The sequence below is a fragment of the Uloborus diversus genome, chromosome 8 (genome assembly GCF_026930045.1).
Source record: "Uloborus diversus isolate 005 chromosome 8, Udiv.v.3.1, whole genome shotgun sequence".
Lineage (NCBI taxonomy): Eukaryota > Metazoa > Arthropoda > Arachnida > Araneae > Uloboridae > Uloborus > Uloborus diversus.
The window spans coordinates 99740809-100009063 of record NC_072738.1 but is presented as its reverse complement, the minus strand read 5'-3'; the positions used below and the strand labels follow the sequence as shown (position 1 = coordinate 100009063).

Below are 268255 nucleotides of genomic sequence, written 5' to 3'. Positions count from 1 at the left end.
AAGAAGTAAAGTAACAGGAAGACTTCTCAATTCCTCACAAAGCGCGTGAAATAGACGGCAGTTTGTGGCACGTGATTTTATGAAATTTACAATTTTTACCGCATCATTCAAAGTAGCGGATAATTCTGCTGGAATACGCTTACATGCTAATGCTTGTCTATGAATGCAGCAATGAGTCCATTCAGTTTTCTCGTTGATCTTCTTTACTCGCACCACAAAGATAACAAATTTTCCTGTCATTGATTTTGCACCATCCGTGCACACACCCCCCACACACAAAGACCAATTTATTAAATTTTCTTCAAAGTAACTGTTGACCAGTTCGAAAAGTGCTTCTCTAGTTGTGTTGGTTTTCAAAGGTTTTGCAAATAGTACATCTTCTTTAATTGTATCGTTAAAAATATACCTAACATAGACAAGTAATATTGCAGCGTTTGCTACATCAGTCGACTCATCAAGCTGGATCGCAAAATTATTCTCTTTTATTCTATTCACAAGTTCTTTCTCCACATTACTTGCCAAATCAGTAATTCTGCGTGATACTGTGTTGTTTGATAGCGGAACCAGGTCAATTTTTTTTGCTGACTTTTCTCCCAGCATACACTTAGCAATATCTTTAGCACACGGTCCAATTAAATTTTCTGCAATTGTATGTGGCTGTCCAGATCTTGCAATTCTATAACTGACTCGATATGCAGCTTCAAGGACCATTTTACTATCTTCGTTGGATTCTAACAGGAACGTAGAGACGCTACACTTTTTATTATATTCCAATTTTCTTTTAAACTATTCGATAGGTTTGTCCTTGTGTGTCGGTTGCTTTGTTTCGAGGTGTCTTCTCAGAAGTGACGGTTTCAAACTGCTGTTCGCTAGAACTTCGTTGCAGAGAAGACAAAGCGGTCTAGGTTCAGACTCTTCTCCAGTAAAATAAAAGCCCATTTGTAAATAGTCACTGTCATATTTTCACTTTTGTCCTTTTTTCTCCCCTAGTTCATTTTTCTGTTTAGTCGGGGGAGGCGGCAGTTCATTACAGCTATCTATTTCAATATCCTGTGTTGATTCGAAAGTTACTGCTGATGTTGAGGGTTGATCGATTGACTGCTTGTCCATTTGTCGCTCAACCAAACTACCAGTTTTCAACCATCGATCCATAACAGCAGAAAGTTAATAAATCATAAAAATTACCAACACGATTATAACTTCACAAACAGAGTAGCAAGTTCACGTAGCAAAACCAATTGCAAACAAAATCACTTGTTTTCAAGCATCTCTAAAGTATCTCTAAATACGTCTGTTAATAACTATTTCCCCAGAACTATGAGCATGCTGATGTTATATATTTTTGAAAACGAACAGATGGGTAAAATCCAGTTATAAATTTTAAGTTTGGAGCCTTTTGCTGTCATGTCTGCTATTCGATGACTGAATTCGACGGAAATTCCCGAGTTATATTTCAATCAGATTAGAAATAATACCCCTATGATGCATTGTTTGAGAATTCTTTATTTTTTTCGACATATGTATATTATGTATATTGTTTGATTGACTCCACGCGATGGCGCCTTTTTAAGGTCATCGTGATCCCCGCCACAGCTTAATACAACGTTTCTGCATTTCGCCTGGCAATAAAGAAGGAAGGATATCTCTTTTTGTTGTCTATCGAAAAAAAAAGAGAAAATTTCTTTTTAACCAAGATTATAAAACCGCTGAAAGATTTTTTTTTTTTTTTTTTTGAGCTTAATACAAGAGTCTGGCGCGTTTACAAATTAAAAAAAAAATAGTAACTATGTGTGCTAATTGAATATTTTATAATTTTTTACCAAACTAGGAAAAATCCGCCATTGCACCGAAATCTTCGCGAACCCCCTTCTTGCATCTCGCGAACCCCTGGGGGTTCGCGAACCACCGGTTGGGAACCTCTGTTCTAAAACATTAAATGGTTGGATAAGTATACACAGGGTGTTCCGTTTTAATCTGAAAGACCTTTATTATCGCAACTGTTAGTCCTAGAAGTATACTTCCAATTGCAAAAATGTTCAAAATCAGATGCAGAGTTAAGATATTGAAAGTTTGAAGCAAAAATAAAAATGAGTAAAAAAATACAAAATTTAACTTTTTTATACGGGCCCCAGGTCCCGTAACTTATATTTAGGGATATATTCTCCACTGAAAACTTTTACCGACACAAACAATTGACATTTGTGCGACCAAAACTCAAGGAGATATTCATTCTCAAGTTTTAAGTTTTAAGGGGCCATACAGAAGATCAGATTGGAACTTATCGCCCTTTCAGAAGAATGGCAGGTCGTCAAAGTAAGAAAAACGAAGTATTTATATTTTTCATTGCTGTTCAAAAATAAATTTAAATGTTACGCCGTGATATGCAAAAACACACTGCAAAACCTCGAACAATTTGAAAAACCACACTCGATGCACACATATAATTTTAAGCACTTGTTAACTGCTATATTTTCCCTCAAAATGTGTTATTGACAGCGAGAGAAAAGTGATGTAAGTCACAAAACGGTGCGTTTCATATATCGGTGAATATTGCTCGTACTAATTTCAAACTTTTTGTGTTGGAATTATTTTTCGATTGAGATTATTTCCCTAAATTTAAATTAGGGAACCTGGGCCCACAAAAAAAATTAAATTTTGTATTTTTTGACTCATTTTTATTTTTGCTTCAAACTTTCAATAACTTAACTCTGCATCTGATTTTGAACATTTTTGCAATTGGAAGTATACATCTAGGAGTAACGGTTGCGAAAATAAAGGTCTTGCAGGTTAAAACGGAACACCCTGTATATCCTTAATTTAAAAATTTCTTTGCACATGTCTGGGTAGGGGTCTGGGATTTTACCAATGGTTAGATCGCTATATGTGACTTCAATACCACCTTTTTTGTAAATAAGCAACTGTTTCCATTTCATTGTGAAAACTTTATATTTTATTTAATGTAGTAGAAAAAAATTAAATTTGAAACTAAACTTTTCATTTATTTATTTTTTATGCATACAGCTTTTTAAATGTCATTAGTTTTCTGACATTATTATCAGTCAACATACCAACAGTAGAACACTAAATTTATGAGATGCTCTTGGTATACACTAACAATTAATGTATTATAAACTAAGGATATTTACGTTCATATACATCATATTACATGTATTTTCTCTCTGAGTAACTTTCATAAAAATTCAAAATAATTTTAAACATGAACATTGTTTCTGCTTTCTGAAATAAACCATTCCTTGAAATATATGCATTTCTTCGTGGTTCAACAGTTTTAAATAATCTACTCTGTTAATTTATTAATTTTTCATCGCACAAGAACTTTTTAAACAAATAGCTTAAATGTCTAAAGCAAGAATACTCGTGATTTATTTAGAAAAGTTAAACCCTTTGCATTTAAAATTTATACCAAATTATGTGCAGAATCAATGCCGCATTTGCTAGCCACGTGCAGTACAATGCTGAAAATGTGAATAAATTTTCATTTCCTTTTAATTTATTTCCAAGGCTCCTCGTAAAAGCAACGTGTATATTTTCGATTTTATAGATGTAGCAGCTTTGCTAATTAAGTAGGGGAGAGTATTGTAGCTTGGAACACCTTTGATTTTTAACGTCAATTATTTAAATGAAATTCAAAATCTAAAAGTCATACTTTAATACTCCAACAAATTTCTCTGCAATATATTTTTCTTTAATTCAGACAATTAAAAAATATAATATTGCGAGCCATTTAAAGTAAGAATTCCACACTGTCCCAAGGTACAACATATTATTGCACCTTGAGACATAACCTGTTGTACCATGAGAAACTCCTCATTATTCAGGAAACAGCCATATACTTGAACCAATTTTGCACCAAAAAATAAATTATATCTTTTCTTCATGGCAATGAATTAAATCATAAATAACGAAAAATGAATTATAAATAATGAATGAAAGAACTGTTGTCAAGATATTAAATATGTTTAAAAGACAACACCACATTAGAACACTTTCCATGTTTTTGAATATTGTATCGTAATTATTAAAAACCATGCATATGTTGTACCTAGGGATGTGTCCTAAGGTACAATATGTTTGGCTGTCCCGAGGTACAATCACCACGTGGTTTAAGGAAAACCAAAATGGTGGTCAATCTAGTTACACAAACATTATTTTCTCATAGCCAAAAATTTTAAAGTACTTCTCTTTTATAACGAAATAAAATTCAGTTGATTAGTTTTACAAATACAAAGACAAAAAATTAAATAAAAATGAAAAAATAGTTACATTGGAGTCATGAAATTTTCTTTCTCTCACAAAATAATCAATTTAACTTTTTTGATTCTGATTGTTACTATGGCGTTATCTACTGGGGAAGGTAACTAGTTGAGATTACAAAAAACAAGGCTGTTAAAAATAGATTCTTAGAAATTAACAATGTCCCAAAGTACAATACTCTCCCCTACGTTGCAAACTACTAAGGAAATTTAAAGTTCTGTCCTTATTTTCTGATAATAATAGGAAGACCAGAGTCTGACATTGTACTGTGAGGTCTAGAGACGTGTTAGCCTGAATCACACAAAATAAACCTTTATGAGAGCAAAGAGTTACTCAAGTATAGACAATAAACTGGGTTGAAATTAGTTGAAAAAATTTTAAGCTTTTTTTAATCTCTAGAAAATCTTCTGTAACGGTATGACGGGTGCAAATTGCTTCTTTATTAGAAAGACTTTCCTTAAAAACTGACGTATTCAAACGGATATATACACTGTTAAAACTACAGGATGCATTCGGCACCTTTCAGTGGTGAAACGCTTGTTCACCAGCGGCACCCAATACGGAGCCGAAATCGCACCTCTAAATAGGGTGAAAAACAGGCACCTTTTAAAAAATAGGCAGCCGGGGTGAAAAGAATGAACCTTCGGAGAGAGAAATGGCACCCTTACTACAGATCCCCCCCCTCCCCCGTATTGTGTGTGTTTTTGAATACAGTTGTGTATTTTTCTTTTTTTAATAGTTTTGTTTTGATTCATGATAGTCTACGTTTTGCACACTTTTCACATTGCATGAATTCAGTACTGGAAATGATTAAAACTTGTAATTACAGCATTTGACCATATTTCAGAGTTTTCAACATAGTTAAGAAGTGCTCACGGCTTTAATTCATCTGATCGTTCTCTACATCAGTGTTTCTCAACCTCTTTTGACCCACGGGTCGGTAAAAACAAATGAAAAACATTGCGGACCTGTGAAATGTTTATCCTTTTCTTAAAAATAAATAAAATAAATAATAATAATTATAATAACTCTCGGGGCGGTAAAAAACTTGTGAAAAAATTCTGCGTACTGATGAGTTTTTTTTTTTTTACAAAGTAATATTAAAAATGAATAAAACAATAAATATCTACAGACTTTATTTGGTATCAAAGAGTTGTCACAAATATATTTAAAGTTAAAGACGAGTAATTATTTCAATAATCATAGTTAAGTTAATGATCATTTGTAAGAAATAACCGCACCGAAAGTAAAGTGTAGATGTACTTATGAATTATTTACATGAACAGCCAAAAATATTCTGGGATATTAAATTTACGGAAAAACAAAATCGTTTCTCAAACGTTCAAAATTTCAATCAAAATAACAATAGAATAAAATGCGCATAAAATTTTTCGACAGTTAAAATTTTAAAGAAATTCCTAACACTATCAAATAACCGCTAACAGGAAATGATTCAAACACTTGAACAAAAAAGCAAAAGAAAAAGATAGACGGAGAGAGATTTCTTTTTTATTTTTTGCGTTCGCTACACGAAGCACAAGAACCATTTTTATTTAGGCTCTCACTTGTTGATTATTGCAAATATCATTGCGGTTACTATTTCGGTGATTAAATGTTGCTTATCGAGTACTCAAGAAAATAATGATAGATACATTTAGTAGCGTTTTGAATGATGGAATTTTCACGACAGTAACGGTAACCTGAAAATAAACAACTAACGGTACTACGGTATCGTAACGGACTAACGGTAACTAAAAACCATTAAACGTACTTTTAACTATGTTTGAAAGCCCTAAAAGCTACAAAGTGATCAAAAGCTGTACTTACTTGTTATTTTAAAGAATTATCCTACAAAAGTTGAGATTTAATCCAATAGTGTACTTCATTCAATGTGAAAGACGTAGAAGCCACGCGTAGTGCAACCTATCATTCGTCCGCCATATTGAAGTGGTTGAATGGTGAATGTATGCCGGAAGCGCATGCGCCAGCAAGTCATTTAGCGATTGCTTGCTGTTTTGGCACCCCTGTTTACGACTGTCTGCTACTTTCGCACCTCTGCTTTACTTCCTGGCCAGTATGGCACCCTTGGTCACCATGCTTTCACCTTAGGGGGAATATATTCACTCGTCTGGAACCTCTTGTTATAACAGTGTATGAGAGAAAAATATGAAACATTGATTGAAAAAAGTAATAATAATAAAATTATTATACGTTTCGCTGAAGGGTATATTTTTTAAATTTACACATTGTTAAAATAATCATTTATTTGTTTTGTTTTGTATTATTTACTTTTCAGCAATCACGATATGCTTATTGTTTTCATTTGAACGTTGAATGACGTCCGTCCGTTCTTTGATTTTTGGACAGTGGCACCCCCGTTGACCGGCCCCTTCAAATGCTGTTCTTCCAGCGAGCATTGTCTCCATCAGCAGCACTGTCTACCGGAATCCGCTCCTGCTGGGTAGTTGCATACATGTCCTAAACACACACACGTGCCTACAAACATACACACACATACATGCCTACAAACACACACACACACGCGCCTACATACTCACACACACACACGCACGCTTACATACTCACACACACACACACGCACGCTTACATACTCACACACACACACACACGCACGCCCACATATTCACACACTCGCGCACGCATACATATTCACACACACACGGCCACGCCTACATATTCACACACACACGCGCACGCCTACATATTCACACACACACGCATGCCTACATACTCTCACACACACACACACACACGCCTACATACTCACACACACACACGCACGCTTACATACTCACACACACACGCACGCCTACATATTCACACACACACATGCACACACACGCATGCCTACATACTCACACACGCATACACACACACGCATACACACACACACACACACGCATACACACACACACACACACACACACACACACACACACACACACACACACTTGTGATTGCGAAAAGCATAATTTGAATTCAAGATGTCAAAATTTTAAATTTTCTTTTTTTCAATTTTATTCTTTTTTTATTTCTCAATTTTTTTTCTGATAATTGGGATGTTGGACATTGATAACAAATATAAATACAGTAACGGTAAATACGTTGTAAAAATCATCTCTAAAGAAGTGCATGGGTGTTTATTGATCCTAATAATTAATGTTAACTTTTTAAAAACATTTTTACAATCCGCTTCAATGTTTGAAAAAAACTAATGCTTACGATAAAAAAGAAAATAAAGGAAACTGACAAAATATGTCTTAATCCTTTTACTTAATAAATTGAGTATGAGTGATTGTTAAAACGTTTATTCATCATCTTTACAGAAAAGGTGCATATATTGTCATATTAAATCAAGAAAATTTCACGCATACCATTACCAAACCTATTTTAAACCGTCCAGTATTTAAAAAAAAGCAAAAATCCTTTCTGTCATAAATCATTAAGTTAAAAAAGGCAGGAAAATTTAATGTTCTATTTCAATCTTTGCTTGGGACCACGTTAAACAGCGTTTTTATTGATTATGTTTCCATTTATTTTACAACCTGTCAAAAGCACTTACAAAAGTTGTACTCCGAAACACAAAAACGCATCTCAAAACTAATCAAATATGCATCAGCTGAACATGGAATATATCAGCGCCATCTGTTGAATTATTTTCCATTTATCACAGTTTTTTTACTCAGAGAAAACAATTTTTATGTTTGTTTTTTGAACGAGCAGTACGTTTTGTAAGACATGAGTTATTATTTGTGTAAATACCACTTTAAAACTCCATCGTTACGAAGAATGAGAAAAGGAATAGTGTCTTTAAATCTTTTCTAATAATATAGCTGAAAGTCTGGATGTCTAGATGTCTCTGCCGCACATAGTGCTTGATCGACCGTTTGGTCGATTTTCATGAAATTTGGCAAATTTGGCACAGAATTAGTTTGTAGCATGGGAGTGTGCACTTCGGAGCAATTTTTCGAAAATTCGAACTTATTCTTTTTCTACTCCATTTTTAAGAACATTTTAACGAGCAAATTATTATAACGTGGGCGAGCAAGTTACCATAAGGTGGACGAGCCAACTATCATAACATGGGCGAGCAAATTAACATAGTAAATTGGCGAAAAATTCATCGTCCATTATTTGTAAATATATAGCAAACCAAATGGCCTTTTAATTCTCTACTACGGGCAAAGCCGTTCGGGTACCGCTAGTAGTGAATAAAGATCACATTCAATAAGTTATGAGTCAATACAATTGCATGAAAAACTATCGTTAGAAATTCCAAGTTTTTTTCTGAAAGAATTGAATCATTTTCGAATTTTGTATTTTAACAATAAAAAAAATAAATAAATAAATAAAGCAAATATCTAGCGAATTGAACCCATTTATTAACAGTTTCAAAACTAGTAAGTGTTTATGAATGTATACATCGATCAATATCATTCAATTTTATTTAGGACAAGGAAAACAGTAACAACAGTTTTAGCACATTTCCGAGTTAAATGCTTTAAAGCCTGTGCTGTTATTAGGAGCATTATGCTAAAAGCCACTATAAAAGCGAAGCTCATCAGCATAAACAAATAGCGCCTGTATGAAACAGGCTCATTAACACATTTTGTAAGTACTCCAGTGTCGTAAGACAGTCACCTCCAGTCACTAACTTACAAACCAGACCCTATAACTCAACTGAATGTAACCGTAAAAACAGAGTTCAATAAGCGCAGAAGTTATAATGTGCGTTCAAGTAGTGTGCCGAACATGAACTGGGACAACTTTTAGCGATTTGTGCAAGTCTACGAAGCTGCAGTACGGAAATGCCATATAGATAGAGCGAAGATCTGCTTCAACTAGATGTGAAATAAACGCCCGCAGTGCAGAAGATAGTTTTGTAAAATTCGTCTATGGAGTTTTGCATATAGAAGTACGAAGCAAAACCAAATCCCTAAAGTCCTTGATTTGCTGAGAAAAACGGCAACCCAAGTACAAGGTTGTCCAATACACAATTTGAATGAGTGCGAGTGTTTCAATGCAATATGTCCAATATTCTGTCCTAAAAACCGTAAAGGATGAACTATCTGAATACAGGATAGTCGGGACATCGATGAAAATGTATAAGTGTCACAAGTAAGGCCGAACTGTTAGAAACTACTTATAGCGTTGTATATCCAGTAGCGTACTTAGGGGGTCTGGCTCCCCGTTGAACTTAAGAAATTACGCCCCCCCCCTCACAGCGTCATCCTGATGGGAAGTCACCGGAGATCACTATAACCTCCCAAAAAACTTTGGGCGGGGGGGACATTTGACTAACTGATTTGATAAATTAGGCGACTTATTATAACTTTTTATTCTGATTTTATTTTTTTTAATTGTTTTCAATGATTCAATGATCCCAATTTTCCTTCACAGTAGATGTTATGTATGGTTATGAGTGCATACTCAAATTTTATCATTCGGTAAAATTGGGATTTTATTCGGCATATAATTCAGAATTCTCCCTTTCCTAAAAATTTCAGTTCTCCCCCCACCATTTCCCATAAGTTCAATAAAACCAATAATATTTGCAACTCGTAAGTAAATATAAATAATGTGCGTTCTTGAACCATATGAGAATTTAAAAAAATAATTTATAACAATGTATTTATTATTATTATTATTTTAAACAGCTTCAACTTTTAACAGAATTTGTTTCAGACCAGTAGGAAAATGTACAATAAACAGAATTTACACTCTTACTAAAAGAAAGAAAGAAACTTTAATTTCTTTTTAATGAAAATCAAAGCATTAAAAAAATTCTATTATAATTAGGAAAGCAAAAAACATTGCTAATCGGGAATTGACTTAAAAACACGACTGTTTACATACAGGTAAAATAAGAGTACTATATATTCGTTAATTAAGGCCTCCCAATATTTTGTTCAACGAAGACTTTTTATCATTTATTATAATGAGAATAAATACTTAGCCTAAGAAAAACTATACACTTCAAACTATACCCGAAAAAAATGGAATCATGCAGCATACAACGTTCTTCACCACATCTCCCTGGGGTGCAAATTTTGTGTAGTCTAAGTCTTTAGCTAGCTCAATGAATCGGAGTAGAATTTCACAGCATGGGGTAGAACTCTCCCCTCCCCCCCCCCCTTTTTTTTTGAAAATTAAGGAATGTTTTAGTTTCTCCTCTAGCTCTTTTTCTTGCGAGTCTTTTTTGACTTTTTTTTATTTATAAAAGCATTTTTCTACTCATATTATATATATATATATATATATATATATATATATATATATATATATATATATATATATATATATATATATATATATATATATATATATATTAGGGTGGTCCTTATTTTTGAAGTTGCAGACATTTTACGCGACGCCCCCTTAATTTGTTCCATTATACAAATAAATGATCCTTGCAAAATTTTAAGTCAGTCCATGAATATTAACACGTGCCCCTAGGGCCCCCTTCTTTGAGTTTCGAAGGAAAAATTTTCACATTTTTATGTAAAAATATTCTAACGTTTTATATTTAAAGTAATTTTGAACCTCAATAGGTGCTGCTACTTCCAGACTGACCATTCTCTCACTTTCATTCTGTAAAATTTAACATGTTACAGAGGGTACATGTACACTGCCGTGCTAAGCACAGATGTGGTATCTGCACATTTTATCAAAATTGAGTTATTGTCACCAGGTGGTAATAAGTAATTTAATTTACCTAAATGTCAAGTTTTTTGGCGATTTGTGAACGCGAAATATTAAAAAAAGCTTTAAGAAAAAAGTCGTAACTGCATAGTTTGCGGAGTTTGCTAAGGCAATTTGAACATAAGTGACAAATACTAAGTCTTTAAAGTGGTATCTGCGCAGTTACCACTTTTTTCCTTAGTATTTTTTGTAGATACGACTTTTATACCTTAGTAAAGCAGCATATTTAAAAATGTAGCAGTTTATTGTAACACAGAATATTAAAATTAGTTTACTGTTGAATAGTTGATACAGGTTGATAATAAAAACTAATACAACTTTGCATAATTGTTAAAGTAAATATTCAGCTTGTTAAATTTAAATGTTTATTTAAAATGCAAATTCTAAAAATGAAATGCATGTAAAATATTCATATTTTATTCTTTCATGCAAAAAAAAAAAAGCATTTCATTTTACGGCCAGTAATATTTTTATTTAAGTATCGTCTGCTGTCAAAATTATCTTCATGATCGGTAAAAATGAATCTAGAAAATAAAACATTTTAAAAAACACATTCTTTGAATATAAGATACAGAAAATTGTTACGGATTACAGTTTTAACCGTCCGGAATTTAAAAAATGGTATCTTTCAGAAGGTAGATTCTGTTAGATTTGTATTCACAAAATAAAGCGAAACAGCTAAGTCTAAAGAAAGCAGATGTTTTTAGTATTATTTAATGATACTTTGAGCACGTTTTACTAAGCTATTTTTGTTGTATCTGTGCAGATACCCCTAAAAATGCCTAGTAATTGTCACTTACGGTGAAAATAGCGTAGTATATGAAAATGTTTTGAAAAGAAAATTTGTCGTAAATATATTTATTAATTTTAAATTAACATTTTTACAAAAATACTCTCTTACAGTTTTTAGATAAATTATTTACGAAACAACTGCCGCAAGTTGAGCATTTAATTAAGTCATTAATCAAAGAAATGAGTTGTAAAATTTTAATCGTCAATTTCTCATTTTGAGCTCTACTGCAGATACCACATCTGCGCTTAGCACGGCAGTACACCAATGGCCTTGGATCAAGCGTACCGCTTTTCTACGCTTGTTCCAACCAAGCGGCAGAGGAACATTTCATCCCACCAAGATGGACACAAGGGATTCTATAGGCCATTAATGAATGGCCTAGGAAATTAATAAATGATCTTTGACAACAACAAATTGCCTCCTCCAGGCTTTGGGGGTGTTGATTTACAAAATTTCCTGTGTATGTAATAGGTGTGGCAAATAGAATCGGAAGGTTTCAATGCTAAGTAAATTCAATGCTATAAGTAATTGCAATTATATTTTAATTCGCTGTTCTTTAGTTATAAACATACCTAAATGCTTATGCAATTTTTAATTTTTAAAATATAAATTTCGAAAAATCCTCGATTACTCCTAACATAAAAATATACTGTATTTTACATAGCTAAAATATAAATTTAAAAAACATATCCAGATCGGAACAATGTAGAAATCTTAAAATTAACCTTCTTCTATTTCAGTACATAGTCCTTTATTATTATCAAATTCTTGCGATTCAGAAGATTTAGAAACCGAAATGGGTATCTATCCTAACCTGTTGAACTTTTGTTTTCTACAGCTGGTTTACCACAATGCAAAAAAGCTTGCCAACTATTGATATCATCTCGCCTTTCATCACTGTTAGACAAATGCCATATTAGGGATAAAGATGTTTTTCATTTATTTACAGCCTAAGTAGATGCAGTAAATTTAAATCCAAATGACCTAGTGATCAATCGTACATTCCTTAAGAGAGGAAGAGAAAATCTTCGAGAGGTAAAATTAAATTTCATGAATTTAAATTTAGATATTTTAGTTATTCACTGGGATACAAAGCTACATCCATATGTAACTGGAAAAAGAACGCCGACAGGATTACCGTGATAGCTTCAGGTCCTAATATTGAACAGCTACTTGGAATTCTTTGGATATTTCTTCAGTTGTATATGATATCTTAGGTGATAGTTCTTTATTGCTAACTGCTGTAGCTGTAGTGTTAGATACAATGACTTGTAATACCAACCGTATAAATGTATAAATTGTGCATGCAATTTTTTAGAGCAAAAACGGAACGGTGATATATTACATTTGGATTGCCGTCATCATGCACTTAAAATCGTACTGCAGAGTATGTCCTTAAGGAAGTTCTTGCCTTTCTTAATTCTAGATCAGATATTCAATTATTTAAGCGCTTCAAAACTTTGTGGAAAGATCTCCATCATTCAGATTCTATAACATTTCAATCAAGTACACATACCAATTAAATTCTAAAAGACGAAGTTGATGACATATTATTGTTCGTAAAAAGAAGAATTGAGAAAGATTACAGAGAATTCTCGTAACTTGTAATAATATTTCCTGGTGAATTTCCTCCTACAGGGATATGTTTTCGGCAACTTGGAGCTTATCCCTGAGCCATATGGGTGGCAAAAGGAATTTTTGTTTGAAAATTTTTATGTTTAGGAAATAATTTAAATTGACCTTACATGAAAAGAAAGCCCTTCAATGCTGTTTTACAAAGCTGTTTTACAATTAAATGCTGTATGAAGATATAGTTTTTCGCAGTAACCCAATCGAGGCTCCTTTGAATAATATAATATGTCTGAAAATTTAGCAGCGTGCAAAATGACGACAAACATCAGAAACAGTGATTGGAAAGTTCATAAATCACTTATGGTATTTAGGAGATAAACTAGTAACATTGTCGGCAATAGATGAAGGAATTAACTTTGAAGATAGGAAATGACTAGTCTAAAAAATGCTTGTGATAAGAAAGACGTGTCTGATGACTGTTTAACAAATTTCAGATAACAGTAGATGATTTGGAATATCTTTTTAGTAAAGATATTCCTCTTTATAGAATCAATTACGAGTCAATAAAACTGTTTGATAAGTTACAAAAACTAAAAGATTTTTTCTTATTTAATCCTGATTCACGGCAAAATGAAGGAAGCTATTTAAAGGGAAGAGAGAACGTTAAAATACTGAAAATTGTGAATGATACAATTGAAAGAGGAGCACAATATTAATCGAAGAATTTCACAACTAATTTAACAAATATGAGTCACAAAAACAATTGATTTTACAGACCGTCCAACACTATCGGGAAAAAATACACACTATCGAGATACATTGAGAAAAGCGTACGATTAAGGAACGTTTCTAAAGCCTTATTTCATTCTTATTCAACGTAAAATCTTTAGATGATATAAAGTAATTAAAAGGATTAATTTTAGTGCTACCTCACTGTAAAAATATTTTGCAAACCTAGGAGAAACGATGTACTGGGTCTGAAGTAAAAACTCGAAGATTTGTGGGAAAATTATCAAAAGTGTTAAAGTTCAACGGCCTAGGGGCACGTGTTATTATTAACCGATCGAGTTCAAATTTTGCACACGTTACTATTTATTATAGTGTCACAAAATTGGGGGGCGTCACTTGTTGAATTCCGAAAAAAAAAATTTCCCATATAAATAAGGACCACCCTAATATATATATATATATATATATATATATATATATATATATATATATATATATATATATATATATATATATATATGTATATGTATGTATTAAGCAGTCGAAGTGCCGCCCCCTAGCTGCTGCGCCCCTGGCGAGAGCCACTACTGCCAAACCCTAGTTACGCTACTGTGTATATTTCAAACATATTTGAACAGTATTTCAAACGATGACAACCAGTATAGGGAATTGTTTGATAGTACCCTAAACCAGCGGTTCCCAACCAGGGGGTAAACTCCCAAAGGGGTAAAATGGAATTTTCCGAGGGGTAAAAACAAGTACATTAATTAAAATATTGTTCGATCACAAAACAAATTATTAAAAAACATATGTATCAAATTTTACCACCAAATCAGTAATCTTCAGGGATTTATATATATATATATATATATATATATATATATATATATTGTGTAATAGCCTTAAAAAGGTTGGGAACCGCTGCCCTAAGCAAGCATGACGTAAGTCGGTATCGTGTTTAGGCGTCAAGATAGTTTTTGCGTATTGAAAATTGCAGATTTTTTTTTACATTTTCGATAACATACAAATCAATCCAACTCAAAAACTAAAAAGTGTTCTTATAAAAGGAAACTTCTTGTAATTTGTTGTTGAAGGTTCTCATTTGATTGACTTAAATTAGGTCAGCAGCATTGGACTTTTTAGAAGAAAATTCTTTGATTTTTATATTTATCTATAAATGGGGGCAACGCATTTGTTTAAACATACTTTATATTTTTATATTAGAAGTTATGCAAATTATTCGCCGTCATTCGCATCTTGAAACTTATAAATGATATAAATAAATTTAGTGGAAACGAAAAAAAGATACTGTTAAGCGTAATGAATGTTTTTGAGTAAAGTTGAAATCTCTTGTGCTCCTCTAAATCAAAATTATGCACTGAAGCTACATGAAAAAATAAATAAATGAGCCTATAATAAAAAGCAGAGCTTTTTTTTAAGCTACCCTGAGCTTACTTTTATGCAAAAAAATAGTGTTTTAAACTTTACTGCAGAGCAGAAACCTTTCTCAGTTTATGGGAGTTAAAAGCCAAGTATTAAGTAAACGATCACTTTTTCAGAAATCCTAATGGCAAGTTTCATGAAGTATGAATCTAAATGACATGGTCTTTAAACCTTATCATCTCCTGTTTTGCAGGATCATGCATCAAATATTTTTTCACAAGGAAGATGTTTTTTGTTTAAGAAAACAGTTGAAGCTTCTTAAACAGCTTTTTCATCATATTTTGGTATTTGACACTATTCTGCTTTTCTTCTGAAACATATGTTTCTCTCATGGACGGTCACTGGAGACTACTGTGACCTATCAAAAATTTCTTTATTCGGCAAATTTTGTCCGAAGATTGGGCAAAATTATCGTCTTTCGACGAAATTTCGATTTAATTTGGCAAAATTATCACTGTTCGGCAAAATTTGGAGTTTCTTTCGGAAAAACTATTGTCATTTGGCAAAATTTGAAACTCCATTCGCCAAAATTATCATCATTTGGCTTAATTTGGAGTTTCATTCGGCTAAACTATAATCATTTAGCAAGATTTGGAGCTTCATTCGGCAAAATTATCATCATTCAGCAAAAATTGGAGCTTCATTCGGCAAAATTATCATCAGTCCGCAAAAGTTTAAGTTTCAGTAAGCAAATTGAGAATGTCCGCTTTCCCAAACATTTAAGTTTGAGGTGCCACTGGTTTCCCTAAGAATTAAAATACAAAAATAACACACTAATACAAGTTAAGAACAACTATCCATAGCCCCAAGTCAAAGTCTCTTTATTTTTTATTAGCTGGAGAATATGCAATAAGTATTTTCTTTCATTTCTCCTTAAAATCATTACTTCGAGTATCATGAACATTAATGCGGAACCAAAAAGAATAACCAAGTTCTTCTTTTTGGAATTTCCAACTGAACTTATAATAGAATGTATTGAAACTATAACTTTTGGAAATCTTCCGGTTGAACTTTTTAAAAGTTTCTAACAATAGAACATTTTCCAAGGAGCTGCATTGAACTCAGAAAGAACATAAGTAATAGCAATCGCTACGAACGATTGCGATCATTTGTTTACCAACGACTGCGAAAAGGGCATCGAGCAAAAATAGATTTCATCTTTTCAAAGTGAAATATTTATTTTTGGAACAGAAATTCGAGACTTTCAACCAACAAAATCGAAATCTTACCTGAGATAAGAAAAACATGATAAACGGCAGTCGCTCTTTCTTGGAGATAAATATCAAAACAGAATGGAATTCTAGAGTTGCAAAGAAATGGCATGCGGGGAAGTTAACTTTTTCATGTCAAAAGATAACCTCGAATGATTTTAGAAGGAATTGACATGTAAAAATAGATATTTTCTTCTTTTAATATGACGTCAGATCCGTTTCTGTTTAACATGGATGTAATTTAAATCCTTAGACATTTCTAAGATCGTATGGAAAATTTTATTTTCAACTCAATATCATTTATATTTTTAGATAGGTGTGTGAGTAACGTAAAGCGGAGAGCTTGTCGAAAATGAAAGACTAATATATAAACTGAATGAAATTAATTATATTCAACCTGCACAAATTTAGAAACTGGTTAAGATTTAAATGTGAAACATATCGTGAAGATTTAGTAGAAGGAAGCGTGTTTGATTGTGTTGTGCGTATATAGTTAATTTGGAAGAACCACAATACGAAGAAATGAAATTTTACAGGAGAAACATTTGAAGTTTAACTCTTCGGATAATTTGCTGTAAGAAAAGTAAATTTGCGGTGCTCTCCAGTGGTTAATATTAGAACAAAATACTTGTCATTATTTTCCAAGGAAGATAACGTCATTTGAAGCCCTTTAAGCGAAAAAAAAAGTAAATTAAAAACTTCGTATTGTGGCACTCTTTTTTCAAACGAGCGATATATGCACAATGCCTGTTCAAAAAATGCGTAGACTGTAAGGCGCTGCCAGTTGATTCCAGATGAGTTCACTTAGACCTCCTTTACTCGAGACAACTTAGTTAAATCACTTTTCGAATGCGTGGAAGTGAAGGAATCGCCTGTCATCCCTCACACGACAGTGTACTGTGCCTGTTGTGGTTGACACACTAGACACGTGTGTCGCTACCATTCTCATCCCGATGAGTGTAACCAACTTTTTAGTTGATTACAGTCATAAGGGCATTGCCAAGCAATCGCTCTACATGCCAGTAAACTAGTTGAGAGTCAACTCGATTCAGTTTTAACAACGTTGTGGAGCGGCAGCTCAAACCAAGTCGGTTTATTAGAAATAAAGTTGACTCAACTAAGTTGCCTCGTGTGAAGGCAACAAAAACTGCCAGTCAACTAGTTGACAGGCATATTTTTTGAAAAATTGATTCCTCTAACAACTTTGAGTGTTGGAGGCTTTAGTGTCATTTCCGCAACATTGTGGAGGGGCTGCTCAAATCAAGTCGGCTTATTATAAAGTAAGTTGACTCAACTAAGTTGCCTCGTGTGAAGGCAACAAAACTGCCAGTCAACTAGTTGACAGGCATATTTTTTGAAAAATTGATTCCTCTAACCACCTTGAGTGTAGGAGGCTTTAGCGTCACAACTTTTGAACAGATCAGCTGGTTTCAAAGCAGTTTGTCGATTTGCAAATATCAACATTAAATAATAAGCTATGCAGTTGTTTTTTAAAGTGTTTTTTTTTTTTTTCGCGCATTTTGGAACGAAAGGTTTGACGAAGCAAAGAGTTGCTGTAAAATTTTGCGTTAAGCTCGGAAAATTTGCTGGTTAAACTTTTGATATGCTCTAGACGGCTCACGACGACGTTGCTATGAAGCTTGCGGCATGTAGTATTAAGTGGCATGCTCGATTTATGTCGAAAGATGATCTTCAGTCATAAAGTAAGAAAAAGAGGGACATGACACATGATTCTGTTAAGTATTTCCATAGGCATTATATTAAGTTTAGCTATCTTCATAAAAATATTTTTAAAATTCTAAGGAATTGAAGCCTGAAGTTTCACCGATGTATCCCAAAATCTTTAACTTCTCGATAAAAATCTTGGGATACATTTTGGTTCTAAACATTGCACTATCGAATCCTGATTAGTAGTTAATGTAATGTTAGATACTATTGCAAGTTTATGTAGCACGTTTTTTAAATTGCATTAAAACGTGAATTAAAATTTCAACCAATCCTTCAGCTGCTTTATTCAGTCAGTTCACCAGATTGGTGATAACCGTTCTCGCAAAGCGAACACGTCTTCATAACCCTAGCCCATCCTGGCACCTATATATCCCATTAGTCCAGGCTTATTTAATATCTATTTTACCATTAACGAGGGCCTCTCTGTTATTTTTTTTTTCTCAATGTCCACAATCGATTTCTTGTCCTTTTCTGTCATTTGTTGCATCAAGCAAAACACGTTTACGTGACTGCTTCTCAGAGGATAACGATTTGTTGCTTGCGGTATGACCATTGGGAAGTAATAAAAGATGGAGAGAGTGAAGTTTTTTATTCTTGAAGCAAGGAAACTAAATCACGTGATAGCGTTTGACGTAATAGCATTGGAGAAGAAATCAGTTTTTTTTCATTAGTTTTATGCAAAACGTGTGGCCCATTCGTCATAATGGAATCACGTGACTTGGGATCTTTGCTTCAGCTTTTCTTTAGTCAATGATTGGACTTGCTCCCTCCAGTTACTAATGCTTGCTCTTTGAGGTAGGACGTAAAATGTAGCATGAAAAATCACTGCTGGTGTGAAAGAAATATTTGTGCATATTCTATATGTATTATTAGGTGTTTTAATGAAAGGCATATAACATTTAAGAAACTTGCATAAGTACACATGCGATTTATTATTTTTAAATTTTAATTTATTTTAAAAATTCAGAATACTTTAAATCTCTTTCCTTATCCAGAAATGCAATAAATTCTGTTCCATATTTTCATAGGCATTATATTAAGTTTTGCTATCTTCATAAAAATATTTTATCTGCGAAAAACATAGCTCCTCACATCCCTTTGTTTTATACCGTAATATAAACCTTCGTCACTTGCTATAAAAAAACATTTTAGTGCAGCAAGTCGTAATATTTTTATGTAAGCAAACTTTTACATTTGCCTGATTTACCCGCTTTTGCATATCAGCTCTTCAAAAGGAAAAAAAAATCTTGCAACTTAAAATGATTTTCATTTTAAGCGCCATTTTATGATTTTGGGAGAGATGTATTAATCATTTCATACTGTTGACATATTCAAAAAAAAAAAAAAAAAAAAACTCAAAGAGGTATTTGCAGATTTATTTTCGAAAAACATGTTTTAATCAAAATTTTATTAAAATAGTAAGCTCAGCAAGTATCGGCAAGTTTCAAGTATTATTTTTGGAAAACACTAGCATATAACCGGAGTTACGATGCCTCATAAATCCATTCTTAAAAGCAAAGACACTGTACTGTGGAAAATTAATTGTATAAACACATGTTGCGCATTATTAATCGCTTGAAGTTTTATTAACTAACTAGTGGCACTCGCACGGCTTTGCCCATAGTAGAAAATAAAAATGTATTTTGGTTCGCCTGTATATTTACAAATAATGTATGGTGAATTTATCGCCCATGTTACGGTTCCACGTTATGATAACTTGGTAATTTACTCGTCCATCTTATGATTATTTTGCTCGGGAAAATGTTCTTAAAATTAGAATAGAAAAAGAACAAAATCGAATTTTCGAAAAATCGCTTCGAGGTGCACACCTCCATGCTACAAACTAACTTCGTGCCAAATTTCATGAAAATCGGCGGAACGGTCTAGGCGTTATGCGTGTCACAGAGATCCAAACTTCCAGACAGACAGAGATCCAGACCGACTTTCAGCTTTATTGTTAGTAAAGATGATGGGTTTATCTTATTCAAGTCCCATTTTTTTTTTACCTTTTGCTTGTGATGTATGTTAGATGTTGGTTGTTCACGTCGGTTTGGTGTTTCGTAATTTTTATTGTTTGGAACTTGAGAACGTGTAGAAACTTCTTCACTTATGCCGATACTATGAGGATTAAATAGTAGTTTGGGATTTCTATTTTGCAGATACAAATATATCTAAGAACATTCTACGCCTACTATTTATTTTACAAAAAATGACTTTTACAAACGAAATTGTTTCGAAAGATTATAAGTATTTCCTCATTCTTAAATATTTTTAGGGAAAAAAATATGAGCAAAAAAAAAAATTGTAAATTTAATGGATTGTATGGAAAGACAAACATCCGTTTTACAGCCGGAAATGGACGAATCTATTTTTTTTTTTACCGATGTCAGCTTTTGCAGAAGTAGAGTCTCATTCAAGTGAGTGGAATACGCGCATCAAATTTTTACTTTTCCCCCTTATTCACATAGATCTTATCTGGACGTTTGAAAATTCCATGCAATTCGTGGTTGGACAGTACTGCTCCATAAAATACAAACTACGTCAAAAATATGAGATCATGTCAACAACATCTCTTCTCCAATTTCAGTTGTACTCATAAAAATTACTGTTTTTTACAAAGTTTTTTTTGAAGATTTTACGTTTTTTAAACATTCCTTACTAACTACTAATGTAGATATTTCTTCTTTTTCATCTTAAATTCTTTAACGTAATGTTATTTTTTTAGTATCATTTATTCTAGTCGTACATTCACCATACATTAACCCCAGATTACTGCAGCTATCATTAATAATATTCACTTATTTCTTAAAATGCATAGAAAATGGGTGTAGAAATCTACGAAATGTAAATTCAATATTTTGAGTGAAGTAATAGTTAAAGAAATAGGAATAAAAGAATGCAACTAATTTTCTGATGGAATAAATCAAGAAGCGTAAAGCTTTCGTGAACTTACACATTGCAGAATTCATTTCAATAGTGTTGCAAAATGATAAATACTATACTATTCAAATTTACGGCTCTCTTGGCATGCATTCAAACCAATGTATAGTGTTATTCATATTTTAAGCGTTTGCACAAAGCATGACATTAAAATTATTATAATTAGTTCAATAATTCTAGCACAACTGTATGAAGTAGAAAGGGAAACATAAAGGTTTTAGTTTTGAATGATAAATTATTAATAAATTCAAATACATACGAAGAAAATGTTTTTCAAAAACATTGAAATTTTGAAACCTCATTTTATTTTTCTTAGTCCCGTTCTGAAAACCAAAACACAAAACTATGTTTTGCCAATAATACTTTTATTAAATAATGTATGTAAAACTTCATTTAGGTTAACTATAAATATTGCTGAAACATAACAGCTCCATTTATCTTGCTTCACTGTTGTTATAAATTTCTTTTAACCGGCGAACTATAAATTTCAGAGGATGTTAATAAGCTGATACATAATAAAACCTCCTACATACGAGTCGGTTAGTTGCTTCAACTGCTCGAATAAGTTGACAGGCATTTTTCGCTGTATTCACACGATACAACTTAATGGAATTATGTACTTTTTTTTATTGATGAAATATCATTATATTTTTTTCTGTCATTTATTTACAACGTTATGTAAATGTAAAGGCAAGCAATGTTTGTTCTTCCTACCTATGAGTAAAAGAGCCTTAAAAACAAATCACGCAAAAACATTACAAAACTTGGAGTCTAGTTTGGAAACAGAAGCTGTAAATGCGAGAGTTTCAATGCTGCAAAGGTTCAAAGGTAAAATAATGGATTAAAATTGTGGCCTTAAAGAAAAACATTCTAACATAAGTTACCATATTTTTTCAAAAATAATAATAAACGAGCTGATGTGTGCATCACATGACTTCCTTTTACTCCAATTTAATATCATTTCCCCAGTATTGGCAATTTTAATGTGATTGAATTGTTTACTCTCTAAATATCACCAACAGTGGACAAATTGAAACCAATTTTTTTTTAAAAAGAAGAAAAATCACCAAATTTGTCGCCAAATTGGCGACAAAACTTGACGACCAAAAAACTGGCGATATATCGGCAAGTGTCCGACAATTTATAACACAACTTGAGTTTACATCAAAATTAACAATGATTTCCCCACAAAAAGAGGCAAAAGACCCCCTTAGGAGCATCCAAATGCAACCAAAAGGAAAGATGCACAACTAGACCTCACTAGGAGTCTACGCACCTAATTTCAACTTTCTAGGACATACCGTTTTTGAGTTATGCGAGATACATACACACATACGCACATACATACGTACATACGGACGTCACGAGAAATTTCGTTGTAATTAACTCGGGTGTCTGTACGTTCCTAGGTATATATCCACGTGTGATCAGGTCGAAAAAAAACTCAACATTCATTCGTGGGTGAGAAAAATGTAAATGAAGGTCAATTTTTGAGTGAAAATTTTTTCGCGAATACAATACTTCATTTTTTGTAAAAGGAAGTAAAAATGTGCGTGCAATACAAAATATGTAAACCCGTTAAAGTTTTCTCCGGATCGTTGGTGATACGCCTGATCAACGGTTAAGAATCATTAAACTAGTGAGAAAATCGAAAAAAGACAAAAAATGGTGGACTGTTAAAGAATTAATTATAAAAATATAGATTTCATTGTCTGAAAAAAAACTCAGTTATTTAAAAAGGAGTCAACAAATATACTTTATTTATTTAATATTGTTATACACGCAAAAACATTCATGAAAAGAACAAATTAAAAAATAATCAACGATAGAGGACCAGTTTGAAGTCATGACAAAACTTAGAATTTTAGCAGGCATTAAGAGGCAACTGCAGGAAGGAGATCTGGAGGAAAAAAACAACAGCTGGTGTGAAAACAACAGAACATTAGTCTTGTCAAACAGTATCAGAAAATGTAATAAATAAAATAGCGCATTCTCTTCCAAACTAAAGCAGAAACTCTCTTTTTATTTACACTGGATTCAAAAAGTAAGTGACTTTGTATTTAGTTTTTATTGCTGTAGGTCAATTTTTGTCCATTTTTTGATGGAGTTTGATGTAAAATATTTCTTATTAATTTTTTAAAAATGATTTTGAAAATTCGTTTTTTTAAAGGATTGTTTTAACTCTCTTTAAACATTAATAGTGCAGAGTTTTTTTTATTGTTTAGGTGTCTGTTCTTATTTCTATAAATATTTGAATATTATATTTTTTTTCTATCAAAATTGACAACCAACATTCCTTTAATATTTTTATGGAAATATCTAGAGCTATTAATTGCGCCCATTATCCAAATAAATTTTGTTCTTAATTCCGTTACATCGCTGTTAAAACTGAACCGACTTCTACTGGTGTGCAGAGTAGAGGCTTAGCAATGTCCTTTAAGTACTTCTATTGATGAGAATGGTAGTAGCACATGTGCCTGGAGTACCTGACGATTTGACTATCGTGTGAAAGATGCCGGGCGATTCCTGCACTTTTCTATCTTGTTGACTTCCTAATAACTGCTCATTCGAAAATTGATTCAACTTATTGCCCTTTATAAAGGAGACTCAAAATCCACAGTTTACTTTTGCATCTTACTAGTGTCTAAAATCCTTATTGCACCGTGTTAAGGAAAGTCGTAACAAGAGACAATGGAGTGGTTTCCTTCAGTCAAAAGTACTAATGTTAGTTATTGAAATGGGTAGAATGAGCAAAAAAAAAAAATAACATGGACCCAGAAAATACTTTCATTTTCCCAACAGTTTTTTAAATTGATTTTTGTAAATGTCCGATTTTTCAAACAAGGCGTGGTCTAGATGACGTCACAAATGATGCACTTTGCCGCATCTTTCTACAACGTTTCCACGTTCTGATAATCAAGCAGCGAATTAAAATTGCGCTCTACGCTTGCTATCAACCATATCGTTGCCAATACACGTGAGTAAAGATGCGAATTAAATATTTTGGACCGTGAATGGCAACACTGAATGGCATTTCATCATTTGTGATGTCATCGACAGAAGCGTTAAACGATGAAAGAGCACCGATTTAAGTAATTTTTTTCAAAATATTAAACTTAAAGAAATTATTTAAAAAAAATGATCAGATTCTATGTTTTTAAACATGCTCTTTCAGAAAAAAAAATACTTTTAAAATTTTGGAAACGACCCCATTGACTGTGAAGACTGTGTTACATTTGAGTCATTTTCAAAACATTCACGCATATACGGTCCTCTAGTAAAGCAGATGATTGTCCTCTTAAAATGCTAAAATTTAAAATATAAAAGTGCATAAACTATGACGCTTTGAGTTACCTCTGACATTGAATGAGTAATTATTTTACTTATAATGTCAAATTTCTAATAAAGAATACTGGGCTCCCAAACAGGATCAATTTACTGAAAATGAACCATTTTTGAAAATCTTGTCCTGTTTTGTTGTTGTTTCATACCAGCTGGGCTGACAGTTTTGAGGTGCGCTGCTTCACTTTTCCAACTGTATCATAATTGGTGTGAATTTCAACTTCCACCGTCACAAGAACACAATCACACAAAGAAAAGGCAAGGACAGGAGATATAAAGTATATCCTTGCTTGAGCCGGTGTACTAGAACCCAGGACCTTCCATCCGTAGTCAGACCTCTCTGACCACTAGACAAGGCTGTCGAACCGTCCTAGTCTAATACCATTAATAGGCTTCAATATTGTTTCCGCAAAATTGATGATGGCTAGAAGCCACCGGCAGTTGAACCAATTAAAACTTATTGGAGGTACTTTTCTATAGTACGGAAATGAAATCATTCTTTGTACAGATTTTACGGTTCAATTCCAGGAAAAGACATTTAATATTCTAGAAATTTGTATCAAACTAACTGAAAATCTGAACTGAAAATTAGACATGCAATTGCTTTAATATAACAATTTTATCTAGGCTTTTTTCAACGTGTTTTTTTTTAATTTTATTTTTAGTTTTTTTTTAATTTATTACTGAAGTAAGACTTTACATACGAACAGATATTATGACTTTTGAAAAAAAAAACAATTAATTACCTTTATAACTTGTCTTCATATGTTCTTAGAAATTGCTTTAAACACTAATACTCCAATATAAATGATTTTAAATTTTCAAATTCTGATAAATTTCTGTTGGAATATCTTCTTACGTTAGAGCTTTGTTGATAGTACAATTGAATTTCCTAAAGGCATCGCATTTGAAGGTTCTGTAAAGTTGTATTAATTACCGTACAATATTATAACAAGAAATTACTTAAAATTTTCTCAGCAATGTATTTGTTTGTATGTAGAATAAGTAATGAGTTCAACGACAATAAGCTGAAAACATTTCATTTATATTCAAATAGCTTATTTAATTATTTGTTGCTAACACATCTATCTAATTTAAAATTTGATGATGGTGACATCCGAAAATTGAGATTATTATAGCGATGAAAATATCTATCCTATTTTTTTTATTAGAGTTTTGCATGACAGAGTTGTAAAAGTGACACTACTCGGTGTTCCAGTTTTAAATGAATGTGAGTTTATGAATTGCCCAACCTAATTCTTAAGAAATAATAACAAAAACAACTAAACATTGTAATAACACAAAACCAATTATGAGTTAGAGAATAATTAGCTAATCTCCAGTAAGGTAACGGCACCAGTAGCAGACAATCATAAGTTTTGATTTTAACAATGATAATTTTAGGCAGGTAAAACTGATGTTGCTGTGGCCCATGAATACGGTGCAACCATCTTGTGTTATCAGAGTGAGTTTTATGTGCCAGTAAATTTTTACAAGGCGGTGGTGGAAGATTATGAACATCCACCACGAGGTCAGCTGGTGTTTCATGTTCATTTGAATTTAATAAGGCTTAAGTTCTAAAAATGAAAAACTTTTGCACATTTTGAAGAGAAAAGGGGAATTTTGTCTATTTTTCAGCCCTAGTTCCTCACCCTATCTGTTACCGGTTATCATCAGATTTTTCGGTGTCTGTTAACGGGGTCAGACCTTTTTCCAAAACTGTGCAAATAAAAATATAATTAACTAATACAGGGGATCCATAAGCAGCCAAACGTTAGATGAGATGTAGCTGCACGAGAGAAAAATAGTTTAAAACGTCCAAGTTCAATTAAAAGGTCAGAAAATTGAGTTAACCTGAGTGCGATATCGTAAGCATGTATGTTACTGTTGCCGTTACCCTACGTTTTCTTAAACATTAATTGAGTGATTTTGTAGTATAGGTTATTTTAAAAGCTGAGAGGATGCATTGAGAGCAAACTCAAAAAGAAATGAATCATCCTCAAATTTAAAACTAACTAATTACAAAAAAAAAAATGAAATAGGGGTGTTAACTAGGTGAAAAAACAATGAGGAATGTAACGTGAACTCTGATGATTTCAAAAATAATGTAAGATTAGAATTCAGTAGATCTATTGTCTTAACTCCTGTGTTTTGAAATGTCTCAAAATTGATGGTGACAGCGATTGGTCAGTTTTTGCGTTATCTGATAAAGTAATTTCAGTCAATATATGCTTATACTGACTGAAATTAACTAATTAGCATTCATTCACTCATATTTTTTAATGCTTTTTTTTCAGATTTAGTTGTGTTCAAGATTATTTACTTGTTATATTTTATTTTGTGTTATAATATTATTACTTTTTACTTATTAATTCTTTCTTTCTGAAATAGATAATTGCTTTAGGTTACCAATTTCATATTTTAAGATGAGAACAATTTTTGTTCTCTTATCGAAATTTGAACTAAAATAAGTGTTTTCCAGACTTAGAAAAGCTGTTTTTTTTCCCAAGAATTTTGAGCTAATGTGCAATTATTGGAAAGTTCTACTTAAAAAATTCCATATGGGTATTTGTTAGATGTTTGTATACATTTTATCGTACTCTTTCTTAAAAACATAATCTTAAAATCCCATAAAACGCGTCTTTAATGAGAAAAAAAATAATCGTGTACTTTTTCTATAGAAGCAATCCAATTCCTTTTACAATTTGTTTACCTCTAAATTACTTTTAAAATTTTCAAGGGAACTCAATTCCCGATGCAACCGATTTCGGCGATCTTATTCATAAAATGAATAAATTTTACCGAAGGTTCAATATATCTTAGATGGGAAACACTGCTGGTGGTAAATTACACAGCCAGTAGGGAGTCTTATAGCCTGAACAAAGGACTAACACAAAATATTCTGCATTTTCCAATATGTGGAAGGAAAACACTAAATGTGCGTCTAACCTTCAAATCCCACTATCTGGATTTGTAATATTCTCGACGTCATTCTGAGACGAGATTTTCCCATTTATCTCTAAACTACTAAAGGGATGTTTCTGAGGAGGAGGATTAAGAGCGAGGGATGTTTTGAGAAAAACTCTTACGCTGAATCTTTGAGTGGTGATTTGAATATATTTGCATGGAGTGAGACTTGAAACTGAAGTCAGAGTGATGGAAGAAGCGGATTGAATGCAGTTTATTTCTATATTTTTTTGACTTCGTCTTTATGAAGTTTGCCTTTGAGATAACGGCTTTCAGAATCTAAACGAAAATGATAATGCATGCAAATTGTATTCTTTTATTCTTAACTGCTGCGCCAAAACTTATTTTATCTGCTTTGAGTTGTAAAATGTTTACATGGAATCTCAATTCTAACTGTCTTCAATTTGAATAATCATTGCAGCTTCTAAACCAATGGAGATCTGAAGTGTAAAATAAAAAATAGTGTTAAATAAACAAGTTCATATTTGACAATGAAATTATTTAAATATTGATAAAAATCATTATCATGATTTAGAAGTTTATTCTTAAACTGTAAGAAACACTAAAAATCTGCAGTTGCCATGCGTTTTTTGTTAGGATAATGAATGATATTCAAGTAAGTTGTTCCGAATATAGGGTTTGGTGGGGTAAAGTAGTCATAAAATCGTAGGTTTTCATCTTGGGTGGATGATAAATGCAATAAATTCTTTAAACACGTCAACTTTTTTGTTGTTATTTTGCATTGCATTATTAAAGAACACGATACATTGAATTTTCGGACAAAAATATTGATTTAAGTAGTTTTGTACCATTTTCTTTTCCCTAAGTATTTATGACCACTTTACCTGTCGGGCGGGGGGAAATGGTCATAGCATGGGGTAAAGTGGTCATAGTTGAAAATAGATGCAAAACCATTATTAATAACTCGAATATTTATGTCTTTAGTTTATTTTCATAGTTACAAGTATGTGCGCAAGTAATGTGTGCATACACGAGTATATATGTGGCACGTGTATATACGAGAATACACGAGTAATATACGAACATCATATGCGCGTGTGCATTTGTATCTCGAGTGTATATGAGCATACTTGAGTATATAAGTGTATAGTAGACGTATATACGCATATAAAAGTGCACATACATACATACATATAAGGGTACACACGAGTCAATTCGTGGATACATCCCGCGCATCTTTGTACCTGTCTACTCGCGTATATATGTGGAAGCACGAGTAATACATATGCATACGTGTAAACACGAATATATATCAGTATAATAGGGTGGGCCGAAAAAAGGAAATTTTCGAGAAGCAACTTCTAATAGCAAAAAAAAGTTGTGTATTGCCATCCTTAACATGGGAAAAAATAAATAAAAAAAATTAATATTTATGTCTTTAAATCGCGCATTGGGAGCAAAATTTCAAAAAAAGGTAAAAAATAGTCTATTTTCAAATATTTTACACAAATCCAAATGTTCAAAATTTTTGTTCTAAAACAGTTTACATGCTTCCTTTAAATACATTCTTCATGAGCTTTTGAAAATATTTACATTCCTTTACAGTTTTTAGTTCGCACAAAAGTCGCAAAGTTTCGTGAAATTAATCAAAAATCGACGTTTTTAGCTTATTTTGCACAGTGTGGTATTTCTTCTTTTAGATTCCAATTATATTTTTTTTACAATAAATGTGCAATACACAACTCTTTGTTGGACATGCAATTATATTTTACTGCAATTTACCCAGAACCCACCACAAGTAGGTGGTTGCACTTCGTGTTCCATTTTACCATTTCCAAGAAGACTCGTTATTTACAGAACTAACACATTTGTAGAAAAATTATATTCACAATAAATATATTATTTGAAACAAGTTTCTAAATTTCGATCAAGGTTTAAAGTTGAACTTATGTCTTAATTTCAGCAATGATGATCGCGAGTATAAAGTTTTTTCCATTAATCCATATAATGTTTCATCCCAAAATACCCAACCTACTGACTCACTAACCAGTTAAATAACCCTTTCAACCGCCGGAGTGTAAAAGAGGAACAAAAACTGAATTATGGGTAAAGCTTCATTTTTTTTCCTATCACTATATACAATTAACTTAAATAGAACTCGGTAGGAAGAAATCGAAAATTTTAAACTGACTTTTAAAACGAGCAAAAGTATATTGTCAATGTGTTACAGAAATGAAAATGTGATAATGAACTTTATCTTTCAAAACCGAGACCTTTCAGTCATTAGCATTCGTTACCAAGTGCTGACGGAGTACTGGTCTGTATATTTTTCAAACTATAACTACTAACGGATTGAGGACACTTGTAAATTTTATCTTAAAAAATTATGCATCTATGGTTCGGTAACATTTAAATTTAAAGAAAAGAACAAATGTCCGTGAAACATGGACCTGTACACTTATTTAATGTTACAATAGCTACAAGTCAGATGATTAGTGATCCTTTAAACATCATGGATCTGGTGATTCAAAGAAATGTTTATTTTGCTACTTTAGAGACATTGTTATTGGTCATAGCAGTAGACAAAAGGCGAAACATAAAGGCGAAAACATTTAGGCGAAACATAAAGGATTACAGTATGGTACGCAACGCAAAAGATTACCCATCACGAAACACTTCTATAGCTATAAGAAAATTAGTCCCCAATATTAAGATTTGAAACTTCGAAATATATACAAGAGTTAATTAATTAATCAACTTATTTATTTTCCTCCACTTCAGTGATTATGTTTAAAACAAGGATATTTTGTTACTTCTAGAAACTATTAATTTACTTAAGTATGCATTTTTAAAATTCCCAAATCACACTCGGGCAGGTGAAAGGATTGTTAGAACAGTGGTTAGTGAATCTGTCGAAATTCATTTGAGGATCAGACGCAAGAGATGGACTTATCTGAAAAACTTTTTATTCGGAAAGATCAATGCCAAAACTGAGTCGAAAATTCAAGTTCAAATCTTGCTCAAAAAGTAGAAAATTGTTTAAAATCATATAGTTATTGTGAATGTAAGTTACTTTACAAATATATAAGTCTTGCACAAAACTACTCTTGGGAAAAGCAGGGTGGAACACAAAGTGCAACCATCTACTTGTGGTGGGTTCTGGGCTGTTAATGCAATAAAATAAAATTGCATTTCCAGCCAAGAGCTGTTTAATGCACATTTATTACAAAAAAAAAAAAAAAAACATAACTGGGATCTAAAATAAGAAGAAATACTGCAATGTGCGAAGTGATATAAAAACGTCATTTTTTGGTTACTTTCACATAACTTTGCGGTTTATGCGCGAACTAAAAACTGCAAAGGAACGTTAATATTTTCAAAGATATATGAATAAAGTATTAAAAGAAAGCATGTAAATGGTATTAGAACAAAAATTTTGAACATTTGGATTTGTATAAAAATATTTGAAAATTGACCATTGTTTACCTTTTTTTCAAAGTTTGCTGCCAATGCGCGATCTAAAAACATAAATATTATTTTTTTTCATTATTTTTCCCATGTTTAGGATTGCAATACACATCTTTTTCTTTTTTTTTTTTGCTATTAGAAGTTGCTTCTCGAAAATTTCCTTTTTTCGGCCCACCCTACTGTATAGACGTATATACTTGCATTTACGTGTATACCCCAGTAGGGAAGGATAAGAAGCAAAGAATCATAAGGAACCTATGGCCGCTGACGCGCTACATGCACACAAAGCCAGAAACTGATGGATGCAAAACAGGTCACAAATTTATTGCACGAAGATGATTTCATCCAACATTTAAGTTTTTACGAAATATTTAGAGCAGTTGTTAAAAGTTACGGCCTGTAGTAGTTCTAATACACGCATCGCAACAAGGAGGCATACTAAATTTTTCAGAGCCCCTATTCAACTGATTTCTCTAACCTGATTTTATTTTTTTCAACCCTAACCTACAAAATCAGTGAACTGTAAGCAATCTGACTTTTTAAATCAAATTAAAAAATACAGGTATAAAATTAATTTCAGAATATATGAGACGCATACTGTCTCAAGCTCTGTTAAAGCTATTCCAGATTTTTAACTCCGAAAAAGAGTAAAACTGCAGTCCGTGGATGCTGTAAGGAGCTGTTTTGTATTATCTTGTTATTGTATCTTCCTTTTTATGATTTTTTTTTTAAATTTTGAACGGCAATGGTCTTATAAAAAAGGTCTAAAATCCTCAAATAAAATGTGCTATTAAATATTTTTTCACCTGTTTAAAAAGTTTTTAAAGAATAGAATAAACATATTTTAAAAAATCTTTAGAAGTTATAATATCATGCAGGCACAACTAGATTGTATGTATATGAAATATTCTACAGAACATTGATTTTTTAGTGAAGGGCTATCGCTAAACATTTAATTTCGAACGGCCATGCTTTGTCCTTGATGTTTTACATCTAGTCAACCTAATTTAAAATTTAAAAATAGATACTTCATCAAAGTACGTGTTATAGAAACCTACAAAAGAGTTATTTAATCAATATCAACTTTTAGATCGTTAATATCACCTATCTGAATGTCATTCCAAACGCATTTGCCAATCAAAAAAAGAACTCTTTTTTTTTTCAGATCTTCTCAACTATACTCAGCTTTGATCGCATAAACATAAAAAAGTTGGAAAACAAATTCTGGTCACATCATTCCCACGCATAAAAGAAATAACAGCACAGTGAAAAAAAAAACTTTCTCGAAGAACATCGTTTTCGTCGTAGAAACAGAATCGAAAAAGAGCAGTTCGTTTTTCTCCACTTTCTTTGTTCGATCGTCAGTTTCCTATAAAATTCTCTCTTTCGCGGGCATTTTCTTCTTGAACAAATTTGAATGGCGTCCTTTCTGCAAAGCAAGTGGAGTGCAGGGAGAAGTAAGTAATACCTCGAAAGCAGAATTAGGGAGGGCGCGCAAAGCATTGTTATTTTACAAATAATTTCTGGCATCATTATTTCGGTAGATTCTCGGATGGTTGAAAGAAATGAATGCTTTTTGAAGTTTTGCTTTTTATTTGCTGCTATTATCTCCTTTCAAAAGGTGATTTCTTTATCTTTCTCTTCTAAGAAAGAAAGTAACCGAATAAAGAGTTTGGTAATGAACAACAGCTGATGGGTGAAAAGCTAAAACTGGAAGAAAATAAGAATTACGATGTTTCGCCTTGCATAAATTACTTAAACTGTGGAAGCGGTTGCTGAAACAAAAGACAGAAGTGTAAACTTCGTTTTGTTTATGGTGCAGTGAGTTTAATCTCTAGCAACCGTCACAAGTTTGAAATCTTCGAATTAAATTACTTCAAATCAACATGCATATTTTAAAGTTTTGTTTATTTTGTTTTTTTTCCACAGCTTATAAAGGGTGTGTTTTTAGAGGTATAGAAGTTTAAGTTGGCAACACTGTTTGATATGTGTGCCATTTTGATAGCTGTCACTTGTTTTGTGTTCAATTTAGTTTGCCATTTCATCATGAATAGACAACAAGACGGTGCAACATGCCACAGAACGCGTGTCACAATTGATTTATTGAAAGAAACGTTCGGTGAACGAATAATTTCGCGTAATGGATCCGTGAATTGGCCTGCAAGATCAAGCGATTTAACACCGCTGGACTACCTTTTGTGGGGCTATGTGAAGTCTCTGGTCAACAAAGATAAGCCACAGACGATTGACGCCTTGGAAGAGAACATTGACCACCTTATCACTGACATACGGCCTCTATTGCTGCAAAAAGTGAGAAAATTGGGCTTTCCGATTGGACTTTTTCCGAGCCAGCCAAGGTGGCCATATGCCAGAAATCATATTTAAATAAAAATGGCAAAGAATCATCTTTCGAATAAAGAAACATTCATGGCAATTAACAACATTTAACTGTATTTTATTGAACCTAAAGTTTTCTACTTCTAAAAAAACGCCCTTTATATAACAACAGCAATCGCAGGCAGCCATGATATAACGATTCTTCCTTTTATCTGTCACTCCGGCATTCTACAAATGCTTGAAAATCAGTAAACAAAACATATATAAACACATTTATTCGCAGAGTTTAACAAAACTCCGGGTAACTAAAAAAAATACCTTGGTGACTAGTTTTTCAGAAGTCATGTTGCACTGAATTAAATTATTAACTTTGAGAATTAATTTGCCTGATGTAAATTTGCTTTCCTGAATTCAAAGGTTTGGATTTTTTTTTTTCGGTTACTGCATGGCGTATAAATCATAGGAATCATCATTGCTGTTATTAGACCTTATGATACCCTCTAATCAGTGATGTGATACTGATTCAAAACCAACAGTTTGCATCTGTAAGTTATTTTCATTTTGCCGTTACTTTTCGGCTTTCATCGGTCACTTTTACATGCTTACTTCAAACCAATTTCCACTGGGTTTTTAAAAAACTGATAAAAATGCGCGCTTTATTTATTTGATAAAATACGCATAAAAAGGAAATGCTACAACAGCGTTACCAGTGAAAAAAGTTGAAACTAATACTCAGCGGTGACCAGATAATTGCCTTCATATGCAAAGACAAATTCTTTTTAACAAAAATATTACTAATATTGTAGCTACGTCATTTTGTCAGATATCTATCTGTTTAATTTGACGTGTTTATAGATCACGGTAAAATATAAAAGTGTTTTTTTTTATTTTAAAGATTTTCTAAAAGCTTACGACGCACAAAGAAAGTATGAATTGAAATAAGTGTACGATCTCTTAATTACAACACTTTTTAAAACATTGCAGTTCATCTTAATATCGTTATATTTAGGTTAATTCTAAAGCAAACCAATAAAGTGTAAATTCAAAATTTGAGAGAAGAAATAGGCGGTATGCAGCATTGTATGGATAGTTTTTCCTTATACCACCTATATTTTTTCACTCAAATTTTTAATTTAAATTTATTGGATGCTTTAGAAAGGAACCGAATATAAAGATACTAAGATAAACAGCAATTTTTGAGTGCTGTTCTCAAGAAATCATATTCTTAATTTTATTTCATACATTTTAGTGCGAACCAAGCTCATAAAAGTAGTGTTTAGATTTTAAAAAAATAAAAAAAAAAACTTTTGTTTTATAGTTTATTTTGAAGATTTTCCATTTTTAAAAATTTATATGAGGTGAAAGTTTTTTTGGAATTTAAAATATATTTACTCTTGTTTCTTACTAACAAAAAAAGACCCTAAACGACTTTCTTTTTGACATGAATGCATTGCGCATAAAGAGAGAGTAGCTTATATTTAAAATTACCTGTAATAAATATTTTAATTTTATATGCTTGAACTTAAAAGCAATTTTGAGCAAGTATCTCTTTATATTAAAAAAAAAAAAAAGTACTGTCAAAGAAATTCTAAAAGGAAGTCTGAAGCGGGCCACCTTGAAATGTTGTGCAAAATTACTTCGATCCCCGGTGGTTTGCACCTGGGGTTTTGTTTTTTAAATTTCGAATTAGTTTTTTCGTAATTACTTTTAAGCTCAAATTTCAGGTAAATTGCCTATTATTGCCCATTAAAGGGGTGAAAATTACTTGCACATATCTCTACATAGTACTAGTATGTTGTGGCCATCACGAAACTTTCTTCTATATTTTTCCTTTTTCTGATCCCTCCCCATGCTTGACGAGGAAGCAATATTCCTAACAAAAACAAAATTACACATGCAAAAACTTGACGACCATCCCAATGTCTGAATTATTGTAAAAACAAAACAAAGAGCGAAAATTGAAAGTTACTTTAAAAGCTTAACTTGAATTAATTACAAATATTTTATTTATTAACAAACATAAGATGGCAACAGTTAAAAATTTTAAATCATTGAGATAATATTTCCTATCATTTCCATACAATTAAAATCACGAGAAATACGCAGACGACAATCTATTACGATTTATCTTTCTTATTGTTGCATTAATAAAAATATTTTTATTCGCAAAAAAAAAAAAAAAAAAATCAACACCTCTTGGAGCGATCGGCGTCAAAATCGAACCAAAGCCTGTTTACATATGGATTCACATATATTCCAAATTTCAACCAGAACGTAGCATTACTTCTTGAGATAGGGTACTCAAAATGGAAAAAAAGAACGGGTGATTGCGCTACCCCCTTTTTAGCTGTTGACACAAAAATAAAATCAGTTCTTATACCCACTAAGGGTTACTTGCCGATAAATTTTTCTTTCATTCCGTTCATTATTTCTTGAGATACAGCAGTCACAATTGACGACAAAAAACGTTCTATAGCTCAACCCCCGTTTGAGTTATTGACACCAAAATTGAATCAGCACCTGTTCCTGTTAATACCAACATATGGACCAAATTTTGTTTGATTACGCCAGTTACTTCCTGAGGAATAGCAAGCACGCGTAACTCGAAAAACGTCCCATTGCTCCACCCCCCTTGGAGGAATTCGCGCCAAAAACTAATGGGCACAAGTTCACATAGGGGCACATATGTGTACTGAATTTCGTTCGATTTCATGCGGTAGTTTTTGTTGTAGAGCGGCCACAAAAAACTGGTCACACACAGACGTGACACACATACATACACACCACTGTGTGCAAATGGTGCAAAGCGAGGACCCTACTTTTTCACCGTCACACCGAGGACCTACTGAAGGCGTTGTGTCAGAAGAACAGTTATTAGATTTTTGTGCTTAAAATCATTTGATTAGTGCGTAACAACCTCGATTTTTTAATTTTTCAAAAAATTTCAAACATGTTTTTTTTCAATGTAACCGAGGACCTCATACACAAATGTGTGCGGATGGTGCAAAGCGAGGACCCTACGTTTTCGCACGTCATACCGACTGAAGGCGTTGTGTTAGAAGAACAATTTTTACATTTTTGTACTTAAAATCATTTAATTAGTGCGTAAGAACATAAATTTTTTAATTAAAAAAAAATTTCAAACATGTTTTTTTTTAATGTAAACGAGGACCTCATACACAAATGTGCGTTTGTACCTGAGAGCGAGGACTTTGCTCTCCTTTCATTATTCTCTTGGGATTTCTTGTGTTACTCAACTAATAAACTCTAACAAATAGTAGAATTCCAGTTATCCGAACTCCGATTATCCGAATCGCTTTCGGAAATTTAGGAAAAAATTAAAAAACAAGACGGAAACGTACAGCGATTCGCAAAATAATGAATCTGTCTGCGCACTTTATTGCTGTATTTTAAGCGCACCACGAATATTTTTGAGATGATAAGCCACTGCCTCAGAGTGCAGTTCTTTATTGACTTCTAAAGTACAGCACTTATTAAGAACGTTTAATATATAAAAGTGATGGCTTTTTATTTAATTGAACGCTCATGTTTTTTTAATTAGGAGGACCTACTGAAGGCGTTGTGTCAGAAGAACATCGTTTTGATTTTTATGCTTAAAATCATTTGATTAGTGCGTAAGAACCTCGATTTTTTAATTTTTTTAGAAATTCCAAGCATGATTTTTTTTTCAATGTAAACGAGGACCTCATACACAAATGTGCGTTTGTACCTGAGAACGAGGACCTCATACACAAATGTGCGTTTGTACCTGAGAACGAGGACCTCATACACAAATGTGCGTTTGTACCTGAGAACGAGGACCTCATACACAAATGTGCGTTTGTACCTGAGAACGAGGACCTCATACACAAATGTGCGTTTGTTCCTAAGAACGAGGACCTCATACACAAATGTGCGTTTGAACCTGAGAACGAGGACTTGCTCTCCTTTCATTATTCTCTCGGGTTTTCTTGTGTTACTCAGCTAATAAACTCTAACAAGTAGTAGAAGTCCAATTATCCAAACTCCGATTATCCGAATCACTTTCGGAAATCCGAAAAAAAATTTAAAGAATAAAACGGAACCGTGCAGCGGGATTCGCAAAATAATGAATCTGTCTGCGCGCTTTATTGCTGTATTTTAAGCGCACCACGAATATTTTTGAGATAAGCCACTGCCTCAGAGTGCAGTTCTTTATTGACTTTTAATATACAGCACTTATAAAGAACTTTTAATATATAAAAGTAATGGTTTTTTATTTATTTAATTAAACGCTCATGTTTTTTTTTAATTACGAGGACCTACTGAAGACGTTATGTCAGAAGAACATCGTTTTGATTTTTATGCTTAAAATCATTTGATTAGTGCGTAAGAATTTCAATTTTTCAAAAAATTTCAAACTTTTTTTTTTTTTTTCAATGTAAACGAGGACCTCATACACAAATGTGCGTTTTTACCGCAGAACGAGGACTTAACTTAATTCATCCGCTATTCTCTCCAAATTTCTTGTAAAACTCAGCAAATGAACTCTAACAAATAAATGTTTAGCCATTTTAATTCTTGTCCCATAAAAGTTGACCAAAAAAAAAAAAAAAAAAAGAAAAGAAAAGAAAATTGAATACAAGTATCGTTCTTATTGGTATGTAAAAGTTTCATTTTTAAAGCAATAAAAAAATATAAGTACAATTTTATTGAATTTTTCTTAGTGCGTTAGTAGAAGTTTAAGTTTAGTAGAAGAATCGACACATGTTGTAACTTTAGTATTCTTAGCATTGAGTACTAAACATTGAGTGTCCTGCGGCTTCCAAATCAAGGCGTATTTTTGGTTATATGGAACGTATTTCCAAAACGACATAGCTGGGAACCAGGGGTGCCCACAGGGGGGGGGGGGGATTATGGCGCAAGTTGCGGAATCAAAATTTTTGGGGGGGGGATTTTTTTCCATCAGGTTTTTTTAAATTTAGAACATGAAAACTTTGAATTTTGGAAAGAAAAAATATTTAAACCCATTCAACAAGAAATAGAAGCATTAATAACACTTTTCTCGCGTACTTTTCAGGGCCGTCGCCGTAGCAACTCCCCCTTCCCATTTTTCAAAAGTGTGGCAGCCAATTTCATTTTAGCGATGCAATTAACGAAGAAAAAGGAAAACTCTTCGTTGTTTTAAAAAATTAAAATAGTAATTATAAATGAACAAGTGAATAATAGTGACAAAGAGTATTTTTTCTGTCAAATTTGAATAGAAAATGTAATCTTGAAATACAATTTAGGAACATCCATGATTCTCTTTTAACAAGAGTATCTAAGTAAGGGCCGCGGAAATGTACACTGCAAACATTTTTATTAACACACAAAAAAAAAGTATTCAGTACAGTACACTCTTTACTAGGCCGTAGAGTGTATATGTCTGCCAAGTCGGAAACTATGGGCTCGGCTCGAATGAAAAATATTGTGTTTTATAAGTTAAGTTTAAATAATGGGAGGGAGGACAGGCGACGAAACTAACATGTTGCACGCCTTGTCTCTCGGCGGCCCTGGTTATACAAAACCATGCTTCATGGTTCTGCAGTTTAAAAAAAAATAAATAAAATACATAAATAAATAGGACAGCCCATAGGATAGGGATCACCGAAACATTCCCATATGTATATCCTTTTTTTTTTTTTTTTTGATGAAAAATATTGTTCTGAAAATCATTTCTAAGTGGAGAAAAATGTATCGGTTGCAGAAACAAATTTGAAATAGAGAGATAGAGAAAAAAATAACAGTTAAATGCAAAGAGAGATTCAAAGTAATACAGTATAATGAATACTCACACCAAAAGTTCTAAATGTTTGAATGTAAAAATCGTAAGTAAATCAAAGTTTGATCAAGAGATGCAGGTGGCAAATTTAAAATAAAATGAAGTTGTGTAGAGACCTAAGGTATCGCAGAAAATTACCACATCCGTTCAAAATGTTAAAAGTCCTTTTTCTAAGGCCGCAAATGCTTGTATTGCAAGAAAACAAAAATATTGTGCGGGAAATTGAAAACTTTATTATGGAAAATCCAACCAAATAATTGGGTTTGGCAAAGGAAAATTGGGAAAAAATATTACCACAATATGTTTATCAATTATTGAAATTTACAATGAAAATAGGAGAGATGTAGCCAAACTGAAAGGAAGAGTGGGGGAACTCCAAACCCTTCTTTTTACGTCCCCAAAGATGGCCCGGAAGTGAGTTTTTAAAACTTAGTTTTTGAAAAAATCCGGCGAAAACGTTCTCAAACCCCATCCCTTACCCTAAAGTCATTAAAGATGGCCTACACCTAAGTATTTAGGACTGCAATTTCAAAAAGCTGTAAGAGTGCTCCCAACGTAACCTCCGAGAAACGCCCTCTCAATCAATCATTCATCATCATTCAAGGTCGAATAAATTTTGTCTTTTGGACAATTTTAAAAAAAACTCCCTGAAGTGTCCGAAACTGTCGTTCTCCAAATATTTCCGAAGATCCTCAAAAATTTCATTATTAAGGCTTCAATTCAGAAAATTTTTCAGGGGAGATCTCCAAAACCTTCTACTCCTCTAACAGTATTTAAAATCGTCTATGATTGCGTTAATTGAATCTAATTTTGAAAATTTTCCAGGGGAGGATTCCTAATCTCTCCACCCATGAACATTACCGAAACTCTTCTAAAACTGGTTTCAACAGATCGAAATTTTTTCGAGAGAACGCCCCCCCCCCCCCCCCCTCTCTATATCTCTCTCGCCAACATCATCGAAAAATGTCTTAAATTTCGCTTTGAGTGCTTTAATTACGAAACATTTCTGGTCTCGAGCCCTTTCAATACTTTCCCTTCCCCCTTTCATCGAAGGTTGGCTTAAATTACGTTTTCGGAGTTTTAATTTCAAGAAACTGGCGGTGCGCTAAATTTTAACGAAAAAAAAAGTCTACAATCGTGTTTTTCAGGCTTCAAAATTTCAAAAAAACTTCGGAGGGGGGGGGGCGCATTTCTCTTTCCCTTAATATCACCATAGATCATCTAAAACCGCATTTTTCAAACTACAATTTTCAGATTTTTCCCGGGGGAAAGCCCCCAGACCCCCCTTTGCGTGTTACAATCACAAAATAATTCACAATTGGAAATGCGTGCTTGAAGTTTGCATTTTGAAAAATTAAAGAACGATGACCAAGAGTCTCCTCCTCCCTTAACATCAACATAGGTCGTCTAAAACTGTTTTTCAAAAAACAATCTTGAAAATTCAAGGGGGTGAGCCCCAGACCCCCTCTTCTGAACATAATTAAATATAACGTACGATTGTGTTGAGAACTTAAATTAGGAAACATTATCGGGAGAGGCTATCCTGGACCTCCTCCCCCCCCCCTTCCTCCCAAACTTAAAATATAGTCTAAAACTGCGTTTTAAATTTCTTCAATTTTGAAATAATGCAAGAAGGTAGCCCTCCGACACCTCCTAATTCTGACTGAATATTATCCTTACGATTAAATTTATATTGCTAGTACTAAGGTCTAGTAATATAACTATCCCTGCTAAACCCCAGAAGCCAAATCTTCTCTCTCTCTGCATGTTGGAACATGCGTTTGAAACAATTACCGGGCCGCCAAAAGCGTACCCCCCTCCGCTCCAAGTTTTTTTGATCTAACGACGGCCCTGGTACTCTTTCCAAAATTTAATGACCGTGTCTCTTCTTTTTCAATGAAGGGAACATCATAGACGGCATGGAGTTAGTGTCCGTTTCAAAGCTGGATCAGAGAATTTGATTTCTTTTCAGTTTTTTAATAAATTTTTCAGAAGTAGCACAATTTTGCATGATGAATGCGTGTGTAAAAATGATGAGAGGGAGAGAGGTCAAAAATGTTTTATTGTTTGTAATAATTCTGACCAGTATGCTCTAGTCTTCCATTAATTCATTTGAGCCTCGACAATCGTTAAGAACTAGTTTTGAAGTTTGCGAATAACATATTTTTTATCCCTCCAATTTACAATTAATATATTTTCTTCATTAACGAGCTTAAGCTTTAAGAATTTTTCTCATTTCACTTTAATCCCATCTTCTCTACCATTTTTAAACTGATTGTTTCAATTTATCATTAGATGATTTTTATTAATACTTTCAGTGATGTTGGTTTTCGCTGATGGAGGTAGAACAGTCTGTTCTTAAGGTGTTTAAATTATGTTTCGTAAATCATATTTACTTTCTTCTATATCTGATATGTATAGAAGAATATTTGATTCATTAAAATTCTCAAGAGTTCTGATTTTCGATGTGTGCTGAACAGCTGAATCCATTTTTAAGGATTTCCGAAACATATCTGTCACGGTGTGTCTGATCCATCTTTTTTGGATATGCAACTTTAATTTTGGAAAACTTCCAGGAGAGCGCCCCCCCCCCCCCCACTGTAGCGCCAGAATAACACCCTCTTTATCATCAAGAGTCATCTAAAACTACGTTCGTCGAACTGCAATTTTGAAAAATTTATATTAGAGAACTCCTGATTGCCCCCTTTTTCCTTAACGTGATTAAAGAGAAGCCGAGAATTGCGTTTTTGGAGTATCAATTTCAAACAATTGCCGGGGGAATGGCGCCGAAATTCGCCTTCCACTAACATGATCCAGATCTATCAAAACTGCGTTTTTAAAGCTACAAGTTCGAAAATTTAAGAGGAGCGCCACCCTCCCTCCCTCCCCCCCCCATACTCTCGTCAACATTATTAAAAAATCGTGTTAAATTTGGTTTTCAGGGCTTCAATTTCGAGAAAATTCCGAGAGAGCTTCCGAAAACTCGTTTTCTTAACGTCACAAAGGTCGGCTACAATTGCGATTTTAGAGCTTCAATTTCGGGAAAATGCTTTTTCCCCAACCATGAGTAACGTTTTTAAGACTTTAATTTTGAAAATTTTCCTGGGGCAAGCCCTAGGATCTCTTCTTTCCCTAGCATTACCACAGATAGTCTAAAACTGCGTTTTTAGAACTACAATTTTGAAAACAAAGGAAAAGCCCTCTTTCACATAAGCTTAAACTATCTACAATTGCGCTTTTAAAGTTTCAATACTGAAAAATTACCGGGAAGGGAACACCAAACCTTTTATCCCCCAAACACCACGAGAGATCGTCTAAAACTGTGGTTTTAAAACTACTATTTCGAAAATTTTCCGGAGGAGAAACCCCCGAACCCCTTATCTAAGTGACGATAAAATAAGATTCATATTTTATAGATTCATATTGTATACATCTAGTAATGACTCCATTCCAAGCCAGAAACTTGAATCCACTCTTCCTGTAATTGTTCATATGTTTGAATTTAAAAAAAAAAAAGTGTAGCAAAATTCAGGGGTACCCAAAACTTGTTTACTCAAGGTGCACGTTGTAAAATTTGTGAAGGCCAAGGCAGGTCAACAATCCAACAATATTTCAGTTCAAATGCTATTTGTTAGCGCTACACCCCCCCCCCCCCCCCATGAATTTGAATAGAAATTAAACACTGTAAAAACTGTTATATTTAACCCGATTCGAAAGTAAGACAATTTTTGGGGGGAATTTGCGCCATTGAGCTTGGGGGGGGGGGATGGGCACCCCTGCCACTGGGAACAGTCGTTTTATTAGAGCAAATGAAGTGGGGATTCAATAACAAATTTTGGGAAAAAATGCATAAATTATTAGATAATAAGGGATTAAAATTTTGCAAATTAAAATTTTAACTCGCTTATTATTCCTGGCAGCAATATATGATGGTTATTTTTAGAGATGCACCGAATGCCATATTTTCCCGAATTCCGGATACCAAATATTCGGTTGAAATGCAAACCGAATATTCAGCAGAATACTTGCTTAAAATTTTTTGCTGCAAGATTTTAATTTTACACTAATTTAAAATAGATTTTTTTTTTCGGAAAAGTAAATACATTTGCATTTAACAACATAAACTTATCTATATTAAGTATAATTCTTAATTTAAAATAAATCACATTCCAAAAGAAAAAACAAATATAGCGAAAGGCTAATGTGGTATATGTTTATCTGAAACTCTGCAAAAATGTATAGTTAATTTCTTTCCTATATATGATTCGATAACTGATAAGTACGATAACATTTTGTGTAATAAATAAAGAATCTGGTGTTTCTTCCATAGAAAAAGAAACCCGAGTTGCTTAACATATCATTACAAATTACGACTTATTCATGTGAGTTTCTAAAATGTTAATTTCTTCGGAAACTGATTGATGAATAAAATTTAAAACTGCCACGCATTTTACATTTTTTCTCTTTATTGCAAAGGATTATCAAACTTTGATTACAACGATTAATTTTAATTAGGTTGTTTTTAAACAATATTTACTCTATCATTTGATGTAAAACTTCAGAAATTAAATTACTGCTAAATTTAATATCAGGTGATTTTCCATTTTTTAACTACGTATTTTACATGAAAAATTAGCAGTTAATCTTAGGTAACAATAAATGGACTTTATATATTTAATATTACTTAAGATAATGATTTTTTTTTTCTGGTTACTGTGTCATATTTAAATGAGTTTGTAATATGACGGCTAACGTGCTCTCATAAGATTTAAGAAAAATTGAAAAGCAAAACTATTTAGATCAACAACCGAGTATTTTCTCTTACATTAAAATTACTTCGAATCTGATAAAATTAGAAAGCAACAATTTGAACAAATTTTATACTCTGGTACAATGTTTTAAGTTTTATTTAATGCATAAAAAATGTGTTTGTTCTCCAATTATGGATCATTTAAACTTGTTTACTATTCCACTGCAGAATATTGAAATATTTGGCCACGCCGAGCATTCGATTTTTTTTAGTGGCTGATCTAGAACTCAAGCAAGGGGGGTGGGGGGCTAACCTCGGTCCAAGTAAGGAGTCACCGTTTTAAAGGGTCGTTTTCGTCGTTTTTGCGGATACTCTCAATATTGGTGGAGGGGGGGGGGAGAGAGACACACACCCTTATTTAAACAATATGAAATTTTTTTCTACAATGGATAACTCTCCCGAAAATGTTAGGACTTTAAATACGGTTTTTTACTTGAAATAAACTTATATAGTATACTGAAGAATATGAATAATTTCGCGAACATATTAAAGGTCTGAAAACTCTGTATGCACCTCAGTTGGATATAAAGCTACAAATTACCGTCCCATGACTAGAACTAAGACGAAATTGCAAGCAAACACCGAAAATGTCAGTTACAGCATACAGAGATAGCAACTACGTTCTAGCTTTATGCTCATGAGTCTGGATACTAGCCAAAACCATGCTCAGGCAAAAACTTCTTATAAAGCTGAGTAAATTATCACATTGGTAGATAAAAATGCATTCGCAGAACAGAAAGAGGCGTGCAAACATGGTATGGCCAGGCTCCCTATCGAAAAAACGTAGATAAAAGCTAGAGTATAAACATTATACCCCACTTATTGCTAGAGAAAGGTAGTAAAAAGAAGCGGATGCGTGAAGGGGGTCAGGACTCTCCCGTAGAAATTTGAAAAACTGATGTCAAAAATGTAATTTTTGAAAAGTTTTGGAGATTTGGTGGTACAGGTAGGTGAGATTGGGTTGAGGTTCCTTCCCGAGTATTTTCCCTTATTATAGTCAATTTCAAGCTTTCTTTAACGATTTTAGGAAATCGAATGCTCTTTCCAGAAATTTGAAGAAAAAGAAGGTTAAAAACGCAATTTCATGCTATCTGTGATGGTCCAGGGCAGGCCCGGATCTGCGTACCAGCGGACCCTGCTATGTGGGGGGGATGGGGGCGCACGTCCCAAAGGAGCCCAACGGTCTAAGAAATTAAATGAAGAAAATTGAAAAAAACTAGCATTAAGACTTATTAACATTGCAAATATACACTGCTGGCCTCTGGGAAGGGGCCCTATAGAGATTTTAATGCAAGGGAGCCCAAGATTTGTAGATCCGGGCGTGGTCCCAGGGGCTCTCTCTGAAAGTTTTTTCCTGCAGAACTCGGGAAATCATGATTATAGACTATCTTTGGGGGTGTTAGGAGAGGAAATTTTTGGTGATTTACTTTGAAAATTTTTCAAAATCGGAATTTTTAAGAATGAGTTTTACTTAACTTCTGGTGAATTTAAGTTACTAGGCGGCTCTTCTCCGGAAATCTTTCGAGATTAAACACTCCAATTTAGGCTATAACTTGTGAAGTTTAGGAAATGAAGAGGGTTCGGAGACCCTCTCTGGAAAAGCTTCGTCAGTGAAGTCTGAAAGACGCAATTTTAGTCAATGATTGGTTATGTTTAGAAAATGGGAATTTTTGGAGTCTCTCTATGAAAACTCTCCGGAAATTCATAAAATTTGCAGTCTTAGAAGAACAAATTTTGGCTCTGTTTAAAGACGTTAAGCGGGAATCAAACACACAACACTCCAAACATATTACACATCTGTTTCGTTTCAAATGTGCATATTTGATGCGTCTGTTCTTGGTTATGCAGAAGTAAAGTTTCAAATTTTACTTCATATCTAGTTCTCATCCGCCAGGCGTTGGAAACATTAACACGGGAAGAAAAGCATTAGAATTAACGTTTGTTATTAAATGGGTTAAAACTTTAAATGTTCAAAATTACTTAAAAACTTATTTCAAATTGGTTTATTTCAGTACAAACCAAATTCATGGCATTAAGAATTTTATTGACTTAGAAATATTTTCCGATATCTTTTTCCTGTAGGGGAGTAAGGAGAAATGGGACAACTCTGCGTTCATGCAGCAATACAGTGAAAAATAATTTCCTGCTGGTCCAGTATAGGTGCAGCACTTTAGACTCTCGATGCTATATTTATTGGGCAAGCTAGAAAAGCTTTTTCATATTCTGTTTCGGAATTAGTGTAGCACTGTCGCATTTTCCCGACTCTCCTCTACCCATCTAACTTTTTTTATTCGAGTCTTATTACCCTTATTCTGCTCGATTAAGGATATCTGTTTTGGGATCGTCCCGAGGCGCAAGGTCCCGGAACTTGGAGCCTACTGCTACCCTTAATTTCTAACGAAACAAAGTACAAAATTGTAAGGATTTTTTAAAATGTTACATAAAGGAGCATATTCAACCCTAACAGAATTCGATCGTATCGAATACGATCAATCATACCTACCATTAGTTGAAATTTTAACAAAGTACAAAATTACTGTACCTGCCAATAACGCAGCCAGAATTTTTTTTTACCATACTTGGAAGTAAATTTCGCGCTACCCTATTAGTATTTAGGATTCAATCAAATCAAACACAATCGAGTTGAATATGCCTCTAAGATAGAATACAGGAACTGAATTACACGATGATAAGTGTTTTAAGGGCTGATATTGCAATTGCCCTAATATTTGTGAAAATCAGAAACTTACAAAATGTAAATAGATAAGAAATTGTCACTGTGTAACTAAATATACCTAATTATTATTACTTTGTTGGTTTATTGAGTTTAAAGTTGACCAGTTGCCGCTGGTCAAAATTCGTATGCTCCAGAGCTACTTTTGGCCCCCGGGCCATGGTTTGGAGACTCCTGCTCTAAAGGCCAGTGACGGATTTAATAGAGGGCGGTGTGGCCATACAAACAAAATGTGAAATTGCTCTTTGCTACAAGCTAGATATTGAAAGTCAAAGTATCCTGCTAACAGAGACAAAATTCTTAGTTTTTGCATTGATGATACATTTTTAACTTCAAATAAAAAGTAAAGTCGATGTTTTCGATAGTCGATAGATAAAGTCAATAGTATAATAATGTTTAAAAACTTTGAAATTTATACGATAATTGTAAATGCATTTTGTTAAGTGTCGTGAAATCGTAATTTTTGGTTCATTTTCAAAGTTTGAGGCCATTAATTTACCTCTAAATAATTTAGTAATTACTCAAACTGACCTGCAAAAAACAGAAGAAAAAGAAATTCATGTCCTTTAAGAACCACCCTAATGTACTGCTGAAAAATCGCTTCCGACATTGTAATTTGATTTTAAAAAATTATAATTTTTAGTACATTTGAAAAGCGTGAACGGAATGTTTGTTATAATAAATGTTAATAATTTTGTGAAACAAAAAATGTGAATAGATGCAACTTTACAAAACCTGTACATAACTTTTTATTTCGATGCATTCGCTGCTTTAATCTTTTCATATTGTGACTGTATTTTCAATTATTGAATGAATTTTAATAATTTTAAAATGAAGATTTCCCAAATTTTGGATCGTGCAAATTTTGTTCTTGTGGTAGCTTTATTATTTCTAAATAATTCATCTTTGTATTTTTTATAAAATAATTTTTGAAAATCCTTAGGCAGTTTTAAACAGAATAAATTAAAATACGGCATTAACAAAATTATATTCAGCGAGTGGTAGTTCTAAAAGTGTCTTAATTTGTTACAAGAACAATATGCACCCCACAAAATTAATTTTTTAGTATGCCACTGCAGGGCAGAGTTAAATGTTTCAAGTACTTCTCAATAACAACTTAGAAATAATATTAACTGATAAAGAACATGTGATTATATTTACAACAAACCAAAAAACAGGATTAATAAAATTTAAGAATTTTTGGATAGATTCAAGTATAATAGCTCATTGCGACCATCGAAAGATGAATATTTGTGGAGAACAACTGAGCGTGTCAGTCGAGAATGTAAAAAAGTTTTGGAAATAAAACACAAAAATATAATGGTACTCATGACCACAAGAGTTATGGAAAAAATTTCGAATTACTATGTTTTTCTAAATCTAAATGAGCATATGTTGGAAACAGAAGCAGCTGATAATCACGTTAACAAGTTTATAAAATAAATCGGTTTTAAATATTTAAGCATTAGAATGTATAACGCACTTAATTCATACAGTGAAATTAATTCACAAAGAACAATACGTGGGAGACTAACGAAACTAATACTGTATAAGGGACAATAATCACTTGTTTTCTGCAAACTTGATTTTAAATTGTCAGAACTATCATTTTGTGGAACAAAAAAAAAAAAAAATAAATAAATAAATAAATAAATGAATAATTGGGGGAAGAGGGGGAGGGAGGAGCCAAACGACCATTCATGTAGTTTATAATTGGACTGAAAAGTAACAAATGAATTTATTTTCTGAGCACTTAAAAAAAAAAAAAAAAAAAAAAAAAAAAGAAGTTGACTAAAACTCACGAATAAACCAAAGTTAGTGTTTGATTAATATATTACTGGAGTGTAACGCATGCAAATACTGTTTAATTAAAATTAACTGATATTCGATTCTATTTATTGGGTTGTTCGGAAAGTAATTTCGTTTTTTCCCGTCAGAGGACTAAATTACGATTTTTCGAAACCAACTTCACACTCAAGCCGCATAACCATTTTATGTCTTGAGAGCTGATATTGCAAGGCTTGTGTGTGAAAAAGTTCTATTAATTCTACGCAGTAGTTTTTGGTTGGTGCCCTTTTAAATATGGAGAGCAATAAGCAGCATTTTCGTCATATTTTACTTTTTTACTTCAGAAAAGGTAAAAATGCTGTCCAAGCGAGAAAAAAATTGACGGATGTGTATGGAGAAGGCGTGTTAACAGTACGCCAGTGCCAGAACTGGTTTGCAAAATTTCGATCTGGCAATTTTGATGTCGAAGATGCACCACGGTCTGGAAGGCCGGTCGAAGCTGACAAAGATGCGATAAAGGCATTAGTTGATGCAAATCGGCGAATAACCACACGAGAGATCGGTGAGAGATTAAATTTGTCGAATTCGACTGTTTATGGCCATTTGAAAGGCATGGGCTTAACCTCGAAGCTCGATGTGTGGGTGCCCCATGTCCTTACGGAGCCTCACACAAGTTTGGTCACTCGCCAAAAACTTTTACAGCTTGAATGGGACGTACTGCAACATCCACCATATTCTCCAGATCTGGCGCCTTCCGACTACTATTTGTTCCGGTCCCTGCAAAATTTTTTGGATGGCAAAACCTTTACCTCAAATGAAGATGTCAAAAACCACCTGAACCAGTTTTTTGCCAGCAAGGACCAAAACTTTTATGAGAGGGGAATTATGTTACTGCCAGAAAGATGGCAAAAGGTGTTGGACCAGAATGGCCAATATATAATTTAATAAAATATTTATTCATTATACGAAAACTGTCTTTCATGTTCCCCAAAAAAAACGAAATGACTTTCCGAACAACCCAATACATTTGTATTTCTAATTGATTTAGGATTTTATATATGGTTTTATGAAAAATAGTTACACTGGCTTCAAAAGTTGTTGAAAAAAAAAACGCATTGAATCTATTTATCTGTATTTGAAAATTTTGATTTGAATAAAATAAAATTTAGAAGGTTAATTTTTGTTGAAGATTTTTTTTTTTTATATTTAACATTGAAGTCGTGTATTTGAACTCAGTATTTAAGGCAGGGCCTGATTACTGAATAGGCCAACTAGGCCTTCGCCTAGGGCCCCCCGCTCTTTAGGGGCCCCCAAATTGCTAAAATTGCTTTACCTAACGAAAAAAACGGTAATGTTTGATTACAGGGGCCCCTGAAAAAGGGTTTGGCCTAGGGCCCCTCGACGTCTTAATCGGGCCCTGATTTAAGGCACTTGAAAAAAAAGTTTAAATAGCTTCTGCGTCTGTACAAAAGTTATGATGGGAAAATATCTAATAGATCATTCCATGAAAAAGCTGGCATTTGGTCCAGCATTTCATTAAAAAGTGATAATTTGAAAAGGTAATGAACAATATTTTTTGCTAAAGTACGCGCATACATTTGTGATTTCTTAAGCAAAAAAATTTTGTCCATTCCACCTTTTAATTACTACTTTTAATGAAACATATGAGATGTGTCACGTGCGGACAAAGTGTCCACATTTTCCGGAATTGCGTTTTATTTCCCTTAATTGTGCAAATGATGGCGGCGAAAAGCGATTCTCTTCGATAAGGGAAATACAGTGCAGAACCTTTTATCCAGGAATCAAAAAACCGGGAAACCAGAAAACCGGCAACCTTTTGCCGTTTTTCCCGCCATTTTTTTTTAAAAAAATACGCATTTTCAGCAATTTTTGAAATACTAAGCTTTTTTTTTTCTTTGAAATACCTAAAAGAAAATGAGCGGTTTCTTAATAAATACCATATTACTCATCTATAACTCGGGAAAATGTTTACAAAAATGAACTTCAAAGGTTGTCTTTGACGAAGGGAAAAATTTCCGGAATGTATTCTTGAACTAAAAGAAATTTTTGTGTTTTAGTCCAACTGAAAGCTAAAGAAATGAATATTGTCACATTATAATGCAATATTTTATTGAATGAAACCGTTTAGAGCGGAAGTGACGTCGCAAAAGCGCGTGAATCGCCGCGATTCTCGAGTTTTCCGAATAGTTGATGGTGGAATCTGGAAATCGTTAAACGCAAGACTGTAATAAGGCTGCAGGAACTCGTAAATTTAATTTCAATTGGTATTAACTTAATGCAAAAGCAATAGTTATCAATAATCGCTAACGCCAAACCTTTTCAAAAAGTGAAAAAAAAAAAAAAAAAAAAAAAAAAAAACGCGTTCATGAAAACAAATTCTGATACACTGTAATAGAAGAATCGCACATTTACGTTCAAAAACCCCTTTCGTGCCCTTCCCTTCATTCTCTTTCATTTTAAAACATCGAAAATTGGTAATTTTTCTTTCTTTTTTCAAAATGAATATGAAGGTCTCAGGTCTTGGTAAATAACTTAAGGTTTTTGGTGTTTAAATTATTCTCTCACAAGTAGTTTTTAATGTTTCGATATTGATAAGAATTTCTGAACTGTTTTTCTTCTTATTTTAATACGTATTACTATTTATTATAGTAATTTAAGTTTTATAAACAATCGGCCAAAAGCTCTTTTTAGCGATCCAGAAAACCGGGAAATTCAGATATCCGGGATTGCTATGGTCCCAAACTTCCCGGATAATTGGTTCTCTACTGTAGTTTCTTGTGAGGGTTGTCCCATGATCACGTGATGTCCAACCGGGGGATGTTGACGAGCCGAGGACACAGGCAGGGAGAAAGCACATCCCTGAGGCACATCTACTCTATTTTAAGATCAATGCTGAGACCGGTTTATGGTGATTTGTTTAGGAGAAAAAAGGGTGGCAAGGGGGGATGGTGCTTTTTGGCGGTCGCCGCAAGCCTGTCAAAACAGCTATTACCATTTGTGGCAAGTACTTCCATATGGCTATCGCAATGTTCTTTCCCCTCAACTTCTTTTTCAGGATACAGACAAACCTTTCAAATAAAACTAATACTGAACATAAAGAAAGATAGTTGAAAATTTATTGAAACAGTTTGCTTAATTCATAGATTTTCACTTGATGTAATCGGAAATTTTACATTTTTTTCGCTTTCCAATAACCAAATTTTTGGTTAAGAGTTTAAAATTGGTTTTTAAAATATTTAAATAAAATATTTAAATAATAAATTTATAATTTCATCAAAAAATTCCAAACTAACAAGACCTGATGTTGATATGCATCCTCACACAAGAGCACCTTCACCGTCCTGATTAACTAGTCCAACTAAGTTCTTCAGATTAAGTTCCTAATTTTTTCTTCTATTTACAATTATACTAATTTAACCAAAAATGTTGAATTCATTTTTATCTGTAAGACATAATTCTAAAACGTTTTGAGCTTATTTATCATTGATTTTGCGACGAATAGCGTAAGCTTTCTGTTTTTCGAAACGCCAAGAACATCTCTGCGGAAAGTGGTCCCATTTAATCCAGCTAATCAGAGGACTTGGCGAACAATTTTAAGTGAAAATAAAATGTAAATTTTTTTATTTAACTCTGCAGAAACTTTTACAGCACTCAAATGTGTATTTTTCACAAATTTTTTAACTGTAAATCTCCCATCACGCTTTGTCAACTTAGCCGGTTGACTTTTTCTTACCTTGTTTTCGGTCCACTTATTTTCTTTAAAGCATTTTATCAAGCACTTTACTATAGAATAGAATAAATTTACTAACTTTGAGACATTTCAAACCAATTTACCGCTACTGTGAGGAAAAAATTCAAATTTTGAATGGTGTTTGTGCTTTTTTTTGCGAATACCAGCCATTTTAAACTAATAAGCACAATGTTAGGGAATAAATAATAAAAAAAATTAAAGCTAAATGACTTTAAAGGCTCAACACAATGCAAAAATAATAAAAAAAAGACATATGATAATTTTAATTATGAATTTATTCGAAAATATTTGAGTGAACGATAATTTTTGTGGCGTGTTATTTCTCTGTCTCTTCGTTTTTTGACCCATTTTAAAAAGAAGATCCGTCAATATTTTGAAAAAAAAAACAAAAAAACCCTAGGGTTTTGTTTAGAATGGCATAGAAATGATGTGAAAAAATATTGGACTTCATGTTCGAATTCAGTTTCGCGTTATTTTGGTTTTACTAAAAAATTTCGAAGTGTACGAACACTTTTGGGAGCCACTGTATTCGTTACTGGGCTTCAATCGTGTTTCTTACCAAACTAGTGGGCCGCACAATCAAAAAGGTTGGGAACCGCTTGTCTAGAGGGACATCATGGGCAGAGTAGCAAGAAAAATTTACCCTGGCACATAAGCCCCCCCCCCCCCCCCCGCTCTTTCCCTACCTAGTCATAGGCACATGGGGTACCAAATCTGCAGCTAGTGTTTTAAAACATTAAGTAATTTCATATCGCAATACAGAAAGGCGTAAATATCAAGATGAGTAAAAGCATCTTAAAATTTTGAACTCTAACAAATTCTAAAGTTACTCCAAGCTGAACAGTATGCTTCCATGATTATTACATTTGAAATGATAGATACTTTTGATATTCACGTTTTATATTAATCATGTAAAATTTGACATCTTATTTTATGATACATATTTATCACAAGTATATGAGGTAGCGAGAAGCAAAGGGATGAAAATGTCTCTTATAAAGTTTTAAGTAAACCGCCTGCAAAGTTTAAACAGTGAGTAGCATAATATGGTAACTTCAAAAAAATTCCGGCTGATCATCCAGGTCCAAACGGCAGCTAAGATGGCTTGAAATTGCAATTGAAGGGCTTGATGCGAAAAGGAGGAAGCTCCAAATTTCAATTTTCATAAAGTCCGCATTAAAACTTAAAGCGCCATATCAGTTTTATTTCTTCAAAAATTTTGGATGACTCCTCATGTATAAATCCTGAGAATCATATAAGGGGAGTTATTGAGATATGAAAATGAAAAAAGTGGATTGATGTTTAAGCTCACTTTTATGGTAGTGAATCCGGGAGGAAAAATATTTTCCGTGATTTAATGAGACTAAGATTTAGTTTTGATCATTAGAATTATAATAAACACTAGCTTTTGCCCGCGGCTTCGCTTACATTGATGTAGTTTTTTTTTCAGTTGATTCAAGTTAATGGTCATTACAGGCAGAGGTCAAATAGTTACCTAAACATTGTTTGTCTCTAGTTTCGCCGACATTTCAAATTGCCTGCCCCCTTAAATGTATCAGAACGTATGATTAAAACTGAAAATTAGGGGTAAAGGGAATAAATGAAATGTTGGCAAAAGTGAGAAGAAAGCCAAAAATCACAAAAAATAAATCACGAAAACGTTCAGGAGTTGTAAAGAAGTCAGTTTGGGTAATTCCCAAAAAATCCAATTCGAGTGAGGTCAACTATTCTTAAATAAAGTGAAACAGTTCCCTTATAATCCCGATCTCCATCAAATAGATAATATCCAGCGCTACACCGGCAATCTAAATTATTGTATAATGTGTAACTTCTTACCGTAGAAATCGTCCCAAAATAGGGTCAACAATGATGCTACCCGAAATGTTTCCAATAAACAGCAAAAATTTGGCAATTGTTTGAAATTGTGTGCAAAGACAAAGTAATGGAAGTTTTTGCGCTGTTTATGAATTTGCGAATTAGTTGGCGAATTATTTTACGTGTTGACAGGGCCGGACTAATACTCCGTAAGTCCGTGCCCCGGCACGGAGTAAAGATTTTTGAGGGGCGCAAAATTGCCAAATCAAAATATGAAAAATATTTGCAACTGAGCTGCTGAAAAAAAAAAAAAAAAAAACTAATTTCTCTGGAAAAAATACTGGCACCATCTACAAATGAAGAGGGCGCATCGCGATATCCCTTTATCTATTCTATAACCGTAGTCTGCACAAGTTTGAAGTAAAAGGTGTTAGTTCTTTTATACTAATTACAGAGATTTTAAAATAATTTTGTCATAAGTAGGATCAACACCAGCAGGGGCGCCTCGAACTTAAATTTTTAAGAGGAGAGAACTTTTCTGCCGAACGGAGCTCTAAACTTTGCAGAATGATAAATTATGGATATTCACATATGTGCTTACATCTTTAGTAAATAATTACATTTAGGCATTTTATTATTTCAACTAGTGGTACCCGCACGGCTTTGCCTGTAATAGAAAAATTAAAAGGTCTTTTGGTTCGCCTGTATATTTACAAATAATGTATGGTGAATTTTCTCGCCACTTGGCTTGCACCCATGTTACGGTTCCACGTTATAATTTAGTATCTCGCCAATTGGCTTGTGTCCATGTTACGGTTCCACGTTATGATAATTTCGAAATTTACTCGTCTATCTTATGATATTTTTGTTCTTAAAATTGGAATAGAAAAAGACCACATCGAATTTTCGAAAAATCGCTTTGAGATGCACACCTCCATGCTACAAACTAACTTTGTGCCAAATTTCATGAAAATCGGCCGAATGGTCTAGGCGCTTTGCACGTCACAGAGATCCAGACATCCACCGGATATCCAGACAGAGAGACTTTCAGCTTTATTATTAGTAAAGATTATGCCTCCAAATTTTCAGAATCATCAGGCAAAATGTCCCGAATTATGAAATTTTTGGAAGATTACAGTGACTTCCCATCGGAAAACAAAATTTCGCGGGTTTTTTTTTTGCAAACAGAAGCGAAAATTGAAAAATCTGACGTAAAAAGATTTTTTACAAGGTTTAAAAATTTTTATTATGACGGGGTTGCGAAAATTAAAGCCTCGCGAAAAAAATGCTCTTACAGTATTCAGTGCAATTTGGAAACTCATGGCACGCTTTAGACTAAAAAATGTATAAATTAATAAATAAACAAGATAGCGTCTGGGGTGCTGATGTTTTTCTGTTTCTGTTTTTCTTACTTTCATTTTTTTCTTACCGTGAAAATCTCAAAGCTGAATGCTGAAAAATGTATATGCCGTTAAAATATGGTTCAAACAGATAAATCAAAGTAGAGAGAGATAGAGAGAAGTGAGATTTAAACGATTGATATGAAAAGTCGCACTAGAAGTTGTTAAATGGTTGAAGGGAAAAAACGAAGGTTAAAACAAGAACTCTGCAGGAGATTAATGAGACACGATATTTAAAATGAAACATAGTAGAAAAATGACCATAGTTATCACACAAAAGTCAAAAATAAAATAAAATAATAAATAAATAAAAACACATCCGTCCAAATCAATAAAATATACTTCTGGGGATGCAAGCGTTTGAATTCAAACATGTTAAAATGTAAGGTAAGGGTGAAAATTAAAAGTTTTAATATTTCCGGTTTTAGGACTGTATTCTGAAAGAGTTCCCAGGGTTAGGTGAAACCCTAGAACCCTAAAACCTGATCCCTATAACATCATCAAAGATTGTCTAAAGTTGTTTTCGAAACTTTAATTTTGAAAAATTTCCGAGGAAGTCTCCGCAAATCTTACCCCTTACCCTAACGTCATCAAAGATTGCTTACAATTTGCGTAATTATAATTTCAATTTTGAAAAGTTTTCGCGGAAGTTTTTACAATCTTCCCTTTCCACCTTTAAAGGTCGACTTTTGTTTAAACGATTTCAATTTCGAAAAATTCCGAGGGGAGAGGCACTAAATTCTCCTCATCCTAACATCCCGAAGATCGTCTAAAACTGCGATTTTGGAAATTAAAACTTCTGACAATTTACTAATGAAGATTTCTCCAATCCCATTCCTTCTCTTACAATTACTTACAATTACGTATTTTAGACGAAAAATGTATGGGGGATGATCCCAGATCCCATTCCGTTCCCTTACTTTAACAAGTGTTGCCTGCCGACCGAGTGGTGTAATGGTTAGGCGTTGGAATCTTACGCCTGAAGACAAAGGTTCAAACCTGGCTTTAATCGATGGATTTTCAAGATGAATAAAATAGACAGCTCCCGGGTCGTATGATTTTGCGGCATGTGAAAGATCCTTCGATTATTCGTTTGGCTTGAAGTACTCTCGGGAAAATTAAATTCCCAGCTCAGTTTCGCATTGTAAGAGCCCAAGTACCTCCATCTGATACGGATGCTACATCGGGAGATCGCACTAGGTCTACAAAAGTCAAAGCCTCTAACACAGTCTCATTAGAAATAAATAAAAAAAGACAAAGATTGCTAACAACTGCATTTTTTTTTTTTTTTTGGAACATTTTCCTCTCTAGACGCTTTGACAACCTCTTCTTCCCTTCTCTTTTTCAAATTTTGTGTACAGAATTAAAATTTTGAATCGTTTTAAAATTTTGTTTTGAGCCTCAAGTTCGAAAAATTCCAAACTAAGGTCTCCTTAACATTCCTTCTCTTCCATCATCAAATCATCAAAGATTGTCTAAAATAGCGTTTTCAGAGCTACTATTCAGAAAACTTTCCAGGGTGTAACCCCTAGACCCCCCTATTTAGGCGCAAAATTTACCCATGACGCAATGTTCACATTGCTTTTCTTTTTGAGCAATCACGAATTGCTTATTGTTTTCATTTGACCGTTGAACGACGTCCCGTCCCTTGATTTTATTTTTCTATTATAATGCAGGCGTCCACGTGCCTCGGAATCGAATTATTTAGAAAAGACCGACGATTGCACACAATCTTTTTTTCGCGAAAAAAGTATTCAGCACACAACATTCAGCACATAACAACCAGCCCCTGGCATTCATTTGAATTTTAACGTCTTAAATTCTAATTTTTGTTGCGATAAGAGCCATTAGTAGAACCCAAGGAGTAGAGTCCTATCGCAATTCGTGATAGCAGAAAAACATAATCTGATTTCAAAATCTCAAAATTCAAACTGTTTTATTTATTTATTTGCACATCGAAAAAGGATTAGTAATATGCATGTAACACATAAGCATAATTCTACTAATTCTAGATTCCACATAGATAACACAAGTCCCCTGATTTGTGAGCTCTTAGCGCTTCGCGCCCCCACGCCACAGGCCCGGATTTCTATTCCCGGGTGGAGCATGGTTGAACTCAGCCGTTCATCCCTTCAGTGGGTCGATAAAATGAGTACCAAGTGCACTTGGGAACCAAACACTGGGGGTTCCGCGTTAGGCTGACCACCTAACCGGGTCGTATGCCTTGCAACCCAGAGCCCCTGGTCAGGAAAACTGAGTTGGGCACAGTAGGCCTCGGCCCTCATGGACTGTCGTGCCTCAGGGTTTGGCTTTTTTACTCCCACTTAAGCCACAGACGTTAGATCTACTCTCTCTCTCTCTCTCAGATCGCTGTCTTATGAATGGATAATTTGAAATCACCAGAATCAAATCTGTCAACCGATTTGAAAATTGTTATTTACAATTTACATTAATTGCCAAGTTACTTTGACACATTTTATGTGTTTGCCAAAAAATGTAAAAAAGATCATGTGTTTTTTTCATTTGTTGGAGGGGGGGGGGGGGGGGGGGGGGGGGCTCTTTATAAATGCAGTTCAAAAGGGGCGCAATTTTTCCCTTTTGCACGGAGTTTTTCAAAAGCTAAATCCGGCCCTGGTGTTAACAAATTTAAAGAAAGAAATATTAAAGAAATGGCGATATTTGGTTACATGGTAAAAACCGAGAAACAGTATTGCGTAGTCTTTAGCTTCAAAAACAGCGACAGTTGAAAAAAATGCCAAATGCCTTAGCTATTGAAATGATTCCACAAAAAAAGTTTTGCTAGATTCCAGCTGACCGATTAAATACCCAGTCAATACAAATAAATAAAAAAAACCATTAATTGCCTCAAAGTTGCATTAAAATGGAAAACAATCAGCCAAATCTATGTATTATTTGCCAATCTTGTGCAAAAATCTTACTTCACGATTTGACTTGAGAAAAGCCTTGAACAGTCACGAAAAGCAAAGATAGTCAACAATACAACAATAGTCGTTATCGACAGGGAGTTGAGATGATACACCAAATATTGTATTGAGTTAAGGAAAGCCTTCGAACATGGAACTAAAAAGCTCATAACTCGTTTTTTATTCTACTTAGAAATTTCAAACAGGTTCCATCTTCAGCAGAAAAATCAGAGCTTTCGATGGACATATAATGTTAATATGTGCAAGTATTTTTTCATCCCCATATTTGAGGATTTATACGAAAATTGTGTTTTATTGCCCCCCCTAAGGGGGTTTTGCCCCCCATAATGGGACGAAAACTACCCTATGTGTTATTCTGATGCATAAGCTATATTATTGTGAAGTTTCATCAAAATCCATTCAGTAGTTTTTGCGTGAAAGAGTAACAAACATCCATACATCCATACATCCATACATCTAAACATCCATACATCCATACAGACAAACTTTCGCATATATAATAGTAGCAAGATTTTCAGTTGTAAAGAAATTGGTGATACCTTTATTGGCGCTATATTTATTCATTTGTTTAAAAATGTAGTGTTGGTTGGGGAAAGTCGGTCAACCCCCTAAAACGGAAATATTTTGTTCACACTTACCATGTCACATTTCATCACAGTGATTGATTTTACGTATATTTAGGCTTCATGGAACTTTTACCTAAGTCATAGAACTTATGTGCGACAAAACTTTTCCTAAAAATATATTTTTTAGGGAGTTTAAGCAACATTTTTCAAAGAAATGTTTATATGTTACTTTTATATATTTTTTAAATCATTAATCTTTTACGTACCTATTTTTATATACCTATTGTGCAATAATTCTAAATGCACATAACACTGCCTCTAAAAAGAGTAAAAAGGCGTAAAAACATTTGTTTTCGGAGCTCAGCAGTTGCGTAGGTTCTAGAAAACGGCCAGACAGTCGCAAGAAAATATCGTTGCCCTCTCCCCTCCCCTTTCCAGAGCCCTGTTGTAATTACGACAGATAAATCGCTCCTATATAACGTTATCAAATTTTCAATACATGAAAGATATTCTGTACCAACCATTCAGGCTCTGTGCCCCCCCTTTGAACACTGATGCTAGGTAGCACCCCGCCACCCTCTCCATGCACACACCACTACAGTGTATGGTTAATAAAATCGGAATTCAAAATTAAAGCTATATACTAAATGAAAATATAGAGAAGTTCGTGCATAAAATTTGAATACGCATAACTTGAAAACTTTTAATTGTAATATTATTATTAGAGCAGCTGAAATCACATAACCAAAGAAGAGTAAGTGTTAGTCAATTAAGATCTAGGTGAAGTTGGCTTGTAGACCTAATATTTTTCACAACATCTGCATATGTGAGTAATTATCTTTGGTAATACTGCCAATTCGTCCTTCACAATTTTTTAAACATTAGATTATAACTGTTACAAAGCCCTCTTAAAATTCAATTTCAATGTCCAGTCTCGTCGGGTATTTTAACTTTAAGTATGCAAATATGTTCGGAAAATCCGGATTTACAGAATATGGGGATAAACAATGTAAAACCTAAAAAAAAAAAAAAAAAAAACAGGTAATATCGAAAATATTCACATGTCACCACAACATCTTATATATTTTATCTCTACATTGTTTTTGTGTCAGTCTGCGCAGTTGCGAGACCAGAAGAATTTTTTGGGAGGGATTTTCCAAATAGAAAAATACTGTTTTTTCCTTATTAGTTTCTAGTGGGAAAATATAATTCAATATATTTGAGCAAACAATTTCTATGCCCCAATGATTATTCATTATATCACTTGCTTTAAAAGATCAGTAATTGATGTATTCGTATTGATATCAAAATGACTTTAAAAAGAAAAGGGTCAGGGCTAGTCGAGCTAATTGTAACTAGAGTTACTTTTTCATTGTATTTTTTAAATCTCTCACGCACCCCTGATTGAGAATCCTTGTTCAGATAAATGTTTCTGAACAATTTTTAAAAAAGATTTTTGTTAAATTCATTCATGTTTGTTCGATTGCGCATCATAGTTTTCTGTTTCTCTTTTTCTCTCTCCACCCCCATTCCATTCTAAACTCTGATTGGGAATTGAAAAAGTGTTGGTGAAAAAATTGGACCACCAAAACTTTGGACGTATAACTTGCACAAGTTAATTATGTCTTCAGATGACAATACCTTTGGGCACTTAAAGTACTTTTTAAAACATTCTAATGTGGTTAACAATACCTTTGAGAACCACTCTCACCATTTTTTTAATATACTATTGCTGGAGCAAACCTAACCTGGCAGCATTGTGAAGGCAACGCATTTCCTAATCACAACATTACGTTGCCAGGTTAAGTTTGCACCAACTGTAAGTTTTCTAAGTTCTAGTTCATCATGTTTTTTAACTTATTAATTCACCGATTTGAGTCATTTACTGGACCATCATCATGTAAGGTTTACATACGTTTGAGAAACGTTTGGATATCTAATATTGCTCAAAACTTTAGGCGCTCACCTTAAACACTCTCTGCATAAACAAAGTGCTTTTGCGTGAATCTCGCTTGCAAATCTCAGAACCATAAATTTTTCCATTGATTTTTGAATACAAATGATTTGTAAATGATTGTATTTAATATTAATTTAGGCCTGAAAATTCAAATAAAAGAATTGTAAGGCATTTGTTTTTCTTGGACCTCAATGAAAATTTTCAAAAGTATCCGAATCTGAATTAAAATTACTTGCCGACCCCTGTTATAAAGGAATTCAAAAATCTTTTGTGAGATAGTTCAATTAAGATATCCCTTTGCGTTTAAATCAAATCACCAGTAATTTTACACTGATCAAAAGATTGTGTTAATTTTGTTTTACTAAAATTTACAGCCAGACCATTATTTGTTAAGTAACCTAACATTACTTTTATTAATTTCTCAGGAGCTCGAATTCAAATAAGTTCAGTTGCATTCGATCCGAAAATAACGTGGCGGCAGTAACCAAGAGAGACGTTTACTGGTACATATAAGATTCTCCGTTAAATGATCGTTAAAGCTTGACCACGGAGAGATGGCGGAAGACCTTGAAGCGAAAACATCATCATTAGTAATAAGTAGAATCGGTTGAAATGAGGAGTGACATGTATGTAGGGACGTATAGGAGTAAACGATATGAAAGGGGCCCGTAAAAATCTACATTGATGGGCCCCAAACTTCCTGTGCAAGCCCCTGGGAATAGGGACTTTGTTTAGTTTAACAAAATGTCGTCAAGATGTGCTGATTTTACAGCCGACACTCTTCATGCAAGACATTGAAAACTAATGTCTTTTGTTCCAGTTCGAAAATCTTTAATTCATTTTAAAGTGTGTACAATAAAGTAGTCCCAAAAAATCAATTTTCGAATTTCTTTCGCTGCACCCCCCCCCCCCCCCCCTTTAAAATGTGCCACACAATTAGCAATGTTTCAGTTTAATCCGATAATATTAACACGCGCACGTGCCGCAAAGAGGTTAAGTTACGAAAAACAGCGATTTTTAGCGAAAAATCGTAGTTTGACCTCTTTAAAACTAAAACTTTTCATTCTAGAAACTATGTTCTGGTCTTATTTTATAGGAAATTTTGTTCTCGTAAAGAGACATCTTCAGGTTTCCTTAGGAAAATATCATCAATAAGAAATTTTCATGCAAAGATCTAAAAGCATTACAATATTCAATTACATTTACTTGCTCTTTGTTAATTTTCATTTATCCATTAAAAAGGCTTCATTTGGAGGTATTTTAAAAATTAAATGCAACTAATTGCTGGTTAAACGAAGCATTAAAAGTGAACTATTAGTAAAATTATGAATTCAGTCTATTTTAAAATAGGGTGTTTAAGGACACATTATTAGCATATACATTTCAACTCCGTACTCTCATCTATAGATATCTTTGATTATGAAATGCAGTAGCGTACATAGACTTAGGTGTTAGGATTGCTGAAATTAATATCCAACAAAGGGCTAAGTGTCATAAAAGAAATATTTTTCATTTGAAGTTGTATTTAAACTTCCTTGTCTTCAAAATCAGTTTTCAACTTGGAGACATTTTGTAAAATGATGATTTTTTACTTCATATAGGTACAAAATTTTAAATGAAAGGAACTTTAGACAGCTGCCAAATGTTGTAAGAATATAGGGCATTGTGGCTACAGTTTTCGTGAATAAACTCAAAATTGATAAAATACATGAATTTCGTTACCAAAGGAATCTTTTTGTGTTTTAATGAACCTGACAGCAGAACGGCCGAATGAGCGTATTTTATCAAATATACTTATTCATGGTTAAAGCAAATTTCTTCAAATTTTTTGTCAGACTTCAAATGCAATTGAGAATAAGGCGGGAAAGATGGTCCTTTCAATTTTAAGCTCAGTTTGTTCTTTTAGTGTCCTACTGACACAGGGCCGTTTCCAAGGGGAGGGCTTTATAAGTTAAACCCCTCCCACTGGGAAAAAAATATGTGTCAAATGAAGAAAATAATTGACTTAAATTAACTTTAATATGAAAGTCTGCGTTCAGCGTTTTTTTTTTTTTTTTTTTTCTCTCTCTCTCTGAAGTTATTCTGTAATTTAACTCAGTAATTCTGTAATTTATTTCTCTAATTCAATTCAGTTGGATCTAAACACTTGCATTTCTTTCTTCTTTTTTAACTTAAAAAGTTTTACATAACATTCAAATGTTATGTAATTTACAATTGTTAAAGCTTTATCGACTGAAATAGTATTTTGGAAAAACTGTGGTGGTAGAATCGCTGAATGACCTACCAATAGAAAGCATTAATATTGCTTATTGTAAGGAGGTAATGATGAATTTGGCATGTGTTGCAGCTATGAAGATGTGTTAGTGATTGTGCTACATGATGATTATTAAATGAAATAAAGGCGCAATTAATAGAACTTGAATATCATAGAAAGTCATCCAACAGAGAAACTCAGTGAAACTAGTATAAAATCTACATACAAGTAGAAAAAACTGGCTATCCGTGTGCAAATTGACGTTTCGGCAGTACGTGACTTTTTGTTGTTCATATAAATGTAAAATTAGCAACTAAAGATGGAATTAACGATTACTTACGATTTTTTTTTTAAATTGTAAAACTAATAGTAAAATTGAAAAGTACAGACATTTTTCAGTCTCAAAATAAGATTCCTTTTAATTTTATGTGAAAAAAATATTTCACTGTGCCAGGACCATTTTTCGTGGAATCACACAGCTACTCCATGTTATCTGTCTTGGAGAGTTTCTGTGAATTTTGGCCAGGTTGAGGGGGCAGCGGTTTGACCTTCGTGAAGGTCAAAGCAACAAGTTGTGGAGTGACGCGTTCGTCAGAGAGAAAAAAACATGTGTTTTTTATTCTCTGAAAGTCGCTGTGCGACTTTTTCCTTGTTTACGGATTTGGAAACCTTGCCGTCGAGATTCTAAGCTAAATTCCATATTTTATGATAAAAATCTACATTTTTCATTACAATATTGAGTCATGTTTTTGTGAAATGAATATTTTTTGAAGCTTCAAAAATGTCTACTGTTGTAAGCACTTGCATACAATTTAAAAGTTCATGCTATAAAAGGGGTCATATAAAATAGTTTACATAATTGAATGATTCCACACACCTCCGAATTGTTATTTTAGTAACGCAACAAACATTCGAGAAGGTTAAACAATTCCAAACATCGTGCTAATTGGTAATGCATAGTGCTAATTGGTAATTGGGTAATGCAACAATTTTTAATCCTTGCTTTTTTGATATCAAACATTACTATTTTTTTAAACGAAAAATACTTATTTTTGTTCTTGTTCTACATTTAAAACTAATTTATGTTATAATAAACAATAAATATATATCTGCCTTAGTCCATAATATTACTGTAACTCTTAAGTTGTTATCCCCCCCCAGTGAGAGTTTGAAAGGTGCAAGATGTTAGTGAGCAGAGCAAGAATGGTAAATAGCGATCAAAATACAATTTTTTTTCTTTGATCTTTCTTCATTTTATCAATTTATATTATTCAATATTTTGTTATTCGCTCCTTGAATAGTACTCCTCCTAGAGTGGTAGTTTGATTAGTTCATATTCTCAGTTTTACCTCAGGAGGTACAATAACAAGGCAAAAACCAGTGACACAGCAAAGGAGGGTATTAAACACCCCCTGAGGCCGGTAACGTAGCCACCGGGTCCTTTCCAAAATGTTCGTTACTGTTGCAGTAAAACTTATCCATAAAAAAAAAAAAAAAAAAAAAAAAAAAGTTTTTTTTTTCTTTCTTCCACTTTATTTCAAAAATTGTATTAAAAAAAATCTCGAGAAATAATAGTTTTTGAAAGTAACTATTTTCACCAAGAACAGCTAAGTACATTTTTACGCGTTGAATTTCGAAAAATGTTCGAGGAAGAGCAACCACTCCCTGCATTATCGTCTCAAGATGTAGCCTAAAGCTGCTTTTTAAACAATATCAAAAAAAGTCTGTAAATATTCCCTGAATCCTGACCATTTTCCAAATGTCATCAAAGATTGCCTGAAAGTCATTTCCAGGTCATCGATTTCAATAAATTTCCGGAGAAATAACTCTTTACTCCTTTCTTTCAGGGCCGTTCAAAGAAATTTTAGAGCCCTTCACGAATGACTTTTTTAAGGCCCTACTCCATAGCTTGCCCCTACATATATTTCTCCGTTCCCATATTCCCATAACTCAATTAGCATACCCCTTCTGTCTTCAAATAGTTTTACGAAGAAGTTTTTAAAAACCTAAACCAACATTTTTAAAAATTCGTCGGTCGTCGCTTTTGGAAAATAAGTGCTGTATCTGGGCGCATTCGGGGTCTTGGATCCTCTCATACCTTTAAAAATGCAATTTCCGGTCATTTTTAACCGACTTCAAAAAGGAGGAGGTTATTAGTTAATACCACATGTATGTTTTTCTTCTTTCTTTCTTTCTTTTCTTTCTTTTTTTTTTTTTTTGTTTGTCCACTTACAGCCTCTCACCTAGTGAACCGATTTTGATGATTCTTTTTTTAATGGATAGGCGATGGGTCAACTTAGGTCCCATTACTTTGTTTGACCATATTTCTTCTTTAGAAAACAGTTATGGGCAAAAAACAGTAAATTTAATGCAATTTCCCTATTATATGATTAAAATTATATGAAACCCATTGTTATAAAAGTTTGGTGCCATATAACAATAACATTAATAGTAATTGTAATGATAACTTTGAATTAAGGCTTCTCTGAAGCAAGCATCAAATTTCATCAGTGTCATTGCTCCATAGTGGTGGCAAAGCTAACCTGGAAACGAGGTGATGCAGTGTTCAGGATCTGCTTAGCCTTCACAATACTAACAGGTTATGTTTGCCTCAACTATACAGAAATGCAAATAGTTAGGGATATTTAAATGTTTATAATTAAATTAACCCACAAATGAATTCCAGAAAGGAACAAAGATAAATTTTTAGTGCAAATCGCTTACAGTTTAAAGCGTGCTTATATGTTTTTTTTTAATATGGAGCATTTTTATGAAAAAAATAATGTAAAGTTTCGTGATGGTAACTTCTTACTTTTACTGAAATATCTACATTTACACTAAAAAGAATGAAAAAAAAAAAAAAAAAAAAAAAAAATAGAACCGACTTTAAAATTTCTCTAAAAAGTGAAAAATAATTTTATTCTTTAAACACCATCAATAATACTTTTAAACATAATTTTTGAAGTTGGCGCAAACACGATAGATAAGATCATTCAGAACCATAACTCAACTACAATTATAAATTTAACGGGTCCTAGTTTCTTCACTACCACATACATTTTGCATTGATAACAGCATATTTGAATAACGATATAAATGTTTCGTTCCTACCTTTGGATGATTTTCTGGAAAAAAATATGAACGAAGCATGGTTACACTGGGTTTTACTTTTTGTTTTTGCGCCATCTTCAAAAATTATGTTTAAAAGTAATATCGATGGTGTTTAAAGAATAAATTTTTTTTTTTCATTTTTTAGAGCAATTTTGAAATCGGTTCTATTTTTTTTTTCTATTTTTTTTTTTATTGATGACTAAAAATAGGGAAGGTTCGGGAATTTCTTAGGAAAAATTTCAACACTAAAGCTTAAAAACTGAGTTTTTGGCCATATATTTAATGACGTGTTTAAATAGGAAAGGTTCCGCTGATTTCTAAAGAAATTTTTTACAGTGAATTTTCAAAAAAGAAAAAAAAAAACGCAACTTTAGGTTGGTTATAAACTTAGTTATAAAAGAGCAAGTTTTACATAGCAGCAGTGTAGACATAGTATAAGAAATGCTTATTGCTATCGTTTGCCTCTTTTAAATCAAAAGTCGGGGCTGGAGTTAGGTAGATTGTTGAGCTTTAATGTGAGACAAAGAATATAAAATGGGCAAAATAATATAGATTTAAGAAAATGGGAAGAAATTTTAATCGTTTATTTCAGAAACCCGTCAACTGCACTTTTTAAAATTTTCAGAAAACTAAAAAAAAACTTCCGAATTCTTAAAATTTCTGATTTTTGAATGAATCTCCGGAACTCCTAAGCTGACCAAAAATAGGTCTAAAATCGACTTTAATCCAGAAATAAAAAGAAAGTTATTCCATCCCCCCTTCCTTTGCTATAACGTTACAAATAAATTGCGAAAATTACGATTTTTGTGGTTGTTGTTGTCTTGTGCCAGCTAGGCTGGTAATTGGGGTGCGCTGCTTCACTTTTCCAATTGTACAGTAATTTGGTGTGAAATCCGACTTCCACAGTACACACATTCCATAAGGACCCGTTTACAGGGTAGGCAACTATTCACAGCATAACAACACATTCATACAAAGAAGGACAAGGACAGGGGAGAGAAAGTACATCCATGGATCCATGCCCGAGCCGTTATTCGAACCCGGGACCACCTCATCGCAATCAGACTCCTCTGACCTCTAGACAAGGCGGGTAGTAATTTTGTAGTTAATTTCTAAAATTTTTCCGGAGAGGATCCTGCCCCCCCCCCCCCCACCCCACTTTTCGTTTTTGCCTTACACCATTACAGATGCACTAAAACTGCTTTTCGACCGGTCGATCTCGAACCTATTTTGAGTCGCTCGCGCAATATTTTGAAACTTGCTTTACGTCTGAGTAGAATTAATAAACATTAATTTCTAAAAAAACAAAACTTCAACAACAAAATTAGGTTTGACACCTAAATCAAAAGCTATTAGATAATTTTCTAAACTTTTTGTTGTCACTATTTTATAATTTTTACAACAAGAAATATTCTTGTTTTTGAAAATATTTTGATGTGAGTAAGCATAATGTTATGTTAGCAGTTTAAAACTACTACCTAATAAATATCAATGTCTTTTTTGGATAAGAGTAAACCTACATTTTTAAGTCAGCATATAATCAACTCAACCGTCTTTGCTACGAATCCGTTTACATCTACAGTGCGGAACAGTCAATTTAGTATAGTTTACGCATCACGCCCCCCCCCCCCCCCCCTTCAAGTCGATCTTGTATTCACACTAAACTTGGAACCTTGGAAAATAGATCTTCAGTTAATTTAGGTTGCCGACCGCTGGCCTAGAGTAACCGATACTGCTGTGGAAATATTCGCATGATTGCAAATGTTTTCTTCTGTCTTTATATCGTACTGTCTTTCGCAGGCAAGAGGCAGAAAAGTACAAGCATTCATCATTAAATCATACAATTGGGTTCCAGACTCAATTGTAGACGAATTTCGATAATTTTATTGAGGAGGGAGATTCACGGCTCTCCTCTGAAATATTTTGAAATTAAAGCCCTAAAAACGAAATTTTAGACATCTTTTAATAATGGGGAGAGGCGCGTTCTTCTGAAAGTTTTTCGAAAAGAAAGTGCTAAATTCGCGTAACCACAACGAATAAAGAAACCTGTCACACACAGGTACACAAAGATGGATAATTTCCTAAAATGCCCAAAATCAGTAATTTATTCAGCACACAAAGCTTGAAATTCGAAAATTTTCGTGGATGGAATACTTTTTTCTATGTATTAGATGTAAAAGAAATTAATAATGATTTATGAAAAATTAGATATTATAAGATCAAACTGCTCTACTTTTATCAGCGGAGCCCAACATTATTGAAAGTGTGAGGAAAACAATTTAATGGTTGATTGAAAGAACTGCCATTTAAAAAATGATAAAAAACAAGGGAGGGAAATGAAATGAAAAGTTCTACATAAACTCAAGCGGTTTACAAAGAAAATATATCAATATTGCGCAGTCAAGAGTTAAAAACTTTAACCAACGTTGTTGGAAACTTTAAAACTACTTCTTGTCTTTTTGCAAATGAATACATAAATGGTCTGAGGTGGTTTTTATTGAAAAAGAGACACTGCTACTACATTTTGGAAGGAATACGTAAAAAAAGATTTTTTTCATGTACAACTTGTTTGAATAATATTTTTCTTTCAAAAATTTCATGTCCAAATAAAAAAAAGAAAAAGATAATAAAAATAAATATAAAAACAAGCACAATTTTTGGGGGAATCAATCCTCAAAAAATATATTGATGGCACCAACTTGTACCATAATCCCCCCCCCCCCTGGGCACCCCTGCCAAAGTCCTCGGACCTGGATAAGCTGAGATAATTTTTAGCTGAATGAAGCGAAAAAAAATGTGAATCGATCAGCAACATGTCAAGAAAGAATCTAATTTTAGTCTTTTGGCAATAGAGTCCGATTTTCAAAAGAATGTGTCGAAAATGATATAATAGAGTCAGTGGCGTGGTCCATGGACTAGAGGGGCTAGGCTCGTCCCTTAAAAAATCGCCAATTGAAAAGTTCAAAAAATTTGTTTGAAGAACATAAAACTTATTTTTATTAAAAATGAACGCAAGTAAAAATGAAATGAAAATGTTTCCTTCAAATTCATAGGCGTATTCTTTTAAAGTGCCTCCCAAACCTCTTTTTTAGCCTACTTTCCCCAGTAAAAGTCAGAAAAATAAGAAAAAAGCATGAAAGAAGGCTTAATGCATCTTAAAAATATCGAGAAAAACAAAAAAAAGTTAAAAATAAATAAAATAATTAAATAAATATCGAAAAATTAAAAATTGAAAAGTAGGGTATTGAGATGGGAAAAAATGTCTGTCGGTCCATCGGTCTGTCCCCCCCCCCCCCCCCTAATAACTTTTGAATGAATAGTCCGATTCGAACAAACTTTTTTTTTGTTCGAAAGATCTCGGAAAGGACACCTCAATCCCATATTTCACTTTTTGATTTGAACTATTTTTTGTTTAATTTTGAACAGTTCAACAAAACTTAACATTAGCGCCTACGGGGAAATTCAAGGCAATTTCGAACTGTGAGGCGAATTTGCTTCGAACAAACTTTGTAGGAAAAAGCTTTTGATGAAAAACTTGTATATAAAATATCCTTTTGATTTGAAAAATTTTCCGTTCAATTTCGAACAGTTCGAATCCCTTAGCATTAGCGCCTATGGGGAAACTGAAAGTCAATGTAGATTCAGTACTTGAAGGCGAATTTACTTCAAATTTTTTTGGAAGTATATCTCTTGACGACAATTTCTAGACTCTGACTCCGAGAACTTAGGGGCACCTGACTCCGACTCCCCGACTTCGTAGCTCTGGTAAAAATTTATACACGGAGGAAAAATGACCGACTCCGATTCTTGAATATTCGACTCCGACTCTTTTATCCCAAAATGAGATTAACTCTGACTCCGACTCCGCAGCCGTGGTTTTAACTGTGAAATAATTATTGTTAATATGACTTTTTTTTATTTTCGGTGGAGAAACTTGAAGTCATTTATGTTTCTACATAAAGATATGCGCAGACGATTTTTTTTTTTTTTTTTTTTTTTTTTGACAATGAAAATTATTTCTTTAAGTTGACATTTTATTGTTTTTATTTATTTTGGCGAGTGCATTAATTCACTTAAAAAATTATTTTTGGCAACAGGGGAAAATACGATTTTTTTTGAAATGATGTATTTATTTTATTGAGCTTAGTAATTTTAATTATTATTTTTTCGTTTTGAAAGCGGTTAAAGAATTTTTCTTTAATGTAAAAAAGTGCATTAGCTGCTTTGTTTTAAAGGTGCTGCTATTTTATTTGTTCGTTTATTTATTTATTTATTTATTTTTTTGATAGAAATCAGCTTAAAATCTTAAAAAATTACGATTGAAATAATTTGCGGTTTCAGCTATTTTTGAGAACATTGATCAGGTGCTAGAAAGTAGTATGTGTATACGGGAAAGTAGGCTCGTTTAGTTCTAGACGGAACTTCTTGTTTAAAAAACTATTTCCTTTCGTGCTAGTTTCGATATAATTTTACATTCATTGAGGAAAGGGGCGGCGTAAAAAGGGGCGCACCGGGATTCGTCCCGGTGTCCCGGTGGGCCAGCACGAGCCTGGGCGTACAGGAAGGAGGCTGGAGCATAATGCTGACATCTGGGTATCTCTGGGTTCCCCAATCCAGATCCTATCCAAAAGCTTCTCTTGACTGACCTTTTACGGGCTCCTTATGCTGTCTCTTATCTCCCGGGGAGAGGGAGGTATAATAAATACTGCACCAAATCATTGTTTGGTTTTTGATAATTGAGGTTGACTCCAATTCTTTCTACTCGGAGCCTGATTACTAAATTAGCCAACTAGGCCGTGGCATATGGCCCTTGCGATTTTGGGTCCCCAAAATGGCTAAAATTGTTTTAGCAAATGGCAAACATTGAAATGCTTGGGAACAAAGGAAAGCCAAGAAAAGTGTTTGGACTCGGACGACCAATATCTTACTAGGGCTCTGTCTGTACTTACATTGGAAAGAAGTGCAAACTTTTTGTACTCCAGAACCAATTTAGGAATTTACAAACTAAGTATGATTAACTGAAAAGTTTAATAAAATTGTATGAAAATAAAGCTCAAAAGACTCCAGCACCCTGCGTTGCGGGGTCGTGCGGTGCGTAGTTACGCCAGTGTATAACAATGATTTTGAAGTAAGTATTGGTACTTGTATAAATGAGAGTCAAGACTTAACTAGCAATTCGCAAACGTTGCAGAATAGACGGGGGGAGGGGGTGGACGCTAAAAGTTAAGGGGCAGACGAAAGATGACGATACAAGCATTATGGGGGAAAATTATTTGAGAGGCGCAATATTTAATACCGCGCGAGAGCTCAATAAATTCCAGTTACATCTCTGTGGTAAAGTGTGTTAATGTTACTGTCATTAAATTCAGAATGGTACGTAACACCAATAAAGGGAGAAAAAAATACGTATATTCATGTCGAGTCCAACTATGAAGGTCTCGAAATAACTACAAAAATAAACCGCGGATTATGAATTTGAGTGTTGTTTATTTGATGTTCGCTAGAACGTCGTGAGCTGTTTATTAATATTTTTCTGAATTACAGAAATAAGTAATGTTGAAAATGACATTTTCAGTTCCAGAAAACAGTACTGCTAACATTTTCTTCTCGATTGTTTCAATATTGTTTTCAGTTTCCAAATCGGAAAATCTTTCAAAATCTGCACTCATTGTTTATGTTTGGGTACCGGTAAAATTATACTCAGGGGGCAGGGACGGCATTTCAGCATTTCATTTGGGGGGTCGAGTTTCTTAAATATGTATTACCACAGTGCGGTAACAAACACACATTAGCTAACAGTAGGCTTGTCAGACGTCCCGGTTTGACCGGGATAGTCCCGGTTTTCAGACAAAATTCCGGCGTCCTGACCGGTTTACTTCACGTCCCGTAAAAAGACAAATTTTTAAAAATTTTATTTTTATAATTTATTTTTAAAAATAATTAACTGTGAAGGAATATTTAGGATAATTACTTTATCATTTGTAACAGTCTCTTGAAAATTGATACCGGATTAGCTTGTGAGGGTTTTTACAAGATTGAAACCAGAAAAGACTAAAAAAGCCTTATAAAATGAAAAGTATATCTAAATATTGTTCTTTTTTTTTTTGTTCCTCATTCAAAGTGTTTTTAAATTGAAATAAAATGTAAATATTTACATCTTATTTCAGTTTTAAAAAAATATTTACATTAAATATTTACATCTTAGAAAGTGAAATATTCAAATCTTATCCACTTACGTCATTTTTCATAACTCCTGTTTTAAGTTTATAATTAGTAACCATTTATTCGTAACATTAAGAATAAACTGCCCTTTAAAACACCAAAAATCAGCCACAGGTGGGTACCTTTTGAACACTAGCGACGTTTGTGGGGGGGGGGGATACATCCTGGTGTCCCGGTTGAACATTTCAGAAGTCTGGCAAGCCTAGCTGACAGGAAGTGGTCATAAAATCGGTTTAATATAAATAAAAATTAGTGCTTAGAAGCAATTAAAATTTTGATTCATTTTCTAATAAGTTTTCATATAAAACATTTCGATACTGAAGTTTTTATAACTTTTGGAAAAGTTTTAATGCATGATTTTTGGAATTCGAAAGAACAGGGAAGTGTTACTATCAGTGCCCATTGTCATGCTGTTTTGTTAGTACAGTTAAAGAGAAAAGTTTTTTTTTTTTTTTGCCCATTGTGCTTCGAAAATCTTTCTCTAACCTAACAAAAATCTTTCTCTACCAGCTGAGCTGATTGGAATAGTTAAAAAATAATTGAAGATTGAAGTAACAAAGTTATGTATGAAAACACTTTTTATAGCTTGCTCTTCAAAATCACCCAGGCTACTTCAAAAATTGTGAGGGGCTTAATTTTTCATCATTGAATAATCTAGTCTCGTCGGCGCTCTCAGCTTCAATGAGATGTCATCTGCCACCAGCTCTGTTATTCACTATTCCAGGCTGAAGAATCCGTAACAAGGACGGAACTGCAGTCTCTGGATGTGATAACCGGTCTGACGGTATATTGCTTGTAATTTTTCTTGCCTAGTGCTAAAAACTTTACTCATAATTGAAACATTTTATTTTTCGTTTTCAGAAAATCCATTCCAGATAATATAGAGCCAACCATGCAGAAAAATAATTATCATCAAATCTTGTGTTAATTTTATTCGAAAAACAATCTATTACTTCATACAAAGTATTAAAAAATCAGTGTTTGACTTCACATCGTCATGTGGAATTTTTTATTTATTTATTTATTTATTTATTTTTCAGCACCTTTTTAAAATTGGCTCGGAGGAAGAATTTTTTTGAAAAAGTTTCACGATTGATTGAAATATACATCTATGTAAAATCTATTTTCAGTTTCAGTTGCAGATTGAACTATGGTAGTATGAACGCACAGATCAATTGTAGATTGAACTGTGGCTTGAATAGTCCGAAAATTAAGGGTAGCCGATTGAAGATGTTTTGATGGAGTAAAGCATTTTTAAAACACTTTCCTCAATACAAACAAATTGAATAAAAATTCAAACGAAGTCATACATACTGAAAAGCATGAGCTTTTTCACCATTGAAAGAATCGTTTTGCAATGATTCTCACAGTCGTGAAATCACTGCTTTGAAGTTATAGAGAAAGATTTTTATGGTTTTAACTCTTGAAGACCATCTTGTGTCACTCCGAGATTGCATGACTATAGAGCCCCATAAAAGGTATTTGTTGATATGGTTTTTTTTAATTCAATAAGCACATGCATTTTTAAGAAGTTTCTATGAAAGCAGATAATGCATTTAGCAGCTGAAACGTGTTTCTTGCAAAAGAAAGCGATGAACACTAGTCAAATAAATATACACTTGAAAAATGAGCGTAGAAGTGAATGTAAAATATCAAGGAATTTTCTTGAGAAAACCATGCAGCCACACCACTTTGCACGAGCCTCTCATACTGGACATACAGTGGCGCCGACTCCATGGGGCCTGAGGGGGCCCGAGCCCCCTCAAAAAAATTTTTGAGGGGGCAGAGCCCCCCAATAATTTAAGAAAATTATTAGTTATTTAATGCTTTCTAAACTCACAAATTTGTCTCAGTATTTTTTATTTTCCTTGTTTGAAGATAGTAATCTTTCCTTGTTTGAAGTACCTTGTAAAATACATTCAGCAATGAGTTACAACAAATAATTTTTATGGTTAAAAGCAGGTTAATTGAAAACGATTGGTGTGAATAATGATAGTGTTACGGTGCTGCGAGCGCTTAAATTTGTCCCAGTGTGCGAACCTGCGGATAGTCTGTCCGATCAACAATGGGATGCGATTGAACAACTTTCATAACCACCGAGATATTTTTGATGAATTGGATATTCGACCAGACGTCAACGACTTCAAATTCAGTAATCTAGTCAGGCGGTCGACATTCGCACCTTTCTGAAGACAGCCCTAATATTGGTATTTAAAGCAAGTTTAAAAATCTCTGTAATAGAGAATTAACTACATACAGAATGTTAGATTCAAAATTTCGAAATATTAGTATTATTTTATTACCGTATTACTATAGTACTGCATTAGTTATTTTCAAATACTTAAATATTTTTAGGGTATAAGACTCTATAAAAACCCGCTATTTACATACTATGTTAACTTTATTAAACAAATTAACTGTGGGATATTATTTTTATTTAATGAACTCTGAGCCTTATTCAAAGCAAGTTTAAAATAGCTATTTCACTTATTAATCAAAGTGCGACAGCAATATCTTATGCTTTATTTTTTTTAATGATAGTTTATTTAAATAAAATTTCAATCTTTTCATATATATATAAATTCACTATTCTGTAATAGTCTAAAAACAAAATTATTATACTATAAATTAAACTATTTTTTTACGAAAACACCGTACATGTGGGGTTTTCTTTTTCCTTTTTTTTTTTTTTTGTTTCTTTTTTTTTTTTGTTTTTCGTTTTTCAAAGCCAAAACATGTGTCGAGTTAGCGAGAGTAGAGTTTTCGGGGTTCTAATGTTGATAATATATTACTCTAAAATGCTTAAAAAACTGTAAAACTTACTTTCTCCATCTCCAATTTAGAAAATTTCCCGGGGTTAAACCCGCGGCATGCCCCCCACCCTCCCAATATTTTTTTGTATTTAGGCGCACTGGGTATTTAGGTGCTGGGTATTTAGGCTGTATTTAGGCGCCCTTCCATGCAAGTCAAGTGCCCTACACCTTATATCAATGCCTAGCCACGGAACTGCACGACTTCCCCCAAAATAGAACTGCAAAAATGTCCCACACTGAAGATAAGTGACATGATCTAATTGAACCAGAAAATTTGTATACAAATTCTTAGATTGACTTTGAAAACGACATGCCACATATTGTTTGTTAGTATAAATCACATACACCAGAAAATATATAAATTGGCATTTTCAAGGTTCAAAATATCTGAACTTTTTTTTTGGGAAAAGTTGGGGGGGGGGGGGGGTGGAGCGCCGTGGGAGTTCATAACCCCAGGACCACCGGTGACGTCTAGCCCCCTCAATAATTTTTGCAAGTCGGCGCCCCTGTGGACATACCATCGTTACACTGGGCACACAAGTATGAAATATTTAGTCGTGAAAAGGCCGAAAAATACTTCGTGAATTTCCAAGTCATCATCCAAATAACGAAAAACACTTTTTCTAGTCTGGGAATGTGTCCAGTTTCATCAAATAGTTACTGAGAACCAGCGAGATTTTTTTAATGAACATTGATTTCCGACTTACATAAATTGAATTCACCCATTTTCTATCATTCTGCTCAAAAACTTTGGGGGTGCGACCGCCCCCTCTTGACCCCCCTATTTGCCGCCCCTGTCAGGGGGTGCGCACGCAATTTTTTTTTCTACTAGTTGTGCGTATTTTTTTTTTTTTTTCGTTTTATTTTTAAAAAAATTTCTATTTATTTATTTATAGTCTTTTGATCATTTATCTATTTTCAGGCGAATTCTTAACTGAATTTTTATCAGTATTAAAATTATTTAATTTGTACGTTTATTTCTCTGATCACAATATTTTTGTAATTTTTCCATTGCTTAAAACGCATTTAATTTTTCAGAATTTAATACCATATTTTTTTTTTTTAATATATTCAACAAGTATAAAATTAATACTGCTTTTTAAAAGTTAATTAAGTTTTAATTTAAAAAGCTTGGTTGTGGAAATGCACCCCCTTACAGCCCCTTGCTGGCGCTCATGTACATAAATGTGAGAGTAATATGCATATATTTTGTTTATTTAAAGGCTATTTCTTAACTTACATTGTCTGTCATAATCCTGCATTTTGCTTTCGGTTTTGAATGGGTTTTTAATATTTTTAATATTTAAAAAAAAATACGTAAATCGCTGCGCTTTCATTGTTTACGTTTCTGTCGTGTGACGTCAGAAATGATGAAATGCCATTTCGTGTTGCCATTCTCAGAGCAAAATATTTAATTCGCATCTTTACTCACGTTATCGGCAACGATATGGTTGACAGTAAGCGTAGAGCGCAATTTTAATTCGCTTCTTGATTATCATAACGTGCTAACGTGGTGAAAGATGCGGCAAGTGCGTCATTTGTGACGTCATCAAGACCACGCCTTGTTTGAAAAACCGGACATTTAAAAAAAATAATTAAAAAGTAACGGATGGGTAAATGAAAGTATTTTCTGGGTCCAAGTTATTTTTTTGGCCAATTCTATCAATTTCAGTGCTACTTTCCAAAAGTGCTACTCTTGACTGGAGGAGGTTGGTATAAACAATGAAAAAAAGAATTGACATTAAATTTAACAGATCGGTTTCAAGCCTGAACTTAAACAATGTACGAGTATGTACAACAAGCAATGTACTACATGTACGAGTATGTTTAGGCGCTTTTAAAAGCTTTCTTTTTTTTTCACTATACTCGAACAAAATTAATTTCAAATTCGAGCATACAAACCGCAATACTGAAAATAGATTAATGAAAAAAAAGTTATTCTTTTTTATACGTAATACATTTATATTAAACTGAAAGTCCATAGAGTTTTTTTTTTTTTTTTTTTCTGTTTTCTTAATAAGGATAGGTTACAAGAAAATATATTTTAACTTTCAAAAACTTTCACCTCAAATAAATTTTAAAACCAAAAAACTTAAAAATAAAATATAAAGGGGCCGCAGAAAATAGAAGGGATGTGTCACGGAGCGACGAAAAGAGGGAATCGAAGAGGGAGACTCGTGACGTCATCGTTATGACAAATCTCTCTGCTTCATTCACCTGCGTTGAGTACAAGGCGTTTCAATCTGTGCATGTAAAACGTTTATTTAAATTTGTGAACTGATGTTTCGAATAACTAAATAAAATCTTTGACATGAAACTGTAACGCAACATTTTACGAGTTTCTGCTCAAAAGAAAAATAAATACAGTAGACTCCCGATTATCCGGACTAATGTGGCGCATTGGCAGTCCGGATAACAAAAAATCCGGATAGGACGGAGTTCAATTTTCTAACTCCATCTCCTACTTAATTTAAAACACTTGTAATTACATGTTTTAGATAAAAAAACAAAAGCAGAAGTAGTACTTACTGTTTTATTTAATAGATAAGTGTCGTGTGCAGACGGGGTAAAAAATGAAAAACATTTTAGCATTCTTTATTTTCCCCATGCACTTCCATGACCAGTTTTACAAATGACTGATTTCAAACATTCTTAACCAGGCCGGATAGTACGGAGTCAGGATAGTCGCGAGCCGGATAATCGAGAGTCTACTGTAAATAAATAATCAGCAATATTCATTGCTTGAACATGAACATATCGATGGATATTATTATTGTCACTGTTTCAAAAAAGAATGCGTCTAAATACGTATCAAAATAAATTTTCCCAGTATTTACTGCTATTTTTCAATAAGAGGAATAGTCTTGTCTACTATTGCATTCGTTTATTCTAATTTACAATTGTGTGCATTAAATCTTTTTTCAGAAGTATTTTTCAAGTTTCTTTAAGCAGAAAATTTGTTTCAATATATATTATTTAATTTTCTTTCTAAGCTCATGCATTCTGTTCTCTTCAAACGCTCGAGCATTAACACCTAAGATTGTATTTTTAATGCCACTTTCTTTACTGAATTTTAGCATGATGTCGTTGCATATACAAGTTTGAGTGGCTGTGGCCTTAAATTTTGATGAATAAAACCACAACTTTCCTTCACACATTATCCAGGCTTAGGACTGGTAGCTTTAACGGCTGGCATGTTTAAAAATTGTAAAAGTTGATATTTTGAAAATTACTATTTTTTAATCGGAACTGAAGTTTCTTACTATCGATTTAAATATGTTAATAAAATGCATTTATTTAGCAGAAGTGTTTAAGCTAGACTGGAGCCATTTCTTTTGTTTTTTATCTTCATTTCTTTTTTTTTTTTTTGAAAGATCGGTTTAAATGTCGTATTCGAATCGTTCGAATTCGATTTTTTTTTTCAATGCATCTTTACATAAATTTGGATACTTGTTTTCTAGTATATGAAACAAATCCTTAGTGACACCTTTGCCTTTGTAAATATTATTTTTTCCGTGAATATTTTTGAAAACTTCTTCAAATTCTTCTACAACCCTTGGTTTTTCGATAGTAATTGTTGCATGTTGCAACAGCACAATTGACATTATTATCTCCTCAACAGATAAATTTAAATATAACAAATTTGCATATGAAATAACAAAATTACTTGAAACAGAAACAAACAAACAAACTTAAAAAATAACAATCAAACATAAAAATAACAACTCGAGAAATAAACATAACTCTGACGTCACGAACTAGTTTTTCCTCCCAGCTTTTTTCAAAGGAATGAAGTAGCCCTCATATAGAGGTTAAAAGAAAATAGCCCATCTGGAGTCAATTTTGTGGTTTGCCTCAAAGCTATGGACACAAAGACTAATCTCCTTTGTGGGACCAATGGTGTCTTCCCGGAAAATCATAACCCCACGCGCATCAACACCCTAGGGGAACGGCGAAAGCAGGGAAATGGACACCCACTGAGTTTCCTACGGTTTTATTAAACTCCGACAACATGTTCGGAGGGGCAGATACAGAAATAATTTTTGGAGGGGCGACGGAAGTTGAACCTCCTCCCCTCCCCCCACCTATTCAATGTTTCTTAAAAAAGATTTCAGGATATTTTTTTAAATGTATTTTTTAGGATCTCGCAAGGCAATTAATCTACTCTTGTACATAAGTATTATGAATTAATACACTTTGAATGCGGACGTAAAATATCTTTACAATTTCAAGCAATTGAATAAATATATAAAACCCTTTATATTACAGTTTTTATAAACTAATTTATATTTTAACTATAACTATCATAAATTTAAGAAAATCATAGTTTCATGACATATAAGTTTCATTGAAGAATTCAGAAACTATTTCTTTGCGAATTTCAAAGCAGTTGCTGATTTTTTCTTAAAACCGCGATGCAGTTGATATAACATTTTGATACTGCATGCCGTTTCTATTGATATTATGGTTATGCTAAGAAACTACCAAGTGATTTCTTTCATTTTTCATTTTTTATAGGATCTAAATGACTTTTCTGAGTAAGCATACACATTATTTTTAAAATGGTAATTATAGATTCTATTAAAGAATAAATACTGGGGGAATCGCGATATTACGTTCCCTTGAATTTGAAACCAGTGAGTTAATTTATTCTGCCGCTCTGGCCTCTGACTCCAGTATTATTTCTTTTAACAGACAAAAATGCTTTTACTCAAGTATACTTTGTGTTCATTTTAAATAACTGTTTAAAAAAAAAAAAAAATCCTAATATAATAGAGAAGTCAATGCAAATAATAAATGAAATAGCTAAATTAATTTATCCCTTTGGGAGAGCCCAGGGTCCCTGCCCCCTCCTCTAAAATAGGCTACTGACTATTCGGTATTCAGTTCCGCAGAATACTGATAAAAAAAGCACTTAAAAAATTTCACAGAATATTCTGCGAGAGTAGAAAGTAATAAAAAGAAGAAACTGGCAACTTTTAATAACTTTCATACGTATTACAATTGTTTAAAAAATATATAAAAAGAAGAAATGTAGAAACTGGCAACTTTCAATAATTTTCATCCGTATTACAATTATATATATTTTTTTTAAATTTCATAATTTATAAGGATTAAAAATAATTTTGTTGTTAAAAATATTAACTATAAAACTTTTCATATTTCACTCTTCATGGCGCCAAGGTAAGTACCAGGCCAAGGGTACTGAATTGACGATGTGAATTTACCGGCCGCTAAGTACCAGGTTCTCGATTGCCGGTGTGTGAGTACAAGGTCCTCGAATGCCGGTGTGTATGCTCCAGGTCCTCGGATGCCGGAGTGTATGCTCCAGGTCCTCGGAGGCCGGAGTGTATGCTCCAGGTCCTCGGAGGCCGGAGTGTATGCTCCAGGTCCTCGGAGGCCGGAGTGTATGCTCCAGGTCCTCGGAGGTCGGAGTGTATGCTCCAGGTCCTCGGAGGCCGGAGTGTATGCTCCAGGTCCTCGGAGGTCGGAGTGTATGCTCCAGGTCCTCGGAGGCCGGAGTGTATGCTCCAGGTCCTCGGAGGTCGGAGTGTATAATCCAGGTCCTCGGAGGACGGAGTGTATGCTCTAGGTCCTCGAATGCCGGAGTGTATCTGACTATGTAGCCGCTTAGCAAATGCGATTATATGCATAACCTTCAATAAAACTAAAAGAAGTGGCGGGGAGGGGGTCATGGCGGACACTGCACATATGAAATTTTTGGAGTTTGTATGAGAGTTTTCACGCATTAGGGTCATCGGTTGTGGTGGGTCTCCGCAAATTTTAGGCGACGGGGAGAATGAATACTTTATGTAGAGGTGTACAACTCTAGCGATACGTCATACATTGCACGTATAAAGTAGTATATTATCAGTTTTTAAAGATCATTAATCATTTTCATAAAATTCAGCAGATTTAAATCAATTTTTCAATACTTTTCATGTCCGATCTCTTTATGTTAAGCGCGATAGTGTTTTCCCCACTAAGATGTTTAAATTTCAATCAGTGTATGAAATTTATGATCTCAGTGACAGATTGAACTCAGAATCTATTGAAATTAGAATCAAGTTAACAAAAACTAATAAAATTTAAATTGAATATGAAACAAACGTTATTTGCTTCAAATTTGCAGCAGAAGTTGCACAAATGTATTGGGAGTTTCCCATTTTTAGTGTAAGACAAAAATCAAATTTAATGTTAAAATAGGTTTATTTCAGAAAAACATTTCACTCTGAACAAAATAAAAAATTACATAAACTTTACAGATTTTTATTTTAAGGGAAAAAAGAAAAAAATTAACTTTTTTGAGGCACTATGACAGTATCTGTAATACAAAAGTGTGAGTTTTTTTTTTTTTTTTCTTTCTTTCTTTTTTTTTCAAATTTACTTTTAGATTTTACTTAATGTCGAAACTAAAAGTGTAAAAAATGATCAATACGCTTTAAACATCAATTTTTGCTATAAGAGATGATTGATAAACGAATATGTGGAAAGAAGACTTTAGAATGTGCTTCTTTGCAATTTAAATCTTAATTATCGTTCTATCAGAGTTCACTATAAAGAGATTTAACAATTATAAGTTTTTGTTTTGTGCGCGAAGTTTGAGGTTATCTAGTTAAAAGTCAAAAAGAAACTGTACAAAAAAATATCAAAATCGTCTCAAAAAAGAAAAAAAAACATCGTTATATCACTTTTACTTTTAACGGGACATTGCAAAACTATAAATTTAATATAAAACAAATGTGCAAATTGAATAAAATTTGATTTAAATTTTCAGTAGAAGTTGCACAAACGTGTTTTCCTTTTTTATGTACAATACAAAATCAAACTTAGCATATTTCAGTAAAACATTTTCCGCTAAACGAAATGCCAAATCATATTTACTTAACAAATAAAAAAAGAAAACGATGTAAATAAACTTTTTGAAGCACTATGACTGTATTTATAACACAAAAAAATATTTCGATAACATTTTTTTTTTCTTTCTATTTTTTTTTTTTTTTTTTTTTTTAATTTTATTTTTAGATTTTGCTTTGTTGCAACTGAAAACATAAAAAATGTTCAATATGTTGTAAACATCAATTTTCGCAAAGAGAAATGACCGATGGTCGAAGTATGCTCGAATATGTGGAAAGAAAACTTTAAATGTGTTTCGCCGTCGTGGAAATTACGTCGTATATGAATTCGTTATAACGAGGTTTTACATAACTAATTATTATGCTTTGTCCATGTTGTTTTAGTTTATCAAATTTTGAGTCAAAAAGAAGCAGAATAAAAAATATCAAAACTGTACGAAAAACGAAAGAAAAAACCCCTTCCTTATATCGATTTTCTTTTTAACGGGACATTTCAAAAGGAAATTCGTGCTTTGAAACGCAAAAACTTTCAACTTATCCATTAATGAACATCAATGAAAGAACCAGAATGAGAAGAAAAATCAATTCCGAAAAAGGTGTGTATCGGACATACATTAACTTCGCATTACCGAGGACTTACACTCGTGTTGATTAATAACGTGAAAACGGGGACGTGAGTTCACACACGAACTTTTCGACACTTCACACACCAGTGCGTAAACACCGCCCACCGAGGACAATTTTAAATTTCAGTAAAAAACAATTTCCTACCATAAGACAGATCCCCTGATAGCGAAAACAGCGTTAGTTCAAACCGAGGACGTCCTCAGTTGTAGGTGCGTCCTCGGTTTGAAGGTGTGTTAGCATGTTGAGGTCCTCGCTTTCCACCGTCCGCACACACATACATACACACACACATACATACACACACACATACACACACAGACAGACAGACATTTTCCAAAAATAGTCGAAATGGACTCAGCACACCTCAAAACGTTCGAATCCGTCAAAATTCGAAATTCGAAAATTTGCACGAATCCAATACTTTCTTCTATGTATTAGATATAGAAGAAAGTAATGAGTAAAACAGCTAAAGCTAAATTAATTCCATTGAAATTGATAGCAATGTTAAATGAAATATTTGATATAAATAATGAAAGAAACCTTAATTTTAAGTCTACATATTGTAATTACAATATAAGAAAATAAAGAGTGATTTGAGGATGCATTTACTATTTTGAAGACTTTAGTTTGTGCTAATTGAGAATATCGGATGTATATCGAAATATCCGATACATAATAAAATATTGGATATTTTCGAAAATATCATATTTTCAAATCCTGGCCTTCAGTTTCTCTTTCATTTGATGTTTTTGCATTTTTGCTCCAGAAAAACATAAAATGTATGTTTTGTCACCAAATGTCACAAGAAAAACACTTTGATGTCTTTTGATGCAACTGGAATACCTGTACCATAACACATTGCCCTGAAAAGGTAAAAGGCCTAAGGCTATACTGCCCTAGGAAGGTAAAGGCAATAACTGCTTTTTTTTTTTTTTTGTCATCTATTGTGTGTCAGTTTTATTGTACAAGCTTGCTTATTTGCTTTCTACTGAAAAAAGAAAAAAAAATGCTACTTCCAACCTTTGCCCATAGTATGTATAGCCTCCAAAATGTGTTTCTTCAAACATTTCAAAAAAAAAAAAAAAAAAAACCTCTCTTGCTTTTTTTAATGATACATACTGCTTTTTATTTTTCTTCAGCAGTACAATACTGCATTTCACATTTAGTTATATGATATTAATAAAGATAACAATGGTTTTCATGATTACCTGTGTATTTCCTCCACTCACATACAGAACTGTTGGATTATCAGCACCAGTTATTAGTCGTCCCATTTCAATGTTTAAAACAAAATTAAAGAATTTTTTTTACAAAATCTCAGCAAAGATTTGGCATACTTATAAATATAAAGCAGAAACAGTTTATAATTCAAAATTTTGGTCAAATCAAAATGAGGTCACATTCGTTCAAAGAAATGAAAGTAGGAGGATAGAAGGGTATTTACCATAGAAAATTTCAAATTTTTGCACTTCACGCACAAGTGAAGTGTCTAGCTTGAGGCGGTAAGAGGGTAGATGATTCAGGTATTTAAGTCCATTAAAATGAAACATTTTGAAGAGTTAAATTTCTGCACAGATGGTAAAACCAGGGGCCACTGTTTTAAGCTTCTCAAATCTCAAGTTAGTCTTGATACTAGGAAAAACTACAACTTCAAGAGGGCCATAAGCATTCGGAACAGTTTGGCAAAGGCAGCTGCAATGGGGTGAATAGTTTTAAGAAAGCTCCTGATCTTCATTGGGGTTTGATAAAATGACTAGGATCAGCATAGCTAGGCCCTGAGTGTGTGGCTGGTTGTCGCCTTTTTATTTGTATGAATTTAGCTTTGGATATCGTTTTTGCACATTTTTAAATTAATAAAACACAAAAAGATTTGTTGAAATACAATGCTTTTATAGCTCATTTTAACAAAATAATTTCAGTATGATAATGCGACCAGGATTTTCAAACTAAAAACAGAAGTTTTACAAAAATTAGTCTTAAGTTTAATAAACTGGAACTGTGTTACTAATCTATAACAGTGGTGCACAACCTTTTTTCATCTGAGGGCTGCATCTCATACTTAGATGAGTCTTGCAGGCCAGAACACATATAAAGTTAAAATATATTTCAATCCTTTTTTTTTTGATAGATAACATGGGAAAATGCTGAAAATCACAAATCAAGAGCTGTACTGCCATGGACAGGTAAACGGCAGTATCTACAATACTCACTACTAACAATAAGGAAATGTTGAAAATTAACGTTTCTTTCGCGCTTTTAAGTACAATACATGATGAAATTGCAAAAAACGAAACAATTGCAGTTACTGCTCTTTACCTGCCCACAGCAGTGTACTTATGATTACTACATGCTTATTTTATTGATACAGAGTTTCCATCTGTTTGTAGAAACAAATTTCTAACTATTTGGCTTCAAATTTGCAACAATCATTCTTAATATTGAATAAAGGCTATCTGTTGCTTTAAAAGGCTCAGGGATATATTTCTCAATTCATCGCATTGAACATTACAATGGGCCACATCTGGCCTGCAGGACGTAGGTTGGGCACCACTGATCTATAAGACTTGGCACATATACCAATACAACATTCACACATATACACTAGTAAGTATTTTGTAGTTAAAGAGCATTTTTACAGCATTTTTTACATTTCATAAAAAACTAAAATCATTAATGTGTTACACCACAATAAAGGATATGACCAATGCAGTGATTAACTGCTACTATAGGCTTTTCCCATAGTTGGGAAACTGTTCGAGCAACAACAGCAACAGATACCAAAGGTGCAGCAATACCAGGCCCTATACAATAAAGTTCATGATTTTTTCTTTTTTGCTTGCAAAAATAGAATACAGTAAAACCTGTCTACAACAATACTGTTGGGATCTAAAAAAAATATCATAATAGACAGGTTATCGTTATAGACAGTTTGATTATTCATGCTGACATTTTGCTGGGGCCAAAAAAAATATTATAGACAGGTTATCGTTATAGACAGTATCGTTATACACAGGTTTCACTGTATACATATAAAATTTTTTAAATTTGTAGAGAGGACAGTTATTTATTCATTCAATAAATTATTTAATAAAAATAAATACAGTAAAACCCCTCTAAAGCCGACACTAATGGGACAAACATTTTTGTCCATAACAGAGGGGTATCTGCAGAAGAGGGGTTTTACAATTTTATTTTACCTTACTCCTTTTTTACTCTCAACTTAAATATCTTTATAATATAAACTTTAATATCTCCATGACTTTTTAATTTGCTAGTTTTTTTTTTAAATATATAGATAGTAATAATCAAAGTTTTTTTATCAGGTTACGTTACATCAATTTGTGTTTCTAAACCTTATAATAGATGCACTAACGACTACACACTTTCGAATTCATCATTGGCGCAAAATTTTCCACTCTGACACATTCTTTTTTGAATTTAAGATAATGAAAGCAACTTAATCCCCCTCCAAACCTACTTCACACAGCTGATTGCACACAAAACATCAACAGTTTTGAGTAATTCGCTACTAGTTTTAGCATTTTTCATCTTGTTGATCAAGTACGTTAAATCTAGCATATTTTTCTAGCATTAAATTTTGGCGTCCATAAGTTGACATTTGGACTTCGTGTTTGCTAACAAGAATATGGTCTCTATATTGTTTACAAATGTGTTTGATATTGGGTCTCAATGATTCATCAAGTAAACACCATGCTTCTTTCTCCAGCAAACATTTTATACAAAATCAAAAGCCGATCTGACATAATACTGGTTCACTGGTTGTCATCCCTCCAGGTTGTTCAATTTTAATGCCAGTAAACCGGTAAATGATTTAAATCCAGACCTTTAAAGCACTGGAATCTGGTTGCTTTCCGGATGACAAAAGGTTTCAATTTCATGCTATCTACGGTGCTCATAAAAATTGTTAAGAGCGTCTTTAGAAAATTTCTCACCAGAGCAGCTTTTTGTCCGTTAAGGCAGAGTTTTATTCTGCCGAACTCTATAAAACAAGTGTGTTTTATCAACTTTATAAATGTAACAAACTTTCCAATGTTAAATTATTTTATTCTCGAAATTAATTTTTTTATTCCTAAATTAAGCTGTCTGCAAAAAACGAAATATCCATGTAAATTGCTTCCAAAATAGTGTCCGTATTTGAGGGTGTCCATAGTAGAGAGGTTTCTAATACATTCGGCTCAATGCCTTACTGCTGGGGAATAAAAAACTGTGCGTATAAGAGTCTGCATTTGAGGGGTGTCCGTTAGGAGGGGTTATTCTGTAATTAGTTTTAATCATTATGAAGCATCAACTAAAAAGACAACTAATTTGATTTATTAGCTTATTAAAGTAATCTGTCTGAAATTTAGTTGTTCTGATAAAATTCAATTGAACATGACAATAAAAGTTAGTTCAAACTAACTCTGTTTAGTTACAAAAATAAGAGACTAATTTAACTCAATTTGATTTTAATTCAAATGAAAGTAGGGTAGACCGACCAGTGAGTGAACACCACCCAATGAATGAACAGCGTGTCATTTAAAAAAAAAACAACAAAAAAAACGCTTATAAAAAAATTTTCTGGATAAATTTACTACAAAACCGTTCTTTATTGATATTCTAAGCTATCTGACACCTGATTGGTTACTTTGGATACGTATTTTTTACCTGGAAAAAAATTTGAAATTTTTACTGCCGTGAATCGTGCTTTCTCTCTTTCAAAATAATAAGGCTGGTTTGGTGCTAGCAATTATTTTGATACATATTATTTTTATCAATAAATTTTATTTTTTAACTCTACGAAAGAAAAATTAAGTATACATATTTAGGCTATGGATTTAAATTGATTCAGTCAATGCAGAATGCATAGATTTTCAGGTAGAGGGGTGTTCAGTCACTGGGTACGAAAAATTGCGAAAACCCAGTGAATGAACAATGGCAAAATTTCTTTTGATTTAAAAAGAAATTTGAAGTTTCTTTGAGATATTTTCATTTTTGTACTTTTTTGTAATGCAGATAGTTTTATATGCTTATTTATTTATGTATTTCATTATATATTTTATAATTTCTTTATTTTTGTCTTTGCAAACAATGCACTTTTTACTGAGTTTTATCTTTTATCTATCTATATCTCTATCTGTATATTAACCAACCTACCTACATCTATCTTTCTACATCTTTATCTCTCTTGATAGATAGACAGGTAGATAGAGAGATAGAGAAATAGAAATATATATACAAAGAGAGAGCATAGATAGGTAAATATGCATGTATGTTTGTATATAGATAGACAGATAAATAGATAGAGGAAGATACAGAGATAGATATATAAAAAATAAGAGGTAAGTAGATATATAGGTAGATAAATATAGAGATAGAATAGGTAGGTAGATAGATAGATGGATAGATTTATTGATAGATAGGTAGATAGAGAGACTAATATAGAGATAGATAGCTAGGTAGAGAGACTGATATAGAGATGGATAGTAGATGCATGGACAGGTAGATAGACCGATAGATATACAGGTAAAAAAGCAGGTAGATAGTTAGGTAGATAGATAGATAGGTAGATAGATATATAGATAAGTACGTATATATATATATATATATATATATATATATATATATATATATATATATAGATAGATAGATAGATAGATAGATAGATAGGTAGATAGATAGATAAATAGATATAGATAGTTATATAGATAGATAGATCAAGATAGTTTCTCAAAGAAACTTAATTTCTTTTTGAATCAAAATTTATCATGTTCATTCACTGGGTCATTGTGTCCTTTTTTCTTTAAACACCTAAAAAAGTCGGAAGCGGTACCATTTAAGTTCCCGCGATTTTTTAGAGATATTTACATAGATCAATTAAAATGTTTTAACTATCACGATCTGTATAGTATAGAATTTGAAATTACTAGGATTTTTAAAAAATGAAATTGTGCATAACTGTTCATTCACTGGTCGGTCTACCCTAATCAGATTTAATATTATTAGATTGAAAATAATCTATATTGATTTTGATCAGATGAATGAAGTTCAGATCTCTTATTACATGAACAGATGAATGATTAAGGGGGAAAAAATCAAAAAAGGAAAAAATAAATGAATAACAGATTGAGTGAGTGTATGATTAAATAATAAATGAATGATTGATTGATTGAGGATACAGACAATTAATTGATCGATCAATTGAACAATTAAATGATTAAACAAATGATCAACTGAACTAACAAACAAATGACTGATTAACAAATTATCAATTGTTTAGACAAATCTTTGGATAATTGATTGCCTTAGATGTATTGATTGATTGTTTTTAATTAAATAATGATTGACTGAATGAAAAGTAAACCAATAAATCATTCAATAAACCAATCATTCATTCAATCAATCACCATTCATTCCTTTTATCACTCACTCATTTTAAATGATCAATCAAAATTAATCATTAATATAATCATTCATTCCTTTGGTTTTGGAGGAGGTCATTATTAAAATGTGAGCATACAAATTGGAAAGCAGGATCATAAGTAATTTTGGGCAGAAATTAGGGGGTTTGAGGCTCCCCCAGAAAAATCCTCAAAACTTTATTTTAGACTATTTTGGACCTACCCCCTGGATCCATGATTGCGATAGTTCAATGAATTATTTAATCAGTGGTTCATACAACCTTCACCCTTTTGTTTGGTAAATATCTTCTATAAAACTGTTCTTCAAATTCCATGCATATGCTTAAAATTATTTTATAAGAATTCACAGTTAAAAAACAACATTAATCTTAAGTATTTTTTCTATTTTGTACAAATATGATCATATTATAGTAACAGGCCTCCTTTGTTCAAGATTTTTCCTCACACCTATTTTTTGCATAATGCCTTAAGATGTCCTCCTTGTCTTCATTATAGAAAAAAAAATTATAAATACAGTGGCTACTAATAAAAAGTAGCAACAAAGTGTGCAATGGCCCCAGACTAAAAATTTGATCTTTCAGTTTCAGTAAGGAGAGTGAATTCAGAGGCAAATCCAGGATTTTTTCCCCACTACCTATTTTTGTGAAAGTATTGCATCAAAATTCTATTTTTGTGAAAGTTTTTTTTTTTTTTTATCAGCATTGATTTTGTGATCTTTATAGGCACATTCTAATTTTTGTCTCAGAAAATATTAGAGCAATTTAAATGTTAGTTTGAAAAGTGCAAATGTCATTAACTAATATTTCGAACTTCTTTTTTTTTGGGGGGGGGGGGACCTAAGAGATAGGGAAAATATCATTGTATCTCAGTTCAAAAAGCTTTGTACTGTGTACAATTCAGGAAAACACCATCCCCTAAAACTGATGCTAAAAGATTGCTTAAAAGCAATTTGGCGAAAAACAGTGAAATTTGAGTTTAATACTATGAAAAAGCTGTTACCTAAGCGATTGTTCATATAAATTATCTTAGCATTTTATTTTATGAGTAAACTATGTTTTAAACAGAAAAACATGTTTTCTATTTTAAAACACAGGTTTTTGTGAAACTTTCGTATTTTTTAATATTGTTTCTAGAATGTGTTGATTTTCAAAGTTAGTTTTGTGAAGCTGCTGATTTTATAACTTGATTTTTGTGAAAGTACCGATTTTAAAATAAGATTTTTGTGAAAGTACCGAAAAGCGGTAGTAAAATCAATCTGTATTGGGCCCTGGAATTTGAATAGATAAAAATAATCAAGGGAGAATAAACCCTAGTGACAAAACCAACATAAAGAAAGATTGTACCGACTAGTGCTAATAACAACTAAGCTGCAGTCCTCGGGCGGAATGACTGAGCTGGTGGTGTATTTTATGTATTTCTGCCTTAGCCCTGGCTATAGGGCGGTAACTTACTGAAAATATCATGCCTTTCCTTCAATCTTCGAGTTGAAATGAACCATTGCTTCGCTCACTCGTCTGGTGAGTGCTAATTCTATATTAGCTACCAGTTTGTTTGGCACTCTTGGCTTCCTTAAGATGTTTTCCACCTCCAGCTCAGGCACTTCCTATTCTAGGCTGATGAGTGCTCACAAGTACTAAACTGCAGTCCTTGGATGGAATGACTGAGATGGCAGTGTATTTTATGTGTTTCTGCTTAACCCTGGCTATAGGGCAGTAACTCATTGAAAATATTGAAAACTAGCTGGTTGTCACACTTATATTAAATTTAATCACATTGATATCAATCTCAAATATCGGTTGATAATTTAGTTGATTGAGAATTTAGCTGGTCCACAAGGGCGGATTCAGGGGAGGGTCAAAGGGTCAGCTGACCCGCTGTGACAAGAATTTTATAATGATTATTATTATTAGAATCAATGTTGACCTTTTTTTTTTTTTTGCTTGGTTCCGTACGGTTTTTCTTCTGAGCATGTCATAGTTCAAAGGATTAACTAGGTGTGTTTAATATAATAGCAATTGCTATTTTGAGTTTTTTGTCAATTTTTAAAAGAACATTAAGCATTCTTTCACCTCAAACCACATGTTGTGTGCTTTTTCCAAACAGTTTTGTAGCTGTAATCTCATGTATACAAAGCATGTGATGATGTGACCAGCCTAAAGTATATCACTTTTGATGATATTTCAAGGGAATCCCTTCCTACCCTATTATTATCCCGTACTACTAAGGGAATCCCTAACTACATCCATGGTACAGGCAGCACCAATAAAAAATGGGAGGGGGGGGGGATGGAGGGCAGTTTGAAGTGCTTTTGATCTCAGTTTGGCTGGGGTACTCCTTAGCATATGACGGAGTGCACCGTCACCCTTGGGGGGAGAGGCACCCCTGCTTACCTGACACATTTTTACACTAACTTTTTAATGCTAGCCCTTGATACTTGACCCCCACCCCCCTTACCAAAATTTCTGGATCCACCCCTGCCAGTCCAATACTGGTTTCAATGAACACTAAACTAGAAAAATAAAGATGTATACTTCATTTTTTGATGTCATTAAGAATTAATTACACAGAAAGAGAGAACACTGAAAGGAAGATCTGCTTTTTTTTCTTTTTAATGGAGCTTCTTTATTTCTCTTTTTAAGGTTATAGAAGCTTTACTTTTTGCAGATCTAGTGTGATCCACCAAAACAGTATCCATTCTTTCATATGGCATCACTGTCGAGGGATGCCATTACCACCAGAATTTTTACAACAAGTTTCCCTGCCAGATGGAGGCACCTAGGCTCTCTTTAATGCAAAATTACACATGAAATCCAATTTATGCCAAGAGGAAACAAAGCCAAACAAGTACTTGAGGGGGTCGTACATGACACATACAACTTGGACATGGTCAAATTTCTTCAGCTGAAAATCTGCCGACTGGAGCCAGGTTCGAACCTGCACCTTTAGGCTTAAGAGGCCAATGCCTAACCACTGCAGCATTCTGTTGACTATGAAGAAAGATCTATAACGTTCACAACAAATTTAAATTCTATACAATACTCCAAACTTCAGACTTGTTCCCTTTTTTTAAAGCAATATGTTGTTGCTGTTGACAGCAAAAGTGGTTGTGGACCAGTTTTATATTTACAGCATCAGAGAGATTAGTTTTAACCTCATTCTACTTCATGTGAAAGTGGTATGAGTCTAGGTTCAACCATTTTCCTACAGACAGTAATCGTAAAAAAAGAACAGTTAAAGAACAGATTCAGTGCAAAAGTGGCTACTAAACTATTCAATCAATCAAAATTTCATTCGATTGATTTACACTACTTCTGCTCTCAATGGCTCATATTTACAATATTTTACTTCAATTCTCAACTAAACATTACCTTTAGTATAACAAACAACATCGATGTCTTTTGGCTTGATCCCAGCTTCATCTAATGCTTTCTGCAGTACATCTAAAATATGTCTCTGATGATGATGAGCAGTATCTCGAGGTAGAAAACCTAAATGTTAGTAACCAAAAGAGCATTGGTATTAATAAAACTCTTATTTCAGAAAAGTATTGCAATAAAGAAAATATTATGCAAGCTTAATTAGTACTCTGGAAGAATATTTTTCACAATAATCAGCAGTGGAGATGACTAGGGTTTATAGTGTGGGGGTCAAAATATTTTTTGGAAATTTAAGACTTTATTTTAGGACATCTTTGAGCGACTTAAGAGAGTGAGGCATCGGAGGCTCTCGTCTCTCTCGTAAATGCTTTCGAATTGTGGTTTTAAAAATAAAATTTTAAGTTATTTTTATCAACAGTAAAGAAAGGAGGAGGAGGTTCGAAGAATCTCCCCTGGAAATTCTACAATTCTAAAGTCTTAAAACATTGGGCTGTCTTAAGCAATGTAAAGGCGAGGAAGGGCTCTTTCCAGGCAAATTTTGGAAACTGCTGTCTTAAAAAAGCAAACTTAAGGGTTCAAAGGTTTGTTCCTGAAAATTGAGTGAAGTTGAAGTTTTAAAAACTTGATTTCAGGCAATCTTTGGGTGACTCATGGAGGTAGAGGCTTTCCCCTGCAAACTTTGAACTGATTAAGTCTGAAAAACTCAATTTTAAGCCTCCTTTAGACACTTCAAATGAATATTTGAGGATCTACAACTGAAATTTTTCAAAATATGTCTTAAAAGCGCAATTTTACAATTTTTAGTGATACAAGGGTAAGGGAAGAGATGACATTTTTAGAAAAAATTCCGAAACTGGAAGTCTCAATAATACAAAAATTTAGACCACCAAGAACGAAGAAAAAAAGTGTGTTGGAAGGTTACCCCCAGAAATTTTTCAAAATTTAAATCTTAAAAATGCAAATTTAAGCAATTTTTGGTTATGTTATGGTTTAGGAGATCTCCTTTGAAAATTTTACAATGTAAAATAAACATTTCAGCAATCTTAGATGGTGCAAAAAGTGCAGGCAGAGGTCACCACCAATGTTTAACAGTTAATTTTGAAAAAGTGATCTAGTTTTGGTTTCAAGAAAATATCCCAAAAATACAGAACAATCACAAATGAAATATAGTAGAAGACTGTTATAACCTACACCTTGGGACCAGAGCTTTTGCGTTATACAGGTTTTTGCGTTATATATAATTTCACAAATTTTGAAACTAATATTCAGAATATATCTACATATTAGCACTTCAGAATGAGTTTTATCTGCAATGAGTATAAAGTACTAATATTACAATTTGTCATTCACAAATAAATATGTTTCACAATCAAAAGAAAGTGAATTATCCTGCATTTCTGCTACCTTCATGTTTTGCATAAAACTGCATTTTCAAGAGCCATCTGGTATTTTCTTTTCACTGTGAGTGTGGGTATTAATTTTCATTTAAAAGCTTTAAATTAAGATAGGAAGATGAAAAACTTAGAAAATTTAATTTTCCTAACAATTTTTATGTTTGCAAAGCAAAACAGAGGGATTTTTTAAATTTCAATCCTTTTGTTTACTTTTGAAAAGTTGTGCGGGCTATAGAGAATTGCGTTATATAGGTCGGCGTGATAAAGGTACTATTTACTATATCGGGTTAAAAAAAAAACATTTTAACTTACAATATCAAGAAATGAAGTAGGAAAATTTCTTAACCCTGGGCGGGTCATTTTATGACCCCAAGCACTTGCCAAATTATAATTCCCGGAAAACTAATCGCCAGTTCATTCTTTTCGTATCACTAGCAGAGTTGGGTCTCCTCGTCTACAGTTTGTTAGCAGTTTGAAGATGTGTAGGCATTTGTGCTCTACTAATACATGTTTTGTCATTTTGTCACTTACTGGAGTCATAGAATGACCCCAAGTGTCCTTCTGTTTTTTCCACAGATCAACTATTTGGCATGTCTAATACCATAAAAGCGGGTGAGAATGGTTTGGAGGGTGAGAATGATAAACCCCAGTTTTAACGTAATAAGCATTCGTAGTGCACTCTGGGTTAGCCCAGTTTCAATGGGAACTATTGTGCAACCTTCTCTGGTAATGAGAGAGTTGTGATCACTGTCAAAACGGCCCGCCAGACGAATGACCTGGTGATTGTGAATTTATTTGTAGTGAGCAACTGGTGTTACGTGTTTGTAGGTAATTCTAAAATTTATGTTGGTGGACTTTTAATACAGAAGTAATCACAATTTTGTCTGTACCTTTCGCTTTCATATTACATAGAGAAAGTTATCACCAATCTTCATTCAACAATAAATATTTTGATGTTGCTACAGTTACAAATGTGTAAAGTTTACAATTTGGAGGGTGAGTGTGGTACAGTAATTAGTCGAAATTTTGCAGGGTGAGTTTGGTTATCAGGAGAAAAAGTACCCAGGAAAAATCATGGGTGTAGATGCAAGTGAGTTTGAAGTTTCAACAATGTTGAAGCGAGGTAAATTTTGGCAGCGGCCTGAAAAAGATGATAAAATTTGGTATCCATCTTCAAAAATTATGATGAAAATAAAGCCTTTGTTTTATCTCAATTTTATGATGTAATTGATTCTCCAAAGTTCAATTTTCAGCATAACTTACATCTACAACTCTCCCGTTAAAATATAAGAGAGGTAGAGTATGATACAAACCACCAAAACCTATATGAAAACATTGAAACATGTGCTGTACCATTCTCACAAGCAATGAGAAGGTGAGAATAGTAAAGAAAAACTGCTCTGGAGGGGGTGTGGGCAAAGTTTCAAATTATTTCAGGTTGACATATATTATGACAAAAGTCGTTTTATTTTGGGAACATATGGGTTATTGTTGAAATTAGAATTTAAATTTAGAAGGGGAATAACATTTAGGTGTGATTGTAATTTGTGAGTTCATAAAAAATTACCTGCAATTTTCAAAGAGCAAATCGGGGCGAGGTGGGGGGGGGGGGGGGTAATTTTTAAAACCAAGACCCCTATTACTTGAATATACATATGTACAACAATAACTTTTGATATGCACACAATTCATTTCTTATGTTAAAATAGTTTATTAAGTCAAAATATTCTGCATAGAAATACCAGGCCCAGTGCCTGTTGATAACCAGCAACAGGCACTCGGCCTAGCTAGGCTGGTCCTAGTCAATTTATTAGATCCAAATGAAGATCAATGACTCTCCTTAAGCTATCTACAACCTTTGTTAATTACAGCTTCTTTCGGTAAGCTGTTCCAAGTACCCACAACCTTAGTAAAAAAATTATTTTGAACACTTGAGGTAAAGGGGAAAACTGGAGATATAGGGAGGTAAAAGCATAACAAACACTGCTGGATTTCCAGTGAATAATTATAATGCAATCACCCCTGTTACACACCTTAATTATTTTAGCAGATATAAAGAATCTGATGTACTTATAAACTCAACTTTATAAAATTATGTAATTCAACTTTATATTTAAAATACAGTAAAACACCGTTATAACGCCGACATGTATAACGCAATTCTCTATAAACCACACTACTTTTCAGAAGTAAACAAGAGGTTTTGAAGTTTAAAAACTCCCTCTGCTTTGCTTTGCAAAAATAAAAATTGTTAGGCAAATTAAATTTTGAAAGTTTTTCATCTTTTCATCTTATTTCAAAGCGTTTAAATTGACAATTAGTACTCATAGCAAACAGAAAATACCAGATGGCTCTTAAAAATGCAGCTGTTATGCAAACCATGAAGCTAGCAGAAGTGCAGGATTTTGATTGTGAAACATATTTATTTGTGAATAACTAATTGTAATATTGGTGCTTTAATATTCATTGTAGATAAAACTCATTCTGAAGTGCTAACATATAGATATATTCTGAATATTAGTTTCAAAATTTGTGAAATGATCTATATAACGCAAACCCTTGTATAACGCAAAAGCTCTGGTTCCAAGGTGTACGTTATAACGGTCTTCTACTGTACAAACTTTAAGTTAATTTGTTAGGTGCTCAAAATTTTTTTCAAAAAATCTGCTTTGACCGAAAATTAGCTGAAGATAATTAAATTCAAAATTGAAAAAGTAAATAAGCATATAATTAAACAAGACCACAGTAATTGATTCTTTAATTCTTTAGTTATTAAAATAGAAAATAAAATAAGCTAATCTGATGTAGCATGTGTCAAAATATATGAAAATAACATCCGATTAGTCAATATATTTAAATATTTGCAAGATGCAAAAAGATTGAAATTTCAAACACAAGAAGCAATTTTTCGCGAAGCATGCCAACGTTCATTCAACGTTGGCATGTTTCCCATAAAATAAATTTATTTGTTTTATATCCAAATTGTACAAAAAATATGCTAATCTAAGGTAGCATATGAGAAAATAACATTTGATTAGCCAAAATATTTAAATATTTGCAGGATGCAAAAAGATTGAAATTTCAAACACAAGAGCAATTTTCCGCGAAATCCGAGTAAGTTCAATGTTGTTATGGTTTCCAAATTAATTCCTTTGTAAATTAATGAAATTAAACAAAAGATATACTAATTTAACAGGGTGGCGACAGGAACTGTGAAAAAAAGTTCCCTGACTTTTCCCTGATTAAGTTCACCAAATTTCCCTGATTTACGTTACCAATGATAATGGTTTTCTTTCTTTGCTCTACTTGAAATGCATTGTATGTTTGTATAAAATGCAGTATTTTAAACGTTTTAAGTTGTTTAATTAAAGATATATTTTTAAAAGATGCTACTTTTTTAATAAAATTGTTTAAAAAAACATATCAAGTCAAATGTTTTGGGGGAAAAAACCTACAAAATAGTATATTAAATTTTTCTATAATGGAAAGAATATAGAAAATTAAAAAAAAAAATTTTACTTCCAGAAACCACTTGGCATAAGAATTTTAAGAAGAATAGAATGTAGTTATTCTTATATAAGTAACTGACATATTTATGCAAAAAAGATGAAACCATTTGACATCCATTCATAGGGAGCTTTTCTCTAATCAAGAACATAGGTTTTAATGAATGAATACAGCATTTGAACAATAAAAAAATAAAGATATTTACTTAAGTACACAAGTTAACTCTATTTCAAATGATTTCAGTGTGTAACGAAAAAAACATTAGATTGCTTTTGTAACAAACAACTTTGAAATGAAAGAAAAAAAAAGAAAAAAAGCAATTAGGTAATTTCAAAATATATAAAAGAAGAATACAACTTGGTTATAAAATAAAAGTATCATTTAAGACTGAAGAAAAGAAAACCTTTATGATCTGTGGTGACTGCAAATAGTATAACGGCAAAAAACAAAGTTTTTTTGATTGAAAGATCATTTTCAGTAATTTATTTAAAAACGCGAAGAAGTAACAACTTTTAAGCTTTTATTAGTATTAATTCAAAAACCAAAGATTTCTTCTTGAAATCGTGATTACAGTACGCTAATCATTTCGAGACAATAGAATAAAGGCAAAGGAACTAAGGCATTAATGAAGGCTTCCTCTTTGTCTGTATGGTTGTTTATTTTACGTCGCATGGAAAGCGTGAAAGGAAATTTCAAGCTAAGTAAAATAAACAACCTAAAAGACACAGAAGCAATCTTAGGAAGTTCATCCTGTGGTTAATAAGTAAGATTCAATATTTTGACGTTGATGAAAAAAGATGCGCAAATATGCGGCAGTGTATAATTGCACCTGATTATTTTTTTTTTTTTTTTTGAACAGATAATTGGCAGAAAATGCATAGGGAATTAGAGAACTTAATTTTGTAAAGCAAACAAATTTTTTTTTCTTGATAAAATCAATTTTCCCTGATTTTTTGTTATTTTTTCAAAATTCCCTGATATTTACCCTGACTAATAAAGTTCCCTGATTTTTCCCTGATCTGTGGCCACCCTGTTTAAGGTACCATATATCAAAATAACTTTTGGATGTAAGAAACATCAAAATATTTACAAGCTGCAAAAGGATTGAAATCCCAAGTGCGGAAGCAATTTTTCATGATGTTGCATATTGAACACGTTAAGAAAATTGCATTGATGAAATACTTTTTTAAAACTATTAAGCACACTCTGATGATTTTTGAGAGAATCTAAGCACTAAGAATTTTTTTCAAGGTTTTTCAAGGGCGTACGAACCCTGATCATAATAATGCAACATCTTTTTTTTTTTTTTCGAATGAATGTTGAGTAATTACAGTCAGAAATGCAGGGTGGCGACAGGAATTGTGAAAAAAAGTTCCCTGACTTTTCCCTGATTTCCCTGATTAAGTTCAAAAAATTTCCCTGATTTACATTACCAATGATAATAGTTTCCTTTCTTTGCTTTACTTGAAATCCATTGTATATTTGTATAAAATGCAATATTTTAAACGTTTTAAGTTGTGTAAAATTGATGAACTAAAGATATTTTTTTTAAAAGTTGCTACTTTTTTTTAACAAAATGGTAAAAAAAAACATATGAAGTCAATTTTTTGGGGGAAAAAAACTACAAAACTACATTAAATTTTTCTACATAGAAAGATTATAGAAACTTTTTTAAAAATACTTTACTTCCGGAAACCACATAGCATAAGTATTTTAAGAAACTATTAAAATCACTCTTAAAAACATATGTGTATTTATGGTAGAACTAAAAAGTAATTGAAATTATTTTGAACTAAATTTTCAAACAGTATAATAATTGTTGCAAGAATAACAAGTAATAGTGAAAGAATAGAAGCAATGTAGTTATTTTTATATAACTAATTGACATATTTATGCAAAACAGATGAAACCATTTGACATCCATTCATAAGGAGCTTTTTTCTAATCAAGAACAAATGTTTTAATGAATGAACACAGCATTTTAACAATAAAAAAATAAAGATATTTACTTAAGTACACAAGTTAACTCTATTTCAAATGATTTAAGTATGTAATGAAAACAATCTTAGGTTGCTTTCGTATCAAACAACTTTGAAATGCAAGGGAAAAAAAGACAGAAAAAAAAGCAATTAGTTAATTTCAAAATATATAAAAGAAGAATACAACTTGGTTATAAAGTCTGAAGAAAAGAAAACCTTTATAATCTGCGGTGACAGCAAATAGTACAACGGCAAAAAATAAAGTTTTTTGATTGAAAGTTCAATTTTAGCAATTAAATTAAAAACACGAAGAAGTAATAACTTTTAAGCTTTTATCAGTATTAATTCAAAAACCAAAGATTTCTTTTTGAAATCGTGAATACAGTACGCTATTCACTTCGAGACAATGGAATAAAGGCAAAGGAGCTAAGGCATTAATGAAGGCTTCCTCTTTGCCTGTATGGTTTATTTTACGTCGCATTGAAAGGGTGAAAGGAAATTTCAAGCTAGGTAAAATAAACAACTTAACAGACACAGAAGCAATCCTAGGAAGTTCATCCTGTGGTTAATAAGTAAGATTCAATAATTTGACGTTGAGAAAAAAAGATGCACAAATATGCGGTAGTGTGTAATTGCACCTCATTAATTTTACTTTTTTTTTTGAACAAATAATTGGTGGAAAATGTGTAGGGAATTAAGATACTTAATTTTGTAGAGCAAAAAAAAAAAAAAATTTTCTTCATAAAAAATCAATTTTCCCTGATTTTTTGTTATTTTTTCGAAATTCCCTGATATTTCCCTGATTAATAAAGTTCCCTGACTTTTCCCTGATCTCCCTGATCTGTCACCACCCTGAAATGTACTAAAATCAGGGTTCAAAAAAATCATGATATTTTCGAAAATATCCGATATTTTCAATCAACACAAACTAAAGTCTTCAACATAGTAAATGCACCCTCAAATCACATCTCTTTAATTCCTTACATTATTATTACAATATGTAGACTTAAAATTAAAGTTTCTCTCATTATTTATATTAAATATTTCATTTTACATTTTTGTCAATTTTAATGAAGTTAATTTAACATTTGCTGTTTTACTATTTTTTCTTCTGTTAGCTACTTTTACAGTTATATGATTCAGAAATAAAAAATATGCATTATTTGGTGCACAGCCATAAAACATTTTTTTTTTTTTTGGATGTTAAATATTTAACTAGGCACTTTCAATATGATTTAAAATTGTTACATTACTAATAATAAAAATGAATATAAAATAAAAAAGAAATATATTATTTTGCTGTATTAATAATCATAAAAACATAGTGCATAACTTTTGGGTTATTTTTTATAATTAATGAACAATATTACAATTATTAATATAATTTTTATATTGAAAATATATATACCGTAGTTGAAAAAAAAAATATCGGAAATATCATGATAGTTTCAAAATAAATATCGGATATATACCGTGATATATATCAACTGATGTATATCGAAAACTGTACTATAGTCACTTGCTTCTACGGCACGATTAGTGTGTTCGTTTCTGTTCTGCTATGACGTTTTTTCGGGTATATAGTAGTGCCAAGTTTGTAAGAAAAAAAGGGATTGTCAACATACACTTTATTCCAAAATTAAATCAGATGACCAGCTGATTACCTGTTTAAATTTTTTTCAACTTAAAGATTAGGTAATAGGTTATTCATTCTATGAATCATCTAAGCAAGTGTGAATGCATAACTTTAAAAGTGTGACTGAAGCAGCATTTTATTAAAAACTATTAAGTTTTTTTTTTTTTTTTTTTAATGAGATGGTTAAGAAAGTTCACATGCACAATATGTACATGCACAGTCAACTTATAAATTACCTTCTCCAGGAGGCGTAACATAGGTGGCTCTGCAATTTGACAAAACTTCACCATCTTGTATAATTCCAACACCTAATTTATTAGCACTTCCTTCAAAACCTATTGCAATAGTCATTTTTAGCAACTACACTGGAAGAATAGAGAATGTTTTATTATAAATATTGGAATTTACAACAGAATACATTATAGATTATATTAATAGAAGACCAATTATAATGCATACCTTAGGACCAGAGGTACTGCATTATATGGTTTTTAGGTTATACACATCATTTCACAGATTTAGAAAATAATATACAAAATACAAAAATTATATTTGACTGTTGAATAAGTTTTTACTGCAGAGTATGATAGCTGAAATAATGGAATTTACACATATTATTACAAATAAATATGTTTCATTATCAATGCAAATCTTGCACTTCATGGTTTCCACAGCAGCTGCATGCCAATCTGGTGCTTTTTTAACTGTGAATACTAACAATCATTTAAAACCTTCGAGATTGTGATTCTGATTGATGGGTGTTTTAGAGGTTTTTGCCTATCCTAAGAGAGGAGGCTTGTACCCCAGCAGATAGAAGGGTTGACATCCTGGAGCAGGGAGCAACAGTGAGAAGACAAACACACAATAGATGGTGGTACCATCTATGGACAGTTTGAAAATTTAGAACCAGGCCACGAGCCGAATAACTTTCTGGTCTGGCACCCCCAGAGGTATCGTTTTACTTGGATGACATTGTGACCAAGGGCATATTTAACGTCGCCCAGTCACTATTAATGACGACGGTGGATCTTCGACCAGTGTGGATCGAACCCGAGACCCTCCGGCCCCAAGTTCGAGTTAAGATGGCTGATGAGAAACTTTGTTTGCAAAATAAAGAACTTTTTATAAGTGAAAAACTTAGTACTAACTTCTAAAAATCAATTCTCAATTATCAGAAGACTCTAGAAATATAGTTACAAAGAAACAGGAACAAAAGATTGATAACAGCTTTATTTTTGGCTTAACTGAACATTCATACCTTTTGGCACTTTGAGCCTACCTTCAGCTTTTAAGTGCACCAAAAACAGGGGAGGGAGGGGGGGACCAGCAAAATTGAAATTTTGGTTTTTTCCTTCTTTCAGGGGCATTGATACATTATATTGCTCATTTGGAAGAACAGTGCCACAATATGAAGAAATTTTACAAAAGCGTTTGTAGTTCAACTCTTCAGGAAATTTGTTTTGCTCTAAAGTGGTGAATATTAGAACAAAAAATCTGTCATTATTTTACAAAGAAGATAATGTCATTTGAAGCTCTTGAAATGGAAAAAGAAAGAAAATTAAAAAGTTTTTAGGTTTGTGCCTAATTTCAGAAATACTGATTTTGTGGCACTTAGGCAGAGTTTGAAAGCAGTTTTTTCTTCTGGATTGGACAATAGCGATGTGAATCTTCATTGGGCAGAGTTTAAGGAAAAGCTAGCGAAAACGGTTGGGGATCACGTTCCTTTTAGGAGAAAGGGTGTCAACACTAAAATTTGGCCAATGTGGTTCTCCAGGGAAACTAAAGATGCTCTAAATTACAAGCAAGCTGCTTTTCATAGGTTTAGAGAAACTGGTCACAGTGCAGATAGGCTCCAATATTGTAAGGCAAGGCGTAAATTTAAGTATTTGGTACGGATTCAGAAAAGAGAGTTGGAGCAAAGACTGGCAGATAAGATAAACAGGAATCCCAAGAGGTTTTTTGCATACGCTAATTCGGGAAAAGTTCGAAATAGTCATATTGGGCCACTGGTTGATGAGCACGGAATTTTAATTCAGGACGATAGTGATATTGCTAATGTTCTTAATAACTTTTTTTCGAGTGTTTTTAACGATAACTGTATCTCAACAGTTGACACCAACAAGACACAAGCTATAGTACAGCTTGAGGACTTTGTATTTTCCAGGGATGACGTTTTACTTCATTTGAAAAAAATTAAAGAGACTAAGGCTCCGGGACCTGATAATATTTATCCAAAAATTTTAGTTGAATGTGCGGAGGAATTAGCAGTTGTAATCGTAAATATTTTCAATGCTTCTTATAACTCGGGGACAGTGCCAGAGGACTGGAAGCTGGCTAACATTACACCGCTCTTCAAGAAAGGGTCTAAAGGGAGTGTGGGAAATTATAGACCTGTGAGTCTAACTTCGGTGGTTTGCAAAATTTTTGAAACATTGATAAAAATTAAGATAGTAAATTTTCTAGAGACTAATAATCTATTGACTAGTTTTCAGTATGGTTTCAGGAAAGACAAATCTTGTGCAACTAATTTATTACATTTCTATGACAAAGTCACCATGGCTTTGGACAATAAAAAGCCTGTAGATGTTTTTTACATTGATTTTCAAAAAGCTTTCGATAAGGTACCGCATGTTGCTCTACTTAGCAAATTAGCTGATATAGGAATAGGAGGGAAAACTTTCATTTGGGTAAAAAACTGGCTAACCGGAAGGAAACAAAGGGTAGTTGTAAGGGGAAATTACTCTAATTGGAGTGAGGTTTTAAGCGGGGTTCCTCAAGGATCAGTGTTAGGGCCTGTTTTGTTCATTGTTTTTATGAACAATATTCACAAAAATATTTCTGGGAACATGAATTGTTTTGCTGATGATGTCAAAGTTATGGGGACTGTAGATAATGAAGACAAACAAAACAGCTGCAAGAGGATCTAGATCATATTACGGAGTGGGCTGATAAATGGGGTATGGCTGTTAATGTTGGGAAATGTCAAGTGCTACATTTAGGGCATGGTAATAAGTGTTCAAGTTATTATTTGCAAGGTTCAGTCATTAGTCAGGCAGACAAAGTTACTGATCTGGGGGTCTTAATAAGTCAGGATTTAAAGTTTAGCCAACAGTGCAGCATTGCTAGTAACAAGGCCAATAAGATGCTTGGGTTTATCAATAGATCTATTTCAAACAAAACTAAAGAAGTTCTTCTGCCCTTATATAGAAGTTTGGTAAGACCTCATTTGGAGTATGCTGTTCAGTTTTGGTCTCCTTATCTTAAGAAAGACATTAATGTATTGGAAAGGGTTCAAAGGCGAGCTACAAGGCTAATAAATGGACTTTCTCACTTAGACTATGATTCCAGGCTTAGAAGGTTAAAAATGTACAGTCTTAAGCAAAGAAGAGACCGAGGGGACATGATTCAGTTGTTTAAATTTATTAAAATGAAAGATGTTACGGGGCTGAAGTTAAGCACTGAAAACAGGACAAGGGATCATTGTTTTAAGCTATTTAAATCTCAGGCTAACATGGATATTAGGAAAAATTATTATTATAGCAGGGTAGTAGAACCTTGGAACAGTTTACCGGAAGAGGTGGTAATGAGCAAGGGAGTAGATAGTTTTAAGAGGGCCATTGATCTTCACTGGGAATTGTAAATTGACTAGGACCAGTCTAGCTGGGCCCAGAGCCTGTTGCGGGTCGTTGCTTTTGTATTTGTATTTCTATTGTGTCATAACACTCCTTTAACAAACCAGCAGTATACCAATTGAGATTGACAGTACTTCATTATACAGCATTGAGTGAATGATGGGTTTAAACAAAGAATCTTGTCTATGTAGTAGAAATAAAGAGATTTTAATATTAATTTTTCCTTTAAAAAATTAGTTTGTCTCTAAAATAATAAGATGCACATGCTTATTTATTCTAACAAACAAAATGACGTGCAGTCCGCCCAAGCAAACCAAGCCTGCTTGGATTGTCGCAATTGGCACTGTAAAAATGTGCTTCTTTGCTACCCTCCTCCCACTGGATAGAAACTAGGGTGAGGTAGGTTGTCATGGCAGCAACCCTTCAATTCTGTTTCTGCTTGGATTCGTCTTGTTGAACTCGTGATTAGCTGTTTGCCAGATGGCAGAAATGTGCACAGGGCAGCAGGGCCTGATTAAGATATCAAGGGGCCCTAGGCCAAATACTTTTTTGGGGCCCCCTGTATTCAAACTTTATAACTTTATCCATTGGCTGAAACAATTTTAACCATTGACTAAAGTTAATTTCAGCCATTTAGGGGCCCCTAAATATCGGGGGCCCTAGGCCTGGGTCTAGTTGGCCTATTCAGTAATCAGGCCCTGCAGAGCAGTGGCGGGTCTAACAGTAAGCGCGCTAAGCGTCCGTATAGGGCTCCGTGATAGCAAGAGGCACCGGCAGTTCAGCTAGAATCTAAAAAGGTACATTAGTTGCAGATATTAATAACTGTTACTTAACGAAAGAGTTTTTTTTTTTTTAGAGCAGGAGGACAGATATACAATATGTCCATGTGGCCTGGTTATGGGCGCCCCATTAAGTTTGTTTCACCAATATTTTGAAACATGGACACTAAAAAATAATTGATGATTTTGCTACCAATAAAACACGACAAATATTTACATTAGGTATGTATAGTGATGTAAAATACCCAGGTATTTATTTTTAGGGGTAAATACCCAGGGTATATACCCAGGTAAATACCCAAAATGGGTAAATACCCGGGTATTTATTTCAAAAATTTATATTCAACTAAAATACTTTTCTGTATGTATTCCATTATGTATATATACAATGAACCATATACAAAACAATAAAGTTTTGCCCAAAAATTGTATTTTGATCACATATTTAAAGAATTACTGTGCGAAACAGCTTAGCAATCTAATATGATATTCACATTAAATGTGTTGGATATGTCTAATCAATGTTGATAGCCAAATTTCAGATACAAAAAGTCATTCCACAAGAAGAAAAAAGCTTAACTGGTTACAAAAAAAAAAAAAGCAAACATCATTTTTTAAGGTCCTAGTCTTTTATAATCCAGTAATATGTCCTTGCATGACATCAAAATGTAACGAAGTGTCGCTCAATTTATTATTACTATTTTTTTACCTATATCTTATGCAGAAATTTCCTCCAAACTTAGTTCAATTGTTCAGGTGTATTCTGTATCACACACACACACACACACACACACACACACACACACACATATATGTATATATATATATATACATATATATATATATATATACACACATAATATACATAAACATTTAAAATTTTTAATCTTTTATTTTAGGGTTTATGTTTAAAAAAGAAAATATTCACCTTTTAATACTACCTAAATTTTTTTTTGCAAAATACGCAATTACTAGGGGATTTACCCTGCCTTCGGATAAATACCCAAGAAAATATTTACCTTCCTACCCTACAGGGGAGCAAATGCAAATGAGCAAGGCAACAGAAAAGAAAATTTCACTTTTTTTTGCTTATTAATGTGAAAACTGTTTCTATATTTTCCATGTTATCACTTAAATAACAGTAAAAAAATAACACCATAGTGTCTTAATAACTTCTCATTTTATTCTTCCAAACATCCCTCATGCTTCCTTTTTTTTCATTTTGGATATGACTGAAATAGATTGTGATTTTGAAATCCTGAAGTTCATAATGAATTGCTTATACTTCTCCAATTATGACATTGAAAAGAAAGATTCTTTGGTTCACGATATGTTTCTTTCATGATTTCATCAAGTCTTTCAATAAAAAATATTATAAACTGTGTAATACATATGTATATATAAGTTTTACCAATTTTTTCATATTTAGATTTTTTTTTTTTTTAAATTTCATTCACTTTTTTGCATTTTTTATAAAATACCCAGTTTTTGGGTATTTACCCAGGCCTTGGGTAAATACCCAGGTAAATACCCAAAAAATATTTACCTACCCGCTGGGTATTTACCAGATCCACATCACTAGGTATGTAACTTACATAAATAAAAATTATTATGTAACGATATTGCTTCCTTTTAATTTTTGTTTACTTTTTTTTTAGGAACTTCTATTTGTAACCTAAGTTTTGGGGGCCCCAAAATTTTTACCACTTAGGGCCCTCACTTCACTTGATCTGTCTCTGGCGCACGGGAATCTTAGTCACGCTACTCGCAGGATTTACTCATTTTGAGAAACATACTAAAATGTATACCATATTCATATTTTATCTCCTTAATAATAAGCATTAAAAATAACAAATTATTATTGTTTTAAAGTTCTCTTCACGAGCCCTTAAGCTCTGCTTGGTTTGCTGGGCTGAACCACACGTCAGTGCAAAGTGGAACATTTTTTTTATGCTTGTTATATAAGTTTTGTCCTATATGAATAAATATTTATCTAAAATTTACAATCAATTTTTTTTAAAAAAAATCTACTTTCACCTTAATTTTAAAAATCCCACTGAAAATTTTGGTCAGAGTGGGAGATCTCATCTTTTTTCCTGTAGTGCGAACCCTGCCATGAATAATAAATTGTACAGAAAGAGGAAAAAAGTTCTATAAGCAACAGAGCCTTTTTATATAACTTTTTATCTTGTTCCACAGCTGTCTCTAAAAATCTGAAAAGTTTAGCACGTTAAATTGACAGTTATAAGTATTTCAAGGAAAATTCCTGATAGAGCACAATATCCCCAAAATTATTCTTTTAAAAGAAATCTCATACAAAAAAATGCAGGATATTTTTTTCTCGATTTTGTCACACCTCTTAAATTTAATCACTAAAAACAAATAAGAGGGGGAGGGGGGAGAAAGAAAGAAAAAGGTATTCATAAAAATGATGAAAAAGTTGGGACAGTAATCTTCAAAACCTTGATTTTGCCAAAATTTAAACTTCTTACCGTATTTTCCCTAACTGATTCTCTTCCCAGGGACATGTCATTTTCCAAAAGGGACAAAACCTGTTTTGCACCCACCCCACCCCTCATCCAATAAAAGAAAATGTTGATCAACAAACTAAACTTGATATCTACACCACCAAATTGATTTCAATATCTCCGCTCTCCCTCTCAAACTAAACTGTAGGTAGTAGTTTGATAAAGTAAATAATAGTTTGGTTTGATAGTAATTTATAAGAGTTACTTTTTTACAATAAAATATCAAGATATTTCCAAAATATGGCATGAACAGAAGACATTAAAAAGAGGAATAAGTAAACATTCTTTCTCCCTAATTATCATTCAAGTCAGAACTCCCAGTAAAGATAGGGTCGTAACCAGACTTTTGTTTTGCAAAAGGATTTTTCCTATCACATTTCTCGTTAAAAAATCTAAATGATAAATAAAGTTTGATTTAATTTTCATATTCTATTGAGTTTTGGTATAATAGGTTATTCAAATGAGATGGGCCTTATGACTCATTTGATGGCCCTTAAAACTCATTTGATGGGTTATTCAAATGAGTTTTAAGGGCACCATTAGTACAGTAAAAACCCCTCCTAACGGTCACCTCTCAAGTGCGAACACCCCTCTTATATGGACATTTTTTAATTCCCTGATTCCAATGCAAATAACATTATTAAACACCTGTCTGCGGACACCCCTCTATTATGGAAAAAAACTTGTCCCGTTAGTGTCTGCATTAGAGGGGTTTTACTATACATGCAAATGTAAAAATTGACCTATCTTTTAAAAGAAGGAAAGAAATCTGATGAGTATTCTACGTAACTTCACCCACGTAAAATATTCGATGTATTTTCAACAGCTGAAAAGAATAGACGCATGTACTCACAGGGATCGATCCAGATCTAAATCAGGTCCGCTTTTAATTAAAACTAGCCCTTTCAAAAAACTCCACATAGTAAAAGCAACTTATTCGCAAGAATTTGCATCATAAAAGTATCCTTTCAACCTTGAAGATTCATTTTACACCAGGGCAGATTGTAACACTAATATTTTGGCTGGTTTATTTTGCTTAACGACCAAATACTTGTAAATTAAATAAACATTTTACAGGGTGTCCTCGTATTCATTTCGGTATGTATATTTTATTTTCTTTGGTAAAATTGGGAGACACCAAGACGATACATAAAATTTGTAAACTTAACAAATTACATACAAGTAAAATCAACAGGAAAGAGTGAATGCTTATGTAACCTCCAAGGACCTTATAGATCGGGATCTGAAGGGGGTTGAGCATGCATGGAAAGGCTGACGCAATATTATTTCTGATTATTGTTACAGGCACGATGGTGATTATGAAACCACATGTCGTCGCCCCTCTGGGTGGTCGACAACCCCGGGGGAGGGGGGAAAGCAGTGGGGGGAGTCGTTTGCTAAAACACTCATAACTCGCGAACTCTTTGAGATAAAACACTGAAAAAAGTGGATATCGACGCAACAAAACAAGGGCTTCATAAAAGCTAAATATGATTATGGACCTATCTTTGTTGGTTTTCTGAGTAAAATTCCATTTTTTGCAAACAAGCAAAATTTTTGAATAAAATGCGCAAAACAAACTTTTTTTGACCAAAATAAATTCCAAATCAAAATTGTTTGATTATTTTTTCAAATGAAGTCCAAAATATCATTATTCAGTTTGTTAAAATCATTTAAGTGCTGTTAACGCGTTGAAAAACAAAATGACAGTAGCAAGCTCAAACACGATTTGCATTATAGTTCAGGATCTGAAGGGGTATTTTGAGCATGCATGGAAGACCTGACGCAAAATTATTTCTGATTAATGTCACAGGCACTATAGTGATTATGAAACCACATGTCTTCGCCCCCCTGGATGGTCGACAACCCCGGGGGAGGGGGGAAGGCAGTGGGGGGAGCCGTTTGCTAAAACACTCATAACTCGCGAACTATTTGAAACAAAACACTGAAAAAAGTCGCAATCGAAGCAACAAAACAAGGGCTTCATCAGTGGCGCCGACTCCATGGGGCCTGAGGGGGCCCAAGCCCCCTCAAAAATATTTTTGAGGGGGCAGAGCCCCCCCAATAAATCAAGAAAATTATTAGTTATATTATGCTTTCTAAACTCATAAATTTAACTTTTATTTTCTTTCTTTGAAGATAGCTTTTCTTGTAAAATACATTCAGTAACAAGTTAAAACAAATAATTATTGCGGTAGTAAGCAGGTTAACTGAAAACGAGTGGAATGAATAATGATAGTGTTACGGTGCTGCAAGCACACTTAGAATTTGTCCCAGTGCGCGAACTTACGGGTCAAGTCTGTTGCTGGTGGGCAGCGATGCGACGCGCTCATCTAAGTGTTGCTGATCTGGAAAAAATATACGAGGGTTTGATTTGTATATTAAATGAGAGGCGTGATAGTTTTGAATACTTTTGAGTATTGTGTTTAAAAGAAAAAACCTTCGCAAAATGAACAAATTCAACATCCTTCGTTTCCTCAGAATCGACGGATACCAAAGAAGTATGAAAACAACGAAGCCACACTTTCAAAATCCCAAAGGGGCCGTGGTAGCCCGATCGGTAAAGTGTCGGATTCGGGGCCGGAGGGTCCTGAGTTCGAACCTCGATGGTCGAAGATCCACCGTCGTCATTAAAGGGGACTGGGCGACGTTAAATATGCTCGTGGTCTCAATGTCCTCCAAGTGAAACAATACCTCTGGGGGTGCTAGCACCAGGTAGCTATTAGCTCCTGGACTAGTTCTAAATTCTCATTAACTGTTCAATCCGGTGATGGTGCTGCCATCTATCGGTATATAAAATAATGGAGGCAAGGCACTTAGTATGCAGTCCTCGACATAAATACAGTTGTAGTCAGTTGTGACTCTGAATAGGAATAGAAAATCCCAAAGCACTACAAGGCAATACATTGATGAGGTTTGCGAAATGGCGCAACCTGCATTATCGGGCGGTTTACATCAACTGAACTCCCACAGGTTATTGCAGTTGAACAAGAGTGCTTGCTTTTGTTAAACAGAGGTGAAACAAATTTTGAAAAATCAACTGCTTTTCAAAAATGACCTAGACATTGAGAGACTTGCGTTTACATATGAGTATGTTAGCCGATATCACTAATGAAAAAAAAACTGGTCTTAAAAAACATGTGTAAATTAAATTACCTTTTTACAAAAAATACTGTGCATGTTTGTATTTATTTTTTCCTTTTTTCAAAGCCAAAAAATGTTTCAGGCTTGTCGAGTTTTCGGGGTTCTAATGTTCATTATATAACTTTGAAATGCTTTAAAATTCACTATTTTTCATCTCAATTTTAGAAAATTTCCCGCTGCAAGACCCTCCGGTATGCCCCCCCCCCCCACACACACAATATATTTTTTTTAGTCCGCGTCTCTGGGAGTGCCCTTCTACGCAAGTCAAGTGCCCTACCCTTTTCAATGCCTAAGCTACGGCACTGCACGACTCCCCGTAAAAATGAACAAAAAAATTTCTCTTACTAAGACAAGTGACATGATCTAGTTGAAACAGAAAATTTGTATACCAATTTTTAGATTGTTTTACTTTGAAAACGCCATGTCACATTTGTTTGTTTAAATTATACACACCAGAAAATATGTAAATTGGCATTTTCAAGGAACAAAAATCTGACCTTTATTGGGGGGGGGGGGGAACCTCCGTGGAAGTACATAACCCCCTAAGCCCCCGGTGATGTCTAGCCCCCTCAATAATTTTTGCAAGTCGGCGCCCCTGGGCTTCATAAAAGCTAAATATGACTATGATCATATCTTTGTTAATTTCTGAGTAAAATTCTATTTTTCGCAAACAAGCAAAAAATTTGAATAAAATACGCATTTTTTTTTTTTCAAATTATCAAAATTATTTAACTGTTTAAGGAACCAATAAAATCTGAAATATCATTATCCAGTTTGTTTAAAATTACTTAAATATTATCAAAGCGTTGAAAAGAGAAATAAAAGCAAGCTCAAAAAGCATTTGAGGTAATTCACAAAAGGAAAAAAAAAACAAGTTTGTGGAATGTACCTTGAAGACTCGACATAAACCAAAGTAAATTTTGTGGCTCTCCTGTTTGGGTGGTTCTATTTCGTAATATTATCAAAACAATGTCCCAGTTAAGTAATTACTTAATTACTTAACCTTTAACGCATTATAGCTGCTTAGTATATGTCACAATGGGACTTTTTTAAAAATTAAAACATGCAAGTTTGCAAGTACGAAGTAATTGCAGAAAGGATAAATGATCAGGATATCCCTTTTGCAGATTTTACACCTAAGTTATGAAACATAGTGAGCGAGGCTATTGCCACATAAGCAGCATCAAAATTTCAGTGGAACGTTCAAGAAAATGTGAATAGTCTCTTATCCAGAGAAGTCCTGCAATGGCAATGTCTTCAATAGCGACTGCAAAACAGCAAAACAAAACCAAAAAAGCATTTAACCTGGGAAACGTTCTTAGCTCAAAAGTGATGTTAGTACATCTAAAAATCATTCTCATACAATAAGCCCAATGCTAGGTTAGGTTCATCAGAATGGCTCACTGAAGCAAAGGCGTGAGGTCCGATTTCGTGAATGCAATTGAAAATGATACTTCTTGCAGCAAAACTCTGGAAGAAGCACCCTATTTTAAGAACAAAGTTCAAGTTATCGATGGAATGAATGACTCTGGTTCATAATGTCCCAAACACTACTTTCAAATGTAGCAAAGATTTTGCAGGTCTCCAAATAAAAAATAATAAAATTTTCTCTCCAATTGTCAAACTACACGAGTGGACCTTAAACATGATCGGTACATCTCACTGTCGTTTTCATAACTTGAAAACCAGAAGTTCCGGAAAGTACATTACAATAATTTCTTGTCATTTTCATCAGAAATAAATATAATATCAGCTCTTTACCATGCTCCTGCAATTTCTTTCCAACATGTGCTAAGAAGTATTGCTCAATACTGTACTATTGAATCAATTCCCCCTGTACCTTAGCAGTGCCATTAGATGTAACCAAGTTTGGGTTTCACTTGAATGAAAATAAATCAATAAAGTCACATACCTTATGATGCAGTCAGTGTTACCAGATAGTTTAATTCCACCCTGCGCAGGCAAAAGCTGTAAATAATCTTGTAATTGTTTTATTAATAATTCATCTTGCTGTAAATACTATGCTTTTAAGGCTAAAGCAAAAATCCATAAACTACAAAATACTCGGAAGAGAACGATTCAATAGAACAGTTACAAGTCAACGAAAAAGAGTATGATCCAGCTTTCAGAATGTCTGATATATTAATGCTTTATGTATGCATATTGATATTCTACAATTATTTTTTAATGCGCATTATTTTACTAATTTTATTTAATTAGTTTTTCTTAGAACTCTAGTGTATAATTTTATATTTATATTTGTTTTCATAAAAGCTCAAGCTTCTCATTTTTTATATTGATTTAGTACATATTATTTCTTGTTTCATTGTTCTTTATTGAGTAAATTATAAAAAGCAATATCCGCAAAACAGTACCCGCAATATTCTTTTGTGCAAATTGAAAACATAAATTAATAGAAATAAATTAAAATTATATTTGAATTGGAAACTACTCTGGGCCTGGTTCCCTAGTTCCTCTCAAATTTAAAGCAGTATATAACAAAATTAAAGCCATAGTAAACTACTTTGCAATTAGAATAAATTTGTAAACTGAAGAATGAATAGTTCGTCATAAGGATAATAAGGCTATTTTTTTCTCCTTAGCATACTTCCGTTTTGTTCAATGCGCTAACTTAGGCAAGTGCTTGCATTTTCTATTTCGCTTTTTAACGCTCACGTTGATAATAATTAAGTAGTTTTAAACAAACTGAATAATGAAATTTCAGGTTTTATTGATTCCCTAAACGGTTAAATAATTTTAAAAAAGAACTTATCTTCGACAAAAAAGCTTTTTGTATTTTATTTCAAAATTTTTGCATGGCTGCTAAAAAAGGAATTTTAATTAAAAACCAACAAAGATAAGACCATAAACATATTTAGGTTTTTCAAGCCCTTGTTCTGTTGCATCTTTTGCCACTTTTTTTCAGTGTTTTATTTCAAATAGTTCGCGAGTTATGAGTGTTTTAGCAAACGGCTCCCCCTACTGCTTTCCCCCTCTCCCCCGGGGTTGTCGACTATCCAGGAGGACGAAGACATGTGGTTTCATATTCACTATAGTGCCTGTGACATTAATCAGAAATAGTTTTGCGTCAAGTCTTCCATGCAGGGTTGGGTTTTGGACTGTCCAAAACTAGTTTAGGACAGGACAGGTGGTTTTTACCGTCCAAAACTGTCTAAAACTGTCCAAAAGTGTCCGAAACTGTCCAAAACTATGATAAAGTTAAAGGAGTGTAATCTAATCAAGTCGTATTGACTGCAGTATTCATAATGAATAAATATAGACATAACCAAGGTTTAATTAATGAGTTTATATAATATTTTTTTTCTAAAATGTCATTTTAAAAATATTTTACTTGAAAAAATTGGCAATAAAACTACTGCATAAAATCTTCCTTATGTAACAGTTGGTAGAGTTATGAGAGGAAATTCACAACACTACCAAGACAACTAATTTCAGTTCCATTTATAATTGAAAGGAATGTTATTAAATGTGTGCAATATTTAGGTGAGAAAAAAAAGCTTAATTTTTAAAATGATTTTTGCAAATAAGTTTTACATGATGTTTTAACGAAAATTATTTTTTTTAATCATAGATTAAAGAACAAGAAATTGATGATTAAACACTTATATTGTAAAACTTGTGCTATTCTCTTTTTTAGATCATATAATTTCAATAAATTGTGAAACAAAAAATTGTAACTTATTGCATTTAAGTCAATTATTGCATTGTGTTTTGAATATTTTCTTTTGCACACGTTCATAAATGTCGAAAAATTTGGTTTATGGAAAAAAAAAAACTCCTGCACACAAATTGAAATGTTTAATGGAGCAGGGGCGTAGCTAAGGGGGGGGTTTTGGGGACAAAACCCCCCCCGAAACGTTAGTCTCAAAAAAAAAAAAGAGAAAAAGAAGAGAGAAGAGAAAGAAAAAAAAGAAGAAAAGGAAAAAATTCCAAGCGATTATATATATATATATATATATATATATATATATATATATATATATATATATATATAAAAGAAGTAACCCCCCCGAAAGTCGGGTCTAGCTACGCCACTGTAATGGAGAATTTAATTTCTACATAATTAGATTAAAATCAGCTGCATAAATAAACTACATATATATTTATACTTGAATGTTCACATTGAATAAATACATTAAATAGTCAAAAAAAAATTTTTTTTTTTACACATTTTGTTCTGTTTTCGATATTTTCTCACAAAATATAGTTTCTCAAGAAATAGTTTTGGACACTTTCGGACACAAGGACTTTGAACAGGATGATAAAAAACTTGCCAGCCCTGCTTTAATTTGCACACATGCATAAACATAGGGAAATTTGGTTGCTATTATCAAAAAAAAAAAAACTAATGCGAAGAAATTGAAATTTTGATCAAGAATCTTCTATGTAACTAGATTCAAATCAGCTGCATAAATTAATTGAATGTTCTCCATTGAATAAATGTTCAATATAAAAAATTACTTCAATACATTTTATTCTGTTTTTGATGCTTCCTCACATAATGAAATTTTTCTAAAAAATATAGTTTTGGACACTTTCGGACAGTTTTGGACACAAGGGTTTTGGACAAGACGGTAAAAACCAGGGTTTTTACCCTGGTTTTTACCGTAGTGTCCAAAACCTTGCCAACCCTGCTTCCATGCATGTTAAAAATACCCCTTCAGATCCTGAACTATAATGCAAATTGTGTTCGAGCTTGCTACTGTCATTTTGTTTTTCAACGCGTTAACAGTACTTAAATGATTTTAACAAACTGAATAATGATATTTTGGACATTATTTGAAAAAAAAATCAAACAATTTTGATTCGGAATTCTTTTTTGGTCAAAAAGTTTGTTTTGCGCATTTTATTCAAAAATTTTGCTTGTTAGCGAAAAATGGAATTTTACTCAGAAACCAACAAAGATAGGTCCATAATTATATTTAGCTTTTATGAAGCACTTGTTTTGTTGCGTCGATTGCCACTTTTTTAAGTGTTTTATCTCAAATAGTTCGCGAGTTATGAGTGTTTTAGAAAACGGTTCCCCCACTGCTTTCCCCCCTCCCCCGGGGTTGTCGACCACCCAGGGGGGGCGACGACATTTGGTTTCATAATCACCATCGTGCCTGTAACAATAATCAGAAATAATATTGCGTCAGCGTTTCCATGTATGCTCAACCCCCTTCAGATCCTGGACTATTAAAAGCATATGTTCTTTGAATGGCTGAAATTGTAATTCGAGTTATGAATGGTCCTCCAAAGACAACACCATCAAAGATCTATTCTTTTTTTTTCCAAATATATGCACTTCACAGGTGGTCTGGTGCGCATCCATAGTTGAAAACATATGCCAAACAATGTTTTTTGTTTGAAATTAAATAATACAGAAATTCATGGTAAAGACCGTACCCCTCCCCTTCAAAATAAGAAAAAAAAAGCTTAAAACGTTTGTTGCACAAAGAGATTACCAAAACCGTGGAACAATAAATTAAAACTGCGCTAAGATTGAAATTTCACGAAGAATCACAACAAGAAATTCAAACTTTGAAAACTGACGAAAGAGGCTACTTGTCCTAGTTACATAGCAACTGCACATGCGTGTTTTAAAGGTTGCTACATTTGGCAAAGCATTCCTATTGGCAAGTAATTTACCTATGCCTTCGCGCACAATAACATTCATATTTACAAGTGCAATCTAGATCTGAAGATTTTTGAAGTAAAAGATGATAACTCATTATGTAAGTTTAAATGCTTTTTATTTTAGAGAAAAGTTTACACTTGAAATTGTTTCCCGTTGTGTACTTTAATGTTCTAAAACTTGAACACCAGTGGGCTAATTTGATACATGTGTGTTTGATATTCCATTGTAGGGGCATTCTACGGTATTTTTGACATTATGTCGAGTCCGTAACGTGACCTTTTTTTGCCATAACTTTTTAATTTACCGTTTGATTTGCAAATTATTTTAATTTTAGCTGGTGTGTTGGTAGGACAAGATCAAAATAAAATAATATGCTAATCAAACAGTAAATTAAAAAGTTATGGCAAAAAAGGTCACGTTACGGACTCTACATAAATGTCAAAAATACCGTGGAATGCCCCTGTAACGTTAAAGTTGATCAATGCAATTCAAAGCTGTTATGTACTGTATTTATGCATATAAAATTTTATTTTGAAGTTGTTTCAGATTGAATTTTATAATTCAGCTGAACTGTCTTTGAGAAATTTCATTGACGCAACTGTTATTGATTTTATCCCCAATGCAACTTTAATTTGCATTCAAACGCTAGCTTGGTAGTCTGATCTTAATCATTACAACATCAATTGCAGTCAGTGGCGGGTTTAACGGTACGCAAACTAAGCGGCCGCGGGGGGCCCCGTGATGGCGCCATGGGCGGATTTATGGGGGGTCAGAGGGGGACAATGCCCCCCCAATTTTGGGAGGACTTTATGTAGTAACAACACATCTTCCAAAAATTAAAAAGAAAATCATTATTTTTTCGTTTTTGAACAGTTTAGAAGAGCATGGGTGGATTTATAGGGGGGGGGGGGCAAAGTGGACAATGCTCCCCAGTTTTGGGGGGAGTTTATATAGTAACAACTTATCTTCCAAAATCTTATAACAAAAAAAAATCATGATTTTTTCTTTTTTGAATATGAAATTAAAGTATATTTTTTCTTTTAAACTTAAAATAGCCGTTTCTTACAAAGTTTGAACAATACTGTACAAGTGTATAATCTACTACTCAATTTCAGAGGCTGGAAAGTGCAAATTATTGATAGGTTCTAAAATCCCTGAAAAGAATTGGCGCAGTATAGCCTACAAGGGCTCTTGAACCAAAAACCCAATCTAACCAATCAAACCTTGAAAGTAATTAGACAAGTCTTTGAAATTCCTAAGCAAAGTGTGCTTCAATTTTATTTCCTATCAAGTGTATAAATTAAGAATTGTTCAAATGGGTAGTATGTTACTCTCTTGATACCTATTCTCTAAATCTGTGCACCATTTCTTTTAAAGTATTAACTTGCATCACAAAGCACTTTTAAAGCGTAAAACTTTAAAAAAAAATTATTTGCCTATTATTTCCAATTAACCCTTATAAGACTTCAAAATGCAGAATTTTATATCCATTTTAGATAATTTCCTCCGGGGGAGTAACCCCCGGGTCCCCTAAAACTGGAGATATTCTATATCCCACTTAAAAGGGAGCACTGCATTACTCTCTTAATACCAACCCCCTCTCTTTTAAGGTCAATTTAAAAAGGACAGCATGATTACACACAGTAATGAAAACGACACATAAAAAAGTAAAGAATGGCCTTACGCATCACAGAAAACAGACAAAGACATGGGATCGGGGAGGGCAATTAAAAATGTTTCTCCAAAAAAAAATCCTGCCCCCCCAGGAACTCAGAGCTAAATCCGCCTATGGATGGCGCAGGGCTCCGAAATTCAGCGATACAATAGGGACCAAAGCTTGAGTGGAAACTGTTAAGCTCGAACATATTGGTTTTAAATATTACCAACTGTAACTAAACGAATGTGTTATTTTGATTGGGGCTTGATTTACCAAAATTAACCCAGTCCATTATAACTGGTTTAGGGGCCCCCTCCCAAATCTTTTTCACTGATATTTTGAACTACGATGCCAATGCCATTGGGCCTCGAAGTTCGGCAAGAATCTAAAGCTTGAATACGTTGGTTTTAGGGTTTAGCAACTGTAACTAAACTAAAGTGTTTTTTTTTACAGTCGAGATCTGATAACCAATAGGCCCATGAGGTCCGGTTTAGGGTCCCCCCAAATATTTTCCGCCAATATTTTGAATTACGTTGCCATAGGGCCTCGAAGTTCGGCTAGAATCTAAAGCTCAAATACGTTTGTCTTAGAAATTACCAACTGTAACTAAAATACAGATATTTTTTACAGTCAAGATCTCATTAACCCAATAGGTCTATGAGGTCCAGTTTAGGGACCCCCCGAAATTTTTTAACCAATATTTTGAGTTACGATGCCGTAGGGACTCGAACTTTGACTAAAATCTGATTTTTCCAACTGAAACTGAATGAACGAGTTTTTACAGCCGGAGCCTGATTTACCAATAGGCCCATGAGTTCTACTTTACGGGCCTCCAAAATATGCTCTTTTTATGCCAAAAAATGACTCTCGAAATGAACCCTCCTTAACCAAATGGTGGATCTGCCCTTGATCAACAGGTCCGTGAGTACTGATTTAGGGGCCCCAAAATTTTCACCACTATGCCATAGGACCCCGAAATTTGAATGGAATGCAAAGGTCGAATATGTTGGTTTCAAATATTACTAACTGTAACTAAACGAAAGGCCCGTGCAGATATGTCGAAACTAGGGATGCACCGGATATCCGGTAACTATCCGGTATCGGGCTGATTTTTTAACTATCCGGAACTATGAGGTATCCGATCTGGCAAGCCACTCCGGATCCTGATATCCGACAGTTTTTTGCAGGATATCCGGGCAGTTATCTGGTAAAAATGTGAGAGATATCCGGGGTTGATGTGGAGTTATCCGGTACGAAATGAGGGTTTAATTTTGAATTTACTTTTGCAAAGATTCCAGTTAAAGCTTTCACTGTTTCATAAACTTTTCAATGATGCTTTCTCTTTTAATTGCTGCTTCAAAAACGGCCATTCCTCTTCAAACCTAGCTTCTGGCATTCCCCCGCGTTGTCCCTCCCTCTCCTTCGCTAATCTGCTGACAGTATTTTGCCAATAATTTCTCCCTCCCTCTCTCACTCTCTCTGCTTTAACACGCTGAAGTGAAAAGTCGACCTTGAAATGGTTCATATCAAAGCGCTTGAAGTTGGAGGAGCGGCCGTGTTGAAAATTAAAATACAGTCCAGTTCCGACTTGCGGGAGGAATGCATTCCACTACTCCTCTCGCGTAAGTTGAAATTTAACGTGGTAGAAAAATGTATGAATTCGGATTTTTAGAAACACACTAAAAAATTTTAGGCATTTGTAAACACCTCTCACACTATTTTGAACCATTTCTTAATTATATATTACCGTTTCTTGCATAAAAAAAGCTGTATTATTCAACATAAAACTCTGTTACGATGTACAAAATTAATGGTCAATGGGACATGTAAATAAAACAATAATACAGTTACAGTGTATTAATAATTTAATAATGCACGCTTTGGTGCCATTATATCTCGTGAACATTAAAACGAAGAATGAAAGAAACTAATGAAAAATGCGAAATAGTTGTCTTTGTTTTCTGGAATTAAAGTAAAATTTTCAGTTGATTATTTTAGCATAAGTTTATTAATTTGTTAACTGGGTTGCCCACTTAGGGGGGGGAGGGGTTTTAGGGGTATTTTCTCTTTTTTTGGGGGGGGGGCTTTCTATTTGGGGGATATTTATGGTTTTTAGGGGGGTGGACCCTTGCTCTTAAGGGGGGCACCCCTGTATTTAAGATGCTAATTTGCAACATTAGAGAAAATGTACCTTTATTTCTGGAATTAAAGTAAAATTTTAAGTTGATTATTTAAGTTTATTTATTTATTTTTTGAGTCAAACTGGCCCAGTTTTAATATTTTCTTTTTTAACTTGTATGTTAGAAAAATTTTACACATGTATTATCTGTAATAAAAATGATTTCAAAGCAAAGTTTTATTTTTTGTTATTTCTAAATTGGGAACAAGAAAATGTATTACTTTATGATGAAGTTTTAAAAAAAATTCTACACGTCATGCAAATCTAATAACAAATACGACTCATTATACGACCTTTAAGATTTCAACTATGAATAATTAAAAGTTTAAACCATGTGTACATTACATACAGAATTAATTTTTGCTGAAAGTTTGTCTCTTTCAAAAAAATCTGTCGGAATAAAACAATATTTTAATGTTTCATTTTATATATAGCACAATTCCTAAATTCAAATATAGAGGCTCTGTTATGCTGGAGTGTTGATTTTCCACCAGCAGGGCGGACGGTATATGTATAGTGGTTAGTACAAGAATCTCCTGGTTACAGGAGTTAGGAGTATGAGCTTGGTTGCATCAAAAACGATTAACGTTAGGACAGAAAAGCACTTCTTTATTCTCTCTAGGAGACATTAGATATCACAATAACTTGAAATAGGTGCACACCTTAAATGAGTATAATTTAAAAATATGGCATCATTTGAAACTATTCCGATTAAACAAACATGGTAAAAAAAAAAAACATACATGCGCCTAGGGGTTAAACATGGTAAAAGAAAATATACATGTACAAAAAATCAACCTCACCCAAAGAGCCCAGATCAAACACTCGTACGACGACGCCGGATGTATATTGGAGCATAAAAGCGACCTTAGATCACGCGCGGGCCGTAGAATCGACCTCTACGAGCCCTCGCTTGAGAGACACGCGCACTGGATAGATTCTTCGCCTTATCGGCCACTGAGTTTACATTTATACGGCGAGGGAGCCGGACATTTTTCCAACAGGGCTAGGATGTTTACCTACCCTTGCTCCGGGGATCCGATAACTCTTCAGGCGGTGGGAAGTCGTTGCGCCATTTTCACACGTGCTCAGTCGTGCAGGGGCTACTCTGCTGTGCTGGGGCTGCTCCGCTGCGCCAGGCTCTTTGCTCCGGGGACCTGGTAACTGTTCAGGCGGTGGGAAGTCGTTGCGCCATTTTCACACGTGCTCAGCCGTGCCGGGGCTGCTCTGCTGTGCTGGGGCTGCTCCGCTGTGCCAGGCTCTTAGAGAGAGGTGGATGTAGCTCCGAAGACTTATTAGATGAATTCGGATGAGGGCTGCAGGCGGTGCTAGAAGATTACCAGCGGTTCGAGCATCAATTCTCCGGGGCTATGTTTCCGAGTTCAGAGTTCCTAGTCTCTGGCCGCCATCTGCTTCCATCCGGCACTATGTGGCTTATTCATGCCTGCATTCTAATTTCACCTGGGCCGAAGACGGTGTTCTTTCTTTGGAAGGGTTGATTTTGTCTATTATTTCATTCTCGAGTCATGCTACCAAAAAAAGCTCCTCTCTTTCTCCGCTTCTTCCAGGCCTCTCTCGTCTTCAGACCCCGTCTCTCCATAGCTACCCGAGCAAGTGGCGGGAAGGAAAAAAAATCTCTCTCCAGATAGGCTGGGAGAAAAACAGGTTTTCATTAGATGCACGCTGTATGGTGCTGACATCTAGGTTTGGTGCATAGCGTTAATTGATTTCCAGTATGAGGTATTATTTGAAATTGTGACAAGTTTTGTTGTCACAGGCTCTAAAAAAGTACATTTGAATGTATTTAACATGTTTTTAAAGAAATGATATGTGGAACAAGTTTGATTTATTGTTTTGAAACGGCGTTGTAGAAAAATATGCGAACATGCAATGCAATCGAAATGCCAGATATCCGAATCCGGCAGGTAAGGGGGCACCGGATATCCGGTATCCGGCAAAATCACTATCCGGTGCATCCCTAGTCGAAACGAAAGTACTGTCCCTAACTTCTTTTTATTCCGTGTGCGAACCATTCCCTAAATTTAATGGGAAAGTTCGCTGCAGAAAGTTGTACCTCTGCAATTAAATATTTTATGTTTATGCAGAAGCTGTTCACATTTTTCTCTGCATCAACTCATCGATGGAGCACTTTGGCTTCCAAGTGTACACAAAGAGACAATCAGTTTCTGTAAAAAGAGTATCTGACACAAGGTGGTCTGGTCAGCTAGAGCAGATGCGGTATTGGCTATAAAACTTGGATTCTCATACATAATAAAGGCTCTTCAAGAAATTGGTACTGCGAAAGAAGAGAAAAAAGCGGCAGTTCTAGAGGCGACAGCACTCTTAAAGAAGATGGTAAAATATGAAACTGCCTCAATGATTGTGATTTGGAACACTATTTTGCAACAAATAAATGCAGTTAGCAAATCATTGCAATCAATAGAGTGAACTTTTAAAAGGGTCCAGTTTAATGAAATCGCTAGAAAATTTCATCATTAATTTTCGAAAAGAATACGAAAGAGTAGAAAAAGAAGCGACTGATATTTCAGGGTTAGCATTTAGTGAAGAAGATGTGCAAACTAGCAGACGTTGAAAGAGGAACTATTTTTTTGATGAAAATAAAGAAACAGGACACGAGTTCTCAACCAGAAACGATTTTAAAGTTAATTCTTTTTTTGTGATATGTGACAGCATAAACGCACAGTTATTTCTTCTAAGAGCTCAGAAATATGAAGTTGCCTTTGAGCCATTTCGGATCTTCTTTGATCGAAGCATGTCTACAGAAGAAATAAAAGCATCACTCAAAAGTTTGAAGGAAATTTACAGAAAATGATATTGATTTTTGCACTTTAGAAGATGAATTTTATCACTTTATTATGTTTCTCCAAGAAAACGCCTCTGAAACAGCACCAGAAAATCCAGACACTTTAGACTCACTTCCAGACTCTTGTTATCACATTTATCATGCAGCGAAAGAAATGTCTTGTACATTTCCGAACATGGAAACATTGCGGAAAATATTTTTAACTATTCTATTGTCGAATGCGTCTGGCGAACGATCTTTTTCTGTTTTGAAGAGAGTAAAAAATTATTTAAGAAATAAAATGGGATTAGATAGATTAAATAACTTGGCGATTTTATACAAAGAGGAAGATATGTGAAATCGCATCGACACTAAAAGAATAATTAACGATTTTGCTGCCAGTAAAGCACGCCGAAAATTTATATAAGTTAGATACTAAAAATAAAAATTATTGTGTAACGATATTACTTTAAATTTTTGTTTATACTTTATATTTATTTGATTGGAACTTCTTTTTTTTTTACTTAAGAGGGGGGCCCCAAAGTTTTTACCGCTTAGGGCCCCCCCCCCTCAATTGATCCGCCTCTGATTGCAGTAAATGTTGAATTCTGTTTGCTGCACTGAGCATTGCGTTTGTAGTGTAGGAAAAAAAAACGATTTTCAGTTTATTACAAGAGTTACTACAAAGAGGTTCGAGACATGACATTTATTGAAATTACTATGCATTTCATCTTTCGATGGTCTTAGCCATTTTTTTGAGTTAGAGGGGAGGATTACCATCAATTTTAGGAGAGATAAGCATATCTGTGTTTGAGACGTATATATTTTCTTGTGTTTAGTAGCAGGGGCAGCTCCAGGGCCGTGCGGCAGAGCAGGGCCCCGTGCTGGCTTGTATTTTAAAATTTTCCTTATTTTTTTTTGTCTTTTTAGAGCAAGTTTGACCTAATTGAAAGCTCTATTGAACATGCGGCCCTTTATGAATGCAAAAGAAGGCCCCACAGAGTTCATCTAGAGCCGACTGACCCCCTTCACCCATGCACTAATACTGCTCCAAATGTGCCCCCCCCCCCAAGAGTCAGGCCCTAAGTTTCTAGTTATAGGCTGACTTAGCCTCTTGTTAGCCCTAAAGATTAATCCTAGGTGCTGTTTTCAGGGAAGGGGCGGGGGAGTATTTTTGTTTTTGCCCTGAAATTTGACAGTTACATGTCTTCCAAAACAGGATTCTCAACCTCTGCTCCAGAGGATGGGCAACGGTCTGCAGAAAAATGCATCCACATCTGGGAAATTTTTATGTGTGTGGTCGCATTAAATTTGTTTCCTTATTAAGTTATATTCATAGTAAGTACCTGGACGACCAAGCCTTGCTCGGCTTGAAAAGTTTTTTTTTTTGTCAACTCGTGTTTTTCTAAGGTTTGATACTTTTTCAAATATACTTGAAACGCATGACGTTAACGAAATATTATGATTCTCGCCAGTCGTTGGATATGCTTCTGAAAAACAAGAGATATACATGTAATCATTTGATCAGCATTATAATCATTTCAGCTATGTCACTTCAGCTTCAGTCTACTACTGAATATAGGCCTCCTCTCCCCCACAGTCATCCACATAGGGAAGCTCTGAGCTGGTTTTCGTATACATATTTAATGCACAGTATTGTCAAAAAAGGAATTTCTAAGACCAAATATTGCGAAAATAAATGTGAAAACATTGCTAGGATTGAAAATGCGCTGCGACCATCTTTTACACTAAAGTACCAAACAATCTAAATGCAATTAAATCAACATTTTGCTTTAAACTATCTGTTACATTTTTGTTTCCACCATACAATTTTCCTGTCATTAATTAACACATTTTGAACTTGGAGCCAATTTTACTATAGTGAAATCGGTTTTAACCCAATACTTCCTTCCATACTATGTTGCGATTCACGATTTTATCCCAATCGAGATTTTCACTTGGAGTAAGTCCCAGTAGCAGAAACTCTGTAGTCAGTCTGCGACACTATTTTCGGTAGTTAAAAATAATCTGCAGCATTATTATTAGTTTTATTTTAAGTTTTCATAAAATACACAAGTCCTATGTGAAGGCCAAGACTTCGACAATTTTCCAACTGGCCAGTGGCCACTAGACCCGAAAAACTTAGTGGCCACCACTGTCGCTGAGTTTTAAAGCAATAAGGGGGGGCAGCAGCTTTCACTACTTTCCTAAAAATAAATGGAACTCTACACACTATGAAAACCAATTATTCAAGATATATTAATTTTAATATGGAAAATTTGCGTTGAAAAAGGTTTTTAAATTTTTTAAATTAGTAAATGGGAAGTTTGCAGGAAACTGCATTTTAGATGAAATATTTAGCTTATAGCAAAGCCTTCAAATCAATGAGGATCAAACACAATTGTGCAGATAATAATTCGCATTTTTCAAAAAAAAAAAATATTTTATAAAAAGAAAAAAAAAAAACATGATTTATTGAACACTTTATGTTATCTTCAATAGTTTCTGTTGAGGTAAACATCCAGTTCTGTTTTTGGAAACTTAGGTAAGTAATAGTATCGCTTATTTCCAGCTTGCGAATGACCAAACATGGCGTCTACGCGAAAAATTCATGGTTATAAATAGATATTTGAATTTGTTACATAAAAGTAGTAATAAATTCAAAATCCTTAAAAAACTACAATTTAGGTGAAATAGTTTTTAGCATATTAGCCTCTAAAGCAATGAAGAAAAGATAATATTCTGAAGATAAAATTTTGCAATTTTAAAAACAATAATTAAGAATTACCAAAAAAAAAAAAGAAAAAAGGCACATTTTGCATAATTTTCAACAGTTTGCATTGCAGTAAACATCCAATTCCGTTTTGAAAACGTAGGCACTTCATGAGTCTTGCGTATCAACATCTTGGGAATGACCAAACATGGCGACTACGCTAAAAATTAAGATATGAATTTCTGAATTTGTTGCAAAAAAATATTTTCAAAATAAAAATCCTCATGAGACTAAACTTTAGTTGAAGGTTTAGCACTTTTGCGACTAAAGCAATGAGGATAAGGTGTAATTTTCACATAAAACTTTTCATTCCTCAAGAAAATTATTTTAAAAAATAAAAATAAAAAAACGATTGATTTGCTGTAAATTTTAAGTTATTTTCATTTCTTGGCAGAAAAATAAAACATCCAATTCATCTTTGTTTTTGAAAATTTTTGCACTTTTCTACTTCGATTTTGTGAATGACCAAATATGGCGACTATGTTTCTAGCTGAAATGCTGAACCATCCATCGCTAAAAAAGCGATCTCCAAACGATCTTTTCCCAAGCTGCATTTCTTTTTTTTTCCCTTTTATTTATTTATTTATTGAGCAATCACGATTGCTTATTGCTTTCATTTGACTTTTTTTGGCGTGCTATCATTTTATTTCCTCGCCAGCACCCTCCACACCATCACCGTCGACCGGCTCCTCACGATGCTGCTCCTATAGCGAAACTCATCTCCAGGTTGCATCCATGTCCTACACATGCACTTACATACACAACTACGCACACACACATACACCTACACACACAAACACATACACACACGCATACATACAGACACCTACACATACACAAAAACATACACACACACATACACACAACTACCCACACATTCATGCCTGCACACAGACACAAACACATATGAATACATACAGACACAAACACATATGCCTACACACAGACACAAACACATATGCCTACACACACATACACATACCTTCCCCCCCCACACACACATCCATACACACAACTACCCACACACTTATGTCAGCACACAGACACAAGCACAAATGCCTACATACCTACACACACATACACATACCCCTACACACAAACACACACGCCTACATACACACATTCTTGATTGCGAAAAACATAATTTGAATTCAAGATGTCAAAATTCAAACTAATTTATCTTTTTTTTTCTTTCTTTTTGTTCTTCGGTAAAATTATCTGCAGGCCACGGGAAAATCTGCGACGCACGTCTTGCGTCTCGCAGTTTCTGCTACCGGGGAGTAAGTACTTTTAGTGTAGTTGGTCACTTTAAGCCAAAAATGTTACATACAGCATGCTATCCATAAAAACCGATGATCCACAAACCACTCCAACAAATTATGACAACAAAATATAAACAATCTCAAGACATATGTTTTTTCGAAATAAAATTTAGATGCGTGATTTAAAAAAAAACATATAAAACTTTTTGAAGTGTAAAAAGGAAAATAAGTAAATAAAATAAAATAAGACGGTCACGCTATAGTTTTGCTGGAAAAAAAAAGGCCTTACATCGACTTACATAATGCTTTTGAATTTGTTTTTTGCCAAGTGTGATTGAAATTAGCCAAAGTCGCTAATATCAGCCAAGCCTGGCAACCCTAAGCAATTTTAAAATTTTAAAGCGAGAAGAAACAGATTTTCATTGTTATGGTTGCAAATAGAGACGTACCGAGTACTCGGTAACTACTCGGTACTCGGCCAATTTGCCGAGTACTCGGTACTCGGCCAAATTGAGATCAGATACTCGACCAATATCGAGTAGTTGCAAAAAATTGAATATTGTCCAAGACAGATACTAAAATTTATTAAAAAAAAAGGCAAGCATTATATTCTGCAATCCTTTACAATTAAAATTTATAAGTCAAATTTAAATTTTGAGAATAATGAAGCTTGTAATGCTTCAATGGAATAAATCTTGATTTTAATGTCCCCAAAGTTAATAAAACTTATTTATTAAAAATTACGCACAAAAGTTAAGTATAGAAAATATGGAATTTTTATATTAAAAATGGATTTTCGCTACAAACAAAAATTAGTTATAAAAAATATAAAAAAACCTTTTGCTTAAAAAATAAAAAGAAATAAAACAACGTTAAAAGCACAGTGCAGGAACTCTGCAGACACGTGTTTTGGCGTTACAAGGAATTATTTTTTCAATGCGCAAAATGGGAGCTCGTAGATTTAAAGGCATCCGACAAAAGTCAGATTTTTTTTATCGAATGTCTTTACATTTAGCATACATGTTATGCACTGAAAAAGAGGTTCCTTGTAACGGGGAAGGGGGGGGGGGCAGAAACACGTGTCTGCAGTGTTCCTGCACATTTGTTTTATCTGCTTTTAAAAATTATTTATGTTTGGCGGACTAGAACTATAATTGATTGATATAAGTGAAACCCCTCCTAACGGACACCCCTCTTATGTGGACAATTTTTAATTCCCCAGTTTCAATGCAAATAACATTATTAAACTCCTGTCCTGCGGACAAAAAAATTTGTCCCGTTATTAGAGGGATTTTACTGTAATTGTTTTAATTCCAACTTGATTAATCATTCCTTTTATTTATTTATTTTTAATTTTAAAAATAATTTTTTTGTAAAAATTTTGACTCAAACAAAATTGTATATATAATGGGCAATTAAATTTCAGCAGGAATTTAGTTTTAAAAACTATTATATCGACAAGGAGGTTCTACTATTCCAATAAGTTTACAATTCATCACATGTGTGTCGGTGGTTCTTCTTAAAACATAATTGGTACTTATTAACTCGGCCGAGTAGTGAAAGGCCGAGTACTCGGTAACTTGGTACTCGGCCGAGTAGTGAAAGGCCGAGTACTCGGTACTCGGCTCCTCGGCCAAAATGCTACATGGTATGTCTCTAGTTGCAAATCGTCTGCCTTATGCGTCAATTCACAGTTTTTTTCAGGGCTGAACTCAATTAGACAATATTAAAAAACTCTTTTTTGAAAAAAAATTGCGTTTTTACAGAAAAAACACTGTGATGTAGATGAACATTGAATGCTAAACTACAATTAAATCCAAAATTTCATCCAAATTGTTTTAGCCGTTTCCGAGATACGAAATATAAATATATATACATACCGAAAAGAATTGCTCATTTAAAGATATAAGATATAAAACTATTTGAAGTGTAAAAAAGAATATAAGTAAATAAAATAAAATAAGACAGTCAAGCAATAGTTTTGCTTAAAAAATAAAAGAAAAAAAGCCGTACTTTGACTTACAGTGCTTTTGAATTTGTTTTTAGTCAAGTGTGATTGAAATGAGCCGAAGTGGCTAATATCAGCCAAGCCTGGCAACCCTAAGCAAGTTTAAAATTTTAAAGAGACAAATTTTCATCATTATGGTTGCAAATCATCTGCCTTACGTGTCAATTCGCAATTTTTTTCAAGGCTTAACTCAATTAGACTTTGTATTAAAAAACTTTTTTTTGAAAAGAAATCGCGTTTTTACAGAAAAAACACTGTGATGTAGATGAACATAAAATGCTAAACTACAATTAAATCCAAAATTTCATCCAAATTAGAGACGTACCGAGTAGCACTTTGGCCGCGTACCGAGTACTCGGCCTTTCACTACTCGGCCGAGTTACAAGTACCAATTATGTTTTAAGAAGAACCACCAACACACATGTGATGAATTTTCAACTTATTGGAATAGTAGTATAGACCTCCTTGTCCATATAATAGTTTTTAAAACTAATTTCCTGCTGAAATTTAATTACGCATTATATATACAATTTTGTTTGTGTCAAAAATTTTACAAAAAAATTTTTTTTTAAATTAAAAATGAATAAATAAAAGGTATGATTAATCAAGTTGGAATTAAAACAAATTACAGTAAAATCTCTCTAATGCGGACACTTACGGGACAAATTTTTTTGTCCGCAATATAGAGGTGTCTGCAGGACAGAGGTTTAATAATGTTATTTGCATTGGAACTGGGGAATTAAAAATTGTCTGCATAAGAGGGGTGTCCGAATTTGAGGGGTGTCCGTTAGGAGGAGTTTCACTGCATACCAAGTGAGCTGAAGAACGTAAAGACATTCGACAAAAAAATACGAATTTTGTCGGATGCCTTTAAATCTATCAGCTCCCATTTTGTGCATTGAAAAAGGAATTCCTTGTAACGCCAAAACACGTGTCTGCAGTGTTCCTGCACTGTGTTTTTAACATTGTTTTATTTCCTTTTATTTTTTAAGCAAAGGTATTTTTACATTGTAGCAAAAATCCATTTTTAATATAAAAATTCCATATTTTCTATATCAGAGGTTCCCAACCGGTGGTTCGCGAACCCCCAGGGGTTTGCGAGGTGCAGGAAAGGGGTTCGCGAAAATTTCGGTGCAATGGCGGATTTTTCCTAGTTTGGTAAAAAAATTATAAAATATTCAATTTGCACACATAGTTACTAATTTTTTTTTTTTAATTTGAAAACCCGCCAGACTCTTGTATTAAGCTCAAGAAAAAAAAAATCTTTCAGCGGTTTTATAATCTTGGTTAAAAAGAAATTTTCTCATTTTTTTTCGATAGACAGCAAAAAGAGATATCCTTCCTTCTTTATTGCGAGGCGCCATGCAGAAACGTTGTATTAAGCTGTGGCGGGGATCACGATGACCTTAAAAAGGCGCCATCGCGTGGAGTCAATCAAACAATATACATAATATACATATGTCGAAAAAAATAAAGAATTCTCAAACAATGCATCATAGGGGTATTATTTCTAATCTGGTTGAAATAAAACTCGGGAATTTCTGTCGAATTCAGTCATCGAATAGCAGACATGACAGCAAAAGGCTCCAAACTTAAAATTTATTACTGGATTTTACCCATCTGTTCGTTTTCTGTTAAAAATATATAACATCAGCATGCTCATAGTTCTGGGGAAATAGTTGTTAACAGACGTATTTAGAGATACTTTAGAGATGCTTGAAAACAAGTAATTTTGTTTGCAATTGGTTTTGCTACTCTGTGAAGTTATAATCGTGTTGGTAATTTTTATGATTTAATAACTTTCTGCTGTTATGGATCGATGGTTGAAAACTGGTAGTTTGGTTGAGCGACAAATGGACAAGCAGTCAATCGATCAACCCTCAACATCAGCAGTAATTTTCGAATCAACACAGGATATTGAAATAGATAGCTGTAATGAACTGCCGCCTCCCCCGACTAAACAGAAAAGTGAACTAGGGGAGAAAAAAGGAAAAAAGCGAAAATATGACAGTGAGTATTTACAAATGGGCTTTTATTTTACTGGAGAAGAGTCTGAACCTAGACCGCTTTGTCTTCTCTGTAACGAAGTTCTAGCGAACAGCAGTCTGAAACCGTCACTTCTGAGAAGACACCTCGAAACAAAGCATCCGACACACAAGGACAAACCTATCGAATATTTTAAAAGAAAATTGGAATATAATAAAAAGTGTAGCGTCTCTACGTAACTGTTAGAATCCAACGAAGATAGTAAAATGGATCTTGAAGCTTCATATTGAGTCAGTTATAGAATTGCAAGATCTGGACAGCCACATACAATTGCAGAAAATTTAATTGGATCGTGTGCTAAAGATATTGCTAAGTGTATGCTGGGAGAAAAGTCAGCAAAAAAAAATTGACCTGGTTCCGCTATCAAACAACACAGTATCACGCAGAATTACTGATTTGGCAAGTAATGTGGAGAAAGAACTTGTGAATAGAATAAAAGAGAATAATTTTGCGATCCAGCTTGATGAGTCGACTGATGTAGCAAACGCTGCAATATTACTTGTCTATGTTAGGTATATTTTTAACGATACAATTAAAGAAGATGTACTATTTGCAAAACCTTTGAAAACCAACACAACTGGAGAAGCAATTTTCGAACTGGTCAACAGTTACTTTGAAGAAAATGGAATAGATTGGTATTTGTGCGTGGGTGTGTGCACGGATGGTGCAAAATCAATGACAGGAAAATTTGTTGGCTTTGTGGTGCGAGTAAAGAAGATCAACGAGAAAATTGAATGGACTCATTGCTGTATTCATAGACAAGCATTAGCATGTAAGCGCATTCCCGCAGAATTATCCGCTACTTTGAATGATGCGGTAAAAATTGTAAATTTCATAAAATCACATGCCACAAACTTCCGTCGATTTCACGCGCTTTGTGGGGAATTGGGAAGCCTTCATGTTACTTTACTTCTTCACACAGAAGTTAGACGGCTTTCCCGTGGCAAAATTTTGACATGCTTATTTGAATTGAAGTCAGAAGTCCAAGCATTTTTTGTTGATCATCCATTTCACTTGTCCACTTGCATATTCGATCCTCTTTGGATGCAAAGGCTTGCATATTTAGCTGACATCTTTTCAAAATTAAATGAATTAAATCTATCCTTGCAAGGTGCAGTTGTTAATATTTTCGTTGTATATGATAAAATTGAAGCTATGGTAAAAAAATTGAATTTCTGGATCCAATGCCTGGAAATGGGTGAGTTTTCTTGTTTCACTTCTCTTAGTAGTTTTTTATCAGAAAACTCAATGAAACTTGATGAAAGCGTTAAAAGAAATGTATGTGAACATCTGCAACATCTTGAAATAACTTTTGACGAGTATTTTCCTAATAGGCGTAACGCCCCTCTCTCAAACAACTGGATACGCAATCCTTTTGAAGGAAATCCATGCTTAGAGAACACCCTGACATTACCTGAAAAGGAAATGCTCATCGAGTTATCCTGTGATAATTCAATTGAAAACTACCTTTAAAGAGCTCTCGTTTAATTGACTTCTGGCTCAGTGTAAGAAATGACTATACCGTTTTGTCCAAAAAAGCAATTCGAATTTTATTACCATTTTGTACATCTGTGTTTTGTGTATCTGTGCGAGAAAGGATTTTCCTCCCATACTTATCTCAAAGATAAATACCGAAACAGATTGAATGCAGAGCCTGATTTAAGACTCAAACTGTCAGACATTGAACCAAACTTTCAGTTTCTTTGTTCCGTCAAACAGCCACAAATATCGCATTAAGGATTTTTTCCCCAATTTAAAGTATGCTTAAAATAAATAGTTGGTTTATTAAACTTCTTGTTTATAATTTTTCTTGTAGATGTAGTTTTAACTTTTTATTAATGTTTGCACTTAATGATATTTTACAATTATATTTTTGTTTATTGTTTCTTATATGTTACTAATTTCAACATCAGGGGGTTCGCGAACTTTTTTGCCTGTTCCAAGGGGTTCGCAAAGAGAAAAAGGTTGGGAACCGCTGTTCTATATTTACCTTTTTTTGCGTAATTTTTAATGAATAAGTTTTATTAACTTTGGGGACATTAAAATAAAGATGTATTCCATTGAATAATTAAAAACTTCATTATTCTCAAAATTTCAATTTGACTTATAAATTTTAATTGTAAATGATTGCAGAATATAATGTTTGCGCTTTTTTTTATAAATTTTAGTATCTGTCTTGGACAATATTCAATTTTTTACAACTGCTCGGTATTGACCGAGTATCTGATCAGAATTTGGCCGAGTACCGCGTACTCGGCAAATTGGCAGGTAGGCCGAGTACCGAGTAGTTACCGAGTACTCGGTACGTCTCTAATCCAAATCATTAGAGCCGTTTTCGAGATACAAAATATAAATATATATACATACCCACAAGAATTGCTCGTTTAAAGATATAAGATATTTTATGTGATTGTTTTACTTTAATTTTGTGATTATTTTTTATGAGTTTCTTTTTTTCTCTCTCTCAAAGGTTGATTTACTTATGCATTAATAATTACAATAATGATAGGACAGTCAGGAAGAATTGACCACAAGAGAAATGGGACGGCTGTATTTATAAGCCTAAATAAAGCGTGAAAATTTATTTCTATCTTGTCGAGTAGATGTTGCAGATGCAGAGAGTTAAGTGAAAGTCTAAACTACCGGACTAGCTAGAAATTTATTTTTCTCATTTTACTTCAACGTTTTAATGCCGCTGTCCTATTCCTCCTGACTCCCCACTCCTCTTCCGCTCTTGTCTCTAAATAAGCATAATTGATGTTAACAGGCCTGGATTACCTATAATAAGTTAAACAAGTTATAGCTTAGACACCCATCTTTGTTGGGGTCCTCCAGCTTCCGAAAAACTACATGATTCTTTCCTTAAAAAAATGAATGTTTGAAAAAAAAAAGTCGTTGGATTTGGGAGATGATAAAAAATTAACCTTACGAAAAACCGACGTGAGCAAGTGACAATGTGTTGTCTTTTGAGCAATTCCACGAAAAAGTGGACATGAGGGTTGAAATTTAAAAATTGTTTTATTGCTACAAGTAATGCATCAAAGTATAGCTAACAACATGAGGTCTATGAAATTATAAAGGAAATTTTCAAAAAGTATCCTTTTAATTATTTTTTTGAGCCTAAAGTTAAGGTAAAATAACAAACTTGTATTTAGGAAAAGCATAGTATTTTCATTTGCCCAGGATTACTATTTAAAGCAGGAGAATTTTGTATGTGTGTGTGTATATATTACTATTTGGGACATTTGTCTATCCTTTGGAACATTTAATTTTTTATTACAAAATATTTAACAGGTTTTTTAGTATAAAGGTTACCCGTCACAAAAAAGATGCTTTTTTATTTCACCACAGCAAATGCATTCATCCATGGAAAAACATGAAACTTTCCAAAGTTCTAATGTTTGCAAGTCTGAATAGGAGTACAATGTTTAAATTTGATCAAATATTTATTCTCTGGGAAAATTTGGTGTAACTGGTTTGACAAAATCATTGGGACAGGTGTGACTGTGACAGCATTTAAAATAGCTTTTAAAAACTTTCTAAATGAAATAGGAGATTAAACCATTCTATTTCTTAACAAATTAACATCATAGTTTTAAAAAAAAAAATTGAAAATCTCATACCATGACAGATTTGAGTTACGTCGCATTTCAATAATTTTTTGGTTATTAAGTGAGTTACTTTTATTTAATTCTTCAAACATTTCAAATGAGTAAAATAGCTTTAAAAGAAGTAAATAATCAATTGCACATTTCCATAACTACTCTGTTTTTGAAAATGCCTCAGTCGAATATTTTTCATGAGATAAAAAGTAGTATCGGAGACGCTGAAATTATACTAAAAGTAAACTTAGCCCAAAATTATGGCACAGGTCCTCATGATGCAATGTAAAGTCTCATTAATCAATTACCACATTTAAAAGTTGTGCATGGTTAAAAGGTCTAATACAATTTGCTTCCTTATGGAAGTAAGTTACTGCATCGTGACAAATATACTCCATGGGACATTTTAAAATGCAAGCATAACTGATCTGAAAACGGAATTGTCTTACCCATGAAATGTGAAAAAATGTTCTGATTGCTGTAGAGCTCAATCAAAAATGATATATAACAATCAAACCAGTGTCTTTTTCCTGGGACAGGGGATTTTCAACTGACATGAGATTAGAATTTTTTACCTTTTTGTATAGAATACAACAGTAGTCGTATTTGTGGGGGCCTAAATGCAATCAACATTGTCAAGTTGAGCTAAATCAAATCAAACTGCTTTTCATCCTAGTTAATTGTGCAGTGAAGAGGACAAGAATTGATCTGTATATTGAAGGAAACACTGTCAGAGTAAATATTGTCTGCAATTGAGAATTAATGAAGAAATGAAGTTCAGAGAAAACTTTTGGGAAAGCAGCTCTGATAATGTTTAAGCTGAACATACCAAGGACACCCATATAGGGGGGCTAGGGGGGCTACAGACCCCCCTTGGAAATTAGAACTTCCTTGCTTTTAGTATTTTTTCTTTGCAAAAATATAAAAATATTTCTTCTCCATCCATTAATGAATAAATAACTAAAAATGTCAAATTTTAATGACTCTAATCCATCCTGAAATCTGCCTCCATGGGGAAAATATCCTGCTAAACCATGGTTAAAATTTCTGAGCCCCCCCCCCCCTTACAATTTTGCATATGGGCGCCCATGGAACAGACTGCAAATTTTACACTGTAAAATATAGCTATCATTGAAACTCAAATGCTATATCTCATTCCCTGTCAGATTATATTAACACCTGATGTAGCTTTATTTTTATTTTCACTAACCACCAAAGGCAATGTAGTACAAAAGTATTACATTTTAAGGAAAAAATAAGTAAAGATGTGCAAGCTAATGGATGACCCTGTTAATTTTCTCCCCGTAAAAAAAAACTTTTAAAAAGAAATTGTTATAATTATGAAAAAACACTATGCTTGACCTAATTTGATTAGGGGCATTGGCAAGTTTGTCATCTGTACTGATCACTATTCTTTTAGAAATTGTTCACCCAAGTAGTGGATTTGCACAGTGTCAAACCCGTCACAAATTTTATCATGCTCCTCACAGCACAAAAAAAAAAAAAAAAAAAAAAAAAAAATTCTGTTTTGGTAGAAAAAAAATTCATTATAAATATTATGTATTAAGTTTCATTTGAATGTCTTTTAATGGAAAAAAATGCTATAGTCATGAAACATTAAAATATTCACAGGAATTTCTTGAAATATGAGTGCAGTTGAAAACTCATGCCTCGCAGATGTCACACTCATCACAAGGTTTTAAAATTTTTAAAAAAAAAGTGAAAAATCATACAGTTTTGCTTCAACTCAGTTATATTCAAGCAAATGCATAGTTAAACATGATTAAAATATTTTGTTAGTATTTAGTAACTGATTTATGCTCAAAATGTTGGTTTAACCTGTAAAAATAGTGTCTGTCACAATGCAATTGAACTTTTCTCATTCTCTGTCGATCAATGTGGACGATTTTTTGAACCAAAGAAAAAAATTGTATTTTGTATTTTCTGCATTTGCAGAAGAGTGTGAAACTCATAAAAAGTTTTGGTTAGCCTATTTGTTTTCTGATATTTTGAAGTTTAAATTATGCCTTATCAGACCTCAAAACGTAGAATTTTTTTTCAAAATTTTTCCCACGGGAAGAAACCAAAGAACCCTCTCAAACTAAGGGTCCATGGGGTGGAATTGTACGCAATTGCTCCCCAAACCATTATGCCACGTTGTCGTGCGGTGGGACGTTCCAGTTACTGCCAGATTAGATCTGTCTTCACGTCGACGCCACACACGTATGTGGCGACTATCACTGGATAAACAGAAGCGGGATTCATCTGAGAACACGACATTTCGCCATTCTGTCATCCATGTCGCTCTAGTCCGGCACCATGCTAAACGTTGTTGTCTATGTTGTGGGATCAATGGCAGTCTTCTTAGCGGACGCTGTGACCAAATGACAGGAAATGGTTCTAGTTGACATGGGAACATTCAGGGCATCTTGCACCTGCTGCGGAATCGAGGAACAAGTGACTAGTGGGTCTGCTACAGCTTGTCGGTAGATGCGTAGATCCACGCGTTCTGACATCACTCTGGCTGCCCCTGCACTCCTCAATCTTGCTACATTTCGTTGTTCCAACCATCTTTGGCACAGCCAATGCACTGTGCTCGCATTCATGTGGGTATCAGCTGCGATTTGACATACGGACCAATCTCCACAGTCCAATCACCATACCCCTCGCAAAATCATCTATCTGCTGGAAGTGCCTTCGTTGGCGGTGGCCTGGCATTCCTCCAAGACAAAAACAAAATTTCTTCGATAATTCTCGAGTCAGGAATAACGACACGAATATTGCCCATTCTGCAAGTTCCTTCCCCTATATCTTACTTTACGTGCGTCGTAGAGCTGCGCATTTCACATCATTTACATAACTCAGTGATGTACGTCTACTCTAAAATTTGCATAAATTTCTGAACACTCCTTCTTGGTGTTGCATTTTCAATGTTTCTATTTCACTCCTCATTTTTAAAACCTCAGGGCTTCCTTCAGGCCCGGGCCAATAGGTGTCCTTCTCTCCCCCCCCATTCCCCCCCGAAATGTATCTCACGTTTCGAAACGCAGTCTAAAAATTTAAAACTCAAATGATTCAAATTTTTCTAATCCATAAATTTAATTCACAACTTTCTCCTTTATTGTTCTTAGTCCCCCTCCCAGCAGCAAAAATTACATTTGTGAGTGAAACCAACCTTGAGCAAGTAACATAAAGCTATCTATATCAAAAATAGTTATATATCACATACATTTACAGCACTTAATCGTCCAATGTGATTGCACGTGAGATACAATGTGTTTCACCTTACCCCTGTACTGTTTAAGAGAGTTTAAGCTATTATAGTGATAATTTTCCATTCATATCTCACAGCATTTCTCCAATGACGGTTGAAATGCTTAATGGTAGCTACAAACTTCCAATATTTTTCGATTGTTTACAATAGCAGTTATCGAACTTAGCTTTTAAATTGGGAATGCAGCATTTTTCAACTTATTTCACGATGAAGAAATAACTTCATATTGTGGAGTAATATTTCATCATGCCTTTAAATAGTAATGTCTGTGTGTCAAAAGTTGCATCATACCTGCTAACAGATTTAAAATTATTCCTAGTCGGCGAAGATGCTTCATCAGATGGGCAATTCCATGATAAGGTCAACCAGGTGATCAAATTTTCAAAACTAAAATTTCTAAACAAATGAGGTGTTATTTTAAAGGTAAAGAGTTGTATATTTTGGAATGCCTGTCAAAAATTTGATCACTTCAGTTATAAATAAGTTACAGGAGGTTAAACTAAGGTCAACATCTTGAGTATTTTCAAACCATATTTGGTGACTCTCGAAGAAATTATGTTTTTCCCAAAATATTAATACTAATATTATGAATTGAGATGAATAACCATATAAAGATACAATGTGTTGCTGGTGATGTTGCAAAAATGTGTCAAAATATTCATTTTGATTTGTAAAGGAATTCCTCTAGGGTACATTGCGTGTTTTACGTCTGACACCAAAATGCACAATTAATTATGCTGAGCCAATAATTTTAAAGCTTCATGCATGTATTTTTGGGTACAAAGTAAGATTTTCAATCTCATTGATGTAACCTATTTTCATTTTGTAACAAGTGAATATTTTTTACTAAAATCTAGGTGTCGGACGTAAAAAAAATTTTACGTCCGACACCATTTATGTCCGACACTATTACATTCCTTTAAACAAAATATGTTTTCGACTGTGTTTCTCTTTTTTTGCCTTTAATTTCAAAGTTAAAGTGAAACATGCATAAAAAACAACTAAGTGAATTTACTGTATATACATTTAGGGCTGATAGGGGTAAGTAGGACCCCTTTTGAGAAAAGCTGTGTTGAATGAACGTAATTCAGTTGATTAAGATCAATTTTGGCAAAATTGCCAAAACTATCAGTGGGAAAAAAATTGGAAACACTAAAACCCCAGAAAAAAAAATCCACGGAACTCAAATATATGCAAAACTAATCACTGTGATGAACCATGACATGATCAATGTAAAAAATTATAAAAACCATAAAGGTTATTTCAGTTTTTGGGTGTGACCCACTTACCCCAGTGTCCCACTTCCCCCAATCAACCCTACTTTTGAATTTACTTGTTAAATTTTGTTTCAGTATATGTAACCTATAAAATTTACACATTTATAACTGTAATCATTGTTATGTATTTACATTTAAGAGCAATAGTTTACGTCCAATATGAACAATTTACGTCCGACACCAAGCTAAAAATATTTTTTTAAACAATTCTTTTCCTTATAATATCATTCGAAAACTGTATAATATGCTTCAATCATAAGTATACTTTAGAATTATGCTGTTTTTAAAATTAAAATGTAAGCCAATTCACAGACTTTTAATAATTTTTAACTGAACCATCAATTTTACTATTTGTGTGTTTACGTCCGACACCAACTCTTTAAATTTTTTTAATTTATACTTTAGGGATCTATTTTGAAAAACTAACACGATTTTTTATTCAGTGGGATGTAGTAAGTATCTTGTAAATAAATTTGATCATTTTGGAACAGTTTATACTTGTTAAATGGAATTAAAACTGAGAAATTTTTCTTCATTTTTTACGTCCGACACCATGGAATTGCCCAGATGTACAATTACTCAAGCGTTAAGGTAATATAAAATTTAAAATGAAGAAATTTGTTTATATTAAAAACATAGCAAGTTTTTGCAGTTTAAAACAGTTTAAATATAAATTAATATTCATTTGCATTTCTTCCAAACTTAAAACTCCAACCCTCCCAAAGTGTATGAATTCCGCTGAATTATATTTCCGTGTGGTTTTTCGGGTAAAAAAAGGTGCACAACCTTTAATTTTAGCACATATTGGCAATATTAGTATGGTAGCTTGTGTGCATGTAAGAAACATCATGACCATCCTCCTCCCTTTTGAAAAACAAATTCCAGATACGCTACAAATTCCTGCACACAAATATGGTTATTTTGCAATTTATTTGCGAAATTAGTATTTTTTACCCTTGTTCTTTATTAGCCTTCAGCGATTAAACTTAGTTGAACCGAATTAGGTAAAGATGTGACGTAAATCATGGAATAGTATAAAGAACATATGCAGATTGGTTTTAAGGACCATCCAACTTTAAATTGTTGAAGCTTGCACATGGATAATGAATGAATTATTGATACCGAGCTGGTTTTGATATTTTCTGGACTATTCATGTGGGAAAGACTGATCTACAATTTCGTTCTACCTTTACTGCAACGGAAAGGCCATAAGAAAGCATACAAAGTAAGTAGAACCGTCGAAGACCGCCATGCATTCCTGCTTTGCAGGATGCTATTCAAAAAACACTTAACATCAGCATTTCGATTTCGTTCGATTTTCTTGCCAAACATGCTTTACCGTAGTCGTAAATCGGCATTAACGGCCAACGTTGAGAATACCTTTAGTTTTGATTGCATTTAAAATATTTCCTGGTGGTTATAAGTTGCAAATTATTTTTATTAGCTTGGAATCGAAGTTCCTAAATTTAACGTAGTAGTTAATCTTTGAAGAAACTTCACCTAGGGCAGTTTATTACGGACTTTTCATTAAGACTAAATTAATAACTATACACAAATTCGTTCGTGTAGAAAAGAGCAATTTTATGACTCAAAATATGAATTTAGACCATTTTGGGTCTTTTTAAAATTTAAAAAACCCGCCTATATAAACTCCTGAGCAACAATTTACCTTTGCACTAAATTTGGAAGAAATCCGACGAAAACCGGATTTGAAGATGGAACATACACTTCCACACACCCACAAACATATATGTTCTTTGATAGCCTAGAGCGACTTCTATTTAACCGAATTAGGTTATTGGTTATAGTTGAACTGAATTACTTAAAGATTCTACGTAAATCAAGAAATAGTATACAGAAAATTTACACATTTCAAATTGATTTGGTAAGGACAATATGAATGAAATAGATGTGGTTTTAATAAAAGTATTCTAATGCTGAAACAGTCGAAATTAGTACTTCAATCTTGAATGTAATGTTAATACCTTACTAATGTTTGTATTTTCTCTGCTATTAACGTGAAAAACACTGATAAAAAATTACACACAACACTTACTGTCGTAGATTTTTTAATTAAACAATATTAAAAATTACAATTTAACGGTAGCATTCAAATTAAGTAAAACCATGGGTAGCATCAATGGATCCCTGGAGCTACGAAACGATGTACAGCATTATTTCGTACAACTACAGCTCTCTTACCAAACATGCATTTCGCTTGTCGCTAAAAGATGTTAACGACCGCTGTTTATAATACTTTTTGTGTTGATTGTGTTTAAAATGTTTCTTGGTGGTTATAAGTTGCAAATCATTTTTATTAGTTTGGAATCAAAGTTCTTAAATTTAACGATAGTAGTTAATCTTTGGAGGAACTTCATCTGGGACAGTTTTTTACGGGCTTTTCATTTAGACTAAATTCATAACTATACAAAAAAAATTTCGTGTCGAAAAGAGCAATTTATGATTAAAAATATAAACTTGAACCTCTTCGAATCTTTTTTAAATTCCAAAAACCTGCCTATATAAATTCATAAATAACAATTTACCTCTGTGCCAAATTTGGAAGAAATCCGTCGAAAACTGCGGATTTGTATAAGGAACATACACATATATCCACAAACATACATCCATTTTTATATATATAGATGTTACAAAACCAACTATAACATTCAAGTCCAAATCATCAGCATCATCATGTTTGCTTACTATCTCTTCTTTTGTGTGGTGTGAAAAGGAGTAATATTTAACGAAAACTGCTTTTGTTTTTTGGTCTGTAATTGTGGAACTGTTGAGTTCCTTTCACTGTTATGGTCTCTTCAAACCTTGTTTTCAGAAATGCTAATTCTCTTTCTTAATCTTTTTCTGTTGAATATATGAAATCAATATTTTTAATATTGTCTTTAGACCATTCATATAATTGACGGGGGGTCATAATCTGTTCATTATAGACCATACGAAGACTTGCTTGTGCAGCTAATCGCTTAACTATGCCGCCTATACCATCAAAAGCATTTTTCCCATGGTATGATGCAAAAAAAATTCCATTCTGCTTTAATAGAAAAATCTGCAGTATGGAGACAGAGGTTTACAAAATTCGATTTATTTTTGTACTGGATGTAGCTCCATCTGAGAGATAATGAATTTTGTCTACTCTTTGCAGCAATTTTTGCTTTAAGTATGCTATCATAAGCTTACGGAACAAATGCACAACAACTGTATCATGGCACATGCAATCAGAGATAATAGCTAAATTCAGGTGCTGTAACATGGCATTTTCCATGTAGTATACAACAAAAGGATGTATCGTTGCTTGTGCATTGTTCCAGTGGAATCCTTGTGCAGCATCTTATAGAATGAAAGAGTAGTTCTCAGCAAAATCACATAATACAATACATTGATTTTCAACAAGATTTTTTTTCATATATCTCAGATAAGCAGATTGTTTGCTTGCAATAAAAGAATGTTTCAGCAGTTCGGGTAAGCTATCAAACAAACAATTTAAGAAATCATCAGTTTGTTTTGTTATTGCTTCAAGTGCAGTCCTATTATCAATTTGCATCCACTGCTTGTATGTTACAGTATCAATGCTGTTTTGCTCAAACAAATCTTCAAAAAGATATTTCAAATTATTAGTATCTAGACAGTTGTTACATTGACGGAAATAACACTTGTCTGTAGGAATTTCGCAAATCATTAAACTAAGTAAGTCTTTATAAGTTTTGATTGGTTTGTCCCTGTTAATCAATTCTGGTAAATTACACTGAGCCATCATCAATTTTGCATTCTGGTGAATAGCGCATACACAAACTGAATGTGTTCCAGCTGATCCAGCAAGGATTTTTCGGACGAAGTTCACAAAATTTGGAGAAGCCTATTTTTTTATCAGGATAATGTTCTTTGAATAGCACATAAGATTCTCTTAAGGTATTTAAAATTGAAAACTTTTGGAGATGAATTGCTCTTCCATCCACTTTAATAGAAACAAAGTCTTTCTTAACAGGCATCTGACGACTGATTTCATCACATTCATAAAATTGTTTCACTAGATTCGATGTCTCTATGCTTAATGCCTTTCCGGGTTTTAGATCAGGAGCAGACATTATTCCTTTGTCTTTCTTGAGTTTTTTAGTTTTTCTAGCAATGAAATTTGTCACTTTAAATTTGCTTTCTATTTGCTTTAAGGTCGAACTTTCTGGAAGTGTGGTTAAAATCTGCAGTTTTAAGCTTTTGTCAGTTAGTTGTAATGGAGAATTTCTCTTAAAGTTGGCTAATTATTTCACTATCATAATCGAACTTTATGAGATCATCTGATTTTTTTGAGCTTAAACCAAATAGTTGAGTTCCTAAAACTTCAGTGATCTTAGTTAATTTTGTCTGGGGGTACTTCTTTTCACTAAGACGAATTTTTTTATGGGAGTTTCATCAATTAATCCAAGACTTTCATTTAAAATTTCAATAGCTTTAGACTTTTCTGGAGTTGAAATTTCAGTCTCATGATCTGTTTCACTCAGAGCTTCATCTGAACTTTCTTTATAATCTGTGGTAACTAAAGGTAATTTTTGTACAGCTTTGCGCCAAGTATCACATATTTTATAGCCTTCAATTACTTCCTTATGATGCTTTGATACATTATTACTCACAGTTCTTAAATTTTTCTTGTAATAGTCATGTCCAGGCTTCTTAAATGGATTGCAGCAGTACAAAGAAATAATTTTTGAAGTCCCTGCTTCAGTCATGTTTTTTTTTTCTTTAAAGCTTGGTTAAAAGGTCATTATTGAATTCTAATAAGCACTCTTGAAAATTTGCACAAAAATATTTTAAAATAATCAACTTTTATAAACTATTAAAATATGAGAACATCTATTGAAAAACAAACAATTAGGCAAAATTTTAAAAAGCACAATTATCAATACATCAAACACAACCTACTACTTTACTATTTGAAAGCCAGAATAAGAATGAACAGCTTCCTTCAACTATTGAACTTAATGCGTCATACACCTGTATGAACATGTCAGGGAGTGTTTCAACACGTGTGTAAACAATCTGCTGCATGATCTGCCTGTTCTTAAAATGATTTTAATGCATTTCATTTTCAATTTTCAATTATATTTTAATTTATATCATAATTTTGAAATAAAATGTTGCCAAATTAGAAATTGCTTAGTTAAAAATAAAATTAAAAAATAATTTTAAAGAAAATTTAAAGTAAAAGTAATTTTAAAAAAGTAAAAGAAAATAATCTAAAAAAAAAGTCTAATAAACACACACATATATATATATATATATATATGTATATATATTTCTTTTTTTTTACAAAAAAAGTGTCATTACATTATTTGCTATAACTGCTGATCCCATCATGTCCGCACTCTGAAATTCTTAGGATGTATTTATTAAAACATATTAAACTAGTATGTTGTGGCCATCACGAAACTTTCTTCTATATTTTTCTTTTTTTTTCTGATCCCTCCCCATGCTTGACAATATGCAATATTCCCAACAAAAACAAAATTACACATACAAAAACTAGACGACCATCCCAATGTCTGAATTATTGCAAAAGCAAAGCAAAGAGCGAAAATTGAAAGTTATTTTAAAAGCCTTGCTTGAATTAATTAGAAATATTTTATTTGTTAACAAACATAAGATGGCAACAGTTAAAAATTTTAAATCATTGAGATAATATTTCCGATCATTTCCATACAATTAAAATCACGAGAAATACGCAGGCGACAATCTATTGCGATTTATCTTTCTTATTGTTGCATTAATAAAGCTATTTTTATTCGCAAAAAAGAAAAAAAAAATCAACACCTCTTGGAGCGATTGGCGTCAAAATTGAACCGAAGCCGTTTACATATGGATTCACATATATTCCAAATTTCAACCAGAACGTAGCATTACTTCTTGAGATAAGGCACTCACAATGGAAAAAAAGAACGGGTGATTGCGCTACCCCCTTTTTAGCTGTTGACACCAAAATAAAATCAGCTCTTATACCCACTAAGGGCTACTTGCCGATAAATTTTTCTTTCATTCCGTTCATTATTTCTTGAGATACAGCCGTCACAATTGGCGACAGAAAACGTTCTATAGCTCAACCCCCGTTTGAGTTATTGATACCAAAATTGAATCAGCACCTGTTCCTTTTGATGGCAACATATAGACCAAATTTTGTTTGATTCCGCCTGTTACTTCCTGAGGAATAGCAAGCACGCGTAACTCAAAACACGTCCCATTGCTCCACCCCCCTTGGGGGAATTTGCGCCAAAAACCAATGGGCACAAGTTCACATAGGGGCACATATGTGTACCAAATTTTGTTCGATTTCATGCGGTAGTTTTTGCTGTAGAGCGGCCACAAAAAACTGGTCACACACGGACGTGACACACACACATACACACAGACAGACAGACATTTTCGAAAAATAATCGAAATGGACTCAACACACCTCAAAACGTTTGAATCCGTCAAAATTCGAAATTCGAAAATTTGCACGAATCCAATACTTTCTTCTATATATTAGATATAGAAGAAAGTAAAAACATATATTTTTTTCAAAATTTTTAAAGGACACTAACTTTAAAAAAATTTAAACTTTAAATTTTAAAATTAAAAAAAATATTAAAAATTCAAGAGAAATATGCAAGTTGCATGTCAAATTAAAGCTCATGCAATTCTCTTTAAAATGAGCTGTTAACCAACTTTATTGTCCTATAGAACTAAAATTGTAGCATTTTTAAGCACAACAGATGAGTAAAAAACCGTGAGTTTTTACACATTAAAAAAATGAATAACTCATTAACCAAAAAAGATAGATTTTTTTAAAAGTAGATCTGAATTTAAAATGTCAAACAGTATAATCCCTGAAAGTTTCATGAAAATCTGAGTGGTCATTTTGAGTGATTGGTTGATTTGACATTGAATGACCCTTTAATAACATTATACTAAAAAATAATAATTATTTGATGAAAATAATTGAGTAAATCAATGGTAACGGACGTACCAGTATGTCCGTTACTAGGGCTCGACCGATGGCATTTTTTGGCCGATGGGCCGATGCCGATTGTTCAACGATGGCCGATTGCCGATTGTTTTCCTCCAAATGGCCGATGCCGTTGGCCGATGGTAAAAAAAAAAAAATCTAACGGAAATAAATTTATAAGATTGTCAAGGATTTAAAGCATCATTTATTCATTTCACTTTACTTCCTTTCTACGAATAAGGACTTTTAATCAAAAAAAAGAAAATCAAATTTCGACCTAATTTCTATTTTACTATCACCCAATTTAAACTTCACAAGTTTTTTTGGCACATCTGTACACACATATGTACCTAAGAACATATAGATGACCAAAATATCCATTTTGAACACCTCCTCAGTTAATTATCGCAAGTTCTCTTGTGATGTCTTCATACGCGTAAACTTGCGTCACTCAGAAACGTTATGAAATAGTAAGTTGAAAACTCATACATAGTATGATCTAAAAGTTCGAGGACAAGCAGTATAAAACCTTACCCTAAATAGTTCACATTACCGAAGCACATTTATCTACAAAATAATTACCTTGATTGAACGACTATGCACTTCTGGCAACGTTCGTATAGCTTTTAGAACCACTCCTGGCAGCCATTTTTTGCAACCTCCTGTAAGGCCTCTTGCGCTGCTGCTTTAACTTCATCGTGGGAAAGAAGGCGATTTTCATGTTGAGGATGAACAGTTTGATTGATCAATGCTCCGACATGACAAACAAATAATAAAACGTTTCGTGGGACTTAGCTCCGTGTAACTCTTACCTGTTCCCAGCAAAAAAACACTTGCACGGACGCCGCTTTCTTCCGTCAGGAGAAGATAAAGCTGTATCATAGTAGGTTGCGAAAAAGGCTTCCAGGAGTGTTTCCAAAAGTTATATGAACACACTGTCAGAAGTACATAGTCCCTCAAGGTTACCCTTTGAAGGTGGATGTGCTTCGGTAATGTGAACTGTTCTGGGTAAAGTTTTATAAAGCTTGTCCCCGAAATTTTGGATCGTACTACGTACAATCAACATAGGATGTAGTTATGCTTCTCTTTTTTGACTTGTATGATGAGAGAGAAAGAACAACAGTCAAAAAAAAAAAAAAAACATTAAGAAAAACAAAGACACTGTTTAATAACCAACTGATTTGTTTTTTTTTAATTGAACATATAACAAAGATTTCAGCAATATTGTAATAATGTATGGATTATGTATGCTATACATAGTTGAAAAACTTTAAATTATGTTGTTTAATCATTCAAAAAAAATTAAGAATAGAACTATGAAACCGTCAACAAATTACGCAATTAAAGTGGAAAGATTGCACGTAGACATTTTTTAGTCATCAAATTAAACAAAGATAAATTACAATATTAAATCATAATAGGAATATTTTTATACTTATTTAAAATTTATGAATAAAAAAATTTGCATTTTTCATAAAAGCTATAACGGTGACATAGGTTTTTCTGAAAAAAGGAATAGGCATGAAAAGAATGAGGTTCTTAAAACGCAGCTACAATAAACAAACTCGTTATTTACTTCAAGTTAATAATAACTGAATACATATGCTACTTGATCTGATGTTTGGACACATAATATTGAACAGTTTGATTGTTTAAAATCTTTTATGAAGCGCTACAAACAAGTTCAAACTAAATTTTTCAATTTGACAATAATTTGCTGAAATTTAAAAAAAATGCTTAATAGAAAACCCTTGAAGCTTTTCTATAACATATTAAAAATATGATGAAAACGAAAATAACTCGTTCATTGATTTTATAAAAATAAATGAAAATAGTTACTTACAATATAAAAAAATCGATCGCTATAAATGATGCAAAAAAGATGGCGCATTACGAAATAAAGATGAAACAAGCATGAAAAATACGCAAAATGACATTTCTTGAGCAAAATAAATAATCGCTAAATATTTAAGAAATGCTTGAAACGACGAGGGAGGGGCGGGGTGGGGGGGGGGGGGTGAGTCGGGACTTCAGCACTTCCGAAGAAAAAATTCAAAAGTCCCTTGATTATGTCACCCGAATTATATCACCAGTCGAAACGTCTTTAATCAATTTCTTATATTAATGCTCTAAATTCTTCCTGAACAATAGATTAAGTTTGAACATAAAAATCTCTAATTTTATGAATGGTGTTAGTTTTAAACAACTCGGAAGTGCAACTAGAGTTTAATTTCAGAAATACAGGGAGGCGGGAGGGACGGGGGTTTTAAAAATTACCGTCGGTTCAACGGGAATTTTACAAAGTGACACAAAAAGCGGTTTCACCACCTCATATTTGTTTCCATGATCTCCAATTCGGCAATATACACTCTATAACAAGAAAAAAAAACGACGCATCATGAAGCAATCATCCAATTGCTTTGAAATTTTGTATGTATGATTGTTTTGACCAGATGTGCAAATGATTAAAATTTGGTAATTGAATGAATAGTTTGATCTGCAGCGCATCGAAACTGCGCATCCAGTAGATGTATATAAAGAGCAGTTCTTCAACAGTTGTTAAAATTTTCGGTTTGATTGCGATTCAGATTACCTTTCAACAACTTAAAAATGCCTCGCCGCAGGTTCGTGCTCATTACGAGCAACTGTCTGAGTTTAAACGAGGTCATATCATTGGATTGAAAGAGGCCGGTTGGTCAAATCGGAGAATCGCTCGTCATTTGAGTCAAAGCGATGCGGTGATTGGAAAATGCTGGCAAGGATGGGTGGAAAGTGGCAGCGTCAGGATGTTAGCGGTCGACCTAGGGTCATAGCAGATGGTGATGAGAGAGTGATTGTCCGATCAGCTGAAACAGCGCTTTCTTCATCTCTTTGAACTATCAGACGTTCAACTCAAACACCAGTGTCCATCATGACCATTTACAGACGGTTGGGACAACGAAACCGACTCTCGCGCCGACTGTTACGCCACCTGCCACTGACACCGAGCCAGATTACAGTGGTGCATGGCTCTATCAGGTTGGAATGGTGCCGACTGGGGATGCATAGTCTTTAGCGACGAATCCCGCTTCCAACTATGTCATGACGATAATCGAAGACGTGTTTGGAGACACCCAGGGCAGAGAAGGGATCCTGGTTTCACTTTTGCACGCCACATTGGCCCTCAACAAAGCATTATGGTCTGGGGTGCCATTTCCTTTGATAATTGAACCCCTTTGGTCGTAATTAGAGGTACACTTACTGCACAGTGGTACGTCGACGACATCCTAAGACCTGTTTTGTTGCTGTTCTTTTTGCAGTACCCTCGACTGGTTTTCAGCAGGACAATGCCAGATAACATGCAACATGTGTTACTGTGAACTGCCCGCAAGCTTGTCAAACTCTTCCGTGGCCTGCCAGATCGTCAGACTTCTCTCCCATCGAGCATGTCTGGGATATGATGGGATGGCGATTGCATCTGACAAGGAACCTCTTCTGACAATTGGCGCGAATTTAGTTGGGAATACTGCAGGACAAGCTCCGGGAGCTTTATCGGTGTTTAACACGTCGTGCATTAGCTTGTATCTAGGATAGAAGCGGTCAATACCTTATTGAGCTTCTTACTGTAACTCTGATATAAATTATTCAATTGCTTTAAAAATTTAATCGTTTACTATTCTTTGCATTATCATCCTATCCACCAATTTTCGACAAAATCAGATCACTCCTTGGTGTGTCGATTTTTTTTGTTATAGAGTGCATCACCAAATGATCGTCAGTCTGAGACGCTGTATTAGTTGTGTATTGAAATAAGTAATTAATAGCCACAAAAAATGACTAAATAGGCTTTTTAGAACATCCGATCGAAAACAAAAAGGGAAGTGCACAACTGGAACTTACGCACACCCCACATGCGAAATTATAACCTTCTACAGCTTACCATTTTTGAGTTATGACTTATGAGAGATACATACGTACATCCAGCCGCAAGAAACAACGCAATAATTAACTTGTTTAGTACCTGAATGCAGTATTAAAAACTCTTTCAGAGGCGACTAAAATAGAAATCCATACTGAAGTTTAAGTAAACAATTTTATATAAAAACAATAACTCCCTTTACTTTGCATTAAAAAGTAAAGCAGCAAGGTCTTTTTTTTTTTCTAAAACATCGGCCAATTCCTTCGGCTTTTCAATGTTTTTAAGGCCGATGTTTCCTGCAATCTAGCATCGGCCGCCGGTGCCGATGGCTAAACTGTTGAATCATCGGCGCCGATGTATCGGTCGAGTCCTATCCGTTTCCAAAATTAGGCGTTTTTAGATCTTCCATTTTTAGATGGTTGTTGATATTCTAAATACATAAAGCTTTTGTTTTTATCAAATCATCAATCATTTTATTTCAAATATTTAAAAAAACTTATAAAAAGGTAGATTTAGATTTTTTTAAATTTTAGTTTTATGATTTTTAAAAAAATGAAGATAAAGCTAATTTTTTTTTTTTTAAATCTTGGTAATGATTTTGATATTCATTTACACATTCTTGCTCTTGAAATGATTTTCAGTTCAAATTACGAAAGAACCAACTAAAACCATCCTTAATTTATGTGTATGGTAAACACCTAAGTACAGAAAATTTTTAAAGCAAAGTGCATGTGAACAAAATTTTCTAACTGGCGGATATCTCAAATTTTTAATTTTTTATTTGAACAAAGTTGTTTCATAAGTGGATTTCTTAAATTTGTTTAAAAGTCGAAAGAAAATTCGAAGTGCTTACTGGACTTATTTTAGAAATACTTTATACACTATATATGCATGAATCTTATGTGTTTGTTTCTGACTGTTTAGATTATGGATTTTTTTTTTTTTTTAGTTTATTATAGTGTTTATACCTATCTCAGATATTGAAGAGTGAATCTTCTCAGGTAGAGTTTCTTCTCAGAAATGTAAACATTTTTTTTTTTGTTCTTAAAATAAAAAAAAAAAAAAAAATGATGTTGAATTTTATATGTTTGAAAAATTAAACATTCTCAAAATCATTTAAAACCAATTTGTATTTTTTCTTAGGCAGGGAATGTTAAAGGGCAAAGGGGGGGGGGCTTCAAATTCAAGGTGTAGTTAATACTGCTACAGAATTGGTTTCACTTGCAATGAAGGTCAGTTCAAAAATATATAATTAATATGTTTTAGTTGTAGACTTTGATAAAAATTTAATGTAGCTCGATAACAGCTGTACCTAATATTCTAAGACTACATTATATAAAACTATGAAAGACTATCAAATTCTTGTTACCTGATGAATCTTCAGGAATAGATAAAATAAAGGAGTGGAAAGTTAAACAGAACAGACTGTGAAGAGGAAAATGATCCTAATACTAAAAAATTAGGAACATTTTGTCAATGTTAAAACTTCAACAAAAATTGCAAAGAACTATTATTCATAGCTGAACTTACGAATCTGACGTGAGAGGATGTTGGATATGAGGTGCAGTATTTAAAGAATACTGAAAACTGTAAGATATTTATATAAGACAACGGACCCAAATATTATCATTCCCTTATACTACTACTTTCTTATGATACTGGTTGATACTATGGATCTATTTAATATTTAAATTATTGACAACCAAGTTTGCCATCATTTTTAAAATCCTGCATTAAAATATTGATTTGATCATGCACACCTTTTTATCAATTATTTTCATTTTTATTAAGTAGAAGAGGTACGTCCGTTACCAACACAAAATATTTTTTATCATTATAATAGAAAAAAATTCTTTACAAGTTTTAATTGTTTTTGGATCATAGTACACTTAAGTCTGTAAGAAAAATATTTTTTCACTTGTGAGATGTAGTAAATCAGAGAATTTTGATCAACACTAGCCTTCTGTTGAAAGTCTTGTCTAAAAATAGTATGTCCATTACCATTGAGGAAAATGTATAGCTCTCAAATTTGGTATACGCCCAAAATGTCGCGGCCAAAATGTCGCGGGCCAAAATGTCGCGGCCAAAATGTCGCCGTCCCAAAATGTCGCCGGTCCAAAATGTCGCCGTCCCAAAATGTCGCCGGTCCAAAATGTCGCCGTCCCAAAATGTCGCCGGTCCGAAATGTCGCCGTCCCAAAATGTCGCCGGTCCAAAATGTCGCCGGTCCAAAATGTCGTCGGTCCAAAATGTCGCCGGTCCAAAATGTCGCCGTCTCAAAATGTCGCCGTCCCAAAATGTCGCCAGTCCAAAATGTCGCCGGTCCACAATGTCGCCGGCCCAAAATGTCGCCAGTCCAAAATATCGCCGGTTCAAAATGTCGCCAGTCCAAAATGTCGCCGGCCCAAAATTCGCTAGTTCAATTGGTACGAAAAATTTAAATGTACGTCGATGCTTCTCAGCATAAAAGTTGCGAAAGAATATTAATTGCCTTTCAAAGTAAGTTCCTTCAAAAATTCCAAACGTTTTCTCCTGTCTGAATTCGTAAGCATCAGATTAATTCCAGAAAATTAATAGTTTTCAGAAAAACATACGTTTTTCTGTATACTATTAAGAACGTAAACATGCGAAAGGCTGCTGCAACGGATTTCTTTTTCTCGTTTAATCTGATTAATAATAATACTCAAGATGTAAAGCAAAGGATCAAGATGTAACGCAAGGATTTGGAAAAAAAATTGGTATGGAAGTAAAACTAAACTGTTCTAAAGGCGAATGAAAGAATAGTGAGGCGCTATGTGAATATGGCAAGAGAATAGGCGGTTTGTATTTTTTGGCGTAATGAAGTAAAAACAAATAACTCCTTCACTCTAGCATATTATTACCTTAGCGACAAGTCAGTAATTTAGGGGATCAGGCGGAATGGCCCCCGACTTTGAATTTTTTTTTTATATATACAAGTGGAAGTGCTTTTTATAGCAATCCTATGAAATTTGCATTGGTTATATACCCGTTATCCTCCCTCTCCCCTTTCACTAGAAAAATTCGAAATCACGGGCCAGGGTGGAAATCAAGTAGAAAGGTATCTTAATGAAATTTAATTTTCTCATAGATTTTTTAACATCACCCTAAAAACTGTAAAAAAAAAAAAAAAAAAAAACTGTACGTTTTCAGTGAGATATACGTTGGTTAAAGTAAGATCAAAACTGTTCTGAGACTTTTTCTGGAAATGAAACTGAAGAAGTTTAACAAGACTGCTCGAGACCTTCCTCTGAGAGGACATTTGTATGTCCTTTGCGACCGGGATTTTGGGACGGTAAAACAAATGTTTAACAGAGATGACAGATTATTGCTGTGGAAACTCTTTCTTATGAGTAAAATTCTGAAATTACGTCGAAATCTTCACCGTCAAATCTTTTGAAATCAATGAAACCCGTGATTGTTAAAACAGGTGTCTTTCACTCAGATTTTTGAAAAACGACTCTACGCGATGACAAATATTTTCAATTCTCAACATTCATGAAATTTATATATTCGATAGAACATCAAGGGGGACAATTTCAGAACAGCTATTTTATTAGAGGTTTTCAAGAGGATACTTTCATGCTTGCAAAGTAGCGCTTGTCAGCTGAATCACATTTTCCAATTTTAAATAGAAAAGAAACAATTTCACAATGTAGGGTGAAATAACTGATATCAATGAGATTATTCAGATCAATTTTGACCTAGACTTATTTTTAAAATGAGTTTCAAAAAGTAATAGTTCTAGCTCAATATAGCTTGGTAATTCAGAAAGAAAAGAATACTGATAATAATAATAATAAACAAATAATTTTTCCCCTCTCAGAAAAAAATGCTGTTTTAATTATTGAATTTTTACTACGCAAATTGTATAAGAATGCAAACTCAGTTTTTATTTAACACCCACGCTAGTTAAAGTGCTACAAAAATGAGAGGAATACACGGCTAATTTAGATTTTATTGATATCTTGCTCAACCTCTCATATTTAAATTCAGTATATTTTTCATTGCTTAATTAATTACACTGACTCACGTAAACGATTACGAAACTCAACTTAGAACGAAAATAAGGCTTGTTTTCGTTTAATTTCACTTGCATGCTACATTTTTGTATGAATCCTCGCATTACTTCTTGAGATATAGCAGTCACATAAAACGATTAAAAATATTCGATGATCCATCCTTTTGGGATGACTGAAGCCAAAAATAAATGAGCAACTCGCCCTTTAAGATATACCTGTAGACCAAATTTTGTCTTAACCCTTGTACAGTAGACCCTCGTTTTACGCGGGTGTTATGTTCCACGGAAATGCTGCGTAAATCGAAACCGCGTAAATTGAGACCTAATATCAAAAATAGGGAATGGGTTCAAAATATGGATTAGGTTCCGTAGATAAAAAATACTTCATTCTAGTGATGACTAATTGTATGAAAAGTTTAATGTGTACTTATATCGATTTTTATGCATAATATGCATAAAGAAAACAAACTAATTTCGTGTTATGTTTATGAAGAAGAGCTGGCTATGATAGTCTTTTGGTAGTCATTAAGAATTTTTCCTCTAATTCTTTGCTGAGCATTAACGCATCCATGACCACTTGCGTCATTTCCTTGATAAAATCTTCCTTTACTAACAAATCAGAAAAAAGATTATTTCTATTGTCTACGAATGGTTCAAAATTTTCAATGTGAGCGTTTTTGGTTGTGTGTCACCGGAGTCGGTACCCTCGTTGGTTTTGTTCTCCTTTGTCACTCCTAAAAGCTCTTCTTCCAGTGAGTTCTGAACTGTGTGAGTTTAATCACTTTACTTCTATAATGGAAAAAGCTCTGGAACCAATCGCATAAAATGTCTCCAAGGACCCAAGTTCGATTATTAGCACGCCAAAATGCAATTAGTTACGAGTAATCTGCAATCTATAGGAGCTAGGGTTTTGAAAGAGAGGAAAATGTTACCTGTTTGCATTGCCGCATCAGCGTAAAACCGAAACTCATCTGCGTAAATAAAATAAAGGTGTCAAATCTTCAACCGCGTATAATCGAAACCGCGTAAAATAAACCTGCTGAAAACGAGGGTCTACTGTATTACTTTTTGAGATATATCAGTCACAGATAAAAAAAAAGAAAGGAAAAAAAACATTCGATTGCTCCACCCTCTGGTGTTATTGGCCCCAAAATCTGTCCCCCTGCTGCTTCCTAACATTTTATTTGATTCCGTTCATCATTTTTTGAGCAATGACAGTCACGCATATCGATGAAAACGTTCAGTTACTCCACTATCTTGAACGAATTGACGCAAAAAAACCACGCAGCCCTAAATCATATATGGGTACTTGCGGGTATCGTTCGAATTTTTATTACAGGTTTTGACGTAGAATGGCCCCAAAAAATCGGTCACATACAAACGCACACTATTCTTGAAGAAAAGTTTTAAAAAATTTATCGAACGTCAGAACTGAACGCCGTCAGAACGTTTTACAGTTGGTAGATAGCGAGTCACAAGAAATAAGATAACGTAACGCTTGTATTCTATTTGTTTGCTGAAAAACAGCCGAGAGTTGCGAATCAAAACGGAATAATCTTTTTAGAATTCATCAAGAAACTCAGTTAGTTCAGTCCTATTTTTAACGAAGACATTCATTAAAGGCAGTAATCATTTATTCTGCAAATTTGGTGTTAAACAGCATTTTTGTACATTTGCATTTTTCTTACCAACTGAATGAGCGAATTTTGGTTCTACGACATTTTGGCCCGGCGACATTTTGGCCCAGCGACATTTTGGCCCGGCGACATTTTGGACCGGCGACATTTCGGCCCGGCGACATTTTGGGCCGGCGACATTTTGGATAGGCGACATTTTGGCCCGGCGACATTTTGGACCGGCGACATTTCGGCCCGGCGACATTTTGGGCCGGCGACATTTTGGATTGGCGACATTTTGGCCAAGCGACATTTTGGACAAGCGACATTTCGGCCCGGCGACATTTTGGACCGGCGACATTTTGGCCGCGACATTTCGGTGGCGACATTTTGACCCCAAACCCTCAAATTTATTTTATGCATGAAGACAAAAACTTGTACAGGGTGAAAGGAAATGTTAGGCTTGATCTAAACATGCCAAAATTTTAACCAGCAAATCAATGAATGAGTTGGAAAACATCAAGACTTTTTGTATTTTTCTTGCAAATGGTGCGTCCGTTACTTTGATTTTGCCCATTTACATTTTATTCAAAAAGTGTTTGAAAGCAATGTGGATGGATACTATTGTTGACAATTTTGGGGGGGGGATTCATGACCCTCCCCTTGTATCAGACAACCGAAAAACTTATGTGTCATTAATGACAGTTGAATAAAATCTCTAAAATCTGTTTTGCTTATTTTTTAAGAAGATCTCCATATCAATTTATCAAATTTCCTTAGCCCCTCTTCCCTCCAAATGACTTCCTGGCTACGTCACTGATTGGACACCCTCCAAAATGAAATCTTGGCTATGCCACTGCATCTTTTGGTCCCACTGCGTTGTTGTACTAGATTACTATAAGGTTTAGTTCTAGAGGAAAAAAGAGCAGAAAATGAATATTTTTAAAATATTAACTTTTTAGAGTTTACGATTCTTATTTTGATCAGAAAAGTGTATAATCAGGTAGGCTATGTACTTTTTTGTGATGATTTAGTAATTTATGTGCTCCATCAATATTTACAAAAATCGGAAATTGTCAAAAAGAGATTTGTATTGCCTTGTGATAGAATAGAGATATTTGTAAATCCCTGAAATTGTGATACATTTACTATTTTTAGTAACTATTTGCCAATTATCAACTAAAGAGTAATCCAAACAGAAAGACTTATTTATAACTTGCGGTACCTGCACGATTTTGCCCGTAGTATAATATTAAATGATCATTTGTTTCAATTGTATATTTACAAATAATGAATGATGAATTTCTCGCAAATATGGCTATTTTTATTTGCTCATCCATGTTATGGTAATTCACTCGGTGAAATGGGCTTAAAACTGGAATAGAAAAAGAAAAAATCAAATTTCTGAAAAATAACTTCAAGATGCTTCCCTCTATGTTACTAATTTTGTTCCAAATTTCATAAAAATCGGCCGAACGGTCTAAGTGCTATGCGTGAAAAAGACAGAGATCCAGGCATACAGACTTTCAGCTTTATTATTAGTAAAGAAGAAATATTTTACAACACTTTTTTGGCTGTCTTTCACCTTAGTTTGTCCTTTTTACAGAAAAGAAAATCATTACCAAACATTGAGCAAGGTATGAAATATGATGTTCAGTTATGGTAAACTGAATACCTGATATAAGCAGTGGAACAGGGAAAATTATTTTACCAGAGTGTTTTCATTTTTAGGGGAAGATGGAGCATGTTGGACTAGTATTAATTATTTTTATTCTATTAATATTTTTATTTTCTGACCAACAAATAGCTCCTATGGTCTTACAAATCCTATAATGAAATCACATGGTACATTTATATTGAAATGTTACATATTTTATTCCAGAAAGTGTTATTTCACTTGTGCTGAGTAATGTTCAGAAAAGTGCATCTTAATTTTTTTTTTAATGGTTTTCATCATGATTGCAGGGGAAAGAATTAAAATCCTTTCTTAAAGTTTGTTCTTTTAGTTCACAATTATTGGCATTTTTTTTAATATTTTTTTTTCAAAAAGAAAAAAATTATGACATCACTTTTCCGACCAAGAACGTGTTGTAGGTTGGTCTATTCTTTGTGGGGCTCTTTCTTTGGACCAGACTAACTTACCCTTCATAATTTAAAAACTTTTTTTCTCTCTTAAATCTCAATAATTTATCCATTCATTTCATTTCATGTTACACATGTTTCGAAATAGTAATAATGAAGACTTAGGGCAAAAAGTATTTTATAATTATTTGACAAAACATATACAGTCGACTCTCGATATCTCGACTTCGCTGAACTCGAATTTCCGCTTATGTCGAAGTTTTTGGATGGTCCCAAACTTCTGCTAATGTTCTTAATGGGGTTTTTTTTCGTTAACTCGAAGTTCACTCCGCTTATCTCGAAGTTTGAGACAGACATCTCTTAACATTTATTGTCCTGATTATCAGTAGCGAAACCAACTTGACCGTAAAATGACGGAGAAAATTCTGCTATTTTCACCACCTGCTCCCTTTTGTTAGGGCTTTGAAGACGGGGGCGTAATTGACAGGTCGCCACCTCTTTTGACGAGAGAAAGAGCTAAAATGCACTCGTTCACGCGTTGCTTGTTCACGCTTCGATAAGTTCTTTTCAGTGGCTCTGTTAGAACGAGTACAAAAGGGAGATAGACCAGACGTTGATAAGGGATTAGCAAGAAAGAGAGCACGTGTAATACCCCCTGGGTGAGGGCTAAACCAGTTAGTGACCCACCAATTGAACTTGGAACTGCTCACTTGAAGCTTCGCTGATCTCAGCTTTTTAGCACTCATAGCATTTAGTAAATGATTGCATGCTCAGCGTTTTGAAAAATGAGTAAGAGAAAGCTAAAAATTTTAACTATTGAAGAAAAGGTCGATTTAATTAAAGATGTAGAGAATAATCCTACCGTTAAGAAAAAGGACTTGGCCCTGAAATATGGCATACCGCCGAATACATTATCGACAATAATGTCGAACAAAGAAAAAATATTAGAACATTACGAAACAAAGGGCGGTTCTGCAAATCTTAATCGTAAAAAAATCAAGGAGTGCACATACACCGACATTGAAACGGCACTCTTGAAATGGTTTAAGAATTATGAGCATAAGTGGACTGAAATCCCTGTGAGTGGAATTCTCCTTCGTGAAAAAGCACTTGATTTTGGCAAACTCCTTGGACACATGGACTTTGTAGCAAGCAGTGGATGGCTCGAGAGGTTTAAAGCTCGTCATAACATAGTTTTTCGGAATTTACATGGAGAAGCTAAAGACGTCCCGGAAAGTCTTTGTGAAGAATGGAGAATAAGACTTCCCACCCTACTGTTTGGTTACAAAGCATCAGACGTCTTTAATATTGATGAAACCGGATTATTCTACAAATGTGTTCCCCAAAAAACTTTAGTGTTCAAAGGAGAGTCCTGCGCTGGAGGAAAAATGAGCAAAGATCGCTTAACTGTTCTTGTTGGTGCCAATGCTGATGGATCAGAAAAATTACCCCTCTTTGTTATTGGTAAATCGAAAAACCCACGTTGCTTTAAAAACGTCAAATCTTTGCCGGTAAATTACAAAAGCAATAAGAAATCCTGGATGACCAGCGAGCTGTTTGAAGAATACGTGAGAAAACTTGATTTGAGTTTTCATAAAAAATCTCGAGAAGTTTTGCTGTTTGTGGACAATTGTCTAGCACATCCAAAGTTAAAAAATTTAAAGTCAATTAAGCTTGAATTCTTCCCACCAAATACAACGGCAAAACTTCAGCCAGCTGATCAGGGAGTAATTCGTAATTTAAAAGTGCATTATAGGAAACGAGTAATTAGAAAGCTCATCAACGATATTGAAAATAATAAAGAGCATACAAGTTCCATATCGGTATTAGATGCTCTTCGAATGGTTTTTAGTGCCTGGCAAAATGATGTTTCCCAAGACACAATTGCTCATTGTTTTCAGAAATGCGGATTCTTTCCTTCAAGTGCTCCCAATATTGTTGATGAGGTTAACGAATGTTTGGACAACGAGTTCAGAGATGTGTTTCAAGAACAATCATTGGAACTTTCTGACTTCGTAAACGTTGACTCCGAGCTCATTACCTGCGGTGAACTTTGCGATGAAGATATTATTGCAGAAGTAACAGCTAAAGAAGATGGTACGGACAATGAAGAGAAAATTGAAATTTCTGAACATAATGATTTGCCAACAAATGCAGATGTTAGTAATGCACTATCGATTATTCATCGTTCTATTGAAAGTCGGGAAAATGTTCCACAGGATATATTCAATGCCATGAGTAAAATTAATGATTTCATACATAGCAGAAATATTAATTCAAAAAAACAAGCAAGTATAAAGCAATATTTATTAAATGTGAAGTAAGAAATACATTTTTTTATTAGTAATATTATTTTTGCTTATGTTCTTCAAGTTTTACACACTTTTGTATTTTTTTTTTTGGGGAAACTAATACAAGTTTTCTCTCCTATCTGAGCATTTATGTGTGGTTTTGTTTAATTACTTTTACAATTGTTTCAAAAGGGAAATAATAGTTAGTTTTCGGTATCTCGAACTTCGGCTATGTCGAATCTTTTTCTTGGTCCCTCGTACTTCGAGATATCGAGAGTCGACTGTACTAAATTAATTTTACCAGAAGATTTATTTCATATCTGCATTTTTATACCATTTATATTTTCAAATATGCCTCTAAATTTTTGCAGACAATTGTTTTCTTTGAGTAAAATATGTAATACATGCTATAATAATGTTCCTGTATTAAATATAATTGTTTTGCCAAACACGCGTTCTATATAGAAACAAAATGAAACAAATAATTGATTGAACGAATAAAAAAATACTTCTACTCAAGATTAATAAATTTCAATTTCTTATATTTGGTTTTAGAACACAAAGATATACTAACCTAAAACTCTCAATTTTGTTGTACTTTTTCTTTGAAATATATGGTATTAGTAACAGGATTCTTTTCTTTTGGAATCGGTTCAAAAAAAAATTAATATAAAAAAAGGTTAACCAATTCAACATTTAAAAAAATCTGTGATGTTGAGAAATGTTTAGTGAAACTTATTGTAGAAAATCTTAATACTCAAATTTTTTTATGAGATACAAAATGAAAAGTAAATAAAGTGGACCATCGTGCTCCACCTCCCCCTAAGAATACACAAATGCAAAAAAATTGAAGATTTGGCACAAAATGCCAAATCTTCAATTTTTCGGGAGGCCACAGAGTTTAACTAAAAAAAGGATTTTTTCGTTAATTGATTAACGGATGTCGGCAAGAGAATTTTTTGAAAAATTTAAGCATTTTTTGCATAAAATTCATTTGGTTATTTTTTGATATTGATAGTGACACATGGTTTGTATAATTTCCATGTACATTTTCACTCTTTAGCAGAAGTTTATTTTATATTTCATTGATTTTTTTCAATTATTTATTTTTAGATTTGTCTTAGCCATGTTACAAGTGTGGTACTTCTACAGTAGTGGATGGAAAAACTTAACATAGGTACTATTTAACGTAGGTTTCTTTTGTTTAAATTTGAGTCTAGTTTAAATTAATGATTTATGTGCTTTTTGTTTTAGTTTTGATAATTCTTACATAACTACCTATTTTTTAAAAAAATTATTCATGTTCTTATATTGCTGAATGCAAATACAGTAAAACCCAGTTACACTATGAATAACTAATAACATGAAGAACTGTAAACTCCTGAGTACCCAGTTTTTCACTTGTTTAGTCAAAATGGGTTTATTTATATACATTCAGTAAATCCTCGTAAATTTTTTAAAAAATATTTTGAACATGTGAAAGACTATGGATAATCCAGAGTTTACTGTATCTGTTCAAACGATATAGATGTTCAGCCCTGATTTTTGTTACGTTTGTTTTAATCCCACTACAATGAAATTCTTATCCCAACGAACAAAATTTGCGTTGATTTGAAGTTCTTTGTTACATGATTTCACTGTAGCAGATGGCTTTATGTGTAATGTTTGCCTTATAAGATAGTTTTAACTTTTTGAATCTTTTTATTGTAAAATATAATTTTTTAACCTGAAAAAAAAAGCTTTTAAAATCAATTGAATACAATTGTTGCAAGTATTAGTTCATGTTATCTTACTCATTCTTCACCTCTTTTTTATGTATTTGCTCAATTTAAATTCGTTGTTGTTGCTGTTTTCTGTCAGCTAGGCTGGCAATTTGGGGTAAGCTGCTTTTATTTTTCCAACTACTGTAATTTGGGGTGTAGTCCAACTTCCGCTATACACACTTGCCATAAGGACCCGTTTATAGGGTAGGCAACCATTCACACCACAACACTTTCACACAACAAAAGGACAAGAACAGGAGAGAGAAAGTACATCCGTGGTTGGGCCGGGGTTTGAACCCAAGACCTCCCCATCACAGTCAGACTTCTCTGACTACTAGACATAGCGGCCAACAATTCAAATTCATGCTGACCAAAATATAATATTTCTATAGCAATTTATGCTTACAATAACTTTATCATGTCTTTACCAAAGTTTTGTTAATTGTTCATCCAAAATAAATTTTAAAAATCAGAAATTTTTTTTTTAACAAATGTTGTCTGCAGTATGCTATTCAAGAAATGATAAATTGTTTTCCTGATGTACACTACCACATATTTAAATTGCTACACCAAGAAGGGGGTATGCTGCACACTTGAAATTTTAATGATAGGAAGATGCTGTGATATGCAAATCAGATTTTCAACTTGTTCATGTAAAATAGGTGGCGATAGTGTTACCTTGACCTAGTGACTCATGAGGCTGCTAGCATGGCAGCCCAGTTTAATGCCAGCTCCCCTGCATTCCTTCAGCTTGACCAACAGACCACATTTCTTTCCTGTAAGGCCGTCTGACGCCAGGTTAGTTTCAAATGTTTTCAAGTCCTCCTACCATCAGGGGTTCACGTCAGAGCTGTTCTTGTTGGGTTACTGTCTGCATTTGGGAACATGTCCTATCTGTGATTTTTTACCAGTGTAGTAATGGGCTTGCAATTGGTGTGTTTGTATCAATCCAAAATAGGTATTTTATTTGGCCAGTATATGTTTAACATTTTCCTCGGACTTTTGGCTTGAAAGACATCAAACTTTTTTTCTTGCTGTCTAGTTAGTTTCCATGTATTGCTGCAATAGAGGAGGTCTGCTCTAACTGTTGAATTAAAAAATTTATTTTGAGTTTTGGTTATATGTTTGTTGTCAGATTCATATTTCATGTAGAGATTTGAAGGTGTATTGAGCTTTTTTAAAATTCTTATTAATATTTCATTATTTGTGCCTCCCTCAGTAGAAATATGTAATCCTAGCTAAATTGTCAACTTTCTCTTTCCATTTTTGCAGATTGTTTCATTTTTGTCACTTTTGATTTTCATCATTTTTGTCTTGGCTTCATTTGTTTTCAATCTAACTTTCCTTGCATTTCCTCCCAGCTTGCTTGTTTTTGACTTCATATTTTCAAATTTTGATGATGCATTGTCATCTGCATAGTAAAAATCTTCAAGATTGTCATGCAATATTTTTATCTAATTCCAGTTTTACATTCTTTCAGGATGTGTCTCATTGTCCAGTCAATTACTATATTAAACAGCAGTCCTGACAACACGTTGTCTTACTCCTGTTTTTATTTCAATTTTTTTTAACTACTTCCATTTATCAAAATGCTGCAAATGCTTCCTTGATATGTTTTCAGCAATATTATTTATTTTTTGTAACAGCTTATAAATTCTGAAGATTTTCCAAAGACACTCTACTTATGCTGTCAAAAGCTTTAGCGAAGTCTACAAAATTGAGATATAATGTTGAGTTGAATTCAGGGCTTTGCTCTATTATGTTTCTAAGCATGAAGTTTTGATTCATTGTACTTCTACTGAATTTAAGGCCTGCCTATTGAGTCCTTAACCTGTCTTTTAATAATTTCCTTGATTCTATTCATTAGAATTCATGATCTAATTGGGCTCAGCTGAGCTGGTCCAACTCAGTTAATTAGTCACCAATGAAAATCAATGGCATTCCTAAAGCTATCTTACTCATTACAGCCTCTTTGGGTAAGCTGTTCCAAATGCCCACAACCCTTACTTAAGTAATAATTTTTCCTAATTTCCAAATTAGCCTGATATTTGAATAGCATAAAACAATGACCTGAATCATGTCCCCTCTGACTTTCCTTTGCTGTAGGCCATATTATACCATTTAAGTCTGGCATCATAATCTAAATCTGACAGTCTTCTTACTAGCCTAGTAGCCCTTCTTTGAACCCTTTCCAGCAAAGAAATATATTTTTTGAGAAGACCAAAACTGAACGCTCCAAATAAGGTCTTACCAAAGTTCTATATAAAGGCAGAATTACCTTATAAGATTGTTTGAAATTGATCAATTATAAACCCAAGCATTTTGTTTACTTGCAATGCTGCACTGTTGACTAAACTTGAAGTCCTGATTTGTTGCGACACCCAGATCAATAATATTTTCTGCCTGACTAATGACTGAACCCTATAAATAATAACTCGTACACTTATTTCCATGACCTAAATGTAGCACTTGGCATTTTGTAACACTAACTACCATACTTCACTTATCTGCACACACTGTAAAAATGATTCAGAAACGTTCCTGGAAAATAATAGGCAGCTGATGTGCCCAATTTCAACCAGTAGCATATCTTACAAAAACCAGGAACTTTTTCTGATGAAAGTGAGTAATCTTCCTGAAATACTGGGAAATCTCCCCTGTTATAGCCAGTTGTGAACCTTCTATAAAAATTGAATAGGTGTACTGTATTTGATTAGAACCTTCCTGGTTTACTAAGGAAGCTCTAGAAGCATTAGCGCAACCATGGCCAAAGCTACGCGAATAATTGCAAGCAAGAACCAAACATATTCCTTGCCTGCAGTTCCTGCCTCTCAAAGCTGCAGCTATCCAGAGACTTACTTGCTCCCTTTGGGAGCTTAGTCAATCCAGACAGGCCCTAATTAAACTAAAGCCGATACACTTAACAAACATGTTCAGTCAACCTTTAAACTGGTAGCAAAAAACATTTTTCACACTAGTGAAAAGTCTGCATTCGTGCATCTTTTAGCAATTCAGGAAACTTTTTTGGGAAAATACTTGATTTTGTGGGGAAATAGGTGAAAACCTCTGAAATCCCGAAACGTTCTTCGTAAATAACCAGTAACGTTTTGGAATTTTTTTACAGTGCACTTAGTAATATGATCTGAATCCTCATGAAGCTGCTTTACTTGTTCTTCATTTTCTACAATCCCCATAACTTTGACGTCATCAGCAAAGCTGTTCATGTTTCCAGAAATATCCAGTATTTCTCCATCTCTCCTGTATTTCTTTATCTTCTGTAAGAAGTTGTTCTTATTTTACTCTGCAGTCATTATTCGATTGCGTCCGCTTAACTGTTTTATTATTTTATAAATTTCACCACTGTTCTGGAAGCGTTTTCTTTAGTCATTTCTCGCAGAGTATTTTACCTTCTTGTGCATCTCCCAGAATTTCTTCTGATAGTTAATGCACAGCCTCTCAGATTTACAGTTCTTCTTTCTTTCATCTATTAGTTTTAACATATCTAAGTTATCTACTCATTTTAGCTACTTTACCAGCCTTCCCAAATGCTTCCTTTGCAGTTGCATTATAGGCTTCACTGCAACTTTGCCTCATCCATTTTATTTCGTCTTCTCCATCAGTCTCATCGTCCGACTCCTCGAACTCTGAAAATCTGTTTTTTTAATTCAGTGACAAAATCCTTCTTAACTTTTCTTTCTTCCAGTCTTTAAGTATTATATATGATCTTCGAATTTTTATTTTATCTTACATTTTTTCCTAATTTTGATTTGATTGTAGCTGTTACAAGAAAATGATCCAATGCTGCATCAGCTCCTTTTTTAACTCTTAGATCTTGTAAAGATGTTTTTAAAGGTTCCATTAATGACAACATGGTCGATTTGATTCGTTGTTTTCCGATCTGGGCTGTTTCATGTCACTTTATGTATTTCTTTATGTTTAAAAGAACTACCTCCTATTATGAAGTTGTTAGTCTCCCAGAGAGATGCAAAAAGCTCATCATTTTCATTCCTCGCTCTAATTGCCTTGTGCTCAACAGCACGTTCCTCTTCGATCACTCTCTTTCCCACCTAAGCATTCAGATCTCCCATTAAAATTAGGAGGTTATGCTTAGCGGTTTTCCTTCTTGTTTCTTGGAGTTTATCGTAAAATTCAATCTTGGTGTTCTATTCAGCATTGTTCGTTTGTGCATGTGCTTGTATGACAGTTGGATTGGCAAATTTAGAATGAATGTTTGTTTTATAATTTGGTTGTTTACAGGCTCTCTGTCCAAAATGCTTTTCTTTGCTTTTTTACTGATTCTTCTAGCTATGCCTTTTTCATGCCTCACATTATCTCCAAAAAATAATATATAATAGTTGTCTCAAGTCTTTACCTCCCTGAACAGTGTCCAACTTGACTCTGATATTCCCAGTACATCAGTGTCATGGTTTCTCATTTCATTTACTATGTTTTGATTTTTCTAACTTGTAACAAGGTTCTGACATTCCAGGTCCTAATTTTAAGTTTTATTTTTGGTAGGGTAAGTGTCCTTATCCGTGTAAGGGGTTCCTTTTGGCTTTTCCTCCTACGAATCAACCCCCCCCCCCTCATTCTTCCTCATTCCTGTCTTTTATACTGTTTGTAAAACAAATTTTGAAAACTAATTTTGTTTCTAATTTAATTTAATAACTCAGCGTTCATTTACAAGGCAGTGAATGACAGAATGTGTGAGGGCCTTCTCAGCATATTTTCGGGGCCTAGTCGTATGATCACCTTGTTAAGATGAGAGCCTTTTCCAGGCCCACATCCTCATTGCGAGCGATTGTGACGATCCCCCCCCCCCCAAAAAAAAAAATATGACATTGCAAAAAAATTTCTGGGAAGAGGCCCACCACTACTCTCTTTCTCTCTCCAACATCACACACACACACAAATCGGTGCACCCAAGTATCAAGCATTGGAAGGAAAATGTGGAAGCTGGACGCTTATGGTGTTCCAATTATGGCCATAGCTGTTATGTGAACGAGCTAGTTTGAATTTTCTGTGTATGGTAAATAAGTTTACATTTCTGAAATCTTCCTCAAATGCCTTTCTTTCAGTACTATTGTTGAACTTCTTTTCTTGAACCTTTTTAGTTTGGAAGCTCAACTATTTAATTTTGTAGAATCCAAGCGTCTGTTTAAATTCAACGCATTTTTATACGGCATTTGTTTCCTTACGACCTGTATCTGCTGTAGTGTTCTGTATAATGAACCTGGATCTCAATTCCACCTTGAGCAATTAAAGCCTTCATAAAGGTGACTAATTTTCTTCATATTTTGGGAACAGCTACTTTCCACAATTCGTCTCTCATGTTTGAAAATAGATTTGTGGAGGCCACAAATCTGTTTATCGTTTTAGCATACTTTTAAAAGAATCTCCTGTGAAGCATTTCGATTTTGAAACAATGACAATTATCTTTCAGCAAATCGAAAAATAAAATCTATCATTTCAAGATGCACTGTGTATGAACGAAACCCTAATGACATCTTCGTTTTTTGATTTGAATATTCTGGTTTTAATTTCTGGTCCAAGTGTTGGCTATCGCTGATGAATTTTCCTCCTTCCTGTTGCGTTTAAAATGCTACTTTTTCTTTTCACTTTTACTATTTGCGTAGCTTTTACAATTATTTTCCTTCCAGTGCTTTATGATTAGCATACACACAAACATATATACATACATATATGTGTATTTTATATTTATAAATAAAAATAGTATGTTTGTATGCTTTTAAATCATTGTTTTCAGCCCTGATTGGACAAAATTTAGACACATTCACCGGTAAGTTGATGGAAAAAAATATTTGTTTTGCTTCCTTATACAGTGAAATCTCGTTACTACGAATTTCAAGAGACCTCAAGCTTTGTTCCAACTGCAATCTCGTTGTAATGGAATTCAAGCAATGTATATACAGTTAAAATGAGATTGAACATTTATTTATATGAAATGGATAGTTCGTTATTTTTGTATCCACTGTAATTTTACTGTGTTAAACAAAGGTAGTAATGTGTAACTAAGAGTTTTTCTCTGAAATTTGGTCCAAAGTTCTATTTTATTCATACCCGAATCCTAAGGTACGTTCATTCGTTAATTCGACACGCCTGTCCGTTTGTATAACTACGAGCGTATGAACAACCAAAGTATCATTTTGATCACTCTTGAGTTAAGTATCGCAGGTTTTATTGTGACATCCATATGTACATTAGGGTGGATTGAAAAAGCATTCTTATATAATTTCAATGTGGGTAGCGAGAAAAAGATGCCATTGGTGGTTCAAATTGCGTTTTTAAAAAAATGAAAATTTTGGCGTAAATTTTTGGTTTCCCTTAATTGCGTTTAAGTTTCGATTTAACGATGTTAAGTAAAATTAGGGAAAAAAGGTTTTTCTATTTTCGATGATGGGTAGTGCGAAAAAAGTACCATTGGTGGTGCTAAATTCCCTTAAAAAAATTGAGGTGTGTGGTGTAATTCCTTTCCTTGTCACAAATGCGTAGAAGTTTTATTAATTTCCTGATTTTTTTCAGTCTGTAATCAATTTTGTCTACACGTTAAAATACTATATTTACCGTATTTATCTGAAATAATCATATAATGCCATTTTGTTTCTGGGTTTTATAAATTGACGACTTTTATAAATTCTTATAGATTTTAAAATTTACAGCGGTTCCTACGCTTTTTTCCCTTGCGAACCCCTTTCAAAAAGCGAAAGAAGTTGGCGAATCCCTTATGCAGTAAGTAACAAGTAACAAGAAAAAAAAAGAAAAGAAATGCTTTAGTTTGATGTTGCTCAATAGTTCATAACAAAAACGAAATCATAGTACCAAACTATGTGCAAACACTTTCTAAAAACTAAAATGATAGCTAGTAGATGAATGCAAAACAAATTACACAAATAACAAAACCATTGATTATTATTTGTTGAGCTGCAGTCAACTTTAAAAATAAAAAAGAAAAAGAAAAAAGAAAGAAAAAAAACCTCTAAATGGGATAGTTGTGGAATAAAGAAGCTCAAAGTTTGACTCAAATATCTGTGAGTTTCAGTCTTAAATTAGGTTCTCAACGTTTAATTTCCTTCGGTATTCATCTATGTGTGTGCTGTAAATCCCTTTTCACATTGAAAAAAGGGGCTATTAAGTTTTAAAAGTATTTTTCTGACACAGCAGTACATTTATTTGTAACAGCAAACAGAAGTCAGTTAAAAAATAATTTATAAAAGTACCTTTTAGAAAACTCCCAGACTAACTGTAATTAATTTTCTTCCTACAAAATTCAAACAGCATTTAAATTTATATCTTTTTAAAAAGACTATACGTTAATCGTTTAAGTGCTGAAGCATTTTCTTGCTCTTAAAAAGGGCGGAATAAAACGTGTAATTCTTATTTATTTCATTTTATTTTTGAAAAATAATAAAAACGCCTTTTATTAACTCTAATTATGACATAAAAAGTTGTCTTTATCAACAAAATATTTTATGCCCATTTGTTATAAGAACTATTTCTGAACAAATTTCACGAGTACCTTTTTTACATACAACGTAAGTCAAGTTGCATAGTTTAATTCCGTTTTTTTTTTTTTTTTTTTTTTTTACTGTGTACACTTCGCACTGTAACAAGCTTCACCGAGGAAATTTTTCATAAGTAAAAATATGTTTACGCACTTCTTGTATTTTGGATTTACTAACCATTCCTTCTCCTTTTCATTAATAAAAGCTAAAAGTAAATTGTGGTCTAGGTATTGTAAAAAGTATTGCAACAAACAGCAGTACGACTTTACTTCTGCGTATTTTCGGTTCTCCATAAGAGAAGCACGATAGCTTAACTCCTCGTCGCATTCAAGTAGTTAAGAGTCAGTTTTTATAAGAAGCGGGCAGAAATGGGGTTCTCGGACGTACACCATTTTTGATTTTGCTCAAATGTTTATGGGGGATTCCTTTAAATATTTTAGAAGACATATTTTTTCTTTTCCTCGAAAAAGTTGTTTGGGGACCTGTAAAAATTCGTAAAGTGGAGCCCGACGTAGAGGTTTTTCCAAATCAGCGTTTTTTTAAATACGATTATTTATGTGTATTTAGCATCAGGCAAATCAACCAAATTTTTACCAAAAAAAGAGCATCTTTTCAAAATATAAATTTTAATTAACAGCTTTAACCGTTTTAAACATTGCAATTTATTTAATATGCAATGCTTTTCAGGTAGGGCATAGAAAGGGAAACCATTATCATTGGTAACGTAAATCAGGGAAATTTGGTTAACTTAAACAGGGAAAAGTCACGATACTTTTTTCCCAGTTCCTGTCGCCACCCTTATTTTTTTTTCGCGAACTCCCTTTATAACTCTCGCCTCCGGTTGTAGCTGTGAAGCTAAACGACAAAAGTCAATGGAAAACTGCAAATTATGATAAGAAGATACTACTTGGTAGGAACGTTCTTTATGACTATGAAATGAAATTAAGGCCCAGGCCAGAGGCACTTTCAAAAATCGTTTCAATCCAAGATAGTGGCGTTTTTCAAAATGTCTACCCATAATAGAGTTTTTTTAATACATGTACAAAAGAGGTTTTTATATAGAATTATCAGGGTTGGGTTTTTTGCCGGCAAAAAGGTAAAGGTGGAAAAAACCATGGCAAAAATGGAAAAAACGGCAAAAACCTAATTGCAAATAAAGTAGCATTATATTGTCAATCAAGAAATAGTAACAATATAATATAAATAATGCACTTTAATATTTTAGTTATGTCTCTCCATGTTACTTCTAATTTTTAAGGTGAAAAATAAATAAAAAAGAAATGTTGGGATTGCAAAACTTAAGATTTTAAATGTTTGCTAAAACAATTTTTTCAGAATGAGCTAATTCCTTCAATGCTAAAACAAAGAATGTTTACTTAAGCTTAGTAAATTAATAATAAGATTGAATTCTAATTATATTATATATATATATATATATATATTTAATTAATTACTTTTTTTATCCCACTAAGATTTTTAAGCTATTTATTTAATAACAGAATATTTACTTGAATATAGTAAAATATTAACTTTTGCTCACTAAAGAAATAATGCATTTACATGCAGTACAGTACCCAAAGATTTCTGCACACTAGTCACAACTCTTCAAATGTGTACTGCAAGTTCTGCTACAATAGAGAGATATTTCTCAAATTTTTCTTTTATACAATCAAAAATACGAAACCGTTTGTCAGTTGCTTCTCTCACGAAACTAGTTTATTGCTATGCCATGCTTAAACAACAAATAGGTTTTGATGAAGATGGTATAGACTATGATGATTTAAGTGATATTTCAATGTAAAGAAATGTGTATTTTGCTTTTTAATTACTTTCATTTCTTTTTTTTTATAGTTGTATCTTAAGTATACTTTACATAGATATTTAGTATTCTGTAAAAAATGCTATTATAAACAAGCTAATTACATTTTCATTATAAGTTAATTATTTGTCTTAGATGTTACAAACTGAAATTTTATGTTAATGTTTAAAAATTTAGAAGTAAAACTGCTCCATAATTTTAAAAGTAAGTTAAACCTTAAATGTTTTTTAAACTATAACAATAATTAAGTTAAAATTTTATCAAAATCTTTTCATGCTTTTAGTTTTATATAAAAGGGAAAAAAAAAACTGTTCGTAAGTCGTTAACACAAAATCTATTTTTGCCACTTTGGCAAAAACCTATTTTTGCCGGCCGGAAAAAACCGTGGTTTTTTCCATGGTTTTTTCCGCCCCCGGCAAAAACTTGCCAACCCTGAAAATTATAGGTTTTTTCACGTCACAGATTTCATTTTGCATGTTCAAAATAAGCTAAATGTTCATTTTGGTTCTTTTTTTAAAAAATATAATTATATTACTTACAAAAGAAATTACTTGCTCAATGTAAAAAGAGGAAAGATGTTAAATGCAAATATTAGTACTATGTCGTTATTCAAACACTGCTTCATTCTTTGCATTAATTTTTGCATAGTAGTGTGCAGGAGAGACCAACGCTTCTGTAACTGCACTTGTTCTTGCAGATTTTGCAGGTGCGGTTTTTGAGCTCAGTGCATGAATCAGAAATTTCCGCAAACTCCGACCATTTCAGCTGCCATCCAACCCTATTCACTTGGAAATGGTGCACGTCTGATATGTTTGTGAGTTTGTGCCGACATGTGTCCAGCCTGGAATACTAAGCAATACTTGTTGCTGTAAGGCACCCTTTGTAGCTGGCAAACTTTCAAGTGGCCGATTTTTTGTCATAAACAACTCTTTCCTTGCATCATTACAATTAAGCTATTACTAGCGGAATAGTACAGTAGTACTACAATTTACCTTTCAAAAGGTCAAAAATTTCGCTTTGTATAAAACCTTGAGGTTGCAAAATAAATAAAAAACACCACAGTTGCTTCTTTGAATATAATCCATGCCTTCAAAGTTGATTTTTTGGACTTACCAGTGAACCTAGGATTGCTGTCACAAAACCTATGAAGGCATGAAATCCTGGAAAAGCCTTTCTTTTCCAGTAGCTTCATATATGGTATGAACTGTAATGGTTTTGTTTTTGTTTCCTATTCCAGAAGCAATCCAAAATCTATCCAGACTTAATGTTGACAAGGGAAAAAAGTAAGATATTGCTAAAACGAAGACATATGTATCAACAATGCAAATGCAAAGTCCTGAAACCGTTTTCTACCATGCCTTGAAGATGCAGTATCATTCTTGAGCCTGTTTCCTCTGGGCCAGGGCAAGTAACATCAATGAGGGAAGTTTTTGCTGTACTATAATGTCTTCACGTAAAGTCGTTAGAACCTGCACAGTTGCTATGGTACTTACAGCTAACGTATCTAGCAGAGCAAAGAACCCTTCTTTGTTATTTGAATTTCTTAAAAATCCTTGCCAATTTTTAGGTAAAGTACCATGTGAAAGAACTTTTCTTCTTATTCCTGCTCCCCACTTCTCTCGGGTTTGACATTTAATCGTTGGTGTAATATATCTGTCCCAAATAAAATCAATTCTCTGGCATTAGAAAGTCTCAATATATTTACAAACGTAAGGTTTTAATGTGTTTTCATAGTAATCAACAAATGTTTTAGAGGTTTGTGGCTTTAAGTTACGCATGTCGGTTGTCAATCCATCTAATAGGATCTTTATGATGAAGAGATTGAACTACCAGAACTACATCAATCATTTATTTCTGGACAGTTTAAGATAAGAAAATCTAATTGATCATTCTCAGCAATCACTATTGACCTAGCACACCAACAAAATAATGCAATAGTTAAAGGGGGTGGCGGTGCAATAGGATTGACACAGGATCCATCAGCACTAAGGCGTTGGATGGTTTCTATACCGGAAAGAAGCCGATAAATAGAAGAGTTGTAGCTAAAACATGAAGAAAATAGTTGACTCCATCTTGAGCAGTACCACTAATTTTAAGTTAAATTTTTTACTATGATTCGATCTCTTTAAAGCACTTTGAAGGAGCTTTGAAATCAAATTTTAGAAAATCAGGACATTATCGTAATCGATAGCCGGGTTAATGTGCATAGTGATGTCATTTCTTTTCTATGCCATTTTTTCCCACCTTTTGCTGCCTCTAAAAGTCCCATGATGTTTAGTGATTTTTTTTTGCCCCCCCCCACTCCACTTATAAGCTCCAACCGCTGCCACTGCTGTTAGGTACGTTAGTTGTAAAGTACAATAACAAATGTGCAGGTTCTAACGACTTTAGGTGAATACATTAAAGGAAATAACAGTGCAAAAACTTCCCTCATTGATGTTACTTGCCCTGGCCCAGAGGAAACAGGCTTAAGAATGTTACTGCATTTTCAAGACAAGGTAGAAAACGGTTTCAGGAGTTGTAATGTGCATTGTTGATACAGATGTCTTAGTTTCAGCAATATCTTACTTTTTTTCCTTGTCAACATTAAGTTTGGATAAACTTTGGATTGCTTTTGGAACCGAAAATAACAACAAATTCATTACAGTTCAAGTGTTGTTGTTACATATGCCACTCGGGAAGGCGAGCCCGTGTAGCAATGCTACTCGATTTAGGGCAGAGGAGTTACGGCTTTCGTTTAATCGAGCGCCTATTTCTAGGTGGAAGTCCGTTTTGGCTCAGACAACACGATAGATGGCAGCACCATATACGGACAGTTCGATAATTTTGAACCAGACCAGAGGCCGAATAACTTTTTGGTCTGGCACCCCCAGAGGTATCGTTTCACTTGGAGGACATTGTGACCACGAGCATATTTATCGTCGCCCAGTCACCATTAATGACGATGGTGGATCTTCGACCAGCGAGGATCGAACCCGGGACCCTCCGGCCCCAAGTCCAGTGCTTTACCGATCAGGCCACCGCGGCCCTATACAGTTCATGTAATATATGTATATATTGGAAAAGAAAAGGAAATGAAAGGCTTTACCAGGATTTCATGCCTTCATAGGTTTTGTGACAGCATTCCTAGCTTCACTGGTAAGTCCAAAGAAGCAACTCTGGCGTTTTTGATTTATTTTGCAACCTCAAAGTTCTATACCGAGGAAATTTTTTGACATTTTTGAAAGGTAAATAGTAGAACTACTGTACTGTTCCTCTAGTAATAACTTAATTATAATGATGTAAGGAAAGACTTGCTTATGACAAAAAATCGGCCACTTGAAAGTTTGCGAGCTACAAAGGGTGCCTTACAGCAGCAAATATAGTAGTATTCCAGGCTAGACAGATTTGGGGACAAGCCCACAAACATATACGTGCACCATCCACAAGTGAATAGGGTTGGATGACAGCTGAAATGGTCGGAGTTACCGGAAATTTCTCATTCATGCACTGAGCTCAAAAACTGCACCGGCAAAATCTGCTTGAACAAGTGCAGTTGCAGAAGCGTCGTTGGTCTGTCTTGCACACTACTATACAAAAATTAATGCAAAGATGAAGCAGTGTTTGACTAATGATATAGTACTAATATTTTTGAACATATTTGCATTTAAAATTTTTCCTATTTTTACATTGAGCACGAAGTTTCCTTTGTAAGTAATAAAACTATCTTTAAACAAAAGCTCCAAAATGATCATTCAGCTTATTTTCAACATACAAAATGAAATCTGTGTCCTGGAAAACCTATAGTTCAATATAAAAACCTCTTTTGTAGGACTAATATTTAAAAATCTCTAATATGAGTAGTCATTTTGAAAAACGCCGCCATCTTGGATTTAAATGGTTTTTGAAAGTGCCTCTGGGTCTTAATTTCATTTAATAGTCATAAACAGCATTTCTACCAAGTGGTATCTTCTTATCATAATTTGCAGTTTTCCATCGGTTAGCTCCCCAGCTATTGGGCAGCTCTCTGCTTTGCATTCGAAACTAATGGGAACAACCCATAATACTACCCAATTTAAATGTGGGCTCAGTTTTTTGAGGAAAATCAATGTTAATATTGATACAGAGTTGGCGACTGGTCCAGTGGAACCTGGAGTAGATGTTGCGACATCTAAGGTAAATGCACCAGTAGTGGCCACTGCGTCAGTAGTGACCACTTTAAGGTTTATATTTTAAAAATAAGGATTCTAGGGGTCCCAGTGGATTCAAACTTGCAGGAGGTAGACCTCAGGCTGTAGTGTAGTGGGCAGTTTAAGGAGGAGTAGGTAGAGCATCATGGAAAATTGTTATCAACTATTTAATACGGTCGCCTGGATTATCGATGTTTTTTCAGCTGTCTTCTAACGCTTCTCCGTAACGAGGTATATAAACATTGTGTTGTATTATGAATAGAATAATGCTCAATAATAATATTTTTAGAACTGTAACCATGTTATGAAATGTGAAAGACCATGTTGGAACGTTTTCAACTCGAAATAGTTGCTTTTTTGGCTGACAGTTTACCTGGCCACTACTGGTACCAAAAAAGTTGGGAAATTCAAAAATGGCCACCGAGTGGCCACTACTGAACCAGGAAGGGTTTTTCGTAAATCAACTCAATTTCCCTTTTAATACGTTGTAATCTCTTTACATAAAAACCTCCCTCATTTCTGACATAATATTATTGTGTGATCTAGTAGTGGCCACCCGGTGGCCACTTCTAAACAGCAATATGGCCACTACTGACTCCTGTACATTATATAATGGCCACTGATGGATCAAATTTGAGGTTTGAAAAAAATTGAACAAATTGACATTCTGGCATTTTTAAAACATGGGATGATTAAGGAAGAGAAGGGCTATAATATGCTCACTGAGTTTCAAAAATGGTGATTGATAGTGTATGCCCACAGGTTAAAAAAAGCCACAAAATATGCTTCACTGTGACGACTGCTAGTGCGTTTACCTCTTCTATGGACATGCCCGGATTACTTAACAGGCCATCCTCTAGACCCATACGCCTTGGACTAGGGGCGCATATCACGGGGGGGGGATCATTAAATAGCTTGTTGATAAAAAAACAGGAATTTGGCGCGCAAGTACAAAAAGAGGAGAAACATTCTACTAGAACCGAGAAAGAGATTGCAACCTGCTTGTTGAGCAGGTAACAAAATGAAGGGGAAAGGGCATAATGCTTGATCGAAATTATCTTTTTTTAAGCAAAGCAAATAATTTTTAATTTCTTAGATTTAAACAATCATTTTTTGAAAATACAGATTTTTTTAAAAGTAAAACACTTATTAGAAGTGAATCACACATAGTAAAATTAGAAGAAGTCATGACATATAAAATTCCCAGTTATAGCACTTGTTTATGGAACAATTTTTTTCTTTAGTAGTCTAAATCATGACAGTAAGTATGTGTTTTGCAATTTATAATCTATTGATTCATATTTATTTATGACTGCTAACAGTCAGGGACGCTCAAAATTCAAATTTTTGGGAAGGGGTAAATTATCAGTTTACCGGATAAATCTTCAAAGCTTACCGAATAAAAAATAGGAGCATGGTACTAATAGTAGTTTTCTAAATTATCTGCGACTAGCAATAATTTAGTAGTTACTAAAATTGTGTTTACAATAAATAGCATAAATAAACAGAAAAAAAATATTAAAGTACTTAAAAAATAATTTTCCAGACAATACCAGATATTTACCGCTAAAGTTTTATAATTGGTTACAAATGTTGTAAAATTTCCGAATTTGTGAAATGTGTAACATTTACGGACTTTTTAAAAATTTTACCTTTGAAAATTCCCTGATTTCTGTATTTTATCGATGTACAAAACGTCCGTAATTAATTCTTCAGACCAATTTAATTTTCTAAAATCTTCATTAACTCTGGACATACCTGAGAATTAATGATATTTTTTATGAGTCACTTGAATCAACACGGATGATTTAAAATTTTTGCATCGAATGCGATCGGCAAAATTAGAAGTCTAATTGTCCTCAACTACACAATAAGACATATAAGGAGGGTTAAAAATAATGCTAAATATATAATTATAAATGTTCAAAAGGTAAAATCACAAGGAAAAGAAAAATGAGCGAGTGTTAAAGAAGCGGATGCAATCGGATTTAGAAATGTGTGAAAAATTGGGATTGATACTTCAGAGCGTAAAAAAAGGCCAAGATGAGTTAAGTTTAAGCTAATGTGTAGAATTCGATAATTATGCTTGTTCTTGAACTCAAAACCCATGACCAATTGTCGGTTTCCATGACTTTTGAGTACTTTTTGCCGAAAATCGTGACTTTCCATGACCATTTTTGATCTTAACCGAAATCCATGACTTTCTAGGTGCATGGACACCCTGGCTTTAGTAGTATTGAAAACTTATGCTACCAATTTCCTATATCCATTTTACATTGAATTGTGTACCTACTATTTTCTTATGAACTAGTGGCACCCGCACGGCTTTGCCCATAGTAGAAAAATTGAAAGGTCTTTTGGTTCGCCTATGTATTTACAAATAATGTATGATGACTTTCTCGCCAATTGGCTTGCCCATGTTACGGTTTTACGTTACGATAACTTGATAATTTACTCGTCCATCTTATAATTTTGCTCGGGAAAATGTTCTTAAAATTGGAATAGAAAACAAACAAAATCGAATTTTCGAAAAAATCGCTTCGAGGTGCACACCCCCATGCTACAAACTAATTTTGTGCCGAATTTCATGAAAATCGGCCGAACGGTCTAAGCACTATGCGTGTCACAGACATCCAGACAGACAGAGATCCAGATATACAGACAGACAGACTTTTAGCTTTTTTATTAGTAAAGATGATTTCGTAGTGATAATAATTATTCAGTTCATACTTAGCAAAGTTCATATGTAGAATACTTATATAAGTACATTCATTTCCTTTTACTTTATTTTTTACATTAGCGTACAAAAAATACAAATTCAAGTTTCCTACTAAACACTTTTTATTTTATCCTAAGTACGTATGTACTTTGAAGAAAGAAATGTACAATAAAAATGTGATTAATATATTGGTACTTAATGTAACTATCATACTGAATCAATTTTATACATCAGTTATTTGAATTTAAAGTGAGTAATGTGAATTCTAAGGAAAGGATGTCAGTTGGCCACTACTGACTCATGCATGTGGCCACTACTCAAAATCTCACATTTTGAAGTGGCCACTATTGGATCAAATTTGAAGTTTGGGAGAAAATGGATAAAAAATTGAAATTCTGGAATTTTTAGAAAATGGGACGATTCAGGAATAGTTGGGCTATAATACGTTCACTGAGCTAAAAAATTGGAATTAATATTGTAGACCCACAGTTTCAAAAAGACATAAAATATGTTTAACTGTGGCCACTACTAGTGCATTACCTTAGTATGATTTTCGTAACAGTTTCTCCTAGAGAAAATTCAAACTTGAATACTAATGGCTCATTTCAGGAATCATGGTCCCCGTTGATTCGACAATATCTTTCTCTTTCGTTTCTTACTCTTTCATTATTTTGATTCTTCGCAATATGCTGAAATTTTTTATTTTATTAACAACATTACTGCTTTCTTTCTGTTATGACTAGGGCCCTGATTGCAAAGACATAAAAATTGGAAGAAAATACCTCTAAAAAGATAAGCAATGCAATGAAAACAAAAATATTTCTCTTTTTACACGCGAATTTTCGCTTGAAACATTGGAGTCTTTTTCCGAACTTAAAAAAAAATTCTTAAAGAGCATGCTTATAGACATAAGATTTGATCACTTTTAAATAATTTGACAAAGTGTACTATTTTTAAAAAACATTTAAATCGGTGTGCAGACTCAATTTCATTTTTTCCACTTCTGCACATGACATCACGAATGCCGTTCACTGTTGCAATCAGTCAGAGCGCAAAATTAATTCACTTCTTTACTCACATAAAGTGGCAACGGTATGGTTGATAGCAAGCGTAGAGCGCAATATTTTATTCGCTTCTAAATTTAATTATCATAACCTGGAAATGCGGTAGACAGCAAGCGTAAACATTCAGAGCACCAGTGGAATGTTCGGGGGGTGGGGGGAGGTGTGGGTCAGCAAGAGCCAAGTATAGGTAGCTATGGCAACAGGTGACTCTTAGCATAAGCAACCCTTTCGTATTCTATGGGGATATCCTTCCCAATGTTTTAGGTATTCTTCCTTTCTCATCGGCTTCCCGTTTCACCGTTCAGTTCTTATCATGAGCCTAAGTACTCAATGCTGTACGCAGTGGCGTCACCCGACTGGGTTGTGACACGTGAAGCGGAATAGCAAGTTTCTGAAAAAAAAACTTTCATTTAGAAAATTTCCCACAATATTTTAAATAACAAATACTCTATCTAGCGTAGTTGCATCACCACGGGGGGGGGACGCTTGGACACACCCTCTGGAGTGAGGCTGATACCAAATTGGTCACGGCTTTCTAAAAAGTTGTTTTAATCGGGTTTTGAATTTCTTATTTCAAAAAATTGTCGGTTTTTGAAACGTTTCTAAAGACGGCCAACAAGCGTGTTTTTAAGAGTTCAAGTTCCCCCCCCCCCAGGGGGGGGGAACTTGAACCCGATTGTTGTTGCCCCCGAACCTCTTCAACCTCTAACATTCTCCTGGTCAAAGATCGTCTAGAATGACTTTTAAAGACTATACAGGGTTAGCGAAAAGAATAGCTCTGTTTTAAAAATTTATATTTCACAAAACACTCACCACTATAAATGATACATAAAAATAATAGTTTTAAAAACTAAAAAAACACGCTTTTGTAGCAAAATGAACTAAAAACTGAAAAATAAAATTTGGATGATAGTAGTTGACCAATCACTTAATTTTAATGTAATACAAAAAAAAAACGTGGGATGCTGTCTATTTACATTTTTGTTTGGACAACAAATGGAAGAAATTCAAGACAACTGATAAGAAGCCCCCACGCTTTTTTATACTACATTAAAATTAAGTGATCGGTCAACTACTATCCTCCAAAGATTATTTTTCACTTTTTAGTTCGTTTTGCTGCAAAAGCGTGTTTTTTTAGTTTTTAAAACTATTATTTTATTTTTCTGTTTTTTAGTCTTATGTTGGAGAATTATCAGGCGACGAAATTTATTTATAAAACGTGTGCGAGGTAATATCTTAAAGTTAAGACAAGGGCACCCCGATGGGATGCTACTTTGAGTCATCGATGTATGTTTGCGGAAATCATATTTATATTACTTTGAAAATTTGAGATGAATTTGAATAAAAGTTTTGTTCAACAATGGTCTGATCAGCAATGAATTTCCAATTAAAGGCTCACCTAAATTTTGCCATGAAATTAGTTAAAAACAATTATATTTCATGTTCTAATTACCTTGAAACATTGGAACAAATTTTGTCGGATGCAGAAAAATTAAAGGTTTTTGTAGATATTTTTAAATATAACTTTTGCGAGCATTTTTTAATGTATTTTTTTACATTTTTTCCTTTTTTCACATTGTTGGATTTATGTCAATATTGATTAAAATTGGAGGAAACTAACAATTAAAAGAGTTAATCAATTTGATTATAGAATATTGCATTGTCATCGGATCTGAGGTCGCGTGCCAAATTTCAAAAGAATCCGATCGCAGGAAGTGGGCGAAATTTGAGCCGAAAGATTCCGTTACAAGATACATACATACAAGTGAAGCTAATAAAAGCGTGTTAAAACTAAAGATAAACTGAAAGTTTCTTTAACGTGCGTAACTACTTAAAAGTGCACGTTCAGCTCTAGCGCAGCCAAAAATTCCTTCTTGAAGAAGTTTTTTGGTCACAGTCCTTACACGTGTATTAACGACTGTATTAGGATTGGAAGCAATGTTAAAACCAACCGCCACTGACGTTCCGCAATTTTCGTACCCCTTATGAAAAATAATTTAACTATAGAAAAGTTATCATCTCTCTGAGAAAAGGGAGGGGGGGAACCTCCAGAATTACGCATCCATGAACACTTCCGTCATTTCCATGATACAATCAGCCTTCACTAACTGATCAGAAGGATCATTTCTATTGTCTAGGAATGACTCAAAATTTTCAATTCAAAGGGAACGTTTTTGGTTGTGCGTCGTCGAGATCGGTATCCTCGTTGGCTTTGACCTGCTTTGTCACTCCTAAAAGCTCTTCCAGTGAGTTCTGAACTGTGAGTTTAATAAATTTACTTCTAGAACCAATCGCATGAAATGTCTCCAGTGGCCCAAAGTCGATTATTAGCACTCCAAAATGCAGTTGATTACGTGTAATCTGCAATCTTTAGGAGTTTATTTTGAAAGAGGGAAAAATTTTATCTGTTTGTATTGCCGCATCCGCGTGAAACCGAAACTCATCCGCGTGAAATAAAATAAAGGTGTCAAATCTTAAACCACGTATAATCGAAACCGCGTAAAATAAGCCCACGTAAAACGAGGGTCTACTGCAGTTCATTTAGTTTGAACTACTTCAAACCATTAAAAATATTACTTCAAATATAGATGAAGACGCTGTTTTTACATATAAACAACTTGAAAGTAGAAAAACACAATTATAAGTCAAGGTTTTTCTTCAGCATCATAAATGAGAATTAAATTTCCAGATGTAGCACAGGATGATGATTTCGATACATCAGCGTCAATTCTTGTCAATGCTACTTTTAAAGGTGTATGAGTGGTAAGATCTCATCTTTAGGAATTAGTTTTCTGTTCAGTTTCAGTCACCTTATCCGAAGAAATATTTTTTCATTGTAATGGGCTCAAAGAAGGGGTTCCGGGCTAGTAAGAGGACTTTTATGTTTAGATAATGGTGCCAGACTAAAAAGCCTTAATATGTATAGCCTGGAGCGAAGGTGAGCCAGATGGGGCATGATTCAATTGCTTAAATCTATCAATATGAAAGATGTTAATGCGTTTTAAATTTTTGCATGAAAAACCGTGGGGGGGGGGGGGGGGCAATTGTCTTAAGCTATTCAAGTCTCAGTCTATTCTGAAAATTAGGAAAAATTACTGCGGTCATTCTTTTAAGCTTTTCAAATCTCAGGCTGATCTGAAAAGTAGAAAAAATTATTACTTTATATTAGTTTGAAAGTGTTGGAAAGTGAGTTGTGAAGTGTTGGAAAAGAGAAAGTATAGTAAGTAAAAGAGGGTCCAAATCGAAGGAAGAATATGATAGTTTTATTGGTTACTAGCTGCGTTGTCCGGCTTTTCACGGTGTACCTCGAAATAGAAGTTACGTTAGGTTACGCATGTTCAACAATCAGGCTTCAATTTGAGAAGAAAAGTACTGTAAAATTTCTCGACAAAATAATCATTCTTAAAGATAGAAATCGGCAAATTGAAAATTACCGAATAAGCTAAACGCAACCCTCCTTAAATACAACTAAAATCCTTGATTATCTTCTGCTGGCAGTACAAAAAAAAAAAAAATCACCAAATAGCAATCAAAAGGGGAAACTTGCTTCAAAATAAAAACAAAATTTTATTTAGTAGTCACAGTTGAGAAAAAAAAGTGGCAACCTTCTGGAAGTGTAATATTCAGCGAAGAGCTCTTCCGATAATTATCAAAAATAAAACTCGTTCAGTGGTTGGAAAAACTACATTTTATTTGTAGCGAACTACAACTACAACTACTTTATTACAAATGTAGTTAACTACAACTACAACTACTTTTTCCAAAATGTAGCAACTACAAACTACTTTTGAAAAGTAGTCGCTACTTCGCTACTTTTTAGCTACTTTAAAAAAATTAATAAATAAAAAGCATACACCGTTTGAGGATTGAACGAAGATTCAAAAAATGGTTTAGAATAATAAACTGAATCATTTGAACGTGGAATATTACCAAGAATTATATATTCTTTCCGTCGTTTGCTGAGCCAATTTGTCATTCCAAATATTTTAAACGATTTTTATGAATATTCGCTGCAAGAAAGAATTTAAAAGTTGAAAGAAATCAACTTTAAAAATTTTAATCCTTTCCTTGTCAGTGAATATTTCATTCAAGACAAGAAGTGCAACTCGGCTACTTGAAAGTGTAAATAGATGCAGTCAGGGGCGTGCACGGGGTTAGGAGAGGAGAAGGGACACCTGTTGTGTGTGGCCCGGGCCCGAGTCTGAACGGGGCCCAATATTTTTAAAACTAGGGGTTTAAATAAATGTAGGGGTAAATATAGTGGTAAACAATATGGAGGGGCCCTGGAAGAGTCATTTGTGACGGGCCCCAAAATTTCTATGCACGCCCCTGGATGCAGTCCATAATTTGTTTTAAATTTTATATAGTCATACATATATATAAATGATTTAGATCATGAAAATCATATTTTAAACAAAAGAGAAAAACTTTAATTTTCATTATATCAGTTAATTTTATAGGAACTTTTTTTTTTTTTTTTGGAGGAACTAATTAATTGATTTTGAGCTTCAAGCTAGAGATCCGGACTAAAACATCTCCTTTTTTACGCCAATCGTAAGATGAAAGAAGAGCATTTTTTTCAATTTCACCGAATAACCTCAAAAACTTAAATATTTAATAATCGACTTTTATTATGTTAATTTATCAACATTCAATCAGTGAAAAATAAAAAATAAACAAATGGGAAAATACCCCAAACTGTACTAGTATTTATAATCAAATATTAATAAATATCTGAAATATGAAAGATAACTAAGAATGCTTACTTCAATGTGCAATTTTAAACTACAGTGGACTCGCGCAACAGCGTGATTCGAATCACACGAAATGTCTATATAGCGAGCTTTACTCGAGTAATGAATTTTAGAGCTAACGCGAATTCCTCACCCTGTAGCACGAAAGTTTTCGTGTGGGAATCGCGGGGCTTAAGTATCACCTACTCTACTGGTTACTCAATATTAGTTTCGTGAATGGACTTTCCCTTTAGCATCACTGAAAGCGGAAGTTCTCCAACCGTACTAACTGGAACATCGCTTTGTTAATTTACAAACGCCACTCCGCATTTTTTTCATTCTAAATATGAGTTTGATGAAACATAAGTTCGCATAAGCAGCTGTTTATCTAAAGTCTGAAAATGGAAGGAAAAATACTAATCTTTGACAACTAACGATTTTCGATATGCTTGAACAGCTAAAAAATGTGTCGAATTTAATTATGGTATTGTACCGTTTCATTTTTTGCCATTCTCTCCCACTGATTTTGTGCATCCTAACAGTATTTTTATTCAATAACACAGCTTTTTTAAAAATACAGAAAAATTTCACTTCTCTATTCTCTATGTTTAAATTCGGTAATAGGAAGTTAAGAAATGGGTTAAAACAGTTTAAGGAACGTTTTCAAATGTCTCAAAATGATTGGTATACTCATAAAAAATCGGATAGATACCCTTTTCCACGACGCGAAATTTCAACCTACCCTAGGAGCCTTGGAACGCATGCCTCGCGTTGAAATTCGACAATAATATGCAGGTGACATTGATACCGTAAGCTTTTAGAAAAATGAGCAAATTTGCAAGAAACGAAAAATTCTCGTGACCATATATTTCTATAACACTGTAACATTTGTTAGCCGGCCAAAAAAAAAAAGGCAGTTCAATATCATCGTCTTCCATAACATTTACAGTAGCTTCCATACTAGGTGGATATTGGCACAATAGTCTCATTGAAATCTAAAATGTTCAACCACGGGACATTCTCAGCTGCCAGAAAACACAAACGCGGCATGGTCGCCCATATACAAAGTTTTAAGGTGGGGGGGGGGTCAGATATTTTTCTCATGGTTTAGTAGGATATTTTCACATGGAAACCGATTTCATTACAGATTAGAATTATCAAAAAATTGACATTTTTAATAACTTATTTATTAATGGCGGGAGAAGAAATGTTTTTTACATTTTTGCGAAGAAAAACGTACTAAAAGAAAGAGGTAAATTCTAAAGCAGAGAGGGGAGGGGGCTTGAGCCAAAACGTGCCTTCCATATCGGCGCCCATGAAACGCGGGGTACTACATTGGCAGTTATCTCTTATTCTTTTCTTTCTAAGCCATAAGGTGAATATTGGGGAAATGTGAAAATTTCGATGCTAAACAAACTAATGGCTTCAAACAGATAGAACGTATGGCGTCAATCTGAGGTCAGCTCGTAATTTTCAAAGTCTTCCGAATCTGATTGGTGCAAATTTTACTCGCGTAAAATTTGCACAAGTCAGATTCGTTTAAAACCTCCATTTTTTTCTTCTTCTCTTTTTTTTTCTGAAACTTTATTTAAAAGTAGTTTTTAGAAATCGCTACAAACTACTTTTTTTTGTATCGAACTACTCGCTACACTACTTTTTTTGAAAAGTAGTGCGCTACACTACAAACTACTAAAAAATGTAGCTACTACAGTAGCGTCGCTACTTGTAGCGCGCTACCAACCACTGAACTCGTTCCATATAAAGTACAGATATAGCTAAAAAGTATTGTTACACGTTCGGTGCCAACTTCAAACTTTCTTTCAATGACGACACAGTTCTTCAGAAAAGCACAGCAGATTTATTTACAGCTATGTGCAGGCAATGTAGTTACAACTGCTAAATCAATCATCAGCAACAAGCAAATATCAATTAACGCCGTATACTCAAAGGTCACACACGTATTTACATCAAAATACGCAAAAACTCAGCGCAAGGTTAATACACACTTTCCCAAAGCAAGAACTAAAACGAGACTAACTCATCATGCCGTCGGCTGTGGCTATTTATAAATCCCAGAAAAGTTTCCACAAAATTCGAAATGCTTCTCGAATTTTTATTCCATTCACAAATTTTATCATTCAGAAATGGGGGTACCGTATACTTAAGTCGAATGTTAGGGGGTTGTATGTACATAACAAGAAGCTATTTACAGGTTACGTTACTAAGATAATTTTAGATGCAAAATAATGGAGCAAACTCCTAACTTAGCAGATTACAACAAATTAATCACAAAAATCATTATTTACAGAATTTGTAACATTGCCCCCTTCCTAAGGACTGCACGTCCCGGGCAGTACAATCCCCAGAAAGAATGCCAAACTTAACTCCTTAAGACCGAGGCCGGCCGAAAACGGCCCTGTAGCTTGCATCCGAAACCGCCTGAATCTGGCCTACTTCCACGGAGGCAGGGATGGTGGGTAGAAGAAGACCCCGTACTGTGAGACCTCCCTGAGGAAAATTCTTTCTTCTCGACGATAGCTACTTAGCAGGTGATAGCGACAATTGCATGAATGGGGATCTGCTAATGACTTGAGGTCGCTTGGCTTCCTCAAAGAATGAGAAAAGACGAATGCGTTGTACGATTTCGTTTCAATTTCCTGCACTTTTAACTCTTGCTTTTTAATACCACTTTTTAAAAACAAATGCTATTCTAGGATTTATACATTAATGTATGAATTATCATAAAAATTATTCAAAACAACATTAATAAAGCACAAACTTTGCAAATAACTGCATATACAGGGTCCATTATGAAAGTAATGAGCATAATGTTATTGTGAGGCGACGATGGATGGCAGCACGGTAAAACCGGCTGGGAAATGTGGTGTGGGATATGCCCTTTCAATGCATCCAGTCGTCAGTTGCTTTCGAGCAGTGTGAGCGGAGATAAGTGCCTCCGCTTGAAGTATGTTTTCAACTTTTGTAACATAACTCAATGGAGCGTTCGCTTGGACAATGATACACCATAAAGTTTTGCGTGAGGTTTGGAAAAAATGCAACCGAAACATTCCAGATGTTGCAAGAAGCCTTCAAGTACGATTGCATTTCAAGATCACAGTTTGAGAAGTGGCACAAGGCATTCAAAGAGAGCCAGGAGGAGGTCGCCGACGAACCCCGTTATGGATGTCCCTCTCCCCCGGTGATCCCTCACCACCTTACAGTCCCTACTTAGCTTCATGTGACTTCTTTTTGTTTCCGCGACTCAAGAGAGAGAGAGAGAGAGAAGAAAGGAAAACATTGGGGAACCTTGAGAAACATCCAACACCATGTTACAACGTTCCTGAGAGGCATTCCCTTGGAAGAGTTTCAGGGTGCCTTTCAGGCGTTGCAAACACGTCTCCGCAAGTGTATTGATGCAGGAGGAATGTATTTTGAAGAATATTGAACATTTGTACAAATTACGATCAATAAATATATTTTGCCAGTAAATGCTCATTACTTTCATAATGGACCCTGTATATGCTTCAGGGTTACAAGGAATCTCGAAACACGGGTGTTCAATTACTAGCAATATTTCGCCATCTATTAACCTTTTCTTTCATTATTTTTATTTTCAACCCAAATGTAATTATTTCTTTCCAGTTTTAGAAACTTAAAAGTAATACTTAACAAATCAGAACTTGGAAGGCATCTAAACAAATCTGCCCAGAGCTTTAACGAGCTCGTGAAAATATACTGCACCCCACCACACAACTGTTACGCAAACAGTAGCGCCCCACAAAGAGTGAGATAGGAGGTCATAATTCCATAAGGACTTAAAACTACATAACGACCAACTCCAGTATTCAGGTCGCACGGGTGACTAAAGAAAATGTCAGCTACTAGATCTCTCAGAATGGTCGAAAGAAAACAATTTTGTATCGATATTATAAAATTTTTAAACCACCGTATTATCCACTTTACCTTCGGAGCTCAAAACTGAGTAAAATGATACTTGCTAGCAATATAGTATATATTTGCACTCCTAAAAATTTAATCACAATACAGGATTTTCCAATTTTCTTCTGAACAACATGTTATTCATTAATTTGGAAAATTCAGTCAGTTTGTCAACATGTAAATTCAGAACCATGATTTACAAAAAAAAAGGTGAAAAATGACAATCTGCTTAAATCTTCGAAAACAGTCGTCTCTGAAGTGGGATAAAGAGAAATTTCTAATGGCGCTAAGTCACATTGTTATATTCCTTTAACAATTGTAGTGTAGCAAACACGAAACAATCGGATTTAATTCTTTCCTAAATTCATTTAATTAATTTATAAAGACATTATCTCTTGTTTTGAGTTGCTCATCCCACAACTTTGTTTCCTCGAAAATATAAATTGTTCAATTCTTCAAACAAATTAAAGTACATATTTACTTCTGTATAAAAGGCATTATTCAGGAAAACGTCATATAATAAATGGTGGGAAATATTTTTTTAAATCATGTCATACAGCATTCTTACTGATAATTATAAACAAAATCTAAATGTGTGCTTCTACATCTGTTGCATTTACACCGGTATTCTCCACTCCGGTTAAAACTCGGACCGAGGCTTAAACCTCGAAGCTGAAAAACTACTCTATTCTCCATCCCGATTTGGCGTTAAGGGGGTCCGGGACGCGAATTTAGAAACACGACTGCTTACGCAGGTCGTACAGATGGCGCTACGAGCGCATTTCATTTGGCGCGGTTCGACTCCTCGCGTAAATGCGCCAAGAAAGCGATTTCGCTTTTGAGGTACTTGCGCGTGCGCAATGATGTGATGTCTGTTTTTTTACCTTTGTTGCTGGTATTTCGTTGATTATGTGATATGAATGGGTGTGTGGTCAAAATCGGTTTTTTTGTTACAAACTTTGATGTTTTTTAACCCACGAACAAAACTATTGACATTGTATTTCTGAAATATTCTTTTCTGAATTTATTCTTTGCATGTGCAAGTTCTGTGTTGGACTATCGTTGAGATGAAACTTAAGAATGTTTCAATTTGTTCGACTGAAAATTACAAAACATTAGAAATCAAAATTCTTTAAAACCACGTTTGAACGGATGTGGTGTCAAAATGAGTTATTGTGCTACAAACATTTTCTTTCTTTTTTTTTTTTTTTGACCTGCGGACATATCTTTATTGAAATTGTAATATTCTTCCGGGAATTTCTTCTTTGCATCGGAAAGTTCTGGGTTGGATTGCCGTTGCGATGAAAATCAGGAATGTTTCAGTTTTTAAACTGGAAATTGCTTAACATTAGAAATTAATTCTTCAAAACCACGTTTTAAACTGCATGTATGCAATAAATAATTATTTGGAGATATTTCATTAATTTAATTTCTAATTCTTGATTGGTTATCAAAAGTAGTGATTTTAAACTTTTAAAGTGTCAACTGAAAGTAGAATTTTCAGCAATTGAAGTATAATTGAGGTGTCAACAAAAAAAAAGAAAGAAAGAAAGAAAGAAAATCTTAATCTAGTTTGTAGACATACTTCATTAGTATTTAAAGGCACTCAACTGGTTATGTATATCGTATACATTTCAGCAACAGCCTCAAATGATTGAATTAAAACCCTTAGTTGTATTTTTAAGTGCTTTTTTTTTTTACTGTTTTCTAAGTAAAGTCAAATCTCGATAAATCGGAGTCTCAAGGGACCGGTAGAAAGCTTCGAGTTATTGGTAGCTCAAGTTATAAGAGGTTCCTACAGTATTCTCAAGATTTTGAGGCCCAGGGAAAAGTTTGAGGTGAAGGTTATATTCAGGGGTGCCCATCCCCTAAGAGCAAAGGGGGAGACCCCCCCCCCCCAAGAAAGTTAAAAATACCCCTCAAAACAGCCCCCACCCCCTAAAAATTTTAATGTCGCACTCTGCGCCATGACTACCCCCACCCCCCGCCTAGATAGGCACCCCTGGTGTATTCGAGTAATAACTTTGTGAATTATCGAGACTCTACTGTGAGTAACTTCGATAGGACAATGACCAAACACAGTGACAGTAAATAAAATGAAAATCATCACCAAGGTTAGAAATGGGTTGTAAGAATATCATATAGTCTCGATAACTCGAAACTTATTACTCGAATATTTTTTTTATCTCGAAGTTTTGAATGAAGTGTGAAGGGAAAAAAGGGGGCACTTGAAACCAGCACTGAGAACACTGCACAATAAAAAGCATGTTGCAAGGACAAATGTTTCAAGGGAGGGGCGATTGATTTCATTACGTATCCTTTACTACATATCTTGACCTGTTAGCATCAAAGATAGCCTAAAAAGGACTTTCTTGAACTTTTTTGAATATTAAAAATTTACCAGTGGGGATGTACCTCTCCCTTGTATTTTTCTGTGGTGTGCTGAGTCAGGCTGAAAGTTGTAGAGGGTACTTTGCTGGGTAGTCGAAGAAATATACTGAGAAGCTGTCTGCATCGATATTTTATAAAGCACATAGTGCTATAATACTGCTAAAGAAATGCAGAACATGTTGTTTATGCTGATGCATATTGCATTCTATTGAACAGTAATGAGACGTTTATACTATAGTGCAGCATGCTCTATGAATCCCCACCAACAAAAAGCCTTCGTGTTTTAACTGTCCTACACAATGTCGCCCGCTACCTCTTTCATATCGCATATCTGGACTGTGATGCTGTTATATATGCCCTTCTGACCCTTTTCAAAGCTTTTCCATATTCTTTGGTCACCTTGTATGTCGTATATCTTGTATCGTAACTTTACACCTCAGAGCCAGACTAACATGAGTCCAAAAATTTGGAATCCTCACTGTATTACTGCATTGAATGTAGAATATCATTCTGTGTCAACACATGAGATCCTAATTCTATGAAAGATATTCCTTCACAAATATTTAGCTGCATTTAAAGAGCGCAAGTTCCATCCTTTCTATGCCTCAGACAAACGTTTTCGCTCTCTCTTGAAAAGAAGCGAAAATGGACTAACGATAGTCTAGCTCAGAGGTACAGGTACTATAACCCTAAATTTAATTTAGGTGCATCAATACATAAATATCAAAACATTTTATTATTTTAGCATAAGCAGAACAGGTCACCAAATTAATTTTGTGTTCATTGTCTTTGGAAATCATAGTCGAGGGTGTACACACACAAATATCATTAGCAGTTAACCTTGAACAAAATTAGCAAGTTGTTTCTTGCATCCTATAATATGAGGATCCCATTCTTTCCTTCTGTGCATCTAACATAAAATAGTTTTTTTTTTTAAACTTATCTACTCTCAAATAATAGATATCAATTAGAAACCTACATCTAGTAGAATTTACACTTAAAACAATATTCCTTTTATCTCATACAAAAAGGTTCTAAGAGAGAAAGGAAATATAACTGTCTTAGAATGAATTAAAAATGAAGTGATTATTTAATTAGAGGGAGAAATGTATTGTTTAATTTATTATGCTAATTTTATAATTCCATTGAATTTTTAATTGAAATCCGTGTAATAATTGCACATAAAAGATTTAAATGCTGCATATATCTTGCAAGATTATTAAAAAGTGCTTTTAGAAATTGTTAATTATGATTTAGAAAATTCTTCTTACATTGCTTGCCTTTTGTATCTAATATATTTGTTTACGTTTTAAGTCATAACACATGTATATTTTTGTTTTTATTATGATCTGTAGTTCTAAATGGGAAAAAATGTTTGAAAAATGTTCTTTTCGGTGCACAAGCTAGAGTTTTGCAAAATTACTAAAAAGGAGAAACAAATAATTGTATTACTACATGCTTTTATTTAAAAATAATAATAATAATAATAATACAAATAGCTATGGCTTTTTGCATTACCTCTATTAAAATTTATTTTTTGAGTTAGATTACGATTTCTTTTGGCTTTATATTGTGCTTTGCACTTAAAGGGTCCTCCTGCGGGGATTCTGTTTGACCCTTTAGGCATTCCTTTCTTGAAATAGATGTCGGTTTAAGTTTTATTTTTCTACCTTTCCGTCTGGGTGAAAAAATTTTACTTATTAAATTTAATTTTTGATTCAATTATGTGCCCGTTATGATATTGATCAAATAGCCAACTTTGTTAATTTTGTTTTGTCAATATTTTCATATGACACTAGTCTTTTTAATTCGTGTACAAATAACTGCTTATCTTCAGCTGAAGCATTAATAATTTGAGAACTAATAGAGGGAGCCTGTATTTCGTTTTTGATTTCTTGATAGTCAAGAGTGTCACTGCTTTCATTGACTTCACTGTCTAATATGACATTTTTAAGTTCCATCTCAGAGATGATGTTTCAGTTAAGTCAAGAAAAAAAAATAGGAGCTGGACATTTGGGACCTAAAGCAATTTTAGCTGATTCATGCCTATCGATATAATTAAGTTTGGTACTATTAGGCAATATAAGTCCATTTTTATCCTGCAGCAAACATTCCTGCGGCAATCGCGACTTGCGCGATCGACTCGAAGGTTGGCGATGAATCCCTTCCCGAACTTTTCTCCTCGCCAATCGATCGTAGCGCCATCTGTGCGACCTGCGTACGCGGTTGTGTTTCTAAATTCGCGTCCGGGACACAAAAATCCTCAAATTTTGCAATTTTTTTTTTATAATTTGAAAAATTGCTCCGTTTTTTTCTGCTTAAGAGGACGTTTGAATCTTGTTTCTACCTTAAATAGAACGAAAGTTATAGTTATTTTTGTTGCATGCATCTAACGAATGTGTACATAACTTTAAAACTTTAAACGCGTTTTTCTCCATGATGCAATTTTTCCCGATTTCTTGCATTCAAACTCTTATAAGTCAGGAACCGATAGAGATAAAGTAATGAAACTTGGAGCATATCTTTTTCAAGCAATTTACTTTAATTTTTATTCGGCGAATTTGAAAAAAAAACGTTTACTTCAAAAACTATGATTTTTTTTTAAAAAAGTATCTTCGAATTTATTATTTTTATGAGTTTGGGGAAAATGAAAAAATGGTCTGAAGCAAAATAATCAGGAAGGCTCAACTCGGCTGGGGGAGGAGGGGGGGGTCATGGCGCAGAATATTCCATGAAATTTTTCGGGGGGGTGTTCAAAGAATAATTTCTTTTTTTAGAGGGGTCATCCAATTTGGGGGGTCTTTGTGGTGTTCGGGAGGGAGGAGTGTACCTTTGTTCTTAGGGAGGGGGGTGGCACCCTTGGAAAAATCAATTACTTTTCTTAAACAGTAGTACCTGTTGCAACTTTTTTATTCAGATCAATTATTGAAGTAGCAAGGTATCTTGTCCAATTGAGAGACCGAATTACATAAATTATTCCAAAACAGAAAATGATAGAATGAAGCTGAATGTTCCACAAAATTTCAATGCGCAACACAATAATATCTAAACGAATTTAAAATTTTCTTTGTTTCAAATAATTATAAATAAAACGGTTCAGGAGATTTTTAATTGCAGAAGAAATTACTAGCTTCATGAACACAATAATGTGGAAAAATATTCTCAATGGATGAAATAACATTTGATTTTGTGCTAGGGAATGTAAATATAGAAGCAATTAGAATGTGACTTTATTTTTGCATACAAACACGCATGTAGTTACAAGACAGGGGATGAGAAAGAGCTTTGAAAAGCAAGTGATTGTAAAAATTAAGTTGTGAATGATAACAAGGAATTTTTACATGGGCGTCCATATGCAAAATTTTAAGAGGAGGGGGGGGAGACTCAGGTATTTTCCATATGTTTTAGCAGGATATTTTCCCGCGGAAACCGATTTCAGTACAGATTTTAGAGCGAATAAAATTTGACATTTTTACTTATTCAATAATGGCTGGAAAAGAAATGTTTTTACATTTTAGCAAAGAAAAAAATACTAAAGCAAGGAAATTGTAATTTCTAAAGAGGTGGGGGGGGGCTTGAGTCCCCACTTGCCCCCTCCCCATATGGGTGCCCTTGAATTTTTGGATGATAAAAATATAAAATTATTTTTTCAACTTTTAAAAATGACTGTATTGCTGAAAAAATAAGTTCTTCACATGGAAAACTAATGCAGGGCAAAATGCAGTTTATGAATTTGTCCTGTGTTGTTTATATTAATAAGTTTATGGATTTTAAAGACAATAAATGTTAACAAATGTTTCACGAAATGGAACAGATGGAGGGGGGAGGGGATCGGGTTCTAAAGTCAATACATTGTAAAAAGTTTTTAATATTATTGTAAATTATTTTTCTTTTCTATGTTTTAAATTCTTTTCTTTCTTTCTTTCAAATGCATGCACAATATAGTAGAAAATATTAAGCTTCTATCTATATCATTCAAAAATGTTTACCTCACACATAAGAAAAAAAAAACATTTATGACTAACGGATTTTCAATATTAGAAAGAGACTAATATATTAATCAGTAGCGTGTCTAGAGGGGGACAACGGTGTGCCCCGGAATTGCACCCAAAGTGGATTTCAAAGTTAATAAAATAAAAAAATCTTAATTAACTCTCTGAAGTTTTTCCCGATTTTTTCTTAAATCATATTTAATCCATTAAATGCCAACGAAAACAAAGCATAATATTGCGCTTGGACGGGGCACGTTACATATTTGTCTAGGAAAAATTTTACATAGAATTTATTCGTAATTAAACTCGTTTTTCAATATTCGTAATTAAACTCGTTTTTTAATTGCAACTATATTATAACGCCAAAATAAAAATAAGTTGCTGTTTCTTTTTGAAAGAGAGGGGAGGGGGCGGATTTCGTAAATTACAGCCCGGCCCAGATGAAACCCTTGCCAAGAACGTGACTATATTATTGAATTAGTTTTTATATCATCTTGATTAATAACAATATGAATAAAAAACTTTTAATTAATAACAAGATGAAAAAACTTTAAGTTTCTTTCCAGAAGCATTAAAAAAATGCATTGATGTTTTTAAATTTCAAATTGAGTCTAATAAAAAAAAAAATTGCATGAACTATAGATCCATTTTGCTACTCCCAATTCTTATTATATGTCAATCATTCTTCAGCGCGCGAATTTACTACCACGTGGAATGCAGTCAGGTAGAATATGTCACGTGAGTCACGCTACCCAATGGTAACAGCCGTTTCATTTCTACTTCAGTTAAAACCCGGCTCCCCTAAATTGTGCTTGAAATGACTTGAAGAATACGCACCGCGTTCGAAACTAGTTTTCCCTTACTTCTCGGTTTTGGGGAGCCGAGTTTCATCTCCGTGCTGTGACGGTATTGAGAATAGGGCCGTTACACTTTCAGCACTAATTTAGAATTACAGTTGAGTCCCGACTTACGCGAGGGATGCGTTCCAAGACTCCTCGCGTAAGTCGAAATTTCGCGTTGTGAAAAAATGTATGTATATAAATTTTTTAGAAGCATATCAAAATCTTTTAGACATTTGTAAACACCGCTCAAACTGCTTTAAATCATTCCTCAACTTAACATTACGTGTTTCTTACATAGAGAATTCAGCTGCAAACTGTTTTATTCAGCAACACTTTAAGATGCACAAAATGAATGATCGATGGGTGGGAGGGAAACACATAAAATAAAACAACACGGTACGCACTGTATGTAGTAATAATAAAATGCTACATTATAATACTACTGTACAGTAGATACAGTTATAATACATAGGAGTTCAAAAATGAAGATGATGATAACTTTTATGGATATCTTTTTGTTTTGACTTTTAATTGTACCCTATGGAAGATTCACTCATACTCATTGCGTTGCTACCGTCGACGTTTTGTAGTTGTTCAAGCATATCCAAACTCTTAACTTAGATGAAACATCGCACTAAGGTGCCATTACATTTCATCAACTTTCATGTTTAGAATGAAAAAAAAATCAATAAATGAAAGATGCTGAGCGGTTATTTGATGCACTAACAACGCGATGCATAGATTAGTTTGATGTGGGAACTTTCGCTATCAGTGATGCTAAAGGGATGTAATAACACTCACGAAATCACTATTTAGTTGTCAATTATGAAGCCGATACTTGCTTCCAAAAAAATTCGTGTTGTGGACGAGGAATTCGCGTCAGCTCTAAAATTCGTTACTCGAGACAAATTCGTGTTATAGCCAATTCGCGTAAGTTGAATCTTGTTGTAACGGGAGTCGACTGTAATTGATTTTTTAAGAGAAAACAAATGTCACCTCCCTCCTCCAATATGAAATTGTTGTCAATAATAATTAAGCGATTTCAGAGTTGCATCAAAACAAGAAAACTCTCGTTCAGTACAGATTTATCTATCTTGCATTTCTATGTTAAAAAGGAAGTCAACGTTAATAGGGGATTAATGTATGTTCTGCTGCAAAGAGGCTCAGCTGCGCCTCCCACCCCTGGTTACTTGATCCCACCGCCTCCCAACTTTTCGTAGAAGATGACGAGGTTTTCGCGCGCCCGCGTTTTCGCACTTTGTCGTGAAAGGTTATGGGTAGTTTAGTTTCGGTTTCGGAATAAGTTTTTGGACTTCGTCGTTTTTTACTTTTAGGGAATGGCAACACTTGTTGCCATGGTAACCAAAGTTTTTACTTTTAAGAACGCTCGTGGTGTCATCTATCGGGACATTGAATATTTTTTTCAGTTTTCAGAATATTTCCATGAATTTAATTATTTTTATTTTACAGAGTGTCAGGGTTGGGGATCGAACCTGCGATCTCCAAAAGGTCATAGTAGCTGTCAGATTTAGACACGCGCAAACTGACCAAGCTACTAACACCTGAGTGTGAGTACATCATTTATCTTCACAATGTAATTTTCACATGAAGCAAATGCTCGTGGCGCCATCTGTTCAGACTTTGAAGATTTTGTCGATCAGGAGACTAAAACACCATTGCTTTTACATAGTTTGTTATTTTTAGATATGGTATCCAGAGACGAGGTTGTATAGATTACGGTCCTTTATCTCAGTTTATGTTGCGTGATGGGTATCATTTATATTCTGACAGGGAAATCAGATTTTGCCGTCGATTTTCTACTTAAACCGAATGATACCTCTAATTCTCTCATTACATTCCGAGGATGATTCATTTCAACGTGTCAAATAATCATTTTTCCTGCTACAATGAAGAAGGCCTACCGGGAACCAGCTCAAGAAGCAAGTTTTGGCGGTGTCAATGCATTATTTCGTGCTTTGGAAGGAGAAGAAAGCAAGAAAGACATTCAGAATTATCTAGCGGGAGTCGATGCGTACACTCTTCACAAACCTGTGAGAAAGAAATTCTTGACGAATCGAGTCTTCGTTCATCATAAAAATTTTCAGTGGCAAGCCGACCTCGCAGACTTGTCAAATGTACAAAAACATAATCGTGGTTATCGGTATATCTTAACCTGTATTGACATTTTTCAAAATATGCATGGACGAAGCCTTTAAAAACAAAGCAGGGGCGAGAGATTGTCGACGCCTTTAAATCCATTTTCGCAGAGAGAAAGCCAAAGTTACTATAAGCAGATCAAGGTGGTGAATTTAAAAATACATTATTTCAAAAGTTTCTACGAGAAATCAAGTCAAATTCTTCACAACTTTCAACGCAACGAAAGCTTCCGTAGTGGAAAGATTCAATCGTACTTTGAAAACTAAAATGTGGAAATATTTTACGAGTCAAAACACTTACAACTATATTGACGTGTTAGACGATTTGATTTGCGCGAATAAAACCAAAAAACTCCAAAAAACAACTTTTCTCATGTTATTTCATTAGAATGGATTATAATTGGAAGAGGTCTATGGTGACTATTCATCCCAAATTTTGACGCCAAATTCCATTTTTATCTGTCATTTAATAAGTAATGTCAAAATCAAATTACATAGACTAGTTTTATTTTAAAAAATAAAAAAAGGGGGGGAAATAAATAAGATTTTGTGGCTGCCCCACTAACCCCTCTCTTGACCTCCGTTTTTTGAGGAAAACATTTTTTTCTCATTACTTTTGAAAAATGATCTTTCTATTATTTTCGTTTAGCTTTCCTTTTTTTCCCCCTGACTGGGATAGCTTTTAGTACTTGTCCGTTGTACAGTGAAACTTGTAAAGTTGACCACCCTTGTAATGACCACCTGTCTATCTTGACCACTAATGTATAGCAAATTTGGTTTGGAGTATTGTAAAAAACCCTTTGTAAGTTGACCACATGGTTTATTTTTTAAAACTTTCTTCAGCAATTATTTTATATTTTATTATTTATTTATTTATTTATCTCTTTTTTTTATAGTTTTCCGAGAAAATTTTTAATGCTTTTACTAACAGACTAGCATTTTACTAACAAAATAAAACCGCAGCATAAAGCTTATGCTGCTCTTTATTCTCCAAACTTGTTTTTCATTCGTTGTTCTATTTAAGATAGCCTACTCTCTCTTCAAAGAAATTAGGTGTCAGTACAAAGTACCAAGTCTTTTATTTCAGTTGCAATATGTTGTGGCATTACTGGAATTGTGCTAAAGAGCAGGCCCGGATCTATAAATTTTGGGACCCCTAGGGCAACAAAATATGTAGGGCCTCTCCCTAGTAGACAGCAGTGTCTATTTGTTCAGTTAACTAGTCTTGGTGCTAGTTTTTTTTAATTTCTGCGGTTAGCCCCTTAAGGACGTGGACCTCTGCACTGTGGGTACGTAGATCGGGGCCTGCTAAAGAGTAAAATTACATACTTCTGGTGCAAGGGATTAAGAAATAGGAGATATTAATTTTGCCTTTATTAACTGGGACAGTCAAGCTTGTTGCTCTTTTTGATCTATACGTTTTATATAAAAAGGCTTCAAAAAGAAAGGTAACTGAACTTGAGATTAATAAAAAGTATGAAATATAAAAATTAATTGAGGAGGGAGAAAGCCAGAGAAAATTAGCTGGGTACATATGGAATTTCTAGAATTAGTGTCTAATACGGTTGAAAACAAGGAAAAAAATGACAAATATTTGAATAGTATTTTTAATTAGTGTTTTATGATATTAAACATTGAAAGTGAGTTAAACAGAACGAGAAAGGGGAATTCGTCAAAAAAAAAAAAAAAACATGCTGTAAGAAATAACAAAAAATAAAAAAAAATCATTACCGCCCTTTTATAAGTTGACCACACGTCTAAGTTGACCGCCAAAGTACTACACCGCGAGTGGTCAACTTACACAGGTTTCACTGTATACTCGGAAGTGGAAAAGAGGAGATAGGGGTGCAATTCCTTCCAAATTTTTGAAAATATTTTCAAAAACATTCTTTCAGTAATTATTCTCATCAGTTTGTGCAAATGGAATTGATTGAAATCCGAAAATTTAAATTATTGCATAATAAATCTTGAGCTTGTGCTTGAAGTGGAATGTTCTTATTTATGATTAATATTTTTTTTTATTTTACGTACTCGAAAAATAATAAGAAAATAACGAGATGACTGTTATGCATCTCGACATAAGTTGGAATGCCATCAAATAAACCATTAGAGCAATAGTGAAGAAGTCCGCGCGCCCGAAGCGTGAGTGATTAAGGTGACGGCTAACCACGCCTATTGCTATTAGCAAACAGAAAAACGGAAGAGGAACGGTCGAGGGGTCTTCAGCGTGGACGGTTCCATTTCTAAAATAGCTAAGTCGAAAAAATCAGGACTTAACTGTGGCAAAATTCCCTCCCCCCCCGGCCCGGTCTTAAAGAATTATATCACAAGTTTACAAATACACACATTAAATAATAACTAATCAGACACCGAAAACACAATCATAACAATAAATATTACTAAACATTTAAAGCAAAAATTATCTACAACTTTTATATTATCAACCAAGGTTGTTTACATAATACTCATGAACTATAGCCATAATATGGAGCTAACCGATTATAATGTACAACCCTAGGTTTTGCGTTAGGTGATTTTTGGATCCTCACTTCACGAACTTTTATTTTCAGTCTCTCCTTCCTTTTATAAATCTTTCTTTTTTCTGAAGTACATACATACTTATATATTTTTCCAAAATTTAACATTCGTTGCTGATAAATAGCTTTTTTGCCAATATTTTCAGGCACACCTGATTCACAGTGACATAGAAGGCCTTGCTGTTTATAAAGAAAATTCCCTTAAAAAAATTCTTACGTATATACTTTCATGCAAATGCCAAGTCACTTTATTTATTTTTAAAAAATTGAAGATGTCTATTGTTAAAGTGACAGTAAACATTGCATGGAAACTTAATGGGAAACAATTTAGATTTCTTAGAACTTTTTACGATAGAAGCGAGACTTACATTTTTGTACATTTTAGGTTTTTAATGCGATTGATAACTTTCCTCGGGCGTTGAAATGTTTATTTTCCTGAGTCTAGACATGCTATTATTTTATTCGTTTTCTGATTTGGTGTAAAAGGTTCCTTGTGAAAAAGATTTTGGCGGTATGGTTTGATAATTGAACTAAATTCACAAATGAGAGTTTTGTAAATAGTCCCAAACTCACAGGTTTAAATTTGCCCACGGACACCGAGAGAAAAATAGCTTAGCAGAAAGGTACAATATAAGCTGTTAATGGTGTTCATGCAGTGCTCCGAGATTCCAGATTAGGGAAGCTATTCTAGATTGAGGCCGCCTTGTTTCAATTACAAACCAAATGAAGCAGAAAGTTTAAGAAATAGGGGCCGACCTTTCGCGAGGTTCTGCGAGAGAAAACTTTTCGGGATGCATTTAAAGGTTTCTTTGGCTTCGTAGTCTATATCGGAATTCCCAGATCGATGTGAAAGCACCAAAGGAATAATGGTTGTACAGTCGAGTCCCGACTTACGCGACGGATGCGTTCCAAGACTCCTCGCGTAAGTTGAAATTTCGCGTTGTAGAAAAGGATATGTATATAAAGTTTTTTGAAACATACCAAATTCTTTTAGACACTTATAAATACCCCTGAAACTGCTTTACAGCATTTCTCAACTATACATTACAGTTTCCTATAATTAAGAACTGTACTTTTACTGTACTTAAAAAATAAAAAAGCTGCTTCATCGAACATAAAAAAACTTTTGAGATGCACAAAATAAATGATCAATGGCAGGAAAGACATAAAATAAAACTACATGGAACGTACATCACTTATACTTATTGTCGTGCTACCGTCGGCTTACTTTTTAGTTGTTAACCCTTAAAGTGGAACGCCCCTTTCCCACTAAACTAGTCAAAAGTGTCTGACCCACTGTAAAGAATTTGCTCTATTTGGACACATCGCATCCACACGCACGTGCTCCAAAAATGCCAGCTACCTTGTTGTCAACCCCCCCTTCTTTCTCATCAAGGTGGAACCCAAATTGACAGTTCAATGCACTGGTCTCGCCCTGTTCCTTGGAGATTTGAATCCTTTTAGCTATTCAAATACACGTTATCTGGATTTTTCCGTTTTGTTGTGGTTTGCTGAACAAGGAATGTTCTCAATTTAGAGCTGCCTGCTTCATTTTGTAGCAGTAGGAACTAAATTTTTCTTCTTACTTCAGGAATATTATTTCGCAATACGGTCTTCAACTTTTGCTGCAGAAATTACATATTAAAATTCCTTTTCAAAAAGTCATAGTTTATGTTTGGGCACATGCAAAATTTTAATTTGTTCAGTACCTACTACGCTACAAATGTTTATTCCTATTCAATTGTTCGCTTAGCAATTGTTTAGTTCAGTCTTACTAAAAATCAATATCATATGAGTATAGGTGAAAGAGGTACCTATGGGGAATTTTTTCCTCGTTTCTTTTTTTTTTTTTTTTTCAAAGAACGTTATGAATTTCTCAGGGCAAAAGTGTTCTAATGATAGAAGTATTTTCTTTGAGTCATGATCTTTATGAGATTTTGAAAGAAAATCTATTCACTTTATGGTGTTTGAAAAAAAAAAAAGAAAGAAAAAGAAAAGGCTTCAATTGTTCAAATGTGCTCCGATTGTGGCCGAATATCGTCAAGCCTGGGGCACATACGAACAAGATTTTAAAAAAAAGAGAGGACAATCATCATATTTCAAAGAATTACATTGAAGAGTTTGTGACCTATACCAGGACGGTGGAGTCGGAGTCGGGCTTATTTTGGGGTAAAGGATTCGGAGTCGGAGTCATTCGAAACAGGCCTACTCTGACTCCGGGCTTCTTTTTTTCAATAATATTTACCGACTTTCCTTGCATTTTTTAAATAATGTACCACAAATTAGTTCGATTACAAGTATATAGGCCTACTAATAACAAATAACTGTCTTTGGCAACCAGCAGACTTGATTGTTTATCATACTTTCTGTAATAGCTATTTACGCCGTCCCCTTGTTTGCTTGTTTTTGTACTCTCTTTAACTCATAGCAACTGTCATCAAACGGATTTGTTGCCTAAAGTAATCCCTTTCAAATAAAAATAATAACTAGTAAAAGGAATGTATTCCTTGAACAAGCCGGCGCCCATAGCTTGAGAGGAAACTTGAGGGTGTTCGGTAAATTCAAATAAGTGTTGGCGCGGTGAATCCGAAAAAGATCCGATAAAATATATAATCCTTTCCCTTGAGGGAAGGGAGGGAATTGAAAATAAATAAATAAATAAAAACCCGGCGTCGAAGTTGGACGATTCAAAATCCAGGAGTCGGAGTCGAACATTTTCCTTCCGACTCCACTCCTCCGACTAGTACTTTGTTAGTTTAAATTATACTGTAATGTGTCAAATACAAAAAAAAAAAAAAAAATATGAATTACATAACAATGCTCACTGTTAAATTTGAAAGTTTCGTAGTTTGTTCCAATCGCTGGAGACAAAAGAAAAAGAACCTATAGGACTGCACAGCCCAAGAAATATTTTATTGTGTTAAGATTATTTTTATTATACATTGCTATTAGGTTTCACACAGGTTATTAATGTTTTTAAATGATTTTAAACTGGATTTTTTGTTAATGTTTCGTGTTTAGTTAAAATGTTTCGTGCCTTTTTATTTCCTGTAGTCAGGACTAGATTAGCCTTTAAAATTAGGGAAAACTCGGTCTCATTTCAAGGCCCTCACTTTTAGCTTTTGGAAATTTTTCGAAAATTCTATGCACATTGATGCAAAACTTTTTTGTGCTACTAGTAATATTTACAAAAGTGATCCAGTAGAATTCAATAAAGTTTATTCCACATTCCCAGCGAATTGAAATTTCGTACATTACACATGTTGTACTGCAATGCTCGACGAATAACGTAGTAAAACGTTTAAATCAAATTTAACACTTCACAAAAAAAAAATGAATGACATAAATGAGCATTATAACAGAGTTGAACCAAATCCTATGCCAGAAAACATAACTTGTGATCACATTTTATTAAATGTATCCTCACCTTTTATTATTATTTATTTCTTCCAAACATTTTTATTTAGCATGCGGCAACGTTAGCAATCTCTTTAAAAATGCTTTTAAAAGCAGAAACTCTAATTGTTAATCACAGTTTTTTATTTATTTTCTGGCTCCCTAAAAATTCTGAGGAGAAGCTCAAGTTTTCTGACTTTTATGGGGTAATCTGGCCTCCCTGTACCTGTCTATAGCACAAAATTCTTGACTAATTATGTAGTAACAAGAAATAAAGAAATACTTAACTATACTTTCTGAATCGACAGTACAAAAAATAATAATAAATTATAATATTGTTTTCTCGAAAATTAATAATAACCTAACATTCATGTTTTAAAAAAGATACCGGAACAGCTCACATGAGCGGCGGTTGTTATGTGTTGACAAGTTCTCCATCTTCTACTTTAGGACTAACTTGCAATAGTAAAGAATTTTTAATTTAATAAAAAAGAAATTACACATATAGTCATACATTTACGTAAATGTTCATCAGTGGCAGTATCGTGGCGAACGCAATGGGGTCCGCAATGGTGTCCGGCGGCCACCCCCCATTATTTTTCGACCATCTCAATGATCTAAGCCTCTATCCCCTCGATTCGTTTTTCTTGTCTGTAAACCTATTTATAGCAGTCATCTCACTGCGTGCACTGTTAAAACCACGTAACAACAAAGTCAAAAATGCTTTCATTTCTTGTATTCCATAATTTACATGACTATATAAACGTGAATATTCATCGTACAGCGTAAATTTATTTAGATTTGTAGTTGCAAAATATGATTCAGCAAGAAGCTGTAAGAAGGGATGTAAGTTGACTTTTAAAGTTTCGAGTAAAACACGTTTAAATTTTAGATTCTAGATAGACTTTTAATTGATTTTTTTCTAAACTATGCTGTTTAGCAGCACTAGCCAGAACTTCGAGTTCTATCTCTTGCCCCAAAACAGAAAAGAGGTTCTCCTACCATTTCTACTGATTATCGCCAAATTTTAAAATTTTGGATCTTACATACGTTTGTTTCTCACTGTTTCATAACATTTTAAAACTGTATTGAAAAAATAATTGATTGAAATCCTAAGATAGAAAACAAGTAACATTATTGTCAAATGATAGTTTTTCTTTTTGTTTTTAAATTTTGAAAAAAAGTAAATGCGCAAATTATTGTGGTTTTTGGTAATTCCATTTAGTGTTCGTTAAAAATTCCAAAGAAAAGATGAAATTTTGCATATTTTTCAAATTTTCAGGAACGTTACCGGCTTTGATATCAGATTTCAATTTTCTTTTCCGCTTCAATTCTTCATCAATAATTGGAACTCTCTGGTCTTATAGTATTTTAAAAATAAAAATGAAGGGGTTTTTTTTTTTAATTATGAAGAAATGGTGGAATTCTTCCATTTTGGAATTTTCTGTTTAGTCGTGGATTGGATTATAATATTCAATTTCATTATCTTTTTACAAAAATTAAGTGTTCACCAATTGCAACGTTTCAGGGTTTATAGCACTTAAAGAAAAAAAAAAAGATGCAAAATTTTGAAAAAAATTCCAAAAAACCGGCAAAACTCTCCGCGTTTTCGAATTTTTAAGGCTCGTTCGGCTGTCAAAAGCATGCAATTTCAAAATAACTTATTTTTTAAGCCGTTGCGTTCACCAATCGCAACTTCTCCGTGCTACATTCACTCGAAAATAATTGTTTTGATTTTTTCGCACCACTCTTCGCTCTTTCTGTTTTACTGAAGAATATCATTTAAAATTAATACACTCCAATAACATTAATTATATTCTACCAAGTCATTAGCTTAACTTTATTCCGTTCTGTTTTTCATTTGTTACACCTATTTGTTCAGCATCGCAATTCCTATAGTAACATAAGGTTCAAAAATATATGTCTAAGAATGTGATGTTTCAGTACTTATTTAAAAATTGGTTTTCAAGTGAAAACAATGACTCTTTCTTTATGAAAAGCAAAGTTCTACAAATATTATAATTCCAGTAATGTAAGGATGAGTTTTGCTAACTCTCCAAAGCATATCTTAGTTTGTTGTTTGACTTTATTGAATGCACATGTTCTTATCAGTCAGCTGAATCGCTGTTCTTTATGAAAAGAACTTGAAAATAAGATTTCCCCCTTCTGATGCTCAAGGGATCTGCATTCATGTGGAAGGACAATACCGAGGACTTCCCCTTTCTCGTTTCGTCTTGCAAACGAAACAATGGAGTACTCTAGCTCGTTTGCTACGGCGTTATGGGGTGCAAGTGTCAGGGTCAGGTATACCCCGCAAGGTGTCCTTGGGGTAGGAAATGGCGCGAAGCTGAGACTGGACTATCAACCAAGCTTTTAACATTTCAATATCAGGCCACCATTTTGATACCACCATTTTCACACCACTAAAACCTCTCGCTGCGGCACCATAGGGTACCACAGCAACCCACTTTGAGAATCCTATCTCTATTTTTTTTTTAATTGTTAAATGTTGAATATGAAAAACAATTAAGATTGTGCAATTAAAGGTATCCATACTAGTAAAGCAAAAATTTCCAATGAAAGGTTCACGTATTTTGGAGCAGGGCCGACTCAAGTGGTTTTGTCCCCCAGAACAAAAATGAAAAATGACTCCCCTCCTCACGATAAAAATATTGAAATTTATATATGATGAAATACAATGAATCTTGAATAAATCTTGCACATAGATGACCTGCATCGCAAAATAATTCATATTATAATAAATAAGCATTTAGCTTTGATAAATAATCATTCATTGAAGCTCCTTTTTCGATTATATAGGAAAAAAGAAAAAGAGAAGAAGACAAAAATTGAAAGCGAATACTAGAAAAAGCATATCTGGGCCCCTGTGTAACATTTACATGAATTGAAACATTTACATGAGAACTCGTACCTCCTAATTTTTTATAAATGTAATTTTTAATAAAAAATAGTAACAAGTGGCAACCATTTCTGTGGGCATTCATTAAGTCATATCTTCATTCTAAGACAGCGTTGCTTGATTTTTTTTTTTTTTTTTTTTTTGATGAGTAGAGGTGGAACCCTTATTAATGTTTACTTTTTTCATGGAGCCCTGGATTTTTCTTTACACAATGTAATCGACTATCAGTAATATTAAATGTTAGAATATTTTAATGCATTTTTCATGCAAAAAAAAATTATAATAGTTCACATGGATATTAAATTTTTTTTACAGCTTTTTATCTTATTTAATGAAGTTCTGACTTTAATAATTCGTGTTTTAGATATTTCGAGATAGAATCAGTCCCATTCATCTTGAACTATGGAGATTCAACTATATTTCTGTTCTTGGATTTAGTCACATATATATCCATATTTTTGTAATGAGACAAGGTTAAATTTAACATAATATTTGACTTTAATATTTAACTGAAAGTCTGGGAAAAGTCTGGATATATACAAACTAAATAATAATCCGTGATCGGTAATATGAGTAAAAATAACTTTGTGAATCAAAGTTACCGTTATGTACGCCTTGATATAGCATTTTTTTTTTATGTGGCCAGTTTTTACTAGCCGTTGCCCCAACTGTCGCTTTTATTCATAGATAACACCCAAGCGGTCTGAGTATGATGAAAATTAGAACTGGGCCCCCTGAACATCAGTCCCCCCCCCCCCCAACTAAACTGAAAACTCGGCAAAATTGTTGCAGAAAATGTAGTGGCTGACCAAGGTTCTAGCCTCGAAGGCCAGCGGTCCAGAACACAAATCAAATTTCAAAGTATTTTATTCTTTTCTCAATGACATGGGAAATTAATCCATTGTATTAAAAGAACTGTAAACACATCGGCAACAAATCTGTAGCAGGAATATTTTACAGAAAATATTTTTACTATTTTAAATTCTAAAATATTTTTAAATACGTTTCTGTTTATTTACCAGAATCGTTAAATAAAAGATTAAGCCCATTTGGAAATTTCAACAGTAACGATCGTCATTGTACATGCGAAACGGTTTATTTATTTCAACAGCAATCAGCTTTGTTTCAGTTTGAATGAAACGAAATGTAACGAAGAAATTCGATGCTTAAAGATGGTGTACTTTTTGTATAAAAATTCCAGTGGAAAAAAAAAACATTTTTTAGTTCATTAATTAATTTACATAGTTTTTCGAGAAACATATTCATAGTTCGCCGTAATCTGGTGCATAAGCTAAACTAAGAAGGGGGAAATGAAGATCAGCCCCTCCCCCTCCCAAACCATATCAGCCCCCTTTTGATCCAGATATGTTCGACGATGGTACGTTAAACAACAGAAACAATAATTTAATAAAATAATAGCAAACTTCGAAACTATGTATAAAGTAACAACGAGTAGAAAATAATTGTGGTAATAAAAACAGTTAAATCGAACATTTGTGAACACAAAACTATTGTCCGTCGATTTCAAATATCACTGACTGAAAAAGAGAGTCAGCACCCCGCAGTGTCAGCTCTCAACACCCCTTCAGTGAATAGAAAGAGAAACACCCCCTTGGTCAGCGGCTGTCCCTCACGAAATTTGGGACAGGGGAAAGCACAGTCAGAATTTTACGTCGCTGCCGTTTTTAGAGTAGCTTTCAGGTGGCAGAATTTTACGCCGCAGCCGTTCTCGAAGCAGAATTTTCATGGCGAAATTTTCCGACACGGCCGCTCTTCGATACATCGCTGGGTGAAGGAATTTTACGTCACAGCCGCTTTAAGGGTTAAAGCGTATCGAATATCTTAAACTTTTTTTCTTTTTGTTGCCAGAAACTTTCTTTTTCTTCCCATTTTTACAAACTTTAGATGAAACAGTGCACTAAAGTGCCATTTTATTTCATAAACTTTAGCATTTAGAAAGAAGAAAGAAAGAAAGACGTCGAGTGGTTACTTGATGCACTAATAAAGCGATGCGTGGACTAGCATGATGAAGGAAACTTCCGCTGTCAGTGAGGCTATGTAGATAAAATATATTCACGAAATCGATATTTAGGACCCAATAACGAAACCGATACTTCCTTCCAAAAAAATCGTATTGCGGACGAGGAATTCGCGTCGTTCCTAAAATTCGTTACTCGGGAAAAACTCGAGTTATAGCCATTTTGCGTAAGTCGAATCGCGTTGTAGCGGGAGTCGACTGTATATAAATGGGAACCTGTCTTGACGGATAATATTCAAGTATGTCGGGTTTTAAATATTCGGAAGCCGCCCTTCCCCATTCGAAATTAATCCATAGCAGGTGTCAGTGTACTTTATAACTTAACATTAAGAATAACAAAACCTTTAGGTTTAAAGCAAGTCTCGTTGCAATGGGCGACAGACAAATCTCTAGCCATACTCCGAGATTTTTAGCCCCGTTGTAAATTTTACTTACACAGTTACCAAAATTTTTTCAAATAGTATTGAGATTCCTGGGACGAAAAATATAGATATTTGTTAATTGATTAGAAATCTTAATCAACATAAGTTCTCTCTGTTGACTGTGCCAGAGCCAGTGTCGCATAATAATTTTAATAATGTATGCTGATTGTTTTTAAGAGATAATATTGTAAATAGAGTTTTAATTGTTTTGTATATTAGATGTGTACTGTCTCTAAAGTTGTATATATTTAAAAGTTCTTCAATATTTATGCATAATTTCAGGGCTCCTAACTGATCTCCCTTTTCTCTAAATATCATTTTTTCAAAATTTACTCCCTTTTCCGTCTTTTTCCGTTAAAATATCAGTTTTATCGGGAATCTTTCCTGTAATCTTGTTTATCCACTTTCTTTTTTTTTGGAAAAGAAAGTATGAACGTGTTACCTACCCCTGTGATTTCAAATTTACAATCAAATGGCCTAACATCTAAAGTTCGAAACTGTTAGTGGGCGTAAGAAATTCATTCAGCACTGTTTCCTGCTCTAGGCAAAAGTAATCGTAATTGAAATTAAAAAAAATTTGAAAAAAAAATAGAATCGACCTTAAAATTGCTCTAAAAAGTGAAAAATAATTTTATTCTTTAAACACCATCGATGATACTTTTTAACGTAATTCTTGAAGTTGGCGCAAAAACCAAAAGTAAAATCCAGTGTAACCATGCTTCGTTCATATTTTTTTCAGCAAATCATCCTAAGTTAGGAACGAAACATTCCATTGATCCTCTTATTCAATTTTCTTGTGAGAAAAATCGAGATAATTACATTCCCTTTCGTTATGTTCTCGTTTTTCATACTGAAATTGGTTTTGATACTACCGTTCAATATGTTAATCTTTTGCTGTTTCTTTACCTCCTCATTGACAATAGCCTCATCCTCCTTATCAAAAATATTCTGCTTTCAATACTTTTGTTTATTGTGGTATAAATATATGTTCTTCATCAGAAATTCTTAAAGCGAAACTTAGTTCTTTAAAGCTCTGGCAATTGATTGAGACTATCCGCCACCTTTGATTCATTCTATTTCAAATAAATCCCAAACTAACGTTCTTAACCGAATCTTCATCAGAAAGAGTTTGGTTGATTTGTCATTCTTCCCATCTGTGAGCTATCCGGTTGCTAAGATTCTAAAACGTTTCCAATTCCAGGTGGTGTTCTCTCCTATTAATAAATTTTCATTCTCTTCTCTTACAGATCCTATTCATCCTCTTAATTGTTATAGAATTTATAAAATGAATTCCAGTTGCAAACTTGTTTATATTGGGCAGACTCGGAGTGCTTTAAAATTTCGCATGAAAGAGCATCAAAGTTCTGTGAAAAAAAAACAGCAATTAAATAAGTCTAGTATCGTCCAACATTGTTGGGATTCGAATCACTCTTTCGATTGTAACTCTTATCAAATTATCCAAAAATGCCTCAATTCCTATTGGGAATCTTTCCATATTTTGCTGAGCCGTAGTTTTCCACTATCTGGGTCCCGTATCTATAATATTGTCCTTTTCCCATTCATGTTTTTTCTCTTTTGCATATTTTTACTTTTCCATTCATTTTTATCTCTCCAGCTTTGTTTATTTTTAACTTGTTTTGTAATGCGGTTGACATATTCTTGGATATCTTTTTATCCTTTAGCTCATTTCTCTTGCGTTGAAAAAGGCGATCCTTATAACGCCGAAATACGTGTCTGCAGTAATCTGCAGTTTGCTTTTGACGTTGTTAGTTTTTATTTTATTTTTTATTGGTTTGCAATGAAATAATTTACTGATTGATTTAATGTTTAATACCTTTATAAACACTACCAATCTACAAGGTAGGATCCAAAAGTTATGAGCCTCACGTTAGAGGCACGTGCCGTGGAAAAAGAATGCCCAAGCAACTATAAGATAACCAATTGTCTTCATATTATTACTTATATTTTGTGATATTTGTTTGTAGTACATCTGTGTTTTCTGAGTAAAGTCTGTTAATTCTAGAAACTGCCATGTATCGAACTTTTTTTATTTATTACAAATATGTAATACATAACATTAATTAATTACAAAAATACACTAGAAATGCACGTTAGCAACACGTTAAGGAAACAAATAATAACTGAAACTGAGGTTAAAAATATGCAGCATTAAAAAGTACTACTAAAATACCACCAAGTTTTTAGAAGCAAAAACTGCATTTAATTTAACAGTTCATTTATTAATGAATTCCCTTCTTTGTTCAGTAGCAGCAAAATCTTCTGCTACAGAATCGAAAAACGCGTTTCTCTCTTTCAGAGCATTTAACATATCATATTGAATTGAATTTAGGCCAAGATTGGAAAGCGTTTTTGTCCTGTCGAAATTCAAAAAAGCCAAGAAGTCAAACTTTTTTTTTCAAGCCAGAAAATTTCAAAAAGAGCCAATCTGGCAACTCTGAAATCTTTCCATGTTTGGAACTGGCTGCGTGGTTACGAATCTAAAAAAGCGCCAACTGCCTTCTCTTATCATTGGATAAGAGCGACACAGTGTTGTCATGAAAATCCCCGTTCAAATTATCTCGTGCATAGGTTAGACTTTTTGCAGTGTAGTTTTCTTTTTCCTTTGCCCGGGGATACGTACTCCGTAGAAATCGCCAAGCGAGTATTCAAAAAAAAAAATTTTTTAAACTTATTTTCAGTGACAGCCAAAATAAGCTTTTTTTTAATACTTCTTGCCAACAGTTGCATACAAATCAAAAATAATGTATTTTTGGAGTGTCCAAGCTCTGCTTGGTTCGCATGCGGATCGCATGTCACTGCGTTATACTGATGCGTGCGTACCCTGCAGCTCGCTCCGCTTGACAACGACGGTGGTTTCGAGTTGACTTTATAGCGCAAGTTACAGGTCAGTTGCCTACCAGCTTTCGGAGTGGTACCGTCCGCCTTAACAGTAACCCCTGTACAAGGGTGCTCATGTGCAAAACTTTAAGAGGGGCTCGGATATTTTCCCCATGGTTTAGAAGGATTTTGCCCCCGTAGAAACCGATGTCAGTACAGATTAGAGTTATTAAAATTTGACAATTTTAATAACGTATTTATTAATTGCTGGAGAAGAAATGTTTTTACATTTTTGCGGAGAAAAAAGTACTAAAAGCAAGGAAGTTCTAATTTCAAAGGGGGGCTTGAGCCCCCACTTGCCCCTCCCCCCCACATGGGCGCTTTTGCCCTATACGATGGTTCATGACACGGAGATTTGGAAAGTTCGCCAGAGCAACGCAAAACGATCAAATTCTACTTCCGGTTTCCTTTCCAAACGATCGCAATGCTTCAATAGGCGTTTGGGACTGATTGTCTGTCCTCTTCGCAAGTAGAAATGTGGCATGAGGCCTTTCCTAAGGCCGGGAAGTTGCGACTGACGAACCCCAGTCTGGACGCCCGTCGTCGGCCTGTACTGTCGTGAATGCGCAACGAGTGTTTGAATTTTTGAACACGGACTGGTGTTTGAGTCTCTACCCAGTAGTAGAAGCCCTGGACTTATCGAAGACAACGGTGCAACGCATTGTTACGAAAGAGTTGTACATGCCGAAAGTCTGCGTGAAACTTGTGTCGGGAGGCATATAAGCTATCTTTACTCCTGTTCGGACCAAGGAACATTTCTAGCCCTCTGATTGGTTGTTCTGATGTCAACCAAAGTTACGACGCCATTGTACTTTTATGGAATCTTAAACAGTATATTTCTAGCCTAAACGTTTCGCTGAATACGAATTTATGTCTAAGAATAAGATCTCTAACTGAATATTCATTGTTGCTAACGAAAATATCTGTGTTATTTCCAAGAAACTCAATCTTTTATAAGACAAATTATAATGCACAATTGAGCAACTGTTTTAAACAAAAAAGTGGTGACGCCATCTCTTAGAGAATACAAAAACTGCACATTTCATTCAATCATTGGAACTTAAATTAGAACATGTTTTTAAATATGTGTCAGTGTAAATTACTTTGTAACTTACTTAGTAAACTATTCTCTTTTTTTTTTCATTCTTTATATTATTAAATTTTATGTGGTTAAAATAAGTAATTTAAAGGTATTACTTTATAATAAAATTATTGATAGTTAAAACAGCTAATATTTTGTAATTTCTGTTCTATCGTGAAACAATATTTAAGCCCTCACTTGCTGAACGCTTATGTAATGAAATATAAGTAATTTAAAATGTTTTCCTTTTAAATCCTACAATTTTCATAATCGTACAAATCAGTCTTAAATTACTGCCTATTATTATAATTGAAAACCCTGCTGGGAACGAGAACATTTTTAGTTAAGAAAAAAAAACAGATTTTTAAATTTCTGCACTTTGTCAGCATATTTTGGGTCATTAATACAGATTTTGGTAAAATCAAATTTTTTTATTTCACAGATTTTTTAACTTATATGTGATTGGTTTTCGATACATCTATAATTTGCGAAAAGAATAATGAACTTTAATTCCCCTTACATAATTTAAGCCAAAAATATTTAAAAAAAATATTTTTTACTTTTATTCACATATCCGTGTAAAAAAGTAATTAATATAGTTAATAGTTCAATAGCTAAGTCACACATGTTATAGTTGTTTTTGTATCCCAATGTCCCCCTAAGTACTGGGTTTATTCCCTTAAATTCCCGTAACTCAAAAACTGGGCTTTTTGCGTGTCTAATTAGGGTTGAGTTGATTTCGGAACGACGTTCCGGTACTGCTTTTCTGGAAAATAAATTCCCTTTCACATTAAATGAAGCGCGATTTAATTGGCTTTCCGATACTGAAACTTTATGATTTCTCCCCTGTCTAAATATTTCTGTATGTATGTTTGTGTATGTACGTAAAGACTTGTGACAAAAGGGAACCCGAAGAAAAGTTGTCGCTGCGCTGAAAATTCTTTCGGGGTGCTGAATCAACAAATGTGAGGATGAAAAATTACGTTATTGTGTAAACGTATTAGAAACCAATTTAAACTTCTTTTAATGCCTAATCTTTTAAAAACTTTTTTTAACTATACCATCCTACAATCAATAAAAAAATGTTTTAATTTTTGTTTTTTCAGGTTTATCGGCTCATCATTTGTTTTGTGGATTAACTTTTCAGTCAATCTATATGGTATTTCATTCAAGTGACCTATGACGTATTTCTTAAGACAAGTTGTTGCTCAGGATATTGATGATCCCATTATCATCGATATCGAAGATCCTGAATTTATTATAGGAAGAGCTAGTATTTTGAAGCTAAGAGAACATGGCATGGTATCAAGAAAGCACGCATCGTTTCAGAAAACTAGTAGAGGATCATTATGTATTAAAGACTTAGACAGTACGTATGGCTTGTATGTAAACGGCATAAGAATAGATAAAAGTTTGCTGTATGAGTTAAATCCTGGAGATATGATTGGGTTGGGTGTGTCAGACATCTCTATGAGTCCCGAAGGGTTTGTGGCCTTTCTCTGTGAGCGTAATCCTAGGAAGGAAGTGAAGAGGGAAGTTATTATAATATCCGATGATGATGAGGACGTTTCCCCTAGTACTGTAAAGTCAAATATAACACAGTTTGTTGATCAGGGAATACAAACCAATAGGATTGATACTGGAAAGTTTGAAGAAGTTGAAAACAATAAGAGTAGTGAAGAAATGAGTTTTCCTCAAGAAAATAAATCCGTTTCTCATGAAAGTTTTCCGAACTTATTACGGCGTTCGGGAATTATTAAAGAAGAGGAGTTGACATGTGAAAAGTCCAATGCTACTGTTGATAACGAAGAAACTGAGAATGCCATCCCTAAAAATTTCATTATTTCAAAATGTTTGCCTAATTTTGCAAGAAAAAAAACAAATAGTAACGTTTGCAAAAAGCAAAGCATGCCTCTTCTTAAACCTTGTCGGGTTTTCGCTATCAAAGTTGATTCTAAGCATTTTATATGTTCGCCCGAGGAAAAACGTCTTGTCAACAATTGTTTTAATAATACTAGAAATAGAATATCATACAAAAAGAAAATTCGTACATTTCCAGCAAAAAAGCAAGTAATCTTGTCATCATCATCAGATAGTGAAGATGCTAGCAATATAATAGACTCTAAAATTTCCTCTAAAAGACCAAGAATATTATCTGACGATGAAAATAATGCAGAAGAAACTTTTACTTCCAATCCATCTTGTTCAGGGATGCAGAACACTGAATCATTTTCAAGTTCTGCTGCATTTAGACAACAAAATACTGCTAATATTTTCAGGCAGATGGACCTTGCTTTAAATGGCATTAAAGAAGAAGGTAATCAAAAGTATCAAAATACTGCATTTTCTTCGACTTCTTTTCAAGGGGCAAGATCATTGCCTGTTAAGGACAATGGTCCAGAAGCATATGAACCTGTGCCCTCTCATGGAAATGACAAGTCCACGTCTTTTCCTATTTTATTGTCTACGGAAAAAATCGCGATAAAGAAAGAGGTTGATGATTTCGCAGCACGGAACCCAAATGCCCGTATAAAAGAAGATTCCTTTTATTCTCAAGATGACGACGTGATCACAATATCTGACGAAGAATCGTTCCTTGACTTCTCATCATCTCAGACTTTCAAACAAGAACCTCCTTCAGAATCAGATGATGATCTTATTTTCGATAGTGATGTTGAAGCTTTGCCTAACATGGAGGAGGAACACCCAACTGGTACAGAAACAATAGAAAGTATTGAATCATATATAAATGATGACTGTAATAGGAATCGTACAGACGTGTCGAACAGACATCCACAAGTGTCTGTTCGACATTCGGTCATAGATGATAATAATTCTGATTCTAGTGTGGATGACACAGCTGAAAGAATAGTATACGCATCCAAAGTACCTCAAAAACGTAACAAAGTTCCAATTCCTGCACGCGTTAAAGGTGTTCATAAATTTTTAAAGGAATCACATGCAAACTTTCCTAAAATGCAACGAAATAGCAATTTGCCTGACGTTGAAGGTTCTCATAAATCTTTAAGTGAATCAGGGACAACTTTTCTTGAACAGCAGCAACATATGAATTCACTTGATGTTGTACGCACTCGTGAATCTCAAACAAACGTTAATTTACCAGAGGCAATCAAATCTAGGATGTCGATACGGAAAACATTGCTAACTGAACCCAAACCTTTGTCGGCTCGACCGCGTAAGTTATGCGGAAGAGGAGAAGTAGTAGATAAAGTAACAGACAAGCGTGCAGTGCCATATAGAAAAAAAAGGACTTACAAAAATGTCGATGTGTCTAATAATAAGCCAAAAGAAAAACTGCTCAACAGTAAACTGAAAGGGCGCCATCCTTCCAGCAGCTCAGATGCAGTAAACATTGTAATTAGTGATAAAAAAATTAACAATTATCGAATTCCTAAAAAGAAAAACACTGATGGTTCAGCTGAAGATAAAGCACGTCCAAATGACAAGTATTTAGACATTAATAAATTAAAAATAACAGAGAAAAAAACTTCTGTTAAGAGACGGCCTGAAAACTTTGGATCAAGAATGGCATTTTTAACACAAGATGTCCCGAATCAAGTGCCAAAGAAGAAACTTCCTAAAATTGCTAATACTAAAAATTTAAATGATTATAATTCTTCTCGAAGTTCCCATAGCGCTCACAGCAGTAATACGCGAAATCAAGAAACACATCATGCAATGTCCAACCTAGTTGAAAAAAATAAAGTAACTCCCGGTCTGCAGAACTCCCATGCACAGAGCTGTGTTAGCATGCGGGACCCTCGTCAAAACAGAAATAAACAATCTTCAGATATGAATTCCTCAGCTAAAAAAATAATTGTTTCAGAAAATGCAATGAATACTCTCCCAAGAAAGGAAAAAGCCAATTCCTTTTTTTCGTCTTCTTACGGTACACGATATGCTGTCCTAGAAAAAATCGTGAACTTACAAGTGAAGTGGTTAAGAGAATATTCGTCCTTCAAGAACCGGCCAGTACCATCGCCACCACCAGATGTGAGAGAAGGCGTGGATCATTTGCCACTTTCATTCAATTCAATTGAATCTTACATGTCTGCATTTAAACCGATGTTATTGTTGGAAATCTGGGAAATGATGTATGAGGAATCAAAGGAAATATATAAAAGCAATTTCAATGTAAATAAGTTTTATTTCAAAGTAACACATTGTAGCAACAAACAAGAGCACAATATGACGCAGATAGAATGTGTGGGTGTTGTAAATAACAGCGTCTCATTTGAACCGTACGAAGGTAATCTAGTAATTTTGCACCTGGGCTATGCAAAGGAAAAGCGACCCATGTTTGCTTATATAATGAAACATACTATAACAAACTGTTTTGATCCCAATCAATGGAAAGAAATGGGCGAGGAATGGGTTGAAAATGCCAGATTATGGACTTTCACAGCCTTAATAAAACGGAGAGATCAACAGCCTTTCCCATCATTGAAGAAACTTAATAAAGGGAATGGCTTATGTAATTTAAAAAGCAAATTGAAATTAGTAAATGCCATTTCGTGTTTGTCCTCCACACCTTTATTAAATGCAATACTGAAGCCTACTCCTAAAGCATTTAGCGTTAAAATATTGGCTGAAACGCCTAGTAGAGATTATAGTAATATTCAAAAGAGGTTTATTCTGAGTATCGGTGCTGAAATTTTACAAAATAGTGCAGAACCAAAAATTATATTGCTTCAAGGACCTCCTGGTACGGGGAAGACTCGTACTCTAATTGGTCTTTTAGAACATTTAGTACATAGCCAAACAGAAAAATCAAAAGTCTTGGTAACTGCACCATCTAACGCTGCTGTTGATGAAATCGGCAAAAGGTTGCTCAAGTTGAATGAAGAGCTCAAGCATACCAATACTTTTATTAATTTTATCAGAATTGGCCAAAAAAAGTTAATCAGTAAAGACATGTTAAACTATTCCCTTGATCATAAAGCTCACAAACAATTTGAGATTGATATTGCTGCAGAAAAAAGGAAATTGGAACGCGATATTGAAAATGAGAGGAAACAAATGCGCTCTAAAAACCTTGAAGAAGCAAGACAGCACAAAAATAGATACGAGTTCTATAAAGCACAATATGATATTGAACATCCTTGGAATACTGCCACAGCTAATCGTTACAGAAATAAAATTCTTATTGACGCAAACATAATTCTCTCAACTTTAGATAGCTGCACGGGAGGTGATTTAGCTCATGTATTCAGACATCAAGAACAATACTTTTTCTCATGCTGTATTGTCGATGAAGCTACGCAATGTACCGAGCCAGAAGTTCTACAGCCCCTGATGTTTGGCATGAAGAAATTGATCTTAGTTGGGGACCATCGGCAGTTACCTGCTACTGTGAAATCAGAAATGGCAAAGAACAATTTCTTTGATCGTTCTGCGTTTGAAAGATTCGTTATGTACTTCGAAAATAAGTGCGATAGTAATCCCTTGTTAATTTTAACCGAGCAATATCGCATGCACTCTCAAATATGTTCATTTCCATCAAAATACTTTTACAACGGGTTGCTAAAAACGGCCCCAGATACTGACATTAAATACATGAAATATCCCCTTCGTCCCTTCGTTGTTCTCAATATGATGGATGGTCAGGAGTCGAGTGGAAGTTCAAAGACGAACCAAAATGAAGCAATGAGCATCGTGAGCATTTGCGCTCAATTCTTGGAAATCAGCTCTGCGTCAGCTATTGGGGTTATTACGCCTTACCGTGCTCAACAGAGGCTTTATGAGGAGGCTCTGTCTCATAACCCTGACTACAGGAAAATTGAAATCAATACTGTTGACGGATTTCAAGGAAGAGAAAAAGACGTTATTATTCTGTCATGTGTTCGCGCTAACAGTTCAAGTGGCAGCATAGGTTTTCTTGCATGTAGAAAACGTATGAACGTTGCAATCACGCGTGCACGTCAGTGCCTGATTATTTGCTGTCACGCTCAATCATTGTCTAAGAACAAAGATTGGGAAGCTTTGATTTCGAATGCTCGAGAACGGAAGTGTCTTTACAATGTGACATCACATAAAGATATCGCTCTAATTTTTCATAAGAACCTCAGAAAGACTGGGCTGTAGACAAATGACTCGAGAACTTAACATTGAATTTAAGGAAACGTACTGCTGCGTGATATTCCAGTTCCGATCAGTTTAGTATTTTATTGTATAAAATTTTCCAAATACTGTGTTCACGGGTACATTGACCAAAATCGAAACACTTGTTCTGTTAAAAATTTTATCGTAACAAATATTCAAGCTTGTTTTTTAATGATTAGCTAAACCAATTCAAAAATATACCAATTTTTTATTTTTTCGTTTTTAAGTTTGTATAGTATTGTTGTTTGTTCTGTGAGATTAATCAAAGTTATTTTACTGTTGTTTCGTTCTGTGAGATTCGCGCTGTCTTACTACTATTTCATTCTGTGAAGTTAACCTTTAACTAGGCACATAATGATTTCTCCCCCCCCCCGCCACGTGTTTAAAAAAAAATATTTCCTTTTCTGCGATAAAGCAATAAAAAAACTGATCATGTACTTGTGATACATTTTTTAGTAAGATTCTAAAACACTTATGATAAATGTTTCTCAAGTTAATGACTTTGTTTTTCGATACTTTTTTTATTGCAAAATTTATTTTCGACAGTAAGACATAGGTCTAGAATGATTTTTGCTGCTTTAAAGACTATTCGGGCTCTCTAATTTATTATCAACAATGTTGCTAACTGTAACTTATTTCTTTTCATTAAAAAAAATCGATTCGTAATAGCAAACCCATAATTTTTGATACATCTTTCGAAGCAGCAGTGATTCTGTGCCCAGTTAAGGGTCAACTCCGGCTATTGTATTGTTATTTTGTTCTGTAAAATTTACTCGATTGTGATGTACATATGACTACGTTTGTGGTTTCGATTAAATTTGCTTTGCGGATCTAGTTTCGTTGTGATCAACTAATGCTTTGAAATATCTCATCCAAACAGATCACACCATGCATTGCAATAACCATAATTTTTCCTCTGTTGTATTGGTTTTTAATTCTTTGCTATGCTGGACACTTAAGAATCAAACTTGTTGAGTAAACCATTAAGTAAAACAAAACATTTCTAATATCTGTGTACCGTCAAATGCACAGCACGAGAAAATTCCCGAATCAATAACAAGGTTCAAGTCATTTACGACAATTCTTTAAAGAAAGAAACAACTTTATTTCTACGAGGTGGCATTGTTAATAAGCAGCTTCATTACACAATTAAAATTGTAACAATATAACTGTTATAAAATTTAAAACTACCCTCCCGTTAGATTACTAAAATCATGAAATAATCCCTATTATAAATTAAAATACATTTTAACATGTAAACTGACTTTCACACATAATAAAATAGCATTATAATAGCACGACAAAGAAATAGAATTGCACAAATTAAAAGATCTTACGTAAATCCTTAAAAATTCCCACAACACACATGGGGGATCATTCGAAAGAAAGCAAGACATGCTAAATATCCAAATTCCGTAAAAAGGTAACCAATAAGAGAAACCGCCTTGTTTCACATCTCTAGCATATACGAAACGTTTTGAGAATTCGCCAGCAGCACCAAATTCCAAACCGAGCTATAATGTTCACGGGTCACACAGCTCAACCATCTATTTTCTCTCTGGCCCAAATCAACTTGCGCATAGGGCCTCCATTTCCGATACAGCCATAGAAGAACTTTCCCGCAGAAGACACTTTGCGTACCTTTATTAGTCTAAACAATATCGGGACCTCACGTTTAGCGTTGACCACTTATCCGCTACCAGCTCACCAAAGGAGCATCTTTTTATCCTTTGCTGGCCATTATCGAACGTTATATGAGCAGAAGTACGAGTGGCAGTTTTGGCCACGCGCACAAGGCAATGTCATGCGTAAAAATTCCCCTTCAAACTCTTTCGTACTGCCTTATATACTTTTTAGAGCAATCACGATTGCTTATTGTTCTCACTTGATTGTTTTGATGTCCTTTGATTTTATTTTCCCTCCGCCACCTTCTGCAGCATCACCGTCGACCGGCTCCTCACGATGCTGCTCCTATAGCAAAAGCCGTCTGTAGGTTGCATCCATGTCCTACACACACGCGCGTACATACACAACTACACACACACGTACACATACATACACACACATACACAAACGCATACACACACAAAAACACATACACACAACTACCCACACATTCATGCCTGCACACAGACACAAACACATATGCCTACACACACAAACACATACCCTCCCCCCCACACACATTCATATACACAACTACATACGTACTTGTGCCAGCACAAAGACACAAACACGCATGTCTACACATAACCCCTACACACAAACACACATACCCCCACACACAAACATACACGCCTACATACACACACTCGTGATTTCGAAAAACATAATTTGAATTCAAGATGTCAAAATTCAAATTAATTTTTTTTTTCTTTTTTTTTTTTTTTTTCATTTCCAACTGTTGCCATCATGCTTTTGGGCAGTTTCATACGTAGAAATACACACAGCAAATGTTCATTTTTTTTTATGAACTATTGTACAGCTTTTCCCTGTTTAACCTGCAAGACCACTATTTTCGCAACCTTTAATCCTAGACGCATATTTCCAATTGCAAAAATGGTCAAAATAAGGTGCAGAGTTAAGGTATTCAAAGCTGGAAGCGAAAAATAAAATTGGTGAAAAAATACGAAACATGTTTAGGGAAATAATCAGCATTGAAAAATAATTCCAATACAAAAACATTTGACATTAATGCAGCAAATACACCAAGATAAGAAACGCAGCGTTTTGTGATTTACATCTCTTACATTCGCAGTAATATAAGGTCAGTTGGGGTAAGTGCGGTCTTGGGGCAAGTGCGGCTTAGGTTAATAATCAGACACCGGGAATATCTGCAAGGCTGCTGTCATCTGGGTAGCTTGGTAAACGTTATTACTTTGCACTGCGTTCGTTAGATCGCGCTACTTGAATGGTAACTCTATTCCCTCCGTCGTTTCCTAACTTTTCTCATTCCCACTACAGTGCCATGTTGTAATGGTTCGAGAAATCATCGTTTCTTCTGTTGTTGTTCTCACTTTTTCGTGCTTCCAAAACGTAAGTACAACTATTTCATGTCTGCTTTTCGTATTTTTGATGCTGAGATTTATTATTTTTTACTTTCAAATCAATTAATTTTAGGGCTGCACTTGCCCCAGAAAATTATACGACTGGGAAAGTGCGGCCCGAAAAAAAGGGGCAAGTGCAGCCTCGCATTTTTTGGGGCTGCACTTTCCCATTAATCTGGTAATGTTCTTTTATGACATAATTTGCTTGCAACAATTTAATGAAGCAATGTAATTAATTTTTAAACCCTGCATCATTGTCTAACTAACAATAAGTGTCACTAGTCTATATTGCTCCAATTTTTTTTATATTTTTAGTTAAAAATGGTGCAGAATTACAAAAGAATAACGTCAAAAGCTGGCTCCCGCCGTCGGGAGGAACTTTCTACTGCTTTAGAAGCGATACGTTCAGGTACCCTAACCTGTAAAGGTGCGAGCCGGCATTTCAAAATACCGTGGGCAACATTACAGGATCATCTGAAAGGTCGGCGTGGAGTGAAGTCCAAAACGATGTGCCGACCACCTGCAATATCTGTTGCAATAGAACACATGATTGCCGACAATCTGAGGCACTGACGTTAGCGAGATCCAAGACGACGACATTGTATCAATCCTTCCAAATCCCTCTTCAAATCGAAGAGGAAATTTGATATTCCAAATAATATTTTCAGAATATAATATAAATTAAATTGTTAATTACTATACTAAGTGTACTTATACAAAAAAATATGTTCAAGTTCGCCAAAGACATGTTACCTTTTTTCAGTTGTATAGTTACCTTTAGTATTATTAAGTTAATATTTTATAAGTTCTTTGCTATTCAAGTTTTGAAGATTATTCCTTGATTTGCAAGTTTTGTTTTTATTTTTTTATGCTTATTAGCACAATTAAAGTTATCTTTCATGTTCCTTTATTTAATTTAAAATAAAAACTTCATAATTTTGTTTAATAATCCGTTGTTCTTTGAACGTTCTTCATTTTACATTGACAGGTTTCGTTAGGAGCAATGTAATTACTTCCTAATGAATAGGTGAAAATAAAAATAAAAATATCGTTTTTAATTAGGAAAAAGTACTCTATTGATTGCACTTGCCCCTTATTTTCTCAAACGGTTTTTAAAAAAAATTCAGATAGGCGATGCTCTTGCCCCACTTTTATTGAGAAAGTGAGGCCCTAGAGTACAATAGTTTTTAAAAAAAATTATCATTTTTTTACCTGCAATGATTTTAACAGGCTCATGTCTTGGGAAACACACTAAAACAGGTAACATACGAAATAAAAATTTAAAAATTTGTATCAAGTCTTGTAATGTCTAGGCCTTAATAAAGTCGAACTGTACAATTTAAGGGCTGCACTTCCCCCAACTCATCTTAAATAACTCCTTTTGGAGGGAAAATAAAGCGGAGACCCTACAATCCACCAAAAAGTTAGATTTCGGTTGTTTTTTTTCTTTTTCGTCTTCAAGCTTTAAATATCTGAACTCCCTTTCTAAACACATTTTTTGAAACTGGAAGACATAAACATTTTTGCATCTAGGAGTAACGGTTTTGAAAATTAAGGTCTTACTGGTTAAACGGGGACACTTTGTATATGTAAGTTACTTTTCAAACTTATTTCATAGATATCCGGCTTCTAGCGGCAAAAAAAAAAAAATTGTACATGCATCCTATGTATTACAAAAATTATTTAAAATAAATTATGTCTAGATCGATTTATGCATAAGCTTCAAACTAAAGAAGAAAAAAAACATTTTTTTTTTTTTGTAATGAAATTTCAAAAATTATTCTGCAAATACATGATGTTTTAAATTTTGTTCCAATACCATTCAAATACTTCCTTTTAATAAATTTTCTTCAAATCTTTTACATTACTTTCATTCCTTTACATTTTAAATTCGCGCATAAGCCAAAACGTTTCTTGAAACTAACTTTTCCAACTTTTTCTTGCAAATTGCAGTATTTCTTTTTGTTCAGTTTTACATTTTCCCAAAAAATGCATTGTGAAACTTTCCTGGTGATGCAATTATATTTTCTTACTTTTACAACATAGAACCCGCCACAAGGAATTTGCTGCATTTCGAGTGCAGCCCTGCTCTTCCCGTCCACTCAGCGAAGAGAGACGGGAACGTACCGTATTTATCTATGTACGATGTATTTGAATATACATCGTGTCCCTGAAATATCTTCACCGTTCTGAACAAAACTACTGACAATTGAGTGGAAGCTCAAACTAAAGCAAAAGAAGGAAAAACTCAGAGTCATTTTGGTATCAATTGCCTGAAGTGGGTTGGTCTAGTTGCAACTGTATATATATACATATATCAGGGACGCGTGCGATGGCCCGACAGAGCTCTTAAGAAATAACAGACTTATTGTTTTACGTAACTTTTGTCACATAAAAAGTATGCTCCAGTTGCCGTTTCCCGATAAAAGTTAAATCACGCTTGCATTTACTGGACAAGCAACAAATTGAGAAAAGAAAAGATGAGACTGAAAGCAATATCACAGAAAACCTAGAAGTGTGGCACAGAATGTTGCCCATGTAAACCAGAGAGTATAATTAAAACCGGAGATTTTGAATTTGCTCTAGGATTACCAATGTTTAAAAATTATGATATTCACTGTGACAGTTGCAAGCTAAGAAAGTTTAGACGCGTAACTTTCGAGTCCATTAACAAAATTAGATCTCATTCCCCGCTTGAACTGCCTTGTGCTGATGTCTGGGGACCTTGTAGAGAGACAGGTCGTAATGGGAAGAGATACTGTTTGGCCATTATAGATGACTATTCACGTATAACATCTCTATATCATGCTCTATGCAGGTAAAAGCTAATTAGCAGGAATATTTAAGAAACATTATTGGAGGCGAACGTTACTTTGGTAAAAGGGCAAAAGCTATTCTTACTAACAATAAGAGGGAGTAGAGTTCGTGGATCAGTATTTGGATAGATTTTGTTAGAACCTGGGAATTAAACATAAGCTCACGAGATCTTTTACGCCATAACAAAATGGCGTGTCTGAGGTTTTAACCGCGTTGTTACAGACGGTTTACGTGTACTGTTAGAGGAGAGTGGACTTAAAAAATTTTTTTGCCTGACGCGATGCTCTACTTCACATACGTGCGGAATCGTATTTGTCATAAGAATTAGAAAGTCGTTCTATTTCAGTTGCATGGAGGTAAAAAGCCCTCAGTAAGGCATCTAAAGCCATATGGCTCTTTAGCGTACGTTGGCATCCCTAAATAGAATCATAAAGAGCTAGATGTGAAGGTTCGAAAATGAGTCATGGTAGGGTATGCACGTACTGAAGGTTACCATACATGAATGCCTAAAACTGATCATACAGTAGAAACAATTAATGTGTAATTTAATGAGAAATTGGTCTATAAGTAAGGCGGGATTTACCTATAAGATAAGCAAGCTATGGCTTTGGGACTCTGTTTTTTGGGGGGCTCCCAACTCTAGAAAAATTGCATTACTCATTTTTAAGAAAATGAAAAGCCCTTTAAATATGCATTTCATTCTTAAATGTTTGAAAACCCTGAAAAATTTAGGAAAATATTTACAAACCTTGCATTTTAGAATTTGTAACGAATGCGAGAGGAAGGAGTGCAAAATGTGCCAAATTCAGCTCCTTGCTACACCTGCATCAAAATTTAAAAAAATCATGATTCTCACGGCTTTGTAACATTGTTAGAGATAATTTTTTGTGGTTCATATGTTGCTAACTATATCATTCTAAATTCAGTATTTTGCAAGTTCTTTTGTTATTGCTTTCTTTTGTCTTTCTTCTACTGCATGCTGTTAGTCTATTGAGCACAAAAAAAATATTACACTACTTCTATTCTTTTTCGTTTCCTTCACTAGTTATAGCGAAAACAAATGTTGTGATAGGAAATCCATAGTATTTTTAAATTAAAAATTGGAGTTTCTTACATTGATAGAACGATTCGGTAAAAGTGTACAATGAAGTATTAAAATGTTAGAGACTGTACAATATTACTGCACAGTAGTGTACAGTACTCCCGTTAGCACGACAAAATGCAGTTCATTACGCGTAATTTGCAATCTTTAGGAATTTGGACTTTGAAAGAGGAGAAAATTTTATCTGTTTGCCTTGCGGCATCCGCGTGAAGCCGAAATTCATCCGCGTAAATTAAAATAAAGTTGTTAAATCTTAAACCGCGTATAATCGAAACCGCGTACAATAAACCCGCATAAAACGAGGGTTTACTGTGCTTAATAACATTCTAAACTACTGGGCTTACATCTTTTTTCCTTCTAGTTTTTACGCAGTCGGAGTTTTTTTTTTTTTTTTTTTTTTTATAATTAAGGTGAGTTGGGGGAAGTGCAGCCCTTAAATTGTATAATTTGACTTTATTAAGGCCTAGACATTACAAAACTTGATACAAAGTTTTTAATTTTTATTTCGTATGTTACCTGTTTTAGTGTGTTTCCCGAGACATGAGACTGTTAAAATCATTGCAGGTAAAAAAGTTGAAAAAAAAAAAAAAAAAAAAAACACTTTAAACTATTGTGCTCTAGGGCCGCACTTTCTCAATAAAAGTGGGGCAAGAGCATCACCTATCTTAATTTTTTTTTTAACCGTTTGAGAAAATAAGGGGCAAATGCATTCAATAGAGTATTTTTTACTGATTAAAAACGATTTTTTTATTTTAATTTTCTCTTATTCATTGGGAAGTTATTACATTTTTCCTAACGAAACCTGTCAATGTAAAATGAAGAACGTTCAAGGAACAATGGATTATTAAACAAAATTATGAAGTTTTTATTTTAAATTAAATAAGGAACATGAAAGATAACTTTTATTATGCTAATAAGCTTTAAAAAAAAACAAAAGCAAAACTTGCATACCAAGGAATAATCATTAAAACTTGAATATCAACGAACTTATAAAATATTTACTTAATAATACAAAAGGTAACTATGCAACTGCAAAAGGTAACATGTCTTTGGCGAACTTGAAAATATTTTTTTGTATAAGTACGCTTAGTATAGTAATTAACAAAAAATAAGTATAGTAATTAACAGTTTAGTTTATATTATATTCGGAAAACGTTACTTGGAATATCAAATTACCTCTACGATCTGAAGAGGTATTTGAAAGGATTAATGCAATGTTGTCGTCTTGGATCTCGCTAATGTCGTCTCTTGAAGGATAACTAAACACAGTGCTATTTCCAGCCGCTTTTAACTTTAAAAATTTAATTTCAGAGAAATTATCATCATTTATATTAGTCATTTGTCCTACAAAATGTTTAGTCATCTTTTTTGTAAAAAATCTCACAAGAACCCAGTCGCCTACCTTTCTCTCCGTAGGATGCCTTCCCCACTGAATTCTGTTTTTGCTCTGTGGCAATCATTTCTTCGACTGTCATTTCATCATGTAAATCTTCCCTTAAACTCATATTTTCATTATCGTCACTTTCTTCCTCCTCGAATAATTTCGGAAGAATTACAAATTAATTACATTGCTTCATTAAATCGTTGTGAACAAATTATATCTGTCATAAAATAACATTTCCAGATTAATGGGAAAGTGCAGCCCCAAAAAATGCGAGGCTACACTTGCCCCTTTTTTTCGGGCCGCACTTTCCCAGTCGTATAATTTTCTGGGGCAAGTGCAGCCCTAAAATTAATTGATTTGAAAGTAAAAAATAATAAATCTCAGCATCAAAAATACGAAAAGCAGACATGAAATAGTTGTACTTACGTTTTGGAAGCATGAAAAAGTGAGAACAACAACAGAAGAAACGATGATTTCTCTTACCATTACAACATGGCACTGTAGTGGGAATGAGAAAAGTTAGGAAACCATGGAGGGAGTAGAGTTACCATTCAAGTAGCGCGATCTAACGAACGCAGTGCAAAGTAATAACGTTTACCAAGCTACCCAAATGACAGCAGCCTTGCAGATATTTCCGGTTTCTGATTATTAACCTAAACTGCACTTGCCCCAAGACCGCACTCACCCCAACTGACCTTATTTTTTATTTTACACTTTTAAGTTAATTTTCATTTACTTAGTTATGATTATAAGACGCTAAATTTCGCAATTTTTTCATTTCATTGAAAAAGTATATATCATAGGATTGTTAAGTAACTTGCGGTGGTCTAGTCCCTCTAGGAACCTAACTCGGCTTAAAGCTACATATGCTTGACCTTAAGCAAAAATGCGCGAACTTAAGTCAACCACAGCAAGACCGCCAAGAAAGTACACGTCGCGAAACTCAGTCCCCTGAATCACGACAAAAACAAATGTAACATGTTAGAGATGAAAATCGAATTAGTAGACTTAGTAAACAAAAAATTCAGGTAGTGAAAACGCTACCTGCATTTGTCGCACGCAGGTAGCGTGCTACACGATCCGGAACTGATAATATGGCGACTGGCTGTTGATATTGTTAATTTTGATTACTGTCATGTGTTTGGTGACACTCCCAAGGTTAAAACAAATCGATTGACGTAGAAATCATTAAAATTAGCCAAGGCGTTTACGACGCCACATAGGAACAAACATACATACAGGGTGATCAGCGAATAAGCCCTGAATTAAAAATTAAGTATCTCAACAACAACTCTAAGCTTTTGCGCACCATTTTTACAGTTTTGCTAATAAACGTACAGTTTACCGCATAATTCTATCGATCTCTGTTGTAGAGATATTTGATTTTGAAATCAGGGCTTATTCGCTGTTCACCCTGACATACATACATACATACATAGACTCATAAACGCATTACCCTCCTTTGCGAAGCGAACGCGCAGTCAGGTAAAAAAGCATGGCTTTTTGTTTCAGGGGGAAAAGAAAGGCATTATGAAAATAATAAAAAAGAAACTGGCTCTTTTGCCTCTAACATAAACAGTTGTCCGGACAACGAAAGGGGGCCCTCTTGAGTCTAAATCCGGGCCTGTATCTTTTATGTCTATAAAGACATAAAAGATAAAAGCAGTGGAGTCGTGTTGGGCACTACTGAATGATCACTAAATGAAATAAATAATGACAACATTTCCCACTTTACTAAGAATGAATCAGTATCAGTACTAGTAAGTTCTGAAGTTCTTTGTGAGACATCAGAATCAGACAGGGAAATTGGATCAATTATTTCAGAAAGGGCGTAAGTCCAATGGATTCCAGTTGGACTTTTCTGGAATTCTGGTTAGACCTTTCTGAAATAATTGATTCAACTGCTGAATATAATAGCGAGCCCAATTCTTTGGATGAAACCGTAGAACCCAAGGATACTGTCTGGATTCGCAAGGTTTTGCCTTAGCTGGATTTGTTTCAGAATGATATTTACTATTTTGAGAAACATAAAACTAAAAGACTGCGTTTTTTTAATGATGTAAGGAGGTATCGCCAGTATTATAACTTGATTTTTGATGCCACTTTGTTTAACTTTGAAAGTAAAAATACCCAGGAGGATGAAGTATCTGGAAAGAGTTATTGCTAGTACTTCATCTGCAGGACTGGACAGAAAGTTCAATATTCCAATGAATTATAATTAGTCCCTTAAGTCTGGAGAAAGGCAAAAATCCACGCAGGATGAAATTGCAATAATGTATGAGCGTTGAGTACTGACTCTCACTGAATTGCCAAAAGATGTCAAACAATTGGAGTGTAGATGGGTATATACTCTCATGAAAAAATGAGAAATATGAAACCACAGGATTTAAGACCAGTTGCACTTGGAAACAATCTACGAAGAAACATATGAAAATACGTCCTCCAGAAAAAAACTTTGCGATAAAAAGATTTTTCCTCCTATTTCTTGTACTAGTTCTATGTCACAATTAGCTTCATAATCAATGTGATCCCCAAAGCAGAATACTACTAAATTTGCGACGTATGTCGCAGAACAGATTTCTGAGCTGCAGAACAGTTCTGTTCAAATGTGAGAGGAAAACTCAGAGAAATTTTCTGTCGAAATTCTACAGATTTCTGTAAAGTTTCTGCAGAAACTGCGGATTTTCTGCAAATATTTTCAAACTCAAGAAAAAATTTTGCACAAATTCTGCAAATTTCTTTAAATAGAAGAAAATCTAAAATTCACAGAAATTATTCGATTCAAAATTCGATCTTGGGTTAGAAATTTGAAACAAATCGGCAGTTTCTGCAGACATTTTTCGTTGTCCTTTTCCTTTTTTTTCCGAATCGATCTTCATCCACTGCAATTTCCACCAAAAACATATGTTTTGGAAACATGCCAACATTAAGACGCGTCCATCGCCGAAAATTACGTGTCTTGTTTGAGATTTCAATCCTTTTGCATCCTGAAAATATTTCAATTATTTCGAAAGTTTTGAAGTGTTTTGTTATACGCTACCGTAACTCGACGCATTTTATTTATTATTTTAGTAATTTATTTATTTATTAACATTATTTCAATTCCTCTTTTATGTCATGTAAAATTAACCAAAAAAAAAAAAAAAAACGCGATTTGACACCTAGGTTCGGATTTTTATAAAATTTTGCATCTTTGCTTTTTCTATGCATTTTAGAAAGCGTATGAAATATTATGGAGGATCTCAATCGGTTTAGGTTCTGCAGAAATGCATAGCAACAGTGAAGCTTTAAGAAAAAAAAATCCTGTATGAAAAGATTTTGATTTAGGGCTCCCGATTTGTGGAAAAATTCACGTTGGTTGCTTGTATATTCTACAATGCTTAAAGTACTTGCAGAACAATTTTGATCAAATGATTTTACGTTGCAGAACATCGTCAAGTATTCTGCTTTGGGGAATGTGATGTAAATAAGAAAACGCCGGATTTTTATTTAGTTAACATTTTTGACTAAAGATATTAAGTGAAACTAAGAAATTGCTAGCTGTTGAGTTTGAAGAATACTAGGATAATTAATATTTGCATAAAAGCTGGTTTGTGAAAGGGTTCAAATTTTCAATTTCTTCACTACCTACAGAGGCGTATTTGGAGGTGAAGCTGCCCTGGGCTTCTGAAACTGGCCGCCCTCTAGGGTTTTTTGAATGCTTAAACCGATTTTTTTTTTAATTTTAATCAGCTTTTTTTAATGAAATCAGGTCAAAATCAAATGTGAGATGCACTAATAATCAACTTTAAATGCATAAAATTATAATTGCTAACTCTAAGTAATAATAATTATCGTCTTGAAGCTCTACATTTATTTTTTGTAATGTACTAAAAAATTCTGCATCAGATCATCATAAATAGAACAAGTATTTTTCGTAGCTGTAGTTTCAATGAGCTGAAAGCTTGGTAATTTGAATTACCCTTTGCATTACTAGTCCTACAGCCATCTCGTATGTAATGACAAATATTTATTTATTAGTAGTTTACAAAATAAAGGACAGGAAAATTTTATTTTGGAGAAAGAATTTATAAGAAATAAAATAAATTTTACTTCAAATAAAACATGCACACATAGAAGCTCTATTATTTTATTTCAACAAATAAAAATTTAATATACAAATTAAATTATTATTTTTTTTTTTTTTTTGAAAATGAGCCTCAATTTTTTTTTAAAAAAAAGTAAGAATTTTAGTTCAATTTTAAATTTTTATACAATTTTTTTTGAGTAATCACGATTGCTTATTGTTCTCATTTGACCGTTTTTGAGATCCGTGCCTTTTTCAGCTTGGACCAGAAGCCTTTGCAGCACCACCACCCACCGTCCTCTGCAGGCGGCGCGGCTGCTCCGGTCCTGAGTTATCCGCTTCTCCTTGTCGGAAGCGTCCATGTCCTACACACACGCCTACGTGCATACGCACAGGTCTACGCACACACACAAGCCTACACACTTACACACACAACTATGCACACGTAATCACCCAGGAGGAGAGGCAGGTTTGGGGAAGGGGGGGGGGACCGGAGCTGTTTCTAGAAACAATAACTCCAATGGGTAGGGTCCTGTCTCAGTTCGTGATTGCAAAAAACATAATTTGAATTCAAAATTTCAAAATTCAAATTAATTTTCGTTTTTTTTACTGATTTAAATTTTGGTTAAAGTTACTGATCTAAATCACCGAAGTTATAAGAAATAATAAGTTACACAAAATTTGTACATATATTTTATACTGTTGTTGCTGAAAATACATTTTAACGTTATAATTTAAAAAAACCTCAATTGTCTAGGTTTAAAAAAAAATTCCTGGACTGCTTTGAGGCGAATAAATCAATTAAATCTGAATAATCGATATTCTTTGCCAAACTATTTTCTATTGAAAGTATTGCTAAGGAAATCAATCGCGTTTATGACGTAGTACTGCGTAGATAATTTTTAACTCTAAGCAGTACAAAAAAAGGTCTCCCTGTTGAGCGATTAGTTGCAGGCAAGCACAAAAATATTCGTAGTGCGATGTTTATACGTAGATAAATATCTTGGAGGCCCTTTTTGTGTATCATATCACATGACTATAAGACTGTGGTTTGAGCTACATCTTGACTGTTTAGGAACCCTTGGAAATGCAAGCACTCATTTATAAAATTTGAAGGATCAGCAGGTAGATCGTTTTGATACAGTTGAGTTAATTTAGTGGTTTTGTAAACCATATCACTTTTACTTAAATTTCCCATATTCGTAAAAATGGAAAATTCAGGTCTTTATGCGCAGCATGACTTTTTTAATTCAGATATTATTCTGTCGATCACAGCATAGTACGTATTGACTAAAAAAAAGCTTCCTTTGCCGTCAGTATTACTTATTCTGTTTCCGGAACCTCATCGAAATGAACTTTTCTTTTCTTTCTTCCTTTTGATGCATCATCATACTCAATAATCGTGGACTTTTCCATTGCTTTTTGGTCGTAATAGTCATAACTATTCCTTATACTTTCCGCGTAATTTGCTAGAGAAGCGTACAGGTCTGATGTCACTCCTAAATGAATGCTCATGGATTGCAATTGCTTATTAACCACATTGAACCTCTGAAGAATATCTCCCCATATTGTCGATAAAACAGCTGTTTCCAAGCGCTCCAGTTGATGAAGATAACCAGAAGCTTCGCACTTGATATTAGGTTTCTCACTTTCACTTATAGCTGCCAGAGCTTTAATTACCTCCTTCCAATTTTTGTTCAAAGCATAACATGCATCTGCTCAGGCAGACCATCGTGTTTCAGAGGGTTTTTTTTTTACGAAACATTAGTTGATTTTTCCAGGTGAGTTTGAAGCGATGAGTAGATGCAGTAAAATAAGTATGTAGATTTTGCGAAAGGGGAAAAAATTATACAGATTCTTTGCAATAGTTAGCTGCACATTCTCCTACTAAATTTAGTGAATGGGCTGAGCAGAGAGTAAATGTTGCAGAGGGAGCGGGCATGTTTAATTAAACCCTGCAGACCAAAATATACACCAGACATATTTGCTGCGTTGTCATATGACTGACCTCTGCAATTCTTGATATCTAATTCTTTTGTTATTAAAATTTCTGTTATTGCATTATATAGATTTGCTGCTTTATGGCCAATTTCGGATAAAAAGCAAATTAACCTTTGAACGGGATGATCATACCTAAAAACTACAGCCAGTTGGTCAATATGCGAGAGTAGTATGTAATTGATGGTTGCTATATAAAATGTTGTTATTCTTCTGTAGGCCAAAATAATTTGTTTAGACTTGTCATAAAGCCAGTTAGATAGCATGATTTCTTTTCAGCATGCATTACAAAATTTTATATAACTTTCATTAGCTGTGTTCTTAAAAGGGTATGTCTCAAACCCAGTAAGATACCACCATTCCTTTTGCATGCAATACAATTGTAATTAAATATTTTTCTGTTACCTTTTAAAATGATATTTGAACCAAACAATAAAAATAAGAGGTAACTCAATTTAGATTAAATGAATATTTTTTTTTTTATTTTGAACAAATACAATAGTTATAAAATATATGTATACAAACACATTTTAAGGATGAAATTTTAGAAAACAAAAAAATAATTATCAATGTCACAGGAAATTAAAGTAAAACAAATTAAAGTAAAATAGTTTTGAAATATCATGAGGATCGTATTACAAACAGTTTGGTGGTCCAATAATAATGGAGGTTAAAGCGCATACATTAATATTCATATGTAAGTTTATTACATGGTTGAAGAACTGTAGTTGATTCAAAGATATACAAAATCAAACACACCATTACTGTATTTCATTCCATGCAAAGGATTAACAGTAGAGGTGTATAAAAATTTAATAAATGTTTATATAAAAGACAAATACGCACCAATTACTTTGGTAACATAATTTACATTTGATAAAGGTTAAAACACACACATTTTTTAATATTTATTTGTAAGTTAATTACAGGGCTGAAGTATTATAGTTGATTCAAAGACGTACAAAATCAAACACATTATTAGTATATTTCATCGCACACATAGGATCAACATTGGAGGTCCATAATAAATGTAGTATATGTTTGTAGAAAAGACAGATATGCACCCATTGCCTTGGTGACATAATTTGCATTTGATAAAGGAAGATAAACATTTTTATAAAATACTGACATTTTCATTAGTTTTTGTTTATCATTCTTCTGAATTTGTAGATTTATTATGTCGTTGAAGTACTATGCTCGATTCAAGGATATATAAAATCAAACACATCATCAATATAATGTATCAACATTAGATTCACATAACATTTTAAATATATGCATGTATATATAGACAAAAACGCACCCATTACCTTGTTAACATAGTTTACATTTGAAAAAAAGCAAAATCATTTTTATAAAATACGTAAAATTGGTAAAGGAACAATCATTTTACTTCAAATTGAAGAAGAGTGGGGGGTTAGATACAATATTTCAAACAACAAATACACACCCATTACCTTAATAAATAATTTCATTTGATAAAAATATAACAACTTTCATAAAAAATGACATTTTCGGGTTTTTTTTTTTTTTTTTTGCATCTCATTTTTCTGAATTGTCAGTAGAAATATTATTTTTAATGAGATAGCGCCAATATGAATAGCAATTGATTACCCACTACTTTGGTAACATAATTTCCATTTGATAAAAAGATAAACATATTGCATTAAAAAAACGAAATTTTCGTTATTTTTTGCATCTCATTTTTCTGAATTGTCTGTGAAAGCATTTTTTTAATGAGATTGTGCCCATATGAAGAGCAATTGATCCCGACCCTCAAAATATATTTTTTGTCATAGGAGGGCGTAAAACTTAATTTATTTTGTAAATATATTTTTATTTCATGGTTTTTGGATACTATGACATGATGTGTATGTCTCAAAAAATTTTTTCTTTCAATACGGATTTATAGAGGTCAATGTTTATGTTTTTTCTACACGTGACTTTTTCAAACCTTTAGCTACTTTTTTGACTTTGTTTCCATAACCCATGCAATACACCTTACATTTTAAACCTATAAATTCCTCTATAGGTTCAACAGTTTCCATTTTTAATGCTCCTAATTGACCTTTATTGTTTAAATTATACAAATCATGTGATTTGGGAAAGTTGCTAAAATCCATAATTTCTGAAAAGAACTTTTAAGTTCTGAAAAAAATGTTTTCGATTTTATTTCAAGGTTCAAACTTTCTGTTTCTGTGTAAAGCAATGTACAATCTCTATTGTAATATTTTTTTAATTAAGTAATTGTAGTAAACTGTGTACATTCTTAATTTGGCAATCTCCAGAAATGAATAGCCCACAAAAGTTGGACGGTCAAGATGTAATGTTTTTTTTTTTTTTTTCATCATTTTAAATATTGCAAAGCTTTCATTAATAATTTGAAATATTCTAGAAGATGACTAGATTTTTCTTCTTTTTTTGATTGATTAAGATTAAATGCCCCCTCTAAAGAAATGTGTTTTCGCGGGTTTTGTAAAGTTTTTCCAAAAAAAGCGTTGTTCATAAGTTTGAAAAGATGTGGAGTTGATTTCCTTTGTTCATTATTAAAGCAGATGCATGGTTCAATCCAAGTTTTTTATTTGAAGAAGAGTATGCGATGAACTTTTTTGAGAACTAACCCTTTCTCTAAGTAAAATTTTAGATTCAGATAATGAACAACATAATTTTTTTTTTTTTTTTTTTCATGAAAATTCGGCGTCAATTTTGAGCTTTGTTGGGGGAAATGAAGACCTTCTTTTTGTAATAATTCTTTTTGATATTTAGAAAGCATTTCAATTTAATTAGAATTTTGTTGCATGCTAAGGGGAAATGATGGTTTTTATGCAAATAACTAGGATAGGATATATCAATTTCTAAGAAATAATCTACAGGATCAGTAGAAGAAAGTTTGGAAACATCACAATTTTTTATTTCGCTTTTTAATATCTAGAAAAATTATTCATTAGGAAGAGGTTGTGGCATTGCATACCCATATAAATTGTTCAGGTCGACTGCTATTATATAACTTTCTTCTTTATTTTTTATTGTAGTTCTAAATAAGAGGATTGTTTGCGTGTGAATATCGTTTGCCTACGAAAAAAATACCACCTCGTATGTTGTTTTCTATCCACATGTATATTGAGCTATCTGTGAATAGTTCAAGTTCTACTTTTGTAAATCGCAGTCCTGCATTCCAAGTAAGGTCCGCAGCTGTGACCCAGTGACATACTTCAATTTTATAATACTGCATTGTTTTTTGCTGTATTCTGTGAATATTTCACATAATTGAACGCGATCTAATTCTTTATAAATTTTAAGATAATCTGCAAACGTTTTGCATTGGAATGTTCTGAAAACTAATAGGGCGAAATTATACTCTTCATTTGAAATGTGAGAATTTGTTAAGGAATTAAAAAATGTGGCCTTAGGAGGTAGACAAGTTTTTTTTAAACTGCTAGGCTAGAAAAGTAAGAGTATAGGAAAACGACTTTCCGTTTGAATAAAAACGGACTTTTTTCATTTGAGTAGAACTGCTTAGATATCGGAAATGAACGATTTGAAAGTTCTAAATTTTTAACTAAAGTTGATAAAGATGCGTTCAAAAATTGAAAACTGTCAAGAAACTTTATTTGATCAATTTGGAACGTAATGAATTTTTAGGAGGGTTTGGCATATTTCCTTTTAGGTTATGACATATTACAGGTATTCAGGGCCGCGCCGTCCCTATGTGCAAAGTCGTGCGTAGCACGACGGCGCCAGAGTCACAAAGGCGCAGAGCTCCAGCGATCAAAAATTCTCCAAATGAAGGGCGAAAAAAACTCCAACCAGAAATGTAAACTGGAATTCTTTATTATATCTAATGACGGTGGTGAAATCATACTGCTCATTGAAACAATTAATCCGTTCCACTGAGAATGTAAAAGAAACAATTATTGACTTGTTGTGTCTAAACATGCTATTCAAAAGCGCGATCTTTTAGACTGAAAACAAGTGACTTTAATTATGCATACATTAGCGTTTTCCTTTTTTAATGTGGAGCCGTAAATGCTGTTTTGGTATGTCTATAGTACACAAGGTGGAACATACGAGGCTCAAGACGTTTCCTATCCCTACTTTGGTTCTTGCGGTGAATATCTTGTATAATAATTTGTGCAGTTATAGTCTTTTTGTTATTTTTAATTAGTGGAAATTACACTGCTTCGTGTTATCATACATAAAAAATACGGTAAGCACATTTGCATATTATTTAGACGTGTGTAACAATTATATATTGTAGACAATATTTCAGGTTAACTTTTGAATTCCAAAAAGTAACGACTTGACTTTGGAGAGACTATGTATTTGTTTTAAATAGTTAAGTCATTATCTTTTGTAACGGTTTCGTATTCAAGAATTTTTTATTTTACTGAAAATGATTTTATTTTCAAATTTTAAGGGGCGTTATCCTCTACTTCAATTTAAAAATATATTCAGTACTCTGCTGTCTAGTTTTGACGGGCACAAAACTTTAAATAATTATTTATCAATTAGAGTTTAGAGAGATTTAGAGCAGTGTTAACTTTGATATTTAAAGTATTTTCTTTTTCAAAAAACGAATTAGGATATCAAAGGCAGGGTTCATCAAACCAGACCCAGCCCGAAAAACCTGTCCGGTTTTTTTTTCTGGCGGGAATACTTGAAAAACCCACTATCTCTGTAAAGTGAATTTTTCACAATTCTCTACATCTTAAAACATTTTCTTCAGTAAGAAACTAAATATTGATCAATACGAAGTCCAGAAATAGACATATTGCTTTCTGGTTAGTATATAAATTATAAGAAATTTAAACTGCACAATAGCCGTTAACCTTTTTTTTTTCTTTTTGAAGTACTTATTATACTAAAACAAGAAATAATTATTTTAGTACATTTCCAATATTTTGGGGGAGCGGGGGGGGAATGCTTTGATTGAACTGAAACTGAAGATCTCTTTTTTTAACAGCAGCTAAATGCAAGGTTTCCAAGAGAAAAAGTCAGATTTCAATAGTTAATTTCTATCGCCCTTCCCTTACATCCGTCCTCACTCGATATAACTTCGAGAAATGAAGTAAAAACTTACCCTGCGTTCCAAACTTAAAAATGCACAGATTGTTTTTCTTTTAATGAATTAAATGCCAAACTTTTTTTTTTCCATATTACGTTTGTCAACAAAACCGCACCCTAGGTGATAACTATATTGTTACGGATCCGGTGCGACTTCCAGCTTTCTTGAAACTACGACACAGTTCTTGAGTAAAACACAGGAGATTTATTTACACCATGTACAGGAAAGAACGTTTACAACTGCTAAATTAATCATCAGCAATTAAGCAAATATCAATCGACACCGTAAACTCAACGGTTACACACGTATTTATATCCAAATACGAAAATCAACACGGCGAAATGCCTCGCAATAAGCAGAGCTAATACACTCTCAGTACAACTTCTCAATCGAGACTGACTTTTTATGATGCGGAGGCTATTTATAAATCCTTGAAAAGTTTCCACAATCTTTCATTGAGAAGTTTCGATAACATTCTACAAATATCTCGTACTTTCTTTTCATTCATTCACAAATTTTATCAATGAAAAAATAGGGGGACCGTATATTTCAGTCGAATGTCAGGGGGTTGTATATTCATTACAAGAATCTATTTGCAGGTTACGTTACTACAATAATTTTAGATGAAAGATAATGGAATAAAAACCCAAATTTATCTAGATTACGACAAATTAATCACAAAAATAATTACTTTTTTTCAGAATTTGTATTATTGACCCCTTCCTAAGGACTGCACGTCCCGGGCAGTACAATCCCCAGAAAGGATGCCAAACTTCTATCTCAAGTTTATAAATATACACATTAATTAATAACTAACTGATATAGAAAACACAATAATAGCAAGAAATATTACTAAGCATTAAAAGCAAAAATTATCTACGACTTTTATGTTATCAACCATGAATGCTTACGTAAATACTGATGAGCTATGGCCATAGTATGGGGCTAACCGATCATAATGTACAACTTTAGGTTTTGCATTAGGGGATTTTTGGATCCTCACTACGACGTCATTCAGTCGACGTCATTCAGTCGGTCGGATGGGATTCCATAACCAAACCTTGTCGCCTTCGTTGAATTCATGTCCAGTAGGCCTTGTGTCGTATCGGGTCTTCTTCTTCTGCGCCGCGATGTTGATTCGCTCCCGTGCGAAGTTATGAACGTATTCCAACCGGGCCTGGAGATCCTGGATGTACTCCTCAGGTGATGAAGGCGCATCCAGAGGACGACCGAAGACGAGATCACAAGCTAGCCGAAGCTCTCGTCCGAAGAGCATCTGAGATGGGGCAAATCCGGCAGTCTCATGGACTGCACTGCGGCAGGCCAGCAGGAACAAAGGTAGCTTCTTGTCCCAATCCTGTTAATTTCTGGAGACCATAAGCGAAAGAATATTCAGGATTGTGCGGTTAAATCTCTCCACCGTGCCGTCCGATTGTGGGTGTAGTGGTGTTGTCCTAGTTTTCTCAATTCCGAGAATTTGACATTGACCCTTAAACACAGCAGAGATGAAATTCCTCCCTTGATCGGAATGAATCTGCAAAGGTGTTCCATATCTCATGATCCAATGCTGGACTAGAGTCTCTGCTACGATGGTAGCTTCTTAATCTAGAATGGGATATGCTTCGGGCCATTTGGTGAAATAGTCGATGGAAAGAAGGATGTATTTGTTCCTATCAGCAGTTCTTGGTAGAGGACCCAGGATGTCAATCCCGATTCGTTCGAAAGGAGCTCCAACGTTGTACAGATGTAGCTGCCCTCTGCTTCTTTTCTTCGGTCCTTTGCGAGCAGCACAGGCGTCACAAGAATGGCACCACTTCTCCACGTCATCCTTCGCCTTGCTCCAGAAGAAGCGCTCTCGAACTTTATTGGGGGTTTTCAAGACACCAAAATATCGTCCAGTCGCACTGCTATGTATTTCTTTCAGAAAATCTGAAATCCTTGATCGAGGAAGTAGTAACTGCCACCTAGATGTTTTACCGTCGTCAGATTCTCATTTTCGGTGTAGCACGCCGTTCCGTAAATGGAGTGAGTTCCATAAAGCCCAGTATCTTTTTGTTGCAGGACTGAAGATGGAAACGTCCTGCCAGCTAAATCGCCGACTGTCACTTCCCATGAACTTCAAAATTGGTTTTCTGTCTGGGTCTTCAAGTTTATCTATTCGAACTTGGTTGTCACTCCATGGATCAGTTTCTGATGATGTTGAGTTCACTCTCACCTGACAGGCAGTAGGGCTAGTCGTTCCATACTTTTTCTCGATTCGGGAACAAAAGTGGCAGTTCTCAGGACAGGGTCTCCTTGATAAAGCGTCTGCATTACCGTGAGACAACCCTTTTCGGTGCTTGATCTCCATGTCATATTCCTGGAGTCGCTGTATCCACCTGGCTATCTGGCCTTCCGGATTTTTGAAGTTCAAAAGTCAAGTTAACGAGGCATGATCTGTCCGAAGCGGAAATTTTCGGCCGTAGAGGTAATGGTGGAAGTGTTCTACAGTTTTCACCATGGCCGGTAACTCCTTTCTGTTGACACAATAATTTCGCTTCGACTTTGATAAGCATTTGCTCCAGTAAGCGATGACATGTTCGTTGCCGTCTATTTCTTGGGATAAAACAGCTCCGATGCCCTCGTGGCTCGCATCAGTGTCGAGGATGAAGGATTTTTCGGGCTCAGGGTATGCGAGGATAGGCGTCGATGTTAAAGCCTCCTTCAGTCGTAGAAATGCATCTACGCATTCTTTGGACCATTCAAATTTTTGCTTGCTCTCCGTCAGCTTATGCAAAGGTCGTGCAATGTTGGAAAAACCCTACACAAACTTCCTGTAGAACGTGCAGAGCCCCAGGAAACTTCACAGCTGATGGATGTTTTCGGGACGACTCCAACTCTTGACCGCAGATACCTTTTCTGGATCGGTTTGTACACCCTCAGAAGAGATGATGTGACCAAGGTAGTTCACTTCCAGGCGGAACAAATTACATTTGGACGAGCTTAACTTCAGATTGGCTTCCTGAAGCTTTTGCATCACTTCCCTAAGATTAGCCACATGTTTTTCGAAGCTGCGTCCCACGATGATGACATCGTCTAAATAGACCAGACAGGATTCGTAGGAGAGTTCTCTTAACACTGTCTCCATAAGACGCTCGAACGTAACTGGTGCATTGCAGAAGCCGAAGGGGATCACTTTAAACTGCCATAAGCCTTGGCCAGTTGTAAACGCTGTCTCCTCTCGGTCATCAGGGTGTATCTCAACCTGCCAGTAGCCGCTCTTCAAGTCCAGGGTCGAAAACCACTTGTGTCCGGAAAGTGTGTCCAAGGTGTCATCTATCCGTGGAGGAGGGTAACTGTCTTTCTTGGTGATTTCATTCAGCCGTCGGTAATCGACACAAAATCTGGTGGAGCCATCTTTCTTTCGGACCAAGGCGATGGGAGAGGCCCAAGGACGGGATGAGTGTTCGATGACGTCATTCACCTGCATTTCTTTCAGGAGGGTCTCAACCTTTTCCTTCTTGGCGAACGAAGGACGAGCGGGGCGCCAAGATATGAGAGGGGTCGTCATAAACTAAGCTTCAATTCAGTTTTTTTATTTTTCCATTTTCATTAAGTATTTTTCTTAAATAGTTTTTGAAAATGCCAACACATAAAGACAGGAATTAAAGCTAATGTGACATTTGATTTAAATCCTATCTTTTATGATACACGAAGGTAACATGCTCAGTTTTGTAATGATTAAAATTGGTTATTATTAACAATTAAAATATGAAAATATCTTAATTGTTGATAGTAACTGTCTTCATTTTTGTATAAGTGTGTATGGGGGAGGGGGGACTCAGGCGCGAAAGTATTCGCCCTGGGTGCCGTCATATCTTTGTAAGAGGCTGTAAGAGAAATCAGATCCTTGAACTTTGGTAGACATGTTTCCAGGGCGAGATATGGTCATGGGCACTAGCCCAGAGCACACAGCACTAAATCCGTAGTTAAACGTTTCATATGTTCAAGTAATTTCTTATCGCACTGTAGTTGGATGTAAATATTTTTTTTTTTAATCTCATAATTTAATCCCTTTCACAAGTTCCAAAACCATTCCAAGCTTTACTGAAATTGCACTATTATTCTATCTTAAAGCTATTTAATAGATGCTTGAAATATTTTTATGTTGCCAGGCAAAATTTGACGAAATCTTATGTTATTCCGTATTTTTATCACGTATATTACTTTTTTTATGTTATTGATACTTATACATATAATAATCCATAAAGCAGATTTGCAAGACATGGCCTAATTAGGTCTGGTTGCAATAATATACGTAAATATCAAAATGTGTTATTACTTAAGTATGTTGCATTTGGGGGGGGGGGCTAACATCATTGAAAGTCTTAAAGAACTACGCTTTGGAGATTCAATTTCGAGAAATTGCTGGTGCTATAAAGCACCGGCAATTTTTCGAAATTGAATCGGAAATGAGTTACGTATGAATCATGGATTGCCTACATTCGAAATTTTAAGAGTTCAATTTTGAAAAAATTTTGGGAGTAGACCCCAGAATCTCTTTAGCCCCTAACCTTACCAAAAATAGTCTAGAATGCAGTTTTCAGTCTACAAATTCGAAAATTTTCCTGGGATGGGCCTTTAATTCTCTCTTTCCCTTAAGATCACAAAAGATCATCTAAAGCAGCATTTTTAGAACTACATTTTCAAACAATTTCCAAGAGAGTGCTCAAAACCTCTTCTCCCCTACCACTGCTGAAGATAATAAAAATGCGTTTTTAAGACTGCAAATTAGAAAAATTTCCTGGTTTATGCTCTCAAATCTTTCCGCGTAACATCACGAAAATATCGTATTAAAAACTGCGTTTTTACCTCTAAAATTGCAGAAAAATTCGACGTAGATCCCCCGAACCTCCCTCTTCTTAACATAGTTGGAAATAATATCTGCGTTTTAATGTTTCAATTTTGAGAAACAGGCCCTTAATATTACGAATGAGAGTTAGACTGCATTTCTAAGATTACAAGTTAGGAAAATTTTCTGGGATGCGCCCTCAGATCTCTACTCCCTCTAACATCATCAGAGATCATCTAAAACTGCATTCTTAAAGCTACATTTTCGAAAAATAGATAGGGGAGCGCCACCGAATCTCTCCTTCCTTAACATTACCAAAGATCCTCTAAAATGCGTTTTTAAGATTACAAATTCAAAAAATTTCCGGGGGAGATGCCTCCGGACCCCCCCCCTTTCGGAGTTAATATTGGACTTTCAATGAGTGTTATATAGCGATATTTAGATCGGTTTACGGCTTCCTCTGAAAACAAAAGCTGAAACTGTTATCTTTCTATGTATTTAGTATACGCTCGCTTGAAATAATTAAGGGCTAGCCAATTCCTTATACACCTCCTACTTTTTTGATTTTGCGACGGATCTCGCTCTTTCTCTTTCTATATATATATGTATATATATATATATATATATATATATATATATAGTCGCCTCAGAGCAACAGTTACACATATAATTACAGGAACAACACTAATATCCAACTTTTTACCAACAAACTGACGGCCTTGCTATGGGCAACTCTTTGAGTCCCATCCTCAGATAAATCTACATGGACTTTTTTCAACACAATTTGTTTCAGTTATTTGACTTTCCACTCTGGCTTAGATATGTTGATGACACTTTCCCCCTCTTAGATTGCACTGTTGATTTTTTTCCGTCTATCATTGATCTAATTAACTCCGTCGATTCTAATATTCAGTTTACTGCTGAGATTGAAAACAATAATTCTTTGCCCTTTTTGGACGTTTTAATCTCGAAGAACAATAATGAGTTTTCTACTACTGTTTACCGAAAACCATTTGCTGTCTGTCTTCCCCCACACTCTCGTTCATGCCACCCGGAGAAGCCTTCACCTTCACCTTCACAAGTATTTTCATCGGGCGTACAGAGATAGGGTTGCTCTTTTACCCGAGGTCTTTATTGGATGAGCGTATGCTTTAAAACTGCGTAAGCCAATGGCATCAATTGCGTCTCCACCTTAGGGGCGGAGCGAAGAAGTGAGGAGAGAGGTTAACTGTAAACCGTGCGGAGCTCAGTTCAATGGGAGAGAGCGGAGAGCAGGGACTGAAAGAATATCTCGAGATAAAGTCTGTGCCTCTGGCTTCCGGAGTAAACAAAGATAAATATTTTTGTATTTTCCAAAATTTTATAATTTTTTTTGTAATTTTCTAAGTTTTTTAATTGTTTTTGGTTATTTTAATACATTTTTTTTCCTTGATTAAATAAAATACATAAGCAAACACGAACACGAAACCGACAAGAACACACGACAAAAGGGAAGCGAAAGGCACAAGCTAGATGGGGCCGAGCTGCGGATTAGGCAGGGGATTATTGATTGTGCTAAGTGAGTCATAATTAAGGAATTGTGTCGAATATGGATATGGGTATTTAGCGTTTCTGTCATCAAAAAGGATTTGGTTACTAACCTTCGGGTTATTATGAATTTCGACTTCGCGATAAAAGCTTCTGGCCTGTTTGATGATGAATTTTGAAATGGCACCCGAAGAAGCAAAAAATGTCTGCTTTTTATACTTTTATCAACCGAGCCATCTCCATATGTTCTGATCAGACCCTTCTCAATAATGAACTCAATTTTTTGAAAGGCGAGGCTCTGGACAAGGGTTATCCTTTTCAGGTCATCGACAGGGCTTTTTGCAAACTTTCAACCCGGAATAAAACCTCCAACATACGTAGTTTTTCTTCTACAAATTTTGTGGTTTTACCGTTTTATCCACACATTTCTTTTCGTATTTCTAGAATTCTCAGTAAATTTGACTTTCGCGTAATTTACAGACCCATAAATAAACTTTCTTTTTTCAAACTGAAGGACCCAATCCAACCACTTGATCAGTGGGGCATATGTCATATCAGTGGGGCATATATCACATTCCTTGTCAATGTAATATTGGTTACGTGGGACAGATAAGGCGTTCACTTAAATTTCGTTTGAAAGAACGTGAAAAACACGTTAAAAAACAGGAACTGAACAAATCTTCAATTGCTAAATATTGTTGGGACACAGGGCACAATTTTGTCTTTTCGAAGGCCAAGATCATTTGCAGACCTACAACAGTAGGTGAATTAGATTTTCTGAAATCCTTCTACATTCATAAAAACTTAAATAATCTTTGCAATGAGTCTTTTGCTGTTCCGCATTTTTCTCCAATCTTATTCAATCTTAGATGTTAGTCACATACGTCATATTTTACCTCAGCACTCGCTGATAGCTGATTGGTCAATGTTTTTCCGGTTACGCATTTAAACACTCCCTTGACCTTGATTCATCCATTTGTTCATTTCGCACTGAGGAAGGAGGCTATTGCCTCCGAAACATGTCTGCGTTTTTAAAAACTTTTTATCCTTTTCGTGCTTTTAAATGTTGTTCCATTTTTATCTAATTTGCCTTGCACAAAGCTATCGCTTTTCAATTCAACACTAATATATCCTGTCGCTGCTTTGAAGCGACGATTATACGCACGTTTGTTAAGAAAAGAGAAAATTATTGGGAAGGATGTTAAACTTGTGTTGCCTAGTGAAAATTCCGTAAAAAATTCTCTGCCCCCCCCCCCCTGGCCAAATTCCTGGGTCCCCCCTAATACCCTTCCCCTTCCCTAATACCCTGGCAAAAAAAGGGCAAACGTTAACAAGCCACGGGCGGATACAGGAGATCATTAACCCTCCAAAACCGTGGACAGTATTATACGAGTCAGTAATACAGCTCTATGTCCCCCCCCCCCCACCAAAAAAAATAGCTTTACGGGCAACCCCCCTTTCTTTGGTGAACCAGTTATATAAAGAGAGGGGGTGCCATAGTTCGCCTTGCACGCGGACGCTCAGATGCCTAGCGGCGGGCCTGATCTCGTGTTATCAATTTAAAATAAAGCCTATTTGGATTAGTTGTATCCAGATGCAATGGAGATATATTTAGCACCGCTGGTCACATGTAAGTGTTGTTGAATATCTTTGTACATGTTAATATACAAATGTTAAATGTATTTTCCTTGTTAATATGCATTTGATAGAATTCCGATGATAGTTTATTTAGAATTTATTATAAAGTTATTTTTTATTGCTCTAACGCATTGTATTCTTGAAAGTCATTAATACGCTAAACTAGTCGACCCGTGCGGAATTCCGCACTGTGCTACGAATCGTTTCATAAGGGTTTTCGCTCTTTAAGAATTTCAAAGGAAGAACATTATGAAGAAGAACCGAAAATAAAGTAAGCGCAGAAGAGATGGCATGTAATTTAAAGACATCAGTAACAAAACCTCGTTAAATACAACGTTGTGATAATTTGATCATCGTTCACCTTTCGGTCGTACATATTTTCAATTCAAACATAAATATCATTAAAAGTGTGGCTGAGTAGTGACTCGTGAAAAAGCAATAATTGTGCATGTAAAAAAACAGGTTGTGGCAAATACAGTCCTGCCCATGTGAGCATCTGACGGGAAAAAAAGAAACATTAAAGAGATATTTATTGGCACGGATTCGAATTGGCGCCATTCTGATTAACAGCCCGACACCCCAACAAACCTAGCAATTGCGCCTTCCTTTTCGAAAGCTATTCATTGAAGGAATGCGTATTAAAAAACAGCAAAAAAGCTTTTTGCCAAAAAAAATAATAATAATAATAAGATCATGCTTCTATGTTTTGTCATTAACCAGCATGATACGATTTAAAATTATTTGCAAAGCATGGAATTTGATTAAAGAATGACGAAGATCTCACGTAGCGATTGAAACAAACATTCTAGAGAAGTAATAAATTAGATTGAAAATAAGTGTTTTTATCTTTGAATATTGAACTATTTCTACGGCTTAACTATTGTTACGGCTTAAATGCACGCACATGTTTCTTTTTGATCGAACACTTAAAATTCAAAACCAAAACCAGTTGAACTGAGTCCGTTTTTTAAGTGTAATTTTTCGAACGTAGACAAAATGCATTTTTTTTTTCAGCAGAAAGCAGAGGAGTAGAAAATTATTTCTTGCTAATGAAGTTGATAATAAGTTTAATGCTTTATTTCGTATTCGCGCGAATAAAAAATTAAAGGTTTACTGATTGAAACTCGTAGTTTTAATTTGGCGTAGTATTTTTTCATTTGTACAAAAGATCGAACACTGCTATTAGAAACATTTACATTTCAGCATTCAACGAAAATGTTTTTCTGCACAAAAATGATTTCCTTTAGGTAAATCTAATACTTTTTTATGCTTACATTATGCTGAGTGGTCTGGATGTAGTCAAAGCTTAAAAAAAAGGAAGAACACCCTTCGATTAACAGTCAACTTATCCGAATGATAACTGTAGCCTGCATAAAGGAGTCGAAACACCAAGCAGCATTCCCACTGCATTTATTTTATTACGTTTGTATGTTATGAGTACATGTAATGCGTAATACTAATATAAATTTGATATTATATCGGACAGCCCAAACTTGCCCGAAGTTCAGATAGTTTATAGCCGAACGCTCTACCGAAAAAAACTTATCAATTTAACCGAACAACTAAGTCCAGTGCTTTTAAGCTTTATTAAAATATGAACACACACACAGGCTATTTTCTTTTTTTGCCGAAAGCGACGTAAAAAATGGAAAACTGCATTAGAACTTTGCTTTTAAAAAATGCATAAGAACTACAGGCAGCATCAAGGTTTTGAAACAGCAAGGGGCGTTTTCGAAAACTTGATTTTTCGACCGTAAGTCTATTTTTCTTCATTAGCCAGCCTGATAAGTTTTAAAATGAGAAGGGAATAATATATAAGATAAGATATTGAAGAAACATTTTTTTATTCTTGAAAATTTTTACAATTTGTTACCGCAGGCTGCTTGAACCGTTATAACTTAGATGGCAGCACGTGTTCATCATTTAACAGCACGGTTAAAATACAAAATAAATTGAACTATGCTCTTTTTTATGCGTAGCTTTTCGAATGTAGTAAAAATGTGATAAGCTATTTGTTTTTTTACAAAAAGAAGAAAACATATATATTTTACCCTTCAAATTGAGGTAGTAATTTTTTTATTTGTACAAAGAGTCAAAAACTCATTAGAAGAATATATATTTCAATATACGATTTATTATTTTTTTCTGAACAAAAAACAATTCTATTGTACTCTGAAATCTTAAACCTGTTACTTATATTTTCGCTTACATTATGCTTTAATTTTCTTACCAGAGCCAAAGCTTAAAAAGAAAAAACGTACAATTCAGAAGTAATTTAGCACAATGTCACTTCAATTTTTCATATCAGCAAGGAGCGTTTCCTTCTCATTTGTTCTGTTTCTTCATTGTTGTTATTCACTTCCTTAAGTGTGCATGTAATGCGCGATATTTCTCTAACTTTTTGCTGCAGATTGTCCGGACGTGGGTCCGAACACGCATTCTCCTGGTTACGAAGAGAACGCTCTGCCAATCAAGCTATTCAGCTCTGTCGGTCATAGCGCAAATTAAAGTTATAAGTTTAACTGAAAACCTCATTCTGGTTCTTTAAAACAGGTTTTTCGGCTGAAAAAAACAATTTTTAGACCGTGGGTCTATTATTCGTCAGTAGCCAACACCATAAGCTTTAAAATAAGGCGTAAATCAAAGAAATCGATCAAGAATTGAGGAAAATCTGGCGTAGAAACCAAAAACAGGCTACAGAAATAATATATAAGGATGCCAACATTTCGTATCTACCGGAGATTATTGTGGTGTGCGAGCAGGATAGGAAAAATCACTTAGTTTTTTTTTGGGGGGGGGGGGGGTTGCTTCACAGTTTGGAATACTTGAATTAACTATTTTAAATCTCTAAATAAAGGTGTGTTGTTGATCTTTGAAAATACAATGAAAGTTTTGGCAACAATAAGTACTTAATTTAATTTATTAGGATCTTATCCAACAACTTATTTGAGATTATTGCAAGTTTTTTGGAAAAACAGTTCGGGTAAAACGAACTGATTGATATGCTTAAGTATAATGATTATGTACTAAAAATCTATGTTGCGATTCTAAAGAGTGAAAAATTGGGATATATATGGGGGGGATGCAACATCTGAACCAAAAATTCTTCACGTGCAGGTCAATGATTATGTTTCTAAACACAATAGATATGCGGTACTCTCTATCAGGTATATTATTAAATGATAACGCCAACCTGTTTTTAATAGTATTTTATTTGACATATTCTGCAAATAAAAATATCATATTTTTCATGTATGTTTTTCCATGCCACCCCAGACAATGTACGACGAAGAGAATATCGAGCAGTATCAGCAGGGATAATTGGTGTCATATTCAAATTCATCAATTTTTCTGCTGATACTATTTGATTAAATTGATTCATCTCAAGTTGATACAAAAAGTTTTGGTCAGTCATGGATGCTCGAAGTAGAGATGTATGTTAGGTAAGTTCTCTCTCCAGTTGTTAATTTAAAAAAACTTTGAGTAATAAATGCAATAATTTTAGAATAGTTAACTATATCTGTATTATACAGGGTGTCTATAAAAGAACTCCGGGGTTTTAAGACAAAATATTTTAATAAAGTAAAAAACGTACATACATGTTTTATACATGATTAGAAAGATTACATTTTCAAGATTTTTTAACAACTTAGTAAAGTTCAATGTGAGCTCCGTTAGTGGCACGGCACACGTCGAAACGGTATTCTACCTCTTCCCATGTCCTGGCGAGCATGTCTGGGGGAACGGACGCCACGCAATTCACTATTCGTTCCCTGAGATGGCGAACATTTCGAATTTTTTCCGCATACACAAGATTCTTGATATGCCCCCAGAAGAAAAAGTCCAACGGAGTCATATCAGGGCTCCTTGGTGGCCATGGAATAGGTCCTTCCCTTCCAATCCACCTGTTTCCCAAACGAGCGTCCAGTGACTCACGCACACGCAAACTGAAGTGTGGCGGCGCCCCATCTTGTTGGAAGTAAACTAAACCTTTCTCCGCCTCAATGTCATCCAACTGAGGATAAACATACTCCTCTAACATGTCACAATAGACATCACCATTGATATTCCTTTCGGCAAAAATGAAGGGACCTATGACTCTGTCATGCATAAGAGCACACCAAACATTCACTTTGGGCGTGTCACGTTCGTACTCAATAAACTCATGGGGCGGCTCTGAACCCCAAATTCTGCAATTATGCCTGTTTACAGTTCCGTTCACATGAAAAGTAGCTTCATCACTAAAAACCACACTTTTTAAAAAATCATTATCTTCATCAATTTTATCCAGCATGGAAACAGAAATGTCGAATCTCTTAACCTTGTCTGCCGGTTTCATATGGTGTAAAAGTTGAATCTTGTAGGCAGTTAAACGAAGTCTTTTATGAATGACCTTATGGACTGTTGATCTTGGTAACCCCAACTCCAGACTGCGTCTTGTTACCGATTTATTAGGGCTTCGAGTGCATGAAGCTCGGATTCTGTCCACATTCTCTTGAGACACACGCGGCCTACCCGACGACTTTTGCTTCAAAACACTTCCTGTTTCCTTGAACGCACTTAACCACTGACGAATTGTTTTGTCTGTAGGCGGGTCAACACCATAGCTACGTCGAAATTTTCTTTGTACAGTAACAACAGAATTAGTTTCTATGAGCCAAATAACACATTGAGCCTTTTGTTGAGGCGTCGCCATAGCGCGGCAGTCCAGACGACACTGACTGCCTGCCGCAGCCGCTACGTCATTTCAAGGTCAACGCTCCGCAGCGCTGCCAACTGTTGAAACATTCCCAATTGGTATGAGTAAAACTCTTTGAGCTGCTTGTTTCAAAGGAATTGATCAAATTTCGCTATCTTTTATAGTTTAAAAAATATTAATTTTTTTAACCCCGGAGTTCTTTTATAGACACCCTGTACATTATTTTAAAGAACTAAATTTTTAGTGAAACGGAAAGTCAATACTTGACATAACTCTTTAAATATTTTTTGAAAATAAAATCTTTTTACTTTTAATATTTAAATTTTTGCACAGGGTTTTGTTTCAAGTATAATGATTTGTGTGTGTATGAAATTACAGCATTTATTTTGTGATTAACCTAACGTTTAATTCATTCCATTGTACCATTCACAGAAAATTGAATACTGGCAGAATCAAATAACAGAAAAATGACAAATGAAAGAGTTTGTCACTAGAAAAAGAGAAATGCAGGGGAAATTTTTTTTTGTTATTTTAAGAAAAATGTTTTATAGTGTAGATAGAAAATCGACAGGGCCGATCCTAGCAGGTGTGCAGAGTGTCCGCCGCACAAGGGCGGCCAAAGCAAGGGGCGGCCGCAGGCCGCATTATATAGTTCTTATACTCAAGCAAAATTCCGCAAGAATTTCTCACAAGATAGCTTATAATAAGTGAAATGAATATGCTGATTTTTAAATGTTCAATTGTCAAAGTATGTGTAGATTTCCCGACAGCATAGCATAGTTTAAGAGAAATAGAATGTTAGGGAACATTGTGTTGGCTTATTGTCTATTAATATCTACTCTTAACACACATGCTTCATTTGGTTGCAAAGTTTGAGACAGAATCGGTTATCAGACATGGATACAGGGGAGGGGAAAGACCCCCTTCTGAAGCATGAATTGGTGCCGTATAAAAGGAGCACGGAAGGCGGCCACTAATGTTTGCCCCCAAAGCTTTTATAGACCTAAACACTGAAGACATATTTTATTTATTAAAAAAAAGCTATACTGATTAGATACTCTCTCAAGTATTTCAAACAACAAACTATATAACAAACTCTGTGCTTAACAATCGTGGATGCGTGGAGAGGAAGTGGAAAATTGTGACTCCCATCAGAGTAACATATATGAATGACGAACTAAAATGTTGAACTTTTCCCCCTTTACGACAATTTTTCTGATTACAATCTTGAATGAACTGCCCGGTTTCAGATCAGGTAGGAGGACAGGGACCCTTGCCCCCGGAAGCAAATTTAAATGTAGCTCCAAAATGAAGATCCAAAAGGATGCCATGACCTCCTTGACGAAACTAAAGAAAGCTTAAAATTGCGTTTCTAGGACTTTACTTTCGGAAAATTTCGCTGGTTGAACCATCGATCTTAAGGACCCAATTAAGTCTCTGATCCACCTCTTGCACCTTAACTTAATCAAACATCGCCTTAAAATGTTGACTCCAAAATCCAAAACGTGTTTTCAGATGACAGCCCTTCCTATCATCAAACGTCATATAAAATTTCTTTGGCATTTTTCGAAATTTTTGCAGTGGAGGACCCCGAAATCCATTCACAAACATTACTACTAAAGACAGTCTTAATTAGCGTCTTTAGAGAAGCCCCCTAATTCCACCCCCTCTCACTTAACGTATTGAAAAACAAACTAAAATTGCGTTTTTCAAACATCAGTTTTAAGAACTTTTGGGGGAAAGACCCCGGATCCCCCTTTTCTCCAACGCAATCTTTATACCTGAAAATTTCGTTTTTAGACGGTTCCGTTGAGGCACAGCTTCCTGCCTAACTAGCCTGAAATCGACTTCAGTTTCAAAAACACAGTTCGTGAGGGCACTCTGAACCCCCGCCCGCTCTTAGTCCCATCGTTATCAAACAGTGCTTAAAATACGATTTTGGGACTTATATTTCTAAAGAATTTCGGAGAAGAACTGCCTGGCTTATGTAACTTTTCACAGAGGCTAGGACATATCCATCAATCGTCGAGGTGAGGTGGACAAAAGTCTATAGTTATATTTTTCAGACATTAATGTTGAAAAATATTCGAAAGATCCGTAGAAGCTTCCCAGTTTTGTTAACGTCACCAAAGATAATATAAAATTGCGATTTTAGAAATATCCGCTAAAGAGTCCCAAAATCCTTCCTTCCCAAAAATAACCTATAATGGATTTCAGTTCCGAAAAATATTTTGGTTCGGAATATTTTCACGTTTCCCCTATTGTTTTCAAATTTAGCCAAAAACGGGTTTCTGAAAAAATAGTGCCGAGAAATTACCGGAGGATAGCCGCCAGATCCCCTACCGTCACCAAAGATGGCCGAAATTTGCGTTTTAAACTTATATTTCGAAATCATTCGATGGGAGACGATTGAATCTCCCTCCCTCTTGTAACGTCAACAAAGGTAACCCAAAATTGCGGTTTTAAAATTTCAGTTTCGGTGATTTTTCGGGAAGAACACCGATTCTTAAAAAATAGCTTCAAATTCAGAGGCGTAGCTAGACCCGACTTTGGGGGGGGGGGGGTTACTTCTATATATATATATATATATATATATATATATATATATATATATATTTTTTTAGTATTAAAAAAAATAAGAGGGAGGTGAATCTTACATACTGTAACGGATTCGGTGCGACTTCCACTTTCTTGAAATGAAGACACAGTTCTTGATAACAGCACAGGAAATTTATTTACACTATGTACAGGAAAGATCGTCAACAACTGCTAAATTATTCATCAGCAATTAAGCAATTATCACACAACACCGTAAACTCAACGTTTACACACGTATTTACTTCCAAATACGAAAACAACACAGCGAAATGCCTCGCTATAAACAGAGCAAATACACACTCTCAGTTCGAAATCCTCAATCGAAACTAACTGTTTATCCATCGCTAACGGCTTATATACACCGAAAAGAAATCTCAAATATTCCAGAAAAAGCTACAACGTTCTACAACTACACTTTCATTGATAAAATCAGTGAATGAAATAAGAAAAAAAGAATAGGGGGTTGTATACTTTAGCCATATGTTAAGGGGTTGTATATTCATTACGGGAAATTATTTACAGGTTACGTTACTACAATAATTACTATTTACAGGATTTGTAACATTGCCCCCTTCCTAAGGACTGCACGTCCCGGGCAGTACAATCCCCAGAAAGGGTGCCAAACTTCTATCACAAGTTCACAATTACACACATTAAATAATAACCAATAGTGCAAAGGAAACACAATAATAACAAGAAATATTACTAAACATTAAAAGCAAAAATTAATTATCTACAACTTTTATGTTATCAACCATGGTTGTTTACGTAATACTCATGAACTATGGCCATAGTATGGGGCTAACCGATCATAATGTACAACCCTAGGTTTTGCATTAGGTGATTTTTGGATCCTCACTACGACGTCATTTAGTCGGTTAAGGACTTTGTAGGGTCCATCCCAATGCGACTGCAATTTGGGTGACAGACCTTTCCGTCGGATGGGATTCCATAACCAAACCTTGTCGCCTTCGTTGAATTCATGTCCAGTAGACCTTGTGTCGTATCGGGTCTTCATCTTCTCCGCCGCGATGTTGATTCGCTCTCGTGCGAAGTTATGAACGTCTTCCAACCGGGCCTGGAGATCCTGGATGTACTCCTCAGGCGATGCAGGCGCATCCGGAGGACGACCGAAGACGAGATCACAAGGTAGCCTTAGCTCTCGTCCGAAGAGCATCTGAGATGGGGCATATCCGGTAGTCTCGTGGACAGCACTGCGGTAGGCCAGCAGGAACAAAGGTAGCTTCTTGTCCCAATCCTGTTGATTTCTGGATACCATAAGCGAGAGATTATTCAGGATTGTGCGGTTAAATCTCTCCACCATGCCGTCCGATTGTGGGTGTAGTGGTGTTGTCCTAGTTTTCTCAATTCCGAGAATTTGACATAGGCCCTTAAACACAGCAGAGATGAAATTCCTCCCTTGATCGGAATGAATCTGCAAAGGTGTTCCATATCTCGAGATCCAATGTTGGACTAGAGTCTCTGCTACGGTGGTAGCCTCTTGATCTGGAATGGGATATGCTTCGGCCATTTGGTGAAGTAGTCGATGGAAACAAGAATGTATTTGTTCCCATCAGCAGTTCTTGGTAGAGGACCCAGGATGTCGATCCCAATTCGTTCGAAAGGAGCTCCAACGTTGTACAGATGTAGCTTCCCTCTGCTTCTCTTCTTCGGTCCTTTACGAGCAGCACAGGCGTCACAAGAATGGCACCACTTCTCCACGTCATCCTTCGCCTTGCTCCAGAAGAAGCGCTCCCGAACTTTATTGAGGGTTTTCAAGACACCAAAATGTCCTCCAGTCGCACTACTATGTATTTCTTTCAGAACATCTGAAATCCTGGATCGAGGAAGTAGTAACTGCCACCTAGATGTCTTGCCGTCGTCAGATTCCCATTTCCGGTGTAGCACGCCGTTCCGTAAATGGAGTGAGTTCCATAAAGCCCAGTATCTTTTTGTTGCAGGACTGAAGATGGAAACGTCCTGCCAGCTAGGGCGTCGACTGTCACTTTCCATGAACTCTAAAATTGGTTTTATGTCGGGGTCTTCAAGTTGATCTTTTCGAACTTGGTCATCACTCCATGGATCAGGTTCTGATGATGTTGGAGTCACTGTCACCTGATAGGCGGTAGGGCTAGTCGTTCCATACTGTTTCTCGATTCGGGAACAATAGTGGCAGTTCTCAGGACAGGGTCTCCTTGATAAAGCGTCTGCATTACCGTGAGACAACCCTTTTCGGTGCTTGATCTCCATGTCATATTCCTGGAGCCGCTGTATCCACCTGGCTATCTGGCCTTCTGGATTCTTGAAGTTCAAAAGCCAAGTTAACGAGGCATGATCTGTCCGAAGCAGAAATTTTCGGCCATAGAGGTAATGATGGAAGTGTTCTACAGCTTTCACTATGGCCAGTAACTCCTTTCTGGTGACGCAGTAATTTCGCTCCGACTTTGATAAGCATTTGCTAAAGTAAGCGATGACATGTTCATTTCCGTCAATTTCTTGGGATAAAACAGCTCCAATTCCCTCGTTGCTCGCATCAGTGTCCAGGATGAAGGATTTTTCAGGCTGAGGATAGGCGAGGATAGGCGTTGATGTTAAAGCCTCCTTCAGTCGTAGAAATGCATCTTCGCATTCTTTGGACCATTCAAACTTTTGCTTGCTCTCCGTCAGCTTATGCAAAGGTCGTGCAATGTTGGAAAAACCCTTCACAAACTTCCTGTAGTACGTGCAGAGCCCCAGGAAACTTCGCAACTGATGGATGTTTTCGGGACGACTCCAACTCCTGACCGCAGATACCTTCTCTGGATCGGTTTGTACACCCTCAGAAGAGATGATGTGACCAAGGTAGTTCACTTCCCGGCGGAACAAATTACATTTGGACGGGCTTAACTTCAGATTGGCTTCCTTAAGCTTTTGCAGCACCTTCCTAAGATTTGCCAGATGTTCTTCGAAGCTGCGTCCCACGATGATGATATCGTCTAAGTAGACCAGACAGGATTCGTAAGAGAGTCCTCTTAACACTGTCTCCATAAGACGCTCGAACGTAGCTGGTGCATTGCAGAGGCCGAAGGGCATCACTTTAAACTGCCATAAGCCTTGTCCAGTTGTAAACGCTGTCTTCTCTCGGTCCTCAGGGTGTATCTCAACCTGCCAGTAGCCGCTCTTCAAGTCCAGGGTCGAAAACCACTTGTGTCCGGAAAGAGTGTCCAAGGTGTCGTCTATCCGTGGAAGAGGGTAACTGTCTTTCTTGGTGATTTCATTCAGGCGTCGGTAATCGACACAAAATCTGGTGGAGCCATCTTTCTTTCGGACCAAGACGATGGGAGAGGCCCAAGGACTGGATGACGGTTCGATTACATCATTCTCCTTCATCTCTTTCAGGAGGGTTTCAACCTCTTCCTTCTTAGCGAACGGTAGTCGTCTTGGATGCTGTTTAATAGGGGGGTGTTCTCCAGTGTCAATCCTATGCTGCGTTAAATTCGTACGGCCAACATCCTCCGATGTAGATGAAAACAGATGCTTGAAGTCGTCCACCAATTGTTCCGCAGCAGTTCTTTGATCCTTCGATAAGGGTGCACTCCCAATTAACTTCGATGTCAAGGACTCAGAAGACACAGTCTCGGGGGAATTGATTATTCTAATGATGCAGTTTACTGGAGTACAAGTTGCTAACACTTCACCTTTCCGGATATTCCTTGGCCTTTCACTCACGTTGGCGACTCTCACAGGAATTACATCCTTAGAAAGGTCCACAAGCGTAGATGCTACCAGCACTCCTTTTGGGCTATTGCTTAAGTTGGGGTATTCAATGAGTCCAAATCGAAAACTATTGCTTTCTTCAATGGAGCCAGGTATTAATGATTCTGACCTTGAGGGAATCGATAAATCTGTTTGGGCTATTATTTGATGAGCGGATTTTACATCACTTTCTGCGGGGAAAACGGCTATGTCTTCTCTCATCGAGTGCAGCTCATTAGTCTTGAAGTCGAGGTTGAAATCATACTTCTTTAAAAAGTCCAATCCGAGAATGAAGGGGTCTGTGATAGCAGCAACGAATGCCGTATGATGGTAAGTGGCATTTCCAAACACAATTTCCAAGTCCACTTTACCGTCAATCTCGATTTTGTCACCTATCACAGTCTGGAGACTTACGCGTGGCGATGTCCACAGCAGTTTCAATCCAAATTCACGAGCCACATCTGTCCTAACGATTGTCACATTGGCTCCAGTGTCGACAATCAGTTTGCAAGGATTCCCATTTACATGGGCGTAAATGAAAAGTCCATCACTGCCACTACTAGAAGAGGAAATCTGCAGAGCTCTGGTGGTGGTGATTTCCTTCCCTCGCGTAGCTTGGCGAGCCGGACAACTCCTTCGCAGGTGTCCTTCACTACCGCATTTCCAGCACTTCTGCTCTTGTTTCTTTTGGGCTGTTATGCTGCTCAAATGTCTTGTCAAGTCACCGAGTTGTCTCTCAAGTTCAGCGAGGTGGGACGACCTGGAATCAGACTCATCAGCTTCCTGAGTCCGGATTAGATGGCGATCCACACGGGTTGCTTCTTGGGCGGCCTCGTATCTCATCGCATACACAACGGCAGAATTCAGGTCTTTGACATCCGCCATCCGTAGAGCTTTCTGGATTTCCGGATCTCGAACCCCGTCGATGTAGTAGTTGAGTGCCAGGTTGTCTCGAACATCCGCAGGACAGTCGCAAAAAGCAAGATGAGACAGTCTCTCGACGTCCGCCGCTAGCTCTTGCAGGGTTTCCCCGGTTTTCTGGAAACGGGACTTCAACTGGAGTCGGCTGAAATCTTTCTGGCACTTCTCACCGAAGCGAAGCTCCAACGCAGATGTGAGGGCGGCGAAATCCAGGCGCTGGCTGTCCGGAAGGGTCTGGAGAATGTCCGCTGCGTCACCTCTCAGGGATGCTGCAAGATGGCAGGCCTTGGTAGCAGAGTCCCATCCGTTCGCTTCCGCCACTATCATGAATTGGGTCTTGTATACCTGCCACGAACTTTTCCCATCAAATGTGGCCAGTTTAATGGACGGTCGAGCAACAGATGTGGGAGCGCCAAACTGTACAGAACTGCTTTCCGCGGTCGCCAATCTCCGTTCCATATCTTTAATTATTTCTTCCTTAAATGAAGTAAATTTCTTGTCTTCTTCTTCCAACTTATTTTCCACATTGGCGATACGCTCTTCCACAGTATCAAATTTTTCTTCCAGAGCATCAACTTTATCTCCCATGGCGGTTAGTTGATTCTCCATCATGGTTTTCATCGACGTTAGGTCACTTTTTATTTCATTTTGACTTGTAGTAATTTTAGCAGTTAAATCACTATTTAACTGTTCTTGGTTAGTCGCCAATTCATTTTTTAATTGTTCTTGGTTAGTCGCCATATCATTTTTCACAGAGTTGATTGCGTCAAGAAGTTGTTTTAATTGTTCATCCATTGCGCGAGTAATCACCATAAAAATAAAGTCCAAATTCAAAAAGTCTTTATGAAAAAAATGTCCAAAGTCAGACTTACTCCAAGAAAGTCCAGAAGAAGCCCCACGTTGGGCGCCAAATTGTAACGGATTCGGTGCGACTTCCACTTTCTTGAAATGAAGACACAGTTCTTGATAAAAGCACAGGAAATTTATTTACACTATGTACAGGAAAGATCGTCAACAACTGCTAAATTATTCATCAGCAATTAAGCAATTATCACACAACACCGTAAACTCAACGTTTACACACGTATTTACTTCCAAATACGAAAACAACACAGCGAAATGCCTCGCTATAAACAGAGCAAATACACACTCTCAGTTCGAAATCCTCAATCGAAACTAACTGTTTATCCATCGCTAACGGCTTATATAGACACCGAAAAGAAATTTCTCAAATGTTCCAGAAAAAGCTACGACGTTCTACAACTACACTTTCATTGATAAAATCAGTGAATGAAATAAGAAAAAAATAATAGGGGGTTGTATACTTTAGCCATATGTTAAGGGGTTGTATATTCATTACGGAAAATTATTTACAGGTTACGTTACTACAATAATTACTATTTACAGGATTTGTAACAATACTTTGGAAAGGGGTGCCCCAATTCCGATACTTTTGTCAAACGAAACAAATAACAAGATTTTTTTTTTATGTTATGGAAAATTCAACATTTTTTCTTTTCCCTTTATTTAATTTAAAGTGAAATTTTCTAGCAACGTCTTGTCGAAACCAGTCTATCCAAATCAGGGGGAAATCAAATATCTGATGAACGTGTTCCATTTATTTCAGTGTGACTGCTTAATTTAGAGACTAACACACATCTACAAAAGCTGATATCCCTGAAAGCTAATAGATACTTCCATTTCCGCCTGTAAACTGGATGTTTGACTTTCAATCTCATCGGTGGTCAGACTATAAAGATTATTTTTACTAACATAGTTTGCACTAAAAGTATGAAATAAAATAAAAAAATGACTTCTTGAATTATAACCCGCAAAAAATTAAATTGCTTTTCATATTGGCTTATTTATATGTTGCTTTTTATGTATTCACATTTATGCTAAGTCTAAAGCTGTTAATAAAATTTGAATAAAAAAAAGTTAGGGAAGAAATATAGGCGGTAGAAAGTTATTCGCTCAAATGCATACCATCTGTTCTCCTCTCAAGTCTTTTTTTTTTTAATTTTATTAGCTGCTTTAGAATTTACATAAATATCTACGTGAGAGAACAACAGCAATTTTCGAGTATTATAAACAGAAGTCTTTTTTATTTTCTACTTTTTAATGCGAACCAAGCTAATAGAAATAATCTAGATTCATTTCATTTTAAAACATTTTATTCATGTTATGCTATGCAGTTTTTCTTTTGAATTAAAATAAAATTACCTTCAGAAGGGTCCGATGGGACTAATGCTGCTTTCCAGACTGTACTTCATTTTCTTCAGACGGCGTTAACTTTCTATTTTTAGAGCAATCCTTTTCGTCATTTTAATTTTTTTCTTTGGGTTTAAAAATGCTTGTTATAGGTTTTGCTCGCTTCATTTTGCGACAACTTTCACTTAGAATGTACTATTTTAAACAGACTGTACGTTTCCAAAAGAATACGCAGTAAATACTGACTGAAAAATCAATGTGATTGTAATGGAGGTAATGGTTAGCATAGGTCGTTTTAACTATGACCTATGACACACACGAGACCAGACCAACAAAAACCTCTATCGTTTCGAATTCCATTTATGCTATCATTTTCGGATTCGAAGCCCAATGATCTTTAAAGCAGCAAACAAAAACATTTTCTTCAACTCAGAAAGAGAGGAATAGTCTTCAAGAGTTGAGGAGGCAGTGGAAAAAAGGGAGAAATGCGTTCCACGAATTGGCTTTCCAGGAAGATTAACCAAAGGATAGTCGTTTCACGCACTTTCTTGGAAGAAGAGTAAAGGGATGAAATTCACAGGTTTAACATGTAAGATGAACATTTCAAGTTCATGGTTGAAGGTCATTCAAGTTAAAAGCCATTTCGCTGTTATCTGGATTAGTACTGTTCTTTGGTTGCTCTCTTTCTTAAAAATGTGATTCCTTAGAAAACCGAAATGATAGGAGTGAAAAGAATGTTGGATTTGCAGCAATTGCTAACCTCAAGAGGATAAATAATGAATCCAAAAAAAAAATCAGGGACCAAAAAGCAATAAAAGACTTTTTCTTGAAAAAGATATGCTTAAAATTTCTTTTACTGTCAAAATGATTCCTTAAACTCGCAATAAAGCACTTAATAATGTAATCTTTACTAATAATAAAGCTGAAAGTCTCTCTGTCCGGGGGATGTCTGGATCTCTGTAAAGGGCTGTTCACTTATCGGCCGTCCATCCCGATGTTTTCCACCCGAAACAGGTTTTCTTTGCTGGTTGCCATGACAGCAAGCCATCTTGGACGGGTCCGGTTTCGATCGGAAGCAATCGGAAGAACCTTGATATCTGACGGCCGTCAAGAGTAGGATAGTATTTCATTGGTTTCCGCAAAGTAGCTCCCTCTTCTCCCTGGTGGGTGAATTAAGTCACATGATTGATGTACGGCGACCGTATGAGAATGCTACTCTGTTTTCGTCGGCAGTCCGTCACGTCAAAAAACGGGATGGACGGGACGGACGGCCGATAAGTGAACAGCCCTTAACGCGCAGAGCGCCTAGACCATTCGGCCGATTTTCATGAAATTTGGCACAAAGTTAGTTTGTAGCATGGGGGTGTGTACCTCGAAGCGATTTTTCGAAAATTCGATGTGGTTCTTTTTCTATTCCAATTTTAAGCACAAAAAAATAATAAGATGGACGAGTAAATTACGAAATTATCATAACGTGGAACCGTAACATGGGCACAAGCCAATTGGCGAGATACGAAATTATCATAACGCTGAAACTTAACATGGATACAAGCCAATTGGCGAGAAAATTCACCATACATTATTTCTAAATATACAGGCGAACCAAAAGACCTTTTAATTTTTCTATTACGGGCAAAGCCGTGTGGGTACCACTAGTAATAGAATAAATACCTAACAAAACTAATAAAGAGGAATTTTAATCAAAAGCCCATATTGTCTTTAGTATCGATTTCAAATTTTCACTATCATATTTCAAATTTCTATAAAAATTTTCTTAAAGCCCCCTTATCTCAAAACCTCTTTATCTCGGTTGTTTTCTTTAATGTGAAATTTGAATTATACAGATTCGACTGTATGCAATATTCCCACTGCGCGGCTCATAAAATTAAACATATTTAACAATTTGCAGAATCTATGACAAAGAAAGTCTGCATATACGTGGATTTAACAAATCAATCTCATTTCTAAAGCAAAGTGTCAAATTTCACTCAATTATCAAAAAATTGTCGCAGCAGAGGGCTTATTCTTGAAGGTCACACATGGAGCAGATTTTCAATGCATTGGGGGGGGGGGGGTTAGCGAAGTGAATTTTTGACCTTCGTTACTCAGAAAAGTCGTTTTGATTTTTCTTTTTCTCTTTTTTTTTGAGACTAACGTTTCTGGGGTTGTCCCCAAAAACCCCCCCTTAGCTACGCCCCTGTTCAAATTGATTTCAATTTTGAAAGAAGAAAAGAAATTTCAAAAGGAATTTCTTTTTGAAAGAAAGAAGAAAATTTTTAGGAAAGAACTGCAACATTGCATTCACCTAAAGCCTCAAATTGCGATATATGACGTCAATTTCGAAAATCTTTCCATGCACCTTGAATATACTTGACTTTTTTGTCCTTGCAACCAAACACAACTAAAGATTAACTAAAAATATTTTTCATACGCCAATTTCGATAATTTTACTTGGAGCAATCCTCCTCCCCTGAACCCCTGACACCTCCCTTTCCTCCGTCCCTTCTCTGATGTCACCGAAGAAAGACTATAAAATGCGTTTTTACGATTAGCAAATTTCGGTATCTATTACTTTCTTCAAAGATATAAATTGTACCTAAGGAGTTTCTTACGATAAAAAATGTCTTCCTTTTTATAAGATCATTCTTCTGTTCCCTCCCCCCTTTTTTTAAATTCGAACATGGCATATAAATTTAAAGAAAGATTTATATAGACGTTAAAGATTAGTCGAAATATGCAAATTACTCTTGAGGGGCGGCACATTAGGTCTTTCTTTGCACACGGGCGGCCGACACCCTAGGATCGGCCCTGAAAATCGAGTTTGTAATTTCAGTTGAATAGGGAAAGTGAGAAATGGAAAAAATATCGCAATAAAAAAATAAGGAACGTAAATTCTGTTAAGACACAGAAAGATCATAAATGAACGGAAAAATAAAAAATAGAATTTTCGTTCAGTCATAGAAAATTTATAAACGGAAAACTACAACTACGGAGAAGTAAGAAATGGAACTTCTGTTAAGTCACGGAAAGTGATTTAACGTAAACGTAATATTTACGGCAACTTTGCTTCCGGTACTTTTTCCGTTATTTTCAGGGAATGTTTTTCCAGTGTAGATGCACTAACGACTGCAAACTTTCGAATTCATCATTGCCACAAAATTTTCCAGTGTTTACGAATGTGTTTGAAATTGAGTCGCATTGATTCATCAAGGAAACAACATATGCCTCTTTCTCCAGCAAACATTTCATCCGAAATCAAAAGCTGATCTGACATAATATTAATTCACTGGTTGGTCATCCCTCTAGGTTCTTTAATTTGAATGCCAGTAAACTGGTAAATGACTTAAACCCAGACCTTTAAAGCACTGAAGTCTGGTTGCTTTCCGGATGACAAAAGGTTTCAAATTCATGCTGTCTACGGTGCTCATAAAAATTGTTAAACGTCTTTAGAAAATTTCTCACCAGAACAGAGCTTTCTGTCTGTGAAGACAGAGTTTTATCCTGCCGAACTCCGAAAGAAAAAAAAAAAAAAGAACAGAAAAAAACGAGTGCGCTTCATCAACTCTTCAGATGTAACAAACTTCCCAATACGTGAAATACACCGCCAACTCAGTCATTTCCATTCGGTCACTCGTCTGGTTTGCGCTAATTCTACATTAGCTATTAGTTTGTTTGGCACTCTTGGCTTCCTCAAGTTTTTCATCTCCAGCTCAGTCACTTTCCTATGCCCAGAGGCGTAGCTAGATCCGACTTTGGGGGGGGGGGTACTTCTTTTATATATATATATATATATATATATATATATATATATATATATATATATATATATGCAAATTTTTTTAGTATTAAAAAAAATAAGAGGCAGGTGAATCTTACATACTTTGGAATGGGGTGCCCCAATTCCGATACTTGTGTCATTCAACTTTTTTTTCTTTTCCCTCCATTTAATTTAAAGTGAAATTTTCTAGCAACGTCTTGTCAAAACCAGTCTATCCAAATCAGGGGGAAATCAAATATCTGATGAGCGTGTTCCGTTCATTTCAGTAACTGCTTAATTTGGCTAACACACATCTACAAAAAATATCAACTTTTTTTTCTTTTCCCTCCATTTACTTTGTTCTTATTTATGTTAATTTGCTTTGACGAATCGTTAATTCGAATAGCAACTTGTGTAAAACTGTGTCGACGGAACCATGTCTTTAAGAGGGGGTATTCATTCACCAATAGCACAGGAGGGAAAAATGACAAATAAAGATCTGACTTTTAAATGTTTCTTTGGAAAGCAAGAGAAACACAATTTATCACCTATATCTGAAACGCAAAAATCACGTTCTGTTTCGTTTTATCTTCAGTAGTTCAGTGTGTTTAATACATAATATTTTGCTTTTTAATTCCTATGAAGCATTTACTTGGGCATGCATGATGACACACCTCTAACGACCACTCGTTATAAAGACCTTTTTCTCTGGGACTCGTTATATCGAGCGTCGAATAGATACTTCCATTTCCACCTGTAAACTAAACTGGATGTTTGACTTTCAAGCAATACAAGACTTTTTCTTGAAAAAGATATGCTTAAAGTTTCTTTTACTGTCAAAATGATTCCTTAAACTCGCAATAAAGCACTTAATAATGCAATCTTTACTAATAATAAAGCTGAAAGTCTCTCTGTTCGGAGGATGCCTGTAGGATGTCTGGATTTCTTTCTGTGACGCGCAGAGCGCCTAGACCGTTCGGCCGATTTTCATGAAATTTGGCACAAAGTTAGTTTGTAGCATGGGGGTGTGCACCTCGAAGCGATTTTAAGAAAATTCGATGTGGTTCTTTTTCTATTCCAATTTTAAGAACAAAAAAATCATAAGATGGACGAGTAAATTACGAAATTAAAATAACGTGGAACCGTAACATGGGCACAAGCCAATTGCGAGATACGAAATTATCATAACGTAGAACCGTAACATGGGTACAAGCCAATTGGCGAGAAACTTCACCATACATTATTTCTAAATATACAGGCGAACCAAAAGACCTTTTAATTTTTCTATTAAGGGCAAAGCCGTGCGGGTACCACTAGTAATAGAATAAATACCTAGCAAAACTAATAAGGAGGAATTTTAATCAAAAGCCGATATTGTCTTTAGTATCGATTTCAAATTTTCACTATCATATTTCAAATTTCTATAAAAATTTTCTTAAAGCTCCCGTATCTCAAAACCTCTTTATCTCGATTGTTTTCTTTAATGTGAAATTTGAATTATACAGATTCGACTGTATGCAATATTCCCACTGCGCGGCTCATAAAATTAAACATATTTAACAAGTTTTAGAATCTATGACAAAGAAAGGCTGCATATACGTAGATTTAACAAAACAATCTCATTTCTCAAGCAAAGTGTCAAATTTCACTCGATTATCAAAAAATTGTCGCAGCAGAGGGCTTATGCTTGAGGGTCACACATGGAGCAGATTTTCAATGGCATTGGGGGGGGGGGGGTAGCGAAGTGAATTTTTGACCTTTGTTACTCAGAAAAAAGTCGTTTTGATTTTTTTTCTTTTTCTTCCTTTTTCTTTCTTTCTCTTCTCTCTTCTTTCTCTCTCTCTCTTTTTTTGAGACTAACGTTTCGGTGTGGGGTGTCCCAAGCCCCCTTAGCTACGCCCCTGCCTATGCCGTGCTGAGTGCTAATAAGCACGAAACTGCAGTACTCGGCTGGAAATGACTGAGCTGGCGGTGTATTTCACGTATTTCTGCCTTAGCCCTGGCATAGGGCGGTAACTTACTGAATAAACTTCCCAATGTTTAATTATTTTATTCTCGAAATTTATTTTTTTTTATTCCTAAATTCAGTTTCAGCAATAAAGGGGATATTGATTCCGATTTCCCCTTTATTGATTCCGATCAGGGCGGAATCAATAAAGGGGATAGAATTTGGGATAGAGTTCATGTCCATATTTGAGGGTCTCCGCAGCAGTTCCGTTCTAATACATTAGGCTCAGTGCCTTACTGCCGGGGAATTAAAAATTGTCCGCATAAGACTAGTGTCGGTATGTGTCCACTGCGAGGGATTTGACTGTATTTCGTACTTTTGAAAAAAAAAAAAAAAATTCTGGGGAGAGCGAAATGTTTTGACTGTTACATTGTTAAATTTTAGCAAAGAGACTTTTATACTTTTCGCGGGTGGGGCAAGGAGTTTTAAAAAATGCACATGAATCCTCCTAAAAATTGTCAACATAGGAGGATCTAAATTACATATTTTTTGCTATAACATTGGTGATGTGAGGGGAAAAGAACTTGGAAATTCAGAGCTCCCTTATGCCTTAAAAAGCGAATTTATAAGTTGTCTTTCATGACGTTAAAAGGTAAACGTTTTGGGAATGGAGAGGAGTTTCCGGGGTTGTTCTCGTTATGTTTTTTAATTAATCATGAGTCTAAAATATATTTAAATATAAATCAAATTAATCATAATAATAATAAAAACGAAGTATGGACTGTCTTTGGTAATGTAAGGGTAATAAGGAAGGCTCTTCGCGGAGAAAAATCTTAAACTGATGACTTAAAAGACACAAATTAAAGCCATCTTTAGTAAATTTTGAACAAGGGTTTGGGGTTCTCTCCCAAAATTTTTTCAAAGTGTAAACATTTTTTACATTTTTTAAACGTATTTTAAAACGTTATTTTCAGACTTCTCTTTTATTAAGTTAAGGAGGAACGAAGGGTTCGGAAGTTCTCGCAGTATTTTTCTTTCTTTCTTTTTTTTTTTTTTTTTTTTTTTTTGAACTGATGAAATCCTGAGAACTCAGTCTTGAACTCCCTTTGGCACTTCAGAAAAAGATCTCCGGATTTTTTTTTTATTCTAAATTAAATTTTTAAAAACGCCGTTTCACGCTATCTAGGGGACTATCTTCTTGATTTTTGCCCCTCAAACTGGAGTCTTTATAGCGCAAATTTAGGTCATCTTTGAATTTAAAAGGGAGAAAGGAGTGCGCTCGAGGTTTTTTCTCCCGGAAAATTTTCAAAATTGAAGTTTTAAAACTGAAATTTCAAACAATATTTGGGGACGTCAATGTTCGGGTAATCTCGCCCAGAAAGTTTTGAAATTGAAATCTTGAGGTTGAGGCAATGTTTGATGATAATAAAAGTACGGAGGCAATCGCCCCCCCCCCCGCCTTGCCCCACCCCCTCCCCCGAATCGCCGCCACTGATGTAAGAAAATGACAGGCCTGTCATCCTCCTTCCGAGGTATCCGAAGGGGAAAAAGATTAGCACTTGCACTGACTTGCACCAAAATTATGTCTTTTAT

At 34.3% G+C, this 268255-nt stretch overlaps 3 protein-coding genes across 3 annotated transcripts; 1 reads left to right on the top strand and 2 right to left on the bottom strand.

Moving 5' to 3' along the window:
• Positions 1–84129: 84129 nt before the first annotated feature.
• LOC129228511 (probable tRNA N6-adenosine threonylcarbamoyltransferase) lies at positions 84130–116900 on the bottom strand. The gene is made up of 5 exons (XM_054863191.1): positions 116827–116900; positions 101512–101640; positions 92751–92870; positions 85663–85764; positions 84130–84245 (listed from the first exon to the last, which is right to left on the bottom strand). The coding sequence occupies exons 2-5, from the start codon at positions 101624–101626 to the stop codon at positions 84130–84132; spliced, it is 453 nt and encodes a 150-aa protein (XP_054719166.1). The 5' UTR covers positions 101627–101640; positions 116827–116900.
• A 167-nt stretch (positions 116901–117067) lies between these two features.
• LOC129228510 (probable helicase senataxin) lies at positions 117068–220141 on the top strand. Its single transcript, XM_054863190.1, has 5 exons — positions 117068–117096; positions 161907–161970; positions 214302–214918; positions 215255–215512; positions 215561–220141. Exons 3-5 carry the CDS (start codon positions 214375–214377, stop codon positions 219298–219300), a joined length of 4542 nt encoding a protein of 1513 aa, XP_054719165.1. The 5' UTR covers positions 117068–117096; positions 161907–161970; positions 214302–214374; the 3' UTR covers positions 219301–220141.
• A 30301-nt stretch (positions 220142–250442) lies between these two features.
• Positions 250443–251489, bottom strand: LOC129228509 (histone-lysine N-methyltransferase SETMAR-like). Its single transcript, XM_054863189.1, has one exon. It carries the CDS (start codon positions 251487–251489, stop codon positions 250443–250445), a length of 1047 nt encoding a protein of 348 aa, XP_054719164.1.
• Between the last annotated feature and the right edge of the window lie 16766 nt (positions 251490–268255).

Excerpts from the sequence above, each read along its gene's own strand:
- LOC129228511 (XM_054863191.1), bottom strand. The coding sequence starts at position 101,626 with ATGACTATTGCAATAGGTTTTGAAGGAAGTGCTAATAAATTAGGTGTT. Across the intron at positions 92,871-101,511 it reads TGTTACGCCTCCTGGAGAAG|GTTTTCTACCTCGAGATACT; the intron begins GTAATTTATAAG and ends ACTAACATTTAG. Across the intron at positions 85,765-92,750 it reads TGTTGTTTGTTATACTAAAG|GGCCTGGTATTGCTGCACCT; the intron begins GTAATGTTTAGT and ends TTTATTGTATAG.
- LOC129228510 (XM_054863190.1), top strand. The coding sequence starts at position 214,375 with ATGACGTATTTCTTAAGACAAGTTGTTGCTCAGGATATTGATGATCCC. Across the intron at positions 214,919-215,254 it reads TAAATCCGTTTCTCATGAAA|CAAAAAAGCAAGTAATCTTG; the intron begins GTTTTCCGAACT and ends GTACATTTCCAG. Across the intron at positions 215,513-215,560 it reads AAATGGCATTAAAGAAGAAG|GGGCAAGATCATTGCCTGTT; the intron begins GTAATCAAAAGT and ends CTTCTTTTCAAG.
- LOC129228509 (XM_054863189.1), bottom strand. The coding sequence starts at position 251,489 with ATGGCGACGCCTCAACAAAAGGCTCAATGTGTTATTTGGCTCATAGAA.